The sequence below is a fragment of the Melopsittacus undulatus genome, chromosome 1 (assembly GCF_012275295.1).
Source record: "Melopsittacus undulatus isolate bMelUnd1 chromosome 1, bMelUnd1.mat.Z, whole genome shotgun sequence".
Lineage (NCBI taxonomy): Eukaryota > Metazoa > Chordata > Aves > Psittaciformes > Psittaculidae > Melopsittacus > Melopsittacus undulatus.
Genome location: NC_047527.1, coordinates 82,771,032 through 83,005,169, shown reverse-complemented (window position 1 = coordinate 83,005,169; position 234,138 = coordinate 82,771,032). Strand labels below are relative to the sequence as shown.

General features: G+C 38.8%; 1 protein-coding gene across 1 annotated transcript; it reads right to left on the bottom strand.

Annotated features, from left to right (window-relative positions):
• Window positions 1–29,871: 29,871 nt before the first annotated feature.
• On the bottom strand, window positions 29,872–129,065 carry LOC101874935 (cadherin-6). The gene is made up of 12 exons (XM_005149945.3): window positions 128,967–129,065; window positions 74,950–75,305; window positions 52,990–53,284; window positions 51,428–51,547; window positions 49,229–49,396; window positions 47,509–47,696; window positions 45,780–46,033; window positions 39,793–39,929; window positions 35,170–35,291; window positions 34,272–34,389; window positions 33,933–34,184; window positions 29,872–30,362 (listed from the first exon to the last, which is right to left on the bottom strand). The coding sequence occupies exons 2-12, from the start codon at window positions 75,178–75,180 to the stop codon at window positions 29,872–29,874; spliced, it is 2,376 nt and encodes a 791-aa protein (XP_005150002.1). The 5' UTR covers window positions 75,181–75,305; window positions 128,967–129,065.
• Window positions 129,066–234,138: the final 105,073 nt, after the last annotated feature.

Sequence of the window (234,138 nt, the reverse complement as noted above, 5' to 3'; positions counted from 1 at the left end):
GTTTTTGTTTTAAACAGTGGATCACATCTGGAATGTGACACAGGTGTGTGTGGAAGGTTGGGGGGGGGGGTTGTCTTTAAATCAGTATTACAAAACTCTTAACAAGTAAGGTAATTAGAAGCAAGAAAATTACAACTCTTTTCATAGAGACTGTACTGAGCTTACAGGTTTAGTTTTATTCTTAACTTCTTGCTTTATCAAACTCTTGTCTTTGTCCAGAAGATACAACTATGACCATAACAGTCAAATGGTGTATTAGAAACTCCATACAGGTGCTGTTCCATATGTGTCCATTGAAAACTGTTTGTATCCAAAGGAGGGCAGAATTTATCCCAATGTATAGTTCAAAAGTGGCATACAGTTTTAAGTCGAGTTTCCTTGGGTTTTGGTGTCTGTGGCTTGTATTACAGACAGATGTTAGTTCTATAAAAGCTCATAATGGTACCAGAAGTGGAACATTCACTGTGTCTGTTGGTGGTGTTTCTCACTGACTGCCAGTTTCAGTGTAGATGTTGGTGCTTGTACTTTTAATTTGCCTGCTTCAAACCATTCATTTCAGTTATGCTGAGTTCTGAGTTAAAACTATCCCTTAGTACATATGGTCTGGTCAGTTCTCTATCTTTTGTGATAAATGAAACAGATACAACTCTTATTTTCCTTAACTGCACATTTTCTTCCTGCTTCATATGCTTTTTGGTGAGTCATTTATGTATCTTTTCTGATGTAAGCAAAAAGGATGTACGTGGTAAGATACCATGCAGCTTCATGAGCTTGGATACACGAGTCTAGCCCAAAGAATTCAGACAGACTCCTGAAAGAAGACTTTTGCCCAGTGGCCACAATGCAGTGAGCAACTAGTTCAATGGTTATCTGAAACATCACTCTCTAGGTGTGTGATGGGCATCTATGAAAGCACTTTACTGCAGGTGCCAAAGTAGATACAAGTGTAGCTGAAAAGTTCAGACTACCCAAATGTCTTCCCAAAGTTTCACTTCTGAGCTAATCAATATGTGTATTTTCATAAGCACATTTTTGTACGCATGCAATGTGAGATAAATACGTTTTTTTTAACCTTGGCGCCACAGCACTACCTCACTTCTTCCAGCTTCTACGATTGCCTTTTCTTTTGACCCTTTTTTAATCCATTTCTGAGGATGAAAAGAAAAAAATCAACAAATTCTGTAATTTAGAAAGTGATAATAAACCATTAAAACATATAGTAGGGTATTAAAAACAACAAAAAGATAAAGGCAAGGAGCTGCTCTCTGCTGGATGCTGCTGTTCTTTGACTTTTTAAAAGTGATTGTAACTCCATATAGCTTCAGTCTGTAAATAAAATGCTGAAATGCCTCTGAACAGCAGTAGGCTTGAAAAGGAAACAGTGAGAATTTCCCTGCCTTCAAGGCTTTGTGTTTCATTTATTTTTGTATAATTGCCCATCTACTTTTAGCAATAAGTTGAAATGGTGCATTGACGGAGGGTTATTGGTAAATGTGTACATCATTATTTTACATTTCCCTCTTAACTGAGAGCAGATTCATGTGTTTAACAAGTAGAACGTACAGTGACTTCATTTTCAAGTGTATGGTTGCTGTGCAAGTTTCTCTCATCGTGTCTTATATCACCAGAGTACTCCAGTGGAATTGTTAGATCACAGTTTAACATGTCTTTAATGCTTCCTATACATCATTTTACTTTTTAGCCTGAAGAAGACTGTGAGCTTTGTGATAAACATTTGCATAAGAATAGATTGAATTTATCAGATATGTTGTTTGGGGGGAGGAATCCAGAACTGTTCTCTTTTCTTCTTTGACCCAGGAATTGATTGAAAATGAAAAAAAACTTAAAAATATTTTTCCATTCCACTACTACAGTTAATGAATTTTAAGTCTTTCTAAATAAAATGTAGATTATAGCCATTTTTTCACGAGTAGGCTATTTTTCCTTTTTTTTTTTTTCCCACTGTATAAACATGGGCTAGGAAGATTCCCTTTTATTTTGTTTTCTGCCCTCAAGAAAAGGAAATCAAAATTCCTTCAGGCAAAGAAAGTAGTATTTCCTTTTCTGTGTCGAAACTGAGTTGTTTGTGTATGCACTGTCTAAAAACAGTGGGTATCAATGTTTGTGATAGTTTAAGGAGATGCAGAGAATGTATAATGTGAGTGCAGTCCTTTATAATACACACTAAGGAGAGAAAGGGTTTTTTAAGTTGCTTTAAGTTTCAGAAAAATGATTAGTGAGTTTGTGCTAATCAGTGGAACAGCTGTAGTTCATAACTAGGCAACTCTGGCTGCTTTTTTGGAAATGTGAAAGTGTGTTTGGTTTAAGGATTATAAGGCACTTTTTTGATTGCTCCAGAGTGTGCTGTGTTCTCATGTAGAGGTTCTCATGCAAGGTTCTTGGTTTGGGTACAAGTAGATGAATGAAAAACAATACCAAGATCTGTGTGGCTTCAGCAGACCCTGTGAAAGCTTGCATTTATTTTTTCCTTCCTTTTTTTTTTCTTTTAAATGTGTGTATGCACAGAATATTGAATTGTAGGTCATTTGATTAGGAATTTTTATTGCATTTACGTAAAATTCATCATAGTTATTTGCAGAGCCTAAGTTTGCTTTGTAAGTTTTCAGTTTCTGGAAGGTTATTTAACAGTGAAACTAAGTTAACCTTGGTCTCCATGACTGCTGTGAACACTGTTACTAATAAAGTTTTCCAGAAAAGACTCTAGGCATAGTTGTTCCTTGCTAAAACAATTTGGAAAGATCAAAAAGCAAATCCTGATCATCTGTCTTCCTACTTCAAAGACTCTGATTATACAGGCTATGTAAAAAGTTTCTGTTTGGTGGTAGCTTGTAAAGCACTGTGAGAGCTTAGAGAGTTGGTCATCTACATTGTACCGTACTGCATTGTCTTTGATGGGGATTGAAATTTCTGTGACCCATACATCCCACCCTGCTTCTCTCCCTTACCACCCCTGCCTGGCTTATATAATTGTTACTAAGCATTTGAAATAGGTTTGCCTAAGTGGGAAATAATAACCAGAAAGTGGTTCCTGTTTTGAAGTGTAGTGAAAACTTGTAGTCGAAAAACTTGTAGTCTGCTGTCTTCTGTTACCTGAAAGCCTAAATATTTAGCTCTTGGAATGATTGATGTCTTACTGTGAACAGGCTTAGAAATGAAATGTGACACATCTCATTGGTTGCTGGTAATTATTCTTTACCAGTAAGCCATGGTGTCAGGGGACAGGTGTTCTGGATTCTGCTATCTGTTCTTTCATAGTTAAGCAAATAACTTGAAGAGGAGCTGCTAAAATAAACTGGTGGTCACATAATGAACTTGCACTTACTTGGAATAAAAAAAAAATAGTTGGCATAACAATATGGTGGGTAGAGCAGGGAATCAGGTCTCTCATATGCCGTGGACACATCTCAGTATCATTTGTTATTATTGCAGAGGTGCTAAACAGACTACCTACCACTGGAAAACAGGTTGGTTCCTTGTATTTTGAAGATGTAATTTATCTTCATATAAAGACTCCAATTAAAATGGATTGAAAGCTGGAGGTATACTGATCACTTCAAATTACAGGCAAGGTAGAGATTTTTATTTTAGTGAGAATGGCCTTTTTAAAGTACTTTTTACTTTTTCTTCCCTTATATTCTGATAAGTGTTCCCAGCTTGAGCTACAGATGGTGTGTTTCTTAGCAAATTGTTCATGTTTATGGATATACTATATCTACCTAGCAATGAAATGTTAGGTAAGACTATCTATACATCTCCTTAGTGTTTCTCTGGATTCCCCTTTTAAAACAGTTCTGTGTCTCTAGAAGGAAGTAAAAGTCAGTAACTTTGCACTGGACTTGTTTCTTTTTTCTTGGTTTTTAATCTTCATGGTAGTCTACCTTGTTGCTGTTGCAGTGCTCCAAAGCTTGCAGAAGAGAAGATCATCCCAGGTTCTTGTGTCTGTGCTTTCTGCTCAGAGGCACATTCTTGATGTGAAAGGTCACAAGATGGTAAGGAGCACTGCTGACTAGAGCATTGGTATCAGCATGCTGGAAGATCTGTTGGGGAGGCATGGAAGCACTGCAGTCAGAGAGGCTGACCCTGCAGCTGCAGCTGTGTGTGTTGGCCAGAACAGGTGGTCTGAGTCTGTGAAGAGAAAATGAAGGAAATACCTCCCCCATTTTTAAAAGTCCAAAGGTAAGGACTGCTCAAAGACAGTGATAGTCTTCAACTGGTTCCATGCCTGGTTTTTCAGGTACCCTAAAATTTAACAAGTTATTTCTGAGGTCCCAAGATGAAATAGCACTACAGCCACTTGGGTTTCCCTATCCATCAGGGAGCGGTTTTACCTCAGAGGCCCTCTTCACCTGCTGGTTACCAATAACAAAGGGAACACCAAATTGCACCCAAAACCTCACTAACTAGCTATCTTTTCCCTTTTCAGGAGGTCTGTGGTAGGGCAATGTTGCCTCGACCAGTGGATGTCTTCCTCCATGGATTAAGGATCTTCTCTTTGAAGGTCTGCTACATTTCCCGTTCCCGGGACTGTCTTGGAGGCATGAAAAGACAAGTTAGATGTGCAGGCTGGGCACCATCACTCTCATCCCATTTTCTTGTGGAGTTTTGGGAAACAATGATTGAGAAAATCTCCAAAACTGGGGACTCTGCTATGAGAAACCAGAGCCCAAACAGTGTGTAGCCTGTACACCTTTTTTATAAGTAAATAAATAAAAACCTCCACTTACAGCAGACATTTCAAAAGTAATCCATTAGCAAACAACAGACTCTTGAGCTGACAAACTGTGAACTTTTACTGGTGGCAGGAGCAGCTCATACATCAATGGTCAGGAGTGATGCAGCAGTGATGGGTGAGTGTTTGTCACTGGAGGTAGCTTGTTAAAGATGCGAATGGTGGTCATGGAAACCCATGGGACCTCACAGATGCAAGCTGAGCCAACATTACTTCCCTGCAGTTTTCTTCCTGTCATTACTTCAGCCATTTACTGTGTCAGAGCAGTTCTGACATGGTGACCAGTTTTTGCTGGCAACTAGAATTACAATTCAAATACTGCAGCTCAGTGTCCAGAGGGATACTTGAACTGGCAAACATAAAGCAGCTACTTCCCAATCCAGCAACACTTGAAAATGCTAATACTATTCAGTATCCACATATAAATTTATTTCTTCTGAAAAAAGAAAAAAAACTCTATTTAAAATCCTCTAGAATAAGAATTTTTAATTACTTCATTGGACAAGTAATCCAAAATTGCTGCTCTTACCTTTTGGTCTTATGATGATAAACATTGTCAGATACACGAAAATCTTTTACCTTTGTCATCATTAAGAAAAAATGAACATCATGCCATCCAAAGGAAAAAAGGTTTTTTTTCTTATCTTAGGTGTTTTAAATTCTTGTCATTCAACACTGTTGTCTCCTGCCTTTTTCCAAAAACCAAGCCAAATATTTTAAATATGTTTTCCACCTGTCAGAATGTGTCAGATCTTACAACCAATATCCTGTCTCAGGAGGTGTCTGTACACTAACAATCGAAAGCACTCTAGGTGTCTCTGCTTACTGTTTTTTGACTTGAAACTTGACCAGGCACTCAAAATGCTGCCGACCTTATAAGCTCTCAAAACTGAGAACTCAATTGCTTTACTCAGCAACAGGTTTTCAAGACTTCTCATCTTCTCGTGACTTTTTCACCCATTGCTTTCAGTGTTTGGTGGTGTTTCTTTGTTTTTAATTTCTCAATGTTTTCATTGATTGGGGTTTGGTTTTTTGTTTGTTTGTAATTATATCTGTAGCACTACTCTCTCCTATGTCAGAGTTCTTTGATCTTACTTTTGGTTAGCAGATAGGCATCAGTTCCTCGCCTGCTGTGAGAAAATAAAGTAAATGACCTTAGACTCTGCCCTTGCAAGTCATACCGTAACATTTATATCAGAAATCAAGTGCCAACAGCAAGAACAAAAGCTTCACTGCATCTCCATGCAAATAAAATACCGAATCATTCCAGTACAACTAAGGGGGAGAATTCTGTCAGACGTTTTAAGAGACTGTGAAGTCTTCAGGCATGTAGTGATGTACTTTTTGCAGCTTATATTGTAGATTTATGCAATTGGATCAAGTTTGGCATCTATTGCAGCTGTCAGCTTATAAATGGACATTTATACATGTAAGCAAGGAGAGAAAGGTAACAAAAGGCCTTACCTGAAACACTAGAAAAAGGCCTATTTCAACACTGACTGCTGAGAAGCAGATTGATTTAGATAGAAAAATGTGTTAACCACTTCCAAATATATACTGAAAAATATGGGGTTTTGTTGTAATGTGAATACAAATCTATGCCATGTGATTGGGATAATGACAGCTTTGAAAAAAATGCATTAAGTTTTATATGAAACCAGAGTATAAATCTTAAAGATGAGGTACAGCAAATCAATACTTTTTATTAGAAGTAAAAGTGAGGTGCTAAAGCTTTAATATCTTAAGATACAAAGGTGGGAAATAATCTAGTAAAATTGTGATAGGTGTCTAGAATTTAATTAGAAGCACTTTTGAATATGTGTGGTTGGGGTAAATGCAGATATATTTATTTATTTATGGAACATCTGATATTTTTACTCATTGCAACATGACACCTTTTTTTACCATGGGAAAAAAAGTCTCTTCTCTTGCACTGTTTAACAAGTATTTAAACATTGTTTGTATTGTAGTAGTATCCAGAGATCTTCACTAGCACTGAGGCTTTTCATGCCAGCCACGATGAACACAAAATGACAGGCAGTCCCTGACCCAGAAAAAAATAGAAAGAACGCAACCACTTATTCAAAGTCACCAAACAGGTCAAGGGTAGAAATGAGAACAAAACCTGAATCTGTCAAGCCCTAGCTGAGATTCATCCTCTCTTCATACCACATAGCTACTTATTTACAGCATTTAGCTTTGGATATAGTAGTTTTGTTTTCGTGTTAATGTGGGCATTTTAAATTTCATGCACAGCAGACTAGAATGCATTTTTGCATGATCTCTTTCATACAAAAACTTCATGAAAGTAATGAAAAAAGTGAAAGAAAAATCAGTGGCTGCTGCTATGTGGCAGGAGTTTCCATAGCCAGCATGTTCACGTTTCCCTGCCTTTGCTGTTGAGCTCCTGCTGTGGTAACTCAGGCTCATAGCTCCAAGGTCCACCACTCAGCACATCATGACAGTACATGTGACAAACGTCACTTGGGTAGTAACAAGCAGTGTCGTTGTGCTGTGGCAGAATTGGCACAGGATCCATTATACACACACAAGACAATGCAGACCTCTGTTCTTGCCTCTCAAAGTCAGGAGTTAATGGCTGTTGTTTTTTTAAACCCATTAGAAGTTAATATGGCTCTGGGCACATATATAATATGCTTCCAGCGTGGTTACAAAAGAGAATAAGAATGCAAACAGCTGTGCTCTTTTTTATGTGAAATACTTGATTTCAAAGTGCCTAAGTGAGTTCCTTGGTTCCCTGAAAAGAAATTGTGTGAGAACTGTTTGCCTTCCAGTAATAGCCCCAGGTAGGTAGTGGGGGCCAAGAGCTAACATCACTAAAAGAGCGTACTATCTCCTTAGTCTTGTCCTGGCATGTGTATTTACTCCTGCAGGAGGATTAGTGGCTTCCAATCCCCACTACAGTATGGGAGGAGGTTGGGGAGGAAGGAAGGAACATGGAGATGGGGGGAAAAAGAAGTTGCCAAATGCTTGAGTATAATTTCCAAACTGGGAACATCAGGCACCAGTGCCAAGACAGGCTAGTGGGAAGATATGCAGTGTGTTTGCAGCTGTAAGAGGTAGGCAGAGGAGTAAGCATGGGTTTTAGCCTAGCCTTGGCTGACACAAATCTGTGGGATGGGAATGTGAGCTGAATTAGGAGCAGGACCTCTGTCTTTGCAAACTGTTTAAGTCTTTACTCTGACTGAAATAGTAAAATAGTACTTGTTGCATGGCTGTGAGGAGGAAGACTCGAGGTCCAGAGGACAGTACACATAGTTTGATCAGCTGTTGCTTCCATATGGTTTGGTAATGGTTTATTCTCATGGCTTCCTGTGTTTTGAAGGGATTTTTGCCTGGTCCCACACATGCATACATTGTACAGGCATATGTATGCATACTTGTATATGAAGTTAAACAGACAAGAGTGTGTCGGTATATGAAGAAGTTTGGGACTGTGCAAATGTGGGAGTGAAGGGGGACCAGAGAGACAGCTGCATGATTCCTTTGCCTCCTAGGCAGATCTGTCATTTCCAGCTATGGGACTGGTTTGTTTATACTGCTTAATGATGCTGACCTTTGTGTTGAATAGGTTGGCCTGCTGCAGACTAAGATTTGTGGCCTTTTGGGACTTCAGTTGTTTGGAAGACAGGATATTCTTTACTACATCAGGTCCAAAGAGAGCAACTTCTGATGACCCAGCTGATAACTCATTTGCCCTTTACCTTTTGACAGACAAAATGACTTCAGATTTAGTCATATGTTAGAGACTGTGTAAGCTTGAAGAGCATTCTGGAATTGAATTATGTCTTATGGAAAAGGGAAGTTGAAAGTTCTTTTGAAAATTCCTATTTTTATTATGTATTGCATGTACTTTCTTGGGGGAAACTAATCCTGACTTTGTGAGTTTTAGAAAGGATTTATCTTGCAAAGTAGAAAAAAATTATAATTTGCATACAGTGCAAGGAGTATTACCTCAGATGCTATTGTCTTCCACAAGAGAACTTATAACAATGTTACTTTATCTGTCTCTGAAAGAGCAATCAGATTCCTTCTTACAATGTAAGAAACTGCCATAGAATCATAGGATACTTTGGGTTGGAAAGGACCTTAAGATCATCTAGTTCCAACCCCCCTGCCATGGGCAGGGACACCTCACACTAAATCATGCCACCCAAGGCTTCATCCAACCTGGCCTTGAACACTGCCAGGGATGGAGCATTCACAGCTTCCTTGGGCAACCCATTCCACTGCCTCACCACCCTCACAGTAAAGAATTTCTTTCTTATATCCAATCTAAACTTCCCCTATTTAAGTTTTAACCCATTACCCCTTGGCCTATCACTACAGTCCCTGATGAAAAGTCCCTCCCCAGCATCCCTCTAGGCCCCCTTCAGATACTGGAAGGCTGCTATGAGGTCTCCACGCAGCCTTCTCTTCTCCAGGCTGAACAGCCCCAACTTTCTCAGCCTGTCTTCATACGGGAGGTGCTCCAGTCCCCTGATCATCCTCGTGGCCCTCCTCTGGACTTGTTCCAACAGTTCCATGTCCTTTTTATGTTGAGGACACCAGAACTGCACACAATACTCCAAGTGAGGTCTCACGAGAGCAGAGTAGAGGGGCAGGATCACCTCCTTCGACCTGCTGGTCACGCTCCTTTTGATGCAGCCCAGAATACAGTTGGCTTTATGGGCTGTAAGCGCACACTGAAGCCGGCTCATGTTCATTTCCTCATTGACCAAGACCCCCAAGTCCTTCTCCGCAGGGCTGCACTGAATTTCCTTTTTGCCCAACCTGTAGCTGTGCCTGGGATTGCTCCGACCCAGGTGTAGGACCTTGCACTTGTCATGGTTAAACTTCATGAGGTTGGCATCAGACTCCCTTTCAAGCATGCCAAGGTCCTTCTGGATGGCAGCCTCTCTGCAACATCCCTGATCCGTGCCCCAGGTAGGCAACACACCTCCCTTGAGACTGAGTCAGGCTGACAGATGAGCACTTATGTGCCTTTCAAAGTAGAGACCCCTACTACTATGACTCAATGCTTTTTCCTGGCAGCACCAGTAATGATCTTCTTTATCACTGCATCAGCCGGTTGTTCCTGGTGCAAGTGTGTTTCCTCATCAAGCCCCCTGCAGGACAGCAAAGCAGTTCTGGGTGGGGGCAACAGATTCAGGAGGAAGATCCTTCCTTTTAATTGTCCTCTTCCTCATTTTTTTTTTTGTTTTTGTTACAATTTCCCAGTTTCCTGGGTTAATAGCCTCCTTCTTTCCTCCATGAGCTCCAATGTACACTTGAGGCCCCTGCACATTTTGGGCCTGGAGCAAGCAGTCCTGCTTCCTCTCAGCTTCCCTGACACCTTGCAGTCCATTGACAGCGTTCCGCAGCTCAGCCCCTGCTGCAGGAGGACCTCCATCAGGGGGCAGAGAGTGCAGCCCTGCCCATTCTGCATCCTCCCCTCACGAGACCAGTGCAGGCACTCTCTGCACCACAGCCTCCCCTCTCATCGGCTCTGTCTGGGTGCCTACGCTGGGCACCGCCAGGGCAGCCAGAGCGGTCCGTGGTCATAATGCAAGTGCTCACCATCCCACTTGCCTGCCCACGAAAACTGCTCCAACCCGCTTTGTTCACCGTCCTCATAGTCTTTCGCACACCTTGGGGTGGGTTTTTACCCAGTCAGGGCTGGTGCCACCTCTCCTGCCTCCGCCCCCTGTGAGTCCCTGCTCATGTCAGCTGAGCTGCCGGCTCCTGGGCAAATCCTGTTGAGGGTTTGAGGCTACTGAGTTGAGGCTCCTGGACGCTGAGCCTCTCCCCACTCAGGTGCTGAAGGAGTCCTCTCTCGAGCTACTCACCCCAGCAATTCAATGTCCGCAAACCTTGTGATTCCACAACCTGTGGAAGCTAAACAAATCCATCAGGACTTGCACAGAAGGGTTCACTCCTGAGCTGGTTTGCAGCCCATCAACAAATAGCCTCATTTGGTTTTTAGCCCCTAGACATGAAGTGGCCCTGATCCTGCAATGTTTATGCGTAAGATTAAAGTATGTGACCAGCACTTCGCTAGGATTGAGAACCTGTGTTGGTCTGACTTGCATGTTATCAGTAGCAACGGCTTTGCAAGCTCTGCTTGTAGGTACAACCCTCCACTGTCTACAGCAGGAGTGTAACGGTGGTCACAGTCCAGAGACCCGCAGACTGCCCAGCTGGCCTGGAGTTTAGTTAATAAACCCATAAATACATGAGCCAAAAATCCTGTCCTCTGCTTCCCCTTAGCTGTATTGGTTCTGCTGGGTGGAAAGCAGAGAAGGGAGCTGGGGAGGTGAGGAGGTAAAAGTGTCTTACTACTTTTAATGGTAAGTTAAGCAACTCTTTCTGACTTCACAGGAAAGGGATCTGCTGAGTAAGAAATTGCTAATTTCACATTGTTGTTTTTTGCAGTAGAACTACACTGTAAGTACCAAGCCTGAGAGGAATGAGAGCATAGACAAATTAATGAAAAATAGGTTATGATGATAAATTATTCAAGTGGATAAAATTACTTTTGATTCAGAAGACACTGAAAATAAGGGTCAGATTCTTTTCTGGTATGAAAAGATTCAGCTTCATCACTTTTAGGGAAACACTGGGCAATTGTGTCATTCAGTTGAGAATCTGACTGATTGGTAGCAATAGGCAATCCTTTAAAATTTGGTGGCACATATTTCTCATGTACTTTGGGTGACAGCCATAAGGTGAATGTTTTAAATTCTGACATGACATAGCCTTTCTTTTGAGATCTGTGATATGATTTTAAAGGAGATAAAAGCTCTGCCTTTCCAAAGGCACCTTTTCTCTGATGTTAAAGGAAATAATGTAAAAATATGCCCACTAAATAAATCATCAGGGACCTTAAGAACAAGTCATATCCTGTCTTTAAACTTGTAATGCAACTCAAGATGGTCACCTTAACTCAATTGCTTTTGTTCAGCAATTTTTCTGTACAAAGAGGCCTGTGTAGAGAAGGCAAGTCTGGAGGAGATTCCCCATCAGAAGAGATTCTAGTGAACAGAGATACGAAGCTCCTCTCTTGACTTCTGGCATGGCACTTTCAGAAGTTTAATCCTCATTAATCCCTCTCATGTTTCCAAGGAAGAGATAGTGGAGAAAAGACTGAGGGCTGGTGTTTTGCTGAAGGTGAATAACAGCTACCTGTGAATGTATCCAGCTCAGCAGAATAGCCTCTGTTTTTTCAAGTACCTTAGCCAACATAGTGGAGAAAGTATGCTGATTTGGCTTGTGCTGCTCCAGAATGAGTTTTCAGTAATATTTGTCTTCAGCTTGAGTGCATGTAAGCACACAGGGCAGTGGATTGAAGCACAGGTTGGCAGAACAGGATTTTAAGGACCATGCCTGAAGTTGCAATCTGCAGCAAGTTGTATACATAGAAAAAGAAAATGCCCCAAACTTGGGAACTCTAGACAAGTTCATCTACTGTACTAGACTCTAAGGTTGAAACTCATCCTACTGAATAGCAGACACTAAAGTCATAGCTATGGCCCTTATGCCCCTGCTGTGATAAGTAGAGAGAGAAAGCAACTAGTTTACAGCTTAGGCAGGATGAATCACCCACTCTTGTCTGAGCACCAAAGGGTGACACCTCTTTATCTTTAATTAGTCCAATGCCCATAGTTAGATTAGTTGAGTAAATATTTGTGGCATGTAGCTGTAATAAGAAGCTAGGGCTCAAATTGAGCCAGCATGGCACATCCTCCTTAACACTACGCAGGCATTGCTGTGAGGAAGACGCTTCTTTATCCCCAGATGACTCCTTCAAACATCCCCTTATGTGCAGACGTGGAGTGACAGTTTCTCCAAAATAAGAATATTTTCAAATGTCAAGAAGCTTTATTTTTTTTAAGTGTTAAACCATATAAAATCCCCAGATAATATGCCTCGTAAATGAAATGAGACTAATTAGTGTGAAGGTAATGAGAGAGCATTTACAGAGGTTACATCCCAAGGTCCGATAACTGCTAGAAAAACGTGGGAGAGGGGTGAAAACTGCAATCTGCTTTGTTCCTCTAGTACTGGCATACATAGATGTTAATTAAGCCCGGCAAGGGCAACTTTACAATGGCAAAATGAGAATAAAAATGTCAAGGGACTATGAACTTCATCTTTCCTTTCTCTCCCCTTTACCTCCTGTTAGTGTCCCTAGAGTGGCAAGAGCTCCTTACTCCTACACTAACCTGCCTGTTTATCCGTAGCGGTGCTGTGGCTCCATCCAGCTTTCCCAGCAGCCCCACAGTGGAAAACTTCAGTCTCAGGTGTTTTTCCCAGGAAAAGTTTAAGGGCTACCGGGACACCACAGAAGTCCTTTTGGCATAAGTCATCAAGGTTACGTAGGTGCCCAAACCCTTTTTAATTGACAGTCAATTGTCCATCTGCAAATGCAGAAAACAGCACTTCCTGACCTTACAGTATTGGAAACATAAGTCTAATGGGTCTTTGAGCACTTGGAATACAAAGGTATGGAGAATTGTGTGTGGACTTAAAACAGACTATTGAATTAGAATGCTGTCTATGATAGCAGAAGTAGAAGCTATTATACTGACTACATGGTAAAGGATCCAAATGGCAGATTTATGTTCTGAGTTACTTAAGCTTGAATAGAAGTAAAAGGTCTCCTCCTAAACTCATCTGAGTTGATAGAATCCTTTCCCTTGACTTACTAAGTGTCTATATTGAGCTGAAAGTTGAACCTTGAAATGAAATGTTGGCATGCAGGCAACTGAGATTTTAAAAGCATGAATTTACAGTTTGTCAAAATATCAAGGAGATACTGCTGATGAAACAACATCTGCTGAGTACTAAATCCTAATGCACTTAGTGAAACACAGATGCCTCCTGAAAGGACAAACCTATTGAAAACCAGCCCCATGTTGAACAAGGGTTATTCATTTGCACAGCTTTTAGCAGTCAACACTTACACCTGAATTGCTACAGGCTGTCTTGGAACATGGCAGAGTTCAAAACGCTTGAGGTAAGTGCAACTGAAGGAACATATGGTCAAATCAGTACTCACTGTAAAAGAAGCATTTGTGTCTGTGTACTGATTGAAGGAGCTGGGTGGAAAGGGAACAAAATTATGAGATTAGGAGATGCGGTGACTCAAGTATAACTAGTGAGAAGTCAAATAAGATAAAAAAATTAATAAAAACACTGATGTCAGCTACCACAAAAGAAAAAAAATTACAAACAAGCAGGTGTAGTGAGTAAACAGGTATGTTGCATGTAACTGTGCCAATCTGAGGCTCATCAGACCATTGTGGAGAAAAATCAGATATGGTGCCAAGGAAGGCATTCTTCATTGTTTCCTCTCAAAACTTAAATTTTACAGATCTGCGCTCTTCACCATGTATTCTTGGTCCAGTATGCTTAAATATGTACATTAGTTGCATTTCAGCTACCTTTGATTTTTTTTCACTAGTGTAATTACTCTCAGATTTTTGCTCATGGTTAGCCTAAACCTTTCCTTCCTTTGCTTATGGCCATTACTTCTTTTTCTGTTTTCTTCTGAGACTTGGTGTAATTTCCTTCCTTCATTTATATTGTTACCTTGAAGATATTTACAGGCTATGTTCGTTTTCCTCCTGAGGTTTGTTTCTCCTGTGTTGCTCTTTTCAGTCCCTTTCTTTTTATTTCTCTTTCCCTAATTTGTATGCTCCCCATCTGTTTTTATCATTGATACAGCTAAGTGTTGTGACTAATTTTTCATATGATCTTTTTCTCATATCTTAAAAACTAATAGTTAAGTAGCAGAACTGACCTTAAAATGCTGAAGGACAATGCCACAAAAAATACTGCATAATAATCTCTCTTTTATCACACTCTTTTGTGCTTTTAATGTCCATCAACAGCAAACTACTTCTGTTGCTAAGCTAGCTTCTGCAGTTGTGCACAAAGCCCAAAAAATAAATCTATAGCCTTCTTTTTTAATGTAGGACTTTATATCCCCATTTCTTTAATTTTTATTGATGCATATCTTGTTTGTAAGCTGCCCAGACTTGCATATATTCTGCATAACTTGTAGTACATATCTGAGTCTGGTGTGTGCATTTGAACAAGCAGGCAGTCTGTGCTCCAGAATTAAAACATAGGAATGGCATTCAGTGTGCATGTCCTGCTTTGGATGCTTTTCCACTTAAGAAAGACCAGGACAGGTTTACAGCTATATTTAAGCACATTGACCTTTATGTAGATGTCTGACAGGGTTTTTAGAAGTGGCTAGGCAGGCTGAGTTCCTAATCCTAATTTTCCTGATTTTACTTGTTTACACCTCAATTTCTTCAGATATCTGCTGCCTGTTCTTGAAAAGTTTGCTGGGTGGGAACTGCCATTTCTCTGTGTATAGTGCTGTCCTTACCAGTTAGTGAGCAGCACCAATCTGAAAATGTGTCACAGCAGCAAAACAAAAACAGAACTATACCAAGTGTCTATGCAGTGGGAATTAATACAATGTAGAAGGAGCCAAGCAAAAGGAAAGCATGCAATCAGTTTATCTGATGATGAGAGTGAAGAACTGATGATCAAAACACTCTCACTTAGCAGTTCAAGATGAGGCATCGCTTTTCTGTTCTTTGCGTATAAAGTGATTAATAATATCCCCAAATAAGGAAACAGGTTAGATGTACAAAAAAAAGTGCAAAAATATACTTTTCTTGCAATCTTCGGCCAAATACTTGTTTCTAAATAATATAGGGATAGATGCAATCTGAGAAGACTGCTTGTGTTGGCAATAAAGTGCCAGGGAATGAGAATCTCAAGTCTGTCAGAGAAAGAAATGTGTATAGTAAGCCACAAGCTTCAGAATATACAGCTCCTTTGCCCTGAACCCCCTCTTGTCACTGACTGCTGTTAACTGGATGGTTTGGTTTCAATGTTGTGAGAAACCTTAGGCAATCTCACAATGCAAGTGAGAAAATGACATCCCTCTGATGATGCAGCCAGTTTTCCTGATCAGCATGATTGTATGAGAGCTCTGTACTTAGTTATATCGATTTGTCTCTGAGAGCTCTTTCTGCCACATAAATCTCATAGAAAATCTTTAAAGATCTTGCCCCAGAAGGCCACTAAGTTTTCTTTCTCAGAAAAAGAAGCAGAGCCAGGAATTCATTTCTCAAAGTTTTAACTAGAGTGGTCCATTTATGAGGCAGATCTGAATGCAGCTCTATTTTACATTTTGAAACATTTAAAATCACTGCTGCACTTTGTGATTAACCTTCACATCTAAGCAGTGCTACAAAGAGTTGTATCTATCTCTTTTCCCTTTCTCTCTTAGCTTGAGAGGCTTGAATAAAGAAAATCACCTTTCTGTTAGATGGAGGAATTTGAAGAAGCATTCTGCTTATTGTAGCTCAAGCTTTAAGTACAATAGACAACACATTATAAAGATTTTATTTGTACCACTCTAGCTAAAAAGACTGTTAGAGCTTCCCTGATGAAATTTTGCTTTTTGAATAACTAAAATGATTTTTTAATAGATAAATATTTTAAATTAAGAATCAGTTCTTTCAACTTATTGCTTCCAGCACGTATATAAGTAAATGCAAGAAAACATAAGAAGTTTGACCTTTCTTTTCCCCTTGACAAAGATTAAAAAAATAAAATTAAATGAAAAATGTTTATTGATTCTGAGTAACCAGCAATGCAGAAAGAGCCTGTTTATGTAAACACATACGTGTGTGAGTTTTAGGCTGTTCAGGTACAGAATAGCTTGTATGATGGGGCTATAAATGTTCTGATAATGCTAAATGTTTGGTAACATTATTATTTTTTTCCTCTTTAATAACCTGGTAAATGATTCCTTGTCTTGCTCTGTCACTGAGTTTATCTGTCCCATGCACTGTAATAGGAGATGGAGGACTTAATTTCCTTCTCCTCTTTTTTCTTCTAAGCAAACTAGTTCCAGGGCCTTTTACAGCCAATATATGCCAAAGCAAAATGTCATTTATTTATTCAAACTGCCCAGTCCAGTGCAACTTAAATATAATTACCACACAACAGAACAAAGCTGACATCATAAAACCAGGAGATGGCAAGCAACATCCTGCAGGTGCAATAGCACTGACAAGAAAGGAGGATATTGCATTAATCCAGGAGGCAATAAGAAATTAAACAGGCCACCATTTTGTCATTTATTGAGGAGAGATACACTAGGACATTTACATGGAGACAGTTTCAAAGAAGTGAGTGCTGTACCTGTCCCATCAATGGAGCAAGTTTGTGAACATGGCATTAATTGTGCTAATGAACCCTGGCCTACTGTATATTCACATGTTTGTGAGTTCTTTCCTAAGCTTGTCTAAATATTCTTATTCTGACTTTATGGTAAATTAGTGGAATTTGATACAGAAATGGAGGAGAAATCTGACTCAGTGAAGCATCAGGGTCTTTGAAGACTGGAATGGACAGTGCCTGACATTTTGTCAGGAGGATCAATTCTCATACCTGCAGCATTATCAGTGTGTCTTCGTAAGTGTGGAAGTGTTTTTTCAAATAACAGTTCAGTCTGATTAGCGTATGAATCCTTGCCCAAAACCTGAAGAATATAAGGCACCAATCTTTCCCAAATTTATGCATATATTTAATTTTATGTACCAGCACAAGGACCTTTAGTTTCAGTGAACTGACTGACTGAATAATCATAAAATACAAAGAAATTCAAAGTCAATTTCTGAGCTGCCATCAGATTCTAGAAACCAACTCCATGGTTCTTTAAGCAGTCTTTGAATTTTTGAGCTCTTCTTCATCAGCTCTTGTGTGCCTGCAATATTAATGGTTCATGTTTATGGGAGAGATGTAAATATGTCCACTAACGCTATACAACAGTCCAAGTCATATTTCCATCATGAACAATGTTCTACAGCTGGCTCTCAGCACTCTTTTACATTTCCTGTAGTGCCCTTTTGTCCTTAGGTGAGACAAACACAGACAGACTTGTCTCCCTTTTCCATGGTTGGTTCCAAGAGGATGGAGAGGTAGGAAGAAAGCACTAGCTGGCCACTGTTTTCATAGGAAAAAAGGGCTTCCTAAAGCTACTTTCTGGGCCTTTCTTTCAGCACTGGAGGAAAGATATTTGTATCTGTCCTGGTTTGAGCAGTAGCAGTCATTTTTCTCCTTCTTGGTAGCTGGTGCAGTGTGGTGTTTTGACTTTCAGGCTGGGAACAGTTGCTGATAACAAGTATGTTTTGAGTTACTGCTCAAATGTTTGGTTTGTCCAAGGCCTTTTCTGAGCTCATGCTCTTCCAGGGGAGGAGGGGAAGCCGGGAGGAAGGAGAGACAGGACACCTGACCCAGGCTAGCCAAAGAGGTGTTCCATACCATAGCACATCATACCCAGGAGGTAACCGGGAGAGACCCGGAAGGGCTGGAGCTCTGGGGGATGGAGGAGGTATCGGTCATTGCTCAGTTGGGCAGGGTGGGGTGAGTTATGGGTTGGTGGCTGGTGAGGTGTTGTATTCTCTTCACTTGTTATTTGCTTTTTCATTATTATTTGTAGTAGTAGTGGCAGTAATGATTTGTGTTATACCTTACCTATTAAACCGTTCTTATCTCAACCCGTGGGGTCTATATTCTTTGGATTCTCCTTCCTAACTCTCCGGGAGTCGGGAGAGCAAGGGGGGGGAGTGAGTGAACGAGCTGTGCGGACTTGGTTTAAACCATGACAGTATCCTTTCCTGTACTCAACACCACACATACCAAATGAAAAAATGTGTCTTATTTGCTTAAGAGCCTAGAAAGATTTCTGGTGGCCTCTGACTCACTGCTGTCCCAAAGAGATTGGGCAGTGTGAGAAGGCAGTCTAAGTGGAAAGTAATCCAGTTATCTTCTGGACTTTGTATTTTCTCACTTCATCACAATACTAGCTCCAGTGATGACAGGAATAATTTGAGTGCTGTCAGAACTGCACATATAGAAAAGGTCTTTTGGACTTTACCAATGATTGAAAGGTACCTAGTGAGTGCCCAGAACTATGTGCGTCAGTGAAATGTGAATAATCCATTCACACTTGTAGGGGTAAACCAGAGTGTGGGCCAAGTACTTGGCAGAGTTTCAAAAGACAAGGTGGAGTAAAATGATAAGACTCAGTTATCATTAGCATAACAGCTTTATACATATATGGTTAGTGTATAGTGTAACCGTTTATGAATGTAGGTAGGCAAGAGGATAAAAGAAAGAAAGTGCAAGAACAAGAGCTTAATGAAATAAAAGTCTGCAGTTCAACTGTGGCCTGGTTGGTCTAGATACTGGGTGCACAGGAGAGGTGGCCAGAGCTGGCACAAAGCAAGCACTGCCTGCAGCAGGGACGTGACCTTCCAGTGGAAAGGAAACTAGAGAGAGTAGGGAGACAGCTAACAGGATTTGATGATGTCTCAGCTGACATACAATGAGGACTGTTGTTGTTGGTTTTTTTTTTTTTTTGTTTTACACGGTAGTTGTTAGCAGGCAATAAAATGAAATGCTGGAGATTTGGCACAGTGTTTTATATATTATGATCCTCCTGCTAGAGGTCTTTGTTCACACGTGGTTCTTTTATTTTATAGTCCTCAGGAGCATCATCTTTAATCTGAGTCACTTTGTCCTCTGCTACATTTCATGCTGGTCATGAAACAGTTAACCTGTACTGTCTTTCAGGAGTCCCATTTCACTCCTGCCAGAATCAATGATAAAATTCCGACTGTGAAAGCGAGTGAGCCCATGGGCCAGATGGATATTTGGTATCAAAACATTGGAAAGACTCTTTCTGCAATAAAAAGCTATATGAAGCATTTGCTCTAAAGACAAGTACCATTCTCTTGTCTCCAGGGTATTTGTAATCAATATTATATTACAGGTTGATTAAATACCAAGATATTAGAACGGTGAATCTCAAAATGTAGTTTTAGCTTTTCTTTTTTTCTCAAAAACAGTTGTAAAAAATGTTTAGAGAAATGTTGACAATACCAGAAAACAACAAAAGCAAAATAGCAACATGGTTACTGCTTCTGAACGTGCAAACTTGACAAGGGGAAAACACTCATCACTGGGTCAGTTCCTGGGAAATGCTGTAGGTGGGCAAAATATCTTAACCTTGTGGGCTAAATATTTTGGCCATTTATCTTACATTCTGTTCAAGTAGGCAGTAGAACATGCGGAATAACCTCTACACATAGCTTCTTAGACTAGAATCCATTATGTTAATAAAAGGAAGGTGCCTCTCAAAAAGTAAGTGACATTCACAGGAAGAGAAAGTTTTAAATTTGTTGTCTTCATGTTGAAATATGGGATGTGTATGGAAATCAAAATTCTAGATTTGATGCATGTGGCACTGTCACAAAAAATGGGTAAACAAGAGAATGAAGGCTATGTGAAGAGGCATGGCTAACCCAGCTATAATTTGGAGCAGTAACATATGGCTTGGCCCTCTTGTTCCTTTTTATCCTTTTAGGCTTTCTGTCTTTGGCAACAGGTATTAGGTTCATGTCCATCTGAACATGACTAATAAAGTCTGGGACTATTGTGAGAAGGAGGAGGCAGAGAGAACCTAGCTCCATACTTAATAAGTTGGGCCATCAAAATGCTCAACAGTGGGGGGTAAGAAATGTAATGAAATGTAAACAAAATGAGTAACAGGGTGAAGAGTGCTCCCTCTGTGAGTTGCCAGTAAGCAGACTTACAGAAAACCTGGGTTGGAGACTGAATCAGTTGGACCCCCCACTTTCTCTTGCCCCTCCACCAGCTTCTCGACTCATTTCCTAGAGCTCTTTTATTCAGTCCTCTTTTCAGTGACTTGTTACCAAAGTTTAGGTTTGCTCTTTGGGGACATTTTTTGTTTTATTTGGTTTTATTAAAGGAGGTTTGAGAGTTTGTTTGTTCTAATAAGCAGGAGCTGTAATTGGGAAATGGGTTAAGCTTGCTTCCAATTAAGATAATTGACATGAAATACCCAATTGCATTCTGAGAGAGAGAGCGAGAGAGAAAAATAAGATCCCCAGCTGAGCTGGAGAAGAGAACAGCTTTGTCTAACAATGTAGGTAGAAGCAGATGTTTAGCAAAACACGTAAAAGCAATCAGGAGGGGATTTATTTATTTGTTTATTAATTAAGATGCATGAGCAGACAGACAACAAAGTTCTGAGTTAAGAAAGTTCCAGCAAGGGTTATAAGGGAAGGGAGGCTTTGATTGGTTATATATATATATATATATATATATATATATATATATATATATGATTGATGATTTCTTGGTTTCGCAAGCGAAGATTTGGGAAGGGCTTTAACCATGCTTACTACAAGCATGATGACCAAGGGCATGTGGGATATGCAAATCTGGTTGGAAAGGGTGCTTAGGCAATCAGGAAGTGTCCAACCAGGACTGTCATCTCCAGAGAAATCTCGAGCTACCCATGCGCTGGTCCGCCCGCATGCAAGGTTGGATCTGCAGCTTCCCATGTACCTTGTCACCTACCATTTCAACCCTCACCTGTCCATACCGGCAAGTGAGAGCAAGGCCTTCCAGCCTGTGCAGTGGATGTTTTAGGTGAGGCACAGCTTGTGCAGAACTGGCCCCACCCTTTACACCTGAGGTTTAACTGCCACAGCCTAGCTAGCTTGGATGGTGACAGCAATGTCCACAGGTCATAGGTTTTGTAAGAGTGTCCTTTTCTTAGATGGAAGACCATACAAGGCTAGACAAGCTTCATCAGCCCAGGTTTGAAGATATGAGTTTTCCTTCTCCTAATATATATATATGTATATATATACACACACACATATATACACATATTAAGGAGGAACCACCCCAAAGTTTTTTTTTAAGATTCAGGTCAGCACATCCCCTTGATCCTTGTAAGTTTTTTCTCTTTTGTTTAAATAGAGTAAGATACATTATAAGGTCCTATCAGGCCATGAGTATCTATCTCCACAGCTAGTAAAAACACACATGTCTTTGTGCAATCTGTGGTTTGCCAAGTTTAGAAGTGCATGATGAGTACTAGAGCAATTCTGAATAGCGATGGAGCACTCTTGACAATGCTCATGTTTGCTTTTAAATTTGTAGGGAATAAGGAAATCAGCTTTTCTGTTTGGAGGCACAGAGATGCTTGGGGATCTGATGTGGGGGCAAACAGCCACTGTGAACCTGTTTAGAATGGTCAGTTCTGAGAACAGAAAATGTAGAGGATACTTAATTGTTAGATAGCTGTCTGTGCTAAAAATGGGGAAATATGTACTAGTGCTGATAAGGAAAAGAAAGGCTTCAAAGGCTTTAGCTGGGAATATGTACTTTTTAAATTTTAAAATGTTTGTACCTTATCCAAGAAATTTGGACTTCATGTACAACAAAGGTAACGCTATCAGAGATTAAAAGTGGAAGGGCCAACCCAGAATTCACTTGTCTGCTCATGGAAGTGATCATTCCTGCAATTTTTCTGCAAGTATTAAAGCATCAATTAAATATATTGTTCTTTTCTTCAGTTTCCTTGTACGAGCTGTCCTTGAAATTCAACAAGGACTGGATAAGTGTTTTTAAAGAAAGAGACTATAGACTTGAGTGGCTAACTTGCCTCTGTGGTGACTTTGGTAGCATCAAGGAGAGACGAATATGGGGGTGGATTGTGTTTTGGGTGTTTGTTAGGGGAGAGTTATATAGATAAATCTGGTAAATTAATGTCTGAGAATCAAACATGTTTTCTGGATGAAATGCCAGCCTTTAGTTGACTTTTCTTTGTGATTGAGGTGCTTTTTGATAGTCAATCAAATAAGATAAGAAATACGGCAGATTCCTCTTTCATGTAAATAAAAGTGGTAGGGTCCTTCTGTTCTGCTTCTGGCACTCAGGTCTTCAGTAGATGTGGAGGGTTGCAGAGCCTGGACCACGACTCAGCAGGCAGATAACCAGGATTCCTGCTGCTGCACCTGTCTTCATTTAGAAGATGAAAAGCCTAAACTGATGTTTTGTGAAATTTTGTGTAGGGTTGCTCTAATGCAAATAGTAACAGATCCAAGAGATGGGGCAACTGCAGGCTCTCTATGCTTGCAATTTTACGGGTGTGTGGGGGAAGTACGTGCATCCTCCATGTATAGTGCAGTGTCTAGTTTATGTGATTTGGTGTTCAGAGAATGAGATTTTTTTTGGGAGGCAACACTTGTCACAGAATAGTGATCCTACTGCTCTTACCACATGTTGCAAGCCAGACACTTACAAATGGCATTTGAAAGACCAAATTTATGCCCATGTCTTAAAGTGATAGTGGAATCTTTTCAAAGGCTGATTTCTGTGATAAAGTTGTAAACATAAAACGTGGAATTAGGAAAAAAAAAACGGGTTAGAAAAAAACAATTTATTAAGTAGTCATATAAATAACTTGTTACAAAAATCAATTTGCAAAAAGGCAAATTCATCTGTCTGTGAGAAATTTTTGTTCAAATTGGTTTCTCATTAAATCCTTAAATTTCATTTTTCCTTGTCCCCAACCCCCCAAAAGAAGCCAGTACAGTGAACAGGAAACATAAGGGAGAGAGTGCACACTTGCCATCTGACCATAATTAATTGCCCATCCACGCTGCAGGAGAGATAATTGTTCCAGCATGGATCCCTTTGCAGCACAGGGAAGCTTCTAGGTGTAAATTTCTTGGGTGACAAAATCTTATAGCATGCAAATGTCCCTCTAGGCTGAGCAGTGACCAAATGCATCTGATGCTGAGGCTTCCTTGGCACAACTGGGGACGGCATCACCAGGGACTCTGTGCCTGGAGCATGCCAGCAAGTAAATCTTCACAGGTGGAGGCATCCGTTTCAATTTATGCTTGGAAGTATTTTAATTAAAAAAAATCAATACCGAAAAGCATTTATTTTAAGAGTTTAAAAATCACAAATCGCAATAGGAGTTTGCCAGATTGATTTCGCTCAGCAACACAGTTAAGATGCACATAGCATTTATTATAAGGCCTTTCTTTTAAATTTAATTTTTCAAAGCAATGAATGTAATCACAGAATTAAAACAGTACAGTGATTCTGAAGAAATTTTATGTGTCAAAATCACAACAATTTTGTGTTTGCAGTGTTGTTTCTTTGTTGTGTTCACCTGAATACTTAATAATTCTATACATTTGTTTCTTTAATAAACACTAAGGTAATAGATCATAGAAAACTAAAAGCTTATAGAAAGTGTCTCCAGATATATTTACATAAATAGTGCAGTCTCATAGGAAAGGTCAAAAGCTCATGGGAGTGGAAAGGATTTCTCTATATGCTGGACTTATGCTTCAATTTGTCAAATTGACTTCATGGAAGGAGAAATTTGAAGCTAGCAGCTCCTAATTTTTTTGTTCCTTCTTTTTCTTTTTTTTTTCTAAAACCAAAAAACATACAGAAAAAAAAAGAGCAGGTTCTGTAAATACTCCTTTGAAATCTGGTAACAATATGCATAATATGACAGCTTTGTGGCTTTTAAGTGCCATGGACCTGCTTTGTGTATGACTGACTACCTTCCTCCCATCTCCCCGTTCAATTAATTTTCTGTTGTTCCTGAAATTCCCAGTTCTCTGACTTGCACTCCTTGTAACCCCAGACATGGCTTTTGGATACCTACTGCTGAATTTTATGAACTATTCAGGAAAGTATTTAGTGTATGACAAATGCAGGTCTGGGATCAAAAGTGTAGTATTGTGTGTGAAATGATGGACAGCATCAAGATTGCTTCAGCTGTGCCTAAATAAAACTGCTGAGGGGAGATGTAAAGTTACATCAAAATATTGTATGTCTCCTGTGGGGTTTTTTCCTCCTTCTGGACCAATGCATGAGGCCATAGACATTAAATATGCCTTTTTTCCTGTTTAAGTACAGAAAAAATCTCTAAGAAAACAAGTCTTTCTGAAGAGTGAACTGAAAATGTTGTAGCTTTGACATTTATCGAAGGAGGCTGCCGTTTCACAGGTCTGGGGGGTTTGGAAAAAAGCCCTGCTTTTCACAACTTGCAACATAGTTCATACTCATTGGAAGTAGTGTAATGACTGTTAATTTGTCACCTCTCATTTGATAAGAGAGCTCAGACTGCACTGCTAATTGAAACACAAATGGGCAGGAGCTGGCAGCATCCAGCTGAGACAGTGGTCTTCTGAAACACTTCAGTATTACTTGTAACCAAAGGAAAGATGGAGAGATTTAAAACAGATGGTGGCAGGAAGAGCTAACACGGTGTTTGCAAAGTTACCTGCTCACTATCTGTAATTTACCCTGCAGAAGGCCCTCAAGATAGATCAGCTGCAGAAATCTAACATTTCTGAATAATAATCAAGACAAAGGAGCTTTCCCAGAGATCTGCATGTAAATAGCCTAGATTTAATTTTCTTGGTCTGAAAAACAATGATGTCTTTCTTCCTATCAATGCAAGTCTCCCTCTGGCTGCTGTAGGAAATCTGGAAATGTTAGAAATGACTGTGCACCATTGGTCCTGCTCAAAATGGATATCTGGTTTTGAAACATGGCCAGCTTCCAATGTTCATCATTTCCCTTCTTTTTATTCATACTGTACATGTGCAGACAAACATTTCCAAAGCCATTTCTCCCTGCTCTACTTCTTTATGACAGTTCTGCTTTTTATGGTACTACAGATATTCAGTTAGTTGGGTTCTGTGGGACTTTTCTGTTTGTTTTCTGACAGAGAAATGGAAATGTTGTGCCTTGTAATGTAGGCTGGTACTTCCAAAAGTGCATTATTTGAAGGTTGTCTCTCCCATTCCTGTTTAACAGCTAAGAAACACCTGTCCATAAAATGAAATGAGACCTGACAGATGAAAAAAATAGTGAAAAAGTCAGAAAAATATATCTGCCTTGGTACAGGTGGAGTGCTGTTCTTCTACTCAGAATATTTCCCAGCATTTTTTTTACCAGCAATAACTTCAAAAACACAATTTGTTTTTCTCATGGTTAGACACATCTTCATCTATGTCAAGTTTGGGAACACATCCCAGTCCTGTGGTACTGTTGGTAGAACCATGTGGGGACCCCAAATTCCCTTGTCCAGAGCTTGCTGGAAGTTTCTGTCTCAGCTCTTTTTCAAGCACTTGTCTACATAGAGAGTTTTCCTGGCAAAACTACATTGGAGGCATGTGCTGCTGTGTCTTTCCATACTAGTGTTGCTGTGGGATAGAATCAGTTTCAACGTGAAATATTCTTCTGGAGTAAAAAAAAGAAAATCATTTTTATAGAATAAAGTGGCTGTTTTGGGAGCTGAGATGAAATAGCTATATTAGAAAACTTTTTCCATTTCAAGTGTAGAGAGGTTATTGTTCTGCCATAGCGGAAAAGTCTCCCATGTAAACATGCACCTGTTTTGTGTTAACTCCACTGAATTCCTTGGTATCTTTTCATAGGTCCCCTGTTAGATCAGATGTTTTTCCAAATTGAAAGCCAACTGCATTGCTCATCTTTCTACCTGGCTTAGCGAAGCTTCTTAATAATATATCTTCTTCTTAAATAGGTGCAGTTGTAAGAAAAAAATCAGGCTTAAAACAGCCTTGACAAACACTTCATAGCCCATAGTCTAACACTTATCTATAAATGACAATTCTAACACTGTATTAAAGCATTGTTAAATACTCATTTCTATCATCTAGCACTCTGGCATGCTACAAAATGCAAAAAAATACTACTGCAAAGCTTTGTATTCACTGCAATATGGCACTTTCAATATTTAATATGCAGTACTGGTTTTATAAATTGCACTTTGCGGTACTGCCAAGCAAGAAGATAAGACAAAATTGAACTCTTCTTGCTGTTTGAGAGATGCTAAATCTGTCTACTTTGCAGGAAAAAATAGACCTTAAAACCTAGGTGCATAAATAATAATTTGGATGCAAGTTTGCCTTGAATTTTCTTAAAAGAAAATTTGTTATTCAGGCACCATATTTGTGGTGACATAATAATTTTCTACGTAATATATTTACAAAACAGGCGTGATTAGCCACTCTATCACTGCACCACGCAATGGACAAGAGAAAAACAGTTTTGAATTAAAAATAAAAAGGAAAAAACCCAAATGAAACTTGTGCTTGGACTGCTACTAACAATCACTAAATCAGACAATACCACTGTACGAACATAGGAAACTAGTTACAAGGAGGTGAGTGATCCTCCTGTTGTCTTGTTTCCACCCCAGAGAATGACTAATGAAAGTTGACCTGCAGGGTGGCGCAGCCCTTTCAGGGCATAAGTTCTGTCTTTAATCTGATGATGGTGACAAGTCAAGCACCCTTCTTCCCTGTGAGCTGGGGGTGGTTTGCAGGGCCAAATATGTGTGTAGTTTCACAGCCACCTCTGTCATTCCCTCCATGAGCAAATCTGTTTCCTCAGGGCCTGAGGAGAGGAAGAGGCACTGTCTCACTTCTGGTGTCCATCTGGACTCTGAGCTCGAGGCAATGCCAGGCAGTGAAGGGTGAGACAAAGGTATGTTAGGGAGCTACTGAGAAGAGCTCCCTCGGGGTACACTGTCTCCACTGGGTGAATGAGGAAAGCAGCCCAAAGCGAGGGACATATGGCAGGTGGTGCTGAGCATCTGTTGCTCCTCCACTTATCTGAAATCCAGATTGTCCCTCCTGTATGTGCCAGAGCCAGGTTTTGGACAGGTTGCCTGCTGGAAGTTCCCATTTCAAGGAAGCCATGAAGGGCTAGACTTTCAAAGGCTTTTATCATCTTAAATTACTGAAAGGCCCATAGAAGGACATAATAAAGACCTCATACCCCTGCCATTGTGACAGGTGCGGCAGGCTCAGCCTTCCTAAACAACAGTTAGGCACTTTGTTCTGCTGGACTGAAGCACCATTAAGAGGCCTACATCAGGGAGACCAGGGTCTGCTCAGGTTCCTTTGAAACACTGGGCTCCTCTACACTGAACATTCACCTACCTGTCATGCTGGGCATCAGCAAGCCATTAGCTGCTTCGCCCTAAACATACAAATGTGCAGTGTTTTCCACTGCAGAATTGTTCTTCCCAGTACCAGCAGGGCACTACCACATGGTTGGCTTGTCCTCTTCACTGGGACTGTTTCACAAAACCTGAAATTATGTCATCATGTTTGTAGAAGTCTAATACTTGTGAATTTTACTGCTCTTTCTATTTAAATCTCTAGGAGTAATGAATTCCAGGGATTAATTTTTAATCCCTTTTAATTTTCTCTTTATTATCTTTTTCCCCTTCTCTATATTTAGAGTAAATTGGAGCTGTTGTTTAGTTTTTAAACTGATTCACTTAAGATTCAGGAGAGGAGAAAATAGATCCCTGCCTGTGATACTGGTATTAAATACTGTTTCAAAATTAAATAAATGAGATTAGTTATGTATGAGGTATATTTAAAAAAAAAAAATCTTCCTTCTTTCCTTGGCACAGTGTCACAGGCTGTGTCCCTGCTTTGGGACTCAGGGTGGCTTTTAGCTCCTGGAATTGGATGTCCCATGGCAGTCCCTTAGGGTTTCTTCCAAATAAACTCTTCTAGATGGCTGGATTTGAAAAGCAGCAGCTGCATACATCTGATAAACCAGCAGAGATACTGAATAGTGCGCAAGCTATAAAAAAACCTGTTTTGGCCTGAGACTACAGTATTTTCCCGTACCCTATCCCTGGACCAAAATTACTTAGCTTGGCAAAGTGGATAAACGAACTTACGCAGGGAGACTGTTGATTAAAATTTTACCTTTTGTTGAAGTCTTTAACAATGCTGGCTAAATAGGTTATTAAAAAAAAAAAGAGCTATAGTTATAGACCCAACATTTCAGGCTATTGGAATGAAAACTGATTCTCACTTACTTGTGCATACAGGGCTTGACTCTGTAAATGAAACAACCACCCAAAAGCATGAGACATTACTTCCTCTGGCAGAATACCAACATTTTCCATGTCTAAAACATTTTCCAAATGACTCACATGATTCTTGCAACATCCTGATGAGGTAGGCATTATTTCCCCTCTTTACAGATAGCAAAACTAGCAAAGAGTCAGTCAGGGATCTAACCTGGGCATCCAGGCAGGGGAAGGTCAGGACAAAATAAGCACTCTTTCCTCCTTTGCAGCTGCTCCTTTTGTCCCAGTGGGTGGCAATCCCCTTGAGACTACCACTCCTCTCCTCCACATGAGAACAGGCTGAATACAAAAAGCCTGACTCACACCTCTCCAGCATAGTGGCCATCACTGAACTGATGTGCAGGTGAAGACTGACTAAAGAAGTACAAAGAAAAACAGTTATGATCTGCTCCTTCCTCCAAGTCATGATCTAATCTGGGGTTGAATTAGATGATTTTCCCCATACCACAAGGCAAGTCTGGGTTAGAACTGGGAAATAATCTAAGAATTAGATATTGGGGCTACTGATCACACACACATGCATGCGCACACATCTCTCCAGCAATGCTAGGTCAGAAGGATATATACATAGCGGTCAATGAACTATATATATGTGTGTGATAGTATGATTCAGTGCACTGGGGGCAATGACAAGTCCTAGAAAAACACTTAGGTTTAAATGACCATTAGGCCTTTCTACCCTTCTAATGAGAAAAATGGATGTTTGATGTTTTTTTGTCTCAGCTTATTCTACTTGTATAAAAAACCTTCATTCCATCACCACTACTTTTGGCTATAATACATAGGGTAAACTAGGGTACCTCATTACATTGGGATGTGCAATACACAATCAACAGAGCAGTCATCTGAGCTGAATAGTCTGAATACAAGTAAAAAGAGCAAGTGACCTTAAACAGTAGTATATTCCAATTTACAATATAAGCAGAACAAGTAAAAACATTGCTCCCATCGGATCCTTTTTTTTTCCCCTCCAATACTGCCGTGCCTCTAAGATTGGCTTGGTAAACTGGATGCAGTGAAAAATAAGAATTCTGCCTCTTGGAAGCTCATAAAATGATACTAGAAAAAGTTTTCTGATGTCTGATCCACACAGACTGCAATCATTAGACAATCTGAGTGGGTAGCACAGAGAACCCTTTCACACGGCTCTGGAGAAATAGAAAAAATAGCCACCTCACATTTCTCAATGCTGTTTCTGAAAATGAGGAATGGAAACAAAAAAAAAGAAAAGAAAAAAGGCAACACATTAAGAGTCTTTGTCACTGTCCATTGCGCCATACATATCTGCCAGCTTTTTAAACCGAGGTCCCCAGTCACTGAGGTAATCATAGTCCTGGTCTCCATCCGTAGTCACCGACTCCAAGGAGCTGAGGGACTCAGCCACAGAACCATTACCTTCATACGCGTAGGTTGCTAACGAGTCATACGGGGGTGCCGTTGGATCTATATCATTTTCCTTTAACCTTTGGTTAATGAAATCTCTGACATCCGTGTTATCTCGCGCTGTGGCAGTCCTCTGTGGCATAAAAAGTGTTTCCGGCACAATGTCTCTGCGGAATTTATTATCGTCTATGGCTTCGGGATTTCTCAGCGTGCCGATATCAAATGCCTGGGTATCTTCCTCTCCACCACCTTCATCATTATAACTGACAATGTTGTCTCTGATGTCTTCTTTAGAAATAATCAAAGGCTCTTTTTTCCGCTGCCTTCTCAGTGCTGCAAAAAGCACCACTGTAACTGGAAACAAAAGTAACAGGAAGAGAAAGGGAAGGTTAATCCCTAAATCTGTTAAGATCCAGAAGAAGTGCTGTGCCTCTGCTTGAATATGAAGTTTTTAAAGATGTTTTGCAAAACTGCAAATGTGCATGTCAGGTTTTCAGGCTGTGCATGCTCTGGGAGTACCCTGGGAGATGAAATGGCATAGATGTGCAGTAGGAGAAAGGAGATGTCAAGCTTGTAAGAAGCCAAGTGGAGTGTTTTTGTCAGTAGGGCCATTTTTACCCAGAGTCATACAGTAGTTCTGTTGCCTTGAGAACAGAACTAGTTTCATGAGAGCTGGGAAGGAAGAAACACTTTCTTCAAAATAAGTAGCATCAAATGGTATTTACCTTGAACCCCTGGGAGAAGATGCAACTTGCGCTATGGACAAAGCTAGTACCTATTGGGCTATGGTAAAGGGTTAGCAAAGCTTCATAAGTAAATCTATCCTCCTCTAGAAAAAGATTTGAATATGGAGTGGATTTTCAGACATCACAAGGTCCAAGTTTTATTAACTTCACTGGCATGTTTTTACAATGTGCATCACCTTAAAAAGTGCAATGGCTTAAATCTTAGACTGATGAGATATGGTAATGGTATATTTTAATCTGCCAAAAGCATGAGATTTCTCAAACAGATATTTTATGCCTTTCATTCTAAAGTGCATGCTTGTATACATGTTTTTTTTTTAATTTATTTGAAGGGCAGGAACATTCTCCAAAGCCAAGATCCAAATTTAAATATTTTTACCCAATAATAATCCTGGTACTGATGGAGAAGTAGACACAGAGGGAAGGAGATATGTTCAACACTTCATGTCCTTCAGAAGCTAATTTCAGATTTCTTAGCTGGATTCTACTTTAGGATGCTGAAAGGCTGAATATTTACAAATGAGCAGCAGAAAGGAGCATGGATTTATTGCTGCTGTCACGGTTGCTTTGGCAGTCTGAGGTCCACAGTGCCTGGTATTTAAGCTCTGCTGTGTAAACTCCAAGAAAAGGCACATCTTATTGTCTTTATAGCTCTTTCATAGTGAAGCAAATCAGAAAATACCTAAGCTCATTGATATGAGATTATAAGGTGGATCAAAATTACCTTTCATATAATGTATTTCTAAAATGGTGTGAGTCAAAGCACAGTAACCATTAAAGACTTTTTCTTGGTTTTTGGCAGTACCTTCTTCATTTATAATATTTCTAAGGGCAATGTCAAGGACTAAGGTCATCCCTCAAACAAAATTTTAGCCCATTGTAACCTGTCTGTATTAGCTTCCTTCAACAGACAAAAAGACTATTTTATTTTAATGATGGATTCCCCTGCAGGATTGCTTAGAGCAAGATGTTATCTGTAGGTGTGCTCAAGCACCTTGTGGAAGAATCTTATGCTCTTGCTCCCAGTTGACTGACTATGGAGGGATTCAAAGAAGACAGGATAAAGAAGAAAACTGCTGTAATTCCTGTTGTGTCTTTACCATAGCAATAGTGTGAGTAAGGGAAAACATGAGTTAATGAGTTGAAAGGAAATAAGTAGGTGGTGAGAAGTGTTTCAGATAGTGAAAGCCTAAGGCTCTCATCCTAATGATGAGGATTTATTTAAGGTGTTACATAAGGGTCCTAATCTGAGTGATGCTTCTTTGTGCTGCTGTGTAAAAGTGCATTAAGAGAGAATTCTCTTCCTTAAGAGCATAAAGCTGTGACACTACATGGGAGGACTGGAGAAAGGTCTATGTGAGAAAATAGAGAGTGCTGGAGAAAATTTTGTGAACTTGAGAAACACAGTCTCAATTTTGTATGGGCACCCAGGATAGTGACCAGTAGAACTATCTGAGAATAATATCATAGGAGTGATAGCTTTTATGTGGAAGGGTTGCTGAAATATCATCAACAAAAAGGTGTTACTCAGAATATGCAGGGATGAGACTTTGGTTATGCCACTCCTCTGATACTTGGACTTTTTTTTATGCTGAACTTGCAGAAAAAAAACCCCAAAACATTAGAAGTTCTATGTTAAAGCACATAACCTTTATTTGCATGTCAGTGTTGAGCAGTATCTGAGGTCTCCTGATAAGCTTCTAGACATACTTAAATTGCAACTAAACCTAGCAGGTCACAGGCATTTTTTATTGCCGCTAACCTTTAAGCTGTGGTTTGGGTCTGCCAGAATATTGTTTTACAGTCAGCAGTGGTTGCACATTTAAACCCTGCAACTAGTCTGAAAATAGAAAATTATATAGCTGAGTTAATTGAACATCTGCTTATGGTGCATGGCGGCGTGAACAGTAATAGACATAAAGTGCTGCTTAGCACACAGAATCACTTATTTTCAATTGACATAAACCAGAAAATCATTTAATGTCAAATTGATATTAATGAGCACAGTTGTACTAACAAGTGCAAGACTAACCTGAGCATTAGATTTCTTTTTCTGGTAAGGAACTTGATACAAAGTGATCTCAGCTCTTGGAGGAAAAGATATGCTTTGAAAAATTAATTTAATGGTGAATTAAGGGTAAGATTGTTATTGTGGTAATCTTTTATGAAAATGGGATAGTGCTTATTTGGGCAAACCATGACTATATTGCCAAAGTCTGAGAATCACAACATAGTCTTTAACTCATCACTGGAGAAGGAAATTTTGCTAATAGTAAAGATCAGGGTGATTCTGCAATGGTGATGAACATGTTCAAGGAAAATATGAGTGTAGTAGAAAGAAGCAGAATCATTGAGGAAACGTTTTCGCCCCTGCTTGGCCCTACTGCTATAAAACTGGCCTGACTCCCTTCTTTCTTAGCCAGATTAAAGGTGACTAACATCATCTCCCTGAGAGCTGCCTGTATCATGCAGTTCTCCCCAGATGAACAGACTTTGGCTAATGGCCAAGGGACTGATTGTTTGTCCTGTGCAAAATGGGTGAAACCTGAAAGGAATGTGAGAGATTTTCCAATCTTTTATTTTTATTAAAAAAAAAAGTTGACCACCTGTAAGTGCTGTATCCAGAGATCTGTATATTCTCCACATTCAGGATCCAACTTGTTCGTATTTGCAGGTGTTTGAAAAGGATGACTCTACAGCTTTTGAGGGAGTGCTTTAGTAGCCACTCCATTTCAGCATCCTTTTTCGACACAACAGAAGCACTGAGACTTGTTTCTCCTCAGTTTACATGTGGGAAGTTAGTTTTTTAAAATGGAGTTACCTGTCCTCCTTCTGTGGTCAGCAAGAAATAGACACCTGCATTAGTTTAGTCTGATCCGCCTCACATAACAATATGAGGATGGGATCAGTGTCTCTCTATAAGTGCCTATCTTCTTCCATTGACCAGAGGGTGGAGCTCAGTTGCCTCCTCTTGTTTTGACATTGCAAACTTCTAGATATCTTAGATGTGTTCTGCACGCCATATGTGTAAGTGACCCTCAGAGGAGGAAGTACAGTAATAAAAAAAGCAGGATAAAACAAGGATGTCTTCGCTTTGTTCTTGTCCTAGCCTTGTTATAATCACTTGTAGCAATGCAAAATAACCATGAAAAGAAGAAAATGCCTCTGAGCTACTTACCAAGTAATATAATGATACAGAGAAGAATGGCAATAAGAGCCCCAGTGCTTAGACCAGTGGGATGAATCAAGGCTTCAGCATTACAGGACAACATCTTTCCTCGGTGGTCACAAGCACATACTCGAATAGTCACTGTTTCAGTGCTGCTTTGGATAGGGTAGTCATTGTCTGATATTACCACTGGCAAGAAGTACGTACTCATTTCATGCCGGTTATATCTGTTTTTTCGGGTGAAAATCCCTGCTGTGTTGTCTGGAAACACAAAGCAGGCATTAAATCTTCATCTGAAGACTGAAAGCAAGGATGAGTTAATAAAGAAAAATCTTCCAAGAAATTCACCTCTGTTGTCCTGCAGTGTAAAGTTTGAGGTGGTAGCGGCCTCAGGAGCTAAGGAGAATGAAAACTGATGTCCACTGTAAGGGTCATCTTTATCAACAGCACTTAATGTTTGTATCAGCTGAAACAATAAGAACAAAATTATCTTCAAAATCAATAAGTGTCATTTATGTACTTTATGATTGTAAAGCAATCTTTTCATTTTTTCTTCTGCTTTAAGGCAGCTGATGCTGCTATGGCTAGCTTAATAAAAAATATCCATGTGCTGCTGATGTTAATTAGGATCACCACACTATTGTAGCCCATACCACCAGCCTGTAACATGATGAATTTGAAAGTTGGCAGGAAAATCATATTGAATTCAAGAGCAGTCTTGAGCTGATGCCCCTCCAGATGGGTAGCAAACCTTTGCATGTGACAAGAAATAGAGATAAAAGGTGAGACAGTCCAAGCTGACTACCCAAATCTCGTATCACGGTAATTGTTTGTCTGAATCTTCCAAATTATTTGCTTCTTTGAACCATTTAGCAATAGGACTGGTAGTGTGAAAATTATATGGCAGGAAATAGTTATATCACAGACATGACCTGTAACAAATACGAACCTGAAACTTGAAGGAGGCAGTGGAGGTGCCTTAATAAAGCAGAGAATTACAGAATAAAAATTAATCAGGGATAACAAGGTGCAGTACAAAAATCAGCAGTCTAAAACATATTGTCGCATTGCCTGCAAGAATACGAAGTGTAATCAGATACTGTGAAGCCACTCTTTAGTTTAACTTTGCAAACCTAACAATGTGATGTGATGCAATGCAAATTATACCTCTTGATGAGGCAATGAAAGAGTAGTAGCAAAACTCAATAAATTTGGTACATTTTCTTATTACAAGTAAGCATCATACCTGTTCTGCCTTTGCATTTTCACAGACAAAGGTCTCGTAAAACATGGCAAACTCTGGAGCATTGTCATTTATATCCAAAACCTTAATGAACACTGGGACACGGCTACTTTGTTTTGGGTTGTCTGAAATGATAAAATCAGAAAGATGAAAGATTTTATTTAGCTCAGCTACTGACTCAGTGCAGGAGGAGAAAAGGACAGACTTGTGGGCTCAGTGCCTTAAATTATCTTTAGTCACAATACTCCACTCATATTCTGTTGATTTCTTGGGAATGCATGATAGGGTGAATTCCACAAATCATGCTGTGTTATCATTACTCTGATTCTGTGTAAACTATACATTTAAGATTGGGTGGGAGTCCTGGATTTACAAACTCTTTTGAATGTTCCAAATGATTATGAATGCATGTGTGAAATCTACATATACATAAATATAATTCTGGAATTAAATTAAATATGTTAATTAACCTAATACAGTTTTGTGGCAACAAAGTTTCTAGAACATATTCGTAGAATCATAGAAACAACTAGGTTGGAAAAGACCTTTATGATCATAAAGTCCTACTACTACTCCAGGATTGCCAAGCCCACCACTAAACCATATCTGTATGGGCCTTGTCAACACATTTCCTGAACACTTCCAGGGACAGTGATTCTACCACTTACTTGGACATCCTGTTCCAATGCCTGACTACCTTTTTGGTGAAGAAATCTTTTCTAATATCCAGTCTAATCCTCCCCTGGCACAGCTTGAGGCCTTTACCTCTTGTCCTGTCACTTGTTATTGGGAAAAGAGACCAGTCACCCCCCTGCTCTATCCTCCTTTCAGGTAGTTGTAGAGAGCTATAAGGTCCCCATGAGCCTTCCCTTCTCCAGACTAAACAACCCCAGTTCCTTCAACCCTTCCTTATCAGACTTGTGCTTCAGACCCTTCAGCAGCTTTGTTGCCCTTCTTTGGACCTGTTCTAGGACCTCAATGTCTCTCTTGTAATGAAGGGCCCAGAACTGAACACAGTATTGAAGGTCTGGCCTCACCACTGCTTCACCAGTCCCTTCCTTAACAGGAAGAATGAAAAGTTGTGAAGATTGGATTGAGTGACTTTTTTTTCCCTCTCCACCTCATATATAATATTCTGTCCCCTACGAATCTTGGGACAGAGTTCCTTAAGTTATGATAATTGTATTTTATATATATATTATATATATATCACATATATTATATATATAATTATGTTACAGAAATAGCAACCATGGCTGTGATCACAAATATTTTCTAATCTGTTGTGAATTCATTTGGCTGATATTATAAAGTTAACACTAAAAGATACCATTGAAGGACAGAAGCACTATATAGAATCTGCAGATCCCCACATGTAAACATGTTTTTTTCCCTATAGAGACTGTATACTACCAAAAGTTTGAAGATGACAAGAATATTCTTGAGCATAAAATACTGAAGAAAATATTGTCATCTTTCTAAATAAAAATTAAAAAGTTTGTAAATGCACCAAGTTGTATAGACCATTCCTTATCCTGTTGGACCATTCTTTTTGCTGTTGGGGTGAGACAGGCTTTAGTCCTGAAGCTTTCATGAAGAAATAAGGAAGAAAGGCAACAGGCAGCAGTCTTGCCTAGGAGCTGGCTAGAATGGCAAAATAGTCAATATTCTGAGGCAAAAAGGCACCATTGACTCCTAAAAGGTACACGATCTGCCTGCAAACCATTTTGTCAACACCAGGCAAAGGGAAAACAAAAGACTTTTCCAGGACTCAATCTCTGCCTTTTGTGCTCTACATGACATAAAAATTGTCTAGGCCAGGTCACCCAGACATACCCACGTGCATGCCTGGGAGTATGTGGGTGTGGGAATGTGAGAGAGTGAAATCTATAAGGGAATGAATGTAATTGAAATTAGTTTCATTTAAAATAAATACATCCCCCCTCCATTTCATGAGGGCTCACACTGAGTTTTGCTACGTTAATTTCCTACCCATATTAATATAGTTTATTAATGCATTTTAACCAATGATCCAAATGGGAAAAAAAAGTGCAATAAAATACAGCCAATCTAAGACTCTGTATACTTCTACAAGCATTCATTATAGTAGCTTGTTGAGTTAGGCTTTAATAAAAGTCCTATTACTGTGTTTATCATACTTTTATACGTCTGAAAAAGCCTTCTCCAAAATTGGCACTCTATATTTGTATTACAGAGCTCAGTCATTTTGACAAAATATTGTGCTTCAAAGCTCCACAGTCCCATTGAAGTTAATATGATTCCATTGGGCATAAACCACTTTCTAATATGAACCATTGGGCTAAATTCATTCAGTGCATTAAATAACAGTTTATGTATAAGATAGATTAGGCTGAATGCTATGCTAAAATACATCAGTACAAATGTTGAATTTTTATAATAGAAATCAAAGGTACTCATTTGAAGTTGCAGGACTATCGACAAGACTATTTTATAAAGGCATACCTTTCTAATACATTCAAATATATTGGCAAATGTATTTCTTCTTCTCTTAAGAGTTACAGTTGTTTTCTTTTCTGCTTTTTGAACCATGAACCACATCTTTTCATTTTACTCCTACATGCTTAAGATTCTCAAAATTTAAAATGATACTGTAATAAACAGAAATGTCATAAAACCCCTCTATGCTCTATGGGCATGGGCCTTTCTTCTGATCTAATGGAAGTGTAAGTCGAAATATATATACACATCTTTAAGCCTTTTTTTGTCATCTTTTGATTTTTTTTTTTTTTGCAAATTAATTGGTGTAATTTAATTATTTTATTATCCTTTAATTACAACTGGGTTCCATCTCCAAAACAAAGCTCTACAGACTCAACAAACTGCTTACATCTGTTCATCTCTGTAGTGATATGTTTTCTGTTGAGCCAGCAACCAAACTGCTACAGTTCTTTTTTCTGAATACAGCCTCAAAGTCCTGCCAATGTTTGATTTAACCTTAAGGGTTAAGAAAGAATATTTAAGAATACTCCAGGGATTCTCTCTGGTAAATCAGCTGTAATTCTGCAGCTGTGAATGAGTAGCTTTGTGTACTGAATTTTATTGCCAGTTTGCCTTCGAACTATGGCAGATGTACTGACCCCATGTTTCACCAGCTATATGTCTGCAGCGTTCACAGCATAATTCTCTGGGCTGCTGAGCACACTATACCTCATACTGTGAAAAAGAACATAAAAAAATTGAGCTATCTACACTTACTGACAATTCTAGACAATTAAAGGCCAAACAACTTCTGTACTTTTTTCTTTTTTTTCTACTGTAAAAGGAAGCTGCGAACAGTTGCACTGAAACATGTTTCTCTTTATGGCTTTATCTTTTCTGCATATTAAAGGGAGCACCCGTGCATCTGACTGCACATCCTGCCTGTAACTTGACTGGATATTTCTTTTAGATAACTTCAGTGAAATATACCAGGAGTTTGTTGTGTGATAGTATGTCACTGAGCGCTATTAGAGATCAGCTGGAATTTAGTGGAATGGGACTTCAGGTAACCTTGCTAGAAATTACTGGTTTTGCCTAGGAACATTAACCAGTTTCTTGAGACTAAAATTAGTGAAGTAGCCTGGATCAGACAAAGGCTTGTTTAAACAGTAGCTGTGTTTCCACCAAGAAAATTATCTTTGGAAGGCATCTACCCTAGTTATGCAAAATTTGGTCTAGGCTCAGTGAAGCACACCCTGGGGAGTAGCTTTTTGTGGCCAGGAAAGATCCAAACTGAAGAGTAATTAAGACAGAGTCCTCTGTCAAGACACAAGAGGTTTGGTTGTGGTGGTCCAGCAGAAGGTCTGTTCTTAGGGGTGAAGTCAAGGAACTAAATGAGTATTTCATATAGATGCTAAGCTGATTTTCAGGTAGTATGCAATTTTGTATATTTTATATTATTTCAGCTTTGCTGAGGTCAATGCAACTGTGCTTCCTAGATATTCTGCTGTTCTTTCCTTTTTAGGTGGTTTTCATCTTCCTCCTCTATCCAGGAGCTATCTGTAGTGTACAACTCTTGACCTATCATCACTTCTTCAGACTTAATAAAAACACAAACACCTGACTAACAGTCAGCAAGAAGTCAGTGTTTGGTATGCTGAAACCACATATGTAGCATTAAGATAGGCAAACTTTCAAAAGAAAGACAAAAATATTAAGAAACATCATTCCTGTAGAGTCTAGCTCACTATGCTTTCACGTAACCCCTGTGCTTGCCTCAGTAGTATTGTTTCACATCAGCTTTCAGTTTTAAAAAGATCTGCACAATAAGGAAAGCTGGTGTCAAGTAAGTATTCTTTAGGTGCACTTCCAATGCGAGTTTCAATATCCAACAGTCATGTTCAAAATTAAAAATGCCTATTACTGATTAGAAAACACACAATTGTTGCCTTTTCTCCCTACTCAGCTCAGTTACTCCTTCATAAACTGCTTCCCTAGTAAACACAAAATTGCAGACCACTTTTTGCAGAGTTTCCGCTTCTTCATTAGCATTGAGTGGACTATACATAAAACCTGACATCTGTCCAGCTGTGCTTTTCCACATGCTCAGCTAGAAGGCTAAATTCATTACATCAGAGACAGCAATGGTATATAGGTTTGACTTACTGATCTCTGCTGCTATTACTGTAATGTTGTGCCATAGCAGTGTTTCCCGGTCAAGGAGTTTTGAAGTAAATATCGAACCGTTTCCTGAATTGATGTTGAACACTCTGTCCATATCAGTGTGTCGATCTACAGAATACCTGCAAATACAGAGAAAGTGTATTAGGCAAATGCTTTCCTTTTAATTTTTATGTTCTTCAACCATTTTCTAGGACTAGACATCAAACAGCTAGTAAATGGGTTTGCCTTTTGTTTTCAGCACAGGATTAAGAGTCTTTATATATTCACACAAAGAGCTGGTCTCGAGCTACTACATAATGACACATTGGAGGCTTGATTTAGAAGGTGGAGCACTGTCACTGAATAAATGAATTACTGCAGAATTTACATTCCTCTGAGAATCATCAAAGCTTTGTTTTTAGTGAGAAATGTGAAGTCTGAGTCCTGAAAGATATGAAGTCTATTTTAAGGCTGAGTTGGCTTTCCCTTTATAAACTCCTGTTTCTATGGTTTGATATCTAAACTGTTCCAAATAATTTCTGAGATAAAGTTTGACAGCTGGGGTGCATTTCTGTCTTTGACTTCCCAGTGTTTAAAAAGACTGTCTTCTGCCCCCAAACAAGTCAGCATGGAATAGATATTCATTATTCTATGGTATGTATCACATAAAGGTTTGCTGTAGTTCATTAAAACCAACATGCTCAGCCCTGGTTGATGGTATCTAAATGTGAAAGTGAATGCTAACAGGCTCTGGAGAAGCTCAGTGTCTATAAACAGATTGAAATTTTCAACCTGACCTTTCACTTTTTTCTGCTGAACTGGCTCCAACTTTAAAAGCACAGCTGTCCAGTTCACAGGAGAGCATGCTGCCACCTTGATCCTAATACTGTGGTTTGGTTTAATCTATCATGAAAAGTCTTGCAGAAATTATGGAGGTTTTGACAGAAATATGTCTCTGATGTTGCTAAAACAAGAATGCAGTTGCATTATTTTGTTCTCGTTTCAAGCCCAAGTGTGTGCTGTTGTACAATATAGGATAGAGTCCTACGAGGCCCTTGGTCTCCTTGCAGGACAGGTTGATGGAGATAAGACAACTGCTGCCTCTTGTGTCCAGACAGGGATAAAGACATGGCTGAACTGGTATGCAGTCAGATGAAAACTTGTCCAGGAGGATGACTTGCAGAGTTTACTCCCACTAGAGAATTGAGGGGAATGTAGAGACTGAAGAAAAATTTCTATTCCCTGCTGCACCCTAGGAGCAGCTGTGTGACAAGTTGCTCACTCTGCACAGATTTCCCAATGCCTGTGCAGTGTTTCGGAAAGATCTGGCATGAAAGAAAGAGGGAATAGAAGAGTCTAGTTGAAACATGATTCTGACAAAGGTTTAAAATGAACTAACTTGCTAATTATCTTGTAATTGCATTTTTTTTTCTTTGAAATCAAAAAGAATGGGATATATCCGCAGCAAAGTAGATTTGCCTTATTCTAACATAAGAATTTTAGTGTAACCTACCTTTCTAAACAAATAACAAATATGAATTATTTGCACTAAATTGTTTTTCTCTTTCCACATTAAATTCCTATGGAAACAACCAATGAGAGTCAGAGGTACTCTCATGAAAAGCTAACTTTTTTTTTTTTTTCCAGTAGGACTTGCACAGACACACCTAGTTAGTTTTTCAGGTGTCAATTTAGTTTTTATTTATTGCTGTCACTTGACTAACAGTACTGCAATTTCAGCTGCACAAGTCAGCTATGGTGTCACTAACGTAGATCCTTTATGTAGCATTGTAATGTTACCATCAGCTTGAAAAGATTATGTGAGGAGGTACGTAATAGGCAGTGCTAATGGATGGGACAGCTCCAGCAAGCTGTGTTGTTTTATTCAAATCTAAATAGCACATCTGATTCTGTTGACTTAGCTGAAATGCTTGATGGAAATAAGTTTATACAAACCAGTCTGACTCTCTTATATTTTGACTGAGTATTTGATATGGTAAACATTTCATTTTAACTTTCATCCATTCAGGCTTTTATAGGATATTATGTTGGTGTTTTGTGAATTCAATTATTTTTCAGATATTCTGTATCTCATTTCCATATCTTTCAGCTGAAATACTTTGGTATTTCCATTTTGCAGTAAATCTAGATTTCGTGCTCCTATTTGAAATTAAATATCAGGATTTTGCATAGTTTAGCTATTCCAGCCAACTGCGATAGTATGTTTCAGGCTCTTATTCAGCAAGACATTTAAGTAAGAAACTAGCTTTAGGCATGAGTTGTTCCTTTGTTTGTTGTGGGGTTTTTTTTCCTTCGTTTATTTTTTTGCTCATGCTCCATGTTATGAATGGACTTAAAATGTCTTGTTGCCTTAGCACATTTTAATGACTGGTGATATTGCAATCACTATGTTTATAAGATCGCTCAAATACAATCTGTGATACAGTATCTGGAAGAAAAAAAAACCAAAAACAAACAAAAAGCCAAAAATTGTTCTGGACTTTTTAGTTTCTGGAAACTAAGGTTGCCAGAGCTGTAACACTGAGAACTTCTTTGACATACTAAAAATTATAAAATCTAAGTCCTTGTAAAACTATGTACATTCAGTCATTTGTACAGTGGAAAATTAAAGTCACAAAAAAAAACCCAACAAAACAAACCAAAAACCAAAAAACAAGCCAGAGAACAGCTTCTTAATGAAATGCTAATTTTATTTCTTCATATTCAAAAGAAAATACATACAAAATCAATGCAGTTAAAGTATATTCTAATTATACCATTAACCCTGGACCAGAAGGATGATTTTAATAAGCTAGACTGTCACTTCTGTTTCTCAGTTTATATAATCTGGTCTCTTTTGATCAGGGGCTGTTAATTATGTTGAATTGGTGGTGATTCTGACTTACAGATCATAACCCAGTAAGAATTAAGCAGGCAACATCAAACCCATTTTTACATTTATTTAATGAAATTACTGGTGAATATTTGTCAGATTTCAGGACTTCATTCCTTTCAGGCCTTGAGGAATTGACAAGGTAAGAAGTTAAAAGGTATGTAGATTTTAGTTTCTCCTTGTACATAACAGGAAGAAGGGGAGGGTGAAAGAGAGAATCTAACACATGCAAATATGTTGTCAGTAAAATACACAAACAAAATTAAGCCTTATATTTGTTTGCAGATCATTTTCATCTGGGATACTTTAGTAAATCAAATCACAGCAGGGAGACAGTTCCAGTGACTGATGAACTTCATTATGCCTCTGAGGAGTTACCATAGCAAAAAAACTCAGCTAGCAATTTACAAAGATCTGATGTACAATACAGCAGTGCCAATGGCAGCATTGGTTTTTCTTTAGTTGTTTTTTTTTTCATTATGCAGTGGTTCATAACATTTCAGTTTAGAGCAAACACAAGCAGAATGAAAAACTTCTTTTTATAACACAGCAGGACAGTGGAGCGTTACTCAGGAGTGTATTAATGTAACTGTACATGAATGGATACCCAAATATTGCCAAGCATCTATCAATGTATTTTTGTATTTTCTTAATGTCACACTACAAGTAAAGCTTATTTATAAGGGCTGAACTGATGAAATGTAACTCTACCAATACACAGGTCATGAATGATTACACAGTCTTACAACCAGGGCAGGTATCCGCTTCATATTTTGCTGTAGCTTCATCGTCTTCTGATGTTCAGCAGCTTGCTGTCTAAAGTAACCACAAGTCAGGAAGATTTGTGGGTCAGGAAGGGATGTGTGTGTGAATTTTTCATAATGCATTTTCATAATGATACTGTGAAGGTTTCCTTTAATGGAAGATCAAAGGGGCTTTCATCTAACAGAGTTAGGACTCAGATTGTTTAAAAAGAGAAAACTTCACTCACGGAGAGGAGAAAATAGAGGGTTTTCATTGTAATATCAAGTGTCTAAAGATTTTATTTTTAACTGTCAAGAAAAATTGACAAGCAAGTGACAAGTCATATATATACAGTCTAATTGCATCTTCCCTGAAGCTCAAAGTGAAAATCAGATTTAGCATCTCTATTGCATGATGGAAAAAAATAAAATCACCCTGTCAAAAAGATGCAGAGTCAACCCATGCCCCTAAATTCTAGGAGATACTCAGGATATTAGCACCACAAAATTACATTTGTTGCAAGCTAACATCTCTTAGGCTACTGCTCTCTGATGATTTTCTTCTCCTTTCACTGATTTTCATGTTTCTTCTTGCTGTGTTTATTTGTATTGCTCTAGCCCCTTCCTCATTTTTTTTTCCTTTCACCTTGCTGTTGCATGTTATTAGAGTATAAAGGAGACAAGTTTTCCACTGCACTGCATCAATTTTGACACCTCTGCTGAATTTTGCTCAATAATTATCTGATACTTTCATATACAAAGTACCTATACTGTATTAAAGAACTGCCCTTTGAAAGATAGGTAAGTTTTAGCACACATATTCAATTAATACAAAAGGCTGGTAGGCCATACTCAACAATGAGCAGCCTATCCAGTCTAAATCACCTATAAGTAGGATCTGGTGCTGGTGGAAAATGCAAATGATTGTAGTTAACGCCACAGGAAAGCAGGGAAGCACTCACTTCACTCTCCAGTGCCACTGGATATAAAAAGGCAGATTCATGTGAAGACTGCAATGGCCCTGGGTGTCACCCCAACCAACTTTTCATCTTCATGCTAGCATGCCCATGAAGACATGCTATTCATGCTGTTGATCCTGTTCCTGGGCTTCACCAAAGTCAACAAAACAATATGTTACTCTTCAGGTTACTATGCTCTGCTAGTCCAGAACTCCATATAATTGTTGCATGTTGTGATATAAATGAAAGCAAACCTTCATTAAAATTAGAAGGCTTAGTCTTGAACAAGAATTAACACACAGGGCATTGCATGTAAACTAAAGACAGCGAGGGTTTCTGCCAGAACCGTTTTAGATTATAATTTCTTCATCTAGGAAATTAAGATGATGATATTTACCCCTCTTACAAGATGAGCTGAGAGCTTAAAACTTATTCATGCTTCATAAACTTTGTAAGACATTTTGATGAGAGATAGCTCTTTACAGAAGTAAAAAGTATTGATGGATTGGATTTTTATTAAACCTGCATTGTTCTATTTTGGTTTTAAGAGTACTACTGTATTTCCAAGGTGCCCAACACAGAGAAAATTGAATGCTGAAAATTGACCTGGGTTTAATATTGTTGCATTTTTTCATTTCCTCCTCTTACTGCCTTGTCAGTAGCAATGAACTTTAATTAAAGCACACAACTGTTTAAAAGTTCCTTTATACTCTATTCCATATGACTTAAGTACTCCAGTATGTTTTCAAATGTACTGAAACAATGTAACTGTTAATATACAAAAAAAGGAAGGCTTAGGTTTAGCTACTCCAACCTTAACTTCCTCTAAGACTAGTTTATTAGTTCCTGGCAAGTGTAATTTGTGAAGTCCAAGACACTGATTCTTATCTTGCTAACCTTACACTGATACAAGTTAGGATGGGGTCTGCATGCACATGAACTGCTTTTACACCATTTTCACTTGCAGTTTAGAGAAGGTAAATGTGACCTCTGTTAAAAAGGTCTAGATGCATGGGAGAAAAAAGGGCTGCTGAATCACCCCCTGTTACATAGCCAAAAGGATGCACCACACTGCACTTGAAAATATTGAAGGTGGAAGAACACATCTTCTTAGTACTCTTCTTGCAGTAAATTCTTCCATAGCAGAAACAGGCACAAACATTAGTTACTGGAGTGGATAGGATGTAATTCAAGATGCAAGGGCCATGCAAACACTGTTACATATACCTAGATATGCTCAAATGTGAGAGATCATTTACCATCTACAGTACTCCATATTTAAGCATACCTGAACAATTTCATTGGTACAAGTGATTTTTTTTGTATATTGACATGAAAAAAGCAAAATTAAAGCTGTAAAAAAAATACTCACAAGCTGAAATAGTCTATGCTTACTTGACAGGGTTCTTGGCAGCATCTGGATCCTGAGCAGTCACTGTTCCTATTACAGTGTTTATTGGAACATCTTCCTTCACTTCCATTATGTATGCCGGTCTGCTGAACACAGGAGGCTCATCTACATCCTCCACCTGAATTCTGACTGTAGCAGAGTCCTTGAATGGCCCCAAATAGAGGAATCGAGGATCCACATGAGTATTGGTAGCTTCCACTTTCAGTATATACAAGTTTTTACTTTCAAAATCCAATGCCTGGGAAGAGGAGGAAAAAAAAAAGAAAGAAAAAAATTTGGAAGTCTGTGGTCATTGCTGTAGCTTGCAGCCAGATGACCCAAATGAATAGGCGGATGTCATGGAGAAGCCTTTTCTAGATAACATAAGCCTGAACTGAAATTACAATACCAGCATAAAGGAGAAAGACAGGGCTCCATGTTATGTTATAAAAAGAAACCAACACTTTTTTTTTTTTTCCCAGGGAATTCTATGCCTGGCATTCCTAAACACCAATTAACCTCTCATTCTCAAATGGCCTTAACTTTTCTTGCCTTAGATTCTGTCATTTTTGGTATTTTGACATTTTCTGGTATATTCCTTGCCCTAAGCAACACGCACTAAAGGGGGGGGGGGGGGGGAGATTTTCTAGGAATTGCTTGTTTAAATATTGGTATTCCATCACTGAAACAAAGCACTGTGACATCTGTGTGACATCTAGTGTCTGGACATCCAGAACCATCCATCAAGCCAAACATGGTTTTGTGATAGGCTATGACTGTATCACACTCTATTAAAAGTATGAAGCAGCAGCGCTTGGCAATTCTCTGTTAAGTGTGGGGATAGAGTAGTAGTCCTATTTTTCTTTTAGGATGTGGAAGATTCACAGCTTCTGTCAACAATGGGCAGAAATGCAAATGGAGTTAGACTGATATAATAATCAGCCCCTGGAAGGCATCTCCTAAAAGACAAGTAATGACAGGTGTCATACTGATATCAACAAGCAAGTGCATGTTCAGAAAATCTATACAATGTCTATCTAGTGATGACTGAACTTGAACTGATGGAGGATGATATCTGTAACCTTATCAAGCTTTCCTGATAGCCCACTGTAAACAATATTTCTCAAACCTTTTCTGACAGCCAATGTGCAACCTCGTAGATGATGTCCAGTATAATCTGGGAAGGCATCAGATGCTTTCTAAAACAAAAGCCTGCTGATGGATTTGTTAATTACATTTTTACAAAATGTGAGTCAAAATAAATTATTCTATGTACTTTATTACATTATAACTATACAATTCAAGGCCTTCTGATAATGCAAAATGGGCAATGTAATACTGATTATTTCTGTGGTCTTAACCCAGAACCTTCTAGTAAATGAGCAAATCTTGCAAACATCACAGATTAAAAATCACAGTTGGATAGTCTTGCCTCCTTGAGTTATTCTGCAGATATTCTGTGGACTGCAGAATTTTTTTCTTAGTCCCATTCCACTCTCCAGTTTATTTACTTGCTCAAGTCCTTCAAAGTATGTGCATTGGTCTAGTAAAGGAGGAAGGACGTAATTTGCTTTTATAAGAGAAAATTTACATAGGTAATATAGAGATTACTAATTGATAAAATTCAAGTTAATAAACAATACATGTTGCACTAAAAATGGAAAATAAATATGTGCTATATAAAGTTTTGACTGGCATTTCAGAGGCTGGGATTAAGTGTGCTAAGATGTGTACCTTTTTGACACTTATAATTCCTTCCTGTGTGTCCTTGTCTGTGGTAATTCCAAACATGTCATATCCGTCCCCTTCAGTGATGCTGTATTCAATCTCTGCATTTTCATCCACGTCAGCATCATTAGCTTTTATCCTGCCAACTGGTGAGTTAGGTGGTGTAGACTCAGGAACTCTGAATTGGTATGTACCTACAGCAGAGGGAGAATAAAGTTTTGTCAGTCAGTCTCATGGTACTTTGGACACCATCTCTCAGCCCACTCTCCAAGCTGGGCATGCACAGATGAGTTCATGAGTTCACTGTCATTTCCAGGCCTTCCTGGGGCAACAAGCCTTCAGCTTCTGTCTTATTTTCATGCAGATAAAAGTAACTTTTTTTTTTTTTCTATTTTTTACTATGAAAGTTGGGCATTTTGTTTTCTTACAAAGAGGTATCTTTATCAACATATGTTCCATTCTAGACATTATCAAGGTCTCTGTAGGCCATATCAAAACTGTATCCAAAAAATGTCTTGAGGCCAAAAGACAAATATGAAGAACTGCCAGAGGCTAATGTAACTTAGTAACACTAAAACCAAATCCAGTGTAAATCCCTATTAATAATGTGCTATATTGAATTCTCTTCTGAAAAACCTCTGCTTGGGGAATATTGGCATTATGAAGCTGTATCTTTGGCTTTTATATTGAAGACATTTATGTCCAGAGATGTATAATTAACTCACTGGGGGCAGAGTGCTATATTTTCTCTAAAGTTGTTCTAATTTAAATGGAAACACTTTGCCCACAGCTAAGAGCAGACTTTGAACTTAAATGACAAGTTGTTTCCAATAACTTTCCCAGTGACTTAACCGCCAAAGCTTACTGATTTGTCTGATAGTATCTGCAATTATTTTCTCTAACAGCTGCTCTTGACTTTGACACACACTGACACTGTGATATACACACATCACGTACAGAGCAGTGGTTAGACAAAGCAAAAAAGAAGAAAAAGAGAGAAAGGAAGGAGGAAGGAAACAGAGAAAGAGGAAATAAGGAAAGAGAGGGAAAGAGAAAGCTGATGAAAGCTCTATCACTTTGAATCACTTATGACCATGAATGGTCATTAGTAGAAATTAGTTTCCAAGAGAACGTGCTCAACTGATTCCTTTAAATGTCACACATATATACCAAATTATCTGAGATAGGGGATGGAAAATAGGTAGAAATATCTGGTACATTTATGTATGGGCCTTTGTTTCTGTATGCAAAGAATATAGGAAAACCTATTGAGGCAAGTGCTTCCTGGATTAAAATATTAATAGAATTGATCTTGGGATCATTTTACATACTTAAATATATTTCAAAGCTTAAATATGTTAGATTAGAACAGACATCTTCAAACAAACACAAAGTCTAATAGACATAATAAGGAACAAGAAATACAGATTATATGAGTCAAAGCTATTTAATAAGTATGAAAAAAAAAGTTGCTTCTGCACATTAATTCAGCTCTCAGTCTACTGCAACTGGCGTAAAAAGATGAGATTTTTTTCCCACATATTGCAATTAGCCTTAGCATGATGCTATTGCTTGCTTGTGTGTTCTCTTTGTCTCTCTTAATGGAAGTTCTATACTCAGTAAGATCAGAAAAGCAGAAACATCACCTGAGATGAAAAAAAAAAACCAAACCAAAAGAATTTTTGTCCATTTCAATGTAAAGACATAGAATGAAAATATTCCATACTCTGGGGGAAGCGAGGTGGATTGTCGTTTACATCAGTCAGTGTAATATTCACAGTGGTGGTTCCTGATAATCCACCCATCTGGCCTCCCATATCCTTAGCCTGGATGACCACTTGATATTGCTCCCTGTTTTCACGGTCCATGTTTAGCAAAGCAGTTTTAATAATACCTAAAAACATAAAAATAAAAAAGGGGAAGTTCACAAATAAGGTCCTGACTTTGATGGAAATTCTTATTAAAAAATACCCACAGTCTAAAGAACAAAACAATTTCTGTGTAATAAGTAAAATCTGCCCAGTACAAATATTTACTGCTATGAGACGGCCCATTAAATTACAGACTTTTCATATCATATTTCAGGCTGCTGCCTACGTGACAGATACAATATTAGTGGCATCCCTAAAAACATGTTCTACTTATTTGTGAACAGTGTTATTGTACATAACTATTTATCTCCTTTCAGTTCCATGCTAAAAGTCTCTCACTGAACTGGATAAAGGCTCTTTGTTCATTACAATGTGTTCTATCTTTACTCTCCTGTTCTGTCAATATTTTTATTTTGACAGAGGTGGTAAGTTAAAAAAAAACCAAACTAACTTCAGCAAGACATTAATAAAGAAGAAGTACAACAACATTAAATGGGAGAAGAGGAATTAATTAAGAAAATTATGAGCATCCAAGCATGCCTGAGTATGTATATTTCTATTTATACATTGATTGAAATTATTTTGTCAGTCACTTTCTTCTTCAAAGGTACAAACACCAATTATGAGGCCAACCTTTATTGAAATTCTTACTGGATATTTACCATGAAGAAAAATGTTTGCATTCCTACTGGGTCTCTTAAGGCTAAGAACTGACTCCTTTGTAGGCAAAGGGAATGAAATTCAACTACTGAAATTCATGGCAAAATTCATAGCAGATTTGACAGAGACTTATTTCACTCTAGGAGTTTTGCAATTGATTTCCATGGCAGCAAGATCAAGCCTGTGGTTTACCTTGCTTCCTCTCTGTGTCCCATACAACTTTCTTGCTAGAAGATTATTATGGGTAAAATCCCAGCTACATTATCCTTATTATAACTCTAGATGGAAGAGCACATAGCATACTGTGCAAGTCAGAATGAGTGCATCGGTGCAAAAATCCTTGCCTGTATTATCTAATACCATATGCTTGAAGGGAAGTTCCCTTTGATCTTGCCTCTCCCTCTTTTCAGAATTATGTACATTTTTTTACCTCAGGTTTTTCTTTGGGGCATCTAATCTCTCCCTCCTTTTCCCTGCCTGAGTGTCTAAGATATATTTCAGAAACAATGTTAAATTTATGACCCAGATTAATTATCTGGGACAATCCACTCCTTTCTAAGTGTGCTGAGGAGAAATGATTTCTCTAGCTTCCAGCAACCTATCACAGTGGATTTTACCATTTAAGGAGTTTCTTGAGATCTTTTGTTTCTTGTTGGAGAATTTTGTTATAAATCTTGGGAATTTCTATATAGTCAGATAGTCAATGGTTCAGCAGTCAGACAAAATTCATGTTTTACATGCACAGGTTCCAAAGCTGTCTGTTAATCAGCCCATAAAAAATTCCAGTCACTATGTATAATTTAAACATCTTCCAAAAACAGAACTCAAGTTTGGGATTCTATTTGTGATCTTCTAGTGTAGCACAACAGCCAATTTTACCTCTTCTATCATTATTCTTAATTAAGATTTCTTTCATAAAATTAGCATTAAAGTGATGTGCTGCAGATGCACAGAAATTATAATTACTTTAAATAAGTTTTGAAGATGTAGAAGTAGAAAAAAACCAACCTGAACAAACCCTCAATCTTAATTTAGCCATTATGAAGATCTATGACTATTAAGCACTTTTTTCCACACCCACCTGTTTCTCATTTTTGTCTAAAAGCCAACCTATTTAGTTTAATTTAAGCATCCACAGTAGTCTCTGTACCTACTGCTTGTCAAAAACTAAGCAAGTGGGTTCACATCCAGTACTAATTGTATTTATTAGACTTTACTGGTAAAATTACAAAAGTAGGTGTCACGTTTACAGATGTATTGTTCTATTAAGTTTGTCAGATTTTGCACTAAGATGTAATCTCTCTGAAGTTTTTGTCCACTATGTTCTAGCTTGACTTAGCATGCCATTTTGAATTACAGACATTGTCACAGAATGACAGATAAGAACCCCTGACCTGTCTCGGATTCGACAGAGAAGTATGGTTGTCCCTGGAGAATGCTGTAGACAACTTTAGCACTGTTTCCATATGTAGGATCATCGGCATCAGTTGCAGTGACTTGCACAACAAAGGTACCTGCAATGATAAATAAATAAATAAATTAAAAACAACAAAAAAAAACCCAACAAAAATAAACGTACTTTTTTTTTCAAGACAGTTTATGATGTAAAAATACACATAGTTCAGGTCCAGGTCAAACTTGTGGCAAAAAGTTAGAGATATTTTTATTTTGTAGAAATTTCTCTGTTCATAAAGGCAATAGATTCAAAAATCAAGATGATAGTTGGCATATTCTCAGTTCATTAAAATAGACAGGTATTGATTGACTATGTAGTTCATTCATCATATTTCTCATAAAGAAACCAGAAGTGCACCTTTCCCCAGGTATTGAAGGCATTCAGAATTTCAGTCTAGGTCAAGAATATACTTTTGTAAACTTACTCATGCTCGTAAGGTATTTGACACAGAAATGTAAACTTGTTTTTTCATGTGTCTTGTAGAGAAAGAAATGGTGCTGAAAGCTAGGTAACGTGTTAACAAACATTAAAAAATGAGCTTAGGTCTTGGCATTTAAAACAGATTTGCGAATAAAATATTCACATACTAAAATATTAATATTACATTCTTTCTCCACCAGATGAGACTTTATCTATGTGACAAGTCCCATGAATGAGAGGAGAGAGTATGCCCCAAAGTCTTTATTTTCATATTGCCTGAGCTTTATTTTAATCTTATTTTTGATCATGATTAATTAATACTTCTCTCCCTCAATATTATTTCAGATTAGAAATGTGCTTCTTGCAGCTTAACCATCCGTCGCTTTCTGACAAAGAAATCAAAATGACCTCCATAAGAATCAGAAACAAAGAATCAAACCCCATCAACTTCTCTGGAAAAGACCCAATATTAAAATTATATTTCAAGAAAGCTATTTATTTTTGATTGATTCCTACAGTTGGATACATTTTAAATCAATAAAAAGATTTCAAAGGACTTCAGTGGACTTTGGAGCTCTCTTGTTTTGTATTAAAAGAGTAATAAATGTCATAAGTTAGTGGCATATATTAGAATCAGTGGTGAGCTGAGTCAGGTGACAGTTTTCGCTCCTGAAGTGTGTACAACCACTTCTGCATCCGCCTTTTTCCACTTTTTTTTTTACCTTCCTGAAATAAAAAATTTTTGCTGAACTGGTCCAGTGGTGATATGGACACATGGACACAGGTGACTGTGGAACAGCATATTTTTACACTGCTACTAAATGATGTTAACAAAGCATACTAAAGTCACACAACTTAGCTCAGATCACTTTCACTGTAGCTAAACTTGACTGCATGAACTTGTATTTTTTGTGATACGTCAGAGGGAGTGGGTTTCACTCAGCTGACATTTCTGATTCCAGCAAACTTTTGTCACTACAGCAGATGTCTGTATTCAGTGCCTGTAAAATATGGCCCTTCATTAACTCCTCAGAAGGCACCCAGACCACACACTGAAATAAATTATTAGTTAGCACCTACCAACATCTGACATTTCGGGAATGCTGGCATTGTAAACATCCTTTGTAAACATTGGTTCATTATCATTGATATCATGGATCTTAATGATGAACTCAGATTCTGGTTCCACTGGTCTTCCAGTCCTTCTGTTTATAGCCTGGGCACGGAGTATGTATACAGGCTTTTCTTCCCTGTCTAGTCTCTTTGTGGCCTGGATGTCACCAGTATTTTCATTGATAATGAAGAGGTCTCCTGCTCCATCTCCAGAAAGGATGTACTTAAGTGATCCATCTCCTTTATCCTGGTCTGAGTGCAGCTGGTGGTGAAACAGGAATAATAATAAAAAATTAAAAAAAAAAGGAAAATAAATACTTGGGACACAATTTTAGATACTTTTACTGATATCATGATACATGTTTTACTATTATTAATACCCAGGTAAAAGTCTGTACCCTGCTTTTGGGAAATGAGATGATACCACAGTAGTAGTGAATTGGTAGAGTTGTGTCTTGATGTCAGAATTGAAATGGGCTACAGTATTATAAGAAATTGACTGAGGAAAACCCATGAATTGAAGTGGCAGATCACTTTCCCAAGCTAGGCATATATCAATCAGTTCTAAATGCTAGCAATGCAGGTGGAATCCTAAGATTATGTAGGACAAAGAAATCCTACAGTGAGAAAACAGTGGATTTGGAAATTGCAGTAAGCAAAGACTTAAAAAGTGGCCAGTTCAGCCACTTTTTGAGTTTAAATTCGGGGTGCTCAGCTCTTACGCCCCATGTATATTATGTAATAGAGTTCACAACATATTAAATACGTACACATATAGCAGATAAATACATGCATTCACAGATGTGGCAAACTAAGAACAGAGGCAGGCAAGCATGCTAGTTCACTACAGCACTGGCAGTTGCCCTATCCAAACGGAGAAGGACCAAGCTGAAACATGGTGGGGCAGAAAGAAGGCAATGATGGTAATTAGCATACAAAGCCCAGACTGTCATATTTTTTCCCCAGGATATTTCTATGTCTCTTGAAATGCTGCCTAGCACACACACAAGGTATGAATCATTAAGTCATTAAGTCATGCTCTCCTGGCTGTTCCTTTGATAAAGGCTTATTTATCCCCCAGCTTTAAAATCAAAGCTAATCAATTACAGGTATTTTTGTTGTTATTTTAGACAAAGTAAAAATTAGAAAATTAAACATTTAAATGACTTCTAAAATCTGGGCATAAGTTATGAAATTTATGGGGGAAAAAAGAATCTATTAGGTAGCAGGTGCCTAGAAATTGTTGATTTCATAGAAAAGACATGTTAATGAGTGAGGAAAACTGGACTTTCTCATCCAGCTCTTTGCTTCTCTTTGCTTGTATACAGGTTAGAAAAAAACTACCTAGGTGGCTGCACGGCAAAGTACTTAACATTGTTCGATGGCATACTTTGTAAAAGAGAAAGATTTGTAGGCTGAAAGAATATAGAAAATCTTCACACAGACTTTACCAGTGGCTGGCTATGCCTCTACCATGCTGGAAGGGCAACCTCCAGCATGACCAATATGATCAATGTTTTGGGCTTCCTCCAACTTCCTGACAAGATCAGTGTTATGCTGGCAGTCTACTGGCACACACTTAGTGGCACAGTGTGCTTATGTCTATGGTCTCTGAAGGAAGCATGCTCTGTGCAATAAGTCTGCCTTGAGGAGCAAAACTCTTTGTCACCACACATACCAAAAGTGTCCAATAATACAAAATATCAGAACCATAGCATGGTTAATTGTTAGTAGACATGCTGAGGCACTCTTCTTAATTTTCTCCCTCAGGCATATAATGGGTATTCCATGTGATTTTGCTCAGAGCCCTTTCTCTTGATAATAAGAGTGCCATTAAGGAGCTTGTATGCAGCATTTTTCATAAGCTGATTTCAAAACCCTTCACAAAAGCAGTTAACACCATTTGCTCTGTTTCTTGGATAACGAAGCATAGAAACTTGAAGTTTCTCAGAAGGCTAGTCTTGGAATTTGAAATAGAAATCATGCCTCCTGTGTCCAGTTCAGTTGGCAAAACACTCTGCCATAGTGCTTAGAGGAATTATATGATTTACTAGATACAACCTCAAACTCTGACAAGTATCTATTAGATCTGCCTGTTAAGAAGTCAGAAGAGTAGACTACTGTGGGAAGTAATTTCAATAGGTTATTTAAGCATAATTTTCCTCAAAGGCAACATGCAACAAAAAAAAGTGTGAAAAGAATTTTGCCTTTGAAACTGTGTATATTTTTTTGATTGTTTCATATCAAAAAGTCTACTTTTATTTGCCTTGAAAGCCTCTTTAAATTTGTATGTATCATACTGAGACAAAACCAGTCCTCAGTAAAAGACTACCATTAATTCATCTGAATTATGGTATAGTGCTGTTTTGAGACTTGTTGCAGGCTTAACTCCCAAACTCTTTTTTATCATCATTTTAATTCAACCTGATTCCAATGAACAAGGTAGTAAAAAAAGTCAAGCTAGAAGAGGTGCTGGAACCACTGGGTACTGTCTTCCATAATATCCTTTACCTAGCCCAGGTCACCGAAAGAGGTAAAAATTGAAATTTGTGCGATATTTTCAAGCCAATTTTTAATGAAATTTCTGTTCCCCCTCCACAATTAATTCACTTGTGTAAGATCGACTGTGACTTTAGACATGACAAAGTGTATCTCTGTGTAATGACTCATCAATAATGAGAATGAGGTGATCTTCATCAATTTCTCTCTCTAGCCCTTTAGCAAAGCACTAACATTTGGAAAGAAATGTTCCCTAGGAAAAAATCCTTTCCAACTTCAATACCTTTAGTTTTACAGGCTTCCTAAGACATAAAAGAACAAACCAAGTTCTCAGTAAGTCAGGCTGTATATGGATTATTTACTGTGAAAGGAGGGTCATGTCCTACATACTAGTGTATATTACATAGAGATAAGTCTGGCTCAGTGCCTGCTCTTCAAACCAGCTGGGAGTTTATAGGGTGTCACCATGTGAGGCCTCAAGAACCTGGTTTACAAAGGGTCTGAAAAGGTCTGATTACAGTCTCTTTGATTTCAGTAAACTAGGGTAGTTCTCTAACTGCGCATCATGGGGTTTCTGAGGGATAGACCTACATTACAACTTCAACTACTTACTTAGTAACTATGCCAAAATATTTTGGATTTTGTTCCCTTATTTACAGGAAAAAAAATGGCTTTTCATATTAGAAAAAATAAGCAAGATTTCTAGGAAAGTTTCTCATAGACGATATAACTGTAATATTCACATGAGAGGAAAATATCCCCCAATATTATACATTATTTTAGATTATGTTATCTGTCTTTGACTGCTTGGTAGAGGCGTTTTATCCAGGCAAAGATAACAATCTATTCTATTTTTCCTTAAGTGTCAGTTTAACTTAGAAGCAGTATTTTGTTTGTGTGACCTATAGGAAGGGGGAAATTTCTATTGTATATCTGTTAAAAAAAAAAAAAGGGGAATAAAATTAAAAGAGAAACAAATGGCACAAGTTGAGGTCCAAAGAAGGGCTTAGATGTGACATGCACTTAAAAATGCAATTGATGGTTTTGTATAGAAAACACCACTTTTAGGTTATGAGGATGAAATAAATGGTAATAACAACTCCCCAAATTCCTTTTAAGCTGTTTTGCGTTACTCAGACTTCTTTGCAAAGAAAGTTTGCTGTGATGAGGTATTGACCTGGTTTGAGCAATAGCAGTCATTTTTTCTCCTTCTTGGTAGCTGGTGCAGTGCTGTGTTTTGACTTTCGGGCTGAGAACATTTGCTGATAGCAAGTATGTTTTGAGTTACTGCTCAAATGTTTGGTTTGTCCAAGGACTTTGCTGAGCCTCATGCTCTGCCAGGGAGGAGGGGAGGCCGGGAGGAAGGAGAGACAGGACACCTGACCCAGGCTAGCCAAAGAGGTATTCCATACCATAGCATGTCGTACCCAGGAGGTAACCGAGAGAAACCCGGAAGGGCTGGGACTCTGGGGTTGGAGGAGGTATCGGTCGGTGCTTGGTCGGGCAGGGTGGGGTGAGTTATGGGTCAGTGGCTAGTGAGCTGTTGTATTCTCTTCACTTGTTATTGGCTTTACCATTATTATTTGTAGTAGTAGTGGCAGTAATGATTTGTGTTATACCTTAGCTATTAAACTGTTCTTATCTCAACCCGTGGGGCTACATTCTTTGGATTCTCCTTCCTAACTCTCCGGGAGTCAGGGGAGCAAGGGGGGGAGTGAGTGAACGAGCTGTGCGGACTTGGTTTAAACCACGACAGGTATGCATATAAATTATACTGCAGATGCTTTTAGCAGGACCAATCCCTGCCAATGCAAGATTATAGCTTCACTCCGTGTGTTAACCTGTGTTGCAAAATGCTGTCCATTATCCTCTGCATAAAGTTGGTCAGACAAATGGGCCATGGCAGATAGTCATGGGATAGAATAAAACATCTGGGACATGGTACTCATGTCATATGGGCTGTATCGCATTACTATTCCTCAAGAAAAAATTACTTCATCCAAAGGTTTTTAGGACTTGATGCAAAGGTAAGGTGCTTTATTTCTTATGAACTCAGTGTTATTCAATGTCGTTCATTTTAATTGGTGGCTGAACTGAGCAATATCCCAAAGGTAAGCAAAACTGTGAAGAAGTAAGTCTATGCAATAAAAAGTAAATGCATCAGCAATTGTACTGTATTAATATTATAGTAAATTGATTCATTCAGAATCTCATCTGTACAATTCTATGAAATCACCCATCAATCACCGGCTAAGGCTGAGGATGAAAGACAAATTGAAGATTTTACTATGCCCTAGGCATAGTTTTACTCATTTTACTTTAATACCACTGTTAAGTGAACCATCTGATTTGCATTTAATGACTTACAGTCAGATAAAAACTGTTCAGCCTCTGTCTTGCTTTTGCCCCTCCCAAACTTCCTGGCCTAAAATATTCAAATATGTCTGCCTGGAACAAGGAAGGCTTCTTCATGATTCCAGGAAAAGGCATTTAAAGTGCATTCAAGACTGAAGCATTAGTTGCCTGTATTGGGCATTTTTCTTGTTGCCAGTACATAATTACCTTAAAAATAGAGTTGTTTTTCAAGTGGTTTTTAAGGTTTAGGTTGGGCTTTTTTTGTTTGTTTGTTTGTTTGATTGGTTTTGGTTTACAAATTAGCCACAATTTGGAGTAACCTCATTCTTCACAGTGTCTCTGACAGAGCCCTATTGAAGTCCCAAGGGTAATGGCAATGGGCATCTTCAGCATGACAAAAAAGAAAAGGGAAATGAAAGCAGTGCTCAAAGTATTTGTACCATAAGACTTTATTTTTTAAGATTTTTTTTATTATTATTTCCAGGGTGGATATATTTATAGCATTTGTGTTCATCTCCAATAGATAGTACTGCTTCTTTTTAAAATAAAATTCCAAGAAAATTTTTGCTCCGTTTAGTGACTCTGTGCTAAAAAGAAAATGACATCGGTTTGCACATTACGTAATAAATGTTTACGTAAATTTTGCTGAAGTTTAAGCAAAAACTTCTTCCTAGTGCACAAAAAATAACCCCAAAACACTATATATGTGTTCCATATACTTATACATATACACACACTAGATCATGTATTATCAGGGCAAATACCTACACAAATAATTTGTTTCAAGCCATAAAAGATTATTTTTATTAAAATATTTTTTAATAAAAATATATTTTATAAGGTCCACGGGGATATCTAGCAACATCAGAAATGACAGATTTCTTATGGACATGTGTACCATGTTCTTATGGCATCGATTATGCTAAACTCTATGCTTAGAGAAGAAAAGGGTGCAACAGGTTCCTATTTGAAGAAAATGTTTCTCTGTTGCTCTGATGATAAAAAAGGATCTTGTTGCCCAGATTAGATGCGATGTTCTTGTACCAACATTATTTTTCTGTTTTAAGAACTTCCTCCCACATAAATACATTAATTCTCATCCAGCAAGATAATAATTCACATGCTTTTATTTTTCTTTGCTTTGCTACCAGCCTGTATGCAGTCTTCACTTGCAAAATTGGAACTTCTGAGTCCTCAGCTGGAATCTTTTTACAAGCCCACTCTCCTGTTTTCAAGTCAAGTGGATTCCAAAAAGAGCCAGTGAAGAAGAGGCCAGCTCTGAAGGGCTGATGATGCCAGCAATTTTTCTGTAATTGCTGCATTTCAATTTGCCTTCTTTTTGTATGAATGGACACAGGTCTTTGTTAATATATATAATGATGTTAATATTCTCCTATCTCTATTAGAACTGAGAACAAACATTTGCCATATCAAACTAGCTTCTTCCTGTCTGAACCACTCAGGTTTTTCTCCTCTTGCTATTTCTAACTTATGCTTATTAATCATGTACTAGATTTCAATTTTTTTTTAATAACTCTTATTTCATAAATATTCAATTTTTCTTCCTGGGTTTATTCCTTCAGTCATAAGATCACCCTTTTTTCCCAGTAGGATATTCTGGTCAGTTATAAAAGGTAAAATTCAGTACTGATGTCAAGAATGCAAGCACTAAATCTGTAAAAAAATTAAAGAAATAGAGCACTAAACAATTACTGAGGTTATAGCAGATTGCTACGTTTTGGGCATTAGTTTCTTTAGAGCTAGTAGAAAATATAATATGTCCTATTTTTATTGTGCTTTTTTTGTCTATAAAAGTTTGCATAGCAGAACCAGAAATATTTGAAATCCTGGTACTTCAGCTGTGGAATCTTATTAATATAATAATACATTACAGATTGTGATTTATAAAAAGTCCGTATCTGCAAGCTACTTTGTTTAAGGAAACTGTCTTATCCCTGATTATATGGAGTCAGGTAGAGGAAAAAACTCAGTAAAAATTGAAATAACAATTAACAGAAAAAATTGTAAAGGATATAGGAATCTGATACATGGTCTATTAAAGTGTAAATCAAATGTTTTATTAAGATAGCTATTTCAATGTATAACAAGCAAAGGGTAAAACAGTAATACTCCATAAAGGCCACCTTTAACCTAAGCACTGTTTTTTAGCTCAAACCCTAAGGGTTTTAGACAAAAAAGCAAATAGTGAGATTTAAAGAGAAAAAGAATGCTAAAATTGCACCCACTGCAAATGGGGAAAAACCCTAGATGTCAGATAGAACTGTTCAGTAGCAGCAATATCATCTGCAAAAGAGAATGTCTTGTTATCAAGAACTACATGAGAAATTAAAAAAAAAAAAGAAAAAGAAAATGAAGAAAAAAACAGTAGGGTGATGTCCTGTCTCTTTCTGGAGAGCATCAAAATGTCAGAAAACTTTCTCATTCATTCTCAAAAGTCGCAGTGCAAATCTATTCCCTGTAAATGAATGATACGAATAGAAGCTAAGAACAGTTTTGTGCTGCTGACCAACTTCAGAAAACGAATGGACCAAAAAGCAATAAGCATATTTTAAGATTCAGAAGTAATCAGGTACTCAAAAAGGTAAACTGAGAATAAATGGTAACAGTATCTGATTTAAAACCAAACAAAGGAAGCATGTGAAATGCACAATAATCAGAATCTAGTGTGCTGGAGTGAGTGAAAAAAAAAGGAGTAAGAAATAGCCTATAAAGGGCAATGGAATAAGAATTTGCCTTTAGACAAGAGGCAAAATACTCTCACTTTGGAGCCTGCAGGCTGACACCCTCCAGGCAGACTGGAAGGCTCCTTTTATTCTCTTATTTTGTGAGGGCCATTATGTGAGGCAACATGGCTTGAGATAGAAAGCAACAACGGTCTGGTTGATGTTGTCGTCCTTGGTTTACGGAATAGGCTGTCCAAACAGTAGTCAGGAACCTGTTCTATTTTAAATGCATGAAGCTAAGAATAAACACCCATACGTCGGTGACTCACACCTTTATTACACACCCTTCAAAATCACAAATGTGTTTTCTAACCTGAAGTGCAAACATGCAGCCACAGCTAATCAGCTCTGCAAAAAAATCAATTGGAAAGTGTCAATCCTTTCAAAATAGCCTAGGGCCTATCAACTCCTTTCCCTCTTGAGTTCCCCAACTGCTACTGCTCTTCACTGTGATTAAACAGGGACAATGAACAAGAGCTTTGGTCCTGCATTGCAGTATGTCTGACTAGAAAGGTCCCTTATTCTATTCGCCCTTCTCTCTAGGAGCAGCTTGTTATCAGATCTCAATGAATATATAGCAAAGCTGCAGATTAGGTGAAGGTGCCTCCATGTTCTCCCAAGCTAACTGCTGCTCAGCTCTTCTGTGCTAATGCAGTTTTATTTGTTTCTCTTCCTATTATCTCTAAGCACAATTACTTGTAGGAATTTACAAAGTTTGCCTTTACAAAGACAAACAGGTCTTTAATTTAGAAGTCACAAGAGACCGTGCTGTCAAGTCTGATCTCTATACAAATGGGCCCTTGAATTTCATATTCTTTCATCAAACTTCTTATTTTTCTTTGAATTCCTGTATAACAGTAAGAAAGACAGTCTTCCTTTTAGACTCTAAGGAAATCAAAACAATTCTGCCTCTAAGTAATAACTTACCTCTAAAAAAAAAATCCTTAGTTGTAAATGGAATTTTCCCAGTTTTACTTACAGCAGTTCGGTTTCATTATGTCTTTGAAAGATCAAAGAGCCCTATCCAGCTAAACAGTAGTGATGGTAACAAAAGAGCATTGTGCAGACTTCTGCAATTACCCTCACAAAAGCCTGGACATCTGCTCCTTCTCTTAGGAAAGGCCAAGACATTTTAAAAAACTGTTTTATGCTTTTTTGTCCATCTATTTTAGCATCTGGCACTTGTCATACTGACTATCATCAACATTAAAACTGTGGTAGCAACAGTACCTGGTAACCATGAGGACTGCTTTTAGCTGAGGCATCAGCATTACTCACTAAAAAGCATAAAGGACATAGCCACCCCCAGACTTGTCATACCTGAGCTCAGGTACTGTGAAAACTTACATGGATAACTGAGCAGAAGATTAGGAGGGATTAAAAATTACTCTCTTACCTAGTGTATACATTTCAGCGACCAAGAATGAAAATCCAGGCCTTCGAATTCTTGAAAGCCTAAAGAGCTGTACAAGTAATTTTGTTTTAGGAGACAGACTTTCTCATCACTGCAGATTTACCACTGTAACTGAATAGATAGTCATTGGATTCAAGTGTGAGTCTTAAAGGCTAAATGGGAAAACCTGAGAAGTCATCACTAATGATTTTCTTGGTCTGAAAAACAGACTAATGAGGAGTGAAGTGTGTCTTTGACAAAATGAGGGATATGCAAGGGAAAGATAGGCTTGTAGCCACAAATGCAGGACTGACAGGTTTTAATATTGTCTCTGTCACAGTCTTCCTGTCTGATCTTAGACAGATCACTATGTGATGCTTCTACATTCTCCCTGCAGTAAAATGTGAGTTGTTAACAACATCCAGTTCTGTATGAAATGATTATAACATGATTTGAGAGCCTTGGGCGTAATTTGTTCTGTTAGTTTCTGGAAAGACTGAGGATTGTTTAACTGGAGTAAAGATTAGCAATACTGTGGCATTGCCACAGCCTGCTGGATTTAGAGGTGGAGAGGGAGACCGAGGATGGGGGAGCTACTCCCAAACCAGCTGCAATGCTAGAAAATCTAATTGCTCTCAGGTTTTTATTACTATCCACAAGCTGAAGGTTACTGTCACCACAGGTTAGCTAAAGGATAAGGTAGATGGGGGAGTTTCTTCCCTCTAGGGCTGACTGCATTAGCTCAAATAACATTCTGAGTTATCTTAAGATTTTCTGGTAAAATGAAAAGGAATGTATGTGCTTTCGTTCTTAGTGAGTAATCTGTGGAGTTAAAGAAAATTAAGTGCTTAACTTATAATTATTTTCAATTGGAAAACGATGAATCCCTAAAGGTACACATGCTTCTCAGGGAACTCTCTATGCTAAAGCCCCATTTTTCAGTGAGGATTGTGTAAGCAATTCAAGAGCACTAACTTTCATTATAGCTTTTTTCCAAAGTCAGAGTGAAATAGTTCCAGTATCTTGATACCCTTGTATATCTGTAAGACAGGTATGTACACAGGAAAAGCTACCTACAGCATAGTTAATGTACCTCTACATTTTAAGCTCACTAATTAATATATAAACTGTCTCATTTTCCTTTTTTACAAGAAAAGATACTAATTGAGCCAACAGGCCCACATGTATGTTTCGTCTTTTATAAATTATGCAGGGAAAAGGAACACATCATATGAGGTTTTTTTGTGTACCCAGCAATTTTATGGCAGAACACTTTTGTGGGTTTGATATAAATATTTTTTTATTTATTTTGAAGGTCTTCAGCTGACTATAATGGGACTTCTGTCCTCTACTGCATTACTCAGCCATAAAGGGAACTCACCCATCAGTAGATGACAGCAGGTATTCTACTGAGATTAGGAGAAAACATTTTTTTTCAGAAAAGAGTCCATTCAACAAACATGCACTTCTATAATTAATAATTTATTTTAGTATATGTCCCGTAATCTCTATACTGCATGATGCACATGTTTAGTGAAATCAGTCTGTATTACATGCCCAGCTTTGATTACTTTTGATTTCTCAGGGAATTTACCTGGCGACAGTTGCTTACGTTTTCATCACTGAAAAAGTGTTTTCTTTGACTTATGAACTTTTAAAAATGCCTCAAAATTACATGGTAGGGAAGTACAGCACCTAAAATAAGGTATATGAAAAAATAAATTTTTAATTTTGTGAAAACCTCAATTTTTCTGTGGGGGTAGAGAAGAACATATCTTAAAGATGAACTAGGAAAAAACAAAACAAAACAACAACAACAACAACAAAAAACTCCTTGGCCTAATATCCAGAAATGTTTTTAGTGGGATATAGTTGAATAAAACATCAGGCTTCTTCAGCAAGTAACAGCTTCTGACTACTCCCTGATGGATGCACTTGAAAGCAAATGCTCATTCTTTCCTTACTGACAAAGGTGACCCTTTGATATTCTGAGCAGTTGATGCTGACAATCAAATCCTGAAATATATGTATGAATTTTATATGCTATATAAGAGTGTGTGTGGCAAGCAGGAAAGTAGGGGGATGGAGAAAGGAGGATACAGACAAATGATCACCCATATTCAGTTTTAACAGAATATGTAAGTTAAGTTAAGAAGATTTAACAGAATTAATAAGATTTAACAAGAAGGAAATTAATCTATATCCACAGGTTTAGTTGAGTCTTTAATTTATTGGAAGCCTAGATCATATAGTTCTACATTTCAGAAGCTGGGGAAAGGAAAATATTTCCATGTTGTCATGTCCACAATTTTGTTTCTAAACAAAATTTGTGTTGCGTCAACATACAACTAACTGTATGAGGCAGCAGCTACAATCTAAAAAACCTGCACGTTTAAATCTCAACAGGACCCTCCTGAGGAAGGCTGCATACCTAAGAATATATTTACAGGAAACCTTAGCCAAGGCTGCCGCCTTCTTTCAAATGAGTATTCCTCAAAGTGTCTGAGTCAGGATGCGAAGGGATAGCTCACATGACTTGAATACTGCAACAGAAGGATGCAGGCCCTTTAGAAAGTCCAGTCCAGAAACACAAGGAGGTGGATTAACAAAAGATCAGCTCAGGTAGACAGAACTTAGCTTTGAAAGAGCTGACAAATCAGTCTAGAGCTTGTGGATGAGGAGAGACCAACATAAGGCATCAAAGTAGGCATCTGCTACAGATTGCCAGCTCAAAGAGATGAAGTACATAAAGCCTTCTTGAGACAGATGGAGGAAACCCTCAGATTGCAGGTTATGTATCTGTGGGAGACTTCAATCATTCTGATTTTAGCTGGAAGGGCAATATGTCTGTGTGCAAGCAGCGCAGGTTTCTGCAGAATGTCACGACAATTTCTTGACCCAGCTGATTGATGAGTTGACCAGAGGATGCATTATGTTGGAACCATTACTCACGAATAACGAAGAACTGCTCAGGGACATGAAAGTGCAATTTGCCCGGAGGCTGTAAAGATCCTTAAGCCCAGCAGAAAATTCTGGTGAAGCATTATCCACAGCAGATAAAACCCAATTAATTAGGAGCCTTTTAAGTAACCTGGAGGAAGTCAGTTCTGTAGGACAGTACTGGATGCATCTAAGAATGGTGATGAAATGTTTTCCTTCTATAATGCCTGAAAAGTGATAGTCATTGGATAAGTTTCATAAATTCTGAAAATAAGGAAAGCCACACCTATTCTAAAGATGGACAAGAAGAAGGATCTGTGGGAACTAGACACTGGCCAGCTATATCTCAGTTCCAGAGAAAGTTATAAAGCAAATCTACTTGGAAGCTCAATCCAGATAGATGAAGGAAAAAAAAACCCAAAAACTAACACTGAACAACAAACATGGATTTAGTAGTGGAAATTTATGCTTAACTAATCTGATTGCCTGCTGGCACTGGTGAAAAAGTAGAGAGTAGTGGATACTGTTTTACTTTTGCAAGACCTTTAACACAGTCTCCCATAGTAACCTGACAGACAAATCAGTGAGATATCGATCGGGAAAATGTCCAGTAAGGTGGGTGGAAAATTGGCTGAATAGCTAAGCTCAGAGGACTGTGATCTGTGGTATCAAGTCTCACTGGTGGCTGATTACTAACAATGTTCCTCAGGGTTGATACTGGGGGGTTAATACTGCTTAGTGTCTTTATTAATGACTCAACTGATAGAATTTATCCTCAGAAGTTTGGCAAATCATAACAAATAGAGATTGCTTGGGTGAAGTGCTCTCAATATTGAACAGGTAGAACTGCTACATGGAGGGACCTCAACAGCTTGGAGAAATGGACTAATGGAAACCTCATGAAGTTCAGCATGTAAAGTCATGCATCTATGCTGGAATAATCCCTTGCAACAGCACAGGCTGGATAGAAAACAGTTTTGCAGTGAAGTATCAGAGCATACCAGTAGACAAAAATTGAACCTGAATCAGCAGTGCATCCTTGCTTGGAAGAAGGCCAACTTTTTTGTTTTAGCAAAACTGTAGCCTGTTGGTTGAAGGAATTGTTCATCCTCCATTCAGAGTTTGAGAGAATACAACTGGAGTACTGCACCTAGTTTTGCCTCTCCTCTGTACTGGAAAGCCATTAACATACAGCAGTGAGTTTACAGAAGGGTCACTGAGAAGGTGAGGGGAGGCTAGAACATGATGTAAAAGGAGAGGAGAGGGAAAGGGGTTTGTTTATAATTTAAAAGAGAAGGCTTATTGTTCTTTGCACTTACCTAATGGAAGGGCGTATAAAAAGGCAGAGCTAGAGAAGGTAATGGATGAGAGGCAATAGACACAAGTTGCAATGAGGGAAATTCTGATTAAATATTAGGAGGAAAAAAGAAAAGAAAGGACAGATGGTTAAGCACTGAGAAGTGACCAGAGAAGTCGTAAAATCCACATCCTTGGACATACACAAAGCTTGATCAGACACTGCCCTGAGCAGCCTGCTATAATTGGACCTACTTTAGGATGGGGTTAGACCAAGTAGCCTCTAGCAGTTTCTTACAGCCTTAATTATCCTGTGATTCTATCTGGCAGCAATGATATTCAGTCCTAGGTTTCAGATCCAACACTGCCTGCCTAGATATGTGGGCTCATTTTGACTGGAGAGCCTGTAATTCTTTTGGTGAGAATACTTGTGTCTGTGCTCTCCCAACTATATCATACATTATATTCATGAAAGAAAGGAATCCTCTCTGAAGCAGACAAAATTGGTGGGATCCCCTCAGTCTAAACAACCTAAATGGATTTTTTTTTCTAAAATATTTTCTGTAGGTAAAATAATATATATTTGCATGAAATGGGTTTATTAGGTGAGTGCAATATATCCTGCCAGGCTGTGTTACTTGGAAGTACCACGAGATTCAAGCTTATATCAGTTCAAGATTACCTTGAATATACATGCAAGTGTGTTCCTCTACAGGGCACTAACTCTTTGCCCACAACCCCCTTGGCAGTTGTTATCCCCTATGTGTACAGGACATTTTGTGAGGAATTTTAGCAACTGCGAACAGCATTAATTCTGCTTTAAGCAACTGGCCTGAAGAGTGTAAAACCACAGAAAAAGCATGGAGTGGAAAGAAACTACAAATGCTCTGACACCTCAGTTTGCATGCCCTTTAAATCTCTGCCTGATTAACTTGATTGCAAGAGTTGCTATGTAGGAGAAAGCATGTCACAGAGTCAGAGGTGCACTTGTGCTGTTTGGTTCTGTCTTTTAGAGAGAATTTAACCTTCCATTAATAATAACATGATGCTAAACACAGAAGTTATACAATAACGGCTTAACTTGATACTGCTTTCCAACATGAAGATATAGTATGGGCAAAGCTGACAAACATGCTGAAGATGATCATTATATAAGCCTGTATGGGAAAGTAAAACCATCTTTGTTCCAATAGACATCTAATGGTGAAATACCGCTCAATGCTTCTCAAAGAGACAAAGTAAGAAATAGTGCCAGACAGACAACATTCCTATACAGAGAGGCCATTCCAGCTGAGCTGTTTTGGAACCCCACTCTGTAGGAACTGGCATATACAAGAAGGGGATAGAACAACTGAATGATATGTCTCCAAAATAAACAACTCTGAAAACAGTGGGAATGATAGCTCTAGCATAAACATTTGCTGATTTGTTTTTTCCTTTCTCCTTTAATGTATGTTTTTAACTCCTAGCTCACTCAGTGTTTTTATTTCTTAACAACCTTTACTGGTTTGGGTTTGTTTTTTTTGTTTCTATTTATTTATTTATTTTTGCTTGTTTGGTTTTTGTGTTTTTTTTTTTGCCAGATTTTTTTCTTTAATGTGACGTTAGAAGAGAGAAAAAGGATTAGTATTTTTCCTTTCTCCGTTCCTTTCAGAGGATGATTCTTCCCTTTCCTTCATCTTCCATCTCAGACTTTCATGATAACTACAAGCTTCACTGAATCCTGAAGTACTTGAAAGTGCATGTTGACGTTTGTTTCACCCCGTTAATGGTGAAAGCAAGCCACAGTCTGCATTAGCGCATATAGATCAACAGTAGGTATTCACATCACAACACATTTTCAGTTTGTGTTTTGAAATGTTACACTCACTGGCCACAGCTCTCAACATGCTGCTGCCCCACTGTGAACCTATGCTCACCAGTGAGGGAAACAGCAGTGAAAGAAAAAAGTCCCACTTAATAAAGAGATTTCTCTAAGCTTTATTGTTTAATATTTTTGGTGAGCCAACAGTAAACAATAAATGGTGGAGTGACAATGGTTCTTTGTCTTGAGCCTGACAGAGAGATTTATATTTTTTTTAGCTGTTGCTAGCCTGCAAGTTCTATATTCATGATGTTGCAGCTTTATAGTGAGGACTTCACTGTGCTATACAAACCAGAAAGAAAATGGTAATCACAGCTCCAAAGACCAGTTATCTAAACATCCCAAAATAAAGCATGAACTTTACCTGCAGTATCTCCTTGGAAAGGAAGATTAATGTGTTCAGCTGTTTTTCTATAGCTAGAAGCCTAGAAGCAAGCAATTCAGGAAGACATGCGGATTGCTAACAAGAGGATTGCTAACAGGATGATCTGTGAGAAAAGTAGCCCAGAATGTAAGCACTGGTACAAGACGATCGTTGACGTAAGAAAAAAAAAAGTTCTGGGCACAAAAATAAAAAATAAGAATTAACAGAAATATTGTCTTGAGGGTCCCAGGATTTGCCTAGTTTACCCTAGTTTCTCTAGGTAGACTGCGAAGAAGGTGAGGAGGTCATGTGCCATTACACTGTAAGTGCCATAATGTGGTATGTTTGAAACAGATGGTTGTAAGGCTCTTATATTGTGTAATATATTTGGATACAAGGATGATGCCAAGTAGGTTCACAATTATGATGATCATAAACATTAACCATGCTATATTTCCTGCCTTTTCATTTTCTGAATAACATTCTTGCCCATCCCACCCATTTCTCATATCTCCTTTCTTAGCTCTCCTATGACACTTTAAAATCTGCAGGCTGTTTCTGGACTGTCATCCTGGGCCTCTAACCTCTCAACTGTCCCTCATTTCAGTTATCTCTATTCCACAGAGACCAACTGACTGTGCAGAGAACTTCTATCAGTGCCAGTAAATCTTTCAAAGAGGAATAGAAGACAAGTGTGTGTATGTGTGTGCAATTCAATATAGGAATGAAGGGCGCTTGGGAAAGTCAAGTGATGGAACATAAAATATGACTGATGGATGAGGAACAAAGGAAGTGCAGATGCATCCCAGCATTTGTTCTATCTTTTAAGAGAATGAAAAGTGTTCAGCCTATTGAAGCGGGAGGCAAGTGACCTAATCATTTAAAGGGGGAAGAGAAAGAAGGGGTAAGAACTCTGATTTTTTAATTTTTAATTTTTTTTTAATCTCAGTTTAGAAATTTCTTACTTTCAGCTGTGTATAAGGTCATTTAACCTCTCCATCCATCAGTTTCCTCATGTGTAAAAGGCTATAGTCTTAATGCTTCTTTTACCACAGAGATAAATATGGCATTGCAATTAACTAATATTGGTACACATAAAGGACCCTGCAACTTTCTTGTCAGGAACAAGGACAGGAATGCCATAAAATGGCCAAAAAAAGTTCTATGCCTTGCTGACATACAAGGTCCTCTGCAGAGAGTGGTGCAGACAGCTGTTAGTCCTCCCTGAGGGTCACAGCACCCTCACACAGATGGTGTGCTGGAGGGAGCCTAAATCTGGAAAACCGCAAAACTTTAGTTGTCCTCCTTCTGCATGGTAAAGGGTGTGGAAGTCCTCTGAGAGGCACAGCATAGAATCAGATTTCATATGCATGCTTAGCTGTGGAAGAGACACTTGAGGACTTGCCAAGGACAGGGGTCCAGCCCAGTGCCTTGTGTATACTGTAGGCAGTGCTGCTACCCACAGCCCCCCTCAGACTGACTGAAGGGATGACTGATATCTGTCTTTAGTTTTGCTATGAGTCACTTCAAGCCCAGGAATTGTTCAGGACTGGGAGGTCATTCAGAGACTTAAAGCCTGGCGCTTGGGCTGCCATTTCTTCTGGAAGCATAGTGCAGAATCTAGCCCTAGACAAAGGATATTCTGAGTGTCAAAGCAAATTGAAAACCGTTTTGAGTAGAATTCCTGAATAAGTAGAAGTCACAAGTGGAACTTCTAATATTAGGTGTCAAAGATAACAAACACTGTGTTTGGAACAGGAAACTAAAGGCATTAGGTGTATATCATAGTGCAAGTAAAGAAAACAAATACTGAACAAGAATTTTCCAATAGAACTACATAAAGGATGTTAAAAGTGCAAATGGGTAGAATTTAGTTTGACTCTTCCCATCTTAGTTTTTTGCAGGAAACAATATTTTGATGAGGTTAGAATGCTATTACACTGAAGATCTGAGAGAAATTGAAGGTTTCTCTTGCTAGTAGTCATGTCATTCAATTAAGATATGATACCTCTTGTTTAAATACCCCCTTGTGTGTACTCACAGTCAGATATTTGTGTCTCAGTACGTGACTTAATCTCATTGCTTGCAATGGGTTGGAGAGAAATCAAACCTTTCGTTTGATTTGCTTCTGGAGAAATACATTGCATGGATCAGTTCTACTTGCCTTCAGAATAGTTATATCCAGAAGTAAAATTTAGCAAAAGGAAGAAAACCGGTACTGAAACTATATTGTGATACCAGTTAGTTCAACCCCTCCTCCTCTAAAGCAGGATCAACCGTACCTTAAACTATTCCTGACAGAGAGGAATTTATCTTTCCCCGTGGTTCTTTAAGCACCAGACAAAAGGATTCTGATTTTGCCTACAGCAATGTAGTATCCTTTCTGTTTTGCCAAGCCACACAGCAGCAGGACTTTGACTTTATCTTCCTTGAAAAATAGAGTTGTCAGCAGAGGATGATTATTTATGATAGGTTATACAGGTAATAACATCAGATAGCTTCCAGGCTAGCATACTGTTTGAACTATACGAACATCAATAAGACTGCAGAAATGAAAAGTAGGTCTGGAAGTTTCCTTTTAGTGCCAGATAGACTGAGTGTGACAAAACTGTTGCATGGTTGTGCCTGTTGTTGTCAGGAATGCGAGTTGCTCCTTTCCACTGCAGTCTGCCAGAAGCTGTTTCTGGGTTAATAAGTAAGATTTAAGACTTGTTCAGATTTTCCTTTAGTCTAAAAGAAAGCGGCACCCTATCCCTTTACATAACAATGATTTGTAGGTTTATGCTCGCTCACAAGACCACTCAATGACAGATGCCAATACATGGATTTTATGTAGCTAATGGGACAGCATGCAAAGACATAAAGTGCATACAAATAACAACTATACTTTCAATATAATCCTGGAGTAGGGCAGAATTTTTTTACTCTTTTGTCCAGGAATATCTAAAGACTAGGGAACGTAGCATCCGTTTCTATGCACAGCTGCACTATCACTTCATCTTTTACCTGGGTTTTAGAGATGCATTCACTGCAGCCCTTTAAAATTGTACTAAGCAGCCCCAGGCATAACTACAACTTTTAAAACCCAAATCAAATGTTGCAAATTTTGGCTAGGGTAGTAGCACTGGACACTTCTCTACTTCAATGCTCATGTAATATTTTATTTTATTTTGGGACTAAGTCCCTACCAAGTGCCATAATTCTTGAACCAGAAGAAAAGATATCTTCAGGTTAAAATGTCACTGTGCCCATCAATCACACTTCAATGAATAGCTGTAGTTCACAAGTTATTCAGCAGTGCAATGAATAATTCCAGTCTAGAACTTTTCTACAACTTCCTCATATTATTATGTCTGAGACTAACCAAGACAAGTTGTGAGTTTCTATCTTTCTAAAAGGTCTTATTTCATGAATATAGAGGGATGAAATTCAGAAATACAAGAACTGTATAATAAAATGATGAATCTGGTTTCAGAGCCAAAGCATACAATCACCTTGTACTGACAAGAGCTTCTTTCTGGCAGCCGCATATTCTTGTTCTGTGTTATACAGCAGCATACTTCACTGACAGTAAAATGTTTAGCATACCAAACCGGGGAGCACTTTTTAATAGCCGACAGTACACATGGGTACCAAACACAGGGCTACTTTGTTTCACATGTGCCTAGACAATTATCTCCTAACACATGGAAAGCATTTGATTTCATTGGTTATAGAGTATATGGGGTACGGAGCACAGTAGTACTCTGGTCCATGATTCAGCTGGTGCTTCAGTATTGTCTTCAGGGCTGCCTTAAGAAATATTTTCAGAGAGATTACCTTTTTATTATCTGAAACCTGAAAGAATTTTCTTCCACTTTTCTTCCCCTTCTCTCTAAAATTATTATGATAGAAAAGTGTTGTTTTCAGTATAATAGTTACAGGATTTTGCAACTGTAATTTAGGTAGTTTATAGAAATAATGCTATTAAAATCCTTCACAACGGACTTCTTACATCTCAAATTTTGATGTTTGAATTAAAGATGTTTACAAATGAAAAGACAAAAGTAAAACCAGCCTGAGTAAAAGCTTTTTCTTCTTAGTATACATGGGATTTTTTTAATGTAATTATGATGTTAATTCCCACAAGCTTTAGCCAGTAAGCACAAAAGAAAGCCTAAAAGATCCAGGTCTGACTGCTTATACAGTAAGACATAAACACAATTCCGCTTTACAAACCTATATTGCTATTGTTTTAAAATATTTTCCTGTTCACATTTCTTTATAAGAAGACTGTAACTGAATATTCTTACCATTTTCAGTTCATATTCAAGGTGAACATTTAGTCCTCTGAGGAAAAATATGCTTCAGAAACATGTTCATTATCCTCATTTGCCCACACCAATCAAGTTTAATTGCACAGTTAAATTGCCTGGTTACCTCAATTTGGAGACATTCAGCTGTTTCTATCATTTATACTCACACCAATACTCAACTTTCTCTAATAATAAATGGCTGCTCTTCCATGCCTTTTGGCTAATTGTTCAATTACAGTTCTGGCATTTGCAAGACATGTGAAAGGCCACTTGTGAACACCCCAGGAAAACAGAATCAATGACATTTATACATTAATGTGTTGTTTCTATGCTTTGTAATAGGAAGTGTATTGAAGTACAATAGGTAGAAGAACAACCTTTAAAAAAAATCCACATTATTTTTCCTATCAATGTCTCCAATTCAAATTTTCTTGGTTTTCTCTTTCAACTACACTGTTTTTAACTGTCTCTCAGTAAATTCATCCTGTGGGAATATTTGCTTCCCCATCACTCCCTCTGAAGGCAGTAGCTTCTAGTCTAGCTCTTCAGCAGAGAGAATGAGGGACTTGGGGCTGAGCAGGTTTAATGTCAAAATTCACAGCGAAATTGACAGGCTGTAGGACCTACCTCAGTACCACATGCTTTATCTTTGCAGAAGAAGATTACCACTACACTGAACACCCCCATCCCCTGCCTCCTCAGTAGACTGCGAAAGAGGAGAGCATGTAGAAGACTGCTGTCTTCCAATCTGCTTTCTCCCACCCCCATTCAATATTTCTTACCTGTTGGTTTTGGTTTTTGGTTTTGTTTTTTTTTTTTAATTTCACTCATCTTCTGTTTTCATATGTGTTCTCTTTAAGTAACATTTTTCTCCAAACTCCTATCTTCTACTCCCATTTGACATCACTTTTCCTTCCTCTATCTTGATTCCTCTTTGTAAAGTTTCTTCTCTTTCCACCTCTATTTTTCTGGTTCTTCCTTCTTACTCTTCCCTCCCCCCTGCTTCCTTATCCTCTTGTCTTCCTTCTCTATTTCTTCCCTCTGAAGACTTTCCGCCTTTAGCTTTTTCCTGTAGACTGGGGTCAACTGTATCTTTTATGAATGCTAATTATTCCGGTCGGAGCTCTATGAGTATTACACCAGATGAATAACTCCTCACTTAAATTGTGCCTTGCAGCCATTTAGCAGGAAAGGAGTATCACACCCAGCTTTGACTGACAGCTGATTGGCAGACAAGAAAAGCAGCCACCGTCTCTCATGGGATTGCTCAGAAGCTTGCAGAGGGAGATAAAATGTCAAAACCACTGTGATATACAGCCTTTGCTAAAAGGCTTGAGAGATCAAACTAGATCAGACGCAATCCCATTTTAGTTTGGAAAACTAAGCTTTATTGTTTCTGCTTTGAATGTCACCATCAATAGCATAATTTCTACATTCTGCAAGAGGGACTCCCATAGACTGTGGCACCTTGGGCAGTGTAGATTCTCCATAGACTTACCACAGGTGCATTAGCTCTTCAACTCACATAAAGGTTGTTACCTACATCGGGGGTCTGCTGCTCAGGGAGGTGGATATTCTCATAGTTATGCTGTGCCTTTTTTTTTCATTATTATTTTTACAGACCCATTTCTAACTGTTAGCATACTTTGAGCTTAGAAATCTTCAGCTGCCTTTTGCTTCTTAGTGTGTAAGAACAGTGAGCTTCAACCCTTTGTAATAACATGGCTTGTGATATTAAGGTCATGTTAGAGAGTCCACAAAACCTCATCAGAAAATGGCTGCAAGCATTGTTGTGTGCTTAATGAAAGTGGGAAAGGTGGGAAATAAAAAGGGAGATGGCCAGAAGTCCTCACCAAAATATGTGTACTGTGAACCCTAAATATTTTGAACAAAAAGTTTTCTGTTTTATATACTCTGACTTTAGCAAAATTAATGAGCATGACGGAAGATGCTTGTTACAATTTAAAGCTAAAAATCTAGCCTAGACAACTCTGTAATTAAGCTGTAATTTCCAGCTGAAAATAAAAAGGAAAATCTTTAATGTAATTGGGCATGATTTGCCATGGGATTTACTGGTTAAATGAGGAACTTCCTATTGCTGATTACAGTTTGAAGCTGAAGTGTAGTAACCAGTGTTTCTAAAAACAAAATACAGAATACATATGTAAGAATCTTACCTTGCCAACATACTGGTAGTCTGTTCCTGTGTATTCCTCCAATAAAAAGAATTGATTCCACATCCAGCTTCTTTTGGAACGACGGATGTCTTGCCTGCTGTTTCCAGACAACACCAAAACTTTTCCCTTTTCTGGAAAGCCACTAGTCCTTTGGGATAATGGAGTTAAGAAAGTTTGGTGGGGCTGACCAGCCCAAAACAGCAGCCAGAAGCAATGGTAAGTTCTCATCATGGCAGCACAAGAAGGTCTAAATAATGGCGTTTTGTCTTGTCCTCAGATTAACCTACTTTACTGCACTGAATCCAATCTCATGCCGTCTTCCTTCTTTAAATAGTCTTCACAGTCTCAAAGGATCTCTGGAAAGAGAAATAACAACTTTTTTGAGCATTTCCAAAGGTACTTAATATTCAGCACTACTGAAAATAAACAAAAAGAAGGAGAATAGTAACAATGATTGCTGAAGATCTGTTTCTGGTTCAAAATGTTGCAAGCGTTCCTTCAAATAATCTGAGTGAATTTATACTGAGTAGGAAGAAGGAGTCACAACATTTGTGGTTTTGTTTTTTTGTTGGGCTGTTTTTTTCTCTTTAGCTCTATTTAATTCTATTAATCAACTAAGGCAAACCAGGCATTTATCTTTTTGCCTCCTGAACTTTGGGATATAACTGATTAGTTTCTGATTGGTGATCTCAATGAGGTTACCTCCTTACATGGAAGAAGGGCTAGCAAGACTGCTCACTGTCTTCCCAGGAGGCATTCTGTTGTTCTGTTATGGGCTGAAGAGCCTGAACTTAGATAACTCCAGGATTTTTCCTTCACATTCAAGGAGTTGTCCCTTTGAATTCATTTAAGAAGGGTCAGGCAAACAGATAGCTGAATAAATGTACATATTTGTTAATATCTCCCACATACTAGCCTGTTTGATACTGCATAGGAAGTGGACATTCTGGTTTTCTCAGTTACCCCGCTGAATTTTGTACAGAGTTTTAGATCTTTAAATGCATAATTATATATGTTAATACCTTCATTAATAACTTCTAAAAAAAAATAAATCTGCTAGTTCATCTTTACCTGTGGGCTCTTACTAGCTACCGCTTTCTACTACTATTAATAGTATCTGTGCACCTACAAAATAATTACAAAAATTACCCCTATCTCTGATGATTGCATGATTTTTTTTTCACCAAAAAAAAAAAAGAAAAGCTACACATATAGTACCAGGGTACAGTGCAGACAGTTCCGTTTTTTAAAAATTTGAAAGCTTCTTTTCAGGAATAAGAAATTATATTGTCTGTCTCAGGTAACCAGTCCTGCAAAATGCCTAATGAACGAGCTTTGGAACATCTTATAATGTGAAGAAATCAGAATTACTTGACAGAAACATTTCACCACATATATTTTTCATAAATACTTTGTTAAATTTTTAGTCTGAACAGATCCATACTCTTAGAGAAGTATAATTTAATTAATATAATATATTAAAATAATATATCATTTAATTTTTATTTAGTTTCACACAAATGCTCTTTGAAAAAGTTATTTTTTTCAATATTCTGATCAAAGCCCAATAAATCATTTACAAGCTTCAATGCAGCAGCTCTCAATATTTATTAATAAAGATTGTGGAATGATGGTCAAATTGAAAATAGATTTTTTTTAATTTGTTTTATTTTGTTTTTTCATGCATCACTACTTGGATCATAATCTATACCAAAGGCTAATTTTTTCCTGAGGTGTGTTTGTTTTTTTTTTTAAAGATGTAAATCAGGCAGAATTTAACCTTTGAGCTACACTGATGGAGTTAAAGCATTTGCAATGCCTTGGGTTAGCCACTCTTCTAGTCATTATTGTTCTTAGTAATTGTATAGTATAAGCTCAAGTCTCTTACACTTCCTTTTAGTAAATAATTTTCTTAGCTTTTAGATGAATAGTAGGTAATGGAACAGGGCTGTTCAAACAATAATTTTATTGTTTCACAAGGTAAAATACTGTAAAAATGTAAGGAGTCAGTTTTTCAGCATTAAGAGGAAGAATAGAAAAGGTACAGTTAATTCTGAAGCAATGTAGTTTCCTCCAGAGAAGAGTGAAGGTTTCTAGTTAGCTCTCATTTATGCCTGTGAACTTTCTGCAGGTAAAAACAACTGTGTCCTGTAGGTCATGGGAGCCACGTCCACATAAGGCTCTGAGTGTTTTGAGGTAGACACGAACACATAAGGTTATACACACATACATGTAAACATGAGCACACAGAGATATAACAGCAAGAACAGAACCCCTGCTCACCACAAGACCTCCTCAGAGGAACAGAAAAAGCCAGCATAACTAAGCTTTACAATGCGTTCAACAGTTGCCTTCAGTGCTGTTCATGGAGCACTGGCAAGTAAACATGCAGATCACTAGAGGGGGACATGGGCAGGTTCAGATACCAGGAAAGGGAGAGCTGAGGTGGCTTAAACTCTCTCTCTATTCATAGTATCTCTTACTCTTCTCCTGTACCCTTCTGACCCATGTAGGGTCTCATCCTTTATGGCTCTTCCAACATCCACCACACTAACCCCAGCTCTGAGTGGAGCTGATCTGGAGAGCATCTTCCCTGAGTTGATATGAAACAGGAGATTATGTCTCATGACTTCTGTGTTCTTGCTAGGATGCTTTGTGGGGAGATTGGTGCCTGCCCAGGTGAGTTAATTAGTGCCCAAACAACAGCACCCCTAGCAAGCTGCCATGTAGCAGCATGCTCATCATGATCTGTGCTCAGAGAACAGATGTGAAAAGACACATGATATGGTAGCTCTGGCTGTGTGCGTGTGGCTCGCCTTATTGGGGAGGCAGGGCCTGAGATAGGGAGTGCAGCATATGAGCAAATCTGTTATTTTGCTATTAGTGAAGTCTGCATGGACTGCTGAGGAGTGAGGGAGTGAAAATTATCACTTGACAGGCTCCCCCAGTGCTCATCTCATTACCCCTGTGGACAAACCCCACAGCAGGGCTCCATACCTCTGCTCCTGCACATAACATTTCCTGAGCAGTGCTGCCTGGAGCAGCATTACCTAGACAGGATTTGTGCCAGCCTTTCAAAGGATCAGTCCTTCAAATGCCAATTGCCAGGAAACAATTATTCCTATGGGGGAATTTTGTGCACTTGAAGTTGGCTATATTTCACAGCTCTGATGTCATGGGAGAGGTTTTATAGTGGCTCATGCTGAAATATAGCTTACAAGAATGATATCATAGCTGTGAAATATAGCCTTTTACTCTTTTCTGCAGAGATGTGTCCAAAATGCTGAAATAAGGGCATGATCCCATAATATCCCTCTTCTCTCGGTAGTCTTCATGAAGCAGCAGAGCAGCTAAGGCCCAGCAGCTTCCCTGTGAGTGGCAAGAGATGAAACACACCTTTGCAGACCTTGGATTAAGGGTGCAATTGGGCAAGTACCAACTGAAGTCTAGTGTGTCATTGCCCTATAGGTACTTATAACTGTTTTGTGGGTCACAGTGATAAATTCAGGTAAGTGAATAAAAAGGGCAGGGGCACTATACTCTGAGATAAGCTTTTAGTGAAGAGTGAACTCCTGTGGCTCCCAGATGTCATTTTGTGGCCCAGGCCTGATGTCTCATGCTGCAGGGAAGTTTCTGCAGTGTAATAGTTTTTCTCGTGCAATCTCCTTTATTTTGAAAGCAAGTCATTCACCAGGGATATATTATTTTCTTTAAAGATAGATGTGCAAATATAACTAATGCGACCTTGGGATGGGGCTAATATTTCTTTGTTTTCTTCACAGTGCAGAAAGACAGCCAATAAGACAAAAGGGGCTCTTTAAACATGGCATTTCTCAACCATCAGCTGGTTGGGGAACTTGCTGTGTTAATCAGCTGTCAAGAGTGAAAAACAATTTTACTGTAGAACAGCCTCAGACAAGTGGCTTAGCTCTATCAGCTCAAATATATAGCAAATCTGGGCTTTTTACAGGAGAAGAAAGAATCTGCATAACCAAGCTTAAAAAAAAATCCCAGTCTAACTTTAGGTATGATGATTGTTAACATAAAAGTAATGTCACTTGCAGTCACAGAACTGTCTTTGGTATGACAAGTCGCAGATTTAAAGTTTATGTTCATGCCTCTTTGAAGGATCAAAACCTTAGACAATTGCTTAATCACTATAAATATCAACTTGCTTCAAAATTATTTCCCTTAGGTGATTCATAGTCAAACTTTCTATTCACCCTCTCCCCTCCCATCTTGTTAATGTAGGAAATGTCTTAGTGCCACCAATGTGAGAATTCAGTGTAAATTTGCTCCCTTATTTAAATTATTTCGACTATAAATCAAAGACAAAACACATCTATTGGAGTCACTCATATGAATCCGGGAGCTCTGCCCTGGAGATGCCTTTCTGGCAGAGAGAACCAGATGTAGGTTCTTGACCTCAAGAAGTCCAAAGAGGTTCCACCTCTGCTGCTACTCAACACTGTGGATTGTGCTGTTTTTCCCAGCTAGTGGTTAAATAAACCAGACTAACAAAGAGCTTTACCATGACAGGCATCAGCAAGGAGATGGAAACGCTTTTTCTTCATTCCTTTCTCCTCTGCCTGGAGAAAAGAAGGCTCAAGGGAGACCTTGTAACAGTCTTCCTGCACTTAAAAGAGGCCTACAAGAAATCCAGAGAAGGACCTTTTACAAGGGCATGTAGAGATAGGACAAGGGGTTGGCTTGAAAGTGAAATAGGGTAGATTTAGATTACATATTAAGAAAAAATTCTTTACTGTGTGTGTGGCGAGGCACTAGCACAGGTTGCCCAGAGGTGTGGATGCTCCATCCCTGGCAGGGGATGGAGCAAGGCCAGGCTGGATGGGGCTTTGAACAACCTGGTCTAGTGGAAGATGCCCCTTCAAGTTGCGGGGGGTTTGGAACTGAATGATCTTTAAGGTCACTTCAAACCCAAACCATTCTGATTCTACAATAATACTCCCCCCTCAATAGACTCTCAAAGGAATATGATTTATAAAGTGTCCTACACTCTGCACTTGAGGATAATTTGTTTTTCAGAACCCATGCATTCAATTATATTTCTGTATGTATTTATACATCTTGGACAATACTGAGTCCTAGTTATAAGATTTTAAATAGCTTATAAATATGCCAACAACCATCAGCGTATCTAAAGTTTCTGATGTACATAATCTTTATTCAGACAGAAGTGTCAGTAAAATAAATCTTTTATTCCCTAGTCACCTAAGTACAGTTTCATTGTGTGAGGGTTGGGTACAAATCTTCACATGTTAGTATTAAGGTCCATTAGTACACTGGTATGAATATTAATTGTATTTTCAAGAATTGATAATGTACTGTTATTCTCACACAGAGACTGAATGAGGAGGTGAAAGTTAATGGATGATGTGGCATAGTAATTTAGGAAGCTGAGCATGGTGAATATTTTAGGTTTTCAGGTGGTTTGTTTTTTTATGGGGGAAGGTTTGTTGGATTTTGTTTTTATTTATTCTTATGACACAATAAACTCTATTCATCCTCATGACTATTGCTTAGGTTCTTGGGGAAAAATGCATAAAGGCAGGGAATAGATCCTGCTCTTTCATCCCAGCAGGTTCACTACGAATGTGCCAGTATACGTGCCTTTACTGCCCCCAAATCAGGTCTGATTTATGGTTGGTGGAGGAAAGACACAGACTGGTCCCTGCCAACAGCTGTACTATATGAAATGTGTAGCACCACCTTTGGAAGAAAAGGAGGGTTCTGATCTGTAAGCTTTAATTTATATCTGTTTTTGTAGAAGATGGGAGGATGCACTAAGAATATTCTGATCTCATATCTTCTAGATGCTGACCTAGCCAGGCAAACTGACCGTGCTTAAATCCCAAACAATTTTACACATCAGATTGTCAGCCACAATAACTGGACTGCAGTCTTCAATTTCACAGTTACCCTGTGCAGGAGAGTCAACTGGTAGTCCCCTGGTGAGACTATGGAGTCTCTATATTCACATAGTCCTGCAGGAAAGACCTTCCCCTGACTCAAATATCAGGTGCTGGTGTTTAACTTATAAAGCCTGAGAGAGAGTAAGACAACACTTCATTGTCAAAGCCTGAGGAATGAAAGGTGGGGAAAGCATTAATGGGTAAGGAGGATAATGGTCAAATTGCTGTATAATGTGTGACAGCCTGTGGTATGGAATGAGGCATGTCAGGTAACAAAATGGTGATCATTTACTTGAATTTTACCTCGTTGCAAAGCTCTGCTAAAGAAACAATGTCCAAGTCCCTAAGAGAACTTTAATGACTCAAAGGAGTCAAGAACCCTAGGCTGTCCTTGGAGCTGTCCTTGCAAATGTAAAGCATGTGGCTCTGCTACCCCGCAGGCAAGACTGTGAGGAAATGATTAAAGCTGTTAGGAAAAACTGCAGAAAAAATTACTTTATCACTGGGGAGGGAGAGGTAAGGTTAAAGTAGCAATAGTTGCACAAAGAAAAGAAAGTATTCCAAAAAGACAGAGGCTTCCAAATTTATCATATTCATTTATTTTCAGTGTCATATTAATATATTTTAATATATCATATTGATGCATTTTCATATATAGCAAAGAATTCCTTGCTAGATCTTCAGTAATAGCTAAGATTCATGTGCTCAGAAGCTGTAACACTGCAGACTTGTCCATAATTGACTTGGACTTAAAAAGCAGTTGTTGAGTTTGAGCTTACTTTGCAATTCTGTCTCTCTTATGACCAGTCAGATCTGAAAGTCTCTATCTAATAATTTTCTCAAGACTGAATTGGCTTTTACAGATCTGAAATAAAAATTATCTTTTTCCTTCATTGTTCATGAGGCGTTCCTTTGTAAATATGTCATAAACTGAAAAAAAAGGTCACTTTTTCACTGTAAAGGTAGCTGATGGAATTTAAGCTTCTGATGTTCACTTTTTTGATATCTTTGTTATATAAACCCATATACTCTAGTGATCATTCCTGTAAATACACCTCTGAAATAACAAAAGAGAACAGAGCCAAGAGAGATTTCAAGCTGAAAGACTTGTGGGTTTAAACTAAAGGTACTTTATGAAGACATCAAGTACACAATGTAATTGCAGCCAGCAGTGGTTGATTATAGTGTCTTTCAAAGTCATTCTTTTTTATTCAGTTCTCTCAGCAGGAAAAAAAAGATCCAGAAGTATAAAAATACCTAAATGCAGCAGAAATGTTAAGATAACTACTACCTCCATCCTGCATTGGGATCTAGCAACATGGTGCTTTTGAACAATGCGACTGCTTTAACTCTAATAGACCTGGATGCACACAAACACCAGCCTTCGCAAGAGCACACGCTGACAAAAGACAGAAAGTGAGAAGTGTATCTTCTTCTTTAGGTCATGAATGGCAGTGGCAAAAGATGACTGTTCAGTAGCTGAGGAGTGAATTGATGATGATGTTTGCTCTCAAATATTTTGATTCTTACAAGACTTTTTACAAGGGCATGAAGGTATAGGACAAAGAGTAATGGCTTGAAACTGCTAGAGAGTAGATTTAGATTATTAGGAAGAAACTCCTTACTGTGAGGGTGGGCATCCACTGGAACAGGTTGCCCAGGGAAGCTGTGGAAAAGGCCATCCCTGGAAGTGTTCAAAGGTTGTACAGGGCTTTGAGCAACCTGGGCTAATGGATAGTGTCCCTGACTGTAGCTGGGGGAGGGGAGGTGTGGGGGTTGGAACTAGATAGTCTTTACAATCCCTTCCAACCCAAACCATGCTATGATTTTATTTTTTTACCTGGCGTTTGAAAGAGCCTTAGTATCATCTTGTTTCAAGTTGCCCACTCTAAAGCTCTTGATTTAACCATGCTGGGAGTGTATCTTCTATCCACTGTGTATAAACTGTCTCACCACCCAAGATACAATAATGACACAGAAAAGGAAATATTTCTTCCATTGCACAGTTGCATTAAGTGACTTTCCTGTGGTTGTTCAAAAATATCTCTGATGGGTCTGGAACCTGGATTTAGGTTTCTTGAAGCATGCAGCAGCATTTAATCACAAGGTTATTCTTCTTATTTTCTGATGGTATGCCAGTCCAAGGCAAAATATCTGTGCTTATCATGTACTTTGCTGCACATACTGCCTGGATGCTGGTGTATGCTGGAGGGTGTGTGGAGATTGTAGCTGGAGCACCTGGAAAAGGACCTGAAGTTCCCTGGATGTGGAACTCATTGTTACTGCTCCCAAGAGCAATAATTGTTGCAAGAGTAGCAACTTTATGGAGGTGCCTCAGCCTAGTCACCTCTGCAAGCAGCTATATGGAGGAAGAAGGACTGACCCAGCTCTAGCCGATCGTGTCCTCTTTGTGTGCTACCTCTGCATGGCATTAACAGGAAGGAGGGTGGGTCTCACGAAAAGCTTCTAGCTTGTTCTGCCTTCTGCAGGAGATGTGGGGACAGGCCTCCACAGTAGGAAGAGTTTTCACTGTTCCCTTGTAGTGTGAAGCATTCTGCTAATGCTGTGTTATAATCTAAAATGGGGGACAGGTGTGCGACTAGTAGGTAATACAGATTAAAACTGTAAATTACATTAAATTGTTCCTTGATGGAAAGAAGACTAAAATAGTTAAGCCATTGACTACATTTACTAGGAGAACAAATCAGTAGCACTCCTGCTGCTGTGCATATCTGGTACATGGGTCTTTTATTCTTGATCAATACCTTAATGTTAAAGAGTTGCAAATGTGCATGGAATCATAGCCAAAGGGTTTTCAGCAGTACCAAAACTATCCTTGAAGCCATGAAACCTTATTGTTGCAGTACTTGCTGGAAGTCTGCAGTATTGTGATCATGTGAAAGTTACTGTTGTTTTCAGACATACTGTCATGGTTTAAACCTAGCTGGTAACTCCACCATGAAGCTGATCACTCACAACCACTCTTTCCCTCCCACCCCAGGCAGGATGGGGAGGAGAATCAAAAGCTATCATCAAACTTGTAGTTGCTTATATAAAACTGTGGTTTTCCTAACCCTTTTTATTTATTTATTTTAGACTAGGGAACTAGGCAGGCTCTTCAAAGCAGAAGTGTCATCAAAAAGAAATTCAGTCTAATTTTCACATTGAAATATGATGTCTGAAAAGGAGCCTAGTCTCCCTATGTAGTTAATAGAAAGTGGAAGGCTCTTAGGTGACTTGAAATGCCTAAGTTAAAGCATCTTGTCTCGCCACTGAAAAAAACTGCATGGTTTGAATATCTCTTCTGTTCTGTTTTTTTAGACTCTGTTACATGAAAGTCTCCTAAACAGGATCTTAGAAGCGATCGGTGACATTTTAGAGTTTTTATTTTAAAACAAAAATAGAGCTATCTTAAACAAGACTCTGTTCTAAGAAACGTATGAGATTCCACCACCCAAAAATATCTAGTAACGGAACTATCCAAAATCTTTAGATACATTTAAAAAAAATAAATAAAGTGAGCTGCTCCCTGAAAATTGTTTCTCTCAGTGTAGGTGGGGTATCCTGGGTGTTTTTTTTCCATGCACACTCAGGTGCATAACTCTATGCCATCAGAGGAAAATTAACCACAAGCTTCCATAAGTGAGACAGAACCATACACAACAAACCCTTTCTATGCTGATCAACAATTATTCACAGCCAAGGTGTCAGCAACACTCTCCAAACACAAAAGAATAATCTAGGCATGAAGCTGCTTCAGTGGTATTGCAGCTCTCCCTCAAGTGTGATAATGAAGGCAGAGGCTATACTGCCACATGCATAGCCAGGAATAAAAGAAAGGAGGAGACAAGGTTTCTTTTTCAACAGGCAGTGGTGTATCTTCCTATAAAAGACTATTTTTGACAGTAGTAATTAGGCAGCTCAGTAAGAAGATACAAGTAAAAGAAAATTCTTTGACAGGAATGTTTTAGGCAGTGCACATTGTTGTTAAACAGGGTATTAATTTCTAAACCCCTGATTTATTCCCTACAGAAGAAACCCAGAGACTGAGATAACAGAACTGTTATAGAAAGTGGTATAACTGGAAGCAAACAGGGAAGCAGAGTTGACCTGATTCTAATTTAGGCTTGTTAGAGCCTATGCACTTTTCATATGAACAAAAGAGATTGTCCTTTTTTTTCTTTTTCTTTTTATTTACAACTGGTTTTAACTTCAATAACCACAATCCTACCTGCTACTGCTAGTGTCTGGCTGCTTGTTTGTTTGGTTGGGGTATTTTAGTGACCCTAATCTCTTTTGCTTGCTTTTTGCAGTTCCCCCCTGCAGACACTCTCCTTGCAACCCCATTTCCAGGATCCCCCATTTCATCTGTGGTAGAGCAAAGCCATTGCTTGTCTTAAGCAGTTTTCCATTTACCAGCTGCTGTTTGCTTCTTTCTCTCTGCTAGAGGCTCAATGCTCACTATATTTTTCTTTACTTCTTGACAGAAGCATATGTTAATTTCCTACTCTGAGGTTAGGCAAAACCCATAACTAGGTGGGACATAAGGTACTGGACCTGGGGAGGATAGAAATAGCTAAACTTTGGATCTGTATTTGATTACCAAGGGTTTTCCTATTGCTCATAGACTTTCATGGTCATTTACCACTGTGAAATGGATGCAGAGTGCTACCAAATAAGAAATGCTGCAATGCTCGGCTCGTTGTAGGCGACCAAATTCCATTTGTGCAAATACATTCCAACAGGAGCAATCAAATGGAAAATAGAGATATATCCATTAAGACTAATTTCATTACGAATGTGCTATTAAAAGAACCGTAGATTAGTGGGTCATGTCTCTTTTTTGATTAGAGAGTCTATTATTTCTTTGATCTTGATAGTAACTGGCTGTACTAAGTGGCTACAACTTCTTCAAAAGCTTCTGAATATTACTCCTGCTAACTGCAAAACTTAAGAAGCTGTAGCAAAAGACAGGAAGGCTAATACAGATCTGTTGGCCTCCTTTATGAGACATCTTAGCCTACTTGGCAAGCCATTAAGGATCTAGGAGATCTTATCAAGCAGGGCTAGACTGGATGGCAGGTCTGGAAGACAGATGGCAGGAGAACTCACCTTTGGCAACTCCTGCTGGGCTATCCTCATGCTAGCATTAAAAAAAGCTGTAGGAGTGAGAGGAACTGACCATTTCCAAGTGACATCAGTTACTAGGAGTGGATAGTGACTTAAAATGGGAGTAAAGCTTGCCTGAGGTTCATTCAGGGTGAATAAATACCAAGCCATGATGGCAGGGATGTTCTAGTAGTCTGACTAGTAAAAAATTCTTGTCCAGGCAGGATAATATTCATTCATTCTACAACTTCAGGCCAGAAGAATTTACACTCTGCTTGTGACTGAGGCAATAAACTTTACCACTGCAGTGTATATTTCCAGCCATGATGACTCATTACTTAACTGAGGTTTTGTGAACAGTGAGTGATGTTTCTGAAACTCTTGAAGTTTCTTGAATAGGAAACGTACATACTTGCTTTTCAAATCACTAATCTGAGAGGTGGCTTTTTTCTTTGACAAGGGCCTTTTAATATGTTTTTGCTAGTAATTTTATGTTTCTTAGAATATGAAAATGTATAAAAGAATAATGTTACTTGTGACTGAATAGATTCTGAAGTATTTAATAATGCCACTTATGTCACTAGTTCTTTGAAAAAATTTAATGAGTTGTTTAATTAGGAATATTGAGGAAATTTGAATTAAACTATTTTTTTCCATCTCTTAGTTCACACAGCTCTGCATACATACACTGTGAACAATAAATACTATACAGATGACTAATCCCTTTGCTTGTATTATAGCATGCTCCTCCAGGCATTGAAACCAATAAGAAAGTTCCTTTCAATGTTATGCAGTCACATCCCTGAAAAGATTTCTTTTTAGGAGTGAAAAAAAACCTGGGAAAGATTCCAACTTGACTTAAAACAATTGGTGTTCATAGTATTGTTAAATTTTTGCTATTGTATGTGGAACATTTTGGGGATTAAACATAGTCTATATTTTTGGAAGTGAGGTCTCTAATGGAATTACTGAAATATTCCCCTTGTGTAATGCAGACAATAAATATGTTGCTTTATTTTTAAAATCTGTTTGACAGACTCTGGTATTGTTTTTCATGGAAAGGAGGGGCAGTCAAATCTTCTCTTAAGTACAAATCTTAGCTATACTGTTGATACTAAATAACTATGTGACCATCATATGCAGCAAATTGAGGATTAAAATCTTCCAGGACAGCCTTGCAATTATGTTTTAGACAACTGAAGGAGCTAACCCTAAAAATATAAAAAGTGTAATGCATGTGGTTGTTCTTGGTTGGGGATTCAGCTGAACATTGCTCTGTGCAAGCCACTGAAGATGGCAAAATTGGCCTTCTTTGCTCAGTACAGTTTTGGTTTTGATTCTGAATTAATCCCATGGAGTTGCCAGGATTGATAGCCAAGATCAAAAATGCTGGATAAGTACATTGGGAGGAGCAGAATTAAAAGAAACTATTTTTGCATAATTTGTGCTTTCATGCCTCTAAGCAGCTGTCTCTGTTTAAAAAAACAAAGAGATACTAATCTGGACAAGAGATTTCATATTTCAGAAAATCCTTTTCATCTAAAAGGCATTCCCCTGAGCAGTTAATGCTCAAGAAATATATTTCCAGTACGAAATGAAACTTGACCAAGTGAGGTGTTCATACAATCCCTGACACTACTCCTTATATGAGAGAGGGGTAAATGTGCTATTCTTTCATTAGTGGAAAGACTGCTCTATATGTTTAAGTATTTTCTTGAGCCAAACTGAACTTCTCTGATGCTCTTACAAAAAGTGGTAAACAGAAACGGCCGGCCTCAGTTTTGTTGAAACTGAGAATTTTATATTGTAACAGCCAGCATATCACTCCTTTTATTTTTTTTATGTTTCTTAGTTCTACTATTGCTTCTTTCAGTTGTCACTATTTTTACTGACAAAATTTCGGTTGGCCTGATTTTAATGGCTACAGCTGAAGACAGTGGAACTTAAATACCACATAAAATGACCAGATGTTTACTGACTGTATCTAGAGAAATCCATGCTTTTGCAAGAAAGTATGCATTTAATTAAATCTCAGGCATTCCTAAAAATTATACTTAGTTGCACTCATAACGTGTTCCAACACAGCATTAAATATTACATGCACTTCTAGTGCATTGTGAGTGTTGTCAGCTTAGGCTGCTTCCTTCTGGAAGAATAAAAACCTTCTTCCTGTCAAGGTCACTTAGCACTGATCCTGAAGTCCCCCTTTCTGCTTTCCTGTTTTCTTCTCACCTTTAATTCTGGGCAAACCAATGTAAGCTGAAAATTGTCAGATTGCCCTGAAGGGTTTATTCACCCTTTATTCACCAGAAATTAAGGTACTCAAGTTGTCTCAATTATCAAGGATTTTGATCACTTAATAACCTTTATTGTATTTATTGTCAGAGCAATTTTGTGAGACTTGCAAAGCTAGCATTCCTGAAGATAGAAACAGAGTGAATGTAAAGACCAGAACTTCAAAGGCATTTAGAAACCCAACTGTTACTACAATCAGGTCAATGGTATTTAAGCCTCTTATTCCATGATATTTTAGTACTAATTCAAAACAAGAGAATAATATGGACACTGAAAAATCTGAGGAATCAGTATAAACTGAACATGGATAAACTCACATGTATATTTTTCTCATTACTCTGTAAATTTTCGTGTATTCCAACTCCAGTCTTAACAACTTTGTTTTTAGTGATGCTTTGTTTAATAAGCTTTAAGACATTTACAGTTTTATGATATTTCTCACCTGATGGATGAATATAAATTTCAAAACAAAATCAAAATTATACCAGCAGATTATTAGCTCCATCTATACATTACCTGTTTAATAGATTGTCTTGTAATAAAATGTTGTTTCTGCAGTTACATAACCAATCCATAATTAATCTTTTTTAAACCAGAAATTAAATTCTCCTATTTAAAGCCCTTGCAACTTAGCAACAATGCAGATGTTAGGGATATATAGGTAACATGAGAGGAAGTCTGCTCTGGAGTTATCTGCCTCTGCTCCTTCCCTATAATCTCTAACCAATACACCTTTAATTTGATTTACTGAAGGTTATTTTACACTGCAGGTTGTAAGATAATTTATTTTCCAGTATGGGCCCTTATAAAGCATTAGGGATTATCCAAGATTCAGACTGTCTATGAAAAAACATGGTATTTCATTAAATGGGCGATTTAAGATTTATGATTTTAGATTTTCATTTCTTTCTGTTTTTAAATGCCTGAAGTTTGTCAGAAGTGTGATACATTGTCACTTAGCACCATATTGCAAGTGTTGAGTTTGCATGTGTGTATATATAGATATATATATATATTTATGCCTGCACCTGTGTACTGTACACTACTACCTGTACTAGTAATGGCTATAATAATGCTATTGTTGCTGGTAGGAACTGAACTTTGATTACCGCGCTGAATGGCTGAAAAGCGTCCTTGACTTTAGTATCCAAAATAGGATAGAGGGTTACAATCATAAGCCACTGTTCCTCGAACTCAACGTGTGACTCGGCTGGAGACCAGTAACGAGTGGTGTCCCTCAGGGATCAGTGTTGGAACCAGTCTTGTTTAATATCTTTGTCGCTGACATGGACAATGGAATTGAGTGCACCCTCAGCAAGTTTGCCGATGACACCAAGCTGTGTGGTTTTGTTGATACGCTAGAGGGAAGGAATGCCATCCAGAGGGACCTTGACACACTTGTGAGGTGGGCTGATGCCAACCTCATGAAGTTTAACCATAAGAAGTGCAAGGTCCTACACCTGGGTTGGAGCAATCCCAGGCACAGCTACAGGTTGGGCAAAAAGGAAATTCAGTGCAGCCCTGCGGAGAAGGACTTGGGGGTCTTGGTCAATGAGGAAATGAACATAAACCAGCTTCAGTGTGCGCTTACAGCCCAGAAAGCCAACTGTACTCTGGGTTGCATGAAATGAAGCGTGACCAGCAGGTCAAAGGAGGTGATCCTGCCCCTCTACTCTGCTCTTGTGAGACCTCACTTGGAGTATTGTGTGCAGTTCTGGTGTCCTCAACATAAAAAGGACATGGAATTGTTGGAACAAGTCCAGAGGAGGGCCACGAGGATGATCAGCACCTCCCATATGAAGACAGGCTGAGAAAGTTGGGGCTGTTTAGCCTGGAGAAGGCTGTGTGGAGACCTCATAGCAGCCTTCCAGTATCTGAAGGGGGCCTAGAGGGATGCTGGGGAGGGACTATTCATTAGGGACTGTAGTGATAGGACAAGGGGTAACGGGTTGAAACTTAAACAGCAGGGTTTTAGACTGGATATAAGGAAGAAATTCTTTACTGTTAGGGTGGTGAGGTACTGGAATGGCTTGCCCAGGGAAGTTGTGGATGCTCCATCCCTGGCAGTGCTCAAGACCAGGTTGGATGAAGCCTTGGGTGATATGGTTTAATGTGAGGTGTCCCTGCTGATGGCAGAGGGGTTGGAACTAGATGATCTTGAGGTCCTTTCCAACCCTAACTATTCTATGATTCTATGACTATCAGATGTGAATGGAGCTGAGCAACTTCAGCTTAAAATGAAACCTTGGGTGTTTGGAAGAATACCATATAATACTTTGACTGCAGTTCATTTGGCTTTAACTGGAGAAAAGTCAGGTAAGCAGAATTATACTGACAAAAGCATTGACGTAATTGGTATGTACAAGAGTGTGCATGCATCAGCAGTACCAGTATGAACACAGCTTTTGCAGCCTGCACCTTAGGAAATAAGATGCTGCCACTGCTACTGAAAAATTGCAGATTTTGTTTTACCTTAGCTCAGGCAACTTCAGTATTTGTCTGGTCGCGAGATTATGCTTCTTATTTTGGCTGAATTGCCCAACAGGTGACTAATACCCAACTTATTTTTTGTGTTGGCTTCAGTCTGTGAAATTGCATTTCAGGAAATTATACCATGTAAGTTGTTTCAACAGCTCCTAAATGATCATTCTGTAACTAACGTTGGGCACCAACAAAATATACACTGGCAAGAAACTCTGTGAAAATCCCAGGCGGACCCAGGATGGAAGAGTAACTGACCTTCAGCAGCAAATTTCTTCCAGTGATGAACTGAAGGTGCTAATTATTTGCTTTTGCTACTCATAAGAAAGGTAGGCCTGACATGACAAAAAGAGGTAGCTACCAGGAAGTTGGTGACTAACAAACTGGATTGTACTGTTAATGGGAGTTAGCAATGATTAGATAATATGGACTATAAATGTTAGTGTCATTGTAACTGGACTTAGATTAACACTTTGATCCATTTTGATTTTACTGTTGAAATGTTAATTAGACTAACAATAAACTCCAACTGTTGGGTCTGCAGAGGTGTGTTTCCCTGTGCCAATAATGAGATTTTGACTGTGACATTCTTTGTCTGATGGGCAATTTTTATACATCAGATGTGTGAAAAAGGGAAAATAATGAGAAGTAGCAGCAAGGAGAAAGAGGAATGGCAGCAGGGAGACTCCTAGCTTGGCAGTGCTTCAGAACGGAGACACAGCTGGTTATCCTGCTGTGAGCCTGGGACACAGCCAGATGAGGAAGACTCAGGACACACCCCCCAGATGTACATTTTCATTTAATTTATATTAAGTTCATGCCAGTGGCACTTTGACGTATCAAATGGTATCACAAGGGGCAGTCTTTTTCTCCAGCCTGGAAAGGAATATTTGTGGGTGTCCCTCAGCTGTAGTGTCTGCTTGGAGCAGCATTAGAGGTAGGGGACTGCATGAGGTCACAAGGTCTGTAGCTGCCCTCTTAGTCTCAGCATAACTTTTGCTTTTGAAGCAGCCGTTGTTCTTGGCAGTTTTGCACTGTAAGGACAAGCCCCATGCCAAAACAGCCAGCATCAATTCATTACTGAAGGCTGACTGAAATTCAGAGGTGCAGCCTGTAATTTGGAGGTGCAAGAGAAATATGGCGAGGGTGACTTTATGCAGCTTTGCTTTCTGGCATGCTCTGGGGCCTGAAGTGTTCCTTGACAGAACCTAAGCAGTCCTGGGGAGCTCTGTAGTCATTACAGCAGCCTGTGCTTTGCTGATTAGTCTCTTCCTCCCCAGAACTCTGCATCTAGAAGCTGCAGTCCAAGATCATAGAATCATAGAATAGTTAGGATTGGAAAGGACCTCAAGATCACCTAGTTCCAACCCCCCTGCCATCAGCAGGGACACCTCACACTAAACCATATCACCCAAGGCTTCACCCAACCTGCCCTTGAACACTGCCAGGGATGGAGCATTCACAACCTCCCTGGGCAACCCATTCCAGTACCTTACCACCCTCACAGTAAAGAATTTCCTCCTTATATCCAGTCTAAGCCTCTGCTGTTTAAGTTTCAACCCATTACCCCTTGTCCTATCACTACAGTCCCTAATGAATAGACCCTCCCCAGCATCCCTGTAGGCCCCCTTCAGATACTGGAAGGCTGCTATGAGGTCTCACCCTTGACACGTTCCCTGTGCTGATAATATACATGAACAGAATGGCTGGAGTTCAGTTCCTGTGCAAATTATGACGTCTAGGGAAATGCGTCCTTCCTGGCAGTATCTGGGTCTTTTAAGGCTCCTGTAACAGCTCCTTAGTAAACAGGGAGTCTGGGAGAGTGATGGATTGCTCCCGATTCATATCCAATTCCAGTGTAAGGTGTGACATACAAGTTGGTTTTCTCAATCATAAAAAAAGAAAAAAACAACATGCCCCACTGCTCTTGAAAGCTAAACAGGGAAAAAGAGTATTTCACTTCAGTGGAGTCACATACCCATTGAACTGACATGGTGGGGAAAGGGCTAGGTTGTGATTCCTGTGTGGGCTCCCAGTTAAAAAGCACTTGAGCCATGTGTTCTGAATAAGCATATGAAGGAAAATGAGATGTCATCAAGGAAAAATGGCAATGTCTGGCCTGCCTTGCCATTCCTTCTCAAATGGGGGAGTAAAATTTATCATCCCTGCCTAACCTCTGCATATTGAGTTAAGCCTAACATTCAGATTTATTAATAGTACAGCTTCACTCCTCCATTCCCCCAGGATAAGAATTCAGTCTTTTTCCCCAGGAGCTGCATTTTTATACATATAAGCAGGCAAGGTTTGCAGAAGGTGACTCCCTACAGAAAATGTGTGGCTTCTTAATGTCAGTTCTTTTCTGCATTTGCTGGAGGACCCTGTAGTAATCTGAGTGAATACTTGCTGTAGATTGATAACAAAATATGACGTCCTAGGAAGTATACATTAGATGAAACATGAGGGAAAAAGAATTCCCATTCCATTTAAGATTAGCAGAATTGTTAAAAAATGGAGAGATTTCTTGTTATTTTACAAAGTTATTTATACCTTTTTTTTTATTACAGCTGTTTTGTGAGTGGGATGGAAAAGAGACAGATAGTTGGTGCATGTGCTTTTTCTGATGTGGGGGGATGGAAGCTCAGCTTGTAGCTGGGGGAGAAAAGATTAATCGTCAGTTGGTCTATTGTGCAAAACTTCAACAAATTTCTACAGTGTGGAATCTACACTTTTTAAATGTCTGTCTTTTTCTTTCCCTTGTTATGTGTAAATATAATACTCATAGTTCTAGGTGTGGCAGGAATGATGTTATAATGCAAAAATGCAGGAAGAAAATCAGAAGTAGAATGGGTCACCGTTTTACTTCTGGACATTTCAGAACCTGGGAGGGAGGGGAAAGGAGCAGCAGAGAACTTTGGCTTGGCCAAACAGAATTTCTCCTTGGGTTTAACAGAGTGTATGTTACCACTGCATCTTTTTCAGCCACTGTGAGGGGATAGTGTCCCATGAGCACTCTAAATATCTAACCCTATTCCTCATACTTTTGGTTGGGTAACATCAGCCTTGTGGCTTCTGCCTTTAACCTGCAGCTGCACTTGGTTTAGTCACCACTAGGTTTTTTTCCTGAATTGTTTCTGATTGCACTTTAAAGCTGTTTCATCCTATTCTATTTTCATCCTTATAGTGGAAAGGCAAAATCTATAAATTCTATTTTAGACAAGGAAAGAAGCTCTGTATAATTTTTTAACTGCTTTTCTTACTTGTTGTTATTTATAGGCTTGATCTGCAACCACCCCATTCCTCAGCTCACCCTTGTACCAAATCACATCAAGTCTTAATAAGAAAATCTTTAGGGTGAGATCATAACAGATAAATAGCTGTTTACCTGTGAGTCCTTCCTATTGTTTCTCTTTGTGTGTGTGTGTTGTAGTATTTCTGTGGTTTGATAGGATCAAAATAGTCTGGCTTTTGTATTTCCATAGCTGGTCACAGGCTATATGAAAATTTTTCAAATGCAACCTTCCACCCAGGACATGTATTAGCTCTCAAGGAGGCATAAAGGAAAATATCCCAATCCAATGACTGCTGCAGATGTGTTCAATAAAAGAAGAGTTGTAACTACACAAATTACCTTTGCTAAGCTGCAGGGTGCTGCAGAACTCGTGGAATGAGTTTTTCCCTGCCACACATTTCATTCTCTCTGCTGGTTGTGAATGAATACAAATTAAGAAGAAATCCCTGAAAGATGTTGTAGGCCTATACATATATCTCACAAGAGAACTGAGCTGCTCATGCACCTAATTTTTTACACTGAAGAAAGTTTTAGGAAGAAAAAGCTGTTACCCCTTTTAGAAGCCTCCATGAGAAGGGGGGAAAAGTCAGATGTTCAGCATAGCTGACTGGTTTTTTCATTACAAGTCTTACAATAATTGATACTTTAATTAAAGTTGCAACTCCTGGAGATGGATGGTTGTCATAGTATCTCCATTTTCATTTAGGAAAGCGTGGTTCTAGTCTGGTGCTTGCCAAATAATATTTGGATATATAACCTGTGTCCTAGCCACCCCATAACTGTCAATGAAAGCCAACCTGTACTTGCACTGCCTTTAGTTGTTTAAGACAAATTATCTCTCGAGTGGGAAGGCAAACTAATACACGCTGGGGCCAGGCCCAAGACTTTCAAATGTGACATGGTTAATTCTGGATATTTAAAATCAGGATCTAAAACATGCTGAGATTGAGAACAGCAGATGGAAGAGGTTGTGGCAGCTTGCTGTGGAGAGGGGAATGGAAAGGGTGTGTGTAAAATACCTGTTGGGACCAGGAGGAGCAGAATAGTTGTAGCAAATTCTATCTGTTAGCTGCATCCCCAGGAGGAGCAAATGCATGCTGCTCTCTGCCAGGGAATGAAAAGCTAAAGGAGAAAAATTGCTGTGTTCCCTTTTACTGACAAAAATAGTTTCTTGCAGAGATTGATTTACTTCATCTTTTGGCTCCAAAATGCTATTTGTTTATTTGTGTATTCAAAGCTGACTGATAAAATCTGGGCCCTAGTTTCAGTGCATAGACAACCCAGACTCTCTCCACATGTCTATACCTGGCTATACCTCTCCTTTAACCAGTGGCATCCTCATTTTTAAGAAACCCTCTTGCTTATTCTTCTCTGGGAGAAGTGTTGGAAGGAACTGGTTGTAATTTGGCTTTTCAGGTGTGAAAGCAGGATTTTAACTGTTCTGCCATACCTACAGGCCTGCTTTATTTCTCCTAGCAACTACCTTTTAGAGTTCCTCCTGTTGCAGAACCCTGGTAAATGAAAATGAGACCGGGAATTTACCTGCAGGGGAGATATATGTTATAGTTTCTTTTTTTTCCATTTGTGTATTTGCTATGAACAATAAATTTCAAAATGCTGTAAAAGAAGAACCAACATGAAAGGAATTCAAAACCCTTAGTGGAGTGCTGCCTTTAAAAAAAAACAACAACATTTTGGCTTCAGGCCAACCATGCTGAGAACAAATGGAATAAAAATTCTCTTAAAATGTTTAACATTACACAGTGGATTATACTGGATTACAAACAATCAAACATGTCTGTTTATTTTAAAAAAGATGTGTCAAATACAGTTCTGTAGTTTTCATGTTTGTTTGTTACTACTCAATAATATTTCAGTGAAAGCATCTTAATGGCCAGAAAATAATACTTTATTCCTTATTGGGTTTTGTCTTTTTTTTAATATCAGCTTAAATTCAGAGCATTTCTTGTATGGACTTCAAGAAGAGCAGAGTGGAATCCATTTCCAGTTAACAAATAGTACTTTCCTCTTCCTTCTCTATCTCATGAAATAAGTTAGGTTACACACACAAGGATGGATATGGAGTGACCTAGGATGTAGCACTGAATCATTGGTGTGAATATAATCAGTTTTACATATAATCTGCCCTAGCATTAGTTGATGGCTTAGGTAGTTTGACATCTTTTTACTCCTAAACGTGTCTAATGACATTCTCCACTTACATAATTGGCAGAGTTTTGGGAACAAGCTTTATTAATTTGTCTTCTTTTAAAAGGATGAGTACAGCAGGAACTAAAAGAAAAGGAGAAAGAAATGGAGTAAGAGTGGTTATAATGTGTGATTTTTCATGGATTAGTGACATTTGAGGGATAAAGTGGATTGAGAACTGCAAAAGTTACAGAAGTAATATTTGTTCAAACATTGCAGTAAAATAGTTAATAAAATCAATTCTCTTGTACTGTATCCTGGACAGAGAAGTTAGGCCCTGAAGCTCAGTATTTAGAGCCTTTGAACCTCTTCCCAGCTGCCAGCTGACCTAGGTGGTGCCAGAATTCCCCAGGCACTCGTGCTTCTGCCATCAAAGCCCACCAGGTGCATGCACTTCTGCTATTGAGAAAGGCCAAAATTATGCAAATCTGATGCAGGCAGCAATCACTTGGCGCAATTCACAGGCTAGGCCCTCCTTTTCCTATTTCCCCTCAGGAGCCTCAGCTGGGACACCAAAATGCATACACCAAATTAGAACAGCATTCAAACCCACCTCTAGCTACTGTGGTCCAGTGGGGCTCTCTGAGCTGGATCCTTTTCAATTTATTGTGCCAAGTCCATGTAACATACTCTAATATTCATGACACCCAGGCTATCCATCTGACTGCCCCAAGCACGACATCTAAAGCCACCTTTCCAGCCTTTCTGTGGCCCAGGAGCAAAGGGAAAGTTTTGGCTAAAGTCCTTTTCCTACCTGTTTTCCTTTTCACTGTCCCTACCTAAATGAATAGAGCATAAACTGCACCATAGCTCTACCTTACACAACCAAATGGACTCAGATGGGAGAGCGAGGTCTTGTCCACATGTCCTCTCTCACCTACAGCTGTGTTGACTTAAGAGCCTTTATATCACCAGACACTCATCCACACACTCTGCCAGGAGTGGAGGTTAGCTGTACTATGCCTTAATGCAATTCATTTCAAATAAGCTCATTGTAGCTTTCAGATCTCTAGAAAACCTATACAGTCTTGACACAAAGAAGGTAGAGAAGGATCCTAGGAGCAGTGTGAACAGCTCTGGGAAGGTGGCCTGCAGGCAAAGGAGTGGTGTCTCCTTCACAAGCAGAATGCAGTCAGAAGAGGATGTAAGACTTCCACCACATTGTAAAATGGGGGTTGATACAGCTTCTGTGGAGAACAAATGAAGAGACTGAATTGTGTCTGAATCCCTGCTCTTGCTTGCATTTCCTGACCTGGTCTGAAAATGATGATTTAGCTATGAAGATCTAATAACAAAATGGAAAGCTCAATTATAAAAGATTAAATGTTGCATTAGAGGTTAATAGAATGGTCTGATGAGCTAATCAGTTGTTGTATTTCATCTCCCTGTTACCAAATTACTGGTTTGTCAGTTGTACTGTTCTACCTTTCCTTACTCTCTGTCTATGTGTTGTTTTGGTTTGGTTTTGGTGTTTTTCAGTTGGTTGGGTGGGTGGGTGTTGGTTTTCTTTGGTTTTGGTTGTTTGTTTTCTTTGGGTTTGTTTGTTGTTTTTTCTGGTAATTCATTTGCTTTATATATCATCTGTCTTCTCTTTGAAGAAGAGAAAGCATAAGAAAAAGTATGACTAAAACTTACATTGTTTTAGCTAAGATATCTCCTATTCATTTATCCCTCAAACCACATCTCTTGATTCAGTCACGTAGGAATGGGTGAAATGGGAATCAGACTTGGGGGATTTAATTGCAGTGCCAAAAGGCACAGCGAGCCCTGGGGATTCACAGCACCCTCTTTTAGCCGCGTGATGTTGACACCAGGGAAATTTGAGAATAACGTATCTGATTGATAGAACTCGCAGATCATCTCCATAAAAATCCCCACTGTTTCCAGTTTCACTGAATACTACACTTAGGCACTTCTGCCAGAGTTGAAAAGCACTTTATAGGCATTGAGTGGAGCCTTGCAACACATCTTTATGCTAAGTGCTATCTTTATTTAAAACATTGAAGGGGAAGGAGAAGAGGAAAGGGAAGCCAAGAGGGATTAGTGCAAAGAGGAACTTACAAAAATACTTGCACGAGTTAACTTAATGGGAATTAGGAACCCAGCTGACTTCTGTGCATCCTGTGAAGGCATCTAACTCTCATGAAAAAATTCCCTCAGGAACTTTTGGAAGTTTCCTGAAGTAACATTGAATCTTTTTAAACCTCATATAGAAGGGTATGTCAAGACAGAGCCAATTGTGATCAGGGCTGAATGTTTTTACCTCTCATTGAAGTACAGAGGACTGGTGTTATACAAAAGGTCAGACTATACAACTCTAAGGGTATAACAGTGAGTCTGAATAATCCAGGAGCCCATCAAACTAGCCATGAAGTGTGCTCTGACATGAGAGTTTCCATGTGTTCTGGCTGTCCAGGATCAGTAATTACTTGATACGAGCATGGCCATGGGTAGTTCCCAAAAAGCTAACACCTTCATGGTGATTTACACATGCCACTCTGTAATGGAGCAAGAAATAACATCTAGTTCATCCCACACCAGCCATGGAGATAGTGTTTCTTCTTGGTATAGTCTGTGGCAGGGTAGGGAAGGAGCTGAGGCAGTAAAGGCTACAAGGAAGCCTCCCCCTGCAGTACTGAGCTACCGGTGACTCTTTAGTGACAGTTCAGAAATGGTCAATATTTGCCATGCTAAGTTTTTTTCTACTTCTGATCCTCCTATCTCTATGATTACACACAGCCTCTACAAGCCTTAGATGATAGGTTTTAAAATGTCATTGTCTTTTCAAAAATCAAACATCTCCCTGCTCCCAAAATCTCAGTAAGGCAACTGACAAATCCATGCTTAGAGGCAAAAAATACAGAAACTCAAAAAGTACATGGACAACACAAAATAAGGTAGGAATTCAATTATATGAAGCATACTGCACTCCCTGAGCACAATATCATGCTCGTTCAGTATAAATGAGATACCACTCAGAGCTTTTGAAACCTTTTCATGCATTTTACAGTGTTCTGCAAAACTAGTGGGCTTGGCCATAGTGCTTCTCTGATCATGAAGCAAAGAGAAAAACAATAGCAGAAATGAGGGAGCATTGCTGATACAGGGCTGCATGTAAAAGTGTATGTGTTTGCTCAGGTGTGAGTATATGTATCACCTCCCTTTGTTTACATGGATGCTTTTGTTTCCTGTGTTTATACAAGCTTGTTTTCAAGGCTGGCACATCTCATCTTTGAAGCTGTGAATCCCGCAAATTCTGTCCAAGCACACTGCCAGCAATCCACAGCTGTACACAGCAAGAGTAAGTGAATAAACCAAGTGTGACTAGAAGGAAAGCAATGCTGTTTTGCTCTTGTGCTAGCTTTCTCTTTAGTCCTGTGAAGGACCCAATTTAGCAAAGCACTTTTCTTTCATACTGTATGCTTTTACTGAAGGCTGTAGCAGACCTAAAGATAAAGATGTACCTGAATGCTTTGCTGAATCGAGGCATAAGAGGCAAAGCATAACAGACAAAATGTTGATCATTACCTAAGAAATGATGGACTGGCATCATGCTGATAGAAGTACTTTTTCAGTGCACATAAAACCAGCAGGGATTACAGGTGAGGAATGGATTTCTGCATCCTATTTCTCATTCATTGAAATAAATGGCTTTATGTTTCCAGCAAGTTTATTTAACTTATTCTTAAAAAAAAAACAAAACATTTTGTGTTTGAACTGGGTAGGGAAGAAGGTGAACGAGCTCTACTGATACTTCTGCAGGTTCAGGGTACCCTTAGTTTTTTTGCCAGTGGCACATCTGTAAGTGTGGTCAAGGCTCTGTTCGGGAGAAGTTCTGTACTGAGACTTTCCCTTTGTCAGACGGTAAAGAACATTTTGTATTACAACAGGTTGGCAAACCAGACTCTGCTTATCATCTATGCTGGAGATCACTGTACCTTGCCATTCCCAAAATGCAATAGCATTTCTGAAACTGGGAAAAGCAAACAATGATCTGGGAAAATAAATGTCTTCCTGGAGTTAACAGTTTCCTTTGCAGGGCCAGAGAAGGGAGAGGAGAATTTGAATTTGAATGTGCCCCCCTACACACACGCACACATATGCACCTCCTGCCAAAAGATGCATCTGGTTCTATAAAAATCCCAGATCCTTTTGCATGAATGCAATCTGAAGTCATAGGTTTGCATAAGAACCAAATCCTCAGCCAGAGGGCTGTGAAGTATCTGTCAGCTCGTCAGCTGGATACATACAGAGCGAGCTATTTAGAACTGATGTTGCTACTTGGAAGACAGGGACTTGGTTATCTTTTTACTTCTGTGCACCTGTGTCCTATCTTGCTTATTTTTGATGCTTCTACTTGCTTCTACCTTGCCTTGTTTGAGCTAAGGGCAACTTCAAAGTAAGGAATTAACATTTGAATGCTCTAATCCTTGCATGCAGCAAACCTTTACCCAGTGATAAGGCAGCACAGTGCTGAGGTGCTATCTTGTGAGCTATCTGCTGGAGGTCCTTACATGGAAGGAGTGCCTGATGAGAGCCAGGAGAGAGTTAGTGAGCAAAGCCAAGGGTAGTGCATATGATCCATCAGACTAGCAATTTGCTGGGAGGTAGGTTGGGAAAGTTCTGCTTTGAGGAAGGAAGTAACTGCAGCACAAGGAGAGCCGTATGAAATAATACTAGGTGAGATTCACTAGAACCTCCCTCCCTTGTGTCAGATGATGCATGCTCTGCTTTAATTTCTGGTTCAAGCAAACTACAGGTTTTGTACAAAAATCCAGGTAAAAAGATGCAGGTTAAACAAGTAGACTTTCAGAAAATCATAGTGCACAGTTGACCAAATCATTCTGCAAATAACCACCTTTGTAACAGAGGACAATGATACCACCAACTCTCTATCCTTTAAAACAATTAAAGGAAGAAAACTATGCTTTTGGTCTCATTGCCTCTAGCTCAGGTGCAAGTCTCTACCAACTATCAGGAAGTTACTCAGAAGAGATACGGCAATGCCTGCAATGCCAGTGCCATCAGAATCTATCTAAATGCAGGTGCTGGCCAGAAAACTTGAAATTAAATCCCACTGTGACGTTCTTTTTCCTATTCCACTGAAACAAATGGGGTCGTTGTTCACTGCTGATTCTTTTGCAAAATATGGTCTGTGACGGCGATCTGGGAAATGCGTCTATGGGGTGAGTTCGCCTGTTCCTGCTCTGAAGTGCTCTAGCAGATTAAAAACAGTGGGATGGAGAAGGAGAGGTTGCTGAGCAGTTAATGGCACTAGAATGGAGAGATTGCATGTTGTGATGAACATTGCCATAGTTTGTGACCTTGCCTGGTGCATGTGGTGCTGATTATACCAAAGGATTGAGCAGATGTGAAGGAAAATTGAGTTTCATCTCCTCCCAGCTACCACAGGCCCTCTCTTTGGTATGTGGAGGATTATGATACTTTAGCAAAATAATGTATATATCTGTGTGTGGCTGCAATAATGATGGCTTTTTCCCCAACCAGAGTAACTGTGATTGATGCATCTGGCTGCAACCTATAACAAAAACTAAGGTTAATTGAAGCCAAGGGCACAGCAGTCCTTAAGTAGTGTTATTCTGTGGTGCACTCATATTCTGTCATTAATTTTCCTATTTGTTTGACTTTAGAAAAATATATAGAAAAAAATTGAAAAGAATAGAAGAAAGAGCTCAATTATACCTCTTACAAGGTAGTACTGAGGATGGGGAGGAGCTGAATCACCCAAGTGCTTGATGACATTACGCTTCTGTACAGCAGAACGCCTCCAGGTAACTGGAGAGCATACTGTGCAGTGGCATTTGCTACATCTGTGCTCTTCTGTCTCTTCTAGCTGGTACATTAAAACATTGAGCATCATAACACTTCCAAACCACAGCTATTTTATTACAACAAACTTCAATCCGAGTCAGAATTTGAACTCCTGAAGCACTGAAAAAATATATGCAATATATTCTTTTGAACAAAAACCATGGACTAGAGCCATTGTGCTATGTAAGAACGAACATATGGCCCATCTAGTCTGCATTTCTCTTCCCTGAAGGTGGTCAGCATTGAGAGGAGTGGTCAAAGATTCCAGTAATAGGCTGATATGGGAATAATCTGCTTTCCATGTGGAGATCCTAATCTGGTAGAGTTAGAGACAGCTTTAAACTCATAAAAGCTGTTGTATTATGAACTCCAAAAGCAGTCGTGGGGACCCTGGGGCATTCTCATTCACAGTCTGCTGTTTATGACCACACAGATGTCCCATTCCCTTTTGGACATTAGTGAAGTTGGATTTGGCAGGATTATGTACTGCAGTGGTTCCTCTGGTACATATTTGTGTTACATAAAAAACCCACCACATTTCCTATCATCTGTACTGCAAAGCAACCATAAGAGTGAAAGGTGGCAGGAATTTCAACAGTGATGTAAATGAAAGCTGATTAAACACAGATATCCGACAAATGGTGTTTGTCTCTGCTGATCCCACCATGTTGCACAAATATGCAAGACAAGTCAAGCCCATACTACATGTGAAATATTACGTACTTTTCAGAACACTCCAAACAAAAGCCTACTAGCCTACTCCCTCCCTTTCCAACAAACAATGCTGTATAAGAACTTTTGCTTTATTATAAAGTTCAACAAGTCAAAATTATTGATATTCTTATATAAAAACTGATTTACAGAAGGTTTTGTTGGAATGGTCACTGTCAGTACATGACTATATTAGGATGTATATAAAAGAGCTTTCATTATAATGTAGTATTAGTGTCGTAAACTAAATTCAGATGAGAGGGCAAATGAGGTCCCTATGGTCCATCTGAATTGATGCCCTAGCTTCTAACACCTTTGCAAGATTTTAGGGCAAACAATAACATGCCAGGTGCAAAACATACCACCCAATTCATTCAATGAGAAAGGCCAAATTATGAAGTTTGACCATCAAAAAAAATGCATGCGCCAAGAAAACTGACAAGTGTCTGTACTGCCTACAAGTAACTCCGTATGTGTACTTTTTCACACTTGCACCATTACAACATATTGCAAGCTCGTGAGAGAGAAGAGGAAATGGGAGCGGGGGCAGGATTCCTGCATGTTACAGATACCGCTAACAGCTTCTTTTTTAGTCTTTCCCTAAACCCTTCTGGTTGCTGTATTTTATACATTAGAAAATTTCAAGATCTTTCCCTTGTTATCACTTTTTCTAACAGCTCTGTGTGCTCTGATGAAACTTTTTTTTTTGACATATTAGTGCTCTTAAACATGTATTTGGATATGCCTCTTTTGGCTCAACTGCAGCACGAAATTGTAGACATAGTGGAAAATAAAGACTTAAAACTTTTCTAGACTTCTTCAAACAGCTAGACTTCTGATAAAGAGGAATTATTATTGCTTTTAGACTATGCCTTTTTTGGGAAAGATGAAGCCCTGCCACTATGTTCAGTGCTGCACAGAGGTCTGTTGGATGAGCAGTAAAGTACCATTGTCAATCTAGCTAATAAGCAGTGGAAAAGCTGGCAAGTAAAATTCAAGCTCCTGAAAATGATTGCTGAATATATTTAATATTCATATTTTTAGTTATTCATTAAAAGAAAACCAGAATGACTGACCAGATCAAAATCCTTTTCACTGGGCCCTACAAAGTAATAAAGTCTGTGGTGAGTTTTTTAGTGGAAATGTAGCAATAAAGTAGGCAAAGCATAGGTTAAGGCAATGTATTCCTTGGCTGTTATTGTCATGCATTACAGACAGTAGAACAGTGTTCATGTGTCAGGTGAGTCTATATATCTTATGGGAATATATTGACAAGGACATAAGATTGGGGCAGTACATTATAACGGTGAGCAAGATCTTGCTTTTGGTCGGTATCAAACAAAACTATTTTATCAGGCATTTTTCAGCTCATCAGTATGACATTACATGATCCAGCAGAAACCATATGGTACAAACTCCTACACAGTTGCAAAGCACTGAGGCTTTAAAATGAATGCCACCAATCTTTTTGCCAATGCTTTGTACTTCTAGACAGGATTACAAAGTTAACATTGCACAAAGACAGCACAGGGGAGCTTGACTCATTCCAAGCTGTGGCTTAAGAGCAGCCTAGGGAGCAGAGGTAAGGTTAAAGGTGGTTTTAAGCCATCTTTATGTACTACTAGTTCTCTGTCAGTTTCTGCCAGATCAAACCCTTGAACTCTTCCTTTCCTTTATTGCAATGTTTTGCCATTTTTAAGCTGCTTCTGCATCTTATACTTCAGGTCTCAGGTGGGTTACAGGACGTAGTGAAGGGTGAAGTGTATTGTTGCACTCCTGCAAGCTAGATGTCTATTATGTGGAGGCTTGTGATTATGGGAGAGCTAAACTCAGTGTCCCAAATGATTCCTTCTAGTGCTATGTTCCCAGGAAATTCAGAAAGAAATATTTAGAGTAGCCTGAAGGCTATTTTAAGTTGCACCAGCTGCTAAACTCAGCAGGGATTCCACAGGGTGATAAAGGACATTTTAGACCAAGTCCTGACTTACACTTTCTGCAGTGAGTATAATATAGAAACCGCTAGGAAAGCTCTTCACAGTCAGTGAGTTTCCCTATTTGGGGATAAGGTTTCCAGGGCTGAGTGAGGGCAGATTTATACTAGTAGAGTGGTGCCAATCTGCACTAATGCTGGGTCTGACTGTGGAAAGAGAATAACAATAGCAGAATTATTTAAGGCCAAAGATTGATATTTGGCTAGCTGGCTGGAGGCTGGGCTTTTGGGGATTTGATTTTTCATTCATTAAAACAATAACTTAACTCATTTTCAGTCCCCGTTTATGCAACTCAATTGCATGAGTGCTTTACCAAGCCATTAAAGGAACCACCTTATAGAAACAGATAGGCAAAATTGTGTCCATATTACTGCACTATGACTCTGATCACAGGCATAATGTACTGAGGATGATATAAAGCTCCTTCAGGACTCTCACTGGGGCTAGTAAAAAGTAAAGAAAAGATAGGATGTTTAAGGGAAAAACCTCTAAGCTTTATGCTTTCACATGTGATTCGAAAGCTGGTATTCTGAAATGACACTAGCTGGGTATAAATTGAAACTGCAAGACGCTGTAGTGTGTCCAGATAAAAGCATGCTGCCTTGTTAAATGTATGAAAAGAAGGATACTGAAAAACTTGAGGAAAGAATTCATGCTATCAGCCCTTGTGACTTCTTGTGCTTTCCATCTTGGTGAATTTTTGTGCTTACCAAAAAAAAACCAAAAAACTAACCTCTACAGCCTGCATGTTGCTAATATGAATAGTGGTGAGGGGCCAAAACCACCCTCTCACTCCTCATGGAGAGCAGAGGCTGACCCAGTATGCAGACTGTAGTCTGATGATACAGGTATCTGCAGGGCTCTGACCAAAAGATCAGTCACAGCACCTCAGTTGAAAGTCTTTGCCCCCACAGCTAACCACAGAGAGCTCTACATGGGCACAGTCCTCAGCCACCCTGGTTCAACGTCTGCACTGAATTTATACATCCATGGAGACTGCCTTGAGTAAGTCCAGGCTACTTTGCACCAAACAATATGATGCTCTAGGAATACTAACTGCTGGTAGCACAGCATGATGACATCCAGCTAGTGGCACAAACCTTTTCTACCATTTCTACAGCACCATTCTGTCCAGGATCAAATGCTTCCCCTGTGAATGCCCAGTGGAAAGATATAGTATTATTAACCCTCACACCATGCCTGTGGGTAGCCTTTGCTGAGTTTACTCTATGTGGCAGGACAACACAGCCCTCCTCTATGAAGGCTCTTCTGTCAAGGGACATGACCTGCTTACAATTGCTGTGCATCCAAATTCCCACTGGGTCATCCCAGAGGTCTGCAGTGCTCAAGGCCTCTTGGGGTGACTCCAGGCTGGAAATGAGCCACAACCCAAAGGGATGACTCAGGCCACCAAAGTCTGATTACCCTACTCTCTGGAGAAATTTATTCCCCCTTAGCTCAAGGCAAAAACCTTGCACAAGTAGACTCCGAAAATAGTGAAATAAAGGTCGTGGGGTTTTTTGTTTGGTCTGGGTTTTTTTATAATCAAATGCAGTGCCGCAATGTCAGTTTCAATGACTCGTGTTTGTATTTGGTGGCAGGGCAGAATTTCTGGTCGACTTGTGCGAACTTACTGGGCAGGAGGTGCAGAGAAGCCTGACCCAGCGGCGGCCGCAGCCCCCGACCCCAGCTCCACTCCTCTCCCGATCCCGGTCCCGTTCCCGGCTGCCACGCGGGGGAGCTCCAGGCTTTGCAGAGTGCCGCCGGCCCAGAACTAAAGTTGTCCTCAGATTCGGTCCACTGACACTTGAAAGAAAATGAAATCGGTGTTTTGATGGGATGTGTAGCTCGGCAAATAGCTTAGGGATAGAAGGGAAAGGACTGGTGAACTTCAAAAAAATAACAAACCCAAACCAAAGCATCTCCTTCACCGGTACTCATTGTAAAGCACAAATGGCTAATCCCTTCACTGTTTCCTAGTAAAGTATTGAACTGCGACAAAAAAAAAAGGGGGGGGAGGGGGAGAATTTAAGCATTTTAAACAGCTCAGCTGGAAGCACAGACATTACCATGAAGTGAAATATTTATAGGAGCTTAACACAGTTTAAGATCATTATTTTCTCTGCCATAAGACACCAAGGCCAAATAACTATTTCCAATTAAGTAGCCTAAAACAAAACAACAAGCAGCAAGAAATAGTGATAGATATGATTGGACTGTAGAGTGAAAAGAGATTGACCATGAATGTGACGAAAATAGTTTTCTGATAGTAAAAATTAAAACTACTGTAGAATGAAAAAGCTACAATTGGATAAGAGAATGAGAAAGGAAAATCATACTGAGAACTGAAATTAACAAATACTGTTCTCTTCAAATCTCATTTATTAAATGCAAAGCCTTTTGTTTGTCTAGATAAACATCATATTCCATTGCAAATTCTGCTACACAACGCGTAGTGGAATGCATCCTTCTCCACTCATCTGCCAAATTCCAACCTTCAGTCAGTTTTCTGTGAGATTTCTATACAGAACAAAGTTAAACATATACAGTGAGAGAAACATATTCAGTTTTGTCTTTGAAAGACCCCAAAAATGTCTAGTCGGGATGTCACTAGGCTGTGACTATATGTGTTTTATTGCTTTGGATTTTTTAAGCTTTTTTTTATCATGTTTAACATTTTCGGCATCTAAACAGACGATGTTGGAGTTGGCAGTTTGTATCTCATTGTCTGAGTGGGGGAGAGAGTTAAAATTTCCCTGAAAAGGATGAGGTAATGTTTACAGATTCATAACCAGGCTGTTGCTTGTGCTGTTGTTTGTTCTTCAAGGTTGGGTTAACAGTCTAACTGCCATGGTGACTCTCTGGAAACATAGGAATGCAGAACAGCACTTTAGCAACTGACAGAAACATTGTGTTATGGGCTAATTCATAGGGAGCTGAAAACTTTGGAAGAAATCCTGCAATCCCAGAGGCTGCATTTATTTTCACATTGATGATTTGTGATGACAATTTTCTCACACTTGGTAATGACACCTCAGGTAAACTGTCTTGCTCACAACACAGAGCTTGGCCACAATGGGGAGAAAAAGTGCACTGCAGCGTCACAGGTAAAACCTGACAAAAATCTTAAGACCCTCTGATACTTTTGGGTGCTAAAAAAAGCAAGCTCAGAGTGGCTTTCCAAATGACAAATGTTTTCCTGTGAGCCCAGGATGAATATATACATCAGCAGTTATTTTTCAACTGTCATTTCTTACACTTCACCTGACTGAGTTATGTGCACTGGGACAGTATCTTAGAGACCTAAAATGTGGGGCTATAAGCTACATTGTAATGATCTTCCTTAAGATCATTGCATGTAACTATTAGATCTTCCTTAAACATCTGAATAATAAACAAGTGGCCACACACATAAGTGCTTAAGTCTATCTGTGTCTCTAAAAACATATCTGTACATAAGCATTTTTATGGTTGGGCTTATCTGCTCTGACCTGTGACCACAAGAGCACACTTTTCATTTTAGCTTAAATTTATTATACTTATATTTTTGTGGGGGTACTTGTAACTGTCCTTCATCCAACGGCCTGATAGCATTGTCTTGCTATTACAAAAAGAAGCACTCATTTTAATTGCAATTTAGTGTGAAAAATTTAACTAACTCCAGCAACGAAAGAGATTTGCATTGACCTCACACTTTTCACAGCACTGGGGAGCTCTCTCTCACAGGCTCCTGTTCTGATCCGAAACTGGGATAAAGCACTGCACAGTGCTTGCTAACTGCCATCCTATTTTCTACGGAGTCACGCTCTTTCTCTGCGGCACTTGTAAGACATGCCTACAGGGCTGTGCAGCCGAGTGCAATGCAGAGAGAGAGCCCCCAGCCCTCCCAGGCACTGACAGCAGTCCCACGGTTCCAACACCGCACTGCATCGTGCCTCATCCATCCTGCTGACAGGCAGAGTTAACCAGCCCGGACACAGCACAGAACTGGTGCAGCTCAGCTGTTGTGGTGGGATCGCTGCCTGGCAGTGGATTCAACTCTCGCGTGGGTACCAGTGGGGTCTGGGACCTGCAGCACAGCATTGAACATTTCCATAAAGATGTTCTTATCACTTTGGTATCAAAATCAACTGCACCACTATCAAACACTCCCTGGGAGAGACATCTGCTATTTAAATGCGTTATAGTGGATGAAAGAAACTGAAACATAAAACCCAAACACTTCCATTTTTCCTAATATAATCAGTAGTTTTAAGCAGTTTATCTGCTTATTAATAGGAAGGTTTTAAAACATTTTGCTGGAGCTGACATTCTTTAATTATAACATTCACACTGCTGAATATGCAGTCACACCAGCAGAAGCTCCATTGTGAGAGAACGCACAGATTCAATCTGCTTCTTTCTCTGAATTTTTCTGACTTGGTTGTATTTTTCCATTCATCATTATTTTTTTGTTTGCTTCTCACATTTCTTCTTAAATGTCTGGTTTTCTTCCTTTTACTCTGTCGTTCCACTTGAAACACCAGGATTAGCATGCAGATGTTTCTTTTTTTGATCAGAGATTTATATTTTTTTAATCATTTCCATTTTCCACAGTCTTTTGGGTAGCTGGGGATATTTTGTGTGGTTTTTACTCTGTCTCACTGGGTTTTTTCCATGTTAAATCTGTTTTCCTAGTTTGAGTAACCTTCTGTTACCATTAACCTCCGGTTTACTATTGTACTTAAAACAACATTTTAGAAAATTAATTATTTCTTCTAGTTAAATAAATCATGGTCTATACTATTAGCTATATATTAGCTATGCCAATAATTAATATTTTTGCATCTTTTTAGCACCTTGCTAGCCATGAAAGCTTACTTCAAAGAGTTATTGTTTTAGGGAGGTTTTACCAAAAAAAAAAAAAAAAGAGGAAAGTTTTTATCATGTCTGTTATCTGTTGTAAAATTGTGCTGTAATACCTTTAAAAATTGCTTTTAGACTTTGGCAAAGTTACAAGACTTACTGAATACAGAGTAGGTGATGATAAAAGTAATCATAATCCTTGTCAATAAGAAAGGATCAACTTTTATTTATTTATTTATTTATATGTTTATTTAAAAAGAATAATGACCTCTTTAAATGAGCACTAGTTATGATTTTGGCTATAATGTCATCTTCAGGCTAACTTTCACAGGAGTTGAGTTACGCTTGTTACAATGCTGAGAGGAGAAAAAAAAGTTCAGCAGCTTAGCCCAGGGAAACTGACATCAAATGCCACTTCAGTAAGGACAAGCAGAAAGAATCCAACCCAGCTAGTTACCATCCATGAAATTGGCAACATCCACCTTCATTAAATCTATATTATAAACACTGAAGTGGTTCAAAAATGCCTTCTCTCTCACATTAGAACAGGTATTCTAATGGATTTTACAGGACTAGTATTCGCATATAAAATTTTAATATCAAGAAACTAAAGTTGGAAGGGGGCGGATGTTCTTCCATAACCCTGAACACTGCCCATAACTATTGCCACCATTACCCTTCAGGGGCTATATATTTTTTAAGAACTTCCATGCCTTAAGGACCTGCAGAGAGGGAAGCTCACCTATACACCTTTTGTTACAGGGAAAAGCAGAAGTGCCTTCAGTGATGCGTGCTGGGCAAGCTCAGAAAAATACCATGAACTTCAGTTGTTAGGGATCTTAGCCAAGTTGGAAGAATGGCCTGCTCATTTCCAAAGTTCATCTAATGCCTAAAACTTGGTTGGTTAATAGTTCTCTTTCAGCCAGAATGAGGCCATTTTACCCTGGTGGGCAATAGCAATTGCACAACCATGTCCTGGCACCCCCAAGGAGCAGCTCTGGGGCAGCTCCTGGAGAGAGGTCAGTTCTGCAGAGAGAAAACACAACTCACACAATTTAGTTGCCTTTTAGAAAGCATCTGCCACCACCTCTTCCTTTCAGCATACTTAATTCCTGAAAAGGATTATTGGCTGAAATTAAAAAACAAGACATCATTGATATGTCAATTATTCCTTGAAAGTTTTTCTACAAATAAGTAAATGCAAAAATCCATGAATGATGTTTTTCTCTTTTCTTTGTTGCTAAACACCTCATGAAAATGGGATTATTTTTTTAAATGAGCTTTTTTAAAACAAACTACCTTTTCTCCCACAAGTTAAAGAAGGAGATTAAGTATTACATGTAACTATGATCATGTTAATATTACAAACCTATTTTTTTTCTCTGCAATCCTATTTCTTTTTGTTAATTAATTTTTGTGACATCGCATACTTTTAGGAGAAAGCACAAGATGATTCTCCTCCAGCAGTACAAGCAGAGCAGTAAAGGGGATTCTTCTCTCTTGCTCTGCAGTATGTAGCTGAAAATACTTTAGTGGTTAGTCAGCCTTCTTTAAACTTGTGGCAGTTAAAAAGTATTTTCCCAACCCTTCTTCTGTGTCCTATCATGAATAGACAAAGGCAGAATTTCCGGTAGCCCTGCAGCCTTTTTGCATTGGTGCAGATGAAACAGAGGCAGCACAGGAGAGGCATAAACCTCCTCTGAAAGAGACGTAGGGGTTTGTGTGGAAGTCTAGATGTGTGCTATGAGGGACCTGGGTGCATGAGGTTACAGCAGGATTAACCTAAAACTGCCTCTTTGCATCTTGTTATCTAGTGATTTCTTATCCCAGCACAGCAGTTTATTACAGTAAGGACACAATTTAGTATCTCTTTGAACATACCATTATTACTGAACATATAGTAATTAGTTCCTGCTTGTGAAGCAGGTGGACATAAAGGAACATGTAAGTGTTAAGTGTTACACTCATTATTATTCACCTTTACTTGATACTTTTCCATTTTATTTAACCACCTGTGACCAAGACATCTTCCTATCTTTGGCCAAGCTGTATATGGGTGAGCCAGTGAGACTACAGGAACAGAGAGGTGAAGTCCTGAAATCAGTTTTGTACAAGAAAGTTGAGGGGCAATTTTGGTGGTATATGTACTAAACTATTGGTTAGTACGTAATTAATAAATTATTACAATTAAATTAACTGTATTGCCAACCTTGAGGCTCCAAATGAATCCTAAATAGAATTGGCTTAAAAATAACTGAAGATTGGTTTTGCTTTTTTTTTTACCTTGGTAGACTTCAGGTTTTCAAGGCTTTCTTAACATGCAAAAGCTAGCAATTCCACTTTTTTTAGTGATAATTAAAATCCCCGTATAATAACATCTTAACCTTAACAAGCCAGAGCTTTAAGGAATATGAATGCTAAGAGTGAAGAAATGACATGCAGTGGATTTTGACATTAAATATACGTCTCAAAAACTAAGCTATAAGGCCCTGATTCATTGCAACTAGTCACATAAACTGAGAACAATTTCATTAAAATCAACAGGCAAAAAACTCAGCCTCCCAGATTTATAGAAATCCATTGAAAATTTTGCCAAAATCTCCAGTGGAGAGGGAAGACCAATAATCCAATCTAAATAAGAGCAAATTCAGGTCCTGTCATTTGACCAGACAGCTTAAATGACAGAAAACAGGGTCATGTCCTCAGCTGTTATAAATTTCATTTGGTTTTACTTTTCCCTTGGAAGAACATTGATTTGCCTGTTGAACTAAAACGTAAGCCTGAGCTTTAGATCTGACTTAGATTTAAGTGGAAGAAAATAGTGTCTGCATGGGATGAACAGCTATGTACATTTTAGATGCATATATGTCCATTTGTGTAAGGGCAAAATCTGTTCTATTTATGAATTTATGAATGCATGCCATATGGCCTGGTTTTGCATTCTTGTGCTTCTGTTAAGGTGCATGTCTACAACACATGAGTACTTGGAGAAACTTCAAACCCCAGTGACCAGGTCTGCAAACTCCTAGTCAAGTGAGTCACCACTGCCCTCCTGAATAATTTTTCTATTTTAAATTTGCAAATTATCTACTCTGGGGTACAAAGACCTTAATAGGAAGTGATAAAAAGCACTTTGTAAGAATTTCAAACTCAGCTGAGTAAGGATTATTCATGAAAGGTAGGGCAGTGACAAACTTCAAGTTACCCAGTTCCTTTTTAAGAACTCATCTCTAATGTCTGGTTGCAAAACTGTGCCTTTTGTCCCCCCTACCCTATTTCCCTTCCATCACAGGAGATATTGCAAGTTTTAAGATGAAAACTAAGGCCACAGAACAGATAATGGATAAACAGCAGCAGAGTTTTTTCAGCCCACCTCATCAAGCATCTTATTTAGCAGTCCTGACCTCCATGCCACTTCTGCTACTGGTTCAAAAGCCAGTGCCACTGAAGTTTGGACAGTTCACACTACTGATACAACCCTCTACTACTTCATTTTTCTGTATGGAAGGGAATGGAAATACTAGTTTTGCCTATACAGTCCTCTGAAGAGCCATTAGGTCTTTCGCCTAATGGTGCTTTTGATGGTTGCCATCTGTTCTAACTGGGGTTTGAGTAGAGGCATTGAAGATAGAGGTCTTTCAAAAACCTGTTTGCCTGGCAGTCCCCTAAGGAATACCAGCTACGTTGGTATCAGCATACTAAAAGATGTGTGATACCAACCAGCAAGACAGGTGCTCTCAATGGCAGAGCAATAGTTTATTGAAACAGAAACACATGTGAAGGTGAGCTGGGAAGTGAAAATGAAAAATTTCTCTTGTGAGAACATTTAAACACTCTTACTGAACTAACTTATCCAAGTAGAGTTAGTTAAGAGCTTTTGGAAAGTGTTCTGTTCTGTTGCCAGGTATTTCTCTCCCAGAGGCGTTAACCAATCCACTCTATTGTGGGGAAAAGATAAATGCTAAGAATTTCTCTTCCTTCTTGAAACAAAGAGAATTTTAGAAATAAAATATAATCATATTCTTAATAAATTTTCACAATTTTACGTTTCTTTCCTTGGCAGTTCCACGTATTTTTCCAGTGCCAGTGGCCTGAATAGTAATGGTATAGCATGAACCAGGTTGTCACGTGTCTTGAGCAGCAGTCAGGTTAAAATGCTCACTCCTCTGTCCAACAGAACTAGGTTTGTTATTTTAACCTTTTACACTGGAGTTGGCATCTTTGTTTTTTGTTTTATATTTTTTCTGATAGAGAAAAAAGCCCACAGACAACCAAAATACCCTTTCTGGTGTGAGGAGCAACCTCCTTTTCTCTCTTTGTTTATGGCTTTTAAAGAGATCATTTCTACATAAACTAGGGCTCTGCTTCCTGTCTTTGATACAGTATCCCATGCTTCTGACTTTGCATGGAAAGGGTTAGAGCTGAGAAAGCAAAGCTGAATATTTATATTACAAGGTATGTGAGTTGTGCCTAGAGCCAAGCAGCCAGAACTGCAGAAGGCTTGCAGTGTGTAGGTATACACCCCTTTCTGCACGGTGGATAACAACCAGAAGGCTGCCTCTGTGAAAAAGTACTCCCTCTCTTTGGCATCCTCTCAGCTAGGCACAAACAACGCATAGCCCAAACGCTTCAAAGCATCCTCTGCTTTGTGGAAGCAGAGACCTGTTCATAGGCTGGTAAAGGTGATGACAGTTCTTAAAGTTACTGGAGTTACACATGGTTTTACTCCAATTAAGAACTTGCCCCAGATTCTTTATTTTTTTTCCTTTTTTTTTTTTTTTCTCTTAATGCATTAGCAGATGACAAATATGCACCGAACACAGCGAAACTACTGGGTTTTGAGGGCAATGGTTGCTTGCAATGCTAATTTGGAACTTTCTGTTTATGCAAGTTAAGCTGGAGGGACACATTTCAGAGCTGGGTTGAAGCAGTAGAAAGACTCAAGCCACAAAGTGCCAGTAACTGTTTAAAGCTGGGGTGTGCGGATGCAGGGCTAGGTGTCTGCTTGTTCTGAACAGATTCAGAAAATAAGGCAGGAGCAGATGTTAAGAGATCACAAGTTCCTGCATGTGCTTCATTCAGTCATGTCAAGATGAGGTCACTTGCACAATGTGGGTCTCAGTTCAGGCTCCAAACACCTTCACCTTGTGAAGGTATTTGGCTTTACAGTTTGGACTCAGGCCAGCTGACACTACTGCAAGCTGATATCCACATATTCTCCTGGAAATGACCTCCACGAGAAAATTTTAGTGCTTTGGCATGTTGTGGAACTCAACTAGTAATAAGGATCCAAAAGTAGAGGTTTAGAGATGTGTACAAACCAGGTGTTGACAGATGTTTTTCATCTAGCAGCTCTTTTGACACATACCCCATGTACCTGCAAACTTTGGAGTGCTGTTGGAGACTCATGTGGAACAAAGCCAACATTTCCCACAAAACATAACCTTGCTGCACAAAGCAATCCAGGATCACCACAAATACCTACTAACCAAGGTTGAACAGGTATCTATAACAAGGCCCTAGTTAGTGCCTAGTTCAGACTGTGTAATCACAGAAAAGGAATAAAATGAAAAACAAAGCAAAGAAAATGACATTTTTTTGGCAAGAGTCCTACCCACAAATACAGTGGAAATATATGTGACACTGTGTGCAGAATTTACCCTGAAGATCACTGAAGGCACATATTGTGCTCCCCACTGACCTCCAGGAGATCCCAGTGACTGTTTCAGACCTCACTTTATTTCTCCTACTCTCTTTAAAGAAGTGTGATATCCTTATGCTAGGCCCGATACCATGTTTTGTTGTTCCTCCACATAAAATATTCTGGTGCATTATGGTCATTATGATCAGATCTACTTTAAAAAAAAAAAAAAATTCTGATCATTTAAGAGAACCAAGAAGCCACTGTGAGTGAAAATCACATTGGCCCCACCTGAAAAGTCTGTACACAGAAGACTTTAAAATTATTCCAGTAGCTACAGGATGAATCATAACATAGGCATTCAGCTATTTTTTTTTTAGTAAGTGTGCTTTAATTGGACAAAAGCATAGCTGACATGTTTAACTTACACATCTATTACAGGGTAAAACACACTTAGCTGCTCTGTCCTAATATGATTTCCTGCAAAGTTAGCCACATTTTGGTCAAATAATTCCACAGCCAAGACTGATTTCTCTGAACGTATTTGCCAGCTGGGATTGTATTGGGTTAGAGCACCACTTCACACAATTAGGACCTGTGGGCACTATGTTATACAAATAAATGATAATATGTTGCTATAGAATAGTTTTTATAAATAATTCATCAAACAGGTTAAGAATTAACTATTTGCTCACACTGTTGTTTGCTGTGTCACTGGCCACAGAAGTCCCATGATATATATTGCTCCTCCTCTCTGGCTACACAGCTAAAGAATTTTTAACACGAGAAAGAGGAGATAGTGGGGGGAGCTGATGGCTTTCAGTTCCTGGGCATGTCCACTATCGATAATTTGTCCATGCATTTTCTTCTGCTTGCTTGGTCCAGTTTTTCAAGTCGTGTTTATCGTTGGAGGTCCCTGGAAGTCAATGGAATAATATTCATTTGTCTTCTTTGACTGAGAATGTGACTGGATAAAATTTCAGTTGAAACCAAGAATAAGATAGAAACCTTGAGTGTTTGTAATCTAAGGGCCTTATTCCTCGCAGGTACTACTCAGCCGCTGATTCAGCACAATATTTTGAACATTTGCTTAAATCCTACTGACAATAATGACCCACAAGCATACGCCAAAAACAAGTGTCACAAGAAAATATTCTGACTGCAATTCTCAGAGTTCTTCTAACAGCACATCCTTGAAATATGGATGCAGCCCTAAAACTAAAATTCACTTAATCACACCCAGAAAAGCCAGGAAACTGAGAATTTTTTCCTCTGAATGTGTTAATGCTCTTTTTTGCTTTGAAGTACCAGCAGTTTTCAGATTATGGCTCTAGTATTTTAAAACTTAAAGCCCTCGAGTCCAAGACAAAAACTAAGCTATTTATTAAAAGAAAAGCCATGGAGACGTCAAGAGTTCAAATAAAGCAACGAAGATGCTTAAATATCAGCATTTCTTTTGAGCCTTTTTATGTCTTAGTGACTAGAGAAGTTCAAGAAGACAAAAATAATGTCTCCCTTGCTGTGAGCCAGTGGAGCTCATAGCCTCTGGCCAACAATCTTTTCCCTCAGCTCTACAGGCTATGACCACCACATCCAACCCCTGGTGAAATGCGTTAAATCTACTGAAGGGCATCAGAAATGGAAATACAGAGGGGAAAAGAAAAAAAGAAAATACGGCATACAATTTTCTGAAGCAGCTGAACTTGCAGAAGACAAAGTCAAGGTGAAGCATTAGGTCAATTTGAAAATAGATAACAGAGCACACTATTGTTATTACATTCTATTTCAATAATGATAACAATAATAAAGCTTTGCCAAAAGTGGAATAAATTCCAACCTGTTCCACCAAGCTTCAAGTTTTTTGGTCTGATTTCATACTCAGAAGACTGAGCTAAATTTGGCCAGCAGGTTTACTAGTAGCTGCTCCCCATCCTCTTCCCACCTGGTAGCATGCTCCTTCCTGGGCTGCCTCTGCTATTGCAAAAAGCAACAGTTCTTGCTCCCTTGCTTCCCAGAATACAGAAGCAGAACCACCACCCCTGCCTCCTCTCCTAGGAGAGGCTGCTCAGCAGTAACCTAATAAGCAGGGCTGGGAGGCTTTTAGGAAAACATTGCTGAGATAGAGATGGGACTAATCACACAAAGTAAATGTCAGAAAGGAAAATTCCTTTCTGGGAAGGTACACCAGGCAAACCTTAGTGATGTACATCTGGATTTCATTCTCTAAAGTAATGTTAGCTAGACAACATTCAGCTCCTGGTCATGCACATCTCAGCCTGGCTCTGCCAAGTGCTGATCATCCTCCATCCCAAAGGACTTTGGGGACAGAGGAAAGCAACTGAGCCCAGCAAGAGACAAAAGCTGTCACTTTGCAGGATCAAGGCTATCACATAACGCAAGAGGCCAGTTTTCCCTCTGACACGTGTGAGGGGATGGGTTACTAAAAGATCAGTACAACAAACTGGTGCCTTCAATGTTCACATAAGCAGTATTTTGGAGGCAGCAGTACTAATAAGAAAAACAGTAAATAACAAAAAATATAAACCTGAGTATGGTTTCTCTTAGATGCAAATTAAGATTTAAATATAAAAATTATAGGCTTCTGCTAATCCTTCTTAGGAAGTCATAAATTGTTAATCAGACCTTAGGCAGTGTTGTTTAATACCAACTTTAATAAAATAGCTGCCTGAAGCAGAAAGACAGTTGGGATCCTGACTCTAAAACTTTGGTAGCCTTATCCACATTTTTGTAGCCTGAGGCTTTTACACTACTATTGATACCAGCTCCTTTGAAATATGCTCATTTTTTAGGCTGCTAAATTATTAAATACCTTATTAGTAGAAAGATTAGATGGAAGAAAAGTCATCTCTGTATGATGGAAAATGGATTGGAAGAGGAAGTGAAAGTTGAGGGAATATTTACATACAAGATACAGCTCTGTTGTTGATATGCAGAGGTAATCTATAATCCATAATTCATTTAAGAAACGAACCCATCAAATTACATCACAATGCATGACAAATTGCTACTGTTGAGCTATCCTACGATAAATTACATAGAAACATTCCTGTCAAGAGAAAAAAACTTGTTTGAGGCTAAAAAAGCAATGTCACTACAAGGTTATTTTCCCTGTTGTTCCACAGGATTTGTCTATCACACAAAATGTCTCACATTTTTCTCATATGCTTTGATGGGGGTATCAAAATTTCCCTTGTATGGGATAACCACAGAGTCTGCAAAACCAAAACTGCTTTGAAAAATTGCAAGAAAAGTGGAAGGGAAGAAAAAGAAGAAATGTTTCTTCCTTATTATTCCTTAATAATATTGGCAATCAGGTAAGCAGATTTTTAGACTAAAAGAGTAAGAAGTCATTTCCTCAAGTGCAATACATTTTCACTGTCTGTCCAGAGCAGCTTGTTAGCATGCTAATTGTTTAGTTTAAAATGCAACACAGAGCACAGTTACTACTTTGAAGTGCTTATGATGTCATGGATATTAGCGTATTTTTCTTAATTACATAACAGGACAATATTTCCCCACTTCAAACTACAATTCCTGTTGCTCTGATTGGTTTCTCTAACTAGCCAGAATAATCATTTTGCCACACAGAAGCAGATAAGGAAAAAAAAAGGGTAAACAATTTTAAAACCTATTTTAATTTAATAACAAACTGGGAGCTGTACTTTGTGTTAAATTAGCACTACAAGCCTCATATCAATTCAAGGCAAGGTTCCTTGTTCGTTAGTGCTTAATTAATCAGTCCTGTTTCCATCTAACCGAAAAGTTTTTTCTCTCTCCCCTATCATCTCTAATATCTAATTTCAGGCAGCACATCAAGTTAATCTTGCTTACTTTAGCAACTTATTTCTAATGGCTCAGCTCAGTTATTTACAATAACTCATCCTATCCCAGCTTGCAGCTGAATCCTGCTTGGTCTCATTGCTCTGCTGGGCAGAGTCAATGGTAAATCAGCAAGCACAGAGTGAGCACATCCAGCTCAGTGACACTTCATGTGAAGAGAAAAACCAAATTCCAACAACAGACTGATGTCTGCTGAACTTTTGGCTTGCTGGCATCATTTGTCTTCACAGAGGCAACATAGTGCTGAGGGACATGATGGTGGACTTGGCAGTCTTAGTTAACAATTGAACTTTATGCTCTTAAACATCTTGTCCAACTTAAATGACTCTGTCATTCTAACATGCACAGAACTAAACAAAGGATCATTGTCTCATAGGACAACAGATGAGCATGAAACAGTCCAATGGAAGAAGAGAACTGTATAAGGGAAGGAGAACATAGAAAGTTGGGTGGTGCCTGAAAGCTTGTCCCCATTACTCTTTCCACAGCACATCCCATAATATAAAGTTGCGATAACCATGAGTCCTGCATTACAATCAGCAGTGTATATGAAAACATATCAAGCCTTCCACCATGTCATCTTTGAAGAAAGTGAAGAAAGGACCTTGAGACACTAGGTAGCTAAGTATCTCCTCCTTGTACTTACCCCACCATTCCCAGATCTGCAAACCGCTACTGCTGCCATAATCCAGTACCTTCTATCACCATGGTAGCCAAACACATTTAATCTGGGATTTAACAAAAGACCTCTGGTCTCTGATGTTTCAGATTGCATCAGCCTGGACCCAATCAAACACTTACTGATGCTGTGGTCGCTGGTAACCATCTAGCCTATGTGCTTGCGCTGCCAAGTTCAGCCTCCAGAAAGAAGTAGGTTTTCTGGCTGCCTCCCAGGTCTGGAATGTCTGCCCACATCAGGATGCCTGTCGCTAATCCCCCTGCACCCTCCCAGCAGCAGCATTGCTCCAGCAGCTCTGTCCTCTGGTGACCCACATCCTTTGAGATGTAACAGATACAAGCTCAGGTCAGGGCTCGAAACTAAATCTGCACCTGAGGTGCCTGCATCATATGAAGGCTAGTTTTAATATCAGCTTGACCAAACATAAATACCTGTTTTTTCCTGAGTAACCTGAGCATTTGCTTTTGCTCATCCAGGATTTGGGGTATTGTTGCGACAGGAAACAAGGATGTGCTGTGTATTTTAGCCTCCTAGATTTGCAGCAACCAGCTTCTGACCTCACATTTACCAGCCTGGTTGAAATTACAACCTGTTGCTAGGGAAAACTCTGTCATACCTTCAAGTAACTGTGATATCAAGTAGCTTTGAGATATCTGACAAATGAATTACAGTAGATTGATGAAAAGTTGCTTCAGAAACCCTGCAAAAGACACCCTAAACTGTTACATTATGATAATACATTTCATTTAATAGCAATATAAATTCTGTTCTGAAAAAGAGTGAGCTGGTTTTTGTGCTGTTTTGTGGGGGTTTTGGGTTTTAGTTTGTTGGGTTTTGGGGTGGCTTTTTGGTTTGGTTTGGGCTTTTTTTTTTTTTCCCAAGGGAAAGAGAAATCCTTTCTACAAATCAGGGCACACACTTCTGTTTCTGGTGGGAAACACCACTCTGAAAAGCACCAAATTTCAAAGCTGCTTGAGATTAGATTGTCTGTAAAATTGTGCTGATGGTTGTAAATATTAATAAATAATATATACTAGGCCATTTTTTTTTCTCAGATGTTTATGTACTGCTCCCTTTTAAGAACATATGACCTGAAGATACTGGCACCAGAAGGAAGAATCTGAGATAAGAATTGGCTTTTGAGATGTAATGCACGGCGACACTTGCACAAAGATCCTCCTGCTATGCTCCAGCAGACCCAGCCAGCCAGCAAGTGACAATCTCAGTCCAGTCCTCTACATCCCTGCTGCAACTGCCTCCAGCTGCTGATGGGAGCAGAAGGACAGCAGAGAATCCCTCTCAATGCTGCACAAATAAGCCAGGGCTATGTTGCTGAAGAGGCTTCAGTGGGAAATAATGATCATTCCTTACATAGGTTTTTTTCCATTCCCACAGTTCCTTACACAGATTTGTTTAGTTGTGGGGTTTATTTTATTTTGCTTTTTTCCCATCCACACTTTTTCTAGTCTACTACTTAGTGAGACTATACACATTTTTGGAGGACACAATTTGGTCATCATGGAAATAATTGCTAAGTTATAAACACTTTCTTACAAGTTCCTGCCATCTTGATATAGGGAGGCACTTAAGTATTCAACCAGTCTTGTGGACTTGCGTGAAGTTTATTGGTATGTTTAAATGCAAAGTGCTCTGGGACCAGGTATGATAAAGCAGAGAGAGAGAACTGCTTTGTTTATAGCGGAAACAACTTGGTAATTATCAGCAGTGAGAACTGAAAAACCTTAGCAAGGCATTCATATTATTTAGACTTAAATGGAGTTTAGATGAAATACAGAGTTTTATAAAACTGGTTGGCACGGCATGAATTGCTTAAAGGGATATGGCTGGTGGACTTTAAAGTTGCTTTTGCATCTTTTTCCCTTTCAGCAGCGACAGCTAAATTGAGCACCAATATCACAAAAAGAATTTGCTCCCTGAAAGGGATTCTAACTCTATATATTCCTGCTCTGTGATCTGCCAGAGCACTCTTTGCACTGTGAAAATGAGGAAATAGGTTCTCTTGAATTCTTGTAGTGGTTTATCAGTTTGCGAGGGCAGCTCCATAAGGAGAAGGGCATAATAAGTGGCACTCACCTTAGAACCTGGCACTGTTTGGATCTAACCCTGCCATATGATTTATAAATTTTGTTTATCTTTTTTGTGATTATTTTTCTACCTCTCCTCTATTTATTTATACCCATGACAAGGGTATTGGTGTACACCATATCCTTATTCAAGTAACTTCCCTTTGACTCACATTCATATCTATGCACTAGGAATACTACCCCTTAGAAGTTTACAAAGCAGGGGGGCTTTGAAATGAATTCATACAGCCATGGACATGAACAGTGAGAGTGTGGTTTGACCTCTGCTGCCCCAAAGCATGGGCAGCAGCATGCAGAAAAGGCAGCCTTTAATGAGACTGGTTTTATGCCCTTCTCTCCCACAGGCATAAGTAGGTGGAAATGGGTAAGGCAAGAAATGGTGAAGAAACAACTCTGGCTAATGCAGCTGGGCCAATGCAGGAGGAAGGTCATCGCCACCTTGCTTGGGGACAGCTCAGATTATTTTCTCCTAGGAATAAGATATTCAGTCTTGCCCCAGATGGCTTTCAGCTTCCCAGCCTCCTACTTCCCCTCCACACAGAACAAGGCTGAACAAACAAGAAAAAAAAACATCCAGAAAATCCTTTGGGGAGAGAGTGACAAAGTAGCTGCAAGGAGTCCTTGAGAAAAATAATTGGCTTTCTTTTGGATGAAAAAAGAGGCCCAAATTTGATTTTTTTCCCCCCTTCCATTCTTTGATCAGCTCCAACAACTCAAGTGAGCAGCAGAGAGGCAGGAGGGTTGACTGCAAGCTGTACTTGCTGTAAGATCTTGGTTTAGCATCCCTGCTGTGCTACGGCCTCCTCGTGTGACCTTGGACAAGTTGCTCCCCTCTGTTGTGATTCACTTCCCTTTGCTGTAAAACAAGGCCAGTTACACAGGACAGTCTTGCATGGGGGCCGTGTGGTGAAGACGTAAATTTTAGACATACTTGAGCAGTTTTTAGTGAAGGCCCCATATTGATCAACTATGCCTTGTCCCTTACTGGAAGCAAGACTCCTAAACATCCATAGAGTATTCCACAATGATAGTATTTTTTTTTTAGAAGGATACTTACTATAAGCTATTTTGTTTGCTTTTTGTCTAGGAACATGCTATTGTTAAATAATGATTGCCAGGCTAATGATCCCCTAAAGTTATAAACCACCAGGCATTCAAAAAGAAACAATTCAGCAAGGAAACAGATTTCACCTCAATGCTTAGGGCAAAACTAAAAACAACTGTGCTTTTAATTATTTTTGTTAATTGATTGGAACGGGGGGGGGGGGGGGGGGGGGGGGGGGGGGGGGGGGTGAGAGGGAGGACACAGAGATGGCTTTTTAAGTGAGAGGGCTTTCTCTCAGGTGAGAGTGTCAGTATAGAGGTTGGCTTTCATGCTGCATGGTGTCAGCACCCCAGCTGGGACCCCCAGGCATAACTGGCTCTCCTACTACTCCACCACCTGACATCCAGGACAGGTCTGAATACCCATGACCTTTGAGAATGCAAAATGGAGTTATCAAAAGCAAGTGCTTTCTTTGAGTTTGATCTTACCCTTCACGCCAAAGCAGAGCTACATGCTAATGATCGTGTTGATTAAGCAGCCTTTGTGCTTATAAAAGCTATTAACTGACAACTGAAATGCAGCAGTTTGGGAGTAGGCGGCTCTGCCTTATACCCGGGCAAGCACACACCTGCAGTACCTGGGGAAACTCGATTAGTGTTTAATTTCTGTGTTAATTTTCAGTTCCTGCTGACCCTTCCCCTAGGTTCTCCCGCTCTGGCTCTGAGATTAGATGCAGAAGTGGGAATGCTGGAAAGATACACTAGTTATTATCTCACAGGCAGCTGTAAACATTACAGCAAGATAATGGAATTAGTTCAGCTGAGAGGAATTAAGGTATCCAGATAGTACCAGCCGATCTCATTCATAAAGTGCTCTCTTCTGTGCATTGCGGTGTGTCTCTAGGGAAGAGCTGAGGGGTTACAATGGGTATTTATGTTGCAGATCAAATTTAATAGTCACATTCTGGCTAGAACTAAGCACTTTCTGACTATATATAAGTACATATGTATATCCTGACAAGACAGGCTAATTAATCCATAAAATATTTGCCCACAATGCCAGAATAAAGCCATTATAGAACAGGTTACTTAAAACATAGAAAGGTTGGCACTGTTCCTGAATGCAACCAGATGGAAATGTACATGCTTTTTTGTCTGTGTACTTGGCAAAGAGGAGAGTATGGAGATGGTGTCTTGTGGCTGGGTGTGAGGAAAGATAATGCAGTATCAGTGTAATCTTGGATGTTTCAGCACAGTGTTATCAAGTACTCTGGCACTGTCACAGTTAAGCACTTTTCCACTTAAAGCTTCTTTTTGGAGGTCCAACATCAGAACTCATGAAGGACACCATGCCAGATGTGCCTTTTCCATCCTGGCTGGACTCCCAGGCTTCCCTCACCAGAAAGATGCAGTTTCCCTTCCCCATCTGCATTGTTCCTCCCTGCTCCTAAGGGGGTTGCAGCTGCAGGAGAAACTGTCTTTTCTGGCTTGTTTTGAAAAAGGAAAATACTTGAGGAGCGGGCAGCTCCATGAGACTGGATGTACCAACCAGTAACATTAATTCATACCACTCAAAACAGTCCTAAACTACAGTTATCCTAGTTTCTTCTGAGAGTGCTTGTGTTAACAAACAAAAGCATAATACAAATATTCACAGTACGTGTTTGGTCCTTCCAGTGCCAAGTACACAACTGAGAAAATAAAGTGGAAGAAAATGCTGGTCACCAGTAACAGCTGAAGTAGGTACAGGAGGTGATCATAGGTGCAAGGACAGGTAACACTGCCTGAAATACAGAGGGGAAGCCGCTAATGGATGATCAGGATGAGGACACACAGCAGTGCCCTGGAAAAGCTTAGGAACCTGAGGCTGGATGGACTCACCACAGATATCGGCCAGTCACTGGGGAAGGATGAGAAAGGAGCTTTTAGGATGATATTTGCAGCAAGAAAAACTCAAATGGACGTGAAGTAATTAAACTAAAACTTTAAAAATGCTTTTATCCAGCACTTTCTCCACCTAGTTCCACTGCAGCATCACTCACAATACAAACCAGAAAGGATGACTTTTTCTGCTGATGTTTTCATTAATTATGCATTCTTTGAAGGTGTTTTTAAAACTCAGACAGGGACTAATAATCTGCCCTGTACCTTTTGTTAAGCAATAAAAACAGATAATATCTACATTTAATCACACTCAACATTCTATCTACATCTTTTCTGTCCCCATCTCAAATGAAAGAAGGTGTGATGTCATAACATCTTTCTCCTCACCGAGCGTAGTTTCTCCAGACCTCTTGAAAGGGCTGCCATGACTAAGCAAGCAGCATGAGCAAACCAGCTGCTACTGTTTTTTTATCTCAACCAGAACACATTTAAACTTGAGAACTGTGTTTATACTGCAAGTTGAATCATGCATAGAGTCAGCAGAAGAAATTGGGTTTCGCAGCACACAGAGGCTGTTAACTTCATGTGCAGGATGGGGGACTCACTTTAAAAGTTTATATTGAAAAGGTCCTGAATTTGGCCCCACTTGGCAGTCAGAATAATCACACCTAAGTTTATCAGACCTGTCTCTGAGAGTTATGGAGCCAAATAATAATTCAGATAAAAAGAAAAAAGAAGCAAACCCTAAATGATGCAAAGCATTTTAAGAAATCAGAACAGTTACTGTGGCAACTGGTCTTTGAGGGGTTAATGAAAAAGTCTCCCTATCACCTAGCTTCCAAGGAACAGTCCCTCCATGGCATTTCCAGCACTCTTATGATAACCAAAAGGTACTGAAAAACAATTCTACTTTATTCTGGTGTAATTGCGGCAGAGCCACTAGAGGAATTGTAACCATTATGCAAGATGAGGCACCATCACAGTGGGGCCTCCTGTTTCCAATGGTTTCTACCCACTTGTTTTTATAGATTTCAGCTACCTTTCATTTTAGTAATTAGCCACCATTTCCAAGGAGATCCATAAGCAATTTCCTGCCCATCTTGAGCCATAACGCTACAAGATTGCACTAGAAAGGTTACATAGTTTGAAAGGAGTCAACAACATGCAGACAACACACTAAAAAGTTCAGTTAAGCAGGAAACAGAGCCCACTATTTCATTCAACAACAGATAAATGTTGATGCCCCCTAGATCTGCTTGACCATTACACAGGTCACAGGCATCTGCGGGAAAAAACAGCAGCAATTCCTTCCAAACCATGAAATACTGCAGGAGTTTATTAATGAGCAGCAGATCGGTGTGCTGGAGTCTTCAGTCAAAGCAAAAATGATGTAAAAGACCTGAGGGAATAGTTGAAAGAAGGGAGGATCCTGCCCCAAGGAATCCAGTGTGCCTTTGAGTAGATGGCTGCTTGCAGAGAGAAGGTGCTATGGCAGGGTGTCAGCTGGTGAGAGCACAGGCACATTCATAACTTCTATCAAGTTTGCATTAGTTTCAAGATCTTCAGCAGAAAGGAAGGTGAAAAAAAAACACAGCATTTTTTAATGTGTGTGTTTTGCTTTCAAGGAAGTCTCTCACCTAAATATTATTGAAACAGCAGATGGCAAAATGCAAACTTTATGAAAGGGAAGGCTGCCTTGAGCGGCAGGTTCCCGTTTGCTTAGGAAAGCTGTGCAAGGGAGGGAGGGAAGGAAGATTCTGAACTTAGGATGCATATTGAACAACTTGGTTAGAAAATGATGGCCATGTCTGTAAATGTAATTTTTGGAGTACTGGCCTGGAGATGTGCAAGAGCTGTGAACTGGTGTGAAAACTAAAATACCTAGAGGGACTAATAAGTCCCTATGGGGTCCCCAGCTCCTTAGATGGCTGCAAAGGATAATTGCAGAGAACTACAACAGGACTGAATCAATGCCATCTTCCCTGGAAAAAAAAAAAAAAAGAGAAAAAAAGGTATTGCTGCCTCTGATTATGTTATTCTGAACAGCCTGGCTGCTTTCCCTCTCCCTCACCCATCTCAAAAGTCAACTGCAAGCCACTAGAAATATGTCCAGAAAGATGATGGTGCAGCTGAAAGCCAGAAGCATGTGAGATTATGTATTTACTGGTGCTGTGTCAGATAACATCTGAGAGAAGAGGAAAAAGGGATTCAGCCCTGCAGTCTCTATTAGCATGTTTGGGCTGTTTAAAGGAGCTATCCAATTGTGTCATTGCTGCCAGGCCTTTAAAACTGTATATATCCATGATACAGGAATCTACTTAATCTTGATCACAAGCCTCCAAGCCCTACCCAACTCTCCTGTGACATGCAAACTTCTTGCATTTAAACAGAAATTAAAAAAAAAAAAAAGAAATTAATAGTGATGCACCATTACCCATAACATTATATTGCTCAGGAACAGATGTTAAACAATTTTATGGAATGCTTTAAGTAATATGCAACACTTCTGTGCAGAACTAACTGCATAATAGAGATTTAAGCCCAGCAAATACTTGATTTGGAGAGTTATGTCTGTTTTGATTAAAAACATAGAGGTCTGTATGTTCAAGCAGTCTTATTCCCTTGGAATTATTTCCAGGGTGCTATTATCATAAGGTGTTATGATCAAAGGGAATGGAAATAACCTTGCTCTTGATTGTAGTGTTCCCCTTGCGCATATGTTCATGCACATAGCTCATGTAGTACACATGTAGGATGCGTGTACCATCCTCACAGATTCCTGAATACACAAGAAGCAACTGTACTGTATATTCCAGCTGTGCTAGAAGAACAGTAAATTTGGAGAAAGGACCAATCTGACACTCTGTAAGTAATTTTTGCTACACAATCTCCCACACAGTGCTGATAGAACTTTAAAATCCATCACCATGCACAAGTACAAGGGAAAAAGTGTCCTATCATCTCAGTGTGTGCAAAAGTAGCAGCTGTGCCATCGTGCTTTGGAGTAATTTCAGTCATTAAACTTCTTGATCCTTGAATGCCATCAGGAGTTACTCAGGTGACCATTCACTTGCACTTAAGAGGCACTGCATTTAACTCTCTGTAAAATATGGATTTTATTGCAGCAGTGACAAGACTTCTTTCCACAGCCACTGACCTCTACTGCTATTGTTTATCTCTCAAGTGAACCTTTTGCATAAGAATACATGTATATAGTATACACACTGTGTATTGGTTTCCCTGTGTGTGCATGTAGCTGTTGTACACATGTGAATACATAAATCGTTCAGTCTATCTGACATACAAAGTATGTTATCAGCTCCTTAGAAACATTCACAACATAACCAAATGCAGCACTTTCTTTCTGCAATTATCTAACTTCTATCCTGTAAAATGCTTGTACGCCTACCCCCTATCTTTCACCACCTCCGTCACTCCCCAAACAGTTCTTCTATCAAATCAAAGATTTCACATTTGTCAGCTCCTGTAATGTCCCCAGATCTATCCCCTCTGCCCCCTTCATTCCGCTGCGGGAGCGCCTAATTTCAACTGTGCTCTACATTCAGCTCTGCACTCTGCCTCGGATTTTGCTCATGATCCGGAGGGTTTTGCCTTGAATCCATTTCACAGCAAGTAGGCAGTGTCAAGAAACAGAGACAGATTTAATTATTATTATTTCTAGTTACCCATCAAGCTTCTCCTGTTGTATAAGTATTAGTATTAGTATTCTCTTCCAAACGCAAACGACCCTCCTTCTGCTCCCATCACCTCCCCTTGACCGAAGCGTCTTGCCGGCGATAACAGTTCACAGGAAAACGCCGCATCCCTCCGCCTGACTTAAATGACAGGGAGCGCAGTCGCCGCACGCCCATGAGCCGCCGGGCACTGCGCGGAGCCCGGGGGGGAACACCCCTGAGCGACAGTGGGGTGCAGAGCCCTCCACAAGACCGCTGCCAACTTTCCCATCCTCCCTCCGTTAATTAGCATTCCCAATGAGCACGGCAAAAGAATTAAAAAAGAAAAAAAAAGAAAAAAAGAAAAAAAGGAGGAGGGAGGTATCCGACAGTTGAAAGTTGCTCCTGAAGAAGTGCAAAGCCGTATCTCCTTACCGGCAAGCAGGGACGGCGGGGCCGAACCTCGCCCGGGTCGGCAGCGCGGCGGTGGCGGTGGCTCCCCGGCCCCTTCTCCCAGGCGCTCGCTCAGGCTCTCCTCCTCTCACTGGGGCTGCTGCTCGGCCAGCAGCACTTTTTAACTCCAGCATGCAGGCAGCCCTAGTCGAGGGGGCTCTCTATCTGATTGGTTTCCATTCAGTGCTCCTGATTAATAGAAAAAAAAAAAAAAAAAGGAGGGGGGGAGAAAGGAGAGGAGGAAAAAAAAATCTAAACTCCTCCTTTCCTCCTTCTCTGCCTGCCTCCCTGGCAGGCGCGCACACACTCTCATACACACATACACACACTCACACGCACTCCCGGCGCCGGCGCTGCGGATGCCGGAGCGCCGAAGCTGCCGCACTGGGGACGGGGAGGCGCGGAGCGAGCGCGGGTGCGCAGCCGGCTATACTCCGTGCGGGCAGGAATTTGCAAGTGAATGAGGTGGGAGGGCAGAGGGGGAAGGCTGTGCTAGGGAGCCCCCCTTCCCCCCGAGAGCCGCTTGGTGCTGGAGGTGGAGAGCAGCCAGCTTCCTCCTAATCGTTGGGTAGTTACAGTAAGAGCAGAATAAAATTGGGGGAGGGGGGAGAAAGAAGAGGGAGAGGCATGCTTCTCTATTGTAAACTGTGCGTTTGTGCTGTGCAGCTTCTCATCCTCGGAGCCTGTTTTAAGTCCCCTTGACACCAAAGATGCCCAGCTAGTCTTTTCCCACACTTCCCAGGAACTTCCTGGACTTGATGAATCAAGAATTTCAGTGAATTATTAATGAAGATGACACTTTGTGGAGGTGATCACATGTGGCGGTTTCTGTGTGAATGGGAAGCGGTGGAGGAGGATTTTCCAGGTGCCTGCCTTTGCCTGGGCCCTGTGCTCCCAGAGGACTCCCCACTCACGAGGTTATGACTAATCTTAATGCAGAGCAAACTGAATTCTCTGCTTTGCTGTGGGACTCCCGGAACCCCTCTACACACATGCATGTTGTACAGCCTCCCCCCCATCTCTAAGTTTAACCTGAAATAAAGCTTTAGGTGTTTTAATTCAAACATTAAATGACAAGATAGAAATTGACAGTTTATTATTTACCTGACAACAGTCCATTCCAATTCAGCTGCACAGTGTCCCCTTAAGAATCATGGAAAATGTTGCAAGAAGCTTTTTGCCATTTGCATCTCACATCTCCAGTCTTAGGTTTGACCTTTATGATGTATTTTTTTCCCCTGCTAGTCAATCTTACGTCTTTTTTTTTTTTAATTTTTTTTTTTCTTGCTCTCCTTTTCCTCCCTTCCTCTTTTCCTCCTACCCATCTCACAATTTCTTCTTGCTGTATATCTTAAGGATGGGTCTGTGCTGGCTCTAAGCCACCTTTGTGTCCTCCTGTTTCAGGACCATTTCAAAGCTTTTAGTTTAATTTAAGTACTCCAAGCACAAGCAGTTCAGGTAACAGTTTTGCTGCTTGTGCTATAATTTCTGCATTGCTGCAGTACCATCTCCACAGCATAGCTGTTATCCCTGAAACTGGTACTGGGGTCCTTTTTTCCTACAGTCACTGTGTTCAGTTCTTCAGCACTACAGTGGGCTTGTGAGGACTCAGTATGACACCTACAAAAGCCAAAGAGGTATGAAGAGGCTGGATTCTGATTTCCAAATGTTTGTGAACTCTGCTTAAGCAAATCACCCAGAAAAGCCATTTAGGTACCACTGCCATTTTAATCTTTCCACACAGCTGGATTTTTGCAGCCTGCAGATTGTTCTGGTTGCTCTTCTTTGATCTCTAGATCCCTCATTCTTTTTTTTTTTCCTTTTTTTTTCCCTTTTTTTTTTTCCCTGACAATTGACAGGTCAGGAGCTTAGTGAGTAGTTGCAGAGTATTCCCATGGGAGCCTTCTGGACACAGTCTATCTCTCCTTTATGACAGACCACATTTGCAGGCTTTCTTTCTTCCTGCCATATTGCATTGTCAACGTCTGACTCACTGCCCACTCTGACCCTGAGGTCTCCTTGGGCATTATTCATTCCTGGATGTGTCACATTCTGCTTAGCTTTAATAAAGCTGTTTTTTTATTATCATTATTATTAGTTCCTCTAACCGGACAGGATTATTTTTGTCCAAGATGGGTCTTCAGTTATTCTTTGTCAAAAAGAAAGAGCTTGTACAGGAACAGTTGTGTTCTCCAGAGCCTGTGTGTGAGATTTTTATCTTCCCATATGAATTTATGGTTGACAATTATAAATCTATAGCTGTGTGAAGATTTTTTTTTTAATTATTTTTTTGAGGAATATTGTCAAGATGGTGCTCTTCCTCCTCAACCCTCTTGTGTTGACAGCTATAATGATATTAGACTTCACAAACTAGATCGGGTCATTAGTCCATGAAGTGTTCTATACCTGACACATGAGCTGAGAGAAAGGCTCAGCTAGGATTATGAAAATTAATCAAGATCAGTGTTAATTGAAATCAACTTCCCTGTCATGAAGTAAAAAAAAAAAAAAAAGAAGATTCAAAGGAGGACCTAGTGTTTATGACTCTAGATAAGACTGGAAAGGAGAAAAAACTTTTTTTTCAGCTCTTGAAATAGTCTAATATTTGGAAATCAGGATGAGCAGTCCATGTAAAACATACTGTCTCACACTTATCTTGTCTGTGGCTCTTCTCTGAAGCAAGTGTTCCTGTCCATGGACAGACATGGAACTGAATTAGCGAGAATGAACATCCAAAGTGGCAACTTCTTCCTCTGCCATATCCGTGGAATGCCCAAACACTGCAGACTGTGACAGAAATGTCCCTGAATCTCAGCCACCAGTGCAAAAACAAAATACAGCATGAGCTAGGAGTATGTGACAGTTTTTCTCTGAGCTATTTAGGAGAAATCCCTTTTCCAAACAATGGAAGATGCCTATGTGGGATTTAAGGACTAAGAACAAAAAATCCTGAAGCTGGTGAAAAGCCACCTATGGTTCACTGCAATCTGCAGTATCTGCAAAACAATCTGAAGGTCTCACTTTGTAACTCCTCGCTTGAATGAGGCACTTCAGAGTTTTTTTCAGCCCTGTTTATTTTACAGAAAAGTGGAGGGACTTATTTTGAATTTATAAAGGTGAAACCACAGTGTGAGAGAATTTATTTTCACTTTTTCCTGCATTTTTTTTTGTTTGCTTGTTTTTTTGTTTGTTTGTTTGGTTGGTTATTTTGGAGGGAGAGACATGGCTATAGAGGAAAAATTCCAAAACCGTGTACAACTAGAGTCTTGATTATTGAAGCAAAGGGGAAAAAATGTGCACTGAACCTCGTACGCAAACAGAGTATGCCAAAATTTGAGGTAGAATAAATTACTAACTTGGTGTCACACTATTATGTATGCAGACCTTTAAAAATCCACAGCTTAACACTTATGACCTTCAGTGATAACAAATTCCACAGGTAACCACATAGAGCACAAATGTTTCTTTGTTTACTTTATAACTTTTTAATTTCACTGTCAATTTTATATTAAGAAAACAGTGAGCTCCTAGATAGTTTTAAACATATTTTTCATTTTATGATGCTAGTAGAGTTAATTTTTTTAAAAAAAACTTTCTTTCCCTTGCTTGAATTCCATGTCTCCTAAGTCTCTAAACCCAATCCTATAGATCTGTGTGCAGTAATCAAGGATTAGCCAGGCAATTGTAATGGGCTGAGACAACATGTCACGATTTACCATTCCTCAAGTGAGACATGCTTCTCATAGGACTGGAACTGACCCTACATGTTTTCCTAGTCCTAATCTGTTGTAAGTATGAAATAAATAAGTTAGCTCCAGCCACTCTCCATTTTTTTCTTCTGTCCGTATTCCTGGTCTGCTCAGCCCCTGGAGGAATGATGGTTCCCAGATGGATCCCAGTGATTGCATGAAGCCCTGCATTGCATATTTGTTCTTCTCTGAATAGTTTCATTCTTTATTGATATCTTTCCTCCAATGAGGCCCCCAAAACTGGAGAAAGAGGTTATTCCAGCAAATCCAAGTGCTGTATTCTAATTTGAGTTTGTTAGATTTTTAGTCCTTTCTAAAAGCAATGAAGAAAAGCAGGTGATGGCTTGATTGCTAGCTTCATAAGTCACATGAGGTACTACTCAATTTTTGCCTATTGCATAGATATTTTAAGGTGAAAGAGATTCCCATTGCAAAGTACAAAAGAACAAAGAAGCAAAATTTGCATCAGAGCTTGCTGATTTCGTGGAAACATTATGAAACCTGCCTGGTTTTTCTTAGCTTGCTGTCTGAACCTCTCACCTGCTTCCCAAGCAGGGAACCTGGAACTGCAAATTCTTGCAGTTTTATGACTTCTTGATGTCTGTCTTTCCGCATTTCAGTGTAAATGAAGGTAATTAGAAAATAGTATTAAAATTTTTCATTTATCTTTGACATAGTTGTGTTTATTCATTAATAGTGTAGATCATTTAAAAAAAAAAAACAAAAACAACTTCTGTCTTCTTCTTGTGGCTGAAGATGATAATTTATTTTAAAAAGTGTTCCAGAAATTCAATTTTCTAGTCATCTACTATGCTAGCTACTTCTCTGCTGCTCTGTGTCCATCTCAACTGTTGTAAATAGCACCATTTTTCTTCAAGAATTAGCTATTACTTCTGAATTGAATAATCCTGATGACTGTGGCCCTCTCCCAGTTTTTCTTCTGGTTTCTAGTCCATGTCTTGTTTGCCTAGGGATGGCAAAAACAGTCTCATTTTGAGCAAAACTCATACTGAAACAGATATTTTCAAAATTGCCATACACCTCTGGATTTCTTACCTCTCCTAATTTCAGAGGTATTAAAATATCACAAGAACATCTGTTGTTCTCTTGTTTGTGGAGTCCGTAATTACAGAATTGTGTTGAGAAAGTAGCAAGCTAAAGGGTGGCAGGTAAGTTTCACAGACATCTAGCAGAGCTATGTTCAGCTGAACCGAACTTTTGCATTTCAAGGTTTAACCCCTCACTCATTGCAAACTACAATGAAATTGCTGCTAAGAATAGCAGTAAGAGAGTACCTTCACCTCTGCATTAACAATATGTCTGATTGATCATTCCTCACAGAAGCATAAAAATGTCAGCATAACAAATAAGGTGGGTAAATAGTAGCTAGTGCCTCGGGAGTTTCATTGCCTCAACAAGTACATGAAGTTATAATTGCTCTAATAAGCACTCCCACAAGCAGTTAGCTTGCTATAGAAGAAGCCTGAAAGGACAAAAAACATTCTTCCATTCAAAATACCATAGAGATCAAATGTATCACAACCAATATGGTCTTTAAAACCAAAAGCCTCCATCATTAGGATAAGTGAGGAGCCAACACACATCTGCATGCATGAGATAGCAGCAAATGGAAAATCAGATTCTATCCCTCTAGCTGAATAATCATTACACAATAAAATCAGTTCATGACCAAATTTCACTGTAAGCCATTTGGCTGCAGCCAGAATCTTGATAGCTTCACTGTAACTGATAGGAAATGTTATCACTGATCCTCTGATGCTGCTGTTGTAAGAGTTTTTAGTCATAGGTAGTAGTCAGAATCTGTAAATGTTACTTCTTTCCACATGTGATATTATTGCTCTAAAATTAGAAGTCAATACCATTTTGCCAGCTCTCAAATTTTTGTATGCTCTGGGAGTATTTAACAAAGTGCCTAAGTACATAAGTATTTTTCAATAAATATTTTATTTTTTTAACCGCCCCCCCCCCCCTTTAATTTATTGTGGAACTCACCAAACTCTTCTACAGGGTTACATCTACTACCAAAATGCCTCACTTTGGTCATGAAACCTATTATTTATTTGTGTGAAGCTGACATTCTTACTGGTCCCCTGTCTGCTTGTTTCCATCAATTCTCCCTTCTTTTAGGGCTCAATTTTTTTTGTGCAAGTTACCATGGTTTAACCAGTTACTTCTCACTGCCTGAGTGACAGAAACTCTGTATACTTCCAAATGGTTTGGAGCACCATATAATTTGACTTTGTCAATCCCTTTTCACTGTGAACTGGGCTAAAAAGAATTGTCTTCCATTTGTTCCTGGCTAAGAGTCCCTATATGAACAGTTACTATGCTTGAACTAGCATAGGCTACTCACTTTGCAGTAATAACCTGCTTGTGAGCATATGAGCATGCTTTATATTTTAATAATCACTGGAGAACTGACTCTCTTTTCTGCCTCTGCTTGCACAGGACCTAGTACAATAAGCAAAAAAGCACTAAACAAATTAATGTGAATAATTAATACATCAAGATCACGATATAATTTTCAGTGCTACACACACACGTCCACTCACAGACTTTCTGGCGCAGAGGATTTGTCACCTAAATAGAGCTGAAAGTTAAATGCTGAAAAGGAAAATGAAGAGATGAAGTGAGTTAAGCTTCACGCAGCAGGTCAGTTTAGATCTGGAGATAAAATCCAGACCTGATTCCTACTCCACTCCAGCTCACACAAGTGTCTTATCCTCTCACTCACAGTGCCTGCCACATCTTGTTCCTATCAAAAGTTTCAATCCAGGCATATCTTTCTCATTTCTCAGATAAATATTGTTGAGATCCACAGGTCACTCCCTCCACCTAGCTGATCAGTCAGTTCCTCCTTCTATGGTTTAGTCCAAATCTTCATCTTTCCTGATAACACTACTGTTGCATGTACCTGTAATCTACACAAGGAGCAGTACATCTTTTTTTGAATAGTTTTCTAAAAAGCGTTCTCTGCTTTCCCCCATCTCCTCCAGTTCTTGATTCACATAGTCCTAGGTATATGCCTTGCATGTCTGCAAGAATCTATGTGGTCCCACCAGGGTTGAAGTCTGCAACACACAACTTACACTGTTACAAATGTACATAGGTTTTTCTTAACAAAGCACTTCAAGTCATCTTTACTCCCTCTACCTGTGGACTAGTCACTCCTGCCTTTACCTCAACTCACCTCCCTCCACAGTTTTGGCACTGAAATTATTTGCAAGACATGCTGTAACCTGGTCACAGAAATTGATGTATTTAAAAATGACTGTTGCTGAAGTTAGGTTCATAATTTAGATCATTTGAGTCACCTATTGGAGTGTAAATGTGAGGAAATCGTGAACTACTGCATCTCTGTGTGTGTGCAGAATAGTGGTGGTTGGGGGAAACTTCTTAAATGACTATGTGATTGCAAAAAAATGTAGTGTCACATTATACCTTAAAGATACATTCCATTTTCAGGAGAAATTATATAGCAGCATAATACTAAAAATGATGAAAAATCCCCGAGGTCATTTGTGAAAGATATTTCTCTAACTATATACAGAATTTGCAAAGTGAGCTGGAGTTCTGTATTAGCATTTACTTGAGCTAATCAGCAAATCTGCTACTATCTTTCTACTTGCCAACTGATATTGTCATCCCAGAGAAAACAAATACCCTTTACCCCACAGCTTTGTGGGTTCTCTATATACCACTCACTTAATCTAAGCAATATAACTTGATGTTCCAGATGCTTGGCTGAAGCTCTTGATTAAATTTATTAATTAATTTGTTTAATTTATTAAATATAGGCTCTCTTATTCTACCCCACAATATGTCTCATTTTTTCTTCCTTCTTTTTGGAATTCCTCTCATCTTCTTCCTCACGAAACCCTTCATCTGAAGAGTGGACATTACAGCTCCTTGCACCTAGCTTTAAAACATCAAGGTGGGCTCATTAGAGACCTCTTTGTGATCCCCATTTTGGAGTCCAGTTGTTAGAATATTTTAATAACTTTTTTGTCCCTGCCTCCTGGGGATGTAAAAGCTGTGTTACTGTAGGAGAGTGACACTAGTTTAAGTATGCATCTTAAGAAGGTGAGGGTATTTGAATTTAAATCAATATCTAAACTTCATATGAAGGTGCGATTTCCACTGAAAGGGTAGGAATGCCTGTGCAGTGTTTATAAATGCACGTTTGCTAGGAGGCTACAACATTTTTTAAATCTCCAGCTCATCTGCTTCTATGATGGTTGCTTTTAACCCCATATCCTAATCCTTCAGCACTACTTACACAATTGCCCAGTCATCCTGCATCCTCTATCCCCCATGCCCTGGCCCTTTCAGGGAACTTGTACAGGACAGTAACAAAAAAATTGTTTAACAATTTTTTATATCCCCCTGCATAAGGAGTTGCATAACTACACCTTTCGGTGACATTAGTATAGACCCTAAGGATGTGGCAGCTCAGTGCAGGTTGCCATGAAATGAAAAGGAAATACTGAAACTCATAATGGAGCTGGGTACTCAGCTCGGCATAATTTGGGGTCCTTTTCCCTTAAATGAGGAGAAGCAGCAAGCTTTTATTTTACATTCTATAAGTATAGCACTCACTAGAAAAGAACATACTGCCAGGACCTTTTTCATTTACTTTCTCAATTAGCAGCAAACTATGATAGTAATTCACAAGATAACTAATACATTGGCTTCTGCATTTCACTGTCTCCTCTTCCTGTAACTATTTTAGGACTCCAACGCTGTGGGATATACCTAGTTCCCGTTAATAGGTACTGTACTGAAAAGGAGAGAGCTAAACATCCTCTACTTGATTCCCTTTCTAATCTCTTATTCAGTGTGCCTTCTAGCAGAGTGGGAAACATTTTAGAAGGAATTAGAGCGATGCAAGTGGGCTTTGTAAGAAAAAAACATCTTGTAGTTGACTAACAAACACCTATGATAAAAAAACCAAATAGTTTTATCTAAGACAGTAAAAGAAGACAGTAGCTGCTTTGGGACTCCTGTTGGAAATGTTAGTTTATTGACCTAGGTCATAGCTCTGCAAATTAATTAGAAATAGACTGAGCTTTGGGCACCTGAGTAGTGTCTACAAGGCTGGAATGACTCTCTTGTGTCTTCATTGAATCAGGGTTTGAGATGATATGGGAGATCATCAGCACTACAATAAGCCACCTATGGACCATGAAGAGTTAAAAAATCCTGTTCAAATGTTCTCTTTGAATGTGGTGAAGAAATATTTCCTGAACCCACAGGCCTTGTTTCACACTTGAAATACTCCATAGCCCATTTGAATATTTTTGTAGTGCTTAACATTAGCATCTCTCACACAGTTTACATTACTTTGACTTATGGAGGTCCCACTGTGGAGGATTGGGGAAAACTAAAGTTCTGTATTAGTAAGCCCATGACAGAAAAAGAGGCAATTATTTCTAACTTTAAAAGCTCCAAAGTGTAATTCTTGCAATTAATTCCTACAAGGTTCAGAGAATTTAGGCTGGATTTGGTTTGTGGTAGATATTTACATTCTCTTTGGATCAGCTATATATTTATATATAAGAAAAGTGATTTCAATAATGATCTTCTGCTTAAACTTGCAAATCAAATAGACCCTATGGGACATCTGATGTAAATTAGTGAACTGTTCCTAAAGGTCCAGCAGAGTACCCGACTCTATGGATAAAACTAAGTTTTGTGTCATGACTTTGACTCAAAAACCCCCAAATTTTTAAAGCCCTTTTTTCTGTTTTCTCCCATAAGATCAGTTATGTGTTAGCTGAACACTGCAGTAGGGAAAATACCCAACAACTGTTGTGAGATATAAAAATAGCTTGATATAACACACACCTGATAAGAGCATAACCTGTAGGAGCTGTTGCAGTGGAGCCTTAGGAGAAAGCCATAATTTATAATTGGCCACTGTTCATCTGACAAAAAAGAGAGAAATTCAGAGTTCAAAAGGGACTTCAAAATGTGAATCTGTCAGAGCCTGTGCATTGTATTTGCTTTGGATAGTGCATTAATATCTCTAGCAAACCTTATGCTATTTTGAGTGATGGAGGTCCTACTGTGTGGGACTGGGAAAAAGAAAAAAAAAGTTCTGTTTTAGTGAGCATGTGACTGAAAAAAAGGCAATTATCTCTTTCTTTAAGAGCTACAAAGTACAGTGGTGGTAGCTTCTGACAAGAGTAAACTAGATGTGCACAGCTTAAAGGCAAACTGAGGACATGCAGATGAAAAGTTCAGCCCTCTCTTCCTTCCCCCTCCTTTCTTCACCCACCCCTGTGATCTTTTTGCTACAGTTTGTGAGAAAATCTGGGGCACTTGTTTCTTTTATTTCTTCCAGATAGTTATTTTATCTTCATTTTTGGTAGCGTGGTAATGATATCCAGTGGCTGCTTAGATGAATCACTGATAGATATTCCTTAGGGATATTCCAGAAAAATGCGTCCTATCTAGGACTTATTTCCTAAATCACAGCATGAATTTGAAACCTACATAGTCTGCCAGCAATAGTCAGCTCCTGTCACTGGTCATGTTTCCATTATTTTCTCCCTGGAATTCTTCTTCAACCCTTCTATTTTCTCCACCCCACCAGCACTTAAAGACTGCAATGAATCTCATATACATACGAAGGTGAGAACACCCAGACAATCCTTTCTTACCTTTGTATTTTATCTTCACAAAATTACATTTTTTTTTACTCACTGGCTTGGTTTGGGATTTACAAGATGCTTCCACTTTTTTTCTTGGGTACTTCACAAGAGAAAAACTAGCGAGGCATTTCTCTTCTTTGAAATCTGCAAGAAGGAGAGACATAGTCAACAGGAAAAGAAAGGATAGGGAATATTATAATGAAGAGACAAGTGATCTTTATTCAGGGATCTCAAATCTTGAAAAGTGATGGGTTCAAAGGCTTCACATCAGTTAATGAGCTAAATACTGCTGTTGTGTACAGTGGTTGCTTCTGAAAGTGCAAAGTAATCTCCCCAAAGTGCAGGTTGTGTCATGAAATTACCTTAGAGCTATGGAGGGGGTTTGTCCTTTTATTTCTGAACCCTCCATGTGTATTTGCACCATGCTGGTAGCTACCAGGACTGGTTAGAAACTAGCAACCCATTGTCGAAGAAGCTGCTCCCGGCATATTACAGCACATCACTGAAAAATCTCCCAGCAGCGCCATTACCTTGTATGGGCAGGTTCCTCTCCCAGCTCAGCTTTTGGAGTGGCAGAGCACAACAGAGCTCCCTCCTCAGAAAACCTTTCTAGTTGGCCTTCACTGCTGGTGTCAGCTGCTTTTAGAAAGCAATCCATCTTTGCTTTCCCTGTTATGCAGTGGGCAAAGTTCTAAAGAAAAACACTTTCAGAGCTGGATGAAAATCATTTCCTAAACCTGCACGACAATGTATCTGTTACTGTAAACAGAACTAAAAGCTCCTATGGCTAAGTTTGAAGTGATGTTGAATGAGTGCTACTGTCTTCCTCATATGCACCCATCCTGCCACCTTGGCTACTGCTGGCACACAGCTTGGGTGAGCGAGGTGTGAGGCACAGGGAGAGAGTGAGGCCACCTTCACCCCGGCCTGTAATTCTGCACTCATGAAAAATGGATCTGGGCAGCTGAATAGCTGCACAACAGGCATCTGGCCTGCTTCAAGAGCAGGCTCACAGCTGCATATATATTTGTTGAACTAGAGCACAGATTCATAGTAAGGGAGTATGCTGTGTGTTGGTACAATGGCTGTATACTGGCTATAGGGCAATAGACAGACAACTGCTGATGCAGACAACTGATAAAAAAAAACCCATAACATTCACCTGTTAAAACTGGCAGAGTGAATTAATACCCAAACAACTCTCCACATCCAAGAGCTGTGATGAACTCTGAAGCCAAATGCCCTGTATTGACAAAACACAGCCATATATTGGTGGGATTCTTGGTAAAAGCCATACAGCCTCATACAGCTCCAATGGCTGAGGGTGCAATTACATGTTATATTTGGGGAGAATGCTTGGAAAGCGCTGAAGACTTCATTGCAGTTCCTGTCCCAACTCTCCCACCTGTGCTGACACAGCTCAGTGAAAGCTGAACCAGCGAGCCAGGTCACTGAAGTTAGTTTGCTGTTACTTTGCAAAGTTACCATTAATCCAAAGCATTTGAGTGATCTGGTTTACAGAGCACTCAGATAAACAGTTGCCATGGCACACCAGGGAGGGTAAGACTGCAGGGTGAGGTGAGAGGCAGGGTGCATAACTACACTGAGCCAGCTGCTCTGTTTTGAGCTCTCTGGCAATCCCTCCATGTCAGAGTTGAAGAATATGGTGTGTATTTTGCAGCATTGCCCCCAGAGGTATGAGTATCTTAGGAACAGTGTACTATTAAACTGGCACTTCTAACCAAGCAGTCTTCATCTTAAAATAGACAGACCAAGCTAGAAGATGCTTGTTTACAGTAAAATATGAGCTCTAGAGTGAGCAAATTGGTTTTGTGATGTTTAATTTGTGATTCAGACTCATCTATGACTGTCCCTGTTTCTCTGCAACTAAGAGCATGTAAGTGCACATAAACATTTGGATTAGTCAGACTTAGGTGCCAAACTTCTTTGGCTTTTCAGTGTCATTTGGGGGCTAAACTGTTATTTCTTCCTTTAAAAGCAACCCCAGGATTTAAGGTGTTTTTTTCTTGTCTTTGGTTGGTTGGTTGTTTTTTGTTGTGTTTTGTTGTGTTGTTTTGGTGGGTTTTTTTGTATTATAGGGGTCAAGTAAATATCATAGAATTCTCCCACAAGTATTGCAATAATAATTCCATATAGTATTGGTACTTCAGTAGCAAAAAAAAAACACACAAATTTTTGCAGATCTTAGCTAACTAGCATACTTGCAGGGTGTCAAGATTAAAATCTTGTGTTATTTTCTCTGGGGGAAAGCCCCAGTGAGGTCACATTACATTACCCTCTGCTGGGAAATTTCTTTCTCGTTTCTCCTGCTTGGGGTTAAAAAATTTATAAGTTGGGTGTTAAGTGTCCCACAGAATTAATCCTAGACTATAAAGCAGTGATTTCTATTCATTTTAATCAACTCTATAGAATTTGGTTCATCATCCTTTCAACAAAAGAATTGTTTATCCCATTTTTGTTATTAGATCTCAAATTAGTATCTTCCAGAGGAGGCACAAAAATTAATAATAAATGTACTTATATTTGTTGATGTATTTTAGCATACTGCAATTCAGATAAAATGCATATGAATAGTATTTAATAAAAAATTACCTAATGGGACATATACTAAATTTTTTTTCTTTTTATTTTTTTTGTTTGGATGCAACTATAGTGATGTGATTTCTCGTCATATTTTCCTCTGTTTTTCTAGGCCTTTATACTGCTGATGAGTAGAAAGCAGAGGAGATAAGGTCACTCTTCCTGTGTCACTGTCATCAGCAGTAACTGATGTAGTTGCCACAGAAATAATAGTATTTTTGTTTCTTCTCTCCTCTGAGACCATAGAAAAACTTCTGAATTTTAACAAAAGGCTCAAAATGTCTGTCTTGTATGTACAGAAAGGCCTCTGTCGTCTTGTTTCTTCCTCCTTAATATTGAAAGTAGCTGCTGGAATCATAAACCCAGCATGGTGGCAGTTACCTCATACAGTGACTCTGTTTGTTTTGTTTACATGGAGCTTTGAAGTCAGATCTTCATTGTCTTTTAATCAGGAGAAACTCACTGACTTTCTAGACTTCACCTTCAAACACTGAGTTATCCAATACGGGACCAAAGACATAGTGTGGAGCAGGCAAAAGCTGAGAAACACAAATGTGATGTTTCCTAATGGGATGTTTGGATGACTAGAAAGTTGAGCATTAGACACCCTTTTTCTTTCCTCCTCCATACTTTGCTCCCTGCTACTCTGTGGGTGGCGGATACATTGCTAGCCATGCATGCCCGTGATGTGTTGTCTGTGGTTAGAAGGTGTTCTTAGGCTGCAAGACATTCTTGCATTCTTTGCTTTCTAATCACAGAAAAATGGCTACTTTGTAATGGAGAGCAAAATCTTTTTCTTTCTGTCTTTCCATATTACCTTACCACAATGTTTTTGGAAATATGTCATTTCTCTGGAACAGACTCATCGATGAGGAGCAAATCTGTATCACTGCTTTATATTCATTATTTCCTACTGCTACTGTGTAGATTATGTCAAATCTGAAAAACAAAAAAAAAACAAGCAACCAAACCCAGGTTTGCTTTGTAAATATAGTAACCATACTTTTTTATTACAGTTTTCATTGCAGTTTGAAAGACCAGCACTTGCTTCAGTTATTACCAATCACATTTTTGCAGATCTGGGCAGGATCAGATGGGGTCTTATCAACGTATATTTTATAAATATTTGAAGGGAGACTGCAGAGAAGGTGTAGCCAGGTTCTTCTCAGTGTTGTCCAGTGACAGGACCAGAGGCAGTGGGTTCAAATTGCAACACAAGAGGCTCCCTCTGAATATCAGGAAACACTTTTTTGCTGTGAAGATGACCAAGCACTGACACAGATTGCCCATGGAGGTTATGGAGTCTCCATCCTTGGAGATATTCCAAAGACATCTGGACATGGACATGGTGCTGGGCAACTGGATGTAGGTGGCCCTGCATGAGCTGAGGTCGTTGGACCAGTTGACCTCCGGAGGCTCTTTCCAGCCTCAACCATTCCGTGATCCTGTGACTCCTGGAACTGGTTATTCTCCTAGAAGGTCTAGATATATACTGTTTAAACAGGCATGAACTATTTATAGTTATGCAAATTAGACTCTTTCAAAACATTACTCCTGAAAAACCATCACATAGAGGAATGTTTCTGTCATTTGCCAGAACAAGTCTGTGTCTTCACTTCTGCCCTGACAGTGCATGAAACTAAAGGGCATTTCAATCTTGCAATAATGTTTAATGAGCATCAAGACTTTTCTGGTTCCCTTGGCCATTACTAGTTCCAGTTCAGTCCATTATTAGTAGTTTGTTCAGGTATAGGAACAACGGATGAAGTTGCACATAGAACCAGCAAAACTTATTGTTGAGAAGATGCAATTCCACATCCTTCTCCAGGGTAGTGGAATGAAGATAAGGTTACCCAGGTCCCTTTCCCACTCCTGGTCCTGCAGGAAGGCTTGCTTCATAGCAGAAATAGGAACTAGTAATGCCAATGTGGAAGGAGTAGCATCTGACCAAAGAGTGCAATACAAAGTACTCCAGTACTCCAGCAGTTACCATTATCTTTATTCTGTCACCTATCCATGGGAAATGGAAAAACACTTCCCCTGTCTCAAGCTCTTAGGAATCAGGCTGTAGGATTATATGGCTGAATAACACAATTTATATTTTTTTATTTTTACTTTTTTTTTAAATACAGCTCTATCATTTCTAACCATAAATTTAAGTGGAAAGCTTAAGGATAGGAGACTGCTGAAAATTTGGTGGTTTGAAAGTTATTTGTTTTACTTACTATTGAAAGTAAAAGGAATTGTGAGCTAAACAGTGATCTCAATTGTGAAAAAACAAAATTGATCCATCTATTTGCATGGGTAATATCATAATATCAGAACACTTTACAGGTATTATGGATTTTTTCAGTTCACCATACCTTCATCAGAAAAAGTTCTGTTTTGTTCTGAAGTGGGAGCAGTATCAAGCTCACTAAAGGTGTGAACAGTTCTGCCACTGAACTATGTATGAATTTGGCTATCTGTAGGAGTTGGCTGTTGCCCCTCACGTTATGAAACTATTAGCCACATACAGCCAAAGACAAGTAGGCATGATGGAATGAAAAGAGTATGAACATATATAATAATTTTCATTCCTCTTCTCAACAGAGTCACTGCAACTGTGCCTTAGAGACTTTATGCCTCATAGGATTATCATCGGGACTACAAAAGGTGGGATGTGGAGTGTTTGCTTTATGTTAGGTCATGGTCCTGTATGAGGAGATTTAAGGGACAGAAGAAACCCTTAGTAGGGGAAGCAGAAGTTTGCTTCTTTCCTGTGATAAACTGAGGCTATTCAGAGAGAGGAGACTCTGGACAATGGGGCAGTTTCAGGGACTGGTGCACTCCTGAGAAGGAGCAGAGCAAACACATTGCCAAGCCTCAGAGGTGGAGAAAAAAAGGACATTTCCTGAGGACCAGAGGGCACGGTATACCTTTTTCTGCATCTCTGAATGGATGGACTGAAATCAAACTTGGAGACATGGAGCTCTCTAAGGACGCAAGTCAGTGTGATGGAGACTTGAATCTAGCCCCCTTTATTTCTCTTCTGCTTCACCAGTTCTTTTGGTAACTGCACTTGACAGGTTCAAACTTATGCTGAGTTTCCTGTACTTTAGAAAGCTGTTTGTCTTCGTTCGTACTTTAATCAAAATTCAGCTTTAAGCTTACAGGGCATTTTGATTTTTTGGAGCTCACTTCAAGCTAAGATGTAGGTAGAGCATCCATAAACTCTCTTTTCACACTGCAGGTATTTAAAACAAACTTTCCCATAAACTACAGTAGTATGGATAAAAACAAGAAAAAAGAAAAAAAATTGAAGGAAATTGCATAAGTGTGATACAAGTCCATGCACGTTCATATAATGAGAGCAACTAATTCCAGATAAATTGTTTTGCGCAAACTGTGCTAATTCTGTACGTCTGTCAGTTTGTAGGGATTCACAAACTTCTGGGCTTTAAGACAGGAGCCAATTTCCTTTCTGTTTGTGTGCTTTTTCCCTACATGGTGTGTTCAAGTACTTTGAAACAAGCAAATTCTGGGTACCAAAATATTATGCATCAGAAACTAGAAAAGGTGAAAAGTGTTTTTATAGTGCATGTGTTTTCACTGTTCCCCTGGTTTCAAATGCAGAGACAACAAGCAGTTGAAAGAGAAAGGGAAAAGGCACTGGTAGTGGAGGTAGAAGGATGCAGTGGTAGGCTGGCAGTGCCACTGAAGGTTAGAAGGTATCACTGGTGTTTCTGCAATGTGCAGATTTTGAGTGCTTTCAGGTATTGCCAGTGTTGCCAGCTGAACTGAAGTGGTTATCCAGAATCCAGAGCAGGTGGCGAGCATACTTCACTGAAGCTTATCCAGTTGTGTTTTCCTAGCTCATCATATGCAGGCTGGCCCATATGGGTGAACATGTGCTGCAGTCACGCATCTCAGTATCACCAAGCTCTGCAAGGAGGACTGGGATTAGAGGGAATGGATGAGAGAATGAAGAGATGAAAGTATGTGGATTTGTATTCAGACTTTATTCAGTACTTCTAATTCACTTGTACTGTTGCATTGACTACTTCTGATACATAATCATCAAAGGACTAGTTTGGATGGAAGTCAATTCAGTGTAGATGAACAACCTACACTGACCTTCACATTAATGTGTCAAATTTAATATGTCTGGTATTTGTATTAGTTGGGTGAAAACTAGATTGAGCAGCTCCATATTGCGCTGAAGCCATTTCTGAAGCTGCAATGTCAAGCCATATCTGAAGCTCCCCTAATGCCAAGGGGATGGACTTCTACAGAACAGGTCCTTGTTAGGCAGTGAGAACTGTAGGGACTCAACACTAGCCATAATGTTCAGTATCTACAAAATCCCAAAGCTTTAAAAACAGCTTCTAAGATTTTTTTTTAAGAGTAGTTAAAAAACTATGTTTTGAACTGGTTGCAAAGGCATCATAATGCTATCTCGGATCCAGGAATACTAATTGCTGTTTCTCAGCAGGTAGTTAAAATGTCTTTAAAAAGACTTATAGACATTTCCATGTTTTGTAAGGAAGGTGGTCCAAGAGCATTGAAAGCAAGCCTACTTTCTTCAGAGTAGGTAATTTAAGGTTGCAGAGCTGTATCTTATGGTTAGGTCACAGCCTTTCAGTGATTCTTTCAGTAGCAGGATCTCCTTATCCTGTCATTTCTTTTCATCAGGCTAACAGAATATAATGTCTTTTTGTCAAGCTTCTCTAAATTTGGCCAATGAGTTCAAAAGTCATGCTGAGGACAAGGTCTTAGAGACATGAATGTTCACACAAACCAAAAAGCACTTTGGAAAACAGGTTTGAAAACAATATTACACTACAATATAGAAAAGGCTACAGAAAAGACTGCCTTGATTTGTGGAGCATAGTAATGGAGCTGCCTGAACATGTGATCTGTGTGGGCTGCATTTTAAGTGAAGCAAGATTTTATAACATTTTATGGAGATAGAGCTCATTTATCTGTGATTGGTATGATAACTGAGGCATTTGTTTTAAATTTCCAGAAACTGTAACTCTGATGTATATAAATTCACCTGGCAGTCAGAAGAGCTGTTGGAAATCCCACCAAAGGCTTGTTGTTTTTAATCCAATATTCAGGCAAGAACCCAAACTGTTTAACAGTTCGGACACTGAGTTTTGTTAGCTCAAGAACTGAGTCTATGCTGGGTCCAAATAGGCAGTCTGTTGCTGCTGTTGTTTTATATGACCAGTTTTAATTCCATGTTGCACTCTCCAAACTCCACAGCTGCTCAGTTTTGTGGTACCAGTGCTGACTCAGCAGCAGTGGGGATGGAGCAGTCCTCCCTTCGTAACAAGGCAAGTGCATGCAGGCAGAAGGAATGGGTGTAAAGCAGCTTAATCCACTTTCATCAACAGTGGCCACCAAACTGTACTCTATTAAGAAATGGTGGGACTCTCTCAGCCAAATCTAGGAAAAGAATCTAACAAAAAGGCTCCTAAAGGCTCTCGTGAGTGCTGTGAAATTGTACTTGTATCAAAGAATGGCCTGGGGTGGTCTGTCCAGTGCTGACATGTAATGAATTGGACCTGATTTATGTGAACTATTTGAGACATAACTTCTTCCAACTGAAAACTAAGGCTCTGGCAAGAATGATTATGTCATAATTTATCAATGAAATGGACTTCCAACATGCAGAGTCAGCAGGATCTTTTCCTTAGCCTGAGTAACAGATATTGTTACCTTTTGCTCAGTCAGAGGTGAAATACTGCTCTTTTGGCCTCATTAAGCTTATCAGAGAGCCTATGGGTTATTTAGTTGGAGTTTAAATAAAACTCAACCAGGAATCCATTGCTGCTTTGAGACTTAACATTTTTCTCACAGTTAGGTCTATTTCTGTGAAATGCAGTCAGGATCCCAGGTGTTGTTTCCGGGTTTTTTTATCTGAAAACCCACAAAGGAATTAACCAAAGCTGATCATAGGATTTTGGTTTAGTTTATGTACTATGAGTTTACCTATCTTCCTTATGTTTTCTTTAACTTTATTTAAGGCAAAATAAAATGAAGTCTAGTAATTTTCTACCATGTTTTCTAAGCTATTATCACATTTGTTTCAGGATTTTTAGTTTGTAGTGTTTTGGCATGATCTTGGTATAAATTTAAATATTTTAAGTGCAGATGCCAAATTTTATTAGCCTTTATGAAGACTTTTTTTCTGTTACTGAAGACTATGCTGTCATTTTGCCATATAATCGTTTGCATATCTTAGAACACTGCAGTTGTCAGGGATGCAAAGCTAGCTAGTTCAATAGTCTTCTATTCATCAGTGCTGAAAGTTGCAAAGGCCATGACCATAAGAAAGAGCTTAGCTTCCCTGCCTGCCAGGGAAACTCACTTCCCAGATACAAGATGCTCAAATTGCTGATCCTGATCTTGAAATTATCTCCACTGCTGCATCATTTGCAGTTTCAGCTAACTAGTGATATGTTAGAAGACAATATCCCTTGAGAGGCTTAAATAAGATCCCAAAGAGAAAAGGTTTTCTTCCTGGTAGTAGAGTGTGTAAGCGTTGTGTCTACCTGGTTGCTTGCCAGGACTGGCTTTATTTGGCTCATATAGCCCAATAAATGCTCGAGCTATTAATTTCTCCCTGACCAAGCAACAAATTGTGATCCCAAAGATACCCATAGGTACTACAGCTCCAAATGTGCAGCATGATTTGCAGCATTTGTTTTTACTTCAACCAATGATAAGAGCTAAAATGAGAATAATATGTAGTCATAAGTACTTTTCTATGCAAGGCTTCTATATACTGGTGGGAAGGACTGGTTTTCTTCATATTTTGTACAGCTTTCATGATTAGGAGATGGTGGGATTGTGCCAGTAAGCACCATACAAAGCCTAACCACTGCCAGTCTTTAGGGACATGCTCAACAGATGAATGGAAAACAATGGATGAAAGGAAGACAAACACAATATTATAGATGTCATTCAGCTAAATACTGTGGGGTTTTGCAAGAGTAGTTTTTTTCTCACATTCAGGATGCAAAATGCACAGCCAGAAGAAACACTTTTATGAGACATTATTTCTGACCTCATTAATCATGTAGGCCATAAGACTTTCCTAATTGGCTTAATTATCACCTGAGCTTGAAAAAAAACCCAAACAAACAAAAAAACCCCAACAAAGCCCAAAAAACAAACACCAAAAAGCACCTGAAGACATCCCATCTTTACTGAAACATTTCCCACGATTGACATTCTATCCTGTAATATTTCTAAAACTCTAGTGGTTAATTATCCTCACTGTTAAAAATGTCTGCCTTATGGATGGCTTGAATTTTGTCTATTTCCAACTTGCAGACATTGGTTTCCTTATGCTTTTGTTTGCTAAATTTAAATAACGATGGGACATTTATAGGTAGTGCTGCCCTGTCTTTGATCAAATTGCGCCTCCATCTCCTTATCATTAGGCTAACATATGTCAACATAGACATGTGTTTCAATGCATTTAATCATCCAATCAACTCTTCTCAGAACCTTTGTCAATTTATTATCATCTCCCCTGTAGCATGGACATCTGAGCAGGACAGTTTTCTGGCTGTAAGTCTCACATCACGCAAAATACCTATATCTTGTACTTTAATCTCAGTCGGGATTCTCTTTCTTACTTACCCAACAACAGCATGAAGAACTGAAATCTTTTAACAGAGTTGGATCCTGGAGACAGTTAACGTCTATCACACAGCTTGCACAGAGTAGCTAGACATTCCAAGTGGCATCTCATGATTTGTATTTTGCTGTGGCCAGTACCATGAATAGTGTGTGTTGCATTTCAACATTATTGGAAGAATCCTGTACAGGAATACATCTTCCTTTTCTAGCGTATCACATTTTCCAGCTCTCTTGAGCAATTCTTGTACAATTGTACACTTCAGCACATAGTTATCCTAGGTCAATCATCTTTCAGAAGCTTACAGGTATTTTTAGTGCTCCCTCCACAGTGCTGTTAATCTCAAGGTCTGCTTCAAGAGCTTCAAGATCAAGACATATTCCATTTTCTACTCTTCAGGAATACCAACAATACTAACGTTATGCTTTCCTTATTTGTTTTAGTACCTTGTCCTACAAGGTCTTAATTTATGTGAAAGTTTCCTCTGTTTTGCCTTTGTCTTACCAGCTTTAACCTGAGACATTAATTCTCTGACTCAGTAATTTACTTTTTAAGTCCAAGCTTTTGTGTTTGAGAATAAGAGATTCAAGTGTAGAAAGATGGCTCTTATGCATTTAAGCTTTTTTCTATCAAATGCCAGTCCTCTCATCCACTTTCTAAGTTACTCAAGCTCCAAGACAAGGTAGAGCTTATTTTAAAACAGCGGGATTCTCTACTATGACATCTACTGTGTCCAGGGGTATTATCACCCCTTTTCTTTGGAAAGACCATAGAAGTCCTTTCTCCTTTTGTGGTTGGCCTTAGGGCTACACAGCATGTCAACCTGGGTCTTTCTGCATCTAGAGGCCTCTGCAGCATCATCTGGGTAAGGACTGTTAATGTTTCTGATGAAGATCTGAAGATTCCATACATTAGGCTGAGAGAAGTTAGAATGATTTCAATGTATAGGTAACTTGTCTTTCTTTCTCTCTCTACTTTCCATTATGAGCTTTACAAACTTTCTCTGAACTATCATGGTGCTTTTGAGGAATATGAAACTGATCTGGAAATCTCTAGACCTTGTTTTTTTTGGTTTTTTTTTTTTCTTCGAGAGAGATTGATTTCTAGTATTTTTTCTTCCAGCTGAGCCTAACAGCAGCTCTTGTCTTTGTATTTTGGCACCTTCACTTCTACTCCCAGCAAGAAATGCAAAATGCATTAGAAAATAAAATTGAACAATAAGAAGGACAAAAGGGGGGAAAATAATAAAATAAAAAGAGTCACAGAAGGTTCATATGTTGTGTTGTGTGTGTTCCTCCTGAGGTGGGTCTTGATCCCGCCTACTGTCCCCCTGGAAGAAAGTTTATGCCTGTGGGTACTCCTACTGAGTTCAAAGTTACTCACATGAATAATTGATTTCAGGGTCTGGGACATAGTTTGCAACTCCTTTTTCAAGATAAATTCATTATCGTCAGATCTCATCATACTCCAAATGTTGCTGGGTTAGGGACAAGTAGGTCAAATGGATACCTGATTTTTTTGTTGTTGCAGGAAGAGCAAGCAACTGGCAATCTGCAAAATAATAATAATAATAATAATAATAATAATAAAAATACTCTCACTCTTTTGTTGGGTTAGGTTTTTATCAGAGTGGAGAGCTTTGAACAGCTTGTTCAGCAAGAGTTCAAGTCCCAGGGGAAGGAGGAGAGCTCAGAAAAGCTTTACATTTTACAAATGTTTAAGTGGTATTATTCATGGCATAATACACTACACTGGTATGTGCTTCAGAGCTCTGCCACCGCATCTTCTGCCATATAATTTTCTAGAAGTCATAGATCTCCAAATTTATATTCAAGATAATCAGCATAACATAGAGATATTAAGTAATAATTGAAATGCTTTCTAGCTACTTCAGCACAAAGGGTCTTATTTGGATTTATTTCTAGCAGTTAGTGCACCACATTGATATAAAAAAAACTCACTGAAGGGGGAGATGTGAAAAAAAAGCACAGAGTTCTAGAGGATGAGAGGAGGAAGGAAAGAACAAAGAGGGCTTTTCTCCAAGCAAATGCAAATGAAAATGGCCCTAAAGATTCTGGGAACACAGGCTTTCTCCTGACAATGAACATTCTCATGCAACAAAATCCATTTTTGAGACTCGTTAGCAAATGCTGTGATCTTGCTTATTTTTTACAGCAGTGTCTAGTTATTTCAAATTGATTAGGAAACCTCTGATGTGAGAGAGTGAATTATGAGCTATTCCAGGTATTTCTGTAATTGGTTATCATGCTTAATTACAAATGTTTCAGTGCAACTAGTTTGTTCTGAGCTTGATTTTTCCTGCATTTCAGTTACTGTTTGGTGTATGCGTTAGTTTGAAAAAAAGAAAAATTAAGCTTCTGGCTTTTGTTCTAAAAGAGTTGAAGATTTACAGAATGATGGAATAATTTAAGATGTACTATCAATAATAATTTAAAAACAAAAGAACTAGACTACCTGTCTATTGATCACCTATCCATCTCAAGGACATCTGTCACTGTCAGTGTTATCAGTCTTTTTGGGGTCTAAATTACAGTTCCTTCCACATAGCAACTACTATTTGCCACTTACTGGTTAAGGTTTTTGAAAAGAGAAGTCCCGAATCTCTTCTCAGTTACATTGACATGACACTTTTTCAGCTCTGCTCTGCATGCTAAATTGCATAATCCAGAAACTGGAAGATGCAGTAGCTTACAGTGCTTGTGGGAGCTTCATAAAGAAAAATGGCTATCAGAATTATGGTATGTTAGAAAAAAAGGCCTGTATGTTGAAGAGAAACAGGAAACACTTAGAAGAATGCTGTTGTCATTCAGTATGGGCATCTGTTTGTTTTGCAACACTACAGCAGCCATTGACATCACTCATAAAAAGAGAAAAAAGCAAAGCACCAGGATAATAGAGAGCACTTATGGTGACACAAAATCATTGTTTATAACAGGCTGGAACAAGTTGCTTGAACAAGATGTTTATCTATTTAACTGGTTGCAATATCCTTATTAACTGGATACAAAACCCCATTTTCCTTCCTCTAGAGGGGACACCATATCAGGAAACTTAGCCTTCAGTGATTTTCACCCCTATCACTAAAGTTCTGCAGTTTATGTTAAATCTGACATTTGAAAAAAAGAAAAAAATATTTATCACTTAGCTCTGTCAGGAGACTGAATATTGCTAATGAGGAGACCGTGCACCAAATGTTGCTTCCAAAACTTACTCTGTTCTATTTAGCTCAGTCATAGCTTTAGGCATCATCACCTGTTCTGATGAGCAGGGTAGTGCTGCACTACAAGAGCTTTACATCTCCATTTCCATAGCAGTGACTGGTAGGCAAAAAGGTTCTCTGAAGAATTAATAAGATTTAATGACCCAATAGCACAAGTGTAGTTGCTTCATCCAAAATATCTTGTAACACCTGCATCAACACAAATGTTTCTGTGTGCTTGGGTGTCTTCTCATTAAATAAGCCACCCAACCAAACTGTGTGTGTTTGGATTATAATTCATTACTCAAAATGAGCTCCACAGGGCTGTTCTCTGTGAGGGAATGGTCTTCTGTACCTTAACCTGATGGCTTGTTTCAAAAGGACAGATAAATGCGAAGCTGATATTGTCTTGCCAGGTTGCATCTCTGTTGCTTTCAGTAAACTCCTGGTCCTTATTTTCAGTTTCTTATTTTTTGACAATTAAATGTAAGAATAGTGTTTGAAGTCCAAGCTTATCTTTTGTCCTACAGCAATCACTACTTGCTCTGTGGTCCTGAGATCCTCCAATGTAATCTCATAGGAAGCTGACTGAATTCTAGCAAACAATAATCTTTCGTATTTATGCATTTCCCAGTTTGCAAGAATTCAAATGTCAGCTAAATCTGTGGAGACACTGAATCTTTTTCCATTTGATAGTTGGTATTATACGAAAGGAATGTAGGACTTTTGAATTAAAGGGTAAAAAACCCTTGTTCTAGTTCATGCAGGTTTTTTTTCATCATTGTGAATGTGAAGTAAAGAGAAAAAGCTTTTACATTTGATATTGATGTAGTCACACCAGTGTTACTTGCTTGCAGACTAGAGAGAACCATAAACCTTTTAAAAATCAAAATTTTAATTTAAGTCTCAGCTAAATGAAAATTTTCATGTGTGCTTTTGAAGAATAAAAAGCAAGCTCTGAAGTCCTTTCTCTCTGTAGCGCAACTATCAGTTCTTGCTGTCCAAAGTGTTCTCTATCAGCACTTCAGTTAAGCCTCTGTGCTTCTGCTGGCACTAACACTTTTCTTTAGATTTCCTAGCATTTGCACAGCAGTGATTCACCTCTCTTGGTGATAACAGCAGTCAAAAGGGCTAACTTGGACTAGCTGCTGGCATTTTAATCTTGCTCAGAGCAGGCAAGAGTGAAAATCCTGTCACTGCCTAGCCTGTGTTTATCCTCCCTGTGGTGAAGCTGTGCTGCTGGTGGTAGCGCTGCGGCAGTTTTGGGAAACTGCTAATGTGAAAGCCTGTTGGCTCTATGACAGAAGTAGAGACCTTCGTTTGACAGGTAAAAATGCTTACAAGAGAACACAGGTGTATATATGAGGGAATAAGCAGACCCTGAAGTAGCCTGAACAGGGACAAAGGAGAATTTCCCACTTATTCCAGCAAAAAATGTATCTGCAAAGTCTGAACTTTGATATTTGTTTTGAGAGTTAAATAGATATTCAAATGAAATTATTTGGCCCTGTGGATTTCCTGAAGCATGAGCTAACTATTTGTCACCTTTCGTATTAAAAAAAAAATACAATTTCCATGGAAATAAAAAGAAAAAAACCCACTTCAGAAGTCTTTCATGAGGGTACTTTGCTGAGATTAGTGAAGAGTAAAGCACACAATGTGATAAGAATAGAATTCCTGGAGTCTGCTCTCTTCTCAGTGGGGAACTATTCGTTTCCTTTCCTCAATATGCATACCCCCCCATAAATGTTAATGGGAGCTATTCACAGACAAGAAGAGTCCCGGAGACTCCAACATATGCAACTCCTGTTCACCATAATAAGCAGGGAAGTTTGATTCTCTTTGTGCCAGCCTCAGGTCTCTTTGAGAACTTGTGCAAATAAGCTGTGGGTATGAACACCCAAATAAGTTTCTACAGGGAAAGTGAAGCTGTGAATCTGCAGTGTTTCAGCAGCTCCATGGTAACATTTTTTGCATGTATACTCTTATCCCATTGCAATTGTAATCTAAAGCATTTTATCCTTCTGTGAAAGAAAAGGAAGTATGAGACAAATGCATTAACTATAGGTTTAAGAATGTGGAAAATGAAGGTATATGTACTGCAAATTTATATTTTAGGTTACCCTGCAAAAACTGATTTGGGTGTCCATGGACTGAGGGGGACACCTGGGCAGATTTTGGTAAGGTGCTGGGATGGAAGGAGGTTTTGGTAAGGGGCATGATTATATGATATGGAGGCCCATTTTTGGAGGGTGTGAAGTTTCAGCAGCTCACAGAAACCAAAATGCTGATTACCGACTGACTGGTGACTGGAAAACAAGTGTGCTGGCAGCACGAAGCATGAAGGTAACTGATGGGGATGCTGTGATTATAAGGCCTTGGAGAACCAGGCTTTTCAAATCATCTTGCCACAGGAGGTGAGCCGGAGGGCCTTGGATGTTGCTAGAAGGGATGCTGACAGATAGAAGTCATGATGAGAATGGGACCCTAGGCAGCTGCACATGGCACATCCTTTTAGCTGACCCTGAATATCAGCACAATTAAACTGTTGCTGGAAATTAATAGGAGTCAAGTTCAGGGATCAGGTGAGGTGAAATCCCTCTGCCTGTTTGTGCAGAATGCTCTGACACTGGGTTTGTGGGAGAAGCATGACACATTAAGCATGGCTTTTGTTAAGAAAGAAGATGTTACAGTAGCTACAGCAGCAATTTGAGCAGCAGGAGACTGGGATATACTCCTAGCTCTGCCAAAGTTTTGCTCCATTACCTCAGGCAAGTTGCTGAAAAGTGTCATCAGTTTTGGGTCCCTGGATTTTTGGATGCCCAGCTCAATAATCTGAGGTCTGATTTTCAGAGGTGCTTAGCTACTACATTTTTTATCGACCATGACTGATATCTAGGGCTCAGCATACATGGCATATATGCCTTAGCTTGCTCACCTGAGGTATTGTGAATCCTCCTTAAAAATTTTGTCATGATCTTACAGTGTCTAAGCTCGCAATGCAAAATCAATTGTGATAGTGCTATCTACTGCACACAAGTGTCCCAACAGGAAACAAAAATAACATTAAACCTTTGCATTGGAGATGCTATTTGTGTAAGGCATTAATTTCTTGATTACAGTCTTTAGGTAATTTTTTTTCCACAAGAGAGAAAGCCTACTTAAAAACAGAACTTCCCTTGGTGAAGTGTCTTGATGATGACCTGTTACAGTTATTAATAATGTTGCAAATGGCACTGGGTGGAGAAAAGGATGGGAAGCCAAATATTATTAATAATAGTTGCAATATTCTCAGTGTTAACAAATTATCAGCTGTATAAATTTTTAATGAATAGGAGTATGAACAGCAATTTGACTGTCAACAGACATCAGTATTGATGTGTGTGAGTGAAGCATGGCAAGGCAAAGATCAAGGGGGGAGGATAACTGAAACCACGCAGCTGTGAATGACAAGTCAGCACTTTCTGAAAAAACTTCTGAGAGCATCACAACTTCAGGTGTAGCCATTTATTCATAGACCTTTTCATAGCAAAGGTGAATTAATTTTCTTTGGGATTTTCCTATAGCAGTTTATCTGAGCTGGCTGTTAAATGCAACAGCAAAAAGACATGTAAGAAGTTGGATAGGAATATGGAGAAAGAGCAGTAGATTAAGTACCTCATGCTAGAGACCCAGCAAGCAGGTAGAATACTGTAATGTAAAGTCATGTTTCTTTCTGCTCCTTTCACTAAATTTTAGAAGTTTATCACAATCTGCTTAAAAAATCCCTAAACTTGTTGATTATATCAAAGTCTAACATAATGAATCAGCGCCTAGAACAATATTATTTGGTTTAAATGAGATCAGTATATTTGAAACATAAAAATTTCAATAATAACTTCAAATCTCCCTCTCCAGCCCAACCTGTCAGTTTCAAAGTTTTCTTTTTCTGTAACTTCCAAAGCGGCTTTGATTTTAAAGCTTAGATCTCTTCTCTGAATTGCAGTGTGCAGTATTTTCCCCACTATTTATTTTTGCATTTGAATTCTTATGTTGTAAATCCACAGAAACAACTTTTGTCTTAGTGCATCCTAAGGGAAAAGTGGTGGGTTTGGATTTTTGTTTTTTCTGTTGGTTGGTTTGTTTTGGGATTTTTTGGGGGGGATTTCGGTTTGGGGGGGGGGGGTGTTTGTGTGGGTTTTTTTTTTGTTTGTTACCCTTTTCTTTTTTTTTTCTTTTTAAAGGAAAAGGATTCAGATAGAGAAATAGAGAGGATAAAATTTCTGTATCTGAAAGCACTGCTTCCCCTATGTTTTTTCAGATTGGAAACTCAGAAGGCATTTTGGTTTTCTTTCTGCAATACATTTTTGCCTTTCTTAGCAGTAGCTATGAAAGCTTCATTAACTAAGTGTATGGACAATATAAATGCACCAATTATAGATTAAAAATATTAATACTAGAGTAACTCTTTCTGGTTTAGTAGATTATACCAGTATTTCTGTTATATCATTAATAATCTAAAGATTAAAGCTTTTTTTTTTTTCACTTTTAATTTGAGGGATCAAAATGCTTTAAAGACATTAGCTAATTCTCCACTAATCCTGGGAGATTGGACAGAGTTATGATAATCCTTTCACAGATGAATAAATGGAGATAAGAGGGAGGCTAAGTGACTTTTCAAAGTCACAGATATAATCAGTGGCATATCTGGATATGTAACCTTGAGTTTTAATTACTATTTTTTTTATTATAGACTATATATATTTATATATGTGTACTTTTTTCTTTCTGCATTGCTAACAATACACAGTGAAAAACTATTACCATCGATTATGTTTATAATAATAATGACTTCATTTATTTTGTGCCTCTCTGCCAAGACAGTCAGAGTGCTGCTCCAAAGACAATTAAAATGCAATTACTGTAATAAATAAACAACAATAATTAAAACATCATAAAATAAACAATATCAAAAGCAATCAAAACCACTAAGTAGCCAAAGTTAGTGCAATTAATAATGGATCTTAGTGACTCATTTGAAACAAATTGTGTATTTAGTGATTCTTTTTGGTCTGCGGAAAGATATTTTATTGCAAGATTATTATTTTTCAGCTTCCTTTTCATATCCAGCCCTTGAATTAATTTTTTTTTTTTTTTTCAATATACTGCTATTAGCAGTTTTAGGATGGTGCTAAATGATGACTGGTCAACTAAATTACATGAATTGTGTGAATCACACCAATTAAATATTTAGTGCAGTTCATTGAATGGATTAGCTGTACACAAACATGTGGACTTCAAGATGGTCAGTAAGAATGACAAAGCACGCAAGTGCAAGTAAAATTTAGATTACCTTGATGTGGCCTATTCTCCTTGACCTAAATTCAAAGTGCATTTAAATAGAAAGGCTAGTTGCTTGTTTTTCGTATTGACTTCAGTACAGTTTATCTTGCACTCTACTGCTTTAGCTTTTAGTGTGTGCTTGATGGCATTACTCAATTTTAAGGTTGACCAACTCTTTCCCAAGTGTGTCATTTAGCAGCAGTTACTGAGCATTGCAATGATTTCTGTTTATTGTCTTTTAGAAAAAGGCCAAATTTTTGTAGCATTGTGATGGCTCATCTAGTTTGGAGACAAGAGCTTGCTAGAAACATTTTGTTTAGACCATGCTAAAGCAGTTTTAAAGCACTCAAAGACTTCAGGCTTTGAAACTCACTAGAGATACAGCCTTTGTGTCAAGACATGGTGTCTACTGTCTTTTTGGCAGAACATCAAAATCTATCCTTGTTGCAAAGCTGTGAAAAGTGTGGTTTGTGTAAACTAGTCTGTGAGCTGGTTGTGAGGAGGGGGCAAGAAGTGAGGCTAGGCTGGGAATAGAAGGCTTGGGCATGAGGGAGAAGGATGAAACTGCATAGGTTGGGAGGGTAGGACACAGATCCAGTGGAACTGAGAGAAGATGAGGCAGAAGGGAGGACAGGTCTGACAGAGAGTGAAATAAACAGATGAGTCATAAGACCAAGGAAAGGAGAATGGAAGTGGGAGTCCTTGTAGAGAGCATATATAGCGCTGGGGAACCAGCAGAGGTGAGGGAATAGACTTGGAGTGGGGAGGTCGTGTACAGCACAGGAAGAACAACAAGGATCTGAGTCTGGAAATCACAGGGGACAAGAGGCTGCACATCCAGTGAGATGAAGACTTGGAGGGCAAGAAGGCTGAGAGGGGAGTGAGGACCCTGTTCAGTATATGACTGGCGGAGGAGTCAAGTGCAAGGAAGAGGCAAGATTAGGTTTCTGTTGATTGGTTTAATGAGAAAAAAAACCCAAGCTTATGAGTAATAGTAGGTATATCTGAGCTGTACTGGCACATTCTCTTCCTGAGCTGGATAGAGTATGACCAGATTTGAGCAGATATCTTGAGCCCAAGATCCCTGAATGTCACCACTGTGCTCTGGAACCATCTGGCAGAATCGGGTGCTGTATCCCTCCCTCTTCAATATCTGTCCACAAGGAGGACAGTAATCTATTAATGCAAATGTCCACTCCATTGGCTCAGTGCAAAATCTATGTGTTGACAGAAATCTTTGAACTCTGCTGATGACTTGCATGTGTTTTAGGAAGATGCCAAATAATGAAATTTTTGTCTGTGTATGTTTTTTGTCATTCCTTTTGTTTGTTTTTTTTAGATATATTTGAGAGAATGAGTATGCAAAATGATACTAAAAGACTTTTAATGGAACCCATGAAGGATATTACTGAAATATTAGGAAATTCCAGCATTTAAACCATTTATATTTGGGATAAACATTTGCAACATGGTGATATCATACAAGTTGAGGTCTTGTTTGCATTACTCACCATGAAATCCTGGTCCTATTTCACCTATTTCAAGCAATATCACCTTGCATCCTGCACCAACTCCATGCCAAATTTATCTCCTTTCTCCCTTACATTTCCATCTTCCAATGGGACAGCTAAATCCACCATGTTCCTTTCATGCCAGCAGAAGGGGTACCAACAGCAATGAGAAAGACAACCCTGTGTGGTTTTAGTACTCATGTCTGAATCAAAGCAGTCATTACAGTCATTACAAGTGTGGCTTGAACACACTCCCTTGTTCTCTGCTTAGTAGTACAAGCACTGCTTCCTTAAGCACAGTAGCTCTGAAAATCTCCAGCACATCCTGTGAAAGCTCTTTGGGGAATTCAGCCACTAAAATCAAAGCAGCCTATCATAGATATGCATAAATAGCAATTATTCAAAAGCTTTTAACTTAGCTATATTGGGACTAATTTTCATATAGGGCAAGAGGCACAACCCTGATTCATTTCTTTCTCTTCCCAGACATTTCTGGGTTTTGCCTAACACTCAGTGGCAGGAGAGCACTCCAAAGAAAGGATTGTCATGAAAAGGATAATGTATCTTCTCATTAGCCTTTTTCTTGGAAATGACTGAAGAGTGTTGTCTGAAATTTTCCAGGAAACTATATAAATAACTGCACAGATAATGGGCAGATAAAATTTCTGCCTAACAAGTTAAATTGGGTAAAGTTAGGAAACAGCTGAGCAAGGGGGCTTATAGGAGGATATGGGGCTAGGCAATATTAATGAGTAGAAAGGTACCAGCTTGATCACCTGTTGCAGAATTGCAGACATACCTCTATGGATCAATGGAGCACAATGTAGAGATTTCCAAGCTGGCTCTGGTCCAAGCTAGGCTATTTCATGTAGCGCTATGCAGATGAATCACTTCTGGTCCTGGCCTCAGTGCTGTATGCATACCAATGTTTCTGCTACAAGCAGTACTAGCCTAGTTATAGTGTGAGGTACATGTGACCTATGTGATTTGAGTAAAGTCAGATGGGATGCATGCAGCAGAGTTGAGAAATGAACTCAGTTCTCCTGAGCTCTAGTTTAGTTCATCAACTACGGAAGCTAAATCAGTTCCCTCCAGAGCAGGGACTAGAACAATGTACTCGACACCAGAGCAGATTAGCTTTCTTTTTAGAGTCAAATCTGGCTTAGTTGATGTGAACTCTTACCCTCCTTGGTATATATATCTGCTCTTCTTTAGTGTGGCATCACAAAAGGGTTGTTCCAAGGTGGGGGAAATAAAAGGTACCTCATGTACCTTGAACTGCTTTGATATATCTCCCAGCCCACCCAGAAGCTCTTTCAGGCAGTCCACAGGGAAATGCTAACAAAGTCTTGATGCCAAATACTCTGCCTTTGTACTGAGTCTTAGGAGACAAGTAATCCAGGCTCTGAAAGCCCATGATGTAGGAACCCCAGGCTCTTCCTTTAGTGCTGCCTTAATCTAATTTTCCTTTGTATTTAGTAAAAATCTATGGGTCTTGGGTTTTTTATTTCTTTTCAAGAAGCAACAGAGAAAAGCTCTCCTATTTGATCCTGCTGATATTCACTTTCTGACACCAGCCACCAGCACCGCTTGGACATTTCCTTTTTATTTCCTATTCTCTTTTAAGTGTCTAGGTGACTTTGATTTATTTCTGTCTCTGCCTGTAATGCCAACAGGATAGGGTGTTATTCTCAACCTGGGCTTGGCATGATGAGCCTTTTATTTCATTAAAGTCACATTCCTTTTCAGGAGCTGTAGCCTGAATTTGAGTTATTTTGCTTGGAATAAGGATGAGTGTACCAAGGACAGCAGTATAAAGTACAAGCATCTATAAATGCAGCTTTGATTGGATTTTACCCAACCTTTTTAAAATTCAAATACAATGATCAAAACGGTGAGTGGGTAGGGAGCATTGCATCCTCTTCAGTTTACTGCCCTTGTGTAAGATCTCAAAATTAGGACTGTAACCAGCAGGATTCCAGCATTTATATTTCATTAGGGGATTGTCCTTGTGTAAATATTGGCTTCTTTAATGCGTACACTTCCACCTCTTTTTAAAAACTCCCAACTCAAACAGCATCTGACAGCATTACATGTCTCTTTCTGCAGGCACCAATGAAAATGTGCTGATAATTTAAGCCCTGGGAAGAAGTCTGTTCCCCAGTGAATTTCACCACAGTCACACTGCTCTGCCATTGTATTAGATCACTGCTGCAGTAGAAGAACAGCAGCTCTCTCTACATTATAATAGCACCTCTCCTAGACCACTTCTTACTGTCAAATAGTCACTCATTCCCAAATGGCTGGAAATTAATGATGGCTGAACCCATCCATGCAAGGTTTATGCTAGTTACACAGTCCAGATCCTGAAAAGCCTTTTTCAGGGAATGGATCTGGATAAACTCCTGCAGGCTTGCTTGGAGACTCTGAAATGCTCCTTATCCTCTCCCTCCCATTGTCACTGGCCACCCATGGTTCAAAGGATTCTTCCAGCTGACTTCAGTCTTTGGAATTAGAGCTAGAGATCACAAAGTGTATGAGATAGCACTGTGTAGCATCAATCACAAGAGGCAAGATGTTTTTTTCTTGTCCTGGAGATCCCTAAATCCTTTCCCTTCTTTCTCCATTTCTTCTAAAAATGTAGAAAAGTTTCCTATCCCAGGCAGTGCCTCTGAAAATGCAACAGAAATAGCTGCCCAGATATCACTCGTTATACTATTGAGGGATTTTGACAGCCAGGAGAGCAACACGTGGATATATCTTTTTTTGCACCCTAGTAAGGAATATGGATGGCAGAGGTCAGGCCCCAGGACCATCTTCTACTTAGGAAAAGTTGAAGCCTGTGTACAGTTTCTTTACACAGAAACCTGAGCTCAGTTCAGAATTTTTGGCGAAACAGATGATGAGTGAAATACAAAATAAAAAATTTTGTACAGTCTTACTCACCACTTCCCAAAAATAAAACTTCAGCATCCAAACTCTTACTCTTTTCTTTTACTAAGTTCAGTTTTGGGGCATGAACTTAGTTTACATTAGACTGAAAAAGTACTTTGACTATTGAATATTTTACTAATTTTATTATTTACACTGAATATTCAATACTTTTCTGTAAGTATAGTTTCAGTCTTGTATGAGTTGTAACATATTGAACACAGACTGCAGTAAAGAAGTAGTATTGAGTTATGCCTTTTTTATTTGATGTGTTGTACTGCCAAACTACAAATTCAGCCTGATCTTTACATGTTTCTGGAGTTAAACACACAACCGTAGTATTTGCATATTACTTTTAGTACATGCAGGTTTTTTTCATAGTTTGTTTGAGATGTATATATACAGACATATATATATTGTCATTTTATCACTTATTTATCTATTTACCCTATGCTGATGATTAATTATATGATGGCTGAATGCCTTTTATTCCAGCTGGGGAAAGATGTAGCATATGGTCAGCTCACAAGGCTCTGGAAATGACTTTTTGGCACCTGTCACAAAGTGATCTCAGATCTGTGTAAATGGTTCCTTCTACTCTGGAGACTAAGTACCAGATGCTGTCCTTTGCAAATAAAAAAACAAATAGCAAGTTAGCTGAACACACTGGCCAATCTGCTGTGAGTGCAAGGAAACTTGAACTCTACCATGCCTGTCTGACAAGCAGAAATATCATTGTGTGGACTGCACTGACATGAGAAAAAGGCCTGAGAAAGTATTCTCAGGACTGATTTTCCCAAGTGCAGTTTTGTCTATATTCAAACAATATCTGAGGCTATACTTGAAGTATTCTTTACAAAAGTGTGTATCATTCTTGGTTCAAAACAATAGAATTTCTCCCTTGTGTTTTTCTCTGAAATTATATTAAAGACAGCTGGTAATTTAAATTTATGGAAGTTTTTAGCATGTTAATCTATTTGTACTCTAAGTAAGTCCTGCAGAGCGTTATGTTCCAAACCTAAATTTTTTTCCAGTGTAAGAAAATGAAGGCTGAAATTCGGAGAGCTTTCACTATGTCTGGTAATAAGCCAAATTATTTGGCTGCCTACAGCAATATTCAGACTTCAGACACACAAGTTAGTGCATGTTTGAACTGTCATTCTAGTGGGACCTGTACCAAGGTGTTTTTATGTTTTGGCTCATGGACTTTAGTCTTAGAAGGACCATTGTTCAGCTGGACTTGGTTTGTATGCTGTGGGAATATGTCCCATGCTGATCTGTGTTAGTGGGGAAATTAATGCTTTCTTGGCTGCCCCCTGGACTTGCACATTGGGACTTCTGTCATTGTGTCATCTTGACAATTAGAAATATTCTTCAGATGATGGACTGCAAGATTTCTCTGGTAGAACTACCAAGTAAGCAAGACAGTTTTGAACACTGCCAATAATTCCTAATTTTCCTTTTTTTTTGCTACTCCCCATACTCATTTTTATTGTTTGTGCTTCTGAGAGCAGCTCAAAATAATGGAAGTCCTGCTAGGTGGGAAAAGACATCCAGCACCTGCTGCCTTGGGCATTGTCAGTCATTTGTTTCCATGTCTTAAGCATGAGAAAAAGAGTACCCCAACCCTGTGGCAAAAAATGTAATGGAGGGTTAATGTGCTTAGTCAGAGAAACGAGACTGATGAAAGCAAAATTCTCTGGAAGATATTAGCTAAGAATGGTGTGGCTGAGTAAGAAATTATTAGAGAAATTAATAACAATTCATAACAAAGTAAATGTGGAAAAAAATACTGGGAAAACAAGAGAAGAGAGATAGTAGGGAAATTGTGAGGGGGATTATGAATTAAAAGTGGGATAGGAGAAGAGAAGAGTTAAGGCTCAGGACTACCTGTGGGTCCTGTTTTGCTGGTATATTTGCAAGCTATGCTCTGTCACCACAGTCAGCTCATCTATCCTTACATTGCCTTACTTTCCCCTGTGATAATATAGGCACAGAGAATATTCCTTTTCATTTTTTTTCATAGGGTAGTGAAGCAGTTCAGATGGAGGATGTTATGCAAGTGTCATGTATAATCAGTAATATGTTAGTACTAGACAAGGAGACAGGTCAAACAACAACAACAAAAAGCTTATTCTGCTCACCCTCTAGCATCCTTGAAAACTGCCATTTGAGCTACACAGAACTTGGCAGCGGTGGCAAAAGATAACCTGCATGCTGGTTCCCACTCGGATTGCCCTAGGCAGTATGGCCAAACAGCAGGAAGGTGGTCCAAGTACTTACAATGGAGTGCAATGCTCCCTGCCTTAGGTTACCCAGGACTTGGAGAGGTGTTCCCACCATGGCCTCTGACTGCTGCTGTAGCAGGAACTTTCTGGGGCTCTAAGAGCCTCAATACCAGTCACTGAAGAATTTGCCCTAGGCTATTTTTGAGCTCCTGCCCCATGCTATTCCCTCAAGTTCTGGTTGTGGGGCAGTAGGTTGTGGGTCAACAGCAGTAATGTTGAGCTTAAGTCATGAAATACAGCCTCCAGTGAGGCCATGCCTCCCCAGTTGCCTGATGGGCTTATACCAGGAGAAATGCCAACTCCCAGGATCAGGAATCTGAAAGGGTGAAAGGGGGCTAGCTTAGCAGTTGTTCTTCCATTATTATTGTGATCAATATTTTGACTAACTACCACTTTGCCAAGGTGATAAATTTGATGCCCTGACTTCCCTGAGGCTCATAAGAGACTCAGCTTTTGTCCACCCAGCAGTGCAATGTCTTGTTTTCTACCTCAAATCAGAAGGAGGGGAGTTTTCAAAGGCTGAATATAAATTGTACCAGCAGTGAAGTATACCTAACCTTTTGCACTGTGGTTTTGTACAATGCTAGCTAATGGTTACTGCTGCAAATGTCAGCGTGTCAATGAAGAGAAAAGAATGATCAGACCAGCCTTTTAGCACCAGTCTGTCAGTGACTGCTAGCTGGGCTACAGCACTGTAGGTGCAGTTGGGAAGTGCCTTAGTAGGAAATATGTGCACTGGAACATTGGATCCCTTCTGTGCAAAAAGATGTGTATATCGGTACCAATGTGTCTGTGCACCTTGTCATTCAAGCAGAGCAAACTGGAGCATGAGGGCATAAAATCTGTGCATTCTGTGTTCTAGTAAAACCCAACACAGACTATAATTTTCTCCTTGCCACTGTGCCCTGCAGGCAGCAAACACACTTTGTTCAAGTATCTGGATTTATCTAACTGTCACATTGCTTTCTTGTATACACAGTCCATAAAGGACATTCTTTTATATAGTCCTTAGCTACTGGTAGGCCAAGAAGGCTGAATAAACTAGGAGTGGATAATTAGCTGGCTCAATGCTACAGTGCCCAGTTATTTTCCTTCCCATTATCAAGAGATGGAACATTCTGATTTCCATTCTCAGAGTTGTACTGTGCACATTGCAATACAGGGGAATCAATACAGCTCATTCTTACTTGACCTCCCTCCCCAGCCCATTCCAAAGCCAGAACTGTGAACTGGCTATGCAGTAACACTGATGAGAAAAAAGGTGGGGTTCAAGCAGCATGCTAAACATTGGTCCTATAACAAAATTTAGGTTTCCATTTGTAGCTTGGATCAGGCCTGTCTTCTTGGTATCTATCTATGCCTTATTGTGCTAATTCACTGTGATTAGACTGACCTGAATATACTTTTGAACTAGCTTGTCTCAGTAACAATAGTGGGGCTTGCAGCATAATATAGAACTTGGATTTATTGAAACCGTGCAGTCAAACCAGCTGAATGGCTTAGCACTGCCAAGGAGCTCCTTCTTTGTCTCTTCTTGCTTTGCTTTCCTTTACTCCTGCTTCTGACGTCTGATACCCTCCCTGTGCTGGGTCTTCTCCTGCCTCAATTCCCTGGTAAGCACAGTTGAAAACTATTCCTCCCTCTTCCTTCCCTAGATCTTTTTTTTAAGCAAACAAACAATCAAACAAATAAATAAATAATATAGAAAAAAGTATTGGCCTGGGTTAGTTTATCGTGCTATCTCAGCAGGGAGCAGTGAGAAAGATCATGATGAATCAGCTGGCAGCAGAGGGTGGGGAGAGAGCAGGAATCTCTTGAGCTGTTAGATCAGCATAAGGGACTGTGGCCAGCCAAGCGACATTGGCCAGGAGCCCCAGGGAGGTGCCCACACAAGCAACTCACAATGAAACCTCTACTGTAGCAGCTCCAGCTGCTCATGGTGCTCCTGCTCAGGTTAGTTCCCAGCTCAAGCTCTCATAAAAAAAAACCCAACCTTGCAGTCAACTTTAGCTGCAGTGCAGATAGTCTGCAACATGGGGCTAGGTTGCTAGCTGCAGTTGTCTGGAAAATAAACATCCCATTTAGGCATGCTCTGCAAGTCAGTAGAGTGTGTTAGCCCAGTAGCAGACATTGATGTCCAAAGCAGATAGGAAGGCTTCCCCACTGGAGGTACCTAACTATCTCTGTTGACTGTAGTGAGACCTTAAGTTAGTTACCTGAACTGCCAAAACTAAATGGGATTCATCCCACACTTAAGAGATGTGCTTGTCCTTAATATGTGCATTGTAACTGCCTCCATGGACTGGAAATGAATGGGCATATTTACAGCCACTTCCATATAGAGCTATGTCCCTAAAATCTGATTAAAGTAGCAAACAGAATGTAACAAAAAACTCTCCTCCTGTTACCTCATGGAGCTATGAATTATGTTAGAATGCCATGGGATTTTTGTTGTATTTGTTACAATTGGACTAGCTCGTAAATGTTATGGTACTAGACTGAAAAAAATGCAAGTTGTTTAATTCATCCCAGGCTCCTAAATGTATTATTTGCTACAGGGACATAGAACTATAATTTTTTAAATGATGTTAGTCCCAAAAGCCACATATTATTTTTCTAACTTTCAATTTTATTTATTTATTTATTTTTTTAATAAAAAGCAAAAGAAAACAACTATAGCTTCCTCACCCATACAAGTTTACATAAACTTCAAAATTGAGAGGCTGTTATAGATCTTGATTGCTTTTCAACTTAAGGAATGTATAAAATACTGTTGTTTTTTTTTTTCCTGAGGACTCTAATGAAAGATACAAATGTTAATGAAAACAGAATGAGGAGAATATATGTAAGTACTGAGACTTCCTGTGCTTTCTCTTTCTGATTTAGAAATGGCCTTCAGTTAGAAAATTAATATTTCTTACCACTCCTGCATCTTTTCTTTTTTTACTGGTGCATTTAAAATTAAATTTTTTCTGCATTGTAGTAACAAATTAAAATGTGAGACTTTCTAATGCATATCTCTATGCGTTCTTGGTGTTGGGGTTTAGAGTGGGGATGTAAAGAGTTCAGATTAGAAAGAAAACGTGATCATACAAAAGATTTTTAAACACAGTGACCCTAAGGCTCCATTTTAATATTACCCTGTAAGTGGAAGGTCTTTTACAGGAAAACAGTGGAGATTTAAGGTTAAAATCAACTACCTTTTAAGAACTTTAGTGAAATTTAATTAATAGCCAGTTGAAGGTATACTGCTTTGCTGTGATAAATGTTTCATCAAGAAGCGAGAACAGACCTATCTGCCTTTAATCCATATAACTCCTTTTAATGCTAACCCTAATGATCTTCAAAGGTAAGGCAAAAGAAAATGGTAGACAGCGTGCCTTTATGTTAACTCTCTCCCCTGCAAACCCAGACGAATTCACAATGAGGCTGCTTCTTAAATGTAGCTCTATTCTCTCGTTTCTGCAAAACGAATTACTCTTTTTGCATCTCTGGGGGTAGATGGGATGGGGAAAAGGATTTGCCTTGGGGCCATGGACGTTTGTTTGCATAACACATTCCCCGTGTGTTAACATACTGTTAAACTATGTTCCCAGCATGATGGCCAGCTCAGGCCATCGCCTGGGTTTGGGTATGCTCACACAGCAGAGATAATCACTGGAACTGACCTGACTTCTCACTGGGAATGTGACTCCATTCACAGCAAGAGAGCAAATAGGAAATGACTTGGAGTGAGTCTCACTAAGCTGGAAAAATGAATTAGATACACTCCTCAGCAGAATCTGAAAACATTACATTCAGTGGAAAAAGTTTAGAGCAAGAGGTTGCTTACCATTCCTAGTTTGGAATTTACATGTACATTATACCTCCTTGTGATGTGAGGTTTGTCTTTCACTTGTATTACGAAAAGAACTTATTCATTGAACAATCCTTACATTCTTTCTATACAGTTCAAGTTTTGAGAGAATTAGGTTGTGTCAGAGGTAAATCTCAATACTTTCCTGTGAAAAACTAAAAAAAAAATAAATAAAAATTTGAAAGTAAAATTGTGGAAACTGCTATGACCTTTGAGACACCATCCTTTACAACATGCAGTAAAAAACTTGGTCTGCTCAGGCTTACATCAAGTTTACAGGAACGGAAATTGCCACAATTGAGTTGCAAGCTTTATGTTCTTAAATCACATCATTATTTTTCAAGATATTGGAAAGAAAGGTAGAAGATAGCAGATTTCCATCCATCTCAAGAAATAATAACAGCCCTACTGAGTGCTTTCAGTATTTTGCTGCAGTATATTAGGTAATTTTTAACCCCCTCATTTTAAAGAAAACTTCTTCTAGAAAACATTTGGTATTCAGGATAAACCATGACATTGACAATTTATTTGTCTGATAAGGTGAACATAGTACACTAGCTCACGTTTTTCTGGACTGTAACTCATAAAGGCACAGACAGTGGAAGTAAACTTAAAGAAGCCCACAGAGTTATGGAATTATCTCAGTTTTTACCAGTTGAGGATCTATACTAAACACTTAAATGTCAGAAAGATAAAGCTAGCATTTGGTTTAAAATAAAAGTGAGGAAAGCTTTAATATGGCAAAAAACGAAAACAGCTGAGGAAATCAAACAAAAGGAAGAATAAAAATAGTGTCAACATTAAAGAATCCCTGTAAGAACTACCTTGCCATCTTAACAAAGTTACTACTTAAAAAACAACAGACCAAGCCCAAGATCACATGAAGTGGCAGTAATTTCTAATTAAATGTTAATGCTGTGATACTGAAGATGATGATTATGAGTATTTTTTATTATTATTATTTTTGGAGCAGGGGGAAGAGTAAACAGAAAAAAGGAACTGTGCACATTTTGTGGTAATAAAAGCTTTATCCTTAAGCTATGACTGCTACGTTACTACCAAACAGAAGTAAAAGTACCAAAATCAAGTACTGCTAGACATTCCCTTAATGTTTATGAGGTCTCTGAACCCCTTGGGCAGAGCAGGGGCTAAATGGTACCAGCTGGCCTTCATGCCCAACTGCTTATGGGGATTTATTCCTTGAGGAGGCAGAGAGCCCAAAGGCTTTTCCTGAGGAGCACAGGCTTGGTTTTGTGCTCCTTGTGTGCTCATGGTGAGTAACTTTCTCTCTTCACCTTATTTTGGGAGATGTATTTGCTAAATTAATGAAAGAAAAGGAGTGCAAGATGTTAAAGAAAAATGTGGCATAAATAGCAAAAGATAATCCAAACAGTAGAAACCATAGAAGGAAAGTGTATGTTCCCTAGAGGAATAGTTATTAAAAGCAAAGGTGTAGCGATGAGAAGCTACATTCGCAAATCTCTAAAAACAGCTTTTTGCTCCTTCAGCAGTACTTAAATTTCCAGTGCAGTGTGTTTTTGTGTAACTGATTCCTGTGCCTTCATAAGGCTATCATAAGGTATGTGACAAGGGAAGAGATGTGGACCAGGTGACCTGTTCCTTCATGATTCATAGAGATGGTTTTGAAGTCTCCCCTTGAATTACCACAAGCACAGTTCAGGTGTGGCCCAGGAGTACAGGACAAAGTTTGTTATTGTTGCTGTCTGTGTTTTCTTGATGAAAGAAAGGAGATGAGAGAAATTCCAAATGATCTAGCCATTCATAAAAACAGGTCTTGCTAAAAACCAAGTTGGTTACTGGTAGTGATTTTGTTTTGACTAAGTGTCCTTTCCTGAATAAGTGTCTCAGACGTGTTGCTCAAAGTACACATGAGTCAGGCTGTTTGCCCAAATGAACTTTGTACTAGATAAAACCTTGAAGGAATGGAATTTGCTGGAATTTCCATTCTTACTCCTTACAAAGAGTCTGTGTGTGTCCTGCATTGCTGGAGTGTCCAATCAATACTTGAGTAATAGTCTTTGATATGTTTCTGTTCATGGCATTATTCTGATACTAATACAGAAACATGTAACAAGTTGTGACACTGTCTATGGATGTAGAGAAGGTCAGTAGAGATTAGAGCTCTAATCACAAGCGTTAGAATCAGCAGGATATTTAGATGCTTTTAGGTAAAGTTATGCATTGTCTTTCTTTTAGATGTTGAGCACCTATGATGAATGCCAGAAATCTGATATATACTACCTGTACAAGGCAAATATATGGGCTCTTCTAAAGTGATCAAGACCCTCATAAGTGTATGTAGAAGTGAGCTGCTTACAGGTAGCAACAAGAAGCACATAGGCAAATACTGTGCCAGAAATCTTTGACGGAGTCTCAGAGCTGAGACTCTTGATGTTCCTTGTTCTGCTTGTCCTCTGCCTTTCCTCAGCAGAAGGAGTTTGGTTACCACTTCTCACTTGCATTGCTGTTTGAAAAGGACAAAAAAGAAGAGGAAGCAGTGATGGTGTGGTGGTGAAAGAATCCTCTTCCCTATTCTTATAGTTCAGTGTTTGCAGGTAGCAAGAGAGTTTTAACTTCTTTGCTGAAAAGGATTCCAACCTCATTTCACAGGAGACTGACTTGGCTGCAAAAATCTGAATTGTTTGACTTTGGGGAACAATCAATTTGTCCTATTGAAAAGGTCTCATTGTTGGGGAGAGGAGGAAAAAAAAAAGGAGTATGACATTAGTTAATTGGTTATGTGTGGGTTGCAATTTCTCACTGTTAATGCTAAAACAGTATATAGAACTATTTTTATGAGTAAGATGTAGACTCCACGTCTCACTGCTCGTAGCTGAACATTCTTAACCAATGGATTATGATGGCACCAGGAAAGGAGAGAAGAGGACTGTTCAGGATGCCAGCTGAAGGTTTTGAATGTTTCTCTTTGCTTAAATCTCGCTTTGGTAAAGCAAAGTGATTTGCCTACCCTACAGAAGATTGTGGTGAAGTAGAGGCTTGAACCTAGTTCTCCAAGGTCTAGGCTGAGTTTAACTGCTTTTTCTGGGATCCTTATTTGAGTGTACCCACTCTTCCTTTTGTCAGCTATTGGCCTAATTCACAAAAATGAGGTTTCTCTAAACAATAGGTGGACTGCATATGAGTTACATTTTTGTACCACAGTATGTTTCTTTACAGTAATAAAATCTTCTCAAAGAATCACAGATTTCTTTCTTTTGCAAACTAAGTCAGACTGACAACAGCAAAATGAAAACCTATCAAACATTTTGTATGACTGAACTAAATGTGATCAGCTTTGGATATCTTTCCAATCAGATGTCTTTGCTAAAGACAAATCACAGCAAGAGGGGAGGATGAAGACTTCAACAGCAATTTCCACATAGGTAACTGTTACAAGAGAGCGAGTTGCCTTGCAAAGCTGCAGTAAGGGGTAGCATCGTTTTCTAATCATCCTGAGAAGTCAGAGTATGAAACATAAGAATCATATTTCTACAGAAAGAATAAATGTAGGTAATGAGGTGGAAAACAAAGTAAAGGAAAATTTTTGACACAGGTTTGCTTCTGGAATCTGTGTGGTAGCAGAAACCCAAAAATTACTGTAAAGGAAAAAAAAATCCATTTTTGTTCATTTCCATTTGCAAGGATCAGTGGTATGTTTTGTGGTTTGAATGAAACTAAAATGAACAATGTTCATTATTTGTTTAACAATAGTTGTACATGCAGTGTGCCTTGCCTTTATTCCCTGTGTATTACTGTTACTTACCTCAATTTGCAGAGCTGGCAAAAACTGTCATATTTTGAGAACTGTAGCTAAAGAGCAAAAATGAGATATGGGGAGGAAAAGGAGGAAAGAGTTGCTTTGTTTATTTTTTTTGTTTAAACTTCTGATGATACACTGAGGAACTTTAAAACACAATTCCAGTACAAAAAGTAGCTGCAAAAAGCCTCATTTTGAAGGTTTGTGTGTTATCACAATAATTTCAGTATTGACTCTATGTACTATTCAAGCAAAATTGATGTGTACATACAATTTAAGATATCGATTAACCTTGTAACTATATCCTGGCATCTAAGGTTCAGACTGGTGGATTATTCTTTCTCTATTACTACCAGCAGTAATGGTTCTGTAGATTAGCAGTTAATTCAAATATACCAAATCCAGAACTATCTACAGCTGTAAGTGACAAACTGAAATTGAACTCTGTAATATGTATGACTATTTACACTGTCTTAGCCTGATTGTCTCTGCAGCACTAGTGGGTATTTTTTACAAAATTAAATAGAAGAGCATTACAAGACAGAAATCTGAAGACTGACATGCTCTCACCAAAAGCAGTTAGCAGCTAAATGCTTAAATAATTTGGGAATAGAAGGTGTAGGGTGCTGGTAATATTTTTTTTATTATTATTTTTCTTTTTTTCTTTTGAAGCGATTTTTTAAATAATTTGTGCATGAAGTTCAGCCACCTGAAGGCCAGCTACCAGCTTTCAGTTCAGGAATTCAGAATGTTTTCTCCATCCCACCTCTGTGTTTGTAAAGGAAGCTTCATATCATCTACAGCATCATCTCATCAGTGCTATCAGGAATTGTTTCTAAATAATTACCACGTTTCTTAGTTTGAGGTATGGTGATTTCTAAAACGTTATTAATCATCACTTAATTCCAAAGAACAATTAATAGATCATTCTTTTACTACATTAATTCTTGTTTTAAGAGATTATGCTTGCCTGACAACAAAATTGTCTATGGAGGTACAAGGTCATGTGGAGGAACTCAAGAGAATATGCTTACTTTTTTATTTTTTCTTCTCTTAATCCTGATTTGGTACAAAAAAAAAATCCCCAGCCTTGTCTAACCAGCGGGAATCCACAAATGGTATTTTTGGTTAATAGGCTACATACAGAAAAAGGAAAACCAAAAAAAAAAAAAAAAGAAAAGAAAAAGAGGAAAAAAAACCCTATTGTATGAATGATATGAAAAATAACCTTCAAATGAGCACTGTTTATGTAGGAACATAAACCAGTATTAAATCATAACCAATTTGGATCTCACTATCTAATTGGAGAAAGTGATTTTATTGGGTTTTCAGGCTTGTGTTAAATTGGGAGCTCAGTATTAAGCACAGAACTCAGCCTGCGAGTTATGTGATGCTGACATTGAACACACCGGGAGAGTCTGAATTCTAAAGTTCAACCCAATTCATCTAACATACATATTGATCATGTTCAAGTGTTTGCTCAGCATAGGGTTTTCTGAAGTGTTCTTGAGCAGGAGAGCTCAAGTGTGCTTACTTCAAGGTCTCTAGGCATTCTGGGAAGGTCTGACAGAGATGAGGCTGAGAGCAAAACAGCTTGGTCCTGGGCAGCAGTTGTCTATGGGCTGGCTCTTCTAATGCCTCAGTTGCTCTCAATATTTCAGTGTAAATATAACTTCTGACTCCCAAAAGACTCCAGTCCTCTGTGTGTTCCTGCATGAGGCTGAGGTGCCATTTTTCTTTTCTTATTCTGTTTGTGGGGAACAGTTCAGGCATTCTCTGTAAACAGTGTATTTCTAACTCACCGCTTTCATACTGCAAAACTATTGATGCTCCTTGTTATGCTTTCTCTAGACAACTGGCATGTGACAAGCAATGTCTTGTAGAATACCTGTTCTTTATTTCTTCTCAAAACCCCATCCTTGCTGTCTGCTTGTCTTTTATTTTACAAACAGTGGAAATGTCATCTTCATTTTCAGCAGCCTAGTCTAGCTGCTCATGGTTTTGATATTCTTCACTGGTATAGCTCTTAAGTATGTGAGATTTTACACTGTATACTATTACAATAAGGTCCTTTACCTTGGGAGCAATGTCTTGCCAAAGAGCAGCAACCCAGATGGGTTTACCTCTATGCTGCCTGTTAATCTGTTTTTATTGCTGTAGACATCCTCACAACCATCTGCCACAATCCAAGAGTTAGTACAGAGAGTAACTACTGGACACTTTCCAGATCCTGGAGCCAACTGGATGGTTTTCATTTCTGCAAACTGACTCAAACTTCATTTTTTGAGATGTGCCATGTAGGTCGCTCTAGAGCAGCTTTCCATTTCTGATGGGACACATCAGTAATCGGAGCATATTGATCCCCATTTTCTGTCAATTTACTATGCAGAGCCTTTTTGTCATAATTTACCTCCTTGGTTGCTGTTTTGAAATGTCTGTCTTCTGATCAGTCCATGATCTCTTCTGGGATTACTGGCTGGTTGGGGTTCCTGGCTGGTTGGGTCAACCAGTCAAACCCATTACATGATCTGCGCTTCCTACTTATTCCATGTAGCATTGGTCACACTGCAAAAGCCAAGCAGCCATTAATGAGTCTTGAAGTTTGGTGTGCAGCAAGAAAGGGAGCAGGTAAGGGAACAAATCAACCAGTCTTGAGAACAAGAATGTCAATGCTGTGACCAGCAACAGCAAGTAGCAACTTGCCAAGCAATAGCTAAACAGGTATAACAACTGTAAATTCAGCCTATCATGTTCTGAACAAATCTACAGTTATCCTGAGCCCTGTGTTTGGTGCCAGAAAGGGCTACTGTGGGTAGACACCACCTGACCTTATCCTTTTTGCACTCCTTCCCCTAGCCCCCCTGCAGTGGGAAGGGGAAGAAAACTGGGAAGGGGAAGAGAACTGGGAAGGCAAAAATGGGTGCATAAAAACCTCATAGGTCAAGATAAAACTTGCGTTAATAAGTGAGGGGGGACACAAGGCTAAAAATAAACCAATGACGCAGAAGTAGTCATTCATCACCAGCAGACCAACAGTTAGCTGGTCTCCAATCAATGGCAACTTGGGAACACAGCTGAGCATGGTGCTATATAGTATGGAATATACCACTTGACAGTCTGGGTTAGCTGTCCCGGCTCTATCCCCTCTAAAACATTTGCCCACTCCTAGCCTACTTGCTGGGGAGGGCAGAGTGATAAAGAGAAGTTTGTTGCTGTGCAGGCCCTGTGAGAAATAGCTACAGTGTACTATCAGCACTGGTTTAGTCACAAACCTGAAACACAAGACTACACAGGCTTCTATGAGGAAAGTGTCGTGGTTTAAACCGAGCCCGCACATCTCATTCACTCACTCCCCCCCCCCTTTGCTCCCCCAACTCCCGGAGAGTTAGGAAGGAGAATCCAAAGAATGTAGCCCCCACGGGTTGAGATAAGAATGGTTTAATAACTAAGGTATAACACAAATCACTACTGCCACTACTACTACAAATAATAATGATAAAGCAAATAACTAGTGAAGAGAATAAAACACCTCTCCAGCCACCGACCCATAACTCACCTCACCCTGCCCGACCGAGCATCGACCGATATCTCCTCTATCCCTCCAGAGCTCCAGCCCTTCCGGGTCTCTCCCGGTTACCTCCTGGGTATGACATGCTATGATATGGAATACCTCTTTGGCTAGCATGGGTCAGGTGTCCTGTCTCTCCTTCCTCCCGGCTTCCCCTCCTCCCTGGCAGAGCATGAGGCTCAGCAAAGGCCTTGGACAAACCAAACATTTGAGCAGTAACTCAAAACATACTTGCTATCAGCAACCGTTCCCAGACCGAAAGTCAAAACACAGCACTGCACCAGCTACCAAGAAGGAGAAAGAATGACTGCTACTGCTCAAACCAGGACAGAAGGTTAAGTCCACCTCAGTCAGACTTGGTGAAGACTAGTAATGTCTTATAGAATAATTGTGCTTTATCCTAAACACTTGCTTACATCCATTATAAAAATACCACCACCTGCTCTTACCACCTTTTAATTTTCATACTGTGGAAATGTCTATGGTAAAACTAAACTGTTTTGTTTAGAGATGAAGTAGAGATGAACTTTCTCCTGTTTTACACAAAATATATGTCAGTTCTGTGTGATACATGTGTAAGAAATTTAGATCAAACCTACGCATTTATGGTCTCTTGTCACAATGCTGATTTATTGGCTCTTAGAGGTTTTTCTCTGGATCTCGCTGTGTCGCAGACTCCAGCTGCAGACACTGAATACGGTATGAAGTGCTGTACAAATGTGGGACCAAAACATGGCTTCTACCATGAGACGAGTCACCATTTCCATACCAGAGTTGATGATAGAGCATTCTGAAGCCAAGTAGTAAGACATCATCAGCATGATAGGCAGCAATTTCATTATCTTGGGAGCCGAACTACTGTTAATAGGCATTCCTCCAAAAATAAAGCAGATTTACCTATAGAGAACAGATTTTTTTTTACTCTGGATGTGTGCTGGAGCAGGGATAAAGAACTTTACTTCACTCAGTGGTCAAGGGATGGCTTGACCCTGAATATGTTTGTGGAGTGGGAAGGAGATGATCCTTTCACAGACCTAAGGACTTGAGTCACTTCTCATGTGGTTTTGAGTGCACCTCAGCTTCCAAGCATTTCTCTGCAAGTGAGAACATGACACTTGGCACCTTTCAGGAAGGTTTTAGATGTGGCAGAATTGGGATCTTTCTGAAAAGTTTAAAGTCTATGATTGATGCGGCAAAAGTCTGAATTTTCCCTGTAGTCAAATTCTATTTCTGGTTTAGCAGAACAAAAATCCTTCTTTTACTAAGTTACATATGTGATCTACTTCATCTTTAGACACAATCTGCAAACTTGTATATGAGGTTTTAAATCCCTAGTGATAGCTTGGGAAGCAAGTCTTTTAATAAAACACTGGAATGGAAATAACAACCTTTTGGGGAGGTTGTTATTGTACTTGGTAAGTGCTTGTATTGTACTGGTAAGTGGCTTTTTGTTTGTGGGTTTGTTTTTTTTTAGTTCCCCCCCCATGTCAAAATATCTTTTGCCTTTAAATGAAGACATTTAAAATCCAAGAATGACTTTCAGAAGTAAAAGGCTGAAGTGTTGGGAAGCACCATGTCAGCAAATGTAAAGCTTCCAAACCAAGTAGTTGCAAGGTGTTTTTGCCTTGAATTCCTATGATACTTTGGCAGTGTTTTAATATATTTTTAAACCAAGGTATAAACACAATCTCTCTGAACTTGACTGCAAAGACTTATTGCCAGCTAAAACAGAAAGAGATCAGAAAAACAAGTGGTTTTTGATGGGCGTTAAAAGCTTGGTTGTTCTTTCTCTTCTGAAATATGATGATGCTCTTGTGAAACCACTTTTCTCTTTAATGCCAAAGCAATGCTCCTTTTAATAATGTAATGCTGATGGCACCAGCCACCTCTAATAATCAGAGAAATGAGCTGGCCCAAGCAATATTCTACTTGAGGGACTGGTTCAAACAAATGTGCCCCTCACCCCTCCAGACTAGAAGCTGCTGAAGAAATTTGAGGAAACCTTAAAACTTAACGTGAGTGACAGCTGTCACACATTGGTAGGGTGGTGGTTTTGTTTTGCCTTTTTCTTTTTTGCCTTCTGTGGATGAAAGAATGAGTTATGAATTGGAATAGCACATCTATATAGAGGTAGGAAAGGCTACTTTGGCAGAAGTGAGCTACCCATTGCTACCCATTGCTATACACTACTACCTCTTAAAAAAGAAGGGGGGGCATTGAAAGTACGTGCAGAAATAAATATGTGATAGGTTTTTCTTCACTGGAAATGTTGATAGATTAAAGAAACATCCTACCTTGATCTCATCCTTGTGCATGGGTCTGGATCTGAAGATGCTTCGCCATGCTTTTCCACCCTTTGTTTCTTTCTCCCTGTATTAGTGTGAGTGTTCAAGGCCACATTTTGCCATGTCAAAAATAGCTGTTCCTCTTTTAGGTTTCACACTGAAATGTGTAGCTTGCTTTTAAGTACTACCTTAACCTCACAGTGAACTAAGAAGACAAGACAGCAGTGCTGAATTGGAAACTGTGGGGACTGAAAATGATCAGTTACTTCTCTTAGACAGTCTACTTTTAACATTACAGCTGAGGTCAGGAATGAGGTTGCTGCTTAGCATTTGCACTTCACAAAATGCTAATAGAGGGTAAATAGCCCTTCTGTGGATGTGTATAGCTGCTTAGTCAAATTTCTGCTCCATAGCTGACCTCAGCACTCAATGCTGCCATATCATACCAGGTATGTGGGATTAGGGTCCTTGTGTAATGAGACTGGAGACCAATTCTGTAATTGATCCAAAATCAGTTACATTGGCTCTTATTCTGGGAACTGAGGAGAGGTGGGTAGAGGGTGGACACCACAGATACAGAGGGAATTTTACTGGGTCTTTTCAAAATGAAGGCCTTACTTAAACATAATAATCCTTAGGATGCTTGCTACCTAATCCAGCTTCTGAGGTTTGAAACTGGCTATTTTTGCTCTCATCTGTGTATTAGTTTCCTGGCTGTTAATGAATAACTTTCACAAGTGAATGATGAAACTAGTCTGTTGGTGCTCCATTGACTGAACATTTCAACCTTTGGCAGAACTAGTAATGAATGACCCAACAGGCTCATTAGATGAGGTTGTATATTTTTTGTTCCAGGTACTTCTGAATAACACTGCTTATTAGTGTAACAGCTGCATAATTCTCTGCTTTTGGAGGCTGAAGAATCAAGAGAATTGTCAATCAGGATAATAGAATAAGGTTTATGCTTTATCCTCATGGCTGCAGTGAGAGTTGGAAGCCGAGTAGGTGAAGTAGAATAAATCAGCAGCGAGGTTCATTTGTGGGATGTGTTCAGACTCAAGTGAGAAGTGCCTGAGCTTCTGTCTGAGAGGTTGAGTGATGGAAGAGCTTGCATGAGTAGGGAACAAGAGGGGATACTTTTGCCAGTGTTAAATTTTCAGAAAGAGAATAAGGTCTGTTGCATGATCTTGTTCTTGAATACAAAGAAAGTGGAAGGTGAAGATTAATGAGTGGAAGACCTATGCTTAGCATACTGGCTGGGAAATGCAGTGTTCTGTGTGTTTCTGGTCTAGTGCAATACTTGTCACAGGTGCCTTACAGCTGTGTGTTGATGGGGGGAAAACTTCTCAACTGTACCATTGCACAAGGAACCATTAAAATCCAGTGGTGTGAAGAATACAATAGTCTGTGGTTTTAACCACAGACTTATGATAATTGTACTTTGTTAGTTCTTCAGGGAAATGGATATAGGCCCCGTGGTGACTTCCTATTTCTTAATGCAGACTTAGCTAACATATAAATTATGCTGAAAATTGTTGGCCTATTAAATTAATTGGCAGAAATCCTCTTGTGGCTCTATGTCAGCACCCAATTCTCTGAGGGACCTTTGAAAAATCTCAACAGCAGGTACTCCAGCTGCTAGCTTTTCCCCTGTAGTGTGCAGGGGTGCATTAAAGCATCTTCATGGGAAAATCTGACTAGGAATGTGGTCACTTAATTAGGGAGTGAATGATCTATTCTTTTTGTTTCTGCCTTTTTTTTTTTGTCTTTAGAGGCATGATGCTGCTTTCAGGCCCAGTCTTCAGACAGTGTGAATTGGTCCATGACAGTCCATACAGCTGTGTTGGTTAATTTTCACCAGCTGAAACTCTCTAACCTCTCAAGTGCAAGAGCACTGCCGGTGGGGGGGAAAGAAAGTAATACTGACTGGTATTCTGGGAAAATGATTAAGACTCAGTCCTGGATCACTGAATTCAGAGAGAGCGTTGCCATTTGACTTTGATCAGATCAGGATAAAAACCCTTCACCAGAACATGAGGTTCTGAACAAGGGCATCTGTAAAATGTAACTTTTGCTCTGTGACTGATGCAGTTGGTGTGACAGGCTAGAAAAATAGAAATATAAATGTACTTGGAGGCTTCCCTTTTTAAGGAAGAAAGAATGGAGAAAGAGGGGAGAAAAGGGGCAAAGTCCCCATTAGCTTAAAAAATGTTTATTCATTCAAATAAAGGCAAACGTGTTATGTCAATGAACACCACTTGTTCTGTTTGGGCTGCCTATGTTCTCTAGCTGGAAGACTTGGAGTAATTTCATATGTAGTCTTTTATGTTACTTTTTAGAGACATTGCATATAGTTTCTGATGACTAGATGCACACACTTTGGTGGACACTCAAATATTATATGAATAACTCAGTGCCAAAACTACACTGATGAATACAATTTTGAGGTGTGAATACATCTTCAAGAGTATGCATTATTCACCTATATTGTGTTCTTGAAAAGGTGTTGTACCATAGACCTTTGGGAAAGTAGGTCTTGAGCTTAAGGTTACTGACTGCAGGTAGAATAACTTCAGAGATAATGGTTATATTATTACTGTAATAACAGAGGTAAAACTGAGCAAAGAAAATGACTGGTGACTTAATACTGTATTTAGTGAAGAGTAAGCAGAATCAAGCAGAGGCTTAACAATATTGGTGGATGGTATTATTAAATTTGTAACGAGAAGTCTTAGAAAATATATTAGCTGGCATGGCCAAGGACAGTCTCTGCAGATCTTGAAAGCAGAGCAGGGACCTTGGTGTTTCTTGGAACTGCCAACATCAGTGTAGAGTTAGGGGACTGGGAAATGCTTTTTTAAAATTAGAGGCCTATAGGAAGGCCAGAAAATTGATCATGCAGGATTTTAATTACTGAGATATCGATTAAGATAATAACTATGAACAAATTAAGAAAGGGTACATAGTGCAGGACTGCTTCCTCAAGCTGTTTGTGAGGTTGCATAGTTACATGCTTTCTTGCATCCAGCCCTGGGGAACTAAGCCAACTCTAACAAATGAAGTGAGAGATCTATGGAGCACCCTGGTGTGAAGCTGGGAAGAAGGAGGAGTGCTTAAGGAAGAAGCACAGAGGGTTGATGGGGGTTTTTGTGGGTTGTGTGTGTGTAGTGTTTTTTTGGTGGTGGTTTTGGCTTTGGGTTTTTTTTGATGTTAGTAGAGTCTAATTTTGAGGAAATATGCCTGAGGAATTTCTTCTGATTATGGAAATCTCCATCTGTACAAATGAAAAATAATTGTGATTTCCTCAGAGAGACTGTAGTTTAAATGTGTCCTGATTAAGTCTGCACAGGTTAAAGACTGATGGGGGTAAAGTCAATATGAAATTAGTATAAAATATTAAGCAGTTTCTTTCTTAACCTACAGCATAATTGGCAAAGTAAGAAGCAGAATAGGGTAATACACAGGAACAAAAAAAAGACCATAAAATAATATATTTATCTTTTTTTTTTAATCTAAATATTTTGGCATGTTATTTCTCCTTTACCCAATCTCTTTTCTAGACCACGCTTTTAGAGCTAGGAATATTTTGTCTACTTAGTAGTATAGGTGATTGTGGTTATAACAGGCTATGCTCAGAATATGTAATGAAATACTATAGGTTGTACTGTGTAGTCTACGGATATTTTTTTTTTCTTTACATGTAAAGCACTTTGCTGTCTGTTGTGAATTTTGCATTGGTCCAGAGTAGACATGTTGGAGGAGTGAGCTGGATTATAGAGAAATAAGAAACAGTTTGGTTTTACCACCCATTACCACCAAAAATAATTAGCCAGGCTCGAAGTGAGGAAGCAAGCCATGTCCTTTCAGCAGATAAACTAGCCTACTTCTTAAGGAGCATACAAAGAATTCCTACTCACAACAGCTTCTAAAGGAAAGAAGTTGCATTCATAGGCACAAGAGAACTCTGGCACAAGGGAACTTGAGCACAAGGGAACAGTCATCTTATTAGAGGCATTCATTTTGATGTGGGGGGGAATTGCTGCTTTTATTCCCTCCGTCCCCTATATTCATAATGCACAGGGTCAGAGAAAGCAGTTTCAAGAAAAAATAAGTGGATTAGAAAAAGAACTAGAACAGACCGCTCAGTGATGATATTAGTATCTATTTTCCATAATAAAAAAATGGAAATAAGCTTTATTTAGAGAATCTTTTTCTTAAATTGCTGGAATAATCAGGTAATTTGCAGTAAAGCATGAAATGACCTGACCTGTTTCGAATAAACAAACCACAACTATTCAATATAACCAGCATACAAGCCCATGTTAGAGTTATTGATGTCTTTCTTCTAAGGGGTTCTTCTTCATAAATGCATTAGGTCTTCTGATCAGTGAAATGTTCTGAATAGGAAGATGCAAGACAGAAGCCATGTATTATATTTTAAAAATATCATTTAGCTTAAACGTAATATTTAAAGAAACAAAATGGGTCTTTTTATATAGTACCTATATTTGTAGCAGAACCTTAATATAAATTTAATCTCTTTTTATGTAGCGCACTTTGACTAAGTTATTTGGCAAATACAATCAATGTAAGAGTAATCTCCCAGATTTTGGGTGTTGTGTGAGGTGGGGATCAGGGAAGAAGGCTTCCCTCAAGTGCTGTGGAAGATGTCAATTTAGTTTTGTCATTTGCTGGATGGATTTAAGCTTGGATTTCTGTGTCTCCATAAACTGCTCTCCTTTTTATGTTCCCATATGTTGTTCTTACTCTTGCCTATCAAAACAATTTCAATTTACATAACACATTTTATCCATTAATTGAGTTGCTGACTGAACCCTGAAGTGTTAACTCCTGTGGGAGTACCTGGTAAATCTAGATACCCACATATTCAAATCCTTCTGTTTTACTCTTGTGCACAGGCATGCAGATAAAACACTTCACCATAGTACTCCATGACACAACTTTCTGTATTAGTCTAGTCCCATACACCCCCAGCACAGAAAGGAATAGTGAAGTGTGCTCCTGTAAATCCATCCATTCCTTCCTTCCAAGACTGAACACCTCAGGCTGGATCACCACTTACCTCCCAAAAGCAGAAGTTAAAGGTTGCAGAACAGGAAAGGTTCTGTACTGTAAATACTGAAAATACTGTACCCTGATGTCTTTCTCAGCTTTCCTTGGTTGGCAGTAGTGATTTGCACACTGATGTCCTGAGCAATTTGGCTGTGACGCTCCTGCAGCAACCAGACAAGCTTATGCTGTACATGAGGTTGTCTGGCCAAACTGAGCACCCTTTCTTTTTGTTGTCCAGGTGGTATAAGACAAAACCTTGAAGGGGAGATGTTATAGTTTTAGTGATCATTCGTCCTTCTCTTTTCATATGCCTTTGATTTTGTAAGTGGCCGGAGTTGCCCCTCTTTCTTTCCTAGTCTCCCTTCATTACACTGTCCAGCTTATGTGCTTATCTGCTCTTCACCATGAGCCTTCCAGCTCTTCATTTCCCAGATGTGGGCTGCTGCTCCTGAAGACTGTATTTCATCTCTCAGCCCCATAATGCCAGGTAGTGTTTTCAGTCTTTCACTCTGGAAAATTGTAAAGGAAAAAGGGAACTTGCTTTGAGAGGGTGGGTAGATGTTCAAGGCAGGAATCCTAAAATACAGTAGGAAAAAGTATTTAATGGATATGGATAGTTTTTTTCTTAATAAGCCTGGTCCTGTCAATCACTTATTTCAGTTGCACACCAAATATAAATCAGAATCAGTATTTTGAAGTTAGAGTAGGGCTGGCAATTTAAACCAATAGAAGATTTGCTCTCTGTTTTATAACCAACAAAATATTAGCTTGCTAAGCCCCTCAGCTTTCAACATGAAGCTCTTGCTGTGGCAGATAATGGCTTGATGTTTTTCTGGTTGCTGTAAGTGAAAGGGAGTTCTTTTCCTGATCTTTAAAACTTAGAAGAGATTCACAGAGCAGCAGGGTTCAAAGTCATGAAACCTTTCTAATATCCAGCAGCCATGTAATTTTTTTCCTTATTAAAGACATTTGCCTAATTTTAATGTAAATGGCCACTGCTTGGTGGCCATTCTAATTCAACAGCATTACTGCTGGCAGACAAGGGATTAAGAAGAAAATGCTGTATTGAAATTAAAGCTGTAGGGCCTGATAGAACCAGGTTATCATTAAATTCTATAGTTACTGTGTCCTTCTTGCCAGCTTCATTGTGCTTTAATCCAGTACTCAGGGTTTTCTATAACTAAAAAGTACTTCTTTAATCCTTTTTTTCACACACTGTAATGCAAACGTTGATGCTGAATCCACTGAGGTTTGCACATTTGTTAGATCTCTGCTTTATTAAATTACCAAATTTTACTGGCAGCAGAGCAAGGTGGCAAAATGTCAACATGGCTTTGCAAAGCCAGTGGTTGTTCATTTCTGAAGATGAATATGATCTCTCTTAATGCCTGTTTACTACATTTCAGCTTTAACCTTTATGAAGTGATGCAGGGATGTGAGGGAATCCAGGGCAGGCTTTCAAAGTCCAATAACATGTCTTTTTCTCAATTGACATTTGATTGGACCAGGAAATGAGGGGACATGGGTTTACAAGGGCATTGAGTCTGAACTCAATTGCTAGACATTTTGGGATTTGTTTGGTTTGTGCCGTGTCAGTGATATCCTACGGTCTTCATCAGTATTGTGGCATTTGATACTGCAAACATGCCAAAAAAAAAGAAAGCTCCACATGAAACAGTGGGGTCAAAGTTGCATATGTTTTGTAGTGGCTGATAAAATGTCTTCCCCAGTTACCTGACTGTCTGATCTGCAGACACTTTATCTCTGGAATCTGGTGATGTTCCTGGTTCCTAATCAGTGTTATATTTCATGTACATTGTGCTGGGACTTTCTTTGGTTAAGGAGGAAGGGAAATATTTTTCAGCATAGTATAATGTAAGTAACAGTGTTGAGTATCCTGATATTTATTTAAGTTCAGCCTTGAGGGGCATTGGGGTAATTCAAACATTGGATGTAGGTCATCTGAATTCTTGATTCAAAGGTTTTGATTTGCTTTTTTAAAAAAAAAAACAAACAAAAATGGCCCATGGTTCATGACAGCTCTTTCAGTGAGATAAACTCTTGGTCATATAAACAGGACTTTCAGTTGAGAAAGGAAAACAGACACTTTTCCTTAGTTCAAGAGCCACCACAACAAATTCTACTAAACAAAACTGCATGCTGGGAAGTACAAAAGAGAAACATTATTAAGGAATCTATTGAAACCAATATGGGACCTAACACCCCATGCTGGGACTATTTTTTCTGTTGCTAGAATAAGTAAAGGTAGTCTAATTTTTAACAGTGCTTGAGAAGAACTGAAGACAAGAATTTAGTCACACTTCATTTTCATTCCTCAGGAATGCCTTTGTTTGATACAACTGATTTCAGTCATGAAGGAGCAGAACCCATTGGTTCTGGAACAAATGAAGTCTCAACAGAAACCTGAGATGGGCTTTACATTTTATGGGATTTGACCTTATGACTAAGAGGAGGAATGAATCATGCTCCTGTGAAGAATTACCTAAGATGATCTTTTCTTTGGCTGGAACTGCAGAATTGGAAAGGAATGCAGCAGATGCAAAACATAGGCTTTGCAAGTGTAAGTTGGGTAGGTTTTTTTTGTTTTGTTTTTGTGGGTTTGTTTGTCTGTTTGCTTTGTTTGTTTTTGTTCAATTATATATATATTAACCTATATATATTCTTTCATTTGAGCTTTGCTCTTGACTAACATATTTCCATTTACCAGCACCCCAGTGCTATTGCTTAGTGAGAGTTACTAGGCTGACCTACCATTACCAAATGGCAATGCATAGATAAAGAGCAACATATAGACTTGGAGTAATGTGCAGAAAACTGCTGTGCAAATTTGCATCGGCTGTGCTGAGGTATTTAAGATAAGTTCTGTAAACTGTATATTGGTGAGATAAACACCAGGAATATGAGCAATTGTGTTAGGGTTAAAAAGGAGTTTCTGCTATAAGGAAAATTGGATGAACAGATGTTCTCAATATTAAGTTGATTAATTTTAATAGTGATGTATGATAGACCGTAGAAACCTAGTGGCTCAGGCTATGTAAGACATGAAACATGCATAAAATGAAACTATAATAAGGGACAGCATTGCAGAAATGGAGGGAAGATAGATGACCTGAATGATGCTCAGTTTATGTTGCCTTAGAAGGAGATACAAACCAGGTGATTCTTTAAATCTCAAACTATTTCTATGTATGCCTATAAATGTCCATTATTTTCAGTGCTTTTTATGAGGAAGGTTAAAAAAGAGCTTTAACTGCAAAATTCCTTTTTTGAGTGTACACATTGTGTTACTTTGGTGGAGGAAACCTAATACTTTTACTGGACACAAAATTTAATGTCTGTTGTGGCTAGTACTTTATGAAGTTCTCAACATAAATGGTGCTAATGAGCTTACATGAGATATTATCTGTTAATAAATTCAGTAGTAGTGAGTATCACAACTACATATACTGAAAATAACATAACTTGAACAAGGAAAGATAAAAACATGCTGGTACTCATATCCAGTTCAATGTGATCCAAATGCAATGTTCCTATTCTGGCACATTGCCTTGGCCATACCTTGTTAAATTTGTCAGATTGCTACTCAAGACTTGGCTTATTCGTGTGGTTCCCTCTGTTATTTGACCGGATCCTGTGTGAAGCCACAGGGGATTTTCCTGCATCTATTTTTTTTTTTTCCAAGTCAAGAATGTAGCTCACCAGAAAGCTGTAGAGGGGTGCATGTAATAAGGAAGGGAATTGTTTTGAGCAAGTTAAGTGTTTTTAAATGTCACTATAAAACACAGTGTAACTACATTTGATATTGTCTTTCCAAGAAGCATGTGCTTCCACTCAGCACTGTTCCATTCTTATCTAAAAAGTCATGATGTTTGCACAAAGAAACCCTGGCCCAAAAAAACCCAAACAAAACCAAACCCAGTCTGAAGGTCTTTACCACTGAGACAGTGATTTTAGTACCGGAGAAATAAGGACTCAGCCTTACATATGAGAAATAAAAATACCTGCAATTTTGCTAGTTTGGGTAGAAATTCATAAAGGAGATGCATCTATATGCTCCAAGGGCATAAGCCAGTCACTGACTGCCTGAAATTATTGAAAGATTGCCCACAGTAGGCTAGTTCTGCTTAATTGTCCACTGAAGGGCTTTCTATTCGGAAGCACTTAGTCCTGTTTACTTTCTGAGTTGGAATAGAAGCCTGTGCTGACCATTGATCTCATCTGCTCTGGCGACTTCTGTGTGGGAGTCATATCTGCTAAAACAATGACAGTGCACTTTCAGACCATGTCAGCTTATATATGTTTTGACTGTGGGGGCTGAGAAGTACCTCAAGTGATTCATACAAGATTGGATGAAAGGTGCAAAAATAGCCAAGGCTGAGATTAGCCCTAGCAATGGAATCATAGGGCACAAACCAGAAACTCATGGCAGGAGAGTGGGAGGTCCAGAACTCTTAGCCCCACTATCTCATGTTTTCCTCCCACTTACTCAAGTAACTCCTACTAAATTGATCACTGGAACAGGCTGGACTAAGAGGTGGTGGAGTTTCACTCCTTTAACATACACAAAAGCTGTCTAGACATGGTTCTGGGCAGCTAGCTCTATGTAACCCTGCTTTAGCAGGGGGAGTTGGAGAAGATGACCTCTGGATGTTCCTTCCAGCATCAACCTCTCTAAATCTGTGGCTGCATCCAGCCTAGTGCAGCAATAGAAGGTGAAATCTGACACATAAAAGAAATTCAGAACTGGCTTTCATTTTTCAGCTTCTCAAATTTAAAATTGTCAGCAAAAATCTTAACATGGTGTATTGTCATACTAGTAGGGGGTCCAACAGTAAAATTGGTCCTGATTAAGGGATAGATGCCTAATCACGTGCTCTTGGGAGTAAAAAAAGACAAAATTGGGAAACTTGGGTTGACTTCCTGATCTCGTCATAGGCTGTGAGGAGAGTAATTTGCTTTAGGTCAAAATCAGCAACAGGGTATTTTTCTATCCATGCTGCCTCAGTTCAAGTGGTTGAGCAGCAAAAGCGCAAAGAGGCAGCATCATAGGTGCTCTCTTATCCTATGCTTTTATTTCTCATGGCTTGTGCTGCTTTGTAACTACTACTTATTAGTGGCTACTCCTGTGATAGGCAAGGGCACCTTAAATCCTCAGCACCCACATGTGTCTCCCAGCTTGTCCCTGTTTGGCAGAAAACATGATCCTGCTCTAAAGGAGAGACTGTTGTCCAGAAATAAATTTAGCTCCCATCCTTTTATGCACTGCTTATTAAACTATTTACAGCCTGGTCTTGTCTCAGTGGATTTGCATCTGTAAAAAAAAGAAGAAAAAATAAAAGGCATGAAATGATATCAGATGAGGATGATACAGGCTGTGCTCTTGGGAGTTATGCATGGAAGGGACCCTAAAACAAATAGCACTGTGGCAAAGAATAAAGCAAAATAAATGTGCGTGCTCTACTTCTGGTTTTCTGTGTGGTGTGTTGCTGTGGGATTCATTTTGGTTTGTATTTTTTTGTTTTTACCATCATGAGAGACAAGATGTTATGCTGGTTGGATTTGTTTTGATCTGATACGATACTGACTATGCTCAGTAATGTTCCTATAGTCCCAAAAATAGAGTACAAAGAAAAATAGTGTTTGGCTAAGCTGTAGCATTTCCTATCTGTGGTGACCAGCACTAGACAATTTATTTTGTGAAGATACCTAAAATCTCAGAGGCAATTTCACATTATGTTTGAGGCTGTAAGAGATACTTCCCCTCTTTGAGGGGAGAGAGAAAACATAGGGCCTGATCTTGATTTCTCTTGTGCCAATGTGGGCTAGAAAGAAAATTTTGCACATAAATCTTAGGTAAAGCTTTTACCACAGAGAGTAAATTATGCGTGTTTACTGCTGTCCAGATTTAAACTGATGGACTTATTTGCATATGCAAGGTTAAATACATGCAGTACTGCCAAGCTTTAAATTTGCTCCACTTAATATGGATAAATATATACATGTATGGACTCTTAGATGTGTACTGTGTTTAGGTGTACTGTGTAAATGTGCATGTGTGTACATACATTTCTATAATCACATATACAGACCCTATAGGTGCATGTACATATAAAGCAATAATTTGTCATTGCCAAGTATATGCAATGATAAAAAAACACATCCATCAATACAGATAGTTAACTCTTTTATCAGCACTGCCACAGAGCCTCTTTCCTGGGTGGGAGGAATAATAAAGGAGAAGAAGCTGCTTTTCATAGAAAAATATATCACTGAAATGAAGTTTCATAAAATATGTTTTTTTCCCACTTTTCATTGAACTTCTATGATTTCAAAATATACTTTTTTTTTCCTCAGATAAAGGCATATATTTCTAAAAGTCCTTTCCAAGCTTCTTAGATGTTACTCTTTCTTGTTCTGCTCTTCAAAGAGCAGAAGTCATGCTCTTCCTCTCCACCTTCAAACTGTGCTTCTCTGTTGGTCCAGCACAATGAGGGGGCTTTGAACCTGAGAAGAGAATCTAGCTCTTTTTTTTTTATTTTTTTATTTATATATATTTTTTTTATTTTGGTACCTCAGAAGGGCTTTGAGAGCACTGTAATTAGCATTTCTCTTTCACTCATACCACTTCTCTTGACTTTTGTAAAAGGAACCCAAATATATGTACACAAGTGGTGGTCCCTAGGGTCCAGGACAGACGCCCTTCACTCATACTTTCCAGGATTTTTCAGATCCTGTTACTTGGATCCTTAGACATATATTGTGATATCTATGAAATTTTGTCCAGGCTGTGGATTTTGTGTGAATTGACTTTAGTTTCCTCTCCGAGGTAAGTTTATTCTGTACAGAGTGGAAAGATTTGATGAATGTCAAAGAAAGGAGCCACAAGTTAAAAAGCTAGAGAGCAAGCTCCTCAGTGGCTTTTATTTTAGGTGGCCCATCTTGGCTGAAGTAATGTGAAATCTGAGTGCCAATAAGGCACTATATGAATTCAGGCAAAGTTGAGCTCCACAATTGCTTCCTTCTCCATGCTTGAACTTTGCCCTGAGTGATTTGATGGCTAGGGATCAATGGCTGTAATCTGGGTACATCCTTAATGAGGCCTTAAAGGGTGTAAATGTTGGAGTGAAAAGCAGAGGAAGTGTGCTGCTGCTTTTCCTCTCACTATAGTCAGGTCATCAGTACAAAAATAATTGTGGCTGTCTGACATCAGCATTTCTGACTGATCTGTGGAACACCACTGAGCAGTCCTAAAATCACTCTTTTTCTGCTGGAAATTCACTCATGCCAGCTCCATATGAAATGTGGGATGCATTGCAGGTAACTTCAAAGTCACTGTATTAGTTTCAACTGTATGAAGTGCTTGGGGGTCAGGGTCTCAGCCCATAGAGAAGCTCTGGGGGCTACAGCGAGTGCCTTTTTCTTTTGTGAGGGGACCACTTCTGAGGTTGCATGTGTCCTATAGGAGGTTTAGGCCCTGAACCACTGGCACAGCAGAAGGAATGAGCTGCTGCTTTTAGTGTAAGTGTGGATGCCTGAAATCAGCCAGCCTAAGTGGAAGAAGGATATGCCATGTTATTGGGGTGCTCCTGTGACTTGTGAAAACATTTCTGGGAGAGGCACATAAAATGGCCTCACCAAGAGAATGTCTATAAATGCAATACACCTTAAAATAGACAATTGTAAAGTAAACAGCATCTTTATTTTCCTTGAAACTGTATCTTTTTTTATCTGTGTTTCTCCCAGCAATTAAATGTTTCCTGGTCTATAAAAACCTCCATGTTTACAACTCTCTTCTTAGGCAGTAACTTGTCTGAATATCCTGTGGTAAGAGAAGCCTTCAAGTGTTAAGGATTTGTTCATGGAAATTGGTTCAATAAAGCTTCCTTTTCCACCCATGTCCCCCTCCCCACCAGCACATGCACAGACTAAGCAGAGGGTTGCTGTTTCTCTGTAATAATGTGAATTTTGAGTTGTTGATAAATACAAGCAGGTTAACAATTAACATCAAAGGTTTTCCAGATTAAAGCCAAAGGAAGACGAGATTTTCAAGGGCTTGAGTAAACAAAAAGGTTGAGATTTTCGGTTATCTTTAAAAGCTCTTTAATACAAGCCTCAATAGGCTTAAATGAGCAGAGGAATGAACATGTCTGTTCTGTGTGCTAACCACAACGTTACTGTGTTGCTTACTGTAACTCAGTTAAAAGCTACATAAGGAATGAGAGATAAGGCAAATAGGTTTGCCGGTAGAATGAGATCATTACGAAAAGGTAGCTATTGTGTTTGTAGTAAGAACTGGAGGGAAAACTGACTATAGCCTAATGGCATAGCAAATTTGGAGACATATATGGCAATTATTAGTCACACTATTTGAATTTGAAAGGGCATAGGTTCAAAGGAATGCTTAGGCTCAGGCTGGCAAGAGGAAGCTATTAAATCAGCTGTGCACCTCTGAATGTGTGTGGTGGGTTTTTTATTGTTTTGGTGTGTTTTCTTTTTTTGGGGGAGGGGAAGGGAGGGATGAAAGTTGTTTGTTTGTTTTTTTTTTCTGTTTGCTTGCTTGGTTTATTTATTTATTTATTTATTCCTGGATGTCTTAGGATACTCATTGAGAATAGGAGAATGATAAAATTTCACAGGTGTTGCAAGAAGGGTAAGATTTGTATGTATTATTTTTGTAGAGGTTTTTAGTCCTCTCTAAAAAGCAAATTTACCTGCTGTTAGTATGGTCAGATTGACAGCAGGCTGAATGTACCACCTGCTTCTGTGAGATTAAGACAGTTTAAACAATACTATACAGAATAAGTCACAGATACTTCTGAAATGGATAATTTCTAATCTTCTATCCACTGTTGTGCTGTCTCTGAGTAATACAGAAAGAAGCCATATGTAATTAGAGATGAAATAAGAGCCCAAGCCCTGAATTTAAGCCACCATAACACTGCTCATGCTTGAGTTAAAACATAAAGGAGAAAAATTGTAATTATATTTGCGATTATATGCAAGGTATAAAAAGGTAGAGATACCTTTTCATAAAAAGAAAAAATTTGAAACTTTTTCAGTTCAAGTTCAGAGTCCTTCATCTAGCTCCTGTGACTCAAAGGGTAACTTGGAATATAGATATATTTTCTTTATGAATCCTTCATACTTCATACGTTAAGAATACCCAAGGACATCTTTTATTTCTGTCAATAGAATCAGTGCTAGCTTAGTGTGCATACTCATACAAAATATAAAAAGTATTTAAAGCTGTGTACCATTCAAGACATAATGCTCTACTGCTACAGAATAGTTACAGGTAAACAGGTGTGAGCACCTAATGATTACTGTATTATCATAGACCATAGAGAAGTTATTAAGGTAAAACAACTTTCACTGGTGCTGTCTAGATTGTATGTGAGGCCAGTGGAATTCAGTTTAAATTGAATGTGGAATGATTAAAGTACGAGGTATAAAACAATTGCCATGAAGCAAAAATATTAAGTACTTCCTTCCAAGTGTCTTGTGTGTCAAAGGTATTTATGTGCTTAGAGTTCTACTTAGTCTGTGCTATAACACTGCATTTATTTTCATTTTTTCCCCCTTTTAACTTTTTTGAGATTTGTTTTTGTGCTTATATTGCTGCCTATCTTCCCAGTTATTTGAACATGATCTCATAATACTGTGATGAAAATGATTTGGTCTGTTCAGTGACTTGACATTTTGTATTAGTTTATGATACAATCTTATCACTCTTATTTGTGCTTAATTTTGCCCTTTTTCAATAGCTTTAGTGGTTCTGAAAGGATATTTTGTGGTGGACAATTTAACAAGAAATGTCACGTGGTACCATTCAAGTGTACGAGCTTGCAAACTGGAATTTCTTCCAGATTTTATACTTTGCTTAAATCATGCAAATGGAGTTTCATAATTATGTCCATGTGAAAGCACAAAACCTCAGGGACAGATGTACATATGCAGAATGGAGATGCAGCTGACAATAATGAAGTATACCACCTTCTGAGATAATTCATAGAAGGTTAGATATTGGCCTGCTTCTGTTGCATACTGCCATCCTGAATATTGGTATGAATTCAATTTTTCCACAGTTTTGTTTTCATGTGTAAGGAAATATTTTTTGGTTTTGTTTATCTTCTTCACAGATTCTACCCTGTAGCAGCAGTTTACTATCAGTTCTGTCATGTAGGTCTCTAAGCGGTTTTGGAGGTAATAAAATGTATTAATTTTTTTTTTATTTCCTATCTTACATCTAAAGAAAATATGGGACTCCACAATTCACTGGTCTCATAATAGGCTGCAGTATTATTTCCAGTTGGGATGTTGAAATGCTAAATGTTTCACCTAGAAGGCAAGCATAGCTCTCATAAGTTGCGGGAACATGCTGCATAGATGATGAGTGAACACATTTTGTACCACATCTGCTTGATTTTTACCTTTTGTAAATCTTGCACTGACTACTAGCAAAACTTTGTATACAACAAATATAAAATGTAAGCTGTTGTCTGCTTCATCTATCATCCCCACTATGATCTGCTTTACCAGGCTGTTCTTGCTCTTTTGCCATCATATCCTTGTTGCTATAGTGAATCAGGAAAATGTTGATTATTAACTTGATGTTGAATGAGGCATACTCTTATTTCAATGAGTGGGAATTTACCCACCTAACTCCTACTAATGTGGAGGTATATATTCTTGTTTCCCATGCAGAAAGCTCTGTATTTTCCAGCAGCCCTCAAAACAACTGTTGAGAGATCCTGTGTCACTGTCATGCCAAACAAAAGAAAGGTTTCTTACCTAATGAGGAGAAATAATTCAGAAACTTGCCCACCTGAAAGAGGAGTGCAAAATACCTTGTACTGTATTTTCACGGTCATTGGGGTTTCATAAAATTGCTAATGAGAAATGAATTAAAATTATAAAATAAGCAGGTAAACTGTCTGCAACTCAGTTTCCATATGAACCTGTCCCCCTAGGATTTCTGTTATCAAATCACTAAAACAAGGTGTAAACCCCCACTAGCCTTTTTCCACTTCTCATGTACCAGTCTTCAAAGTACTGAGTTTCATGTCAATCATGTGCTAATGAGGGCAACATGCAAGCAGTCCTTCCACATGTGCCCTTCTATTTTGTGGAAGAGCAGCTCAGTTATTTCTGCAGCTCTGTCCTTCACTTACTGCTGGTCACAGTACTCTGGGCATGTAGAGGACGAAACAATGAGATAGATGAAGAAGGATAAATGCCATGCCCCTTCTTAAGAGAAGGAAACCATGAAGGGATGATATAGCCCAAGATCATGTTATGTTCTCAGTGAAGCCCTGCCTACAAGGGGCATAGTGTGACTGGGACTGCAGGGCCCAGCTGGCATAGATATGGGTTTTAGGACACTCTTGGGAATCCAGGCTTGGCAGAAAGGACAGCTTTTTGTACGTTTTGGTGGGAGTTTGTTTGTTTTGGTTTGTTTTGTTTTTTGGTTTTGTTTTTTTTCTCTTAAATTTGGGCAATGTGACAGTGGTTCTGTAGTTCTGCCCTGGGACTTGGACATGGTCCTTCATTAAATTTCTGAGTGCACATGTTCACAGAGGGACAATCCCAGCAACCCTCTCATTTTGCAAGAGAGGGGATGTCCTATCTTGAAAGAAAGGAAGATTTATGTGTTGCAGTGCTTAAAATGTCTGTTATGATCTGCATGTACCAAATGAGAGCTGTGATAAAATGAGCATGTTTACCAATAATGACCAATTATTGGTTATTATTGGAGGGGAAGCTATTAAGAAATAAAGTTCAAACAGAATAGAAGATGGTGTCTGTTTCTACACAAGTCCAGCATGTGAACTATGAGTCTTAATTATCTCAGGCAACATGACTGTTGCCCAAGCTAACAAAAGGTGTAAGAAGCACCTACCTACCTTGTTCTAACTGACATAGTGGATATCTTGCATTGAAAAAGAGATGGTGCAGAAGCTTTAAGTTACAGAGCAGAGCCTGCCACTCAGACAGATGTCACCCTTCAGAAAAAGAAAACTTCAGATATGCGTTTTCTTATAATTGAAAAGCACTGTCAGCTTGGCAGATTCTGGGACACTCTGTGTTTAAATGACAAATATTCATGCTAGTTGAAAATGAACCCTGCTCAGCAGACATTGGCAATGTTTTGTTATTTCCCTCTTTCTCTTTTTTCAAAGGCTAGCAGATCATTTCTGTGCATCAGACTTGATAGAAATTAAGCACAGAAAATAAATTCCTTCAGTCTCTTTTCAGCTTGGAGCTGTCCCAGGTATTTGGCCTTAAAGCTCCTTAGTAATGCTGACTGGTATGCGAATGCCGCATTGAAAGCTGTCAGCAAAAACTCATGAAGAATGCAAGCACCATCTTTCACCTATTTCTCTTGCTAACATCTTATTCTTTTTGATTGTATCTATCCAGCACGTGGGAGCATTCACACTAATCTGGACAAATTGAAAGTTAGAGTAGCCTTGAAAATGTAGTCTATTCAAATTGTGCTTCTGTCTAGTAGAATGTACACTACAGAGGACTGTGCAGTTACAATCACCTGGGTTCCAGGGGCCAATAAACTGAAAGCTTTTTTTTTTCTTTGGCAATATAAAGCAAAGAAAGCCTTTTTCCCACTCTGCTGCCATGTTTATTTACCTATTGCATCATCAGATTGCTTTTACCATTATACATGGCTTCCTGAATAATTCTTAGGTGCTATGGTCTGCTCAACAAGGAATCAGTGCAAAGCATTATTTTGCTAATATGTATGGTTTAGACATATGCTTTTGTGCCTGTGTGAATATTTGCTTTGGGTTTTAGTCTCTTGTTCAAGAGACAAGGTCCTTTATAGTGGCAGTCTGATGACTGATGCTGGGCGGAAATGCAAAATGAGACAAAACATTTATGTAATTTGAAGTTGAATTTTTGTGAGTTTCAATGAAAAGTTTTTTTTTCTTATTTTGGAATGTGTAGACCTGAACTTCATTACAATGAATTTGAATCTTTACAGCATTTGGAAAGCTGAATTGTTTCCCCTGCTGTCCAGAAATGAAGGAGAAAATTATACCAATTTTCTGTCCATGTTGTTTCTTGACAGTAAACAATATAGCAAAGGAGTCACTTGGGTCTCAATTACTTCAGAATCATTGTGTAAATTTACTAAAAAGCATTGTAAAGCTAAGCTTCTTTAGTAGTGTTATTTAATTATGTCAATGAGATTAAAGGCATCTATTGCAAAACTTACAGACTCTAAGGCAAGAACAGTCTTCTTTTATGTCTCTACTTTCAGAAGAGATCAAACCTACAAATGCTGATGACACATCTTTACAAAGCACTTAAATAGGGTGCCTTTTCTCAGCATTCATCCTTCTCAGGTTCTAGAGAATTGATTTTTTTTCACTTTACAATTCAGCAAATTTTGGACTAATTTGCACAGGATGTTGTACCCACATTCTATTCCAATAAATTGCATGAAATATTAAGAAATTATGGATAGATTTTGGGTTTTTTTATTCTTGTCTTGAGAGAACAGGTGCAGTGAAAAAATGTGTGTGGTATGTAAAGGCAGTTTTAACAACTGGACAGTTTGTCTCTAGTACCTTGCTGCATTACAGGGAGCATGCTGTTGTCTAAAGGTGTAGTTGCAACATTACCAATAAACGTAAAGTTGGAGCTGACCACAGGTAAATGTAACCAGAGTTTGAGAAGGGTAAGGTCTGAAAAAAAATCACCCCAGGAATTATCAAGACTGAAGATAAGTCATTAGGTTTTCATTTCATGTGGTTGTTTCTAGAAAACCATTTTCCCAATAAAATTGGCATCAGGAAAGGTATTTTTCTGACTCATGAGTGCTTTGTTGGGAAGAGGATGAGGACAGCAATATTGCTGCAAGTTATGGCAATGTGAATGTGTGTGTTGCCAACCTTGAGCTTCAAAAAGCATGAGCCAAGCATCATAAAATCTTGACACTACTTCAAATATTGTCAGCTTTTTAAAAAAAAATCACACATGTTCTGTTCTTAACGCTTATTTTCTACTGAAAGTTTTCACTTGACTATGGGATCTGAGACTTTAGGAAAGAAACCAAGAAAGATTACAAATATTCTTGTGGGAACTGGTAGAATCTGCAAGAGAAAAGCAGTTGCTGTAGATAAATAAATTAGGTTATTTTTCTTTATTTTGGTTTTAACTGCTATGTTAAGCCAGAAGCCAGCATAAAGGAAGGTATTATTGCAGAAGGTTTTTAATTGTAAAAAGTTCCTGAAAAATATCAAAACTGTGTAGAGTTACAAGTAAACTGTAATAACAGAAAGGACTAGAACTAGAAATCCTGTTGTTGCCAGCCCCTGGAAGAGAAAAGTATAATTCATTTGAAAATAAAGTCTGAGAACACAGTTCTGATTTTTGCCATTTAGAAAACAGACTTGGCACCAGGCTTCAGTTTCCACCTGCAGAACTTGATCAAATGACTCTGAAAAGCACAGTTACTATTTAATTTCTAAGTCTTACTGAACAGTGTTGAGATTGCTTTAAACTCCAGCCTTTGGAAACGATTGTGACAGAGAGAATGATAAAAAAACTCCCATACTTCTAATTATATGGAAGCATCCTGCTGCTTATATTTAATTTTTCAGATCCACAGGAGCTTTCATTAAGCAAAGGCAGATTATTTGGAAGAATACTGGTTAAAGATATTGTTTTGTTATATAAGGATCTAGGACAGGGAATTGCTTGAAAGAGTCCAGCGCAGAGCCACAAAGATGATTAAAGGAGTGGAACACCTCCCTTATGAGGAGAGGCTGAGGGAGCTGGGTCTCTTTAGCTTGGAGGAGACTGAGGGGTGACCTCATCAGTGTTTACAAATATGTAAAGGGTGGGTGTCAGGATGATGGAGCTAGGCTTTTTTCAGTGATATCCAGTGACAGGACAAGGGGCAATGGGTGTAAACTGGAGCCTAGGAGGTTCCATGTTAACATCAGGAAGAAATTCTTTACTGTAAGAGTGACAGAGCACTGGAGCAGGTTGCCCAGGGGGGTTGTGGAGTCTCCTACATTGGAGATATTCAAGGCCCTCCTGGACAAGTTCTTGTGTGATGTACTCTAGGTTACCCTGCTCTTGCAGGGGGGTTGGACTAGATGATCTTTTGAGGTCCCTTCCAACCCTTGGGATTCTGTGATTCTGTGATCTCTTTGTTTTAGCTAATTTGGTGTCATCACAGTTCCCTTGTAATAATTGTTCTTAAAATTAATACCGGTTGGCTGACATATGGTGGCAAACAAAGCAGATCCTAGATGAAAACCTTTGCAGTCCAAAGACTGGTATTCAGACATTCCCAGGTGAAAGACAAATGTTAAATGGGGAACTTCTCACATGGGTTTATCAAACACTATCTGTATTTATAAATAATCTAAACAAATTCAAAGAAATTCTTTAGCAGTAATAGAATTTAAACATGCTGCAGAATGTAGCCTTTAGAACCTACACAAGCTTTTGAAACTTACTGTCAAGGCAAGGGGGAGAGGGTAAAATCCTGGCTCCAGGAAGATTCATAAGAGTTCTACTTTTAGCTGTAGTGAAATCAAGATTGTGCTCAAGAATTTCTGAAAAATATTTATCCCTTCTCCACCCTCCCTCCCCAGTTAGTTCATAATCTAAAAAAAACCTGTGTCATTTGCTTGCTTCTTATTTTTGCAGTTAAATACATTGTGGCTCAAAATTAGGGAGTGTTGGGAAAGTTAAGTTCTGCGCAATTGTGTGTATCATGCAACTACCTGCAAGTTTTCTCGCAGACTAAGCTTTAAACAAAGGCTTCTACTGAGCTAATAGGAAGGATAAGACCCATATTATCAATTACATAATTATGATATTAAACTTGCTTATAAATGTAGCTGGACAAGGGATTTATGTCTGGTTTTTATGGCCTGTAGAGAGGTGTTATCTTAGAGGTCAGTATCCTCTTATATTGTGTGGCCTGTAGATAGGTGTAATACATATTATTATGACCTTCAGCAGCAGGCTGGGCTGCAGTGACAACAGAATTTTAGAGTTTAGTATCATAAGAGGCAGGGAAAGTTAAGTAGAAGAGTAAACACCCGGAAGTTCTTAAGAACAGATTGCAATTTGGCTGAAGGATCCCAGAGAAGACTGCTTTGGAGGCCAAATGATTTTGGGAGTGTTGGAAGACTGAGACTGCCTCCAAGATATTTTGAGAAAAAAGTAAGGGTCCTGAAGGTGTGTTATTAGCAACCAGAAGTACAAGGAAGGTGCAGGCCTGATAGTGAATGGGGTTCGTCATTTATGTCAAAAATGACACAGAAAAATCTGAGATTCTCAATGCCTTCTTTGCACTGGTCTTAACAGGTAAAGTTAACCCCAAGTCCCTGTGACAGGAAGGAATGGCAAAGCAAATGGCAAAACAGTAACAGTACAGCAGGCTCAAGTTAGGGACCTTCTGTAAAAAATAGACACATACAAGTCTAAGATGTGACAGAATACACCCAGTGGTGACGAGTTTCCTGACATCTTAGTGAAGCTATTTTCTGTCTTTTCAGAAAAGTCCTGGAGATTGTGAGAATCCAAGGTGACAGGAAAAGTGCAAATATTATACTGATTACTAGATAATCTGGGAAAAGACTGGCTGGTCACTCTCAGTTCAGTTCCTAGGTGGAGAGAAAAAAATAGAGTGAGTCCTCATAGAAGATCTTTCTGGGGGTATGAAGGGCAAGGAGGTAGCTGGAAAAAGCCAGCACAGATTTACTAATGACAAGATGTGCCCCATTTTCTTATATTATGAAAAAACTTGGTCAATTAATGATTTTGGACATCATATACCTTAATTTTAGCATGTCATTTGGCATGGTCTCCCACAACATTCTTCTTGACAGCCCAGTAAGATACGGATTAGAAAAGGGCCACAAGTTGCATGGAGAAGTGGCTAGACTACTGAGCTCGAAGTTGGTGGTGGTTAACAGCTCGAAGTCAAATTTGCAATTGTCTTTACATGGAGTTTCTCAAAGATTGATATTGAGTTTGATATTATTAAATATCTCTATAAACAGTCTGGATTAGAGGCTAAAGTATACCCATGCCAAACTTCCAGGACTCGGAAGAGAGAATGTGAGAAGGAAAATCCACCATACAGGAACACTGACATGTAAAGGCTAGACCAACATAGTTTTAATAGAGACAAATGTGAAGTTCTGTATTTGGTATAGAGTAATCCCAAGCAGTATACAGTCTGGAATCTGGCTGAAGTGCAGTGCAGCTGAGGAGAACCTGGGAGTCTCAATAGACAGCAGGCTAGACATGACCTGGCAACGCAGGTTTGTAGCAGTGAAAACAGTCTATTAGGCTGCAGTACAGCTAGATCAAGGGATGTGATTATTTCATGCAACTTGGCAGTTGGTAGGCCACCGCTGGAATACTGAGTCCAGTGTTCATCCTTCAGTTCAGGAGAGCATGAAAAATTTAAAGTGTTCATTGGAGGTGTCAACAAAAGGATTAGAACATTAGATAGTATGATATATGAAGAAAAGATAAAGAGATTGGGTTTTTTCAGCCTAGAGAACTGAAGACTTTATGGGACACTAATTAATTTTACAGTCTCTGAAAGGTAATTATAGATAAGATGAAAGTGCTTTCTTCAAGTATGTAATGACAGGATAAAGGCAACAGGCATGACCAGTGTGAGGGAACCTCCATCTGACTAGGTAGATAGAGAACCAATTGGGATGTGTTTCACAGAGAAATGGTCGAATCCTGTTTACTGGAAATATTAGGGACTGACAGGTACCTGTATAACCTGATAGAAGGCCCTGATTTCAGCAGAAGGTCAGATCAGATGAACTCCAGATGTCTCTCCTGACCTAAACTTTTCTGTGATTTTAATGACTCTACAAAAAAGCCCAAAACAAACAAACAAACAAAAAAAAAAACTCCTGAAAAATGCCTGTGGACTGAATTTAAGTCTAATATAAGAAGTTTCAGCATTTCTCAAAACAGAGGAGTTGTGCCTACACATATACACATGCAAGAGCTGAAATTATTCTTAAAACTTTGGGATTACGGACAAAGTAAATATATAATGCAGTTGTATTACAGTGCAAGCTATGCAAGACTGATAACGAGGCTTCTGAAAGCCAGCTGAGGTGATTTATAAACTGGGCTGGTAAAGTTATCTGCTTTATAACAGACAGCATAAGTCACTGGTTTTGTACTATTATCATTAATGATATTTGCAACTATAATAAAATCCCTCAAATTCTACAGTCTTCAATTTTCTGTAGAATGTTAGATATGAACTTGTTGGATTTCCATGATGTCATTGTCCAAAAGACCCATGTTGTCATACTGGAAAAGAAAACAGTAATGAGAGATAAAATCCATAGTGTTGATACCCACTAATGAAACAAGTTTAGAAATCTAGTATAGAAAACACTTGAGGGACAAAAAAATTGCCTTTTTCCAAAGAGGAGAGTGAACTGGTGGCTGTCAGAGGAAGGCTATGACCTAAAAGACCTGACATTTACAGTCATAGTTCATTACAACGGCTTTATCTTGTTCTTTGGGAGCTCAGAACCAGTGAAAATACACCCTTATTGAAGAGCTGGTTTTGTATAGGACAGAAACATTTTCTTTGACTCATTTGCAGCACTCTGTAACCAGTGAAAAAAGCAAACATTGTGGGTGGAAATTGTCTAGTCTAATAGTTTAGTAGCTGTGTCATGGGAGTGTGGGTTTGTTTTTTTTTTTTTTCTTAAGCTGTCTTTCGAAGCATTTATCTCTGCATAAGGTTGTAGAGCATATATCTTTAAATATGGTATTCATATGTCCTGTTCAAGATGAAACCTTAAGTCATTTTTTTTCCCCCTCAATCCTGTTATTTCACATTAGCTGTGAACAGGATTATTCTTGAGTCTGTCATTCAAGCTGTTCAGAGAAAGAAAAAAAGAAAGTGAAGGAGAGGGGAGAGAACAGATTCTGAATATGTCTGTCTGCCATGGGGCCAGCAGGACAATGACCCAAACTTCCCACACCATTAAGAACTGCAGCTGTTTCTGATATTTATTGCAGATCGGTCAGTTGATATACTAGAAAACAGCAAAATCGTATTTGGATATTGGTATTGCCTATAATGAGAATACTCATTAGGGTGCAATTGCAGCATTTTATTTGAAGGCACATACTAGAGGAACACTAGAGGAGCACAGAAGGCCCTTACCCTGATCCTGCTTCCTGAGGAAGATGCCTGGTAAGATTGTGTGAAATGTCTTTCCTAACTCTGCTTGTGAGTACCTAGGCTGTTCAAGGGGAGCAATCAGCACTGTTGTGAAGCACTGGATCAACAGCTCTGGAGAGCAAACACACACTTCTGTTAATCCCCAGGACCTTTGTGGTGCTGGCCCTGGGAGGCTAGATTTTTCTGATGTGTCAATTTGGCTTCATGGTCATCCTTAAATTTGCTTCCTAAAGCATGAAGGGCTTAGTCATCTTCATCCTGTGTGTGTGGAGACCAAGATCTGCAGTGAGTGAGAATTAAAGCCAAATGAGGCAATCAATTTTATGCTGATAATAATAATTAAAGGCTCTCAGCTCTCCTGTATGGCTGAAGCTCCAAGTTAGGATGAAATGAGCTTTTGGGAACATACCATATCCATTGCACCATGGTTCAAATTGTTACGTAATCAACAGTGAGGCAAAAGGCTGTCCTTTTCCTGTTCCCCTGTTAATGGTTGTGTCTGGTTCCCTTTCATGGAAAGACCTTCGCAACAGCTTAATGGCAGGGCTGTACCCAAAGTCCACTGAGACTGCACCATCCAAGCTTGGTACAAAACCAGCCTCTGCTGCTTTGCAATGATGTCAAATGCATTTCCACTCTTTCCAGAGTTTATTAATTTTTACTTAGATATTCAAAATGTGGTCTTCTCCATTTCCTCCTTTCATATATCTAGACTGAGGACCTGTACGTATACAAATTGTGCTGTTTGGTTCAGCAATTAAATGCAAGTGGTTGATTCCAAATCCCTCTGAATGGCTTTGTCATTCACTGTAACTCTAAAGCATTTTTCCTTGGCAGAAAAGCTGTCTGAGTATTTCACAGCACCCTGCTTTATCTTCAGATGGACAGGAGCCCAGCACATATCAGGAAGAAGTAAAGTTCCTAGTCATAAAACACTGTTTATCAAATATATTTGACAATGAGAAAATTTCTGTTCTGACAAAAAGAACACAGAATTTTCTTCAACAGACTGTGGAGTTTCCCCATCTCTTTTTCTCACTGTAGAGAGTTTGTTTTATTCCTCCTTTGTCTCCAGCATCTTGCATCCTGATATGCAGAATGGAAGAGTGCACACTGATCAGTTCCGGTGAGGTAGCAGAGGAATTTGGCATACTCATTCTGAAGTGTATTATGATTGACTTTGGATTTGCAGAAGACATTGCACAAGGATCCTTTGCCAACCAGGATATTCCATAAGGATCTCGGTATAATTGAATCTCTTGTGTTTCCCTGAGAACAAAAGCTCTTAGTTTCTTCCCCAAATATTCTGTGAAAAGATAAATTTATGGTGAGTTTTTCACTACACCAACTAAAAGTATTATTCAGCTGTGGAAAGAGCCTTGAACAGTGTTCCTGAAGATACAGGTCTGGTTTTATTGTACCCTGTTCTTTGTGGTTGTGCCTTTGAGTTTCTGAGTGAGCTGAAGAAATTCTTTATTATTCCAGGCCAGAATTTCATGTGCTGAATTAATGTTAAACATAGGAAATTCTGAATTATTTTGACTTTAGATGAAGTACTACAGTTTGGTATGTCTTCAAAACTTTAATTTCCTACACAAGAGTAATAGCCATATCAGTCTCTTTTCACCTCATTTATTTTGCAGTTTGGAAAATGCATTTGTCCTAAAATATTTCCAATTAAAGCAATTTCAATTTTTCATCTCAAAATGTAGAATTAAACCTTTTTTAAGTTTTGAAAGTTTTCAGAGATTTAAACTAAAATGTCTCCACCTGAAACAAAATTCTTTGGCCACCTTATTTTCAATGAATATTCTTTTCATGAAAGCACTTTTTGAAGATTTATAGACTGGTTTAGAAATGATGTTTACAAGTAACTGATTATAGAATTCTATTAATACAGTCAAAGTAGAATATGCTCTTTTATTTCAGCAGAAGAAAAATCAGTTTTGCATCAAAGGTCTATCAATGACTTGAATATAATACATAATAATTCATAAATAGTATCTTATAGGGAGTTGAAATCCCAGCACATCCTGGTATTTAGATTTTCTTTTATTCATCTAACCACTGCCTAATCATTTGCAGGCAAAATTTCAAAGCATTTCATGAGTGCTTAGTGGGAATCTTTCAGCCAAATTCCCTTCCAGCAATTTGGAAACTTTTCATAATAGGTCAGAAGAATCTTGTTCAACAGCATCAGATCTAGTAAAAATGGAGAAAGAACATTAATGTCTTTTTGCTTTCAGCAAGAAAGTTATATGGTGGGGAATCAGGCTGCAGAGGAGAGCTGGAAAGCTATGTAAAAATCAGGCACCAAGATTCTAACTTAATGTAAGTAATGTGATTTGGGGCTGATTTGGGAAAAAGCTCAGAATCTGTGGAGCTGTTGGATTCCAGTGGGTGCTTTGCTCATTACTTCTAAAAATTGAAAAAAGTTTGCTGGTTACACAAATAGAAAGCAAGGCACCTAAAATCATTCTGTAATGTGATTTCAGGAATACTCACTCTTAAATCTTGGTATCCAAATCTTATGCCAGTAATCAATAAGTAAGGCTATGTGTTGCATAATGTAGCACAATGCCAAAACATTAGCTCTATAAGTGATAGAGAATACAAAATGAACAAACCTGAAGCGATGCTTAAAGTAGGCTACTATTTCTTTAGCTAAAAAAGGCAACCATGATATCAACCTTCCACCCAAAAATAGCCCCCAAAACAAAACCAAAACAACCAAGAGCCATAACCCTGGTGCTTTTTCATTTGTGTCAGAGGCATCACAACTCAGTATTAAGTGGTGGTACATGGTCTGATATCCTTCTTTTATTAATATATTCTTTGGTGGTGTTAAACTGTCAGCTATTTCTTTTTTCCTTTCTAAATGTACTGAATTATTTCAGCCCTGGCTTAGTATGAAACAGCACAGTTATCATTGAGATAAAGGACAAAACTCCAACAAAAATGTTTGGGAGATTTCAAAATGATAGAAAATACGTCAGTTCTGAAGATGGGAACCTGTCAGAACATACACATTTTTTATTGTTTACATCCCTGTCATGCTATTTTCTGTATTTGTGCCTAAAGAAACTAGTATGTGGCTGTTTCATAAAGTTACAATACAAGGAAAGATGAGGAATGAAATTCAAGTCTTGCCTCCAAAATTCATTGCTTTTCTGCATTTATGTTGGGATCTCAGCTTTATCATGAAGTCATTACAGTTTATCATGCCAATAGGTATATAGGGAGAGTTAACAACAGACCACTGACAGAATAAACAATGCATTCACAGCAAGTATGGACTAAAATAGTCTATGAAAAACTGAGCACGTGCATGAAACGTTTGCTGCTTTAAACAACAATTCCTGCTTCCCTAAGCCTTTATACCCAAAGGCACATATACATGTGTACACTTAGTACACACTAAGCTGAATACATTTGAATTACTTTATGACTGTGCTGGAAAGAGGGAACCATAGAGAGCAGCTACAAACTTTTGGCTCCAAAATGTTACTCTCATCTTATTTTGATGAAAGTGGTCAAAATGGGATTAAATGACAGGCTAGAGCAAAACCCAGTGGCCACCCTGTAAGCATTTGTGGGGAAGTTCCTTCAAGCTAACTCTGAAGCATGTCTTCTGCATTAATTTAATCCAAAAGAGATACAGATCATTTGCTCTGAGACTGTCCTGCAATGCCAACCAAATCAAAATAAATAGGGACAAATGAGAGGCTAAAGCAATTGCTGTTGTATCGGGTAAATCAGCTGCCATTGTGGCATAGACATTGCTTTGCTGCAGTGTGCTGGAGTGGCTCGAGTCTTATTCAGAAAAAAGTGATTACCCAGGAAAATGCCAAACATTTAGCACACAGCTATTAGAGTGTCTTGCAAAATGAAATAGAAAAAAATTGCAATACATTCAGCATGCAATTATTATGGTGTCTTGTAAAATGTAATGGAAATGAAATTAAATAAGTGTCCTGTAAAACTATTTCTGAAGCATTCAGCTTTTTATAGAGACTGAAATGTTTTCTGCAGAAAGATGGGAACTGCCATATTGTACAGGGCAGTTAGTATGTCTCCTGTAGTTTTTATAACATGCACTTCAGAAGGCTAGTTACCATAATAGTAAAAATTTTTTAATTTTTCTTTGTAACTAACTATTAGCTTAGATTTATGCTTGGGCCATGATGATTCATATCTTCTTCTATTGGTCTTGGAACTAGAGCTTCAGATGGTGCAATGTTATATAGTTCAATTGAAGTAATTGGAGTGATTTCTACTTAGACTGATTATCCTGCTTTTAAACTCACTTTATGATTTGCTCTCTTGAAGAACTGAGAAATTACAGGATCATAGGATAATTCAGATTGGGAGAGTGCTCTGGAGGTTCATCTCCTGCTATGTTAGTGGTAATTTTTATAGTGTAGCTTAAAAACAAATATGAAAGTTTGATATTTTTTCTGTGAAACTCTATCTAGCTGTATCATAATGTTTGAGAGAAGTTCTATGAAGTAATATTTTTCTCTTCTGAAGAAAACCATTCTCTTCCGGTGTGGGATTTTAAGAAAATCCTTCTGCTTATCTTACCAAAGATAAGGTGAAGATGTGACTGTAATGATCTGAAAACACCTAAGTGGAAAAAAATCCATGGTTCTTTAATCTTAGCAGAAACAGATTTAGCAAGATCAAGTGTCCAGAAGATGAAACAAGATAAATCCAGATTTTAAAAGAGCAAACTTTAATAATTGAGATATTTAATCATTATAGCACCTTTAACATCTTTGTCGCTGGTTCCATTGATATGCTGGGGGGAGGGAATGCCATCCAGAGGGACCTTGACATGCTTGTGAGGTGGGCTGATGCCAACCTCATGAAGTTCAACCATGACAATGGTCCTACACCTGGGTCGGAGCAGTCCCAGACACAGCTACAGGTTGGGAAAAAAGGAAACTCAGTGCAGCCCTGTGGAGAAGGACTTGGGGGTGTTGGTCAATGAGAAGATGAACATGAGCCAGCAGTGTGCGCTTACAACCCAGAAAGCCAACTGTATTCTGGGCTGCATCAAAAGGAGCATGACCAAAGGAGGTGATCCTGCCCCTCTACTCTGCTCTCATGAGACCTCACTTGAAGTATTGTGTGCAGTCCTGGTTCCCTCAACATAAAAAGGACATGGAACTGTTAGAACAAGTCCAGAGGAGGGCCACGAGGATGATCAGGGGACTGAAGCACCTCCCGTATGAAGACAGGCTGAGAACGTTGGGGCTGTTCAGCCTGAAGAAGAGAAGGCTGCATGGTGACCTCATAGCAGCCTTCCAGTATCTGAAAGGGGCCTATAGGGATGCTGGTGAGGGACTATTCATTAGGGACTGTAGTGATAGGACAAGGGGTAATGGGTTAAAACTTAAACAGCGGATGTTTAGACTGGATATAAGAAAGAAATTCTTTACTGTAAGGGTGGTGAGGTGCTGGAATGGGTTGTCCAGGGAGGTTGTGAATGCTCCATCCCTGGCAGTGTTCAGGACCAGGTTGGATGAAGCCTTGGGTGATTTGGTTTAGTGTGAGGTGTCCCTGCCCATGAGAGGGGTGTTGAACTAGATGATCTTAAGGTCCTTTCCAACCCTAACTATTCTATGATTCTATGATTAAAGAATACTTTGAATTATCATAAAATCATAGAATGGTTTGGGTTGGAAAGGAACTTAAGATCATCTAGTTCCACTGCCCTGCCATGGGCAGGGACACCTCACACTAGACGAAGTTACCCAAGGCCCTGTTCAGTCTGGCCTTGAACACTGCTGTGGATGGAGCATTCACAACTTCCTTGTGCAGCCTGTTCAATGAATGCCTCACAATTCCCACAGTAAAGAATTTCTTCGTTCTAGCTAAGTAAATATCCCCTGTCTAAATTTGAACTCATTGCCCCTTGTCCTGTCGCTACAGTCCCTAATGAATAGTCCCTCACCAGCATCCCTATAGGCCCCTTTCAGATACTGGAAGGCTGCTATGAGGTCTCCATGCAGGCTTCTCTTCTCCAGGCTGAACAGACCAAATTTTCTCAGCCTGTCTTCATAAGGGAGGTGCTCCAGGCCCCTGATCATCCTCGTGGCCCTCCTCTGGACTCCAGCAGCTCCATGCCCTTCTTACATTAGGGACACCAGAGCCGTATGCAGTACTTCAAGTGAGGTCTCACAAGAGCAAACTAGAGTGGCAGAATCACTTCCTTCAACTTGCTGGTCATGTTATACTTGTTTTAATGCAGCCCAGTATATGATTCGCTTTCTGGGCTGCAAGTGCACGCTACCAGCTCATGTTCAGTTTGTCATCAACAAATGTCTCATACACCAATTGAAATTTATAAAGCAAGAATGAATGCCTTTTGAAAATTATGTGCTCTAATTCAGAAGTTATGGACTGATGTACAGATTACTGCACTAAAAATCTATGAGCTGTGTTAGGAAATCAGACTGGATAATCAAAGTTGTCTCTCATGTGCATGAGTGACTTATGTGCATCAGTGATGCATAGGCTTTTATTTGCAAGTTTCCTGTTTAAATTCCATATGGTTCCCTTACTGTAAACTTGTTTTAGTAGCCTGACAATTATTGTAGAATAATTGCAAGTATAGCTGAAATGATGGGTATGACAAGCAAGGATAAACGAATGACCAGAATTGTAAAAGATGTTTAGCAAGTTTTTGTGAACTTCATCAGAGTAGAAGAGCTCTGAGCCGAATCTTCATGATCATGATCACCTTTTCAGTATTAGGGTAGTTTCCTTGTATTTCCACCACTGGAGCTGGCAGTATACACCTGGACTTGCAATTGTATCAGAAAAAAACTTATTTGACTCAATGAAGCACATGAGGATGCATTTTCAGAGAGGCTGTGGAATTACAGAACAGCTCTTTTAGGCTGTGTGGGCTTAGCAAGACATGGGCTTTTTGTTTTATCTTTTTGCATTAGAAGTGAGTGATAGAAGGCTGCTGAGGAGAGAGTTAAGCTCATGGTGCATCTTGGGATATTTTGAAAATGATGGGAGTACTTGGGGCTCTGCCCAGTCACATTTTCTGCTTCATGAAGTAAAAACTGTCAGAGTTGGGATGATAATAACTTATTCAGACCTCTCTGTCCAAGGAAAGAATCAATTCTATTAATCTGTAAATTCTATTAATCTGTAAATCAGCCTGGGCTTTTTTTTTGTGTATGTCCATACTGCACTGTTATGGTGAAAGTCTTGAGGTGTCTAGGTGATTCGTAAACCAGACTGCTTTCTAAGTCTGTTGCATGGAAGAAGGTGTAAGAATGAAGTCTGATGGCCAAAAACAACCATGCCGTGTTTACTAGTAGTGCAAATAAAGATACCTTTAAATCATGAGTCTTCAGAGGTTTCTGATATTGATTCATACCATATTATAGTCTTTGTCTTTCCAATATTTCTCACATGGTGTGCAGCTGTCAAAGTGTTGGAACTGTATAGGAAAATAATGTATTCGTCAGGCTTGTGACAATCCCCATTCTCTGTCAAAACAAGAAAGAATCTGAATTTGGGTCATCTAAGCAAGTGGATAAAAAAAAAATTCTTAGAGTAATAAAAATAGGACGAAATTAGAGAAAGGCTATCTTGACATTCACAAATGACATGGCCCAGTAGATCTGAATCCACAGAGTAAAACCTTGTGCCCATTTTGATAGTGCTTACAGGGATATTCCTTTGAATCTTGGTTGGAGTGCATTGGTTGCACTCTTAAAGTGCGCCTTCTGGCTTAATTTCATCCTAAACGGATTGCTTCTGTTTAGTGACAGTAAATGCTTTTTAAAACCACAGGTACATATTTGACAAAAATATCAAAAGGAGGAACTTAGAATTAGTCTAGTCCCCTCTTGAGCCCTAGCAATGTGGACTACAGGGAATGATAAAATAACCTGTACAGCAGAAGTTATTTTGCTGAAATAGATAGTATTGCTAATATATTAAATTACTGCTTCATGTGAGCTTGGATGGGAGCATCTGGCTGCAGCAGGCTGTTGGGCAAGATGTAGTGGTTTTTGTGGAGATGACTGCCAACCACTTGTGCACAGTTCTCATCTGAGCAGGGGTCACTCCTGTAATTCTAGGGACTGGGTTAGAAACGGGATTAGTGCAATGATTTGAAATGCCATGTGCTGCTCATGCCAGACCAAGCCGTCAAACTAGATTTTGTGCTATCATCAACAGCTGTCACAAATGTTTCCCTAAATCTGTGTTTGGAAGGGGTTTCATGTAGCCTTAGAGATTATGCTTAAAATTTGGAGTCAAGCCAACATGGACCAGAGTGAGTTGTAGTGGAAAGCACTGAGAAATAGATTTAACTCCATTATTGAAATAATTATTTTTATTGTAAGATTTTTTTAAATTTTATTTCTGTGCAGAAAAACTAAACATCGATGGGTTTAGTGTCTGTTTAATAAATCAAAACAAAACCAGAAGTTATGTCTTTGGAGGGACAAAAGGAAGGGAGCAAATAATTGTATTTTTCTCATGTGGCTGATAATGACTTGTGCCTATCATTGCTATTCCCTGTTTATCTGACCTATTAATGGAGGGCAAAATTCCAAAGAAATGTTTAATTAACATTTGTAATTAGTATTACAAAAGACCCTTCTTTATAGAACAGGCAGCCCGGAGAGGAGGGCCAGGAAAAGACAAGCTCTTCACCCTGTAATTATTGCAGCTCTCCGTAGTGCTCTCATTCATCTCATTAACATCACAGTGGGATGGTGCCACTGCAGGCTACTGGCAGGTGTCAAACTGCCTTCCTCCTGGGGAGACTTTTACAAAAGAGGTCCTGATCTGCAAATAAGTTTGAAAGCTTGCCAGCCGAGTATCTCATTCAAACTTTGCAGTCTCCTGCTTCCAAAATACCCTAAGGACTTTCAATTTCAATAGACAGTGATGCTCTGGGGATGTGGTTGCTTTTTAACTGTGGGAAGGAAAGTAAGAAAGAGGGGAGAAATCAAGGTTTGTCTAACAAAATATGCTACTTCATTAGCATGTTTCATTAAAAAATATAAAAAGAAAAGCCAGCTTGAAGGGAATTGTCGATAGATAAACAAAAGGAAAACCTGAGTCATCACTTAAAAAACACTGAAATGCAATCAACCCATAAAAAAAAGCATATGTCAATTTTCTGTGTAAGTAAAACTTTTCTTCCTTAGGATTCTTTTTTCAATTCCAATTAAATTCAAACAACTATCATATTAAAAAGTCTAATTCACCAAATGGTAGTAGATCTTTTGTGAAAGAAAAAAATGAATTTGTTTTTGCTGCCTCATATATTGTATAAACCCAGGGCATTATACACTCCTCTGATATTCTTGTTTTTTTTTAAATACCCAACTCATGTATTTGTACAAGACCATTGTCTTTAAATGAAAAAAATAATTAGTGAGATTCTAGCCGTAAAATCATATAATAGATACCAACATACCATATAATAAGAAAAAATACCCTATAGACTTTTATGTTAAAGTGAATATATGATTTAAAGCCAATCTCAGGGTTTTTGAAGATATATAGTATTTTAGTTTAATCTTGGAGGTTATGGTGTAACTGAGCTTTTTTATTAAAGCTCTAAGTAATGAGGCAATAAACATTTGCAAAATGTGGTATGAATGGAGTCAACAAGTATGCAGTGTTTGGAAAAGTCCTAAATGAGGTGCACATCCCACTGATTCTACTGGGATTGATCTTGTAACAGAGTTTGTCAGACTCAGTGTACTGCTTACAATGACGATTAGAGGACCATTATAAATATGTGTAAGAGCTATAGTAAACCTATGTCTACTAAAGAGCTTATATATAAAAGGGTACTGAAGGTGATGTTTGGAACAGCAGTGCAAGAGTCAGAAAATGTTCATTTGAATCTTGCTTCTGAGATTGCCTGTAGTGAATCAGCAAAATCAAATGACCTGTGATTTTTAAGAACACATTGTTCAGTTTAGTGAAAGGAATCAATGCTGCATTTCTTTATTGCTGATAAAGCATTTGTTGCTGTATTTTTAAGAGCTCTATTCACAGCCAAGTCGATTTTGCAGGAGCTGGTTCAAATATTGAATAGAAAAGTGGTCTCTACCTTAAATCACCTAAGACAGGAGACAGTGGACAGATACAGATGGAAAACAAGGAGAGAATCAGTGGTAATAAGTTTATAAAAAATACATAAAAACTGGTTTTAAACTTTAGGAGTTTTTGAAAGACATCTATAAAAATAATAGAATATTTTTGCAGATATGTACTGATACTTGTTTTTAAAGTAAAACTGTTGGATGATGAAAATTCACATAATGGATTGATTGATGGCACTTGTAAACTTTCTGGCAATGAATAATAAATGATAATGATAACTAACATAATAGAGACTGTGGTACTCTAATGTACATTTAAGATGTCAAAATTTAGTACTTGGGCTAGCATATGAACCTTTAAAGGCTACTTCATGAAGTCCAAAGATTTGCTGTTTGGTCTGGATTTCCATCCCTTTAAGTAAAGAATCTTGTTCTTAGGGTAAACATTGTCAAAATAGGTATATCTAAGAAATTCTGCCCCAGACTGCACTCACTAGTGAGACACACACCGAGCATGCAGCTCCCAAACTCACTATCTGACCTCTGTCCTTTTACAGATCTGCCTCCAGGGAACCTCTCTCCCAGTGTGAAAAATCTCTTCTATGTGGGTTATATAGTTGCAGCTCAGTGTTTTCTTTTAAGTAAAAATAGAGAAACCGAAGGGAATTATCTGACGTGTTTGTATGAAAGAATTGTACATTTGTCTAAAAATCCTTAAAAGATGAAATGCATAATCCTAAACTTATTTCTCACTGAGTGTAGACAAATAAAAAGTATGGAACAGAGCATAATGTACACTATACAATTTGTGCTAGTTCTTGCTTTTTTGTAAAAATGAAGGCAATGCTACTTGCTTACATGGAAGGCATTTATGAATTTTAATTTAAAAGTGTAGAGTGCTTTGAGGTTTATGTCTTATAGAGAGAGCTAAATAATGTAATTACAGTCTCCTTTTCTATTAAATTTGTTTTATTTTTAAAGAAGTCATTTCTTTTTCCTCAAATGGTTTTTAGATTGGTTTAATTGTCCTTACCTTTCACTGCTCCCAGGAAAACAGGGACCTTTTTTGGATATACATATCCTTAGATTTGTTTTTCACTTTCTTCCGGGTATTAGATATGTATAGTTTGAATTCTTTCAGCAGCAGGTAATGGCTGGGTGGGGGGAAGAAAAGGGCAGGGGGAATAAATAAAAAAAATGTTATGGCTCTCTTCTGGGCAAAGAAGGAAGAAACGCATATACGTATAACTGGACAATATGCGTGAAGGATCTTTTAAACAAGGTGTATTGGAAGAGTTTTGAATTTTAAAGAGCAGACAAAAGAGTTTTGTTTAATTTTGTCCTTCTACCAGTTATACTTATTTCAGCACTCTTGATCATGGTAAGATTTGTTGTTATTTTCTGTGCATGTGGATATTAATTGCTTCTCCCAAACATTAAGATCAAACTGCTGGGTTTTTCTTTTGTTTTGATTTGCTTTTTTGTTTGTTTCTGTTTTGTTTTGTTTTTGTTATACTTTATCTTTGTGGGATTTTTTTGTTGAGGGTGGGGTTTTTTTGTTTGTTTGTTTGTTTTTCTGTAGGTCTCATAGGGGATGCAGTGAGTGTCCAGGGCAGAATGGAAGGACAAGGCCAAAAGTTCAGAGCAAATGAGCCAAGCTGACTTGGAAACAGCAAGGTATGTGCTATAACTGTAACAGCTTTTCTACAGCCTACACGTAGAAACCATTCATACACATGGGGAGAGAGGAGATGTTTATAAACAGCAAAAACACCCAAACAAAAATCACTAACAATACTAGTAAAGTATGGAATATAGACTAGAACAGGCCTGCTTTTTTTAACTTTTCAAAATGCTTTCCTTTGGCTTATATGAGAGTACTTTTTCCCTTAAAATTTATTGTTTTCAGATATGGCAACAATGTAATTAGTCTTGAACTCAAGACCAATAGGTAGCTAAGTGTAAAAACAACCACACGTACACATCCTGTCCCAATCCCTTGCCCCCCTGCCCCCCCAAACCACAACAGCAGTCAGGCACCTCAGGTGACAAATCCATATGATCAGTGCACCAGCTCCTTACCTCTGAATTTTAAAGCTAAAATCCTTTGTTATGACCTTGATAAAAATGAATTTGGTGTTCTACTGCATGTCATAAAAGTCCAATATTCAGTTTCTACTGGCTGAAAACACCATCAGGGAAAGACTTTTTTTCTTTCTATTTTCTGAGAGTCCTTGAACCAAATAGAGCGAGCGGATAAATAAGTGTAACCCACTGACCCTCTGTGCCACACTGTGTCCTATATATTTGCGCTTTGCTGTGCTGAAAAGAAGGAATTACATTCTCAAACGGATCAGCAGGAAGATTGTTGTCTTTTTTCCTTTTTTCTTTTGTCCTTTGTATGATAGCATAGCATCAGTTTTCAAAGGGTGTACCTTCATGTTACCTTTGTGTAATCTCATGCATAGTCTAATTATTGACTATCCCCAGCAGTAATTTGGTTAGTAGCAGAGCTGGCTGTACTGCAGTGCAGCTGGATCTGCATCACAGATAGGTGTACCAGAACAAAATTTCAAGTGACTAACATGGATTTCAGTAGGAACATTGTTGTGAAAGCACAAACTGCACTTCAGTCTTTGTAAGCCATGGGTAATTATTTTAGTAACCAAACTCCACACTGATACCATTGTGCTGCTGCTGAATTCCAATTTAATGCTAGTTTGAGTTTACCCAACAAGCTGCAAGCAGACTTCTTAAAGGGGGGACAATGTAAAGATGTACCTTGGTTTTTTACTGTGTGGTGATGAGTGACTACAAAGGTGAAAACTTGGTTTATGTAGGTGGGAGCTATACTGTCTGCAAGCTGAAAATAATGTCTTCTCCCCACCTTCCCTTTAGGGTTGTCAGTTTATAACTGCCAGCCTAGTCAAGCTGTGCTTTTGCTCAGTGTGTCTCTGGGATCTTAATTCAATCTATGATATTTGCTAGTTTAGGTTTTTAATGCCTGTGTTTTTCAGACACTTGAAAAATATAGAGTAAAAAGCATTTGGTTGAACCCATTACCAAATGATAGCTGCTCTCAGTTTAGAGCAGTGTTGTAGCTTACAGCTCTTGTAATCTTATGGGGAAAGACTGTGGAAATAGACTGTCCTTACAGCACACCTGGAAGGCCAAAAGACTGTCTTTGCCAAGCTATACATAGTCAGGAGGGTTAAGTTATACAGCCAGGTAAATGGTAATGCTAGCTGTTGTCATAGTTCATTTGGCTAACTGGCTGTTAAGGCAGTCCCTTAGGGACATTCCTTCAAAGCTGACATCCTCCACATCTTAATGTCTTAAGATTACTGTTTCCCTTGGTCACTGACTGTTAAGCATGGATTGTTTTTAGGACACTAAGACCTCGTATCTTCAAGATTTAACTTGTGTGGTTAGGGCTAGACCTGTTAAAATCTGCATGAGGCAGGTGATCTCTCCTAGAAAGGTGAGATTTCTGAGGTTTTGTATTTTTCTGCTCTATGCAGTCACTCAAAATGCAGAGCTCTGCATTATAAAGCTGGTGATTCAACAGAAGCAATACAGAAAGTAGTTGCCAATCAGACGTTCCTTACAGATATCCCCCCTAGCGTATGCATGCTGGCCTTTTTAGGAGGTAAGCCTCATTAGCCTTTCTTTTTTTAGTTTGGATTCCAATGTTTTTTATTAAAATTCAGTTCACACTTGCAACATGCTCTCCTTTTGGACTGTAAATGCTGTGCAGTATGCAGAATACTCCATCTTCCTCTGCTTCTTGTTGCTTGCTGCTGCAGAGCCAGAACTTTCTAGCCAGCAGCTATTGCAGTGATTTTCCTCCAAGGACTCTGATGGAAAAAGCCATCGGTGAAGACAGTTCTTGCTGGAGAGGATCATGAATGCACCCTTCAAGGAGAGAAGCCTGGTGATACTCTTGAGTACAATATGAGGCAAAATTCCTGAAGTGGGAAATTTGTGGTGGGCTTTAGACAGACCAAGGTTTAAATGTAATTACAGTCCCTGTCTTTTCTACTTACTTTAATAGTACAGAACAAGGTTCTATTTGGCCCTTGATATAGGTGTGCGTTCTTGCCAGCAGTGAGTTATGTGATGCTGCGCTTGTGTTTTAAATGCTGTAGGAAGATTGGACATGTGTTTAACCCCTTATCTCCTAAGTCACTGCTTCCAGTTCACTGTTAAAGGACTAGTGTAAAAAGAAAAAATTAAATTAGAGGGATTATGGGTGAGTAGGAGGGTTTGATGGCAATTTGAACCTCATTTAACTCGAAGTTTTCAAAAAATTTAGTGTGGAAGGGGAGAAGTAGCATGCAAAAAAAAATCTTCCAAAATTGTAAATATGTCTATAGACTTGAAGTCACACTCGAAATTTAATAGAAGTCAAATTTAATTTTAATAGAAGTCAACTTCAATCTCTTTGTGATTGTGTATTCAGCCTTGCTTTCACCATGTTCAGTCCTGAAGCTCCCATGACCATCAACATGGACGGGACTAAGCTTGAGGGTTAAAAATCATAATCCCAAATATACAGAAATGACACAGTGTACTAAGTGTATGAAACTGAAATTAATCTAGAGGTATCTCAGTGAGGTTATTGCAAACTTTTGTACCAGGACCTGTACTCACTGTCTAATAGTTTTAGTTACTTTTCAGATTGCTGACTCCTGGCACACTTGTAAACTCCCCATAGAAAACACTAGCATCTGTGACTTCATCAGGTTGGTAATTGGCATCTACCGGTCAGAGGAAAAGCCTCAAAGCTTTTATTTTCTCTGTGTCCTGCAATGAGCAGGAGAATCTCTGTGAGAGATTCTTTTGCAGTGTTTCACCCAAATTGCTTCTCTCTGAATGCAGAGTGGAATTCTGTACCCTAGAGAGTGTTCTTCTAATCCCTTGCTCGCCAAGATTCCCTTATGTCCTGACACTGTGAGAGTGATCTCTGAAGAGACTCTAAGTTGTCTCTTTGCAAAATAAAACAAGGCTTTCAAGCTTTTTGGTTAATTTGATAATCCACATTCTTCAAAATACAGTTTCTCTCAGCTATTGCTTCCATAAAGCAGAAGCAATGTCTTGTGTGGTATAGATGAATAACATGAATAGCTAGAATATCACTTCCCCCGTGAAATCATGTGACCTTTCCCTGGAAAATCTTGCAGATTTGGACTATGTAGGTGAGAAGAAAATGATGGTAATTTTCTTAAGGTTCTCTACAAAATTCTCTGCCCCTGTGTTCTCCTAGTTCCTCAAATCCTGTTCCCCAAAGGAATGTAAAGTTGCATTCTCTGTTTTGATTGTGTTTATGCTTATGTCCTTCCTGTAATTTTTCTCTAGTTCCATCTTTGTCTACTGCACTTAACTACTTATATATATTGACATAAAAGCAACTACCTCTGCATCTTCAGTTAGCTACCTATAGGCAGTTCTTCAGATAACAGACTTGCTGCTCTCCCTCAAGATATTTTTTCCCCAAGTGTGACTGGAGCATCACTGATGTTTTGATATCATCTGAAAAAGACCAGTGTTAGTTGGGTGACACCAAAGATGAATGTCTCAAATGTGAGAAGTTTGAGTACTCACTGGTCAGCTGCTATGCTGATGTCATTACTGTTCAGGACCATGATAGCCTGATCCATTCACTGGTGCCTCTGACTTGGGGGATAGCTGAAGCTCATGGTAACTTTTTTCTTCTACTGAGAAGATATTTTTGCCACCAGCAAGAGAGAATAATAATTCTATAAACCATGAGTGGTCATTGCGTTTGTAAGTTGTCTGAGCCAGTTTCATGTGAAGCTGCCAAAGATTTCCTTCTGCTTGAATTGTTCTGCCATGTTGATGTGACTTACAAGGTCTCGGTTCTGAGTAGATTCATTGAGATTACTTGTAAATACATACTGATCACTGGCTTTTGTATTAATAATAAATAATAATACTGAAATTATAATAATTAAGTGAACCTGACTTACCACTTGATTGCTTCCCCTTTGGGAGCATTAAGAATGGCAATTAATTTAAGTCCTATGTATTATTCAGGGCATGTCTTTTAAGCATCTGATGGCATCATTAATACATGTGTAGAGGGCAATTTTGGAGATACATGTTTGATATAGAAGGATTTGGAATGTGTAACAAGTAATGATTCTTTCTTTTGTGAAGTTGTAATTAAGCTATTAAAATTTCATCCTTCAAAATATGAATATTATGCATCAATTTGTCTTAAATAAAATACATACTTTTAAATTTGCATAATAGCTATCATGGCTTGCCTTATGGATCCTGCTAGTCACTGTATTGATATGAACATATGAGCTATGTTTTGATTTTCAGGAACTAACCAAATTTATGAAGAGATAGATAGCATTGCCAGGGTTTATTTGATGCTCTGTTGGTCTCTGACTCTGTCAGTGTTGTAGGTGAGCTCACATATTTCATAAAATAATGAGTATATATAAACCCCTAGCAAAGGTGTGGACACTGTGGTACTTGTACCTATCCCACTGAACTGCTAAACACTGAAGAGGATGGGTCTCATCTGGACAAAAGAGCCTAAATCAATTGATAGGAAGAGACTTTTTTCACTCAGTTGATGACTGTACAGTGTAAAGATGCAATACATGTTGTCTTTCCAGCAAGTTCAGACCCCAGGAGAGCTTTTAGCATTATACTTGGTGTAAAGGAAATATAAAATGGGGTTGATGACACCTGACACAAACTGTGGCTTATGTCATTGCCACCTGGCATTTTCCAGACAGACAGCTATTCACTGATATTGAACAAGGCCCCTACATTAACAGAGATTTGTCTCCTAGTGACTCATGAGAATAGTTTTGGTTGAGTGTTTTGATTTTCATGACTTCGTATTTGTTGAGTTTTGTTTTGAATTCTGGGCTTGAGTTTATTTAAATTCTCCAAAGTGATGTTCATTGAAGTTGCCAAGTTTCACTTGGTTTTGAGTTGAAAGTGACAGTATTCTGGCAATTTTTCCGGATTAGTAAAAGGATTAAGTTCTGATAACTCATCAGTATTTGAAGCAGGCATTTCATACTGTTAGAAAGCTGCAAGGACTACTTTTCCCTCTGTCCGATAGGAGGAGGCTTCTGTTTCAAGACATGATAGATCCTATGACATCAAGTGTTAATCCTGGGGTATTATTCAATATGGAAAAGTTATTTCTGGTAGTCTTTAGACCTTTCCAAAATGCATAAGCTTTATCTTTCTTTCTGAAGTTTTTAAAATGGGACTTAGAGTATTAAGGAAATTCGGTTTCTTTATGAGCAATATGTGACATGCAACACCAATAAAATTTTTCAGCTTTCAAATGTCACTAAGAGAATGTACTTGTGACATGTGCGGTCTTTCACTACACAGAAATATACTCTGCCATGACAGAAAGCTTTTACCTAAACTGTATGAAATGATTTGCCTAATGGGATTGTGGTTTTGCTACTCATGGGTAATACAGTTATCTTAAGTCTTTCACAAACTCGAGTTTAATTATTTTCCATCTCTGAAGTAGGGCAGCTGAACAACAGGTACTTCTGCAGAGGTTATTCCTTATTTGGCTGTTTCCAGTGGAGATTTCTGCTGGAGAAGATTCCTGCATGATCCTTATTGAAGAGATTGGAGCTGGGAAGCTTTCTAGGCAGTTAAAGCAAAACCAGCTTTGCAGTAAGTATTACTGTTTAGTAAAAGCATCTGCTAGAATCTTCTTGCTGAACAAAGAATAACAATAGGGTGACAGTTGAATAAATTTGCTTAAAATTGCAGTGAATATGCAAGTATAAGGAAATATTTAGCTCCTCTCTTTCTCACTTCTCCATTTCTACCATCTACCACTTCTCTATTTCTGACATCATTGTCTTTGAGCATCAATGGTCAACGACTTTAATCAAAATAAGTCACCACATACAAATATTTGGCATTTAGTTTCTTAAGTAGGATGCTCCCTCACAAGATTGCCCGTTAGTGTGCTGCTTAGCACTGAGCCAGATGTAATGTCTAATAATCAGTGAAAGCATTGGAATTAGAGATGCTTGTTTAGTAAGAAGAAATTTCCCATGTGTTTTCTGTTGGTCCCATTATTTTCTTAGATCATAGGATAAAAGAAAGCCACACACACACACCCTTTTTTAAGTGTTTGCTCAGCTCTATTTCCATTAAATTCAATTATTTCCTATGAAATAAGCATTAGAGAATTTTACACTATTATAATATATGACATTTATAATTCTCCAAATGCAAAGAAATAAAAATGTTTCTGTAAGGCCTCTACCTTACAGATAGAAAGGTAAGCAATTCTCATGTTTGAAACCACATAAATCATAGAATAGTTAGGGTTGGAAAGGACTTTAAGATCATCTAGTTCAACACCCCTCTCATGGGCAGGGACACCTCACACTAAACCATATCACCCAAGGCTTCATCCAACCTGGTCCTGAACACTGCCAGGAATGGAGCATTCACAACCTCCCTGGACAACCCATTCCAGCACCTCACCACCCTTACAGTAAAGAGTTTCTTCCTTATATCCAGTCTAAACCTCCCCTGTTTAAGTTTTAACCCATTAACCCTTGTCCTGTCGCTACAGTCCCTAATGAATAGTCCCTCACCAACATCCCTATAGGCCCCCTTCAGATACTGGAAGGCTGCTATAAGGTCTCCATGCATTCTTCTCTTCTCCAGGCTGAACAGCCCCAACTTTCTCAGCCTGTCTTCATACGGGAGGTGCTCCAGTCCCCTGATCATCCTCGTGGCCCTCCTCTGGACTTGTTCCAACAGTTCCATGTCCTTTTTATGTTGAGGGCACCAGAACTGCACACAATACTTCAAGTGAGGTCTCACGAGAGCAGAGTAGAGGGGCAGGATCACCTCCTTCAACCTGCTGGTCATGCTCCTTTTGATGCAGCCCAGAATACAGTTGGCTTTCTGGGTTGTAAGAGCACACTGCTGGCTCACGTTCATTTTCTCATTGACCAACACCCCCAAGTCCTTCGCCCCAGGGCTGCACAGAATTTCCTTTTTGCCCAACCTGTAGCTGTGCCTGGGATTGCTCCAACCCAGGTGTAGGACCTTGCACTTGTCATGGTTAAACTTCATGTGGTTGGCATCAGCCCACCTCACAAGCGTGTCAAGGTCCCTTTGGATGGCATTCCTTCACTCCAGCGTATCAACTGAACCACACAGCTTGGTGTCATTGGAAAACTTGATGAGGGCACATTCAATCCCACTGTCCATGTCACTGACAAACATGTTAAACAAGACCGGTCCCAACACCAGTCCCAGAGAAACACCCCTCATTACTGTTCTCCAGCTGGACATTGAGCCATTCACCACAACTCCTTGCATGCGGCCATCCAGCCAGTTCTTTATCCACTGAGTGGTCCACCTATCAAAGTGATGTCTCTCCAATTCAGAGACAAGGATGTCATGTGGGACAGTGTCGAATGCTTTGCACAAGTCCAGGTAGACAATGTCAACTGCTCCACCCCTGTCCATCAGTTTTGTAGCCCTATCATAGGAGGCCACCAAATTGGTCAAGCAGGATTTCCTCTTAGTGAAGTCATGCTGGCTGTCACCAAGCACCTTGCTGTATTCCAAGTACCTTAGCATGCCTTCCAAAAGAATCTGCTCCCAGATTTTGCCAGGCACAGAGGTGAGACTGACTGGTCTGTAATTCCCCGGGTCATCCATTTTCCCCTTCTGGAAAATGGGGGTTATATTTCCCTTTTTCCAGTTATCAGGAACTTCACCTGACTGCTGTGATATTTCAAATATGATGGCCAGTGGCTTAGCAGCTTGATTTGCCAGCTCCTTCAGGACCTGAGGATGTATTTCATCAGGTCCCATGGACTTGTGTAGGTTCAGGTTCTTAAGATGGTCTCAAACCAGATCCTCTCCTAGAACCAGATAAAATTAACATGATGTATGTGAATTGTCATGTGCCATAATGTGTTCAATTGCATTGATAACCTCAGAAAGTATTATTGGTTTAGTTGATGTTATCACAATAGCACACACAAAAAAGTGATTTGTCACCAGCAAGCAGCCCAGACTATGTTTGTAAAGCATACCCTTTTAACACCATGGCAGAATATATTCTTCCTGCTTTCTAGATCTCTCTTCCCTTAGAGAAAGCACAGTTAACTGTTCCAGGTCAGTTTCTGATTTCTCTCTCAATTAAGCAGCATGTGTGTGAATATGTGGGAATTAGTAAGGTTTCTAAAGGCTGGTTTCAAGAAGAATTTATTTAAGATTTTAGTCTTTTAATATACATACTCAGATGTGTTTTGGGTGTTCACAGCAAGGGATCTTTGTCTAATGACAATTTATACCGAATGCTACTTGGAACACAGCAATATGAATATTTCAGTGAGGTGTGTAGTCAGATATCCAAAAACATGTTCCATGACCCAATATGCAACTGAACTGTGGAATGTGAGAGGGCTGTTGAGGCCTACTGTACGTAGATTTAGACTGTTTTAACAAAGGTTATTTATTAAACATTATTGACATTGTCTTTTTCACCATTTTCAAAATTCAGTAGGGCATTTTATTTTCTTTAGGGAAACAGCTGGGAAGTAGGTCAGAAGCTTTGACTGCAAAGAGGCCGCTTCAGGGAAGGGAAAGGTTAAGTTCATTTCTAACAAGTAAAGCAAAAAAGCTAGGAAGCTGTTGTCATTTGTGAAAGAAAAACTTCTGAGTTATTGTTACACATTGAGCTATTTAATATGCCTCAGTTGTTGTTTGACAATATTAAGGTTAACACAGGGAATTCCTACCACTACATGAATTAGGGAGCTGAATTGAAGGAATTCTAATTTATAATCATATAGACAAATCTGGAAACATATATCATGGATTAAAAAAATGGCATGTAATAGGATTGATATTACCAAAATTGTATGCTGCAAATTTGGTGACTTTGTGAAATACAAGATCCACATAATGCATTCAATAGATTTGGCAATTGCCACAATCGACTGGATACAGATTAATGGACCATTGTCTTTCCTTCTTTGTATTTTTTGTTGGAAATAGGTTAAACAGTTTAATAGATTAAAACTGAACCAAACTATGTTGCAAACCTGAACAGTATTTGAAGGTTTAGGCTTCCCCACACAGCAACTTATATTCATAAAAGGTATGGATGTGTATGCAAATATGTGTAAGTTTGACAGGTGAGAAAAGCAAAGTTTGGGGTATTTTTATTTTTTCTTATTTGCCTCAAATATCATTGAACTCCTACAGAAACAGGGAATTGTCTGCTTAGAGCAATTGACAAATTAAGCAACTCTGAGGATGCAATGTAGTGATGGTGTTTAATTAAATATTTAGCCAGCAGGGTCTGTGAGACCCAGGAACTCAGGGTCCCTTTGACATAGAAACCATAAGAGACCATGATATACTACAGATGCCCCATGTTGTCTCATGCAGTTGGTGTGTGTGGGAAGAAGATAGCTTGAAAAACCTCTCTTTTTGTAAAGTCTAGTGGAACTAGTGAAGCCAGGGTGCTCTCTCCATCTTAAGGCCCATATGTGCTTTGTATGGACCATGAGCTGTGGCTGCGTGCTTGAAGGGAATATACTCTTATGGGATTGCGGGTGTCAGCATGTTTCCTCTTCAAAAGCTGGAGAATTGCAGAGGAACAGTTAGGGCCAATGAAGCAGTGTCATTTTACATCAGTAGAAAATTGGCACCTCTCTCTTTTTCTCTGAAACGCAGCACTTTAGTGCTGACCTCTGCTCAGAATGAAGTGTGGTGAACCTATAATTAGGAAAAGTTCCAGTGACTTGCACAACAGAAAAATGAGAGTTGTGGGGTTCACTTATACAGTATTCTCTTAGGCTGCTGTTGAAACCTCCTGGCATTTCTGTCTTATTCTGTCTTCTTGCTCATCTCCTCATCTTTTGTGCTTAAAGCTCTAGAGCTCAAAGACCTAAGTTTATTTTCAACTTCAGGTTTTACAAGAAAAACAAATTGATAACCTAGTCCTAATAGCATCATATATAAGCTTGAAAGTGTGCTCTTTGAAACCTCCAGAATAAGAAAATTCATGATTTTAAAATATTTGAGAATAACAGTGCTACTCCAAACAAGAAGCCACCAGATGCCTATATCAGCATGCTTCTGAATAAGGCAGTAAGCCTGTGCTCAAAATATAACTATTTCACAATAGTATTAAACATTCGTCCTTCTGTTTGTTCCTTATTCCTTTCTGTGTAAACAACTCTTAACAGTTTCTTTTCCATCCTTTTTTCAAATAAGCTCTAGCTTTTGTGACCAAAAAGAAAATGCGTAGCAGGTGAAGATTCATTTTTAATGATACTGAGAACAAATAATTCCTTAACTAAAGACCTCAGCAATTGCTTTCTACTAATCCCTATAATTCCTCACAAATATTAATAGTTAGTGAAATCCAAAACTTTAAAATGCTCTTTTTTTTTTTCTGAAAAAGTGACCCTTTGTCATCTTCATTATTACCTTTGTACATGTAAGTCTGGGAAAGATAGTTATATAAATACATGTGCAAGTACGTCTGCATATATGAATTGCCAAATCATACTTGTTACACACTTAAGATATTTTAAGCAATGCATACAGCATACAAGTTGATGTTTGAATATACATTAAGTAGAAGGGACTGCCTGGCCAGCCACATGACACAGTAAAATTAATACATTTTTTTGCAGAAAACTCTGCAGTGAGCCTTGTAACATCTGTTTCAGCTGAAGCATCTCTTTCACAAAGAGATCTAGACAATTCTCAAGCTCAGGATAGTGCATTGAGTTTCAGTTTTACAACCTTTCCCTCCTAATTTCCCTTAAGAAACACTGTGATGTGATGTGTTCTGAAGGAGATATTGGGACCATGGGCTGCTGCAAGCTTGGAGTAGACACCTTCAGAAGGCTGGTGCTCATTCTGATGAACAGGTAAGCATGTTGTCAGAGCACAGAAGTGGAGAAGCTCTGGCTTGTGCCCCTGCTGACCTGACTGGAGGAATGGGCCAGAATGGGTGAGGAGATAATTCTGAACTGATATTGATAAGGAAAAGGTAATGACTCTAGAGAACAGACTGTAATTATGAGGCAAGTAATGCTATCCTATCAGTAGTTCTTGGAATGACATCTTAGTTTGGTATAGATGTTAAATTTACAAGAAAGACTTTGTTCTGTGCTTATTGTTGTTTGGGTATTTATTTCTGCAGGTGTCTTCTTGGTTGTTCAGTTCTGTACAAGGCTTTTTGGTTTTTTTTTTTTTTTTTTTTTTATACAGTGTTTTAGATTTAACACCAAGTAGCTTTTAAACATAAATCATTCAGTGGTGTGGCTTAAAGTCCATTTCTTGGAACACATTGAAAACAATATGGCATTCAACATTTTCACAAACCATTTTGTTATTCTTGTCTGGCTTCACGAGTAAATCAGACTGACAGGGTCAATAATACCCACAACAGAAGCCACTCTCTGTAATAAGCAGGCCCTCTCAGAGGAAATCTGAAGTCTGGTGAATGCCAAGAAGAGAGTGCCAATAGATTTAACTCTCAGTTCAGTTAAATGGATGGTCACTGCTGCTATACCAGAGTGAGGTGAATGAGGTGTGACTGAAGTCATCTCTCTTCTCCTGGATCAAAGCATACCAGTTACGCATGTTAGACCTCTTACTGCCTTGCAGTGCTGTGAAGCTTTGGTTTTGGGGAGTACCCAAAGACAAACATCAATACTTGGACTTGGAACTAAGGGATGCTGTTGTCATGGAAGGATGTGGGAGACAGGGACAGTGGGAGGAGGTACTTTAGCAGGTAAACCTTTATTTTTCCTAGGAGCTGCAACTCGGACTTCCCTTTTTTATTTATTTTATTTTCTTCCTCTGTACTTTAATAAATTTGAAAAAAAAATCATACATTTTTCAGGGAGAAATCTTTGACAGTTTATTTGAAATTAATTTTTCATGTAGTAAGACCTAACTTGAAAAGAAATATTAGGCATTAGTGTAGAAAACAAATTAATTACTATTATTCTGTATCCACTGTCATGTAATTTTATACCTTAATTTTGATATTAGGAGAAGCAGGTTATTTTCAACTCATCTTCTTTGCATCTTTCCTCATTTTTTAGTTCTCCCCTATGTAACCTTTTCTTCAGTCTATTTATTAATTGTTATTTGTTGGTTAGTTGTTTTATCTATTTATTTTATTTTATTTTTTGTCTATCTGTTTGTCCTGAATGAAAGTCAAAACTAGATCCTCCTAAGATTTACATAACCAGATGGTACTGTGTTTGACATCCTTCATTTCTCTGATACCAAGGCTGGTTACATGCTACTCTTAGTAGCTCATCAGTTTCAGATTTGAACAGTGTTCTTTATAAATCCTGAGTGAATTTTACTCTGTCCTTGCTGCAGAATGGACTCAGTCAGAGATCAATATGATCAGACAAAAGCTGTTTATTGCAAAGCATTAACTCGTTACATACTATTGCTTACACACACCTACAGCAATTTGGCATATCGTGATTGGATACATGCCTTGAAGACCCTTAGTGACTAACATATAATTGGTTAAGCACAGGTGTGAGAACTCAATCTCAAAGTTTTGCCAGCAGTCCACAGTTCTCATCACTCAGTGAATTCCAGCTTCTTCTTATCTTGCTTGCTTCAGCTTCCTCCGGCCTCTCATGGCCTTGCTGTATCTTTCGGGGTTATTCAGAGTTCATGTACCAAATATCCATTCTCCTGTGAGAACACTGTCTCCACATGTCCTTGTAATTTGTTATTGCTTTTTCATTAATATATTCTAAAAGCTTTCCCACTAACACTTTATTTAGGAGGCACTTTTAGGAATTTCTTCAGTAAATAAAGACTCTGGTATGAAAACATCCTTTCCTCCAATGTTAGCTTTATTCAGAAGTTGTGTTTAGTTGTTCTGTTATTACCACTCCAAAGGAGATCTCTGTCTTTTTCCTCTCTTGTATGGGAGCATATTAGCTCTGCATTTGCCAAATCTCTCTCAAAAAATTTCATGTGCTCTGGAATAGATACAAATGAGTGTTTAGTGCTACGCATTAGTGCATAAGTGTACAAGACTGCTTTTACTGAGAAGCTGTCTATATGGGATATACCACATTTAATATAGAGGTGTTCATTTATGTCACAAAACTCCGTGCTATTTCCCTGTGTACAAATGTAGTACTTATTAATGATACCTTAATGTGACATGGTTAATTCTTCTTTAAGTGAGTCCTCTGAAAATACTTGCAGTACATGGAGCCTTGTGTATAGTGCTCACACACCAATGAAAGATTATGATTTAGTTCAAACAAAGAACTTAGAGTAGGCTAGGTTACAAAAATCTGTTTTCAGTATATGGCAAGAATATCCATGAGGAAGCTTGGGTTATAGTAACCTGGGAGCTGTGAACTCTTCTGCTAGTTTGAAGTGTATTGACTTCTCTGGGTACACAAGCCTAGAACAGGCTGGAGCTGACAGACATTTTGAAATTAGTAGCACTTCTTAAAAACTTGTGATCTGAGTGAAAATGTTGGAGAATTCCTCATAAGAGTCAAGTAATATGCACATGGGGCTAGGGGAGAACTAGCCATAAGACTCATTAGGATTTGTAAAAACACCATTTAGATTTCTCTCAGTAACGCTGAGAAGTCATTTCACCATTTTTCTGCTGGCTACATCAACAACCTATTGGGACACTTACAATGAAAGCATTTCAGCATATTTCTTCAGCTGTAATCTCATTTTTATTCCAGTTGGGACAGAATTAAACTAATCTGAAAAATCCAGTGAAGCAGAAACGCTGACCCTTCAAATGTCCCAGTTCAAAAAATCTGATGCCCATGCTACTTTTCATTCTCACAGCTCCTGAGTGCATTAAGCATGTTCCCTTTAAGGACAGCTTGTGTCGTTGCAAATAACATTCTTGATGTCTCGTTACACTGTGTGTAGGGTTTTAATCATCAATAGAATACCTTTAACATTCATCGTTTCCTTGTTATTTCTCGTGTTTGCTTTTTTCTGTTGCCATTGGTAAAAATGTTTTCTGCTGTGCTCATATTTGCTCTTCAGTCAGAAGTGGGTAGTTGATGAAAATATAATTTGGAGACTGTATTTTAAATTCTTAAGTCAAGCCCAACGATTTTTGCAGGATTTTTATCCAGTAGAGAAGGGTTACCGCTGAGTAGATTATTGTATTGGGTTGTTAGCTTGGAAACAGAAAACAGTCTACAAATAAAGGAATAAATCAAGTGCTGAAAAGTGCAATAAATTAATTTTTAATTCTAAATGGAATTGTTGTTGTTTAACCTTGTATAAGATTTTTATTCAAAAGTGTTACCATTGCCCCAGTATATCTATTAATACTGTAGCAGTATGGTTTTTTCTTTTTTTTTTTTGTTTTAATCTCTCTGGGTCTCTTACTATTTTCTTTTAATTTTATTTTTTTACTTCTTGTTTTCTTTTTCTTTATTTTTCTTCTTATTTTTTTCTGTTCTACTTTCTTTTTCCTCTCTTCCTCCTTCTCTTCCATCTTTTTTCCTCCTTTGGATAAGAACAGCAACAGATCCATTTCCTCTTGCACTGATTGACCTTTCCCTTTTCCCAAAACTACCAGCCTGCAATGTATGACTCTCTGAAATTACCATGTTTTGAAGTAAATAATGCAATCCTTTGGAGAAATTTGAGTCTTCCTTTCCTACTGCTATAAAACTCCATTTTGTCCTGGTTGGAAAATGAGAAACCAACCTGTGAAACCTGATCCATTTTCTTTTCTGAGCACTTTGCTAATTTACTAGGAAGTTGCATATTTAGGATAGAATAAATATTTCTTTGGAAATCTGTTCAGAGACTAATAGCTATTCAAAGCTACTCAGAATTCTAGAACATTAAGAAATAACCTGTCTAGTGCAAAGTTAGTGGACAACAGTTTAGGTAAGGCAACTCATCATTTTAATATCCAGCTGTACTCAATGTGTCAATATTTTGGGTGGTCCTGAAAGGCAAGATATATATCTGGTTGTCTACTAGGGTTCAACAAATAACTATTTGTAATGTAAATGCGAAGCTTTTAAGAATGTCTTTGTTCTAAACTGTATGCCTGTCTCATTCATTTAATTAATTCAGATAAGCAGCTAATTGTAGAAGACTTTCATAAAACATCAGATAGACTTCTGGAAGGGTTACCTTTCAACCAATTTAATTTATATTTTGACTGGGGTGGGATGGACCGAATCGTTTCAAACGGCACCTGAAAAGAAACATGCACATGGAAACCTTAGAAATGGACTGACTGGCAGTGAAAAAAATGTCACCAGCATTCAGAAGTATTCAGAAGAGTCAAGTGGAGAGTAGCCCTTCTTTGGTCTGAAGCAAATATTTGGTACATTTTCTTTGATTTCTCAGTGTTAATTCTGGGGAATAAATGGTTGCTGTTCATGGCAAGACATAAGCAGCTATAAGCTCAGCTGGATGCAAAATGACAAAGAGCTGGTGGAGTCAGTAAAGCAGTACTGATTTAGACCAGTGGAGAACATCTGACTAAAATAAATCATCTAAATGAAATAAGCCGGTTACAAAATTTTGCAGCTACAGATTTAAATGATTTTCAGAGACAGTGGTAGTCATAGGTTCTCATTCTCATTTATATACAAAACATCTTTCTTTTTCAGACTTGAGCATTCAAGACCTATTTAGTTAATATTCAAAGGAAGTGTCAGTGGCTGATGTGTGCAGGGGAAGATTGTTGGGGTATACAGAAGAGGCCAAAGAGGTCTCTAAAAGGAATTTTAAGTGCTGTTACTAAACAGTCTCCCTTACAATTTTTTCATTGAAAAATCTTGTGTTAGAAGAAGGAGACAGAGTAACTACTTAACTAGGCTGCTTTCACAAGTGGGACTTTTAAAAAGGCCAGCCTTCTGCAGTGTATCGTGTCTCACACAAGCATTACTGTAAGAAGCTGGAGCATCACTTTCAAATGAAGTGACTGTGGCAAGCAGGATGGTGCATCTTCTGTGAAATTTGTGGTCTTGTTGTCTCTTTTTCTTACATTTGCTTTTACAGAAATTCAGAACGCCTTACATTTGTTTCCATATTAACAGAATTTAGCTCTAGGAGAACATGTAAATCCAAAACCATTTATTCTTGCCTTAAAACCCTTCTTGCTGCCTTTCATTTTTATTTCTTTTTTTCCTCTAAGCAAGACATAAGATGGTCTCAGAAACGCAGCATTAAAACAGCCTGTTACATTCTGATATATCCCAGCACGTGTCATTTCCTCCTCCTTCGCTTTAAAGATAATTTTGGAGGTTAATGAACTTAAATGTAATGTTTTAAAATAATCACTAGAGAGAACAGAAAAAAAAATCAAGCAGCTCCCTAGACTAGAAGGAAATGTTTGATCCTAGACTCCCAGGCTCATTTAAATTCACTACTGTAAGTCCATCACTTTCAACTATTGATCTATGATAAGACATTTTTATTAATTTTTCCTTAGAAAAATTCACTACCATTGAAGAAGATTCATCATGAGATGGGAAGAGCTCCTTAATTTGACTGATTAGGTCAATTTACTTAGGCTTTCCTAAAAAGTTAAAAGATGCACTATAAATCTTGGACTTCATCTCTGAAATGTTTAGTCAATTCCTGGCAATTAATCCATATCTTGCTTTCTTAGACTGACATATATCGTGCAGTGCTCTTTACAAGAACCACTTGTATCTGTGCATTTTGTTTTCTACTCCAGCTGTGACAAATGCAATTAGCTAATGTCTCCCTTATTCCCTTGCCACAGCTATGCATACTGTGATCATGGATTGGTAGGAGGAGAAGTTCCTATGTATCTCTTATTCCTCTGGCAGGTGGGTGAGACAGAGCAAGGGCTATGTGAAGCTTGGCCTGAGGAGGTGTCCTGTCACTTTGTGTCTTCCTATGCAGTCTGTTAGGGTGGCAGTGCACACACACCACCTGACATTTAGCAAATATATCCTAGAACAGTAAGGGTTGAGGAGAACAACTGCTGCTTCTTGAGGAAAGGCTGATATTCTGGGGTTTGGTGGGTTGGTTGGTTGACTTTTTTCATGGGACATATAGCAAAGCCAAGATTTAACTTTTTCCATGCCACCTTTGTAACCACAAGCTGTAAAAAATACCTTTTGTATCTTTTAGTAATTGCATTAGACTGCAAAGAGAGTCTTGCTTGAAAAACTACTGCAAAATCCGACAGGCTGAAGTTGACTGTGACTGTCAAGATACTAGGACACAAGGGTATAACAGATTTTCTCCCCTCCTGTAGTTTCCAGACAGGATTGAAAATAGTCTGAGGTTTTAATTAATCCATTTATTAGCTCCCTTTTTGAAACATTGGCTCATTAGGGTTCAGATTTTTGAACTCTTTGGTTTCCCTCGGGTCCCAGAACACCAAGAACATTCCTGAAGCTCTTAAGATTGCTTGAGAGGTGTGGATCATGCCACATAAGGAAATGCATATCTATGCTTTCATCAGTTATAATGATTGCTTTGAAATCAACTGATTAAAGTGCTACATGGATGGTGTTAGATGAAATGATTGTAGTCCTCTGACTGTTCATTGAGCAACAGAATCAAATACAGTTTTTTTGCAGATAGGCAAGCAGCACAACTTGTTTCAGTGGAGTTTCTTTTCTCTGTTCCTACTGGTGACCCAATCTAACCAATTTCAAGGCATAATGAATACTTACTATAGGAGTTTTTTTGTCGTCACTTCTTAGTTTTGTTTGACACATGGGAATTAAATAATTTGTTTGCATTTGAAGATACAGTTCTTATGTTACTGCAGAGCTTTGTAGTGGTTTATTGTAATTTTGCTTATTGATGTTCATTTGCTGCAGTAACTGAGATGCACCTGAAATGCATGAGATGCAGTTCAGTATACCCGAATTCTGTTTTTCTTGTGAATTTTTAGGAATCAAACTTTGTGTGTCACCTAAGTCACTGCTCCCAGCCTTTGATCTTCTCTTTGTGATTCAAACCTTTGACTCTTACCCATGTCAGTGATATCTAGGAATCTTACAATTCTCCCACTGTGGATAGCCTCTTTAGCCATTGACAAAAGCTGGGAAAGTATAAGGAGCCAGGAAGATGTTAGCTGCACTTGTTTTTTAGGTTAGGGGTTTTGGGATTTTTAATTTTTTTTCAGAGCATACCTAGTAGGCTGTTGAATGACTGTGTCTCACAAATTGCTTAGCCAGCTGTATAAATTGTGGAAAAAATAATAAGAATTAAGAACATTGAATAATTTATTATAAAAAGTAAAATTTGTCAAATAAATTATTCAGTGATATTATCTGACAGCTCTAACTGTGGGGCTTAATTAATGAATGTATGCAAAGCACTTTAATCTTCAGTTTATGAAAGGGATTAGTTGACAAAGTTGCATTCAGGAGCAGGGGCCTGAATCTAAGGAGTCTAAGGAATCTAAGAGGTCCTTTACAGTAGTATCATCTAAAAAGTTATCATCTACAATACATTATAGTAATTGTCAGCTCTTGCCAGCATATTGCATATGTTGATCTTCTATTATTTGTATTGCAAAGAAAAATCTTAAAGCTATTAGATATCATTGACTGTACCATTGTTGGTGGACATGAGCTTTTGGTCATGTCTACCAAATAGACATAATGTGGCCTGAAAGGCTTTGGATTTTGCTTGAGTATTGAAAGAGAGTTTTTCTTTATCTCTCAACCCTGGTTTTTTGTACACTGCTCACATCTTTGAAAAGGATACAATTAACTAACTAAATTTCTTCACTTCCAATTTCCCTCTATTTCATGCAGATACTTCACATACATCCTCTCCAAAACAAGTCCTGCAGTTTTTATTGCCCTAAAGAAGCACAAAAAAAATTGTTTGCAGAATCCTCTGAATTCAACTGAAATTCTCTCAAAAACTATATAGTGTTTTTAGACCAAACTCTAAAATAGTTTTCCATTCACATGGAATTCTGTTCCTTATCCACTCTGGCATTAATGATTCCTTTTGGTGAAGGCTCCAGTGGAGATGTCTAAGCCTGAACTAATATGGATTTTAGTTTATTTTTCCAACTTCTATTCAGTACAAAAGTTTCACCAGTTCAGAATCAATACACAGTCCTAGAGTACGGCTGTTTGCCATTGCATATTACTCACTTAGATAAGGCTCGAAAATTTGATTCTAATTCTTGTGGCATCTTCTTATGTGCTCTGCTCACCCAGAAGCTCTAAAATAAATCATGTTTCCATGAGTTTATTGGCAAGGTTTTTGATTTGCA

Excerpts from the sequence above, each read along its gene's own strand:
- LOC101874935 (XM_005149945.3), bottom strand. The coding sequence starts at position 75,180 with ATGATGAGAACTTACCATTGCTTCTGGCTGCTGTTTTGGGCTGGTCAG. Across the intron at positions 46,034-47,508 it reads GAATTATAAGTGTCAAAAAG|GCATTGGATTTTGAAAGTAA; the intron begins GTACACATCTTA and ends TCCTCTTCCCAG. Across the intron at positions 30,363-33,932 it reads CTGTATCATTATATTACTTG|TTACAGTGGTGCTTTTTGCA; the intron begins GTAAGTAGCTCA and ends TTTTGTTTCCAG.